At 43.8% G+C, this 288,358-nt stretch overlaps 2 protein-coding genes across 3 annotated transcripts; one reads left to right on the plus strand and one right to left on the minus strand.

Annotated features, from left to right (window-relative positions):
* Positions 1–14,687: 14,687 nt before the first annotated feature.
* On the minus strand, positions 14,688–206,510 carry LOC137424973 (caM kinase-like vesicle-associated protein). 2 transcript variants are annotated; one of them, XM_068112908.2, is made up of 11 exons: positions 206,401–206,510; positions 189,117–189,238; positions 95,776–95,907; positions 91,753–91,827; positions 72,879–73,017; positions 70,639–70,759; positions 63,221–63,296; positions 49,495–49,631; positions 49,141–49,219; positions 21,365–21,452; positions 14,688–16,772 (listed from the first exon to the last, which is right to left on the minus strand). In XM_068112908.2, exons 2-11 carry the CDS (start codon positions 189,206–189,208, stop codon positions 16,419–16,421), a joined length of 1,293 nt encoding a protein of 430 aa, XP_067969009.1. In that variant the 5' UTR covers positions 189,209–189,238; positions 206,401–206,510; the 3' UTR covers positions 14,688–16,418. The 2 variants fall into 2 exon arrangements, with proteins under 2 accessions (XP_067969009.1, XP_067969010.1); XM_068112909.2 differs by lacking the exons at positions 189,117–189,238; positions 206,401–206,510 and having other exon boundaries at positions 15,530–16,772; positions 91,710–91,827.
* Positions 34,653–56,526, plus strand: LOC137424974 (uncharacterized). The gene is made up of 2 exons (XM_078776135.1): positions 34,653–35,003; positions 56,266–56,526. The coding sequence occupies exons 1-2, from the start codon at positions 34,708–34,710 to the stop codon at positions 56,378–56,380; spliced, it is 411 nt and encodes a 136-aa protein (XP_078632261.1). The 5' UTR covers positions 34,653–34,707; the 3' UTR covers positions 56,381–56,526.
* Positions 206,511–288,358: the final 81,848 nt, after the last annotated feature.

The following is a 288,358-nucleotide window of genomic DNA, read 5'->3' on the forward strand; positions in this document are numbered from 1 at the left end:
TGAGGTAAGGGAAGGGATGGAGGGGGAACAAACACCAGAAACGGATTTGACCAGACGCCACCAGGATTTGGAGGAAGGAGACAGGTTTGAGAGTTCATTCTTGAGTGAGGAGAGATAGTGCTTCCTGGCACTCCTGAGGGTAGACACACACTTGTTCCGAGCTTGGTGGAAGGAACTGAGATTGCCTTCAGTTGGATTAGCCTTCCAAGAGGCAAAGGCAAGTTGTTTCAGGGCAACTGCCTCACCACAAGATTCAGTGTACCATGGACGGGAGGAAGGGTAAGACAACTGAAGGCGAGATGGGATAAATCTGTGCATGAGAGAGATCAGTTTGCTTTGGAAGAATTCCCAGGAAGAATTGATGTCAGAGGCAGTGGAGATGGGAGACCAATCCAGACGATTGATGGCTGCTTGAAGACCGTCCCAGTCGGCCTGAGTGAAATGCCAGACTCGTCGACGCTGAGGAGGCTCTCTGAGAATGGCCAGAGAGATGTCCACTTTGACAAGCACATGATCAGAAGAACCGATTGGAGCAGAAGAAGAGCAGCAGACATTAGCAGGGAAGTTTGTCATAACCAAGTCTAGAAGAGAAGATACTCCATTGGCTGAGATCCGGGTCGGGAAATTGACAGATTGTGTCAATCCCAGTGAGTCACAGAAGTCCTTTGCTGAGGTGCCATGACTGGTGAGAGAGGAACCCACACCCAACCAGGTGGCATGATGACAGTTGAAGTCACCACATATGAGGAAGAGAGAGTTGGGATGAGTGGATAGAAGTTGGTCCATGTTGTCAGACAGTGAAATGTAGATGGAGTCATCACTGTTTGGGGGACGGTACAGAACACATATGAACAAAAGGTGGGAGCGGAGAGGAAGCCGTAGCCAGAGGTACTCCTGGGGGTGAGGAGGAAAGAGGGCAGTGCAAGGAGAGTGAGGAAGAGAGTTTTTGATAAAGATAGCCACCCCACCACCAGGCCGAGGCTCAGGTCTATCATACCGGAGGAGGGAGTAACCAGGAAGAGATATAAAGGAATCAGAGACATCTTGAGGGAGGAAAGTCTCTGTTAAGCAGATCAAGTCTGGATTGTCAGAAGCAACCTGTATGGAGAGATCAGTCAGGTTTGAGCGAAGGCCCCGGATGTTTGAGGTCCATACCGTTAATGAAGAGAGAGGGGGAGCATCAGGTACAGGACAGGGGAGGGGAGGAATAGGGTAAGATGAAGGATGAGAGGGGGAGGTAGGGAGAGCAGTTGATAGTGTGTCAGATATTGCAGAAGAGTTCCAAGAAAGGGAAGGATGAGGAGGATGAAAGGTTTGATGGTGAAGGGATGAGGCACAGTGAGGGGTTGTTTGAGGGGGGGAAGAGGAAAGTAGAAGGTTTGGGGGGGTGGAGGTATGAGATAGAAGGGAGACGAAGTGGGGAGGAGGCAGCTTGGAGGAGGAGGGGGGAGGAGGGAGAATTGGAGAGGGATGGTATGGGGGGAGAATTGAATGGGAGGGGTTGGGGTGGAGTTTTGAAGGGGAGGAGTGAGGGGGGAGTTTAGGAGGGGAGGCGCAAGGGGGGAGTTTTGGAGGAAAGGGGCAAGGGGGAAGTTTAGAAGTGGAGGGGCAAGGGGGGAGTTTAGGAGTGTAGGGGCAAGGGGGGGGGGGGATTTGGAGGGGACGGGCAAGGGGGGAGTTTAGGAGGGGAAGGGCAAGGGGGGAGTTCAGGAGTGGAGGGGCAAGGGGGGGGGATTTGGAGGGGAGGGGCAAGGGGGGAGTTTAGGAGGGGAAGGGCAAGGGGGGAGTTCAGGAGTGGAGGGGCAAGGGGGGAGTTTAGGAGTGTAGGTGCAAGGGGGGGGGGGGATTTGGATGGGAGGGGCAAGAGGGGAGTTTAGAAAGTGGATGATTAATGAAAGACGAACATTGATAACAAATTGGGTTTGTTGTGATTTTCAAGTTAGCAATCCGATTCAGAACGATGGAGGAGGGATGGAATGAATGTGAATTTAGACCTTGTAGTGAGGGAGACGTATAAGATATTGAAATTCTTTTTTTTGAAGTGGAATGAGTTGGAGAGGAAATTGAGAAAAGCCTTTTAAATAGGAAGAAAAACAGCGTGTTGTAATATACCACTGAATAAAACACAGAAGGGGAAAGGTTAAACATATTTAAATAATATTTAAACAGAACTGTGAACAATCTTCTATGCACAAAATACCAACGGGGGGAGAGCCGAGAGGGACCACCACGAGTCACGTGAACAGGGCAAACGGTGGATGGCAAGGAGATAATGGGGGCGGGGCGAACAGCACACCTGGACAGAAAATACAGGATGAGACAACAGTACACGTGGAGAAAGGAAAATAAGTTTTTTTTTTTTTTTTTTTTTTTTTTTGTTTGTTTGTTTGTTTTTTTTGGGGGGGGGGGTGGGGATTTAGAACGTTAGACAGAGTATTATGTTCGGGGTAGAAGGGAAAAAACTAAGAGCCAAGCAAAACACGCTTAAGTTAACAAAACACCGACGGGGGTACAACTACAAGGCCACACACGAGGAGCAGAACACGATTAATTAATTACGAGTTACAGGAAATTCAAACCAAAACTAACTTTAATCAAACAATATCGCATGGACGATAAAATAACGAGTTGAAATTTGACAATCTATCTGGGGAAATGGGGGAGAAACACGTGGTCGAAGAACGAACGAACGAATAAAAATGAATAAACGAATGAGCACAGAGAAGGTAATGTCTTTTTTTCTTTTTTTTTTGAGTTGAGATTTACACAAGGAAGTAGGCTATGGGGTGAAAAGACTGGGAAAACAGAGAACGAAAGTTATTGGATCACAAACGACGGACCGCTGAGAGAAAAACAAAGCCTCAAGGTTGTACAGTGTACACTGTACAAGGCCTCAAGACACGACACGAATTAACACGATTTTCAATACAGGTATGAAAGATTTGCACCGAAAATCTTCGTCGGGACAATATACGTACATACACCATAAAATAAATACAGTTATAACGAAAATACAAATGGGAACAATTACTTAACTTCGATTTCGATGGAGAGCGTGTAGAGCTGCGAATAAACGAACCCTCGCCAGCAAGCCCGGAAACGGAAGTCTCATTACATGTGAAACACCTCATTGGTTATAAACACCTCATTACATGTGAAACATGACCGAAACCATATCTTCGGTTATAAACACCTCATTACATGTGAAACAGGACCGAGACCACATCTCCGGTTACAAACACCTCATTACATGTGAAACACGACCGAGACCACATTTCCGGTTATAAACACCTCATGACATGTGAAACACAAACAAGACCACATATTCAGTTATAAACACCTAATTACATGTGAAACACGATAGAGACGTCATCTTCAGTTATAAACACCTCATTACATGTGAAACACGACCGAGACCACATTTGCGGTTATAAACACCTCATTACATGTGAAACACGTCCGAGACCATATCTCCAGTTATAAACACCTCATTACATGTGAAACATGACCGAGACCACATCTCTGGTTATAAACACCTCATGACATGTGAAACACAACCGAGACCACATATTCGGTTATAGACACCTCATGACATGTGAAACACAACCGAGACCACATATTCGGTTATAAACACCTCATTACATGTGAAACACGACCGAGACCACACATTTGGTTAAAAACACCTCATTAAATGTGAAACACGACCGAGACCACATATTCGGTTATAAACACCTCATTACATGTGAAGCACGACCGAGACCACATGTTCGGTTATGAACGCCTCATTACATGTGAAACACGACAGAGAGCACATGTTCGGTTATAAATACCTCATTACATGTGAAACACGACCGAGACCACACTTTCGGTTAAAAACACCTCATTAAATGTGAAACACGACCGAGACCACATATTCGGTTATAAACACCTCATTACATGTGAAACACGATTGAGACCACATGTTCGGTTATGAACGCCTCATTACATGTGAAACACGACAGAGAGCACATGTTCGGTTATAAATACCTCATTACATGTGAAACACGACCGAGACCACACATTCGGTTAAAAACACCTCATTTAATGTGAAACACGACCGAGACCACATGTTCGGTTATAAATACCTCATTACATGTGAAACACATCTCGCGAGATCTTGTCGGGGCGGTCACCATTTTTCGAAGCTGTTCCACGATCTTCACGCACGCTCGAAGTTAAGTAATTGTCACATTTCTATTTTTGTCGAAACTGTATTTATCTTACGTGTGTGTACCTTTTGCGTGTCCCTCGGAATGATTTATCGGTGTTAATCTTTCATACCTGTAAAAAATAGTCGAGTATTTCGTGCCACGCGGCCTAGTTGTTGAAGCTTCCGACCTTGAGGCTTGGTTCTCTCTGGGCATCCACAGCGGTTATTTTTTCATTCGTGTGTTTGTCAAATTTCAACTCGTTACTTTATCGTCCATGCTTTATTGTTTGTTTATAGTTAGTTTTGGTTTGAATTTCCTGTAACTCGTAATTAATTAATGGTGTTCTGCTCCTCGTGTGCGGCCTTGTACCTCCATCGGTGTTTGTTAACTTAAGTCCCCTACATCGTGTTTTGCTTGGCTCTCAGTTTTTTCCCTTCTACCCCGAACATAATACTCTTTGACTGACGTTTTAACCCCCCCCCCCCCCCCAAAAAAAACAAAAACCAAAAACATTTATTTTCCTTTCTCCACGTGTGCTGTTGTCTCATCCTGTACTTTCTGTCCAGGTGTGCTGTTCGCCCCGCCCCCATTATCTCCTTGCCATCCACCTTTTGCCCTGTTCACGGGACTCGTGGTGGTCCCTCTCAGCCCTCCCCCCATTGGTATTTTGTGCATATAAGATTGTTTACGGTTCTGTTTCAATATTATTTAAGTATGTTTAAACTTTTCCCTTCAGTGTTTTATTCAGTGGTATATTACAACACGCTGTTTTTCTTCCTATTTAAAAGGCTTTTCTCAATTTCCTCTCCAACTCATTCCACGTCAAAAAAAAGAAATTCAATCTCTTATACGTCTCCCTCACTACTTGGTATAAATTCACATTCATTCCATCCCTCCTCCATCGTTCTGAATCGGATTGCTAACTTGAAAATCACAACAAACCCAATTTGTTATCAATGTTCGTCTTTCATTAATCATCCAATTTCTAAACTCCCCTCTTGCCACTCCCCTCCAAATCCCCCCCCTTGCACCTACACTCCTAAACTCCCCCCTTGCCCCTCCACTCCTAAACTCCCCCCTTGCCCTTCCCCTCCTAAACTCCCCCCTTGCCCCTCCCCTCCAAATCCCCCCTTGCCCCTCCACTCCTGAACTCCCCCCTTCCCCCTCCACTCCTGAACTCCCCCCTTGCCCCTCCCCTCCTAAACTCCCCCCTTGCCCCTCCCCTCCAAATCCCCCCTTGCCCCTCCACTCCTGAACTCCCCCCTTCCCCCTCCACTCCTGAACTCCCCCCTTGCCCCTCCCCTCCTAAACTCCCCCCTTGCCCCTCCCCTCCAAATCCCCCCTTGCCCTTCCCCTTCTAAACTCCCCCCTTGCCCCTCCCCTCCAAATCCCCCCCTTGCCCCTCCACTCCTGAACTCCCCCCTTGCCCTTCCCCTCATAAACTCCCCCCTTACCCCTCCCCTCCAAATCCCCCCCTTGCCCATACACTCCTAAACTCCCCCCTTGCCCCTCCACTCCTAAACTCCCCCCCCAACCCCTCCCATTCAAATCTCCCCCCATACCATTCCTCTCCAATTCTCCCTCCTCCCCCCTCCTCCTCAAAGCTGCCTCCTCCCCACTTCGTCTCCCTTCTATCTCATACCTCCACCCCCCCCCCCAACCTTCTACTTTCCTCTGCCCCCCCTCAAACAACCCCTCACTGTGCCTCATCCCTTCACCATCATACCTTTCATCCTCCTCATCCTTCCCTTTCTTGGAACTCTTCTGTAATCTCTGACACACTATCAACTGCTCTCCCTACCTCCCCCTCTCATCCTTCATCTTACCCTACTCCTCCCCTCCCCTGTCCTGTACCCGATGCTCCCCCTCTCTCTTCATTAACGGTATGGACCTCAAACATCCGGGGCCTTCGCTCAAACCTGACATCTCTCCATACAGGTTGCTTCTGACAATCCAGACTTGATCTGCTTAACAGAGACTTTCCTCCTTCAAGATGTCTGATTCCTTAATATCTCTTCCTGGTTACTCCCTCCTCCGGTATGATAGACCTGAGTCTCGTCCTGGTGGTGGGGTGGCTATCTTTATCAAAAACTCTCTTCCTCGCTCTCCTTGCACTGCCCTCTCTCCTCCTCACCCCCAGGAGTACCTCTGGCTACGGCTTCCTCTCCGCTCCCACCTTTTGTTCATATGTGTTCTGTACCGTCCCCCAAACAGTGATGACTCCATTTACATTTCACTGTCTGACAACATGGACCAACTTCTATCCACTCATCCCAACTCTCTCTCTCTTCCTCATATGTGGTGACTTCAACTGTCATCATGCCACCTGGTTGGGTGTGGGTTCCTCTCTCACCAGTCATGGCACCTCAGCAAAGGACTTCTGTGACTCACTGGGATTGACACAATCTGTCAATTTCCCGACCCTGATCTCAGCCAATGGAGTATCTTCTCTTCTAGACTTGGTTATGACAAACTTCCCTGCTAAAGTCTGCTGCTCTTCTTCTGCTCCAATCGGTTCTTCTGATCATGTGCTTGTCAAAGTGGACATCTCTCTGGCCATTCTCAGAGAGCTTCCTCAGCGTCGGCGAGTCTGGCATTTCACTCAGGCCGACTGGGACGGTCTTAAGCAGCCATCAATCATCTGGACTGGTCTCCAATCTCCACTGCCTCTGACATCAATTCTTCCTGGGAATTCTTCCAAGGCAAACTGCTCTCTCTCATGCACAGATTTACCCCATCTCGTCTTCAGTTGTCTTACCCTTCCTCCCGTCCACGGTACACTGAATCTTGTGGTGAGGCATTTGCCCTGAAACAACTTGCCTTTGCCTCTTGGAAGGCTAATCCAACTGAGGGCAATCTCAGTTCCTTCCACCAAGCTCGGAACAAGAGTGTGTCTACCCTCAGGAGTGCCAGGAAGCACTCTCTCTCCTCACTCAAGAATGAGCTCTCAAACCTGTCTCCTTCCTCCAAATCCTGGTGGCGTCTGGTCAAATCAGTTTCTGGTGTTTGTTCCCCCTCCATCCCCTCCCTTACCTCAAATGGCCACACAGTTGACATCGCACGTGACAAAGCCGAATGCCTCAACTCTGTGTTTGCCTCAAAATCTTTAGTCGCAAACCCATCTCTCTCTGTTCCCACCTTTCCCAGTCGAACCCAACTGCTCCTGGACTCTGTGTCCTTCTCTCCTGACAAGGTGGAGGAGTTTTTGTCTAACCTCGACTCTGATTCTGCAACTGGACCAGACGGCATCAGCCCACGGGTCCTAAAATCCTGCTCTGCCGCTCTATCTCACCCTCTCTCTGTTCTTTTCACCCTATCTTTTGCTCAAGGTCATCTGCTAGCATCCTGGAAATCAGCAAACATTACCGCTTTACACAAAAAAGGTGCAAAAACAGATCCTTGCAACTACAGACCAATCAGCCTGCTCCCAATTATCAGCAAAGTCATGGAATCCATCATTGCTTCGGATATGAAATCTTTCCTCTTCTCCAATGGCTTGATCTCTGATCATCAATTTGGTTTCAGACCAGGTCACTCTACTCTGGACATGCTGCTTCTGCTGTCTCAACAATGGATGGAGGTCCTCAATGCCAAACAGGAAATCAGAGCTGTCTCCCTTGACATATCACGTGCCTTCGATACGGTCTGGCACCCAGCTCTGCTCACCAAACTCTCCTCCTATGGTATCCATGGAAATCTCCATGCATGGCTTGCGGACTTCCTCTCTGGTCGTAGTCAATGTGTGGCCCTGAATGGATTTCTCTCATCTCCCCTTCCTGTTCAGGCTGGAGTTCCCCAAGGCAGTGTGCTGGGCCCTGTGCTTTTTCTGGTCTTTATCAATGATCTCTCCGACTCTCTGGAAAATCCTCTCTATCTCTTTGCTGATGACTCCACTCTCTGCCGCTCCATTCCTCTTCCCTCAGATCGGCAGTCTGCAGCCTCCTCACTCTCTGAAGACCTGGACAAAATCACAGACTGGTCAAACAAGTGGAACATGTCTTTCAATCCTGACAAATCTCACACTCTTACTATGTCTCTCCAAAAAGATCGACTGGACAACCCTCCCATCTACTTTCTCAACAATCCTCTCCAAGAAGTTCTGTCGCTCAAGCTTTTGGGTCTCACTATCTGCCATGATCTTTCTTGGGAAAACCACATTTCCAAGCTGGCCTCCAAAGCCAGTCGTCGACTGGGCATCCTCCGTCGTGCGAAGTCCTTCCTAGGCACACCTGAGCTCCTCACCACATACAAGGCTTTCATCCGCAGCTCAATGGAATACTGTTCTCCCCTGTGGGCTGGTGCTCCTGCCTCACACCTAGCTCATCTTCACGCTGTTGAAACCAAAGCTTTCAGAATCATTGGAATCTCCCGTGATGAAGCTATCTCCGAGGGCCTTTCACTCACTCACCGCAGACAGGTAGGTGGTCTTTCTGTCCTCTACCGACTCCTCTCCGGCCTTGCTCCCCCAGCTCTCTCTGTGCTCTGTCCCCTAAATATTCCTACAGGTCGCACAAGATCTGCCAGCAACCCTCTGATGGTTAAACTGCCGAAATCTCGGCTCTCTGCTCACCTTCACTCTTTCAATCCTCTTTTCTCCCGCCTCTGGAACAAACTCCCACACTCCCTTCAATCCCACTCCTCCCTCCAGGTCTTTAAAACAGCTGTTCACCACCATCTCTTATCTTCCCCCATCCAAAACCTTGATCTTTTCTACCCCCACTAATTCACCCCAGATCCACCTTGTTTGAAATTCCAACTTCTTTCCTGGAAGTCCTGGCAGTGTCCATGTATCTATACCTCTCCCACCCCCCCCCCCCTTCCCATGCCCACCCCCCAATGCCCTCTCCCTCCCACAGATCTCTCGATGTCTCCATGTCTCTTGGTACCTGCTCTCAAATGTTGTGTTTGTGTCCTTCCCCCTCTCTCCCCATCTTGTCTACCGCTCCCGATGTTATTTGTTTTATGTGTCGGTTTGTCTTTCTGTGTGATTAACGTTCGCTCTTTCACGAGCCTCGATCTTGTATACAAAAAAACAACAACAACAAAAAAAACACGACCGAGACCACATATTCGGTTATAAACACCTCATTACATGTGAAATACGACCGAGATCACATATTCGGTTATAAACACCTCATTACATGTGAAACACGACCGAGATCACATATTCGGTTAAAAACACCTCATTAAATGTGAAACACGACCGAGACCACATATTCGGTTATAAACCTCATTACATGTGAAACACGACCGAGACCACATATTCGGTTATAAACACCTCATTACATGTGTTATGGATTCGTCACTTCCATTGTGGTGGTTTTCATCCACTCTAAACATTTCTGATTCCATGTACTATTATTGTTTTCAAAAGGTTTATTTTTTATGAACTGTTTTCAAAAGGTGAAAAAGTTAGTGTTAAAAGAAATCGGAAACCGGATCTGGAACCGGACGACGAAGAGGAAGAGGAGAAAAAGAAGGCGGAGCAAGTGAGTCGGACAGGAATGAGCCGAGCTATTTGTGGTCTGGAGTGAACATTGGCGAACAACAGTCACTGTTGAACTTTCGGGTTTCCCAGGAAAGGGATTCCTGCAACAGAGTGGTTATCGCTGTGACAGATTATGCGTGTCAGGTTTTGCGATCGATTCAGGAGAGAATCATCGTCGTGCCGATGCGCCACGAGACCGGGCCGTCGGCCATTTTGACTCGCGCAGGACTTGCGCTTCGCTCACGGTTTCGTCTCGTTTCGACCATTTTTACCGCATTCAGACGTCGATCTGGGGTGTGTGTGTATGTGACATGGCTTTTGAGTGGAAAGTCTGCGTGTCGCCGACTGTGAGCTGTGGAACGTCCATACCCGAGGGTGTGATCTCTCAGTCGCCTGGAGGGTGCCTTTGGATTTCCCAGTCGCCTTGAGGGCGCCTTTGCCCTGCTTTGGCAGCGGGACTGTTCTTGCCATCCGAATGGGGTTCTGGTCTCGATTGGACATCGTTCTGGCGATCGCTGGAGCGAAACAACTTTGGCTTGAAGCCGGGAATAAGAGACATTGGGGATGTTCTTGTTTCACTCACTTGGAGCACAATGAGTTATATATTACAAAACTGATGGTACCATCATAGGACATATTGATTGTACTTTTGATTACTATTATTGTTGTACTGTTATTCTTGTGTGATCTTAATACAATCTTTGTTTGTGAGTAACAATTGGGGGTGGCTTCTCCATTGATCTTTGACATACAGAATAACACATTTTTCTGCTGTGACTCCTCTCGCGGCTCGGAGGTACACCGTGACCAGGGGGTCGGGGAGGACCATGTAACACATGTGAAACAAGACTGAGACCACATATTCGGTTATAAACACCTCATTACATGTGAAACAAGACCGAGACCACATCTCCGGTTATAAACACCTCATTACATGTGATGTAAACACGATCACTTTTGATGGGAGGGGAGGGGTTTAGGGGGGGGGCGCGCTGGGGGCGCCATCCACCCCCCCACCCCCCGCCCACGGATCCGCCTGCGGCTATGTCTGTGCAGAATATAATACGGTAATGTGGTTCACAACGTTTATAAGGATCCTCCTCCACACCTGTACAATGGCTGTTCGAAGCTGATCAGCTGTCCTTGGTCTCGGACACAAGTTATTGAAGTATCTCTGAATGGCATCCCAAACATTCTCTATTGGATTCAGATCGGGGTTTAGAGCTCGCCAAGACATTCTGTTTATGTTGTGATGGAGCAAGGAGGCTTGTGTTATCCTTCCAGTGATGTTTAGGAAACACTAGACCCATAGCTGGTGCCTGCATTGCCGCCCTCTTTCACAAAGTTCGCGTCAGACCGTTTCGGGATTGATGGCCTTGCCATGGATCCTGATGTGCTGTTGTCACCCTCAGCCTACCTGAGTGCTGGCGGTCATTGGTACTGTTGGTTGCATTGAATATCTCCCGGAGACGATAAATGGTGGACACGTGCTACGTTGAAAGTGTTAGAAACCCGCTGTGCACTCTCACCAGCTTGCACTTGTCCAATGACACTCTCCCTCTCAAACTGTCACATTCGTGGCATTACCGTTGCTGACGTTGGTTACCTGATGCAAGAACAACACATGCACTGAATACAAGGGACTTGGAACCTTTGATCTCACCAACACCTAACAAGTCTTGTCTGAAAGAAACATGGCTCATTGTCACGCACTCCCCATACGGAATAAGATATATTAATAATGATGTCATCAGTGCATTCGTTATGACGTCATAGTTTGACAAATATAACGATTCATCTGATCAGTATGAATTTTTTTTCTCCACAACTGTTGGTTCAATGGACACGAACTTTTAACCATAGGAGCGCCTCCTCCTGTAGAATTTTGAAATGATAATTATGACGTCGAGTTGTTAGGTCACGTTGTTAGGGTTAGGTCACGTTGTACTATCATGTTGGGAAAAAACGAAAAATGTTGCACCTCGATATCACCGAAACTGCTCCATGAAAAAAAAGAAAAGAAACGTGGCTCATTGTAAAGAACTCCACATGGGGAATATATCTTAATGATGACGTCAATGGTGCCTTAACTATGACGTCATAATTCGACAGGGACAATGCTTACTTAGTCTGATGAGTTTGAAATTTCTTGAGCGTGATCTACGCAACAATTATATTAGAGAACATAAATTTATGATGTCATGGCTCACGTGGTCTGGAAACATATTGGATCAAAGAAAAAAACCCCTTAAAAAACAGAAGACTTGGTCGCACCAAATTGACTGCGTGGGGTAAATATTCTATGAATACCATCTAGTTTATGGAGTTGGAGTTTATGGAGTTGAAAATGAGGTTTTAGAAAAAGAAAAAAGAAAAAGAGGAGGAAAAGAATTTAAAAAAAGAATTAAATTTTTTAAAGAGGAGAAAAATATTGTTGCTCATAGTTTCCCCTCGAGGAGTTTGCACAATATCATTTCACACCGGGTGGCGCCTGTAGGAGTCATTGAAGATTTAGGGTTTTCAACCACCGCTCATATGGGAGAGAGACCTCGCAGGTTCAGGTAGTTAGTCTAGTCAGAGGTCACCCACCTCTGAACCTTCTCAATCCTTTCTCCATCAGCTTTACATCTTGTATGCTAGAGGATGTTTCCTTACTCAAGGTGAAGCCAAACCAGGAGTGAAGCCTAACTAGTCCTTGACATGGCATTTCAGTTGGTCTGACCAGAAAGTTTGGCGTTACCACTGTGTGTTCACTGATGCTTTGCAGATTAATTAGGTTTAACATTTAATGAACATTTAATGTAGAGGAATACCTATTGTTTTTCCCAAAGTTTTTCTTATTCTTCCACCCCTCTGTTTCCAGGTCCAAAAACTTTAAAATTAATGTTCTCTGCAACCGTTGGTCCAATTGGCACGAAATATTCAACAAATTATTGGCTATACCTATAGAATTTCTTTTACTGCTAATTATGACGTCATAGGTCACATGGTATGGGCGCCATCTTGGAAAAACTGAAAAAACTTTGCACCTCTCCATCTCCGAAACGGCTCAATAGAAAAAATGGAGTCATAGCTTATTCTAAAGAGCTCTGCAATGGGACCAAAAAGTATGTTTATTTAGGATATTAAAAGTGCTAATGTTCTGACGTTAGAAGTCGACAAATAGAACCCTTGATGCCATGAATATGATATTGTTTGAGCATAATATAAGTGAAAAATAAATGCAAAAACTTTCAACATCATAAGTCACATGGTTTTTGGAGTTATTATGTTTTTAAGCATAAACTTTAAAACCTATCTCCTCCCTCATTTTTGAAGGTATCCAGTGGAAACATTAAACAAATGTTCCCCATGTGGGAAAGTTAAAACGTTACTTGGGAAGTTGCGATTAAGTCCCATAGTTTGGCCGCAATGAATAATTGAACGTAAATCTTAAAAACCTTCTATCTCTTGAACCGCTGCATTGATCGACTTGGAACTTTAATGTAATGTAGCTCTCATCAAGCGGGATAAGGGTTTAAAATTTCAACATGATTGGTTCTACGGTCTTGAAGCCAGAAGTCGTTATTGTTGGAAGAAGAAGAAATGCAACATTTTTTCTTCTCAGGCCATCTAATCTAACTGATTGTGCCACTGCCATTTTTCGGATATATTTCCTTCAAAAACCATTTTCTCTGCAGTCGTTGAACTGATTGACAGGAAATTTTCACCATAGGAGCACCTCAGCTGGTGTCATCTTCTAATGGTAATTATGATGTCACAGGTCATGTGGTAGGGCCCCATCTTGGGAAAAAACGAAAACCTTTGCACCTCTATATGTCCAAAAGTGCTGTGTTGAAAAGATTGAGGCATGGCTCATTGTAAAGAACTCTCCATGCAGAATAAACCATGTGAATTACGTCATAGGTGCCTCCATTATGACGTCATAATTTGACAATTAAAACACTTCATCCAATCAGGATGAAATTTCCTGAACTTGAAAATTTCTTTGAAAAAAATTTCTGGAAAATTTTCTTGAAAATTTCTTGATCAGGATGAAGAATTTTTTTTATAAGGTCGTCGTACATCACATGGTTCGGCCGCCATATTGGGCAAGAAATTGATGATTCACCTTGCCTGTAAAACACCAGGATGACAATTTGTAGCTGGGCCTGGGTTCAAACTCTAGGTAGACAGCTCTAGGAGATGAGTGCAGTGTGTACCCTCTATGTCTAGGCCATCCTGCCTAGAGGGTACGCACACTAATATGTTTCTTCCTTTACTCTCATCTCCTCCCAACCTTCTTTTCCTTTTCTCTCACAATCAGTGGTGTAGTCTAGTTTTTGTAGTGGGTATACTGTGATTTTTCCCTTCCAGCCTCATAGTCACCCGTCCCAGAGCGACGCACCCCGGAGCGACACCCGTCCTGAAGCGACACCCCATAAGCACCACCACACTCACTAATGCATACAGTAGGTGACGTCAGATCCGGGTCACAGGTCACGGAAGCCCCAATGCCATTAGTCAGTGCTTCTTAACACAGACGGGGTGAATTTTATCAAATCAAATCAAATTTTATTCATATAGTGCATTTTATGAATGAAAGTTATTTATATAGTGCATTTTATGAATGAAAGTGTGAAAGTTCTGTCACGAAACTATGTTGTTACATATCCTCGCGCATTTTAAAGTGGGTATACGGAAATCCTGGACCTTTCCTAGTGGGTATACGGCGTATACCTGCGTATCACGTAGACTACACCACTGCTCACAATCCCCTAACCTGTTTTCTCTCTCTGTCTCATATTGTCCTCCTTTCTCTTCATTTTCTCATTTTCAATCTTAGAAAGTGAGACCAATCTACCCCATGGTGCTTACACAAGAAGCAGAATGCTTCTATCGTTTTGACCATTCCATTGCTACAGGCCAAATTTGACTTTAGACATCCGAGCACGCTGTCCATGAATGAAACTACAACCACAATCATGCACCAAGAATTATCATGGAAGGGAAAAACTCACAAAGCATCTCCTTTCAATAACACTTTATTTGACATTAAATGATGCATTCGGAATTGCTGCTGTTGAGACGTTGATGTTTCTAAAATGCCATTTCATTGCAAAACGAGTGTAAATGCTTTTATCAAGTGTTGCTGGTATTCGGGGTTCGGGGAGTTCAAGATTGATTTAAAAAACAATTATTGGTAACCATAGTAGTCTATCAGCTGGATTCGATATCAATGTACGTTAAAAAAGCACAAGCAAAGCTACGATATCACGTAAATAAACCGTGCCCATCACCTCACCTATTGACGTGTGTTCTTAAATAGTAGTGCTTTACTCGTTTACAGTGGATTCACTAAGTCACAAGAGCACAAGTGTAAAATTAATACATAAAACTAGAGCATTCTATCTATTTATGTACACTTGATTGCCATAAAACATTCCGCTCATCCGACGAAACTAAAGGATGTTTTGCTTTTCACTATATCGATATAACAAATAAAAGGAGTTCTTCTTCAACATGGAATCAAAAGGTAGTATCTTCAGGTGTGTGTAAAATATTAACTACATGGTGGAGGTGCTCTTAGCATGAGGTTGATGGCCAAGCGAATCATGGCGCTATGCTGACCGTGTATCAAGTTGCGCTGCCTCTAGGTTGATGGAATGAACGTTCGGTACAGAATGAAGTGGGTGGCACAGTAGTAACACTAATTACTTTACTCCAATACAGCAGTGAATTGCGTTTTGCCATCAAGTCAAAAAAAATTGCAAGGTAGCCAGATGACAGCAGTAAGGAACGGCTTGGTTTGGCCTAAGCTTGGGGAGATCAATCAAACTTCTTCGTCACTTTTTTGTTTTTTTTTGTTTTTGTATACAAGATCGAGGTTCGTGAAACTTTCAAATCAATCTGATTGTTTTTAATGTCCTGGATGTCTTATCCAATGCTCCACGGGCTCCAATCTGACCGTTTTGATTCCAAAAGGAGGCGATCTATTTTCCGTTACTCTAATATGGCAGCGGCTGCGTCGGAGTGGCGACCCATCCAGGATTGTGCCCAATAGCTAAGAAACTGCTTTGGCAATCCCATGCATCTGAAGATGCAAAAACGAGTGGTGATCATCATCAATATAATGATCCAGAAACACTGTGCTGTTCGGGGATGTGCAAGCTACTGACAAAATAAAACAATTGCACCGATAATACATCTATACTGTAAATCATTTTATATTTTGTTGCGGAATGGCAAAACAGCCAATAATCCCATTTCATCGGTTTCAGTGAGCGCTCAGTATTGTTGACGACAATCGGTGTTATTATTATAAACACGGGTATACAGGAGCGTAGAATCATGCAAAAAGGCTCTAAATGTTTACCGCAAGTTTCCTAATCCAGAGCAAATATCACTGCAGAGATAACCTTAACAAAAGAACACCTTCTAAGGTACAAACAAGCAAGACAAGTTAAATTGAGGACATTTTACCTTAACTTGGTTAAAATGCGGTTCTCGCACGATTTGGTCCCAAGGTGATCAGCAAGCGAAAGTATTGCTCTACGAACCCATCACTAAGGAAGCTGAGCATGTCTGTCTAACAAGAAGCTCATCACACACAAATGCACTCATGATGTCTGAACTCAGGTTGTATTTTTATTTATTTTCTGGAGCTCTAGGTAGGTTGTTCCACCCTCTCCTCCGCTCGAATCTAGCAAAGTTCTGTGCTTTAGTTCTGTCTCACCTTTTGACTTAAAGCCTACCTTTTATTAATCACACCGACTTTCATCATCTCGACCACAGCTTGGAACTGGACTCGCCTGCCGTGGTTGTGACCAAACGCCCAGGCAGGGTCTGGGGATAGGAGAATGTGCGGAGTTTAGATTTGTTGGTTCAGGAGACCGTTGCTCGTCAGAGCAAGATGGGCCGGTCGTGAGGTCAGAAGGAACTGCAGATTCAGTGCCCAATGCAACACCTGAGGATGAGGAGCTTGACGCCGTAGTGGAGTCTTGTACCGGGCTGCTACCTGTACCCTTTTGTAGGACCGGGCCAGCCAGTGTTTCGCTCGGAGCCGCATTCTTGGCCCGTAGCTGGTTCATCATTGAAGTGACACGGACTGCTTTCTGTAGGGACAGGGATTTTATGCGATCAGACTCGAGGTAGACATTTCAGTTTTTCATTTTTAATTGATTTGTAAAAATTTCAAAAAAATAAAATAAATCCACTTTGCCATTATGGAGTATTATGTGGAGATCATTGATTTTAAAAAATCTCAATTAAATCAATTTTAAATTCAGGCTCTAACACAAAAAAAGTGAAAATAATCAAGGGGTGTGAATACTTTGAGGCACTGTACATAACCCGAATTTGTTTGTTTGCCGAGATAAAAGAAAGAAAGCAAATATGTGTCGAGGATATGAATGAAATCTATAAGCGTTAACATGTTCACACATCGGGATGATCCCAAGATTTGCAAACGAATTTCGAATTCAAATTCGAATTTGCAATTTCAAATTTATTTGAAAAATTTGCAAATTTGCAGATATTTTGCGGAAATTTGCAGAAAATTTCAAATTTGCAAATTTCAAATTTTCAAAACAGAATTCAAACGAATTCCCATTTGCAAACGAAGTTCACAGCGAACAAAAGTTCAATCCGAACAATGTTCTTGAATGCTTCAAATGCAAACTTTTTGCGAGCGAAAAGAAATGAACTAAGTTCCCCAAGTTCACATTTGGTTAATTCTGTATAAAAATTACACGTCGATGCCCCATTTGGTTGTAAAACACAAAAATTGGCCTGACTGTCGACTTGAGCAGATTTGTGCAGAATTTGCACTTTGTTCAGGGTGTCAGTGATTCCTCGCCTACTCTTGGTGAAATACACAGTGGAATCTTTAATTTCCTCCAACTAATACCAGGAGATGGGACACCAATCTAACGTCCATCCCAGGTATGGCAAACCCTGTCAAGCAATGCCCTACCTGTTGATGTTATCAAACCCAGACTAGATATCTCAAGGGTAAGAGAGTTACCTCTGCACCATCATGTCGAATTGCATGCATGCATCTCTCAACCTAATTATTTAATTGATAACTAGACTTTAATTACTGTATGGACATGGGATAGTAGGAGTCTGTATGTTGTCAGTTGATTTCGAAATGTTAAAAGTGATCTGAAAACAGTTCTCGATCTGAAAACAGTTCTAGATCGGAAAACAGTTCTAGATCTGAAAACAGTTCTAGATCTGAAAACAGTTCTAGATCTGAAAACTGTTCTAGATCTGAAAACTGTTCTAGATCTGAAAACTGTTCTAAATCTGAAAACTGTTCTAGATCTGAAAACTGTTCTAAATCTGAAAACTGTTCTAGATCTGAAAACTGTTCTAGAATGGTCTCGACGAGTGGAATCTGAATTTGCTTGCTGTCACTTCTGAATTTTTCAGGAACCTTGGTTTAGGTGCCCATTTTAAATACATGGGTACCATCCATATAAATGTCCATTTGATAGGCTGAAAATTAAAAAAAAAAGGTCCATTCAAAATAGCTCAACATTGGTAAGGATGTCTGTTAAAGAAATACAGCAAATGTGATTCAGGTGCTCATTTCATGAATTGGCATCAAATCATATGGAAATCGTAAAAATTCCATTATCACTGGCCTTGGAGTATTTGTAAACATTTACCATGTGTAGCTTGAATTTAGAATGCCTTTAGCATAGCTTGAAGCCGCAATTTTTGAAAGGGCTTGTACTGCAGTGTTTGACAGCTATGTTGTTTGCCCAAATTATTGAAACCCCTGAACGATGTTGTTGTCATTCACAGTATCTCATGCCAGATAAAGATTCCACCGCGTCCAATTTCCCCGTCCGGCAGATTTCCCAGTGGTATCACAGCCAGATGAAGCATGCCAGCCCAACAATCCTGCAGCTTTCTCCTGTCCAATATAACTGCACAGCCAAACAATGTCAAACGTCTTATCCTGCCAAACTGAAAACGTTTGTGCAAAAAGATATGGCCTGTAGTGTTACAACAGGATAAGTGCACCGGTATATGAGCTCCATATATGAATTGTGTCTTGAGACGATGCATGGTCTGCAAATTCGATGGCATGTGTAATCAGAATATTGTATCACCTTCACCATGAGTCCATCATCAGGGTCAACACTGAGCTCTACATACACCGTGTTCAATTGTAGATTGGAATTATAGAATTCAGATCAGACATTGTTTCTATCTTTGCTCTGTCAGGAATTGAGTACAGTATGGCCTACCATCTATTATGATGCATTTTAGTGGAGCTATGGGTCGATGCTCTGTTATTGTCCTTGTACGAGGAACTGGTTGGCTCTGGTCATCGATCAGCATTTGCAAATATTCCCTGCATTCTTTACCCATGTCGGTTTCGAAATAGTCAATTGATGTGGTAGCCAGGTGATGGCTTCACGATTAAGGTGGCTTGAGATATTAGGATCCTGAGTTTGAGCCCCTGTCATGTCGTTGAATTAACACCAGATGAGTTGACTCAGCATGTCATCCTTCCAAGGTCGGCAAAATGAGTACCAAATGACTGGTCATAGAGAGGCACAGCTGCGCCGCCAGAAAATGATGCAACCAGCAGCCATAAGCTGCACACGAATCACCAATTGATGTAGCAAAAGGAGTCAATTGATCTCTCTGCCTTTGTCATCTAAGGCCAACTCCACACATGGCTTACTGACTTCCTCTACTCTCATAGCCAGTGTCTGACACTCAATGGAATACTTTCATCTCCTCTCCCTGTTCAGGCTGGAGTTCCCCAAGGCAATGTTCTGGGCCCAGTCTTATTCCTGATCTTCATCAATGATCTCTCTGACTCTGGAAAATCCCCTTTATCTATTTGCTGATGACTCCACCCTCTGTCGTCACATCCCTCATCCTTCAGACAGGCAGGCTGGATGCAGATTCTTCCATCTTTTCAGATCTTGAAAAAAAAAAATCACAAGCTGGTCAAACACTTGGAATATGTCTTTCAATCGTGACAAATGTCACACTCTCACGATTGCTCTCCAAAAGGACTGTCTGGCAAACACTCCTATCTACTTTCTTATCAATCCTCTTGAGGAAGTTCAGTCATTCAATCTCCTGGGTCTTGCTCTCAGCCATGATCTTTCATGGGCAAACCACATTTCAAAGTTGGCCTCCAATGCCAGCTGACAACTGGGCATCTTCTGTCATGCAAAGTCCTTCCTTAGCACTACTTAGCTTCTCACCACATACAAAGCTTTCATCCGCAGCTTGATGAAGTACTACTCTCCCCTCTGAGCTGGCTCCCCTGCCACACACCTTGATGCCGTGGAAACCAAGGCCTTCAAGATCATTGGAATCTTTCACACTGAAGCTGAGTTTATGGGTCTATCACTTTGCAATTGCAGACAGGTCGGTGGTCTCTCTGTCGTCTAGCACCTCCTTTCTGGTCTTGCACACTCGGCTCTTTCCATGCTTTGTCCCCCACAGGTTTCTGCAGGGCTCACACAGTCCACCATCAACCCCCTTCTGGTGAAACGACCTAAATCCATGATCATTGCTCACCTACACTCATTTGTTCCTCTCTTTTTCCAGCCTGTAGCATCAACTTCCACATCCTCTCCAATGCCGTTCTTCCCACCAGGTCTTCAAGACAGCTGTTCCCCACCATCTCAGATCATCCCCAATCCAAAACCATTATCTCTTCTACCCTTGTCCCTCCTCCTTCGAATTTTCCAGTTTTCTCTCCTTGGAGCTTCCTTCTGTGTCCATATTGTCCACCCCATGCATCCTCTGTGTCCCTCTTGTCCACCCCATGCATGCATTCTTTGCATTTTTTTTGGTCTGTTACATCCTGATCCGTTCAGTGTGCTATCTCTTCCACGAACCCAGCTATGTTTACAAAAAAATATATAAAAAACCCTGACCCTGACCCGTCCGGAAGGTGTTCTATGACACATTTTGAAGCTGTCTAGCGACTTCACACTCATCAGGGCATGGGCGCAGTGAATCTGCTTGAAACAAGCTCCTGGGATAAGACAAACTCAAAGTTTCAAATGGCTTATTTTTCATCTATGGTGTGAGAGGACTGTGAAACGACCAGATATCGGCCAAGTAAATATCTTTCCTGCTTCACGTAGCTTACGGACTGATTTGCTGCTGTATTTTTGTCTCTGGGATTGGGTTTTGGCAAAATATGGCAAATTTTTCCTGCTGACTTTCTCCCAGTCTGGTTGTCTCTTTTTCAAGATGCTTTTCCACTGAGTCTGTACAACTTATTTCCTTCAACAATTTATCTGATTTGGGACCAGTTTGGAAAATGGGTACCAAATCCAAACTTGACTTACCAATGAAAGAGTCATACAAGATACCAATTCCTGTACCTCGATCATTTTTACGAGCTGTTGGCCATTGACAGCTCAACGTTTGTAAGTGTATGTGTCAGGTATAGCCATTTTGAATAAATGGGCACCTAAACCGGGTTTCCCAAAACATTCAGTGTTGGCAACATAAAATACGGATTTTACGTCTCGAGACAGTTTAGAAACCGTTTTCAGATTGTGTTTATCATTTAGAAAACACCAGACACCTTTTTTCAGACATAAGTAATCCTAATAAGAGTTTATTCATGTGCAGTGACCCGAGTCTTAGTGGTAGGTGTTCAAGTTGTAATAATACCAGTACTTGCTGTAAAAACTGTTTATCAACTCACTTTCCACCGGCTCTTGGCAAAATTCTTTTCCATCTGAGTGCAAACACCTTCTTTAATGTTCTTGCTGGAGGCAGCACTCCCAGAAATCCTGAAACATAGACAAGGAAAGGCAGTGCCACAATATTTCAATGAATAATTGCCTTGCTCTATTTCACTTTCCATCCGTAATTTCACGTTCCATGTGAGATCAATCAAATTTCAGAAATTTTTGATTTGACCTCTCTCAATTTTGATGCAATTTGTTTAAGATATTGGTGTTAGTGAGATGTGAAACCTTGCAAAATCTTAGGTCTTTGCACCCATTAGTCTCTGAGTTATCGGTCATTGAGATGTTGACCATTTTTGGGCTTGGGAGTGAGCAGATTTTGCTTTTCAGCCAAAAGCTTCTTTATTTAGTGAGAAACAGAAGGGACTAACACAGCATGGGAAAGGCCTTCAGCAGTTCTGTCTCACAATACCACTTTTAGTAAGATATTCCAGGATACAAAAAATTAATATGTTACATCACTTGATGACCTTTCACCTCACCTTGACAGAGAACTGAAACATTGATTTTCGAATACAAGATGGGAACTTGAAGGACATCTGTGGAGCAACATTTGTACAACTAGAATGGCACTCGGTAGAAGTTGACCTCCGTCAGGCTGAACAGTTTACGTTTTGTATCCCACCGATAGGCCGGATCTTAATTCGGACCTGAGAAAAAATCTAATCGGCTTGTTCTTGTCACCTAACCAGCTCATCCACCAAGTTTTGTCATAACTCCTCCACAACATTTTGAAATATCATGCTATATATACCGTTTTTGGCCCCATCTCTTAATGGTGAAGAATTGCTTTAAAATCCTAGTATCTGGATCCAGATCCTCACCAAAATCTAATCAATTAGTTGTTGCCACATGCCCAATCTGTCCACCAAGTTTTGTCCGAATCCATCCATAACTTTTTGAGTTATCCTCCTCACAGACAAGCAAACAGACAGACAGGGCTGAAAACACAACCCTCATCCACCTTCGGTAGCGGAGGTAAAAATCATGTTTGCTAAACGATTTATTCTGCAAATATTGATGAAAATGTATCCATTACTTAGTGGTGGTGATGACAGAAGTGTCATTTACCATCAAACAAGCTGATAAAGGAATGATTATTTATCATTCACATTTCATTTAGAGTTCAAGGTAGTTGTGGTAACTCTGTAAGGAATTGTATAAGTAGATCATTCCATCCCCATGTCTGCCCACCTCATTCCGAAACGATGCCCTGGGAGTAATTTCCACGCTGCTCAACTTCTACACTCCCCACTAGATGCTAAATAGTCCTCAGAATACACTTGTGTGCAACAACTGACTGGCCTTATCTCAGCGAGTATTAAAGAGAAGGATGTAGAGGGTCCAGTTCGATGGAGAAACTGAACTTCAATTTAGTTGTATTGTGCAATTACACAGAGGACATGGTCCAGCCATCATTATCTGTCGTATTCACATGTGCCATAACATCCTGGAATGCCCTTCATAAACAACAGTTCTCTGATAACTGACGAGTAGTTTCCTTTAAAGTATCCTTGCTACATTGTGCTGTATCGTTCCCCATTCAGATGACAGGTAGGCAGCAGTTGCCTCATTAGCTGCTGACCTAGAATTGATATTTGTCTGACAATATGGAACATGTCCTTCAATCCTGGCAAACCTCACAGTTTCTGGAAAGTCATTAAATTATCTATTTCCATGGTCAGATTCTGGAAGAGATTCAGTGTCTTGAATTTGTGGGCCTGATCATCCTCCACAATCTCTCCGATGCTGACCAAATAACATAGCTGGTCGCAAAGCCAGCCACAGACTTTGCATCCTCAGTCGTTCAGTCTTTCCTTGAAAAATCAGTACTCACAGATAAAGCCTTTGCCTGTAGCTCAATGGAGTACTTTTTTGCCTTAGCCTGCAGCCAAATGGAGTACTTTTTTGCCTTAGCCTGTAGCTCAATGGAGTACTTTTTTGTCTTTGCCTGTAGCTCAATGGAGTACTTTTTTGTCTTTGCCTGTAGCTCAATGGAGTACTTTTTTGTCTTTGCCTGTAGCTCAATGGAGTACTTTTTTGTCTTTGTCTGTAGCTCAATGGAGTACTTTTTTGCCTTAGCCTGTAGCTCAATGGAGTACTTTTTTGTCTTTGCCTGTAGCTCAATGGAGTACTTTTTTGTGTTTGCCTGTAGCTCAATGGAGTACTTTTTTGTCTTTGCCTGTAGCTCAATGGAGTACTTTTTTGTCTTTGTCTGTAGCTCAATGGAGTACTTTTTTGTCTTTGCCTGTAGCTCAATGGAGTACTTTTTTGCCTTAGCCTGCAGCCAAATGGAGTACTTTTTTGCCTTAGCCTGTAGCTCAATGGAGTACTTTTTTGTCTTTGCCTGTAGCTCAATGGAGTACTTTTTTGTCTTTGTCTGTAGCTCAATGGAGTACTTTTTTGCCTTAGCCTGTAGCTCAATGGAGTACTTTTTTGTCTTTGCCTGTAGCTCAATGGAGTACTTTTTTGTGTTTGCCTGTAGCTCAATGGAGTACTTTTTTGTCTTTGCCTGTAGCTCAATGGAGTACTTTTTTGTCTTTGTCTGTAGCTCAATGGAGTACTTTTTTGTCTTTGCCTGCAGCTCAATGGAGTACTTTTTTGTCTTTGTCTTGTAGCTCAATGGAGTACTTTTTTTGCCTTTGCTTGTAGCTCAATGGAGTACTTTTTTGTCTTTGCCTGCAGCTCAATGGAGTACATTTTTTGCCTTTGCCTGTAGCTCAATGGAGTACATTTTTTGCCTTTGCTTGTAGCTCAATGGAGTACATTTTTTGCCTTTCCCTGCAGCTCAATGGAGTACTTTTTTGCCTTTGCCTGTAGCTCAATGGAGTACATTTTTGTCTTTGCCTGCAGCTCAATGGAGTACATTTTTTGCCTTTCCCTGCAGCTCAATGGAGTACTTTTTTGCCTTTGCTTGTAGCTCAATGGAGTACATTTTTTGCCTTTCCCTGCAGCTCAATGGAGTACTTTTTTGCCTTTGCTTGTAGCTCAATGGAGTACATTTTTTGCCTTTCCCTGTAGCTCAATGGAGTATGTACTTTTTTGCCTTTGCTTGTAGCTCAATGGAGTACATTTTTTGCCTTTGCCTGTAGCTCAATGGAGTACTTTTTTTGCCTTTGCTTGTAGCTCAATGGAGTACTTTTTTGTCTTTGCCTGCAGCTCAATGGAGTACATTTTTTGCCTTTGCCTGTAGCTCAATGGAGTACATTTTTTGCCTTTGCCTGTAGCTCAATGGAGTATGTACTTTTTTGCCTTTGCTTGTAGCTCAATGGAGTACATTTTTTGCCTTTGCTTGTAGCTCAATGGAGTACATTTTTTGCCTTTGCTTGTAGCTCAATGGAGTACTTTTTTTGCCTTTGCCTGTAGCTCAATGGAGTACTTTTTTGCCTTTGCCTGCAGCCAAATGGAGTACTTTTTTGCCTTTGCCTGTAGCTCAATGGAGTACTTTTTTGCCTTTGCCTGTAGCTCAATGGAGTATGTACTTTTTTTGCCTTTGCCTGCAGCTCAATGGAGTACTTTTTTGCCTTTGCCTGCAGCCAAATGGAGTACTTTTTTGCCTTTGCCTGTAGCTCAATGGAGTATGTACTTTTTTTGCCTTTGCCTGCAGCTCAATGGAGTACTTTTTTTGCCTTTGCCTGTAGCTCAATGGAGTACTTTTTTGCCTTTGCCTGTAGCTCAATGGAGTATGTACTTTTTTTGCCTTTGCCTGCAGCTCAATGGAGTACTTTTTTGCCTTTGCCTGCAGCCAAATGGAGTACTTTTTTGCCTTTGCCTGCAGCTCAATGGAGTACTTTTTTGCCTTTGCCTGTAGCTCAATGGAGTATGTACTTTTTTTGCCTTTGCCTGTAGCTCAATGGAGTACTTTTTTGCCTTTGCCTGCAGCTCAATGGAGTACGTTTTTTGCCTTTGCCTGCAGCCAAATGGAGTACTTTTTTGCCTTTGCCTGCAGCTCAATGGAGTACTTTTTTGCCTTTGCCTGTAGCTCAATGGAGTATGTACTTTTTTTGCCTTTGCCTGTAGCTCAATGGAGTACTTTTTTGCCTTTGCCTGTAGCTCAATGGAGTATGTACTTTTTTTGCCTTTGCCTGCAGCTCAATGGAGTACGTTTTTTGCCTTTGCCTGCAGCTCAATGGAGTACTTTTTTGCCTTTGCCTGTAGCTCAATGGAGTATGTACTTTTTTGCCTTTGCCTGCAGCCAAATGGAGTACTTTTTTGCCTTTGCCTGTAGCTCAATGGAGTATGTACTTTTTTGCCTTTGCCTGCAGCCAAATGGAGTACTTTTTTGTCTTTGCCTGTAGCTCAATGGAGTACTTTTTTGCCTTTGCCTGTAGCTCAATGGAGTATGTACTTTTTTGCCTTTGCCTGCAGCCAAATGGAGTACTTTTTTGCCTTTGCCTGTAGCTCAATGGAGTATGTACTTTTTTGCCTTTGCCTGCAGCCAAATGGAGTACTTTTTTGTCTTTGCCTGCAGCCAAATGGAGTACTTTTTTGCCTTTGCCTGTAGCTCAATGGAGTATGTACTTTTTTGCCTTTGCCTGCAGCCAAATGGAGTACTTTTTTGCCTTTGCCTGCAGCTCAATGGAGTACTTTTTTGCCTTTGCCTGTAGCTCAATGGAGTATGTACTTTTTTGCCTTTGCCTGCAGCCAAATGGAGTACTTTTTTGCCTTTGCCTGTAGCTCAATGGAGTACTTTTTTTGCCTTTGCCTGTAGCTCAATGGAGTACTTTTTTGTCTTTGCCTGTAGCTCAATGGAGTACTTTTTTGCCTTTGCCTGTAGCTCCCCTATGGGCTGGTACCCCAGTGTCAAATGCGTCTCTCCTGGATTCTGTGGAATATGAAGTTCTCAACATTATGGAGCATTCCAGTGATGAGGCTGAAGCACAAGGTCTGTTCTCACATTGTAGGCAGGTCGCTGGCCTGTTTTTTTAAACTGCCTTTTCTCTGGCCTTGCTCCTTCTGCTTTCTCAGCCTCCCTCCCGATCCTCTCTAACTGTTCCAGCCACATACAGTCACGTGAAAAAGTCATGAAACAAATATCATGAAACATTTACATTTTGTAGTCCATTGTATAATTTAAATAAACATAAATGCAAATTTCGCATGTGGAAAAAGTAAGTACACCCTTGGCTCTAATAGGTGGTATTGCCCCCTTTGGCAGAAACAACCTCAAGTAGGCGTTTCTTATAACTGTCTACCAGTCTCTGACATCGACTGGGAGAAATTTTTTCCCACTCCTCCATGCAGAATTCTTTCAGTTGTGCGATGTTTGAGGGGTTTCTTGCATGCACAGCTCGTTTCAAATCCCCCCACAACATCTCGATGGGATTTAGATCCGGGCTTTGACTTGGCCATTCCAGAACACTCCATTTCTTTCTTTTCAGCCATTCCTTGGTGGATGTACTGGTATGTTTAGGGTCATTGTCATGTTGCAAGGTCCACCTTCGGTTGAGCTTCAACCTTCCGACAGATGGCATCACATTATCCTCAAGCTCCCTCTGGTACAATGACGAATTAATAGCGGATTCTATGATGGTGAGCTGCCCAGGCCCTGATGCAGCAAAGCTGCCCCAAACCATAATAGTTCCACCAACATGCTTTACAGTTGGTATCAGGTTCTTGTGGTCAAATGCTGTCTTTGGTTTTCGCCAAACATGTATTCTGGTACTGTGGCCAAATAGCTCTACCTTTGACTCATCCTTCCAGAGCACATTGTTCCAGAAGTGCTGGTCTTTGCCTAGGTGTTCATTGGCAAACTGTAGTCTTGCCCTGATGTTCTTTCTGGACAGCAAAGGTTTCCTCCTGGCACACCTCCCATGTAGATCAAATTTGTGCAGCCTTTTTCTATTGGTCGACTCGTGCACTTTGACATCAACAGTCGCAAGAGCTATACTACCTGTAGGTCCCGTGATGACATTCTGGGGTTCTTAGAGACTTCTTTCAGCATCCTGCGGTCTGCTCTCGGGCTGAACTTGCTGGGGTGGCCTGGCCTGAACAAGTTAGCAGTTGTTTGGAATCTTCTCCACTTGTAGATGATCTTCTGGACAGTCGAATGATTGATTTCAAATTGTTTGATCTTTTTAAATCCCTTCCCAGACTCGTAGGCATCTATAACCTACTTTCTAAAGGCCTCAGAGAGCTCTTTTGATCTAGGCATGGTGGCGCCGCTCACTTCAACAACAAAGCGCAAACCAAACTAAAAGTCTGAGGTTTAAATAAGACAGGTTCCTCCAAGATCCTCTCTAACGATGTTCTAATCATTTGCACCTGAGCTGGTGCACCTGATTCTAATTTTAGGTATTTGAAGTTGTGATAAATGTAGGGGTGTACTTACTTTTTCCACATGCAAAATTTGCATTTATGTTTATTTAAATTATACAATGGACTACAAAATGTAAATGTTTCATGATATTTGTTATATTATATCACCTTTATCTATCAATATTGTTGAAATGAAGATCAAATAGCTGTATGTTGAAATATGTTGAAAAAGTCAAAACTTTACATGGGGTGTACTTACTTTTTCACGTGACTGTACATTCTTCTAGTAACCGCCTCCTGGTTAGAGTCCCAAAATCCAGTCTCGATTGCCTGAAATGTCCTTCATATACAACAGTAATTGTTTACTGATACTCAGTTTCCTTTGAAGAGGCTATGCCACATTGAACTACTATGGAGTCATGGCTGCAAAGGCATTATGTTCCTCCTTTTTCCTCCCACTTGTACAACTACCTCCATGATGCTGATCCATCCCCTCAAGTTGGCAGTGCACCACCATCTCATGCTATCCACCAACTCATGCCATCCTCCATCTCTGACCATGATTGTTTCTACACCCATTTACCTCACCTAACCCAACCCTTTTACTTCTAGGATTCCTGCCCTCCTCTAGCATTTCCTTTTCCGTTGCATTCACGTGCTACCCCGCTGCCCCAATGTCAGTACGTTGCCTTTATGCTCCCTGTTTCCTCAGTCTTCCATTATCCTAGTCTTTGTAAATAAATAAGTGGCTAGAAAGAATTTCTTCACTTCCACTGACATCATTGCAAATCATTGAAAGTGTGAAGCTTTCGTCTTAGACTTCTTCTTTGACATATGCACTGTTGACAGCTGGAACTATTTCCTTGGCCCACACATGCACCTGTCTTGGGGTCATGATACGTTGATTGTGCAGCCTCTGAAGACTCGTTCTATCAGCTATACTTTTTACATTGCCACGTACACTGTCGAAGGGACCCTTTCCATGGGAGATGGCACAAAATGCCAACAATTGTTCGTGGTAGACCAGGATGCAGAAACGCTTCCTGTTTTTATACTGAGATGCAGCACCGTTTGAGACGTGAAATACTTTTCTCACCGGGAGGTGGCTTTTCAGGAAGTGCACAAGTTTTTCTTGCAAGCTGAATTACTATGGAGTCATGACTGGGGCAGTCGGAAACAATGACAAAACTGACATGTTTCATCATCTGCTGTACAGCGCAATGGTATAGTGTGACATGAGGGATGCGAAGTAGCTTCATGTTGGTCTAGCGAATGCTTGCGCTGCATCTTGGGGCACAAGTGAATAATTCTTAGCAAAGTCTCTGATAATAATTACTTATCCGTTCTTTTGTCTTGTGCATGCTGCCTGCTCTCCAGAAATGAAGTCATGCCACATCAGAGTTTTCAGGATTTTGAGCATGGTGTCAACAGAAATCTTCTGCCTTTTTATGATAATTTCAAGGCTAGTGTGATCCACAGACTTGTGTATGACATCATTAAACAATAGGATCATCAAAGCTGTCCAGTCGGCCTTTTTCAATACTTATAGCTTTGGACAGTTGATGGCTTTTCCAAAACAAACAAAAAACATCCAGTTTGTGGATGTTTAAAACAAAACAAAAAAACTCATACTGTTCACCAACAATCTGCTTGAAATCTGTTGGATTTGTAATAATACTGGCCTGCAGCATCAATATTGTTTACATTCTGGTGGACAGCACTGACGTATACCCTGTGGATTGCACTTGCCGCTGGCAGAACTATTTTTCAGACAGCTCGGCAAGCTTGTAAAATACGATCTTCACGTGCGGATGCTCTTCCATATGTCGGTCCGCTTTGTTAGATTTCATAGAATAACTTGCTTCTACATTTTATCTTTGTTGCTATTGGTGTTAACTGATGCACGCTTCTTTTGTCCTGGAAACTGACAGCTCAGGGATTCACTTGCACCGACGACTGCACAAAACATGGTTGTTTAATTGCACACTTTTTCCAGATTTCGGCTTTGGGGTAGACACAATTCCCTTTTCTCAATCCCTTTTTCTGGAGTTATTTTGCTGCTCTTGGCATGTGATGTGCAGCACCAAATTAACTTTGAATTGTCCGAATGCTTCAACTTTTTGCTAACACTGTTAGCACTAGTGGTTTCTCACAATTCTTTGCACTACTTTGAAGTTTATTTGAGTTTTTATAACATTTCTCTAAAATCACACTCGGTTTGTTTGATGTCATCCAATTTCGGCTTTTCTCCTGTTGGTCTGTCTGATCAATGTTCTAAAGCTTTTCTTTTGGATACTGCTTATCTGATAGTTTTCTATCTGATTGTCCTCCGACCATCCCAGCAACTCCAGCATGCACACACTCTCCAGTTACCCACTCCTGGTTAAACTTCCAAAATCCAGGCTGACCTCATGCCTAAACTCTTTTATTTCTCACTTCTCCGTTTATGGAACCCACCTTCCAGAGGCTGCTGTCTCACTCTTTGCTTTAGGACTCCATGCACCATAAACTCTTGTCATCCCCAATTCTGACCCATGATTTTTATTACCCCATCAACATTGCCTAACCCAACCATCTTATTGCAAGTGTAAATGTTTCCTCCCTTCCTCCATCTCCGCTTTTCCTGTTCGTTCATTCCCTTGATGTTTGTCCTACTGTCAATGAGCCATGAGCTCCATGAGCTTTTCTTTCCATGAGCCTCACTCCTGTAAAGAAAAAAGACATTCAGAGATTCCCCCACCTTTAACAAATATTCATTTAGCACTGACCCACTTGCTTGGTATTCTTCATCGTCAGCACCACTGGTTGCAAACTTTCACTGTAAATACGGTTCGGTGCAATTCTACGTTCCATTCCCTTGGATATTTGGATTTGTAAAGACATTCGGCAATTTGCTCAAAACCTTTTCCCTGGAACCAATTCAATCTGAGAGACATTAGTACATAATCTGAGTGCCCTGCACACAGTACACCAAAAAGGTGAACCATTTCCACACTGATTGACCATAAATCTCTCTAGCTAAGTGTTTGGTTTAGATGCAGCTCAAAGGAGATCACAACATTAATTTTGTTCTCACATAATTAGTGAGAAACAAGCGTTACGCCTAGGTCCCCCGTCGGTGAAGTGATGTGAGTTGACAAAGTGGAAGACGCAAGGCGGCCATCTTGGATTTTGACGTGGCGACCCAATTTTCAATAGCGTTCTTCCTTATGCCTAGATACACCCACACACCAGATTAGAAGTTGGTACTTTGCTTATTTTTCAAGATATTCCGCTCACAAGGTTCAGACATACATGGCGGCAGCCATCTTGGATTTTGACGTGGCGACCCAATTTTCAATAGCTTTCTTCCTTATGCCTAGATACACCCACACACCAGATTAGAAGTTGGTACTTCGCTTATTTTTCAAGATATTCCGCTCACAATGTTCAGACATACCTAGCATCAGACACATGGCGTTGGCCATCTTGGATTTTGACGTGGGTTGCACCCACACACCAAATTAGAATTCGGTCCTTCGCTTATGCACGGACGCACGCACGCACGGACACATGCACGGACGCACGCACGCACGCACGCACACACGGACGGAGGGGAAAACCATAGTCCCCCTTTCGCTCTGCGGTGCAACGGGGGACAAAAAAAATGTATGTCCTGCACACAGTACACCGATATTCTCAGTTTGTTCTCATGAATATAATCTTCTTTTCCACTTGTGTAGATGCATGCAAAGTGTGCCTGAACTGATCAATGGGACACTGCTCCTCCAGAGCTGCTCCTAATAAGCAATTTGCTATTTTCTGAAAGAAAGAAACATTAGAATCGATAAAGAATATTTTGTTTTTAAGACTACTGTATAAATTTACAACACTAAGAACGCACTTGCTAAATGTTTGTAATCTTATGTGGACAACATTTTCTAGGCCTATCTTCAGTGCATTCCATTTATATTGATTAGTTTTGCATTAGACATTAGTTTTGCATTAGTTACAACTCAATAACTTCAAAATAAGTAGATTAGGAAGGACTGTAACCTGTTGGCACTGCTTTCCCATTTTCATCAATACCTCTGGATCCACTGGTTACCAAACTATGTTTTTTATGTAATAATGTTACTCTTGACATGTCCTTCAAGTTCCCACCTCTTTATTGGAAAAGCAATGTTGGGACGTTTGGTCAAAGCGAGGTGAAAGGCAATCCATCTCGTGATGTAACATGTCAATTTTTTATTTATTGGATTATCTTGATGAAAGTGGTATTGTTGAATGCATCTGGAAAGGAGCTTTACAATGATCCTGAAAGGGAACACTGACCACTTCTTATCCCTGAAAAGGTCAAAGCTTTGATGATCAGTATCTCTGACACCGGTCTGCACAGAGACCTAATTAACTCTGCCTCCGCTGGTGGGTGGTGGTTATGTTTTCACCCCTGTCTGTTTGTCTGGGAACAGGATATCTCAAAAAGTTGTGGACAGATTTGGATGAAACTTGGTGGACACTGGGCAGGTTGGGTGTGTGACAAGAACAAAATGATTAGATTTTGGTGAAGATCCGGAGTCGGATCCGATAATGTTTTTCAGTGATTCTGCACCTTCACAAATGTGATAGGGCCAAAACAATATCTCAAAAAGTGATGGACGGATTAGGAAGAAACTGGGTGGACAGGTCGTGTCTGTGACAATAAAAATTCATTAGATTTTGGTGAAGATCCAGACCTGGATCCGGATCCGAGAATAGTTTGTAAAGCTCAAGGGAATTTTCACCTTTGAGAGATATGGCTAAAAACGATAAAAAGCATTATATTTCAAAAAGTTGTTATTTCAATAATTTCAAAAAAATTTCAAAAATGATGACAAAAGAGTTGGATAGGTGACAAGAAGAAGCTGATTCGATTTTGGTTGAGGTCCGGATCCAGATCCGGCCTATGAGGGGTTGCAAAATGTAAACTGTTCAGCCTGTCACTCGGTATGCTCTCTACCGAGTGACATTCTAATATTTTGCATGTTTTCATATTTCACTAACACCAACATCTGTACCATATTGCATCAACATCAAACAGCCAGCTCATTTGATATGGAATGGCATATGCAGAGACAAATTGTTGTCAAAATAACACAAATCAAAAAGGAAAATGCAATACAACTGCTTTCCTCCAAGGGGTTTTTTCTTGCATATGAGGATTCATCACCATTTAACAAGTGATTCATTTAAATGATATTTGACATAGACATTTATAGATTCATTTCTCTTTCTACCTTATTCACCGAACTATTGCCGATACCTATGCCTGGTTTGCAACCTGGAACTGCAATTCACTGGTTTGAGGACCAAGTTCTGAATGTTATTGAATCATTGCAATTTTGTTGAATCAAATACATTTAAACATTTAGAGGCTCAAAGTGCATAACTGTAAAATTAACAATATGACAGAAAGTATAATGTTACGTGTTACCTCTCCAAACCCCGGCCACGGTGCACCTCAGAGTCTCAAGAGGGAACGCGGCAGAAAGCTTTGTTATTTTGAGTGTTCAAATAAACCATGGTAAAACCAGACCAATGCAATTGTGTAGAACAAAACAAGTAATTGTATTAATAACTCTCACATACACAATAATAGCACTATTAAAAGAAAGTACAATGAAAATATCACTTGCATCAAATGAGCAATACATATGATGGTACCATCATTCCCCAATGCTCTCAAAGCAATAAACTCACGATACGCGAAACGTGAATGGAATGTAACATTCCCAAAGTCCGTGCACAAATCCCCACGCAGGGTGAAGGATGAAGTCATGCAGAACGACAAGAACAGGCAGGTATCGGCACGGCGGCAGACAAGGAGTTATGAGGTGAGAGGTCGGTATCGGAATTGAGACGATATGAAAACCAAAGGCGCTCCACACGGTGATGTCGATATGGAAATTAAGACGATATGGAAACCAACGGCAATCAACACGAAGATGTCGATATGGGAATCCCAACGACCAAATACGATGCACCAAGCAGATGGCCTCTTCGAGGACAAAATGGCAGATCGGCCTGTAATGGAGGCTCTTGCTTTCCCGCCAATAACTCATGCTTGGTAATAAAACCTGAGACACAGGTTTAATTGCAATCGCAATATAGGACATGTCCTACAGCTATATTTAAAGCACATTCTGTATGAATATATGAATATGAATGATCGTTTTAAGGCCATTTTCCACGCTAGAGCAGGGGTTAGCCTTGCGGGCCCCATGACAATCATGGTTCCCTGTTTGAAGCAATGTTTTTATGGCCAGATGCCCTTCCTGATGCCAACCCTTGGTCACGCTCTTACGATGCGCAGGGATACAGTGTACCTATTCTAAACCGGGGTACACACCGGGTTCATTCATCCCAGCAAGCTGGTACTCAATTTGCCGACCTCGGAAGGATGACAGGCTGAGTCAACCCCCCTGGCGTTAATTTAGCGATCGACCGGGATTCGAACCCAGGATCCTAGGATCCCAAGCTGGCACCCTAACCGCTAAGCCAACACTTTCTGTGAATGATTTAAATCAAATTGTTGGCAACTTGGAACAATGTGTCGCATCTGCATTCCACAGTGAATAGGCAGTCTGACACTGACAATTACAGGTATGTTTTAAGACCTTACCATTACCGAATGTGTTTTATCCACGATGGCAGCTCACATTGATAATACAGGTATCGATTGGCTCGTGAAAAAGCAGAACCACAAAGGAAAAAGGGTCAATAGACAGGAAGTGGGTTTAGACTGCATGCTGACCCCGAAAATCTTTCACTTTTGTGACCACCGTGCTGCAACTACATAATATCCTAACATGATGTATATAAATATATTTCAGTAAGTTTGTGAAACTCGTCAAGAATATAACTTGCACAAAAGAGAGAAAATGAGAAAAAACGAACAAAAAATTAGCTTTTCCTATCCAAAATATTGACCAATCACAGCGCGTGTCTTACGCGAAACCGCAATCGCCATCTCCTCTTAACCAATTATGCCTCTTGTTACATTTGCGCGATACTAAACAACATGGCGACCTACATGCCGTATGTGTCTTCCATGTCGTCTGAGGCAGATTCCGAAGGAAAATCTTCTGCATTTTGCTACATGCACACAGTAGACACGCATGGCAAGGTTCTTTCTTTCAGTGAGAAAAGTTTTAAAAAATTCAAAGAATGTGCCGAGCTGTGGAAAGAGTTGGATGGGAGCCCGGAAAGTGCGATTGCTGTGAATGCAGAAAGTCTGGAATTCGACCGGGATGGTGCTCGCATTAAATCACGCCATGGGTCAGGATCAAGTGAAGTTGAAAGTGGACATTCCACACGGTAGGCCTTCGTAAACAGTGTTTTAGATTGTGTATTTTGGTAGAGTCAATTTTGTTGTATAATGTCATGGTTTATTAGGTCTAATTTGTATTTTAAAACAAATAAATTAGGGGTCTATAGTCGGTCGCCGACCGTCGGAGCTAGTCTCGACCCTCCTCTTGTCAAGTCAAGCCAGGCTCAACTTCGGTTCGAGTCAGGCCAGGATACTTTCTGTATGATCTGACTCGGCTTTGAGTACAAAGAGTGGCCAGCAGTGGCTGAGTAGAAAGAAGGCAGCAAGATTTGTTACCAACGTAACACTCATCAAGGTCTATCACGTATCACTATCAGTATCAGCGTTGTCAACCTGTGTTATCTTCTCTGCTCATGATCGATGATCATCAGATCAACACGAGAACAGTGTGAACACTAAATCCTGATTGAAAGTAAAAAATTCAATCAAATTCAGTTGACAATTACACCGCCCACGGTCCACAAGTCTATTCTATTCTATTCTTTTCTATTCTATTCTGTTACTCATCAAAGCCTGTTCACCGTCCTGATGAGGAGCGGCAATTGTGGATGAAATGTCCTGCCGGAAGGACATAACATGTGTCAAATACTCATCAAATGTGGAAGCAATATGAGAGCTGGATAAATAAAATGTATCCCAGTTGAACGAAGCTTTATATTTATGACTAATTTGGCACAACATCAGCAATTTGCACACAAGCACATGTCACTGTACACAGGTACAACTCAAGTCGTGATAACCTTGCTGGATTGTACAGAAACCTACACTACCGATACAGATAAGAATTAGATCTAATCATGGACCCCGCATGTTTCAATACGTAAAGAAAACTGTTTCTTCTAAGTTGGCTATGCTCAATAGAATTCGCGACTGTGTTCCCCAAAGCAGTCTGCACACTCTTTTTACAAGCTTAGTTTTGCCATCTAGAATATTGTTGTAGTATTTAGGGAGGACGGTACGAATCGCACAATACGATGCTGAAGCTGAATAAATGTTTAAAAAGAGCTGCAAGAATAATTCTGAAATGTGCCTTCTAAACTTCCTCAGCTGATATGTTTGCAACATTGTAATGGCAGCTTCGTCATCTACCGGTAATGCATATGGGTGTAGGTTACTAATAGTAATAGGCTAATGCATTGCCACTAATAGGAAAAACAATTGGTACCTAAAACTTTGAAAGTTAACACAGCTACAAAGTTGAATCTGTCACATCAAATCTAGTCCAATAAATCTGACGTTGCATAGATCGAGACCTTGGTCTTTTGATATGTTTTACTTTTTATCTGTCGCATCAGTCGTGTGAAAAAATTATTTGACGAGGTGATGATGTTACACTCTGATGCCCCATGATGGTGTTTAACAACACTCATAGTTGTCAATGCATCCTTCAGATAGGATGTAAAACCAAACATGGTAAATTAATTTGCATAAAAAAACACCCACATGTAACATTTCTTTGACGAGTAATAGCACATATATGCCATGGATGGGAGCTCTATTAGCCATTATTCATTCAAAGAATCCACCAGTGATTATAGAAAAGAAAATACAGTAAATCATAGTTATCCAAGCATCCTTTGGGTAGGATGTAAACTCAAATGTGTTCCTGGATCATAGAAAATAAATTGAGTCTTCAAGATTTCATACCAAATTCGTATATCACGTACTCGCGGAGAGGATTCCGTTGGAAGTCAGTCAGTAATAATCCTTATTATACAATCCCCCAACAGGACTCAAGAGGGCGACAAACAGAAGTTCTGAAATTTTAAATTACTATTACTAAATAATGTGCAAGTTTTATCCTTGACGACTTTGTGTGTTTATTCAATGTATTTTTCCTCATCTTTCTACAAAATTTCAAGTAGTTGCCAGATGGTGGTTGCAAAAGTCAAGAAATAGAGCTCTTTCTGCTCATTGCATTGCGGTCTAGTTAAAGGGAAGTCAAGAGGATAAGAGCATACGGATGCACCATTACATAAGGGGAGAAGTTGCAGGTGAAATAAGGACTGGGTCCTAGTGGATGTAGAAACCTTAGAAGTAGAAATGTAAGTTAAAATGAAAGAGAGCAGGAGGTGGACAGAAGTACAATGGGAGGAGGCAAGGAGTTAACCGAGTTATTTATTCAGGTGGGATTAAGGGAAGGAACTAGAGGGATCTAGAATATCATTATTGTAAAAACAAAAAACAAAAACATAACCTTAATAATAATCGTATTGTAATAACATAATAAATAACAGCATCAATGTTTAACAGTAGGGAACTTAGTTGCAGACGGCAGGGCCAAAAAGTAGAAGTGGGTACAGACAAAGAAGGGAGGAAAAACAACAGACAGCAGAAGAAAATAGTCAGACAGTACAGCCAGACCAAATCGACTCCATTGTGTTGACTGAACAAGTAAACAGCAAATATAGAAAGGGGGATTACAGCTAATTAGTGGACTAATTAGTGGATGGGAGGGTTGTATTACGTGCTCCTCCCCAAACCCCCTGGTCACGCTGTACCTCCGAGCCCCGAGAGGGGTCACGGCAGAAAAATGTGTTATTCTGTATGTCAAAGATCAATGGTGAAGGACTATATGAATATGAACGTGTTTTTTTTTCTTCTTTTTTCTGTATACATAATCGAGGCTCGTGAAAGAGGTAACATTTATCACACAAACAAATCAAACAGACAAACAAACAAAGAATATAAAAAGGGGAGCGGTAGACAAGATGGGGAGAGAAGGGGAAGCACATAAACACAACATTTGAGAGCAGGGACATCGGGAATGTGTGGGAGGGAGAGGGCTTGGGGGGAGGTGGCGTGGGAAGGGGGGCAGGTGGGGGGGGGGGGTGTGGGAGAAGTATAAACACAAGGACAACAAGGACTTCCAGGAAAGCAGTTGGTACTTCAAAAAAGGGATTTGGGGTGAAATTAGCGGGGGTAGAAAAGATCAAGGTTTTGGATGGGGGAAGATAAGAGATGGTGGTGAACAGCTGTTTTAAAGACCTGGAGGGAGGAGTGGGATTGAAGAGAGTGAGGGAGTTTGTTCCAGAGGCGGGAGAAAAGAGGAATGAAGGAGTGAAGGTGAGCAGAGAGTCTTGATTTGGCAGTTTAACCATAAGAGGGTTGTAGGCAGATCTTGTGCGACCTGAAGGAATATTTGGGGGACAGAGCCCAGAGAGAGCTGGAGGAGCAAGGCCGGAGAGGAGTCGGTAGAAGACAGAAAGACCACCAACCTGCCTGCAGTGAGTAAGTGAAAGGCCCTCGGAGGTAGCTTCATCACGGGAGATTCCAATGATTCTGAACGCTTTGGTTTCAACAGCGTGAAGACGAGCTAGGTGTGAGCCAGGAGCACCAGCTCAGAGGGGAGAGCAGTATTCCATTGAGCTGCGGATGAAAGCATTATATGTGGTGAGGAGCTCAGGTGTGCCAAGGAAGGACTTTGCACGATGGAGGAAGCCCAGTCGGCGACTGGCTTTGGAGGCCAGATTTGAAATGTGGTTTTCCCAGGAAAAATCATGGCAGATAGTGAGACCCAAAAGCTTGAGTGACAGAACTTCCTGTAGAGGATTATTCAGAAAGTGGATGGGAGGGTTGTATTACGTGCTCCTCCCCAAACCCCCTGGTCACGCTGTACCTCCGAGCCCCGAGAGGGGTCACGGCAGAAAAATGTGTTATTCTGTATGTCAAAGATCAATGGTGAAGCCACACCAATTGTTACCAACAAACAAATATTGTATGAAGATCACACAAGAATAACAGTACAACAATAATAGTAATCAAAAGTACAATCAATATATATCCTATGATGGTACCATCAGTTTCGTAATATATAACTCACTGTGCTCCAAGTGAGTGAAACAAGAACATTCGCAATGTCTCTTTCCCGGCTTCAAACCAAAGTTGATTCCGGTTTCAAGCCAAAGTCGATCCCGGCTTCAAGCCAAAGTCGATCCCGGCTTCAAGCCAAAGTCGATCCCGGCTTCAAGCCAAAGTCGATCCCGGCTTCAAGCCAAAGTCGATCCCGGCTTCAAGCCAAAGTCGATCCCGGCTTCAAACCAAAGTCGATCTGCTCCAGCGATCGTCAGAACGATGCCTAATCGACCAGAATCCCATTCGGATGACAGTCACAGTCACGCGGCCAAAGCTGCGCAAAGGCGCCCTCAACGTGACTGGGAAATCCAAAGGCGCCCTCCAGGCGACTGGGAAATCACACCCTCGGCTATGGACGTTCCACGGCTCACATTCGGCGAACCGCAAATTAACTTTCAAAAGCCGCGTTGCACACATACACACCAGATAAACGTCTGAATGCGGTGAAAACGGCTGAAGCGAAGCAAAGACCTTGCGCGATGCGCAAAGCGCATGAGTCAAAATGGCCGATGGCGCGTTCTCGAGGCGTAATGGCCCGACGATGATTCTCCTCGGAATCCACCGCCAAAAACCTGACACGCAGGTTGATCTGTCACAGCGATAACAACTCTGTCGCAAGAATCCCTTTCCCAGGAAACCCGAAGTTTGCTAATGACCTCCGTTCATCACCGTTTGCTCCAGAACTCGAAGCAGCTCGGCTTTCTTGTCGAACTCCCTCGCTCCGACTTCTTTTCCTCCTCCTCCTCTTCCTCGTCGTCCGGTTCCGGTTTCATTTAAAACATTAACTTTTTTACCTTTTGAAAATAATAATTTCTATTTCCCTCCAACGACAACAATAATAATACATGGAATCAAAAATGTTTACAGTGGATGAAAACGACAACAATGGAAGTGACGGATCCGTAACACTTCCCCCCCTCAAGAAAGAAAGTTTGAACATAGTGAAAACTTTCTTTGCAGGCAAAAACTCTTTTAACAAACAAAAGTAAAACTCACACCCAAATTATCAATTCACGTGAGCAACAATAATTAATATTTCACAAAAATAAAGCAACAAAACTTCCAAACAACCTACAGAAATTTCCAAAGTTAGTTCACTCTGGACAAAGCATCAGCAACGACATTGTCCCTGCCCTTTACATGCTCAATTTCCAAATTGAACTCCTGCAAAGCCAAACTCCATCTCATCAACCTCTGGTTTCTATTTTTCATTTTTCTGAATGAAGGTTAAGGAATTGTGATAAAAAATCCAAAGCAAAGCAAATCTATGGCACTTTTTGAAGGAGGCCGAGCTGAGAGCCAGGTTTCATGGTGGTTGAGTGGTGAGGCCTGGAAGTATTCACTGCATGGACGCATTTAGGAACGTGGAGTTCACGGGTTAATCCGTGTCGGAATCTTGGCTAAGCTGCTCCTGAGCACTCAGTGCTTCCAACTCTTCTCCTGATCATAAAAATCATAATCACAGTTGTAGAGTCGGGTGCTGTAGTCACGTGAGTAGCGGTCCCCATCTCGGCTACCACCGTAATAGTCATTCCGTCGAGAGTTGCCAAAACTGTGCTGCTGCTGCTGGGAGCCTCCGTAGTAATCACAACTGCGGCCGCAACCAAAACTACTACTCCCACCCCGGGAGCCATAGCCACCCCTGAATCTACCTCCACGTTTTTCTCCTCTGCAGCCCCCTCGACGCCCATGGCCTGCCTTCTCCACTGTTATGGTCCGACCATCCAAATCCTTGCCATTCAAATCCTTTTCTGCATCTTTGGCGTCCTTTGTGTTTTCAAACGTGACAAAGCCAAACCCTCTCGACTTTCGCGTCTCCCTGTCTTTTATCAGCAGCACTTCCACGAGTGGTCCATATTTGCCAAAGATAGTGTCCAGAACATCTTCTCTTGTGTCAAAGTTCAGTCCACCTACAAAGAGCTTGCCAACATTGCCTCCATCCATGACTTGTGTGTGCTGACACTTAGTTTCAGGGTACTCGACAATAAGTGACTGTGCAAAGCGTGACGTCAGTACCTTCTCTTTCCCTTCAGAGCGCTTCCAACCCATAGCACGAGTCGCAGCACAGGATGGAAAGATACCCGGAATCTCCTGCTCTAACTGTGCGGTGTTATTTTCCATACTAGGCTTTTCAACAAACATCGGATTACCAGAAACTCGACCACCAGCCAAATCATTCCCGATAACAAAAGAGAATCCCTCTACAGGAAGAGTGGCTTGTAAACCTACGGTGACCGTTCCTGACACCAAATCAGACTTCAAATGGATGACATGAAGTGGAGCTTTAACATAGCCACCAACCCCCTGTAAAAGAACACTAACACCAGTTGCCGTCTTCTCTGACAATGGCAAAATGCCCTCAAGCATCAAAGATTGATGTGCTCCTGTGTCCCTCAATACCCTAACAGGTCTCTGGTTCGTTAAGTCTCCATCCAGTGACACAAACCCCTCTGAAATAAAAGGGTTGTAACCCCCTTGAACAAGGTCGTTCTGAGATGCCAGAACTTTGGCATGGGAACCTCCACAAGACTCTGTCCTCCAAGGACGATTTCTCGCATTGGCCAATGCATTCGGAGTTGCACTAGTCTGACTCCGCTCCCGATTTTTCCTTTTCAGGGCATAACATTGGGACATCAAATGCCCAGGTTTCTTACAAAAAGTGCAAGTAGGCCCGGAGGAAAAACTCGTGGTCTGCCTCGGCCCCCCCGGAAGTTAAGTCTGTCTTGGAACTGTAGTCATCTGATCCCTAAAAGTCGCGGTATCAGATTTGTCCTCATAGTCATCTCTAGGCCGCCTCCATGAATATTTGTTCTCCGCACCGGATTTACCATAACTCCCCTGGTTAACTCTAGGCAGGAAGTTAGGTTTGTGGAACCCCATCCTGTGTGTCAAGGCATAGTCATCTGCCACGGTTGCTGCCTCATACAACTCTGGTACTTTCTTTTCATCCAGATGTACTTTAATGTCCGCGTGGACACACTGTTTGAATTCCTCCACCAAGATCAATTGTCGCAACAGTTTGGAGTCTTTCCCAATCCCCTTCGAGTCACACCACTGATCAAACATGGTTTCCTTCATTCTGGCAAACTCCACATGGGTCTCACTCTCCCTCTTCCTGGCATTCCTGAATTTTTGCCGGTAAGCTTCAGGGACCAATTCATAGGCTTTGAGAATGGTTTTTCTTCACTATCTCATAATCTGCACATTGGTCAATCGGTAAAGCCAAATAGATATCTTGAGCTTTACCCACCAGAACACTTTGCACTAACATAGTCCAGGACCCCACAGGCCATTTTAGCATTTGAGCCACTTTCTCAAAGTGTAAACAAAACTTGGCTACCTCCTTTTCATTGAAGGGTGGAACCAGCCTCACATGCCGACCAACATCCCAAGTGTTCTGACTAGTTGTCGAACTAGCCGGCATGGATACTACTTCTCTCCGTTCTCCCATTAATTCCAGCTCCTTGAGTTTAAGTTCCTTCTGATACTCCATGTCACGTTCCTTTAACTCCCTTTCGGCTCTCCTTTCCTCTGCCCTTTCCCCTGCTCTTCTTTCTTCTTCAGCTCTCCTTTCCTCTGTTCTTCTCTCCTCGAGTTCTCGTTCCTGTTCTACTCTTCTTTCCTCGAGTTCCCTTTCAGCTCTCCTTTCCTCTGCTCTTCTCTCCTCGAGTTCTAGTTCCTGTTCTCCTCCTCTTTCCTCTGCTTTCCATTCCAACTCTTTTAACCTTTCCTGGCTCTGCAGTTGCATCTCCATTTTCCGGGACTCCACATTTTCTTTTTCCTCGGGTAACCAATCCAAGGCTACCTCTTTCCATGTTCCTTGTCCCACCAGAGATTCTACCACCAATGTCTGCATCTCTGCTTTCTTCATATGAGCTCGGACCTCCAAGTTAAAATGTTTGGCCAATATCAAGAGTTCCGATCTTTTTAACGCTTGGAACTGTGCCTCATTAGGGGACGCCACAAACTTCTCTGCGTCAAACACCATGGTGACTATTAGTTAGCACCTGTTAACCTTCACACAAAAATTTTCAAATTGTTTTGGGAAAATTTGGGAATGTTAGAAAAATTCCAAATTTGGGAATTTGGGGAATGTTAGGGAATTCGATCCCGGACGAGCCCCCAATTTCTGTTACGTGCTCTTCCCCAAACCCTGGTCACGGTGTACCTCCGAGCCCCGAGAGGAGTCACGGCAGAAAGATGTGTTATTCTGTATGTCAAAGATCAATGGTGAAGCCACACCAATGGTTACCAACAAACAAATATTGCATTAAGATCACACAAGAATAACAGTACAACAATAATAGTAATCAAAAGTACAATCAATATATATCCTATGATGGTACCATCAGTTACGTAATATACAGACTTGGCATTTAATATGGAATATTTTTTTTGTGGGGGTGAACTTACTTTTCAAGATGACTTAGAACCAAAAGTTCATTGGAATTATGTTGAAATTATTCTAGATTTTGTTAATGTGACCTTTAAAAGAAACAAAAACCACATTTGACATTTCGAAGCAAATAAATTGATCCTTGAAAGTGATGTAAACTGATATCGAACTCAATTCACGGACAGTACTGTGTTAAACTTCTGCGCGTTTTCCAGAAGTATCTCTATTTTGCACACTAGCCCAAATTTTTCTTTAACAAAAACAAAAGTTAAATTACAACTGGGATTACGGACAGTAAAATTACAGTTCAGGACTTCGTGTAACCCCCACGAGCATTCAGGAGAGCACGTACACATTGAGGCATGCTGTTCATGAGATTTGCCAAGGTTTGGACAGGAATCGCTTGCCATGCAGTTACAATAGCCTGCTGCAATTCACGCACAGAGGCAGGCTGCTGGTCCAAGTTGTCGATTTGACACGTTAATTCTGCCCACAAGTTCTCTATCGGATTCATATCCGGGGACGTGGCAGGCCACTCCATATGCTCTACACCACGGTCAGCAAGAAAGTGTTGGATCATGCGAGCACGATGAGGCCGTGCATTGTCATCTTGGAAGACAAAGTTTCCTCGAAAGGCTGCACGAACAAATGGAAGCAATGTTTCTTCCAGAATGGCCCTGTGCTTGAACTGGTTCAGGTTTCCATTCAGAACAACCAGGTCAGTTTTGCCCCCTGCATGAAAAGCAGCCCAAACGGTCACCCACCACCTCCAGCTTGGACTCTTGGCACTATACAATCTTCGCTGTAGGCTCCATGCACTTGTCTGCACACTCGGACGCAGCCATATTGACGATAGACCAGAAATCTAGACTTGTCACTGAAGATCACGTGATTCCAGTGTCCTGGCTGCCATTGACGGTGCTCTCTGGCCCACTGCAATCGGCGCTGGCGGTGTTGTCTGGTCAGACGTGGCTTTCTCAGGGGACACCTGGCACGATAGCCTGCTTGCACCAGTCGTTGGTTGACTAGCCTTCTGGATACAGGCACATTTGTCAGTTGCTGCCACTCAGCCCTAAGCCGATTAGCTGACTTGATACAGCCATTGCGGACTAACCGGTGCAGCTGGCGATCATCCCTCCTTGTGGTTCTGCGGGGACGTCCTGACCTCGGTATTGGAGTAGGGACACCCCTCTGAGCATTTCGTTTCAGGATCTTTCACACCTGACCTTGAGTGATGCCATACTGCCGAGCAATAGCACGCTGTTTCATGCCGGAATTTCGTAAAGCCACCACTAAATGACAAACAGCATTGTCGAGTTGACGGACCATCTCCAGGGGAAGCGGCAATAACTTTTGTAGACGTGCAGCAGTTGTTTTCCACTAATACAGAACGCAACAACCCATAAAATACCCGATTGTGAAGCCAATCGTCAAATGTACCTGCCCGTACATTTTGTCACGCCACCTGTGATATAATCCTGTTATTGACGTCTTGCTGCGACAAACAATCAGTGACATGGTTCTTTTAACAAAGAAATCACCGAAGCGTAAAAGAAACTCACCAGATTGATATACCGAGTTCAGAAAGTAAACCCAAGTCAAGAAAAAAAAAAGTTCTGAAGTGGCCAGCAATGAGTCCAGGTCTAAATACCATTGAACACCTGTGGGGAGATCTGAAAACAGCAGTTGGGAGAAGGCACCCTTCAAATCTGGGAGAACTGGAGCAGTTTGCACAAGAAGAGTGGGCCAAACTGCCAGGCTCATTCATGGCTGTAGGAAGCGCTTGACTTCAGTTATTTTGTCCAAATGTTGTGCTACCAAATATTAAGCCGAGGGTGTCAATAATTGTCAATGCCATTTCTTTTTATTTCCTTATTTAAAAGGATATATTAAGTTCTGAATCAAAAACAAAGGTTCTGTAATATTAACAGTGAAATAAAGAATTGTGGAGACCAAATACTTTTGTCAATTTCAACTTATTTTTAGAGAAAATTGTGAGTTATTTGAGAAAAGTGCAAGCGTGCCAATATTTTTGGCCACGACTGTATAACAACAGATGCACTTGTGTATATATTTATATATGCAATGCCTTCAGAAAACATTCACACCACTTGACTTTTTCACATTTTGTTGTTACAGCCTGAATTTAAAATGGATTAAATTGAGATTTTTTTGTCACTGATCTACACATAATACCCCATTAATGTCAAAGTGGAATTTCTTTTTAGATATTTTTACAAATTAATTAATTAATGATGAAAAGCTGGAATGTCTTGACTCAATAAGTATTCCACCTCTTTTCTATGACACTCCAAATGAAGCTCAGGTGCATTAAAATTCCTTTGGTCATCCTTAAGATGTCTCTACAACTTGATTGGAGTCCACCTGTGGCCAATTCAAATGATTGGACATGAATTTGAAAGAAACACACCTTTCTATATAAGGTCTCACAGTTAACAATGCATGTCAGAGCAGAAACTCTGCCATGAAGTCCAAGGAACTGTCCGTAGAACTCCAAGATATAGTTGTGAGGAGGCATAGATCTGGGGAAGCGTATAAAACAATTTCTGGAGTGTTGAAAGATCCCAAGAGCTCAGTGAGCTCCATCATTAGGAAAAGGAAATAATATGGAACTACCCAGACTCTTCCTAGAGCTGGCCGTGCAACCAAACTGAGCAACCGGGCAAGAAGGACCTTGGTCAGGGAGCTGACCAAGAATCCCATGACCACTCTGACAGAACTAGAGTTCCTTGTCTGAGATGGGAGAACCTACTGGAAGGACAACAGTCTCTGCAGCATTTCACAAATCTAGGCCTTATGGGAGAGTAGCCAGACGGGAGCCACTCCTGAGAAAAAGGCCCATCACATCACGCTTGGAGTTTTCAACAAGGCACGTGAAATACTCAGAGCATGAGGAAAAAGATTATATGGTCTGATGAACAAAAATTGAACTCTTTGACCTGAATGCAAAGCACTACGTCTTGGAAAGGTAATAATTGAGTTACTTGGTTGGAAAGGTAATAATCCATTACATTTGGAACAAAAATTCGTTTGTTTTATGACAAACCTGCCTGTTTTAAAAGCTGGTGTTTCCAGGATTGAGAAAGAAGAAGCGGGGCCTCGAGCTTTTTAATGTAGCAGTTCCAACATTAACATTTATTATTCTATGACAGCAGTAACCCTTTACTAACCAGCAGTAACACTGGAGGAGCACACAAAATGAAATATAGTAGTACTTCTTGAAACAATAGAAAAATATATAAAAGTAGGGGAGAACGGGGTAAATACGGGCATGGGGTAATTGCGGACAAGGCTGTTACAGGAATTTTGCGATAGCTGGCGCTGTTCCGTCATCACTCGTGAGTGGCCTAGCAGGTAACAAGGTAAATACCAGCTAACTTCTATTATTTGCCTCATTTAAAGAGAAGTACTCAGTCAGAGAGTTAAGTACACCCCTAAAATGTGTTCCTAGATTTTGCTGTTTGGGTTTATTGCTGTCAGTCGTTTTGGTTAATCATCGATTTTATTAGAAACGTGTATTCAGTTTGAAGCATGGTTTACGTACATCTATCTATAATTCCAGCAATCTCTGTGTGTCTGTGTGTCTGTGTGTCTGTGTGTCTGTGTGTTTGTCTGTGACCGCTGTTTCTCGACAACCACGGGTCCGATATACTTGAAACTTGCCAGGTATATTGCTGGGGACCCGAGGATGTGCCTTTTCAAGGTTTTAAATTAATCGGAGAAGTACTTACCGAGCTATGGCGATTTAGCCGTTCGCCGTTCGCTTTGGCGTTGCGAATGGACCAAACCATTGCATGTAAATAGAGGGGGGGGTTCTGTGGTCGTTGCGAATGGACCAAACCATTCATGTAAATAGAGGGGGGGGGGTTCTGTGGTCGTTACTGCCACGTGGTTTCAAAGTTTTTTTTTGTTGTTGTTTGCACGCATGTTTTTTTGCACCCACGTACGGGCACGCCCTAGGATGTTTACACACACACACCCCTACACAAATTTTTTTTTTTTTTTTTTTTTGGCAAGGAACGGGCACCCACGTACGGGCACGTCCTAGCTTATATATAGTACGGGCATGCCCTAGTAGTGTCAATTGATGTAATGAGACAGTGTTGTGTGGAGGAAAGTATCGTGTGTCAAAGGTCAATGTGGGGTAATTGCGGATGGGTGGCCGCTATTGCCCCGATGATGTCCGGTCTTACCCCATTCATGTTTTCTGCGGTCTATATTGAATTCTAATGCATTTAATGTTAATTGCTGTGTATATATAATATTACAGAGGGAATAACTGATACTACTAAAGCTATCATATGTATCATTACATCTAGCTTTGTTAATAAAAGTATTATTAACTGTACCGATTATGAGATAATGAGATAATTTCATATCTCATGAAAACTGTACCGATTATGGTAGTCGTGAATCATGTTCCCTCGGATATACTTGTGACTTCTGCCGTTAAGGTTGGACTGTTATCTGATGATAGATTAAGCTATGATAATTCCAAAAGTTAATTAGTCGTTTTGACAATTAAAAGCTGATTTCGTTATATCTGTGTTCTTTTTTATCCAGATTTCGAGTATTTTCTGATAGTTTATTATTCTTCAAGAGTGCCATATTAAAATGAACATATTTTAACAGAAATTCTACATCTCAGAAAGTTGAAAGTAAACATATATCTTACAATGCTTTGACCATTGTCACTTTATGCAGCTTTAACACATTCACCCCTGATAACTTCCTTGTATCTGTGCGTCTTACAGTTAAAATTGTCCTTTTGCAGAAACATGTACCAACTCACCAATTGTCTGACTGGAACATTGATGGGTTCCAGATCAAGAATGAAAGTGTTTCACAAATCTCGTTTGTTTTGTGTTTCGATTGTCATTTGTTTTCTAAAGTTTCATTTTATTTTGGTGTGTGATGAAGGCTTATTAAAATTGTTTATGTGTATTGGTTTAAAAGACCTTGTCCAATAACTTCATCAAGTTAAAGAAAGGAAACACAGTCATTAGTGCAGGACTTGTAACTCGAGTGATCACTTCATTAAAAAAAATAACAATATACGACAAACAAATATTACACATTTCAATGTTAATCTATAGACGAAAATATGTCATTGTAGGCCTATTGGGAACATTTCATTGTATTGAGAAGATAACTACTTAGCATCTCTGGTGTCTTAAAAGGTCGTTTAGCCTGTTTGAAAAGGGGAGGGGGCTTATGCAAGACCCTAAAAGTCGACTTCTTCACTTGTCCGTAGTTGCCCCACCAGGTGTCCGGTTTTCCCCGCTAGCGGGCGGGGAATTGCGGACACTTACGAAAATGGTTTCTTAAAGATAACTTAAATATCGAAAAACGTTTTAGGTATGTATCCATCTCATATTGAGGGGATGCCTCATATGTATCTGTTACCATGTTAATTTGAGAGTTATACTACTCGTTGTGCAGTGCAGAGGTTTAAAAATCTGTGTCCGTATTTACCCCATTCTCCCCTACCGGTACACAGGGGGATCACACAAAACACAACAATCACAGAAACGACAACAACAATTATGTGTTGGTAAATCATTTTTCTCATGTTTTGCCTCAATTAACATCCTCACCGGCACTCACGTGTTGGACATGCAATATATTTGTAAAGTGCAACATGCTGTCTTTTGACTAAACCGGTCGGCGAAGCGACGGGAAGCACGCCTAGTTCCCCATAAACTAAGGATTAAATAATTGCACCGGTTATCCACAACGAATATCATTGACCTATCATCGACTGAGCTCACCCTACATCTAATGCCAATGGAATGCATGACTGAAATACAGTTATGGAGTCAACATCTCCTTACCTGGATATGTCCACTCACCAGTCATGCTGGATCGCCTCTTGTGCTGTGATTCGCTGACACTGATCCACTTCCATTAGCTGACTCACCAGCTCCTTGGCTGTCAATAAAACATGCAATACTCACAAGTATTAACCAAAACATGTGCACGTTTCAAGATAACGTGGTATTAAAAAATGAATAAGTGGTGATTATTTAGCATGTTCGGGCAGACAAGGAATCTGCCTAGATTACTACTCCATAACTCTAATTTCAATGTTTAGTTTTACATTTAGACCATTAATGGTCTAAAAACAAACCACACCAGGTTTGCAATCTGCAACCATAACATCTAGAACTCCATCCAGGAAGTACTTGTTCCAAAACATAAGTTACCGGCATCAGAGATGTCATCCCAGTAAGGTGAGTCAAACTCGTAATCTCCAGCAAGGATCTTGCGGAACAGATTCTTGTCATGGCTGTCATAATCTTCTTCATCTTGCTCTTCATAAAACGGAGGATTTCCTGACAGCCTGTAACCCAGATATATATATATATATATGATGAACTTTGCATCCACATGATGTTATTGAACCCACTTTATTGGTCCAGTTTTCAATATCCATGACAATCAAGGCCGATAATACAATTCCATCCACAAAAAATCTGTGATTATCTCCTTGTATCGTTGTATCTTAGTGCTAGAAAATACTCCATGGCGTGAACAAACCCACAAGGTCTACAGGCAGCAATAATTGCTGTAATCATGAACACGTTTTATAGGATTGGAGTGAATTCCCATCACATCAAATACGTATTTGGAGAAAACTCAAGTCCCATTTCTGTTAGGAAGGTGTATCTGTAGAAGCCGCATCTCTGTGAAATGAGGATGCAAAATGAAGTCATTACAATGAAATCCCCACCTAATCATTTTTGGGAAAGTGACTTCATTAATTACCATGCGCTCGCGAAGCGAAAAGTGGGGTCAAGCATTCAGTTGCATACGTGTCCCATACGTGTCTGCATTTTAAAAATAAATTTTCTCTGCAACCGTTGGACCGATTGACACGAAAGTTTACCATAGAAGCGCCTCCGCCTGTAGAATATTTTAATGATAATCATGACGTCATAGGTCATGTAGTACAGTCGCCATCTTGGAAAAACGTTACACCTCTATATCTCCCAAACCGCGCAATGGAAAAAATTGAAACATGGCTCATTGTAAAGAACTCCATATGGGGAATAGGTGTTGTTAACGATGACGTCATTGGTGCCATAATTATGACATCATAATTCCACAGGGACAACGCTTTGTCTGATCAGTTTGAAATGTATTGAGTGTGATCTATGCAACAATTATGTTAGAGAATACGAGTACACTACTGCAAAGCCGCAATGAGCCGGCGAAGCCAAAGCCTCTTGCCACTATTTTACCCATCACTATCACGGAGTTATCCCGGGGAACGAGGTTGGTCTTAAAGTATTTTAATTACAAATTAGAGGTGCATAAGATTGTGAATCAAAAAAATACGGATGAAACAAACTCCTATTGAACTTTTTCGCAATTTTTTATGCATACTTCCTCATCCGCAAGATGGCGGCCTCCATGGAGCGATTTGGTTTTTGAAATATTTTTTCAAATGCTCGAATCTCATTGGTTCCGGTGTTTGGTGACGATTTTCGTTGAAGATAACCAGGGCCCATGCGGGCCCGGGGAACGAGGTTGGTCTTAAAGTATTTTAATTACAAATTAGAGGTGCATAAGATTGTGAATCAAACAAAGACGGGTGAAACAAACTCCAATTGAACTTTTTCGCAATTGTTTATGCATACTTCCGCATCCGCAAGATGGCGGCCTCCATTGAGCGATTTGGTGCGTCAAAGCTTCGAAATTCTCAAGGGATCCAGCAAAATCTGGCTTTTCAACATAATACGTACGCGTTCATTCACAACACCCGCTTCGCCGGCTATACATTTATGATGTCATCGTTCACGTGGTCTGGCAGCCATATTGTATCAAAGAAAAAAAATGTTCAAAAACAGAAGAGTTGGCTCCCAATAAGTTGACTGCGCAGGGTAAGTATTCTATGAATACCATCTAGTTACTATATTAGATAAGAAGGCACTCTCCCATAAATATGTGTGAAGTTGTTTCAACAGATAATTCAATGTCCTTTCTGTTACTACAACTTTAAAAATCTTCCGCTCTGAGACTGGTTCACACCATGGCCTAATCAGATGAAAGACTTTAAAATTGGTAGGTGCTGTTTCTTTGCTTGATGCTCAGGACTTAAAAAGGATAGAGCATGGAAAAACAACCATAAGTTGTTAACCATTGTGTTTGCTTGATAGGCTTAATGATGTTCATTTCTGTTTGCATTGACGTTCCTTGTCAGGGTACTCACATTTTACTAACGCTACCAAAGGTGGACGGAGGTTATGTTTTCACCCCTGTCTGTCTGTCTGTGAGTCGGATATCTCAAAAATTATGAACGGATTCGGACGAACCTTGGTGGACAGGTCGGGTGTGTGACATGGACTAATTCACTGGATTTTGGTGAAGATCCGGAAACTATAATTTTAAAAGTAATTCTTAACCATTGAGAGTTGGGACCAAAACAATATATAGCACGACGTTTCAAAAAGTTGTGGATGGATTATGACAAAACTGGTGGATGACTTGGATAGGTACCAGACAAGAACAAACCGATTAGATTTTGTTTCAGGTTCGGATCCATATCCGACCTATCAGTGGAATACAAAACATAAACTGTTCAGTCTGGTGGAGGTTTGCGCTCTACCAAGTGCCGTTCTAGTTTGTTTGTGTTCTTGTTACTTGTGAAATCAAAGATTCGCAAGTGTATTGGTTGGCCTGGTCTGTTATTCTCTTTGTCTGTTTGTTTGTACGTCAATCGCTACAGGTCAAATGTTTACTCCGATCTTCACGAAACCTCAACACTTTATGGAGGTAGTGACAACCAAGAAGCCTATTTTTTTTTTAGGTCAAAGGTCAAGGTCACATAAATCGTCAATTTTCAACCGATTCACTTCGTATCTATGTGTATAAAACTAAAAACATGGGTGGACAGTGAACCCTCATCAAGGTGAAGTCTTGGTTGATCCTGTGAGTATTTATATTAATTACATATTGTTTAAACACGAGTTGGGCCATGAGTACCTTTATTAATTATTTATTATTGGACCTTGACTACGTCTATTAATTACCTCTATTAATTGTGGACTATTGAAATATACCTTTTATAGATGAAGACCTTCAGAGCTTTTACACCTTTTAAATCCCTGAGACCATTTTTAACCTTTCATGCCCTTTGGACCTTTTAAGACCACTTATACCATTTTACCTTTACACCCTTTAGACCCTTAAGATGCCTAATAACCGTAAGACCCATAAGACCCTCAAAACCCTAAATACCCCCAAAGACCTGTAAGGTCCCTAAAACCATTTAGACCCCTAAAACCCTTTAGACCCCAAAGACACTTTAGACCACGAAGATCCTTTATAACTCTAAGACCCCAAATACCCCTAAGATCCTCTATGTCCCAAAGACCCTGCAGACCCTGTTATACCTCGTAATTCCCTAAGACTCCATTAGACTTTCTGTCTGAGGGCCATCTGCAATAATACTTGAGGCTCACCAGTGATAATCAAAAGGTCTCCCATTGATAAACCAATTTAGTACCAAGCTAAGAGGACACAAAGTAAAATAAATTAATTTATTTATTCTTTATTTTTTTCAGGTTCCACTCATCTTGGTTAGTGACATAGGGAAAAGTCCCACGTGGAATAGAAAAAGTCCCACGTGGCAAAGGGACAAGTCCCACGTGGTAAAGAGAAAAGTCCCACGTGGCAAAGAGAAAAGTCCCACATGGAAAAGAGAAATAGAAAAAGTCCCACGTGGAAAAAATAAGTAGAAAAAGTTCCACGTGGCAAAGAGACAAGTCCCACATGGAAAAGAGAAATAGAAAAAGTCCCACGTGGAAAAAATAAGTAGAAAAAGTTCCACGTGGCAAAGAGACAAGTCCCACATGGAATATAAAAAGTCTCACGTGGAATAGAAAAAGTCCCACATGGCAAAGAGACGAGTCCCCCGTGGTAAAGAGAAAAGTCCCACGTGGCAAAGAGAAAAGTCCCACATGGCAAAGATAAAAGTCCCACGTGGCAAAGAGAAAAGTCCCACGTGGCAAAGAGTTATTGAAAAAGTCCCACATGGCAAAGAGACAAGTCCCACATGGAATATAAAAAGTCTCATGTGAATGAATGAATGTATGATCGTTTTAAGGCCATTTTCCCCGCCAGAGCAGGGGTTAGCCTTGCGGGCCCCGTGACAATCATGGTTCCCTGTTTGAGGCAATGTTTTTATGGCCGGATGCCCTTCCTGGCACCAACCCTTAGTCGCCTCTTACGATGTGCAGGGATACAGTGTACCTATTCTAAACCGGGGTACACACCGGGATCATTCATCCCAGCAAGCTGGTACTCAATTATGCCGACCTCGGAAGGATGACAGGCTGAGTCAACCCCCCTGGTGTTAATTCAGTGATCGACCGAGATTCAAACTCAGGATCCTAGGATCCCAAGCCTGCACCCTAACCGCTAAGCCAACACCAGGCTCATGTGGCAAACAGAAAAGTCCCACTTGGAATATAAAAGGTCCCATGTGGTAAAGAGAAAGACAGAAAAGTCCCACTTGGAATATAAAAGGTCCCATGTGGTAAAGAGAAAGACAGAGAGTGTCAGACAGAGAGTGAAAAGGAAAGGAAAGCTCGTGGCTAAAAATCTCTGTGGCTTGAGCATTTTGGAGTACAGCTGCATCGGCATCTAAAAAAAAAAAACCCATCAAATAGGCATCAAAGTTGATGGAGGTGATGTGTGTTTATCAGCTCTTCGGTTTTGTTTTGACAATAATCATGTCTACAACTCTGAACATAAAAAATGACTTCACACCTGGAATACAAAACAAATTTCAAACCATTTCACTGAAATACAATCTGTCATGCTAGAATGAAGTCATTTCAGCAGAGACTTCTGATAAACTTCATATTACATTCAAATGTTGAGGTCAAATGAGGAATTCCAAGCATGATGGACATTCATCTGATGGACATCTGTACCCATCATGCATCTGTACTACATTGCTGTTGATTTATTATAAGATGTATTTTCATTGAAAAGTTGATGATACAGTCGTGGCCAAAAATATTGGCACCCTTGCACATTTTCCAAATAATGCACCATTTCTCCCAAGAAATTGCTGAAAAAGAAAAACCATTGGAATCCACTAATGTATTTCTTTGGTTTGCAGTGGAACAAAACAACAAAACCTGAAAAATTATTAAATCTTAGCTTATTCCACACAGAAATCCTAAAATGGACCGGACAATATTATTGGCAGCTTTTAGAAGTTGTATGAAATAATTAGATTTCAAGCAGGTGATTCTCCTTTACTTTGGAATTGAACTCACCTGTAGTGAGTTGTAGGTGCCTGCAATATAAAAATCACTCATTGAACCAGTTTGAATGGAGAAAAGGATTAATTCTGCTGTTTTGTCTCACTGAGTGTGCCGCAATGAGCATGGAGAAAAGAAACAAAACCAACGAATTGTCTGAGGAGGTCAGACACAATATTGCAGCCAAGCATGGACAATCTCAAGGCTACAAGTCCATCTCAGACCTTGATGTTGCTGTGTCCACTGTACGCAATGTTATCAGGAAGTTTAAGGCCCATGACACTGCAGCCAATCTCCCAGGACGTGGCCACAAGATAAAACCAGATCGAAGATTGCAGCGAAGGATTGTTCAAATGGTGGAGAAAGCATCTCGATCAACTGCCAAACAGAATCTAGCTGACCTGCAGACACAAGGTACGACAGTTTCAACTCGCACCATCCGTCACCAACTCAATGAAAGGGGGTTCTATCGTAGGATACCCAGGAGGACCCCACTGGTGAGAGAGAGACATAAGAAAGCCCGACTGGAGTTTTCCAAAATATACCTGAACAAGCCAAAATCCTTCTGAGAGTATGTCCTGTGGACAGATCTTACTATAATTCACCAAATGTCCATCCGTCTGTCTGTCTGTCTGTTCGAAGGTACTGTAAAAACTGCTGAACCGATCGCAACGATATTTTGGGTGGGTAATCCTAGGATCTCCAGGAGTAAAATAGACTATTTAGTTTTCCCTAATTCAGCTTTGGTCTCCAGCATTCTCAGGTTTGGACTCCTGCATAACATTCGCGTTCACATAACGTTCATTGTGACGATGTTTTCATTGTGACGATGTTGTTTTCCCGGGTGCCGCACAAACGTCTGCACCGATCGCTGCACAGCTGCACCGATCGAACTCGGTGACCTCGGACAAAGACCTTTTATAAGGACACGGGTTGAATCCCTGCTTCAGAGAATTCCAACCCCCTCCCCGCCATCACGGCCGTCTCTCCAACTTTCAATCCCACGAGATATGCAGAAAGGACGACCCAAAACAAATATTAACATCATTAAACCATCATTCGTATATAAACATCATTAAAAGTAAATAATGACTTCGGCCAAAGTTCAAACGACATTTAATCTCTACATGAGAGAATTCCACATCGCTATTTGGGCGGTGAATACGCCAACAGATCGCTGTCTCCATCGATCTTGCCAAGGCTGTAACAGCTATCGGCTGAACATCCTTTCAACTGTTGATTTGGTAGTTTTTACAATGAAGGAAACATCAACAAGGTTGCTAAAAGTTTATTTTGTGATTAATTGGAGTTATGTTGTTTGTAATGAAAAAAGAGATATCGAGTTCAAGTGAATGACGACATGCCGTGATGGTTTGTACTTTCTGAACGTGAACTTCGCGGATCGCCATATGCAGATTCACCACGGTCCGACGATCGATGTTTCTATTCGTGAACGTACAAGTTTGTTTGTGAACGGGTACGTTTTTCATGGAAGTCCTTCACGAACTTGCTGTCCATGTCTGACGTGCGACTGAAGGTGCGACAGGAATGTGGAATTTATTGGTTTCATGCTTTAGCATTCTCCGTATCTGCATTGCCTGTTTGCTTCTGGCCTCCCACCCATGCGTAGCATGGGTATCTCCCTAGTAAGACCAAATTAGAGCTTTTTGGTAAAACACATCATCTCTATGTTTACAGAAAACAAAATGAAGCCTTCAAAGAAAAGAACACTATCCCTACAGTCAAACATGGAGGAGGTTCAGTGATGGTTTGGGGTTGCTGTGCTGCCTTTGGCCCAAGGTGCCTTGAATGAGCGCATGGCATCATGAAATCAGGAGATTACCAAGGCATGTTGGAGCACAATGTTCAACCCAGTGTGAGAAAGCTGGGTCTCCGTCGAAGGTCATGGGTCTTGGGTCTTGGGTCTTGCAGCAGGACAATGACCACAAACACACTTCAAAAAGCACCCAGGAATGGTTCAAGACAAAACGCTGGACTGTTCTGAAGTGGCCAGAAATGATTCCAGATCTAAATCCCATTGAACACCTGTGGTGAGATCTGAAAACAGCAGTTGGGAGAAGGCACCCTTCAAATCTGGGAGAACTGGAGCAGTTTGCACAAGAAGAGTGGGCCAAACCACCATTAGAGAAGTGTAGGAAGCTCATTCATGGCTATAGGAAGTGCTTGACTGCAGTTATTTTGTGAAAGGCTGTGCTACCAAATATTAAGTCGAGGGTGTCAATAATTTTGTCAATGCCATTTCTTTTTATTTCCTGATTTAAAAGGATATATTAAGTTCTGAATCAAAAACAAAGGTTCTGTTATATTAACAGTGAAATAAAGAATTGTAAATACCAAATATTTTGTCAATTTGAGCTTCTTTTTAGAGAAAATTGCGAGTTATTTGAAAAAAGTGCAAGGGTGCCAAAATTTTTGGCCAAGACTGCATATTCATTCTGAAATATTTCATTCCAAACTTCCTGATGGCATTACTGTTGCCTCTGCATTGCAATCGATTTATTAATACCATACCATGACATTTTAGTCACCACATTGAAAATGCAATGCTCATGATATGGTAACTGTTTGGGGGCTCACTGTCTTTCACATCATTTATTATTTTGTCTAATTGCACAGTCCCCTTTGAAAAGTCTAATCTCTGTTCACTCTCCTTTATCGTTCATCAATTCTAATGTGCTTCAAGCACATAACCTCCCATATTATCAGTTCAATTCCAAGGTATATTGTTGTACACCGCTCCTTTCCTATGCCATCTCCAGGCGCTGCATAACGTTATTGCCGGGCACCGCAGGGAGCTCGGCAATGACGCACGCTGAAAGGGAGTACTCAGTTTTCACTCTGGTTGTTTGTTTTCTTGTTTTCTTGTTTGTCCGGCGATATCTCAGCCATCCTTTGAGCTAGGAAGCTGAAATTTCGGCACAATAGTGAGCAAGTACTTTGTGAAAATCAGTATTTTTGTTTTTTGATTAATCAATAAATTGAGGAGTTATTTAATTATTAGCGATTAATTAAGTACTTATACATTTCCTTTCTCTTCTGGCCATTATCTCAGGCACCTATGAGAAGTGATTTGGCTGCAAAGGCTATTTGTGATTTATTGATTAATCAATTAATCAATTAATCAATTAATTATTTCATTATTCGATTAATGACTAAAAATTTTTTTTTTAAGTTACAGATTCTGATGAAATGGTGGTGGGTTATGTGTTCTATGAGCGAATTGATTAATTATTTAATTTTTCATGATTATTATTTATTCATCTTCATTATTAATTATTTATTTCTTTTATTTTTCTTCTGGGCAATATCTCAGGCACCTTTTGAGCTATGAAGCTGATATTTGGACATGACAATGACCAAGTGATCTGGCTGTAAAGGGTATTTTTGCTTTATTGATTAATTAATTAATTGATTAATTTATTTAATTATTCGATGAATGCCTTAATTAATTATTTTTTTTAAGTTACAGATTCGGATGAAATGGTGGTGGTTTATGTATTCTATTAGCCAATTGATTAACTATTTAATTTTTTTATGATTATTATTTATTTATTTTCATTATTAATCATTTATTTATTTTCTTTCTCATCTGGGCAATATCTCAGGCACCTTTTGAGCTAGGAAGCTAATATTTGGACATGACAGTGACCAGGTGATGTGGCCATGAAGGATATTTTTGATTTATTGATTAATCATTTATTCGATTAATTATTCATTGATTAATCAATTAATTATTATTTTTTAAAATGACTTATTTAATTAAATTTCTAAAAGATACATCTTCAGATGAAGCACGAGTGGTTTAGTTATGCTATTTGCCAATTGATTAAGAAAATATTTTATGATAATCTTTTATTGATTTTAATTATGCAATTAATCAATCAATTATTGTACACCTCTCCCTCCCAATGAATTCATATTCATTCATTCATTCCTTCTCCCTCCCAATGCACTCTCTATGAGCTGCACTGCGGTATTGCCAGGTGCTGGAGGGCGCTCCGGCAATGCCATGCTGTGGGATATTTAATTATTTGGCATGGGGTCGGTGTACTTTGAATGTATCTGTACTTGTTAGTTTTGTCTTTGTTAGTTTTGTTTGTTTTGTTTGTTTGTTAGTTTTATCTTTTATTTTTATATTTTAGCTTTGTGCAATTTACAGATTATGTTCCAGTGGATGCAATGGGAGACAAGGCATATATCATGAATGAATAAATGAACACATTTACACCAAATTAAGATGTTTTCCCATCAAAAAAAATCATTTCCTCTAAATAGACAAGCTTACACAATTACATTCATACTGTAAGTGATTAAACATTTTTCAAGGGAAAATTTGGTCCAAAGGGTCAGGCAGGCAGATGACTGTATATGTATGTGTTCCTTTGCAGATGTGGGAAGATGTAAATGAAAGCTTGAGGGAATGTTTTCCTCAAGGTTAACACATTGCTCACTCCGTGTCGTGCCCCTCTTTAAACACCAAACTCACCTACCCCATCTAAGATTGTGCATCGTTAATAATTAATTATCAAGTCTGAGGTAGCTCCTGTTTGATTAAGGATCTGCTTATGAGAAGTGTCATGTCAGGTGACATGCAAGAAACTGTTCCTGTAATTTGATCTACTAGGGCATGCCCGTACTATATATACTAGGGCATTGCCCGTACTATATCTATATCTAAAATTATATCCCCCCCCCTCTATTTACATGAAATGGTTTGGTCCAAAGCGAACGGCTTCCGGAGTTTGGTAAAGAAATCGCCATCGCGTGCACAAACGCGCAGGAAAGCGAATGAATCGCAAATTCGTTTTTATTAGTTTTAAAACATCGTTTAACGCCAACATAGCGCCAACATAGTTTGCAAACGTGAAATAAATGAATACGCTCTCAAATGTGCCATCCGAGGCAGAGTGTGTCCGCCACGTTCGGCACACGCGATAGTTCGCTGCTCTCTGATTGGTTGAATCGTTTTTTGGACATAGCTCGGTAAGTAATTGTCCGATTAATATGAAACCTTGAAAAGGCACATCCTCGGGTCCCCAGCAATATACCTGGCAAGTTAAAAGTATATCGGACCCGTGGTTGTCGAGAAACAGCGGTCACAGACAAACAAACGTACAGAGATTACTGGAATTATAGATAGATATCTAAAATTATATCCCCCCCCCTCTATTTACATGAAATGGTTTGGTCCATGAAATGTTTTGGTCCATTCGCAACGCCAAAGCGAACGGCGAACGCTTTACATGAAATGGTTTGGTCCATGAAATGTTTTGGTCCATTCGCAACGCCAAAGCGAACGGCGAACGGCTTGCGAGTACAGAACTGCTACCATCATCAAGTAGAAAGAGAAGAGAAAAAAAATGAAAAGGAAAAACATTCCAAACCGCGAGGGAAAACAACACGGCACGTCGACACAACAACGTGTCCTGTGATTGGCCGTACGTGGCTGCCAGTAGCTGCCCCCCAAAAAAAGCTTTCACCGTCCGGCGACTGAATTTAAGGGGAAAAATAAAACGCTCTTCGCTTAAAACAACGCCCTTCGCTCTGACTGAATTGGGACAATGTTTTTATGTTTTTAATTGAATTACTATCCGTAATGGCGCACGCTCTCACGGGAGCTCCGGAAGGTCGTATATCGCAGTTACGATGAATCGCAAATTCGTTTTTATTAGTTTTAAAACATAGTTTAACGCCAACATAGCGCCAACATAGTTTGCAAACGTGAAATAAATGAATACGCTCTCAAATGTGCCATCCGAGGCAGAGTGTGTTCGCCACGTTCGGCACACGCGATAGCTCGCTGCTCTCTGATTGGTTGAATCGTTTTTTGGACATAGCTCGGTAACTACTTGTCCGATTAATATGAAACCTTGAAAAGGCACATCCTCAGGTCCCCAGCAATATATCTGGCAAGTTTAAAGTATATCGGACCCGTGGTTGTCGAGAAACAGCGGTCACAGACAAACATACACACAGAGATTACTGGAATTATAGATAGATTATCTCATCAGCATTCAACTCTTGTGCATTCATGAGCAGAAACTATCAGAATGATGTATTCTCAAAACAAAAGTCCTCCAATCATTCTGTCCAGATAATTCATCTTCACTTTATCATATGAACAAAAGCATGTGAACACATTCATTCCATATTACTTTGATCATTCATCCTTCTGTGTTATTACCTCCACCACCGAAGGTGAGCGTACGTTATGTTTTCACCTGTCTGTCTGCGAATTTGTTTGTCGTCTGTTTGTTTATCTGTGAGCAGGATTTCTCAAAATTGTGGACAGATTCAGACAAAACTTGGTGGACAGGTAGGGTGTGTGACAAGGACAAATGGATTAGATTTTGGTGAAGATCAAAATCCAGATCTGGATATGAGAATTTTTTAAAATTTATATGTGATTGTTCACCATTGAGAGATTGGGCTAAACACGATATGCAGTCATGGCCAAAAACATTGGCACCCTTGCACTTTTTTCAAATAACTCACAATTTTTTCAAAAATAAGTTGAAATTGACAAAAGTAATTGATCTCCACAAAATTCTTTATTTCACTGTTAATATTACAGAACGTTTGTTTTTGATTCAGAACTTAATATATCCTTTGAAATCAGAAACTATAAATAAATAGCATTGATGAAATTATTTACACCTTCGACTTAATATTTGGTAGCACAGCCTTTGGACAAAATAACTGCAGTCAAGCGCTTCCTATAGCTATGAATGATCTTCCTCCACCACTCTACTGGCAGTTTGGCCCACTCTTCTTGTGCAAACTGCTCCAGTTCTCCCAGATTTGAAGGGTGCCTTCTCCCAACTGCTGTTTTCAGATCTCCCCACAGGTGTTCAATGGGATTTAGATCTGGATTCATTTCTGGCTACTTCAGAACAGTCCAACGTTTTGTCTTGAACCATTCCTGGGTGCTTTTTGAAGTGTGTTTGTGGCCATTGTCCTGCTGCAAGACCCATGACCTTCTACAGGCTTCGTTTTGTTTTCTGTAAACATAGAGATGATGGATTAGATTTAGGTGAAGATCAAAATCCAGATCTGGATATGAGAATTTTTTTAATTTAAATGTGATTGTTCACCATTGAGAGATTGGGCTAAACACGATATGCAGTCATGGCCAAAAATATTGGCACGCTTGCACTTTTTTCAAACAACTCACAATTTTTTCAAAAATAAGTTGAAATTGACAAAAGTAATTGATCTCCACAAAATTCTTTATTTCACTGTTAATATTACAGAACGTTTGTTTTTGATTCAGAACACCAAAAAGCTCTAATTTGGTCTCATCTGTCCACAGGACATTCTCCCAGAAAGATTTTGGCTTGTTCAGGTGTGTTTTGGCAAACTCCAGTCTGGCGTTCTCAGCTGTGGGGTCCTCCTTTCATTTCAGAACCCCCTTTCATCAAGCTTGCGGTGGATGGTGCGAGTTGAAACTGTTGTACCTTGTGTCTGAAGTTCCGCTTAAATCTGTTTGGCAGTTGATCAAGGTGCCTTCTCTAACATTCAAACAATTCTTCACTGCAATATTTGATCAAGTTTTCTCTTGTGGCCACGTCCATGGAGGTTGGCTACAGTGCCATGGGCCTTAAACTTCCTGATAACATTGCGTACTGTGGACACAGGAACATCAAGGTCTGAGATGGACTTGTAGCCTTGAGATTGTCCATGCTTGGCTGCAATATTGTGTGTGACCTCCTCAGACAATTTTCTGGTTTTCTTTCTTTTCTCCATGCTCATTGCGGTACACACAGTGACACAAAACAGCAGAATGACTCCTTTTCCCCATTCAAACTGGTTGAATGAGTGATTTTTATATTGCAAGCACCTGCAACTCACCACAGGTGAGTTCAATTCCAAAGTAAAGGAACCTGCTTGAAATCTAATTATTTCTGCCAACTTCTAAAAGGTGGCAATAATATTGTCTGGGCCATTTTAGGATTTCTGTGTGGAATAAGCTAATATTTGGTAATTGTTTCAGCTTTTTTTGTTTCGTTCCACTGCAAACCAAAAAAATACACATGTGGATGCCAAAATATATTTTTATTTCAACAATTTTCTGGAACAAATGGTGCATTAATTGAAAAAGTGCAAGAGTGCTAATATTTTGTGCAAGGGTGCAAGGGCCATGACTGTATAGCATGATATCTCAAAATGGATAGATTTGGGCAAAACTTCATGGACATGTTGAATGTGTGACAAGGACGAAATGATTCAATTTCGGTGAAGATCGGGATCCAGATCCAGATCCAGATCAGAGAATTTTAAAAGTGATTCTTCAACATGGAGAGATCGGGCGAAAAATGATATACTGTTCAGTATAACACGATATCTCAAAAAGTTATGAACTGATTCGGACAAAACTTGTTGGACAGGTAGGGTGTGTGACAAGGACAAATCGATTTGATTTTGGTGAACATCCAAATTCAGATCTGGATATGAGGATTTTAAAAGTGATTTTTCACCATTGAAAGATCGGGCTAAACACGATATATATATATATATATATATATATATATATATATATATATTCAGGATAAACATTATACACTTTGCTTAAGTCTATGAAATAATTTGTGTAATCCAGTAAATGGTGGTTGTGGTTTAATGATATACTTACAGGATGTAGGTGATCACGCCAATAGCCCAGCAGTCTACTGGTTGCCCGTAATGTTGCCTTCCGACCATCTCTGGGGCTAGAAACAAATTAACAAATCCTCATTATACTGTGATAAAATTATAATAATAATAATAATAATTCATTTATTTTGTATAGCGCTTTTCCAGAAGCCCAAAGGCGCTTTGACAGAGTGGAAAACATAATGCATAACAATACATGAAAACAACAATTGCAAAAAGACAAGAATCAATAGGGAAATATTTAAAGCAAAAGGAGGGAGAAGGAGAAGAGATAGTCAGGGGTTAAATGCTGTGGGTTGAATGTTGAATGCAGCGTTGAACAGGTGGGTCTTTAGTGATGTTTTGAATGTGGTGAGTGAGGAGGAGTCTCTGATGGTGTGAGGTAGTGAGTTCCAGAGGGTGGGAGCAGCGATGGAGAAGGCCCTGTCCCCCCAGGATCTGAATTTGGTCCGGATGGAGGGGGTCAGGAGGTTGGTACCAGCAGAGCGGAGGTTGCGGGTGGGAGTGTGTCTGGAGAGGAGGTCAGCCAGGTAGGATGGGGCCAGGTTATGGAGGGCTTTGTATGTCAAGAAGAGGATTTTGTACTGGATTCTCTGGGGGATGGGGAGCCAGTGAAGCTTGTAAAGGACGGGGGTGATGTGGTCACGGGTCCGGGAATGAGTGAGTAGACGGGCAGCGGAGTTCTGAATGTATTGGAGTTTATTGGTGATTTTTTAGGGTGAACCATAGAGGAGGCTATTGCAGTAGTCCAGACGGGAGGTGATGAAGGCGTGGATGAGGGTTTCTGCAGCCGTGGAGGAGAGGGATGAGCGGAGACGGGCAATGTTTTTCAGGTGAAAGAAGGCTGACTTTGTGATCTGTTTAGTGTATTTGTCGAAGGAAAGGGTTTGGTCAAAGATGACGCCAAGATTCCGGATGTGAGGGGAGGTGGATACTGGGATACCGTCGATGTTGAGGGCAAAGTTATGGGTGGATTTTGTGAGCGTTTTTGGGCCAATGATGATTATTTCAGATTTATCACAGTTAAGCTTGAGGAAGTTGATTTGAAGCCAGGATTTTATTTCAGTGATGCAGTTTGTCAGGATAGAGTGGGTGTCGGTGGAGACGGACTTGGTGGAGATGAAAAGCTGGATGTCATCGGCGAAGCAGTGGAATTGGAGACCATGACGGCGGATTAAGTGACCGAGCGGGGACAGGTAAAGGATGAAGAGGAGGGGGCCAAGAACTGAACCTTGGGGGACACCTTGGGGGAGGGGAGCAGTGGGGGATTTGCAGTTATTGATGGAGATGAACTGGCATCTGTCAGAGAGGTATGATTTAATCCAAGAGAGGGCAGTGCCGGTGACGTTAAAGGTGGATTCAAGTCGGGTGAGGAGGATAGTGTGATCGAAGGTGTCAAAGGCAGCGCTGAGGTCGAGGAGGACGAGAATGTTGAGGTTGCCAGCGTCAGAGGAGAGGAGAAGGTCGTTGGTGATTTTGAGGAGAGCAGTTTCAGTACTGTGGTTGGAGCGGAATCCGGATTGGAATGTTTCATACAGGTTATTGGCAGAGAGATGATGTTTGAGTTGAGTGGCTACAGCGCGTTCCAAAACTTTTGACAGAAAGGGTAGGTTGGAGATGGGTCTGAAGTTGTTTAGGGTGTCAGGGTTTAGACCAGGTTTTTTTAGAATGGGGGTAACAGCAGCAATTTTTAGGGAAGGTGGGACGATGCCTGTAGACAGGGAGGAGTTTATTGTTGCAATGATAAGTGGAGAGAGAGCAGGGAGGGAGGCTTTGACAAAGCTGGAGGGGATGGGGTCAAGAGTGCAGGTGGCAGTTTTCATTCCTATGAGGAGTTCAGAGAGGTCAGTAGGAGAGATTGGGGAGAACCGAGACAGGGGATGGCAGGACAAGGGGGGGCAGGTGGTTGGAGGGGGAGCGGGTGCGGCGGTGGTCAAGCTGTTGTAGATGTTGTCAATTTTGCGTTGGAAGAAAGAGAGGAAGGAGATGCAGTTGTCTACTGTGAATGACTGGGTGGTGGTGTTCAGGGGGCGGAGGAGTTTGTTTATTGTCTAGAAGAGTGCTTTTGGGTTTCCGGAGCCAGAGTGGATAATTTGAGAGTAGTAGGCAGAGCGGGCGCGGGAGAGGGCATCTTTGTAGTGTTGTATGTGGTCCTTGTAGGCTTGGGAGTGAAAAAAAAAAATAATAATAATAATAAATGAATTATTAAGAAGTGTTGTTGAGGAAACCAACCTGCAACTAACGCAAATTTGTTATTGATTTTTAACATCCTGGTCGGTAATTTAGTCAGGCCATGAAATGTACGTGGCACATCTCTTTAAGGCAATGGATGGTGAAGCTACAAAACTCAACAAAACCAAAGATTATAATACACTTCACACTATTGGAAGACAATAACCTATAAATACCACAAGAGAGCCGTGTGTGTGTGTATGTGTGTGTGCTACCATTGTTCGCAGATGTCTGAACCAATATTTGTCAAACTTTCAGTGGTTTGTCAGTGAATGCCAAGGAGTGTTTTAGGCCCCAAAAAATGATAAAAAGACTTATTTTGAAAAACAAGTTAGATTTTTTGGGATGTTTGCTTTTAATTGCTCAATAGTGGGTGTCGGGAAGTGTTTAGGCCCCCACAAAAAATAGACCGGCCAATGCTGGGTACCCCTGCTGGTAACCTATAAATGCAACTTGAAGATTAAGAATTGAAAATTCCTGAAACAGACATCCACCATTTTGCCCATATTTAAATATTCACCCCACACGTTATAGGCCTACAGCAATGTATTTTGATGTATTACATTGCATTTCTAATGAAAATAGCAAATATTGTCAACAATGCAGTTGGTTTCAAACATACGACACATCACAATGTGACCAGCTTGGCATAGCTTTAGCATAGAGTAAACTTGCATTAAAAAAAACAAACATCAGTGGTGTTGTGATAAAGAGTGTCTATTCAGAGTCTGGGTGGTAGGTGGTTCAGTTTTGACCCTGGCCGAGCAATTCCAAAGACTATGTGATGAGATGTCTCCAAATTGCCCTGCTGATTGGGGAGACAGAAGTGAAGTTGCAAAATGGAATTACCACACCTAGAGTGCCCTGGGGAAGTTAGGTCTCTTCCTCACAGGTCACTAACTGTGTTTGTCTGACGTCGTGTCGGGTATTGTCTCATGTTTTTGTCTGCATTTCTGTGCCTGAATTGTGTTACAGCTCTTCTGCAAGATCTCAGCAGTAAAAAACCAGAACGAGGTATTATCGAAACAAAAGTTCTCCAATCATTGTTTCCTGACAATTCATCTTCCCTTTATTATATGATCAAAAGCATGTGAACACATTCTTTCCATATTTCTTCCATGTTCATCATCTGTTTTATTACAAATCTTTGTCATTATCATATTTCTGAGGGTAATAAAATGATGTTTGTAGTCTCATTTAATTCAATCCAAAGCATCCCTTCAAAAGCATCCAAAGCATCCATCCTTCTCATCCAAAGCATCCCTTCATCCAAAGCATCCCTTCAATCCAAAGCAATCCAAAGCAATCCAAAGCATCCCTGTCAACCCTCGACTCTGATTCTGCAACTGGACCCGACGGCATCAGCCCACGGGTCCTAAAATCCTGCTCTGCCGCTCTATCTCACCCTCTCTCTGTTCTCTTCACCCTCTCTTTTGCTCAAGGTCAACTGCCATCTGCTTGGAAATCAGCCAACATCACCGCTTTGCACAAAAAAGGTGCAAAAACAGATCCTAGCAACTACAGACCAATCAGCCTTCTCCCAATTATCAGCAAAGTCATGGAATCCATCATTGCTTCGGATATGAAATCTTTCCTCTTCTCCAATGGCTTGATCTCTGATCATCAATTTGGTTTCAGACCAGGTCACTCTACTCTGGACATGCTGCTTCTGCTGTCTCAACAATGGATGGAGGTCCTCAATGCCAAACAGGAAATTAGAGCTGTCTCCCTCGACATATCACGTGCCTTCGACACGGTCTGGCACCCCGCTCTGCTCACCAAACTCTCCTCCTTTGGTATCCATGGAAATCTCCACGCATGGCTGGCGGACTTCCTCTCTAGTCGTCGTCAACGTGTGGCCCTGAATGGGTTTCTCTCATCTCCTCTTCCTGTTCAGGCTGGAGTTCCCCAAGGCAGTGTTCTGGGCCCCGTGCTTTTTCTGGTCTTCATCAATGATCTCTCTGACTCTCTCGAAAATCCTCTCTATCTCTTTGCTGATGACTCCACTCTCTGCCGCTCCATTCCTCTTCCCTCAGATCGGCAGTCTGCTGCCTCCTCACTCTCTGAAGACCTGGACAAAATCACAGACTGGTCAAACAAGTGGAACATGTCTTTCAATCCTGACAAATCTCACACTCTTACTATGTCTCTCCGAAAAGATCGACTGGACAACCCTCCCATCTACTTTCTCAACAATCCTCTCCAAGAAGTTCTGTCGCTCAAGATTTTGGGTCTCACTATCTGCCATGATCTTTCTTGGGAAAACCACATTTCCAAGCTGGCCTCCAAAGCCAGTCGCCGACTGGGCATCCTCCGTCGTGCGAAGTCCTTCCTCGGCACACCTGAGCTCCTCACCACATACAAGGCTTTAATCCGCAGCTCAATGGAATACTGTTCTCCCCTATGGGCCGGTGCTCCTGCCTCACACCTAGCTCGGCTTCACGCTGTTGAAACCAAAGCTTTCAGAATTATTGGAATCTCCCGCGATGAAGCTATCTCTGAGGGCCTTTCACTCACTCACCGCAGGCAGGTAGGTGGTCTTTCTGTCTTCTACCGACTCCTCTCCGGCCTTGCACCCCCAGCTCTCTCTGTGCTCTGTCCCCCAAATATTCCTACAGGTCGCACAAGATCTGCCAGCAACCCTCTGATGGTTAAACTGCCGAAATCTCGGCTCTCTGCTCACCTTCACTCTTTCATTCCTCTTTTCTCCCGCCTCTGGAACAAACTCCCTCACTCCCTTCAATCCCACTCCTCCCTCCAGGTCTTTAAAACAGCTGTTCACCACCATCTCTTATCTTCCCCCATCCAAAACCTTGATCTTTTCTACCCCCGCTAATTCACCCCAGATCCACCTTGTTTGAAATTCCAACTTCTTTCCTGGAAGTCCTGGCAGTGTCCATATGTTTTATACCTCTCCCACCGCCCCCTTCCCATGCCCCCCCCCCCAAAGCCCTCGCCCTCTCTCAGATCTCTCGATGTCTCCATGTCTCTCGGTCCCTGCTCTCAAATGTTGTGTTTGTGTCCTTCCCCCTCTCTCCCCATCTTGTCTACCGCTCCCGATGTTATATGTTTTATGTGTCGGTTTGTCTTTCTGTGTGATTAATGTTCGCTCTTTCACGAGCCTCGATCTTGTATACAAAAAAAAAAAAAAAATCCCTTAAAAAACCCAACAACTATATGGTGAGGGTTGTACAATATCCACACATCCTAGTATTAATGCAACGCAAGGCATTCTTTTTTTATTTTTTAGATAATTCCAAGTAGAGAATTGGCCAGGGAGCTGGCACACAATGTACTTTTGTTCTTTAACATCGACATCACAAATGCAGACAGGTCAGCGAGATTTGCATCCCCTTCCAGAAAACGGCATGTTCCGAGATGCAAGCTCACAACATTTGCTAATCCAACCACACTGGGGTTCAAATGTAGATCAAACTGTTGAGAGGAAAACATTCAAATAACTCAACCTTTGGAATGACCTTCAAAATTTGTGACAAAACCTTTGGAAAGACCTTCAATTTATTATGCTTATTTTCAGGTCAGACTGGAGTCGTATATAAATCTCTTTGGTTTGAGTCTTGAGGCTTAATGGATGAATCTCAAGTCGAGTCCCAACTTGACAATGATGTCACCTTGCCTCAGGTTCTCTTTCATGGAATCTTTTTTATTGCCCCTTATTTACTTGAACCGTAAAATGGGGTGAATAGGGACAGCAAGGTGAAAAAAAGTTCGGAAACTTTTTTCGCTGAAGATTGATAACCATACTAGAGCCTGGTGTTGGCTTAGCGGTTAGGGTGCCGGCTTGGGATCCTCGGATCCCGGGTTCGAATCCCGGTCAATCGCTGAATTAACGCCAGGGGGGTTGACTCAGCCTGTCATCCTTTGGAGGTCGGCAAATTGAGTACCAGCTTGCTGGGATGAATGATCACGGTGTGTACCCCGACTTAGAATAGGTACACCGTATCCCTGCGCATCATAAGAGCATGACCAAGGGTTGGCGTCAGGAAGGGCATCTGGCCACAAAAACATTGCCTCAAACAGGGAACCATGATTGTCATGGGGCCTGCAAGGCTAACCCCCGCTCTAGCGGGGAAAATGGCCTTTAAAACGAACATTCATTCATTCATTCATTGATAACCATACTGATTTGTTGATATTTGGGTTGAAAGTGTTCTCTTGTTTTTTCAAAAAGCAACTTATAGTCCCTATTAACCCCATATATGGGTTAAATAGGAATAAATAGGATTTTTATGGCTGTCCCTATTCACCCCGTTTTACGGGTGAATAGGGACAGTCACTAATACAAAAAATAATAATCAAGAAACAATCCTGAGTTTCCAACTTATTGCTAAATTGATAGCTCAGATGGATGCACATAATATGCACCCATAATATAAACCACGGTGCCAATGAAAAAAAATATGGGATAAAAAGTTTCTCCAAACTGTCCCTATTTCTTGATTATTATTTTTTTGTATTAGTGACTGTCCCTATTCACCCGTAAAACGGGGTGAATATGGACAGCCATAAAAATCCTATTTATTCCTATTTAACCTATATATGGGGTTAATAGGGACTATAAGTTGCTTTTTGGAAAAACAAGAGAACACTTTCAACCCAAATATCAACAAATCAGTATGGTTATCAATTTTCAGCGAAAAGAGTTTCCGACCTTTTTTCAGTTTGTGTCCCTATTCACCTTGCTGTCCCTATTCACCCCCATTTTACGGAATCTCCTTTTCTCGAGCGATGCAATTTCATGTGGATAATTAAATTTCCAGTGACTCGATTCCCTCAGGTTTAAAGACTCAAGTATAAAGGTTCTCGATTCTCATCCCAGGTCCTGTCGAGCCTTCAGTCTCCATAAAAGTACGAGTTAGGTTGAGTCACAAGCCACATAAAGTACGACTCAAGTCTGAAAAATGCAAGTCACTGATGAGTGAAAGAGGCCTCGTTCAAGCAAATGGGTGGCTCAAAATATTCTGATACAGTGATTGAGATTTCAAGGTTTTTCCAATGACCATATGAGTCATTACAGACTATAAAAGGTTTTCTTTAAGTATGGTACTATGTGTTTTGTGGTAGTGCTGTCATATTAAAAAAAGAGATGAATTAAATACTCATTGTAGTCCAACACAGGAAGAACATGCTGCTTTTGAGACCTACCCAGGTACTCTGGTGTTCCACAGGGTTCACGCATCATCCGGTTCTGTAGCCTCGCGAGATGGAAGTCGCTGATTACCACCTTGGAATGTCTTAAGCGGCTGTAGTATACGATGTTCTCAAGCTGGTGTAAAGACACAAGACCAAAAGTCTAGCGGCGTAGCCAGGCTTGTAAAATATTATAAACCACAAACACACATGATTAGCTTTTCAAACAGTCGGTAATGCTGCTTATAACATTAAACAAAGAAATTTGGAGGAATCCAAACATCCATTAGATAAGTTTAACTTACAGAACTGAGCGAAGATCTACTGTAATCTATGTACCCTACAATGGTTGGAGGTGTTCTCCTTTACCAAGCATCTAGCTAGCGCTTGCCAAGCCAGCCGTTCCTTAACGGTTTTGAATGGAGTGCTTGCTCGAATGCTTCAACTACTTGGCGATCTCTCCACAAGAAACTTGGTAAATCAACACACACCCAATGTTCCCTGAGACCCGATCATAGATCGACTGTAATCTATATACTCCAAAGAGGAATGACCTTTCCTGCTGCTCTCGAAGTGAGCAGGTGTTTACACCGTAATGACATCATATACGTAATTACGTAGCATGACGGCCGGACACAAAACTTCCGCTACTTTAATATATACAAGATATATATTTAACCTCCAGTAACGTTGTAGTCACTACAAAGGGATTAGTGTTATGATAATATTTACTATAATAACGTTACGTTAATTATTACGAAAATTATATTATTTTTGAAAAACCGAGGTGAATTCCTTACTTCTGCAGTTACACCACTTCAATCCATCAACTTTCCATTCACGACATTGGGATTTAATAAAGTGTTGTGTTTATATTTACTATAATATTATTATTATTACGAAAACGATACTACTGAAACGATACCACTGTATTAAGAAACCTGGGTTTAATTTGTCTGAAGCGGCCGGTGAGTCATAACGCATAAGGCCTATACGTACCGTATTGTTGGAAGACCCGTAACACCAATGCTTTCGATATTTGATGGTCATTTTAACAATCCATTTGTTTGTGTTTTACATGAATGAAAAACATAAAGGTAGAGCATGGCGATTGTGATATATGACAGGTTCAACAATATGTTCGGAATGAACGGCATACAAATCAGATGCCGCACAGCTGTAATGACATCAGACGTAATCACATAACCCTGTCATGTGACCAGATTCTCAGCTCTGATTGGTATACGTTTGAGGGGACATACATACATACATACATACATACATACATACATACATACATACATACATACAGACGGACAACCACTGTTCTAGACGGCTTTTCCCTATGGGCTACGCCGTAAATAGTTAGTGAAATTCAATATAATAACATCGAGATTCTCGTTAAGTGATTTAGTTTGTTATGTTATGTGATAGTCATAATTATGTCAGAATAGAAATAAAGCAGAATCATAATAGTAAAATAAAGAAGTGATAACTGATAAGCAATAATAATTATTACCTCTGCCACGAAAGGTGGATGAAGGTTACCGTTTAAACCTTGTTTGTCTGTCTGTTTGTGAGTAGGATGTGTGATGACAAATTGATTAGGATGTAGAGTGTGTGAGGAGGACAAATTGATTCGATTTTGGTAAAGATCCAAACCCGACACTATCATTTTTAAAGTGATTCTTCACGATTGAGAGATAGAACCAAAATGACATGAGACCACCTTTAGAGGCCATTTTCCACTGCAGAGCAGGGGTTGGCCTTTTTCAGGAACCTTTTGAAGCAATGTTTTATGGCTGGATGCCCAACCCTGTTAATCGCCTCTTGCAACACACAGGGAATTACCAGGGAACTGGTACTCAATTTGCCGACCTCGGAAGGATGACAGGCTGAGTCAAACCCCCTGGTGTTAATTCAGCGATCGACCAGGATTCAGAACCCAAGATCCTAGGATCCCAAGCCAGCACCCTGACCGCTAAGCCAACACCAGGCTGATATACAGCTTGATATTTCAAAAAGTTATGGAGGGATTCGGACGAAACTTGGTTAACAAGTTGGGTGTATGACAAGGACCAATTTATACAATTTTGGTGAAAATCTGGATCTGAATTGGGACAAGAGAATTTTTTAAATGTGATTCTTCATCATTGAATAAATGAATTTGCTCTTGGTGATGAAAGCACTAAGGTGATAAACATCTGGTTATATCAGTTACACAAGTGGGCGTATACATCTTGGGATGCAATTACCTTGAGGTTTCGGTGAACGACACCCTGCGAATGTATATATGCAACTGCCTGCAAGACCTGTCGAATGACAAGGCTTGCATCTCGCTCAGAATAGTAACCTTGATCCAGGATCCAGTCGAACACCTCTCGGCCAGTTGCCCTGCAGAAACAAAAATAAACGCAAGAGCGTTTGCTCATCTACAAGTTAGTAACTATGTTCATTGGTCCAGGAAAATGGACATACAGTTATCCTATGGTCCAGTAAAGATGTGTCATCAAAATAGTTCGTACAAGAAGAAAACATTCAAAGCAAATGATGTCCTGGTTTCTAAGTGTGTACGCAGCACCTGTCTGCTGGTTTGCATAATGTCCAGGAGTGTGGCTATGCTGGTGATGCAGTTCCCCAACCCTGTAGATGAAGCTAGGGTACTGGCACACAATGGCATACTATTTTCAAGGGTATAGGATGACGTCAAATATTTTAGGCCTATACTCAATCTGCCTGTTGCATTTTTTCTTCTTCTTCTTGATCCTTAAGAAAGATCAAAAATATAAGGAATTTATCAGAGAATTTTTTTTAATAGCAAAGGAAATTTTGAGAAATGTTGCAGGAAGTATATGTGACCTTAAAATAACTAGAAAATATATATTTATTCCCATCCAGAAATTTTCTTGTTTAGGCACAAACTTACTTGTTCAGCATCATGTCACTTTTGGGTCAGTGGAGCCTTCTTGGATTATTGATCACGCCGGACTTCAGTTACACCTCTTAACTGGTGCTCAGTATAGGGCAGAGACGATGCAGTTCGTGTGGCGGATGATGCTTGTTGCTAACAGGTTGTTTGGAAATGGCCGTTATGGGACTCGATCTGTGCTTTGCTGCTTCACCAAGTTGGGGCATGTAGTTCATGTATATCCTTTACCTGCTGAGTTATGTGTAGGTCAAAGATATTTAGTGTTACAAGGAATTTTGATGCAAGAGGAGGCCATTTGGTACTTCCTGTCTGCACTGTAACAACACCACTATGTTCCTTGCATATCCATGCAAAGGCCATTGAAGCACCATTGAAGCTCCAGGGTTAAACAATAATAACCATTTATGACAATTGTATGGATAAGGATTATGGAGAAGATGACTTCCTCATAGCTAGTGAGAAGTCTGTAGGAATGGAGATGTCTACCAGTGGAGGAAGGAGGTGTCAGAAAAGGGAGAACAGCTACATCCAATGTCGAGGCAGATGACCACAGCGTGCAAGACAGCAAGTCTAAATCTGTAACCTTATTTGATGTCTTTAATATGTCTACAACAGGAAGCATGCGAGATTGCCAATTTGAGAGTAGTTTTGGGGGGAGGGAGAGGAGATGGGGACAGTAGGAGCATTTGCGTCGTGATCCCTGTCAGATCCTGATCTGTGAATCCCACTACCACATCACACAACTACCACGATTTATTGCCAACTAATACCAATCATCTCTTTTGAGCTTTTGAGAGAAAATCCTGAGATGCACTGCAATGTCTCACCCAGTGATATGGACAGGAAGTCCTTGTCAGGACCCACAATGGCGTTCCTGTCCGTTAATGTTGAGGGGACTATCATCAGCCAAAGAAGCACCGACTGCCAATCTATATTTCCTAAACACGTGCCATTTCCATGTTTGCAGGATGATATTGTGGCCCAGCTGATATTTGTTCTTATGTCCCAGGAATGACCCTGGTGGTTGAAAGACCACATTAACAAATATGGAGGTGCGATTCTTGCAAAGCGGGGTCTTCCTATTTACACTATTGAAAAGTCGGAAGAAGGTGACATTGAGATATTGCAGTGAATGTTGATGGTGATTTGACTGTTCCATTTATATATAAACCCCTACACAAGAGCTTTGTCTTGTTGCAGATGATGTGAACTGCAGGAAAAGAATCTTCATCGGAGACTTCAATGGTCATAGCAAATATGGGAGTTGTCATGAAATAAATGGCAATGGACAACTCCTCGGAGCGTGGATTGGACTCACAAGATCTCTAACTCGTTCACGACCCAAACCGACCAAGCTCCTTCAATAGTGTGTGCTGGAGATGTGGGTAAACCCAGATGTTGTTTTCTCCAGCTCCACCCTATCTCCTATGTATATCAAACTTGGCGTGGACCCAATTCCTTGATCACAGCACCGCCCCATTGGTACACAACTTAATGTTGTTTTTTCAGCCAGAAAGCGTTGCTTTACACCGTTATTTCAACTTTAGGAAAGCTTACTGGAGTGGCTTCTCCACGGAACCAGATAAGGCCATCGATGGAATTGAGGCTATCCCAGAAAACGATGAAAATTTTTTATTGACTGTGAAAAGTCTCTACGAAGCATATTCCACAAAGACTCCGTACAGAATATATACATGGCCTGATATCAGGATCTTCGGACATCTATGAAGCCTACACACTGAAGTATGAAGCTGACACTTTTATCAGCGACGCAATTGCAACCGGTGAAGCCCTGATAGTAGCCATATCAGCTAAGAGATGAAAATTCTGGCAATCTTTGGTTCAATCCATAGGTATGCCATATAACAGCAAGAAAGCCTGGGCCACCTTAAGTTAGATTAACAAGGATCCAAAGAAGGTTAATCGACACCAGACTGTCACCCCAAATCAAGTTGTTCACCAACTGCTCCAAAATGGAAAAAGTGGCAAACAGACAAAGCTTCAGGTGAATCCTGAAGTTCTACCTAGTAGTCCAGAGCTCTGCCAGGAACAACTCTCAGGAACAACTGCATGAAGCCTTCAACACGCTGCCAAGGCAGGTAAAGCTGTTGGCTTGGATGACATAATAACTGAGCAAATAAAACACTTTGGCCCAGTTATGAGAGAGCAGCTTCTTGACATGTGTCACATATGCATAGAATACTGGCAAATCTCAAAGATATGGCAATGCTCAAGACTGGAAAAGTTCCATCCAAAGCAAAAGGCTACAGGCCTACTTCACTTGCTCTTGTGCCATACACACGTTTTTTGAACGACTCACTTGATCCGCCTAATCCCAATGATTGAACCCCTCCTTAGGAAGGAACAAGCTGTTTTTTGGCTCGGGAAGTCGTGCACAGGAGATTTGATCAATGACATATAGAGGATGGATTTGAATAAGTTCTCATTACAAGAGCTGTTTTGTTGATCTTTCAGCTGCCTACGACACTGTGAATCACTGCAGACTCCTTCACAAATTACTCCACATAACGAACAACTGACAGTGGGGTGCAAAAGTACGAGTCCTCTTAAATCAATGCCAAGCTTTCTAAAATCACGAATTAGTCATAATATTGAAGACATTAATCCATATTTTATTAATTTATTATAGTTATTATTGTCTGCAATTTTGTTGTAAATCCCCACGCTTTCCACCGAAAGCAAAGTTTAAAGATTGCATAGAGTTCCACCAGGATTGACCCAATATCAAAGTTTGGGTTAATGTTTTTTTCCATTTTGACCCCTGTGACCCAAGTCCCCATGCCCTGGGGGCGTGTACCATGGGTCAAATCCAAAAAATCATTACATATTTCATGTGTCCGAAGGCACAGAAACAGCAGAGGGTGCAGGACCAGAAATGAGGCGGTCGAAGACAGAGAGACCACCGGCCTGTTGCCATGGAGAGGAGATAGGCCCATGGACTCAGCTTCATTGCAACAGTTTCCAATGATCATGAAAGCCTTGGTTTTCACAGAGTGAAGCTGAGCAAGATGTGAGGCAGGGGAGTTAGCTCAGAGGGGAGAGCAGTACTCCATCAAACTGCGGATGAAGGCCTTGTAGGTGGATAGGAGTTCAGGTGTGCCAAGGAAGAACTTTGTACGACAGAGGATGCTCAACTTGGGAGGCTGAATGGGAGGCTCAACTTGGGAGGCTGAATGGGAGGCTCAACTTGGGAGGCTGAATGGGAGGCTCAACTTGGGAGGCTGGCTTGGGAGGCTCAACTTGGGAGGCTGGCTTGGGAGGCCAATTTGGAAATGTGTGGTATGAAGGTAAGGTAGTACCACAGGATAGTATGGTTGAATACCTCAGAGTAGTGATTGATAAGTGCATATCCATGATCTATATGTGAAACGCCTAAGGAACGCTCAGAAAAGTTTATGATTGCTAAGGTACATCCAGTAGCAGCCCAAAATTTCTCTCAAAGGAAACTGTTTATCCTATTCTGCCCAAATTTAACAAAAGGAAGCAAGTACCAGACAAACCTGAGAAAAATGAGTTAAGTAGCCCAAACACATCATGGAAGCAAGTGGCATCCACTGGTACCCAGATCTTTCTAATATGGATCTTATTTTAGCTTTAACTTCCATGTCAAAAGGAAGCAAGTACCAGCACATGAATGATTTACAATAACAAAAGGAAGCAAGTACCAGCACATGAATGATTTACAATAACAAAAGGAAGCAAGTACCAGCACATGAATGATTTACAATAACAAAAGCAAGTACCAGCACATGAATGATTTACAATAACAAAAGGAAGCAAGTACCAGCACATGAATGATTTACAATAACAAAAGGAAGCAAGTACCAGCACATGAATGATTTACAATAACAAAAGGAAGCAAGTACCAGCACATGAATGATTTACAAAAACAAAAGGAAGCAAGTACCAGCACATGAATGATTTACAATAACAAAAGGAAGCAAGTACCAGCACATGAATGATTTACAATAACAAAAGGAAGCAAGTGGCCAAACATGTTTTTGTAACTTGCTTCCTTATGCCAAAGTTGGCCAGTATTATGGACTACCATTGGCACTACTGGTAACATGTAACCCAGTGCTACCTGCAGCATGGCCGGGTTGTCGTCGTTTGCTTGCCAATGGGGAGGGTAACTGCGACACCCTACAGGCCTAAAAACAGCACCTGACAAAGGGTGGATGAACTCCCTATGGGAGCCATTGGCCATCCAGTAAGACGATGGTGTCTCCTAAAAAAAAACCCATCTGGTTGGATCGGTCCGAGAGGGGTAATGCAACTCTTGATGGGAAAAATGCCATAAAGTGGCGGGTGAGAGGTCTTGGAGGGCCAAAATAGAGGAAATCAACAGGGCCGATGCAAGAGTGGTGCAGAGGGAGATACCTACAGGTGGATAAGTTGTTGGTCAACTCATAGTTTCTGTTGGTAGCTCAGTGAGGAATTATATGACAGTGTGGGACAGAATTGAATGGAGAGAGAGTAAAACATGTTTAGAATAGTCTAAAGAAGAGTGTGGCAGATCATACATTCAGAGCAGAGTGCAAAGCATATATGAGGGTGTCTTGGTATTGGCCTCTGCTAATACCAAGCTTGACAAGATGGTCATCGCACAGACTCACAGAGCCTAATGAGCAGACTATCAAGAAGACTTGGATCAAACAAGTGAAAACCATAATGGCAGACAGTACGTAATAGTTTAGTTAAATTAAGTGATATAGTCACTGTGATATGTCCCATATAATAATGAGAAAGTGACAGGTGATGCAACACCTATTGGAAATCTGAAGATTTAACCAAGTGAAACTAGAACGGGCACTCGGTAGAGCGCATACCTTCGCCGCAGCTACTGTTCTGTACTTGGCATGGGAGTGTAGGGAACAGAACAACAAAAATACGATTTTGACCTTTTCGTGACCTTGACCTTGACCTTTGACCCGATTGCTCCCAAAATCTAATCAAATGTGTCCCGTATAATAACCAATCATCCCACCAAATTTCATGCAATTCGGTTGAATACTTTTTGAGTTATGCGAATAACATACACACACACACACAGACATACAAATAAATACACAGCGATCAAAACATAACCTTCCGCTTTTGCGAAGGTAATCACGGTATAAATGAGGCACCTAGCAAGGGAAAGAGATATGTAGCAACAACGGAGAATTTCAAGGCTGGAAGAAAATGGGTGGCATTTTGGAAATGGAGTACGAAAAGGCACCACAGGAATAATTCACTGCAATATCCAACCTAGTGGAACTTGTGCTCCTAATAAGTGGCACTTTAAAGGGTCAGTGTTAATGCAAGGGCCAGTACTTCTCTAACAAGCGAAAAATTACAAATGTATGTACGTATTAAAGAGACCTGGCGCTGTCAGCGAATGGAGTTTTGGAATATTCTTGAAATGGATCACAAGAACTGAACTTCAACTTTTTAGTGAATCACAAATAAATTTCTAAATCGTGTTCATCAAACTTTGCAAATAAACTATGTTACTTCTGCTGATTGAAGTACATCAGTTCCACTAGTCGTATTTTAATTTCAAATCAAAGTTAGCGGAAGAGTAAGCATTGACAGAGGTTGGACGGTAACTCATTGATAGTGAGGCAATGAGGACATGAAGTAGGTGCAAGTGAGGTGGTGGTGAGTGGGAGGGGGTGAGTGTGAAAGGGAGGATTGTGAGCAGGGATTTAATCATGGAAGTGATGGAACGCAACGCAAGATGGCGATGAGCTGTCACTCGGAAGCACTTGAGAGAGAAGTGGGAATAGACATGCAGGAAGACGACTCCAAAGGTGAGGGGAAAAAGCAATAAATAAGTACAAGAACCGAGCTTCCAAAAGTTGATCACACAGTAGACCCCGTATGTTAGCAAACCTTGGAACAATCGGAGCATCTTGGCGAATGATTGCATTGCGCTTCAGCGTTCAAGATAAGTAAAGTGTTTTCAAGACATCTCAAGTCGTCCATTCGATTGTGTCTTGCCTGGGTTCATTTTTACAGCTGTTCCATCCATTTTTCTGTTTCCAGCTGTTCTGTATTCAGCAGAATAGACTGGTGTTAGCGGTTAGGGTGCTGGCTTGGGATCCGAGGATCTTGGGTTCGAATCCCGGTCGATCATTGAATTAACGCCAGGGGGGTTGACTCAGCCTGTCATCCTTCTGAGGTCGGCTAATTGAGTACCAGTTCACTGGTAATTCCCTGTGTGTCACAAGAGGTGACTAACAGGGTTGGCGGCAGGAAGAGCCATAAAACATTGCTTCAAAAAGGGGACCACGGTGCCCGAAAAAGGCCAACCCCCACTCTGCGGGGAAAAATGGCCTCTAAAGGTGGTTCATGCATTCAGCAGAACTCGACCAAGGACACGGTAAAAATGCAAGGAGTGACAACAGATAGCATCGTGTAAATCACCTCTTTCAACCTGAATATGTCAAGAATGACTGACAACTCTAAGGTGAACTAGCGGTTTAAGGTGAACAAGCGGTTGGAAACCTGTTCATCAAAGACATCAGCATGCAGGAGTTTGATGTGGACAAGTTTGTGAAAGCAACACTTCAATGAGGAAGGTTCCTGCCCATAGAGAATGTCATGATAGACGAAGAAGCAAATACAGACAAACCTGTGTAGAACGACCGCTCAAGGGAGATGGAAAATGTGGCATTTATAGACAGGTGTTCTTTCTGTATATGTTTGTGGTGGCCATCTTCGCTGCTATATTTCGGCAGTACAGCGACTATATTCAAGCACAAGTACTGGTAACCAAATGTATACAGTAAGCAAACCTGCCTTGTTGACCTTTATTACCTCCACCACCGAAGGTGAAACAGAGGTTATGTTTCCACCTCTGTCTGTGAGCAGGATATCTCAAAAAGTTGTGGATAGATTCAGACGGGGAAGTGATGCTCGGGGTACCAGCGACGTCACAACAATGGCGAAGCTTTTCTGACCATTTATTGCCGTTATTTTTCTATTTATTTTTATTATCTGACTATTATTTTATCTATATTATTTTATTTTATTATCTATTTTATTATTTTTATTATCTGATTATATTTTATTATTTTTATGATTATTACGTTATTTTACGGTTTTTAAAAATCTCTCTATATTATAAAAGAAAGTTTTTGTTTGTTTGTCTGCGCAAACTAATCTCCTGAACAGTGAAATATAGGAGGAAACAAACCTCTAATACAAAAAATGTCGGGACGGGCCCCGGGAAGGTTATAGACTAGGTGGCGAAACCGGTCGAGGCCGCTTCGGCTGGGCTGGGCCCATTTCGCAATTAAAAGCTGAGCTGAATTACAGTAGTCAATCTTCTACGGCCGCGAGTAAAAGCTGAATTATAGTAGTAAATTCATTCAAAAATAACCCGGGCAACGCCGGGTGCTTTCAGCTAGGTACTTATATTTATCTGACCGTACCATTTATCTTACCATTCACAATTTGGTCGCCGCTTGCGTTAAACAGGTGATTGTTCTGTACAGGTTATTTAATACACTTTTTCTCTGCGGGGGGGAAATTTAAGTGGCCGCTATAAACAGGTGGTCTTTCTGTAAAGGTGGTCGCTAAGGCAGGTTTGACTGTATTAGGAACCTGTAACTAGACAAGGCGATTCCCAAATACCTAGGTAGAGAAGAGGCTGACGAAATACAACACGCTGACATAAAAGAAGATAATAAAAGAGAAATGATGAAGATTTCGACTGGATTTTCGAAATGAGTTGAACCAAGAACGACATCTCAATTGCTACATGGCGGCACCCTCTGTTAAATGCAGTTTGAAGCTTGATACTAAGATGCGGATTGCGTCGAACTTGTCACAATGCGTCACCCATGAGCAGCAGACCATCTTTACTTAGTGAGATGAGATGGTGGCAGAGGGATAATCTGGAAAGATCCGAGAATATTTCCACGGTGTGTAGAACCACATATCTGCAATACTTTCAAGATAAACAAATAATAAAGACATTTTTAAAATTGCAAAAGGATGTAGGGATGTTGCTCCAAAAACTATGTAACAATGTGGGGATGGTCACAAGAAATGGTCATGTGAAACCATCTCTACATCTTTCTTTGAATAATGGTTGTCCTTAGAAAAGACATCAAGTGTGTGTGTGTGCGTGTGTGTGTGTGTGTGTGTGTGTGTGTGTGTGTGTGTGTGTACAATGTCGAGCGCATGATACATCTTTATGTAGTTGATAATTATCCTGGATATGTTGTTTTTTTGTTTTGTTTTTGTTTGTTTTTTGTATACAAGATCGAGGCTCGTGAAAGAGCTAACATTAATCACAAAAAAAAGTCAAACCGACACATAAAACATATAATAAGGGGAGTGGTAGACAAGATGGGGAGAGATGGGGAAGCACACAAACACAACATTTGAGAGCAGGGACATCAGGAGATCTGTGGGAGGGAGAAGGCTTGGGGGGAGGAGGCGTGGGAGAAGTATAAAACACATGGACACTGCAAGGACTTCCAGGAAAGAAATTGGTATTTCAAAAAAGTGGCTCTGGGGTGAATTAGCGTGGGTAGAAAAGATCAAGGTTTTCGATGGGGAAAGATAAGAGATGGTGGTGAACAGCTGCTTTAAAGACCTGGAGGTAGGAGTCGGATTGAAGAGAGTGAGGGAGTTTGTTCCAGAGGCGGGAGAAAAGAGGAATGAAGGAGTGAAGGTGAGCAGAGAGTCTTGATTTTGGCAATTTCACCAGAAGAGGGTTTCTGGCAGATCTTGTGGGACCTGTAGAAGTATTTGGGGGACAGAGCACAGACAGAGCTTGGGGAGCAAGGCCGGAGATGAGTCGGTAGAAGACAGAAAGACCACCAACCTGCCTGCGGCGAGTGAGTGAAAGGCCCTCGGAGTTAGCTTCATTGCGGGAGATACGAATGATCCTGAAAGCCTTTGGTTTCAACAGCGTGAAGATGAGCTCTGTGTGAGGCAGGAGCACTGGCCCAGAGGGGGGAACAGTATTCCATTGAGCTGCAGATGAAAACTTTGTGTGTGGTGAGGAGCTCGGGTGTGCCAAAGAACGACTTCGCACGACGGAGGATGCCCAGTCGGCGACTGGCTTTGGAGGCCAGCTTGGAAATGTGGTTTTCCCAGGAAAGATCATGGCAGGTAGTGAGATCCAAAAGCTTGAGTGACAGAACTTCTTGGAGAGTGTTGTTACTCCATCGCGAGGTGCTGCCGAAGCAAAATGTGTCCTCAGCTAAATGTGTCCGCAAAAGGACGGTGTGCTCATTGATACACCACCACACCTGCAAAGCACCATGGTGGCAGTTTAGTTGGGCAGATAATCAAACCCAAACCTAATAGAAAAGAAGTGCACATGTTACCAAAGATATCCTGAGAATCCCTCACATTATCCATAACTTTAAAATTGGAATTCTGAATGTTCAATGCAATTGGTCATTTGAAGTTGTCAATAAACAATCTTTAACGAGTTAAATTTTGTTTGGTCCTGCCAGGATGGTGCAGAAGGAACACACTTAGCTTTTAGCTGCCTTGTCTGGGTTCAATCCCAGACCCAACTATAAACTGTCGGATTGGTGCTCCGCAATAAGGACATCACATCACAATGTGTACCGTCGCTAAGATGGACGTTACACTGGGTGTCTCATCTGCTTGCATTAATCGGGGACCGTTAAAGATCCCCCGTGTTGTTGACAGCATCCCGAACAAATAACAAAATCCGGCGCAATTCATCTCAAGTCGAACGCCAGGCCTTGCCAGCCAGTTCGTGAAAGATTTGGCCCAAAAACTTTCCCCAGCTAAACTACATTAAGGTCGGGATAATTTCGGCCGTTAAAGTAGTAATAGGTAGTAGTAGTAGTAGTAGTAGTAGTAGTAGTAGTTTTTGGATTTTGATGTACCATACACTTTACAGAGTGTTGGTGCTGCCAAAGCAGTTTCTTGGCAAGGGTTATACTGGGTGGTTTGCCATTGCCTTATTAACGATGTTTGTCCGTGTTCTATCATTTTATATGCTAAGTATCAAGCAAGGAAGCAGCACATACTAATTTTAAAGTCTTGGATATGACTCGGCCAATATTTGAACCCCTGACCTCCCAGACTCAGGGCGGACGCTTTAATTCTAACCACCAAGCCACCGAGTCAGGTCAGCAGGAGCAGTAATAGTGGTAGTAGTAGTAGTAACAGTAGTAGCAGCAGAGCAATAGTGGCAGCAGCAGCAGTAGTAGTAGGAAGAGGAGGAAGAGGAGAAGGAGGAGTAGTAGTCGTCATCGTAGTAGTAGTAGCAGCAGCAGAGTTGTAGTAGCAGTAGTAGCAGTAGTAGTAGTAGTAGCAGCAGCAGTAGTAGTAGTAGCAGCAGTAGTAGTAGTAGCAGTAGAAAGTGTAGTAGTAGTAGTAGCAGTAGTAGCAGTAGTAGTAGTAGTAGTAGTAGCAGCAGTAGTAGTAACAGTAGTAGTAGTAGTAGTAGTAGTAGCAGTAGTAGTAGTAGCAGCAGCAGTAGTAGTAGCAGCAGCAGTAGTAGTAGTAGCAGTAGAAAGTGTAGTAGTAGTAGTAGTAGTAGTAGTAGTAGCAGTAGTAGTAGTAGTAGCAGTAGTAGTAGTAGTAGTAGCAGCAGTAGTAGTAACAGTAGTAGTAGTAGTAGTAGTAGTAGCAGCAGCAGTAATAGTAGCAGTAGTCGCAGTATAAAGCAGAAAGTAGTAGTAGTAGTAGTAGCAGCGGTAGTAGTAGCAGAAGTAGTAGTAGTAGTCGTGGTAGTAGTCGTAGTAGTAGTAGTAGTAGCAGCATCGGTAGTAGTAGTAGTAGCAGTAGTAGTAGTAGTAGTAGCAGCAGCAGTAGTAGTAGCAGTAGTAGCAGCAGCAGTAGTAGTAGCAGTAGTAGCAGTAGAAAGTAGTAGTTATGGTAGTAGTAGTAGCAGCAGTAGTAGTAGCAGCAGTAGTAGTAGTAGTAGTTGTAGTAGCAGCAGTAGTAGTAGTAGCAGTAGTAGCAGTAGTAGTAGTAGTAGTAGTAGTAGTAGTAGTAGTAGTAGTAGTGGTAGTAGTAGTAGTAGTAGTAGTAGTAGTAGTCGTATAAATTTTGTTGATTGACTTTTACGGTCAGGCAGCAGACTCATTGATCACCTCTTGTGTTTATCATTTCTAAGACAATGACTTATGTTCTTTCTGGAGAGAAGGATTAGGAACATGGTCTGCAAGAATTGACGAATCAAAGTGAAAAAGTTTGTTACAAAGTGAATTGTACAAATCATTGAGCATCTTCGAGGATCTGTATATTTGGACAGACGTTGTCCACAAAAGAAGATCCGTGGAGATCGTAGTGCAAAGAAGGAATGCAAAGTGCCTTTCAGAATCCCATAAGTTATCCTATCTGCTCAAAGGACAAGCTGAAGGACAAAGCGTGTGTCAATAGACAAATTTTAAGACAAGATAAGTTTTTCAATTACTATATTCATGACCACAGACAAACCTCAAGCTTCCCGTGGGACTAGACAAAGAATTGATGGTGTTGGGATTTAAACTCGTGGGATTTTGCAATGCGCATGTTGTTATCACCAAGTGTTCCACAACAAACACGTGCAAATAGCTTTTGCTTTCACAAAACCACCAAAAACATGTACTTGATCAGCTCTTGAAGCCTCTGGTGTGACCAACACAGTGGAACCCATAACCTGCAGAGGAAACAACCACCCATGGGAACCATGCTGGTCTTGCAGAAACGCAGCCGATAATTTGCTTTCTTCTGCTTGCAGACATGTTCCAGACATTATCTGTTCCAGGTATGCACACATGGTGTGCACATTGTTTATGCCGTGTATGCATACATAGTGCATACACAGTGCAGACATGGTTTAGCCTGTGTATGCAGGCATGATGTCCACATTGCCTATTCTGGGAATGCAGACATGGTGCAGACATGGTTTAGCCTGTGTACGCAGCCATGGTGCAGAGATGGTTTAGCCTGAGTATGCAGGCATGGTGCGCGCATTGTCTATTCTGGGTATGCAGACATGGTGTATCCATGGTGTATCCATAGCATGCAGGCATGGTGCAGACATTGTCTTCCAGGCATGCAAGCATGGTTTAGCCTGTGTACGCATGCATGGTGCAGACATTGTTTCACCTGTGTACACAGACATGGTGCCCACAATGTCTATTCCAGGTATGCAGACATGTTGCGCACATCGTTTATGCCGTGTATGTAGAAATGGTGCAGACATTGTTTAGCCTGTTTACCGAGGCATGGTGCAGACATGTTGCACATATTGTTTATGCCGTATATGTAGAAATGGTGCAGACATGTTGCGCATATTGTTTTTGCCGTATATGTAGAAATGGTGCAGACATTGTTTAGCCTGTTTACCGAGGCATGGTGCAGACATGTTGCGCACATTGTTTATGCCGTATATGTAGAAATGGTGCACACATTGTTTAGCCTGTTTACCGAGGCATGGTGCAGACATGTTGCACATATTGTTTTTGCCGTATATGTAGAAATGGTGCAGACATGTTGCGCATATTGTTTTTGCCGAATATGTAGAAATGGTGCAGACATGTTGCACATATTGTTTATGCCGTGTATGTAGAAATGGTGCAGACATTGTTTAGCCTGTTTACCGAGGCATGGTGCAGACATGTTGCGCACATTGTTTATGCCGTATATGTAGAAATGGTGCACACATTGTTTAGCCTGTTTACCGAGGCATGGTGCAGACATGTTGCACATATTGTTTTTGCCGTATATGTAGAAATGGTGCAGACATGTTGCGCATATTGTTTTTGCCGTATATGTAGAAATGGTGCAGACATTGTTTAGCCTGTTTACCGAGGCATGGTGCAGACATGGTGTGCACATTGTTTATGCCGTGTATGTAGAAATGGTGCACACATTGTTTAGCCTGTTTACCGAGGCATGGTGCGCATATTGTTTATGCCGTGTATGTAGAAATGGTGCAGACATTGTTGAGCCTGTTCACCGAGGCATGGTGCAGACATGGTGTGCACATTGTTTATGCCGTATATGTAGAAATGGTGCAGACATTGTTTAGCCTGTTTACTGAGGCATGGTGCAGAAATGGTGTGCACATTGTTTATGCCGTGTATGTAGAAATGGTGCACACATTGTTTAGCCTGTTTACCGAGGCATGGTGCGCATATTGTTTATGCCGTGTATGTAGAAATGGTGCAGACATTGTTGAGCCTGTTCACCGAGGCATGGTGCAGACATGGTGTGCACATTGTTTATGCCGTATATGTAGAAATGGTGCAGACATTGTTTAGCCTGTTTACTGAGGCATGGTGCAGAAATGGTGCGCACATCGTTTATGCCGTGTATGTAGAAATGGTGCAGACATTGTTGAGCCTGTTTACCGAGGCATGGTGCAGACATGGTGCGCACATCGTTTATGCCGTATATGTAGAAATGGTGCAGACATTGTTTAGCCTGTTTACCAAGGCATGGTGCAGACATGGTGTGCACATTGTTTATGCCGTATATGTAGAAATGATGCACACATTGTTTAGCCTGTTTACCGAGTCATGGTGCAGACATGGTGCGCATATTGTTTATGCCGTATATGTAGAAATGATGCACACATTGTTTAGCCTGTTTACCGAGGCATGGTGCGCATATTGTTTATGCCGTATATGTAGAAATGGTGCAGACATTGTTTAGCCTGTTTACCGAGGCATGGTGCAGTCATGGTGTGCACATTGTTTATGCCGTATATGTAGAAATGATGCACACATTGTTTAGGCTGTTTACCTAGGCATGGTGCAGTCATGGTGTGCACATTGTTTATGCCGTATATGTAGAAATGATGCACACATTGTTTAGGCTGTTTACCTAGGCATGGTGCAGTCATGGTGTGCACATTGTTTATGCCGTATATGTAGAAATGATGCACACATTGTTTCGCCTGTTTACCGAGGCATGGTGCAGACATGGTGTGCATGTTGTTTATAATAATAATAACAATAATAATTCATTTATTTTGTATAGCGCTTTTCAAGTAGCCCAAAGGCGCTTTGACAGAGTGGAAAACATAATGCATAACAATACATGAAAACAACAATTGCAAAAAGACAAGAATCAATAGGGAAATATTTAAAGCAAAATGAGGGAGAAGGAGAAGAGATAGTCAGGGGTTAAATGCTGTGGGTTGAATGTTGAATGCAGTGTTGAACAGGTGGGTCTTTAGTGATGTTTTGAATGTGGTGAGTGAGGAGGAGTCTCTGATGGTGTGAGGTAGTGAGTTCCAGAGGGTGGGAGCAGCGATGGAGAAGGCCTTGCCCCCCCCAGGATCTGAATTTGGTCCGGATGGAGGGGGTCAGGAGGTTGGTACCAGCAGAGTGGAGGTTGCGGGTGGGAGTGTGTCTGGAGAGGAGGTCAGCCAGGTAGGATGGGGCCAGGTTATGGAGGGCTTTGTATGTCAAGAGGAGGATTTTGTACTGGATTCTCTGGGGGATGGGGAGCCAGTGAAGCTTGTAAAGGACGGGGGTGATGTGGTCACGGGTCCGGGAATGGGTGAGTAGACGGGCAGCGGAGTTCTGAATGTATTGGAGTTTATTGGTGATTTTTTAGGGTGAACCATAGAGGAGGCTATCGCAGTAGTCCAGACGGGAGGTGATGAAGGCGTGGATGAGGGTTTCTGCAGCCGTGGAGGAGAGGGATGAGCGGAGACGGGCAATGTTTTTCAGGTGAAAGAAGGCTGTCTTTGTGATCTGTTTAGTGTATTTGTCGAAGGAGAGGGTTTGGTCAAAGATGACGCCAAGATTCCGGATGTGAGGGGAGGTGGATACTGGGATACCGTCGATGTTGAGGGCAAAGTTATGGGTGGATTTTGTGAGCGTTTTTGGGCCAATGATGATTATTTCAGATTTATCACAGTTAAGCTTGAGGAAGTTGATTTGAAGCCAGGATTTTATTTCAGTGATGCAGTTTGTCATGATAGAGTGGGTGTCGGTGGAGACGGACTTGGTGGAGATGAAAAGCTGGATGTCATCGGCGAAGCAGTGGAATTGCAGACCATGACGGCGGATCAAGTGACCGAGGGGGGACAGGTAAAGGATGAAGAGGAGGGGGCCAATAACTGAACCTTGGGGGACACCTTGGGGGAGGGGAGCAGTGGGGGATTTGCAGTTATTGATGGAGATGAACTGGCGTCTGTCAGAGAGGTATGATTTAATCCAAGAGAGGGCAGTGCCGGTAACGTTAAAGGTGGATTCAAGTCGGGTGAGGAGGATGGTGTGATCGATGGTGTCAAAGGCAGCGCTGAGGTCGAGGAGGATGAGAATGTTGAGGTTGCCAGCGTCAGAGGAGAGGAGAAGGTCGTTGGTGATTTTGAGGAGAGCAGTTTCAGTACTGTGGTTGGAGCGGAATCCGGATTGGAATGTTTCATACAGGTTATTGGCAGAAAGGTGATGTTTGAGTTGAGTGGCTACAGCGCGTTCCAAAACTTTTGACAGAAAGGGTAGGTTGGAGATGGGTCTGAAGTTGTTTAGGGTGTCAGTGTCAGGGTTTAGACCAGGTTTTTTTAGAATGGGGGTAACAGTAGCAATTTTGAGGGAAGGTGGGACGATGCCTGTAGACAGGAGGAGTTTATTGTTGCAATGATAAGTGGAGAGAGAGCAGGGAGGGAGGCCTTGACAAAGCTGGAGGGGATGGGGTCAAGAGTGCAGGTGGCAGTTTTCATTCCTATGAGGAGTTCAGAGAGGTCAGTAAGGGAGATTGGGGAGAACCGAGACAGTGGATGGCAGGACAAGGGGGGGCAGGTGGTTGGAGGGGGAGCGGGTGCGGCGGTGGTCAAGCTGCTGTAGATGTTGTCAATTTTGCGTTGGAAGAAAGAGAGGAAGGAGATGCAGTTGTTTACTGTGAATGACTGGGTGGTGGTGTTCAGGGGGCGGAGGAGTTTGTTTATTGTCGAGAAGAGTGCTTTTGGGTTTCCGGAGCCAGAGTGGATAATTTGAGAGTAGTAGGCGGAGCGGGCGCGGGAGAGGGCACCTTTGTAGTGCTGTAGGTGGTCCTTGTAGGCTTGGGAGTGAACTGTGAGACCTGTTTTATTGCGGAGTCTTTCAAGTTGGCGAGCACGAGTTTTCATCAGGCGGAGTTCGGGGGTAAACCAGGGAGCAGAATGGGTGAAAGAAACTGTTTTGGTTTTTACAGGCGCAAGCTGGTCAAGGCAGGAGGAGAGAGTGTGGTTGTAGTAGTCAGTGAGGTCAGAAGGGGTGTGGAGGTCAACGAAGGGAGAAGTGGACATTTTTTCAGAGAGGGTGGATGAGAATGAGGTAGGTGAAAGAGCGTTTAGCTGACGGAAGGTGATATTGCAATAATGTCTTGGTGTTGGGGTGGGGATGTTGATGGTCATAGTGATAGCTAAGTGGTCAGAGAGGGTGAGGTCGGAGCCAGAGAGATGGTGCAAATTTAATCCAGTGGAGCAGACAAGGTCCAAAATGTGACCACGGATATGGGTAGGAAAGTCGACATGTTGAGTGAGGTTAAAGCAGGTGAGTAAATCAGTGAAGTCAGTGGTTATTGTGGAGTCAGTGGAGTCCATGTGGATATTGAAATCACCAAGGAGGAGGATTGAGGGGGAGAGGGAACATAGCTGGGTCAGAAAGTAAGAGAAGTCAGACAGGAATGATGGGTGTGGTTTGGGAGGGCGGTAGACGACAGCCATGACTGACTGCGTGCGACCAGAGAGTTTAAAAGCCAGGTGTTCAAATGATGAGGATAAGGCGATGGGGATGAGGCTGGTCCTGATGTCTTGACGGTGGATAACGGCAATTCCACCACCTCAGCCCCCCGAGCGTGGTTTATTGACGTAGGAATATCCATTGGGTGTGGTGAGGTTGAGTGTGTAGTAGTCCAGAGGTTGTTGCCAGGTTTCGGCGAGACAGAGAAAGTCCAGTTTGTTATCCAGGATGTATTCGTTCAGGATGAGGCATTTGTTGTTGAGGGACCGGGTGTTGAACAGGGTGAGCTTGATGTTGTTTTGAACAGCAGGGATGAATTCAGGTGATTTATGCCGTGTATGTAGAAATGGTGCACACATTGTTTAGTCTGTTTACCGAGGCATGGTGCAGACATGTTGCGCACATCGTTTATGCCGTGTATGTAGAAATGGTGCACACATTGTTTAGCCTGTTTACCTAGGCATGGTGCAGACATGGTGCAGACATGGTGTGCATATTGTTTATGCCGTGTATGTAGAAATGGTGCACACATTGTTTAGCCTGTTTACAGAGGCATGGTGCAGACATGGTGCCCACATTATTTATTCCAGGCATGCAGACATGGGTGCAGACATATTTCTTATTCTCTATAAGCAGAAATTGTTTAATATATCCATGCAGACAGAGTAAGCATTGTTTACACTCTGTTTCCAGACACTGCACAGAGTTTAATTTTAATAATTTTTCTTTTTTATTTTATAATTTTTATTATATTATATTATTTATTTATAAAGTATTTAATTTTATTATTCATTAATTAATTAATTTTATTAATTATTTATTTATTTTATTTATTTAATTTATTTATGTGTGCAGACACTCGCTTGATGAAATATCTGATGAGATCTGATGGGATTCGCATGGAATTTTGATAAAAACTCTCATCAGCAATTCCGTGTTATTTTGCACATACGGACAATGTGTGCCGATTAGGGTACCACATCTTTTAATTAGTGCGTACAGATATGATTCAGACATCTTTACTTCATCCATAAAGATATGTCCTCTATGTGGGCAGACATTGTTTATATCTACTTATTGCTCATGCCAACCTTAACCACAGACATGGCACAGACAATGCCATGCATCGGAAAACAAAAGCATTCATTATCCTTTCAAGAAGGTTGTCTGATGTTGAAATTAAATTGACTTCAGAATGTGAGAGCTATCCAAAGACCTTACCTGTTGAAAAAAATACCAAGTTTTCAGGTTTTGCTTGGACCTTTAACTCATAGTTGCATCTGTTCGTCATGAGAGACGACATTGCAGAATCGTCGTCGTACTGCCGCAGAAAGCGCATGTCCGAGCTATCTACTATCTTTCTGTGTTACCATATCGCACACTTTCTGATGCAATCAACTACTTCGGCTCGTTTTGTTTGAACAAATTAATATGTGGGTTTAAACTCCACCGAGCACGTGCATCTCTCGCCTACCACTCACCACCCGTGTACACGTTCTGGTTGCAGAGAAGTGTGTGACTCACAGCTCCAAAAAGATGTAAAATTCTTTCCGTGTCTCAAAAACATCCACGACTTGCAAAACGTTGGGATGTTTGATCCTGGAGGTGAAAAACAAAGGGAACTACTGTAAAGATGGCTTCCATCACCATGGGTATCATTTCCCATGCTCGCCGCACATTCTCTCAACCTTATCACATTTACCGTATGCAAGTACAGGGTGGCCTGAAAGTCGCTTTAACCCTCCCTAGGAAAGCACCTTCATCCCCCCCCAACCCCCTCACAAGGTTTCTGAAAGGCTTGTACGGCCCTCAATCAACCCCCTTCTGGTGACAACCTAAATCCAGGATCACTCCTCGGCTGCCCTCAATTATTCCTCTTTCTTCCCACATGTGGAGCCAAGTTCCACATCCTCTTCAATCTCCTTCTTCGCTCCAGGTCTTCAAGACAACTGTTCGCCACCATCTCAGATGGTCCCCAAACAAAAACCATGATATTTTCTATCCTTGTCAACCCCACCCCAATCCCTCCAAATTTCCAGTTTTCCCTCCTGAGAGTTTCCTTCTGTATCCATCTGGTCCATCCCACCCATCCTCTCCTGCCCCCCTTTCCTCCCCACACTCATTGTTTCGAAAGCTTCCCTCTGCCTTGCCCTTCAGCTCTACTGTTGGTATTCACGCAACACTCCCCCCCCCCCCCCCCCCCACTCCTTTCTCTCTACTGTTCCTTTTATTATGTTACATCTTAATCAGTGTACTAGCTCTTCCACGACCCTCGACTACTTTTTTTTTTTTTTTGGTATACAAGATCGAGGCTCGTGTAAGAGCTAACATTAATGACAAAAAAAAAAAACGGACCCATAAGACGAAATAAAGGGAGCAGGAGACAAGATGGGGAGAGAGGGGGAAGCACACAAGTACAACATTTGAGAGCAGGGACATTGGGAGATCTGTGGGAGGTAGAGGGCTTGGGGGGAGGAAGAGTGGGAAGGGGGGTGGGGTGGGGGGGGAATGGGAGAGGTAAAACACATGGACACTGCTAGGACTTCCAGGAAAAAAAGTCGGTATTTCAGAAAAGTGGATCTGGGGTGAATTAGCGGGGGTAGAAAAGGTCAAGGTTTTGGATGGGGGAAGATAAGAGATGGTGGTGAACAGCTGTTTTAAAGACCTGGAGGGATGAGTGGGATTGAAGAGCATGAGGGAGTTTGTTCCAGAGGCGGGAGAAAAGAGGAATTAAAGAGTGAAGGTGAATAGAGAGTTTTGACTTTGGCAGTTTACCATAAAAAGGTTGCAGGCATATGTTGTGCGACCTGTAGGAGTATTTGTGGGACAAGGCACAGACAGGGCTGGGGGGGGGGGGGGGGGGGGGGGGGCTAGGCCAGAGAGGAGTCGGTAGAAGACAGAAAGACCACCAACCTGTCTGCGGTGAGTAAATGAAAGGCCCTCTGAGTTAGCTTCATCGCAGGAGATTCCATTGATTCTGAAAGCTTTGGTTTCGACAGCGTGAAGCCGAGCTAGAATTGAGGCAGGAGCACCAGCCCAGAGGGGAGAGCAGTATTCCATTGAGCTGCGGATGAAAGCCTTGTATGTGGTGAGGAGCTCAGGTGTGCCAAGGAAGGACTTCACACTATGGAGAATGCCCAGTTGGTGACTGGCTTTGGAGGCCAGCTTGGAAATGTGGTTTTCCCAGGAAAGATCATGGCAGATTGTGAGACCCAAGAGATTGAGTGACAGAACTTCTTGGAGAGGATTGTTGAGAAAGCAGATGGGAGGGTTGTCCAGATGGTCTTTTCGAAGAGACATTGTGAGAGTGTGAGATTTGTCAGGATTGAAAGACATGTTCCACTTGTTTGACCAGTCTGTGATTTTGTCCAGGTCTGCAGAGAGTGAGGAGGCTGCATACTGCTGATCTGAGGGATGAGGAATGGAGCGGCAGAGAGTGGAGTCATCAGCAAAGAGATAGAGAGGATTTTCCAGAGAGTCAGAAAGATCATTGATGAAGACAAGAAAAAGCACAGGGCCCAGAACACTGACTTGGGGAACTCCAGCATGAACAGGAAGGGGAGATGAGAGAAATCCATTCAGGGCCACATGTTGACTACGACCAGAGAGGAAGTCCGCAAGCCATGCGTGGAGATTTCCATGGATACCATAGGAGGAGAGTTTGGTGAGCAGAGCGGGGTGCCAGACCGTATCAAAGGCACGTGATATTTCAAGGGAGACAGCTCTGATTTCCTGTTTGACATTGAGGACCTCCACCCATTGTTGAGACAGCAGAAGCAGCAAGTTCAGTGTAGAGTGACCTGGTCTGAATCCAAATTGATGATCAGAAATCAAGCCATTGGAGAAGAGGAAGGATTTTATATCAGAATCAATGATGGATTCCATGACTTTGCTGATCATTGGGAGCAGGCTGATTGGTCTGTAGTTGCAAGGATCTGTTTTTGCACCTTTTTGTGTAAAGCAGTAATGTTGGCTGATTGCCAAGCTGATGGCAGATGACCTTGAGCAAAAGAAAGGGTGACGAGAACAGAGAGAGAGGGTGAGATAGAGCTGCAGAGCAGGATTTTACGACCTGTGGGCTGATGCCGTCTGGTCCAGTTGTAGAATCAGAGTCGAGGATTGACAGAAAATTCTCCACCTTGTCAGGAGAGAAGGACACAAAGTCCAGGAGCAGCTGGGTTCGACTGGGTAAGGTGGGTTCAGAGGGAGACGGGTTTGGGACACAAGATTTTGAGGCAAACACAGAGTTCAGGCTTTCAGCTTTTTCACGTGCAGAGTCAGCTGTGTAGCCATTTGCGGTGAGGAAGGGGATGGAAGAGGAACAAACACCAGAATCAGATTTGACCAGACTCGACCAGGATTTGGAGGAGGGAGACAGGTTTGAGAGTTCAGTCTTGAGAGTAGATAGATATTGTTTCCTGGCTCTCCTGAAGGTCGACACACATTTGATCCGAGCTCTGTGAAAGGAACTGAGATTGCCTTCAGTTGGATTGGCCTTCCAAGAGGCAAAAGCAAGTTGTTTCAGGGCAACTGCCTCACCACAAGATTCCGTGTACCAAGGACGGGAGGAAGGGTATGACAACTGAAGACGAGATGGGATAAATCTGTGCATGAGAGAGAGAGAGCAATTTACTTTGGAAGAATTCCCAGGAGGAGTTGATGTCAGAGGCAGTGGAGATGGGAGACCAGTCCAGATATTTGATGGCTGCTTGAAGGCCATGCCAGTCGGCCTGAATGAAATGCCAAACTCGTCGACGCTGAGGAGGCTCTCTGAGAATGGTCAGAGAGATGTCCACTTTTACAAGCACATGATCAGAAGAACCGATTGGAGCAGGAGAAGAGCAGCAGACATTTTCACGGAAGTTAGTCATAACCAAGACTAGAACAGATGATGTACCGTTGACTGAGATCCGGGTCGGGAAATTGACAGACTGTGTCAGTCCCAGTGAGTTGCAGAAGTCCTTTGCTGAGGTGCCTTGGCTGGTGCGAGAGTTGAAGTCACTACAAATGAGGAAGAGAGAATTTGAATAACATGATTTCAAACTCTACAAGTGCTTTGATGCCATCAGTCAAACTTTCCGAATCCTACCCACCACCCACCTACCTACCTGTGTCACTCCCATGCAGCATTGAACCGTTTGACTACGATCTGTACAGAAACATGACATGTTCAATCGAATAATTTAGTGACAAACGAGGCAGAAAAATAATATGTTCCAGGGCCTTCCAGGAATATCAAAGGACACCATCACACATGCATTTCGCTCGTGAGCGACATCATCACACGTCTCTCGCGTCGCAGCGGAAAGGCAGGAGTACATGGACAATAAAAATGAATGTTCGGCAAGGTCTCAACAACATTCTCATCCTTGGAACATAAAGCACATCCTAATTCAAGCTGATTTATAATCGCCATTTTCTACATCAGCCATGAGCAACGAATGGCAGAACGCACGCATTAACACTGATATTGGGGAAAACGGAGAGAAACAAATGGTTTAACACAACACTGGAAGCATTGGCATCATTTGCCCATCGCACACTTACATTTTCATGATGGCAATTTCATTGGCAGCAATTTTCCTGACTTTCCGACCGTCCTTCTTCACAAACCTCTTGCAGGCGTACACTCGGCCAGTGGTCTTCTCCTTGCAGCGAAATATTTCGCAATATTCTTCCCTGAAAGAGGTTTTCATTATTAGATTGCGTGAGGCTGAAAAATCAAACAATGATATGAAAGCTCATCGGTGATTTCGATGTGTTTTCCAAGAAGTCACCATATGGGTTCTAACAGAATTAGGGGAAGGAGAAATGGAGCCCCTGCAGACGAGACGGATTTCTGAGAAATGTGAATGTTAGGTGTATTTTTGGGTAAAAGTTGGGAACCTCACTTTTTAACATAATTAGGGTATGCTAAATTCGACGAACCCGGTTCCCAAGCAAAATTTTGAGGTTTTGACCTTCTAATTAGCATAAACAAAATGGCCACCAAATTGCCATTTTTGGACAATTTCTTTGAACAAACATTTATATATCATGTATATACATGCAGCTCTTTTACTTTAACTTTACAACTTTTACCCCAAAATGCACCTAGAAGCTTATACATGGCCTTTTTTCATAAATCCGTCTAGTCTACTGGTGAAAGCTGTAAGTCCATGATAAGGAACACTTGACATCGAGCCCAAGAGGGTGAAGCAGCTTTCTGCCTGGAGGTTGTTGAGTGAATACCCCAGATAACATGGTGCACAGGTAACATTCCCGACCCCGACGAGATCTGTCCGAATGGTAAGCAGGGTGTCACATCACAAGGTGCACCGTCCTTCGCATGGACGTTAAGCAGGGTGTCCCATGTGCTAGCACTTTGTGAAAGTTCATGAAAAACGTTGGTGAGAAACGTTCCCCGGCTGACCCAACAAGAAGACAGGAATAATTGGGAGCACTAAATGAAGTAGGAGTTGGAGTCTGAATCTGTCAGAGAGCCAGAGTCAGTTAAACGGGCAAAGTGTGCCTCCAATAAAGCGGGAAATAAATGAACAACAGGTAGTCCCCATCGACAGAAGGTAATTAACCAAAATTAGTTCACACGGTGTAAGAACAAGCCAAGGCACAGTGGGAAGGCAAAGCAATCTCTATTAGAGGATGAGCACCCAATCCACATTCACTCCATTATTATTCTTCCAATAAACGTGAATACATTTGATAGCCTTTCACGACCCCTCCCGGACTCCACTTCACCTCATTCGCTTTTTCTTCCTTCTTATTACCTCCGCCACCCAAGGTGGACGCAGGTTATGTATTCACTCCTGTCTGTGTCGTTCGTTTGTTTGTTTGCGAGTGAGTGAGATAACTCGCGAACCCTTTCAGCTATCTTCGTCAAACTTTATGTCCAAACGTGAATTATTAAGGGTTAATTGATGTAATGACCGTAACTCAGCTCGTGAACATCAGGTGTGAATCCTCTTTCATTGCGATGAATCTCGGGATTGGTTTTGTCTGTTCATGGTGATGCCACGTTGAGTCCTAAAGCTATACAGTAAAGACCAAAAAGACATTTACACAGCTGCTGCCAAGTGCAGATGGTGCAGATATTGAATATAGTTCATCTTTTAGTTCATCTGGGTCTTTGGGGACTTTTGGGTCTCCGGGGTCTTTTGGGTCCTCTGGGACTTTTGGGTCCCTTTGGGTTTTTTTGGGACCCAGGTACTTTTGGGTCATCGGGGACTTTGGGGTCTCATCAGTCTAAAGAGTTAAAATGTACATTTTAATAGTACGTAATTAATTAATAGGCATACGTAATTAATAGACACAAAAAGTATGACACACACACTCACACACACACACACTCTCATGCATTTATAGTAGATGAAAGAACTTTGCGAATAGGAAATAAAACCTCGAACAATGAATAATTCATGTAAAAGTTCAACCAACAGTAAAACATGCAAACACAATGAAGAGTAGAACCTTGGGAAATTAGGCCATTTTCGTTTGCTATCTCCACGCTTTAAAAACAAATGGGGTGATATTGCATTCAGCTCCGTCGGTCTGTCTGTCACGGACGGTATCTCCTCCTAAACGGTTGTGCAGAAATTAATCAAACTTGGTAGTTATGATCACCCCATAGCAAGAAGGTGCGAGAGCTGTATTATTTTTGGCCCCGGGCGGGGTGAAAAGCTCAAACACCAAGAAATGCAATCGGGGGCACATTTGTAAACAATTTTAAATGAAACTTTGTGTATGCAATCAACATTGGAGTGTGCATGAAATATGTCAGGATTTTTTTTAGGACTTAGAGTTAACTCAGATTTTTTAGGACTTAGATTTTTGGACTTAGAGTCACATGGGTCAAAACCAAAGATTTTTTAATTCAAAATTTGATATTGGGTCATTCCTGGTGGAACTTTTTGTCATCTTTGAACTTTGCTTTAGGTGGGAAGCGTGGCGATTTGCAATGGCGCACCATCGACTTCGCTCCAGTTCGCATTGCAATAACAGGCTTATAAGTGTTAACAGTCACTCGAGCCTGGAGATGCTTGCTGATTCTGTGGACCGAGCGATTGATGGAAACCCTAAACCTCAAACAGAATACCGAGGAAGCCTTTATGGGTACATCTTGTGGATTTCATACAGTTTGGCACCTCTTCAAGGTTTCATCCTTTGACATCTGGGGTTGACTTCTTACCTGGCTGACATACTTTCTCCATATGCAGACAATGACTGTATTGTTCTCCATCGTGTCTTCCACTCTCCTCTTATAAGCTGTTTTTTTCCAGTGCAATTCCAAGTTTATTTCTATGCCACCTCCTTATGGATAAGCCCTTGTATCAGTTTGTTGATGACTACCTTTTGCTGCACAGTTTCTCATCCTTGCAACAGAATCTCCATCGGCCGAAGATCACAAAGCAAAACTCTCAATCTTTGACAATTGTACAAAAAATACAGTTTAGAACTAGATATCTGCAATCACCGAGGGTAAGCCTCCTCCAGCACCCATGATTCAATGATGGACATATTATTTTCGGACCGCCATATGAACTTCACCTTCAACATTTAGGGATAGAGTCAAAATGAAGAAAATGTGTCCCCATGTCCAATCTATCCAAAAAACTAAACATCATGAAAATCGGAAGAAAATTTTGCAAGTTATGATCAAAAATGTGTTTTTTTTTCTCAATTGGGTCACAATCCAAGAAAAGTAGGTCACAGACACAAATAAATCAAATATCAGGTGCACAACTTCAGAGCAGGTACACTATTATGATGCAAGAACATGTTGGAAGGCCAAGCGGTCTTTGAGACTCCGCATTGGCAAAATTAATCGATGACAAAAAACGTGTTATTTTTTTCAAACTACCACTTGATCTTGTAGACCTTTAACTCGGAGGGGTATGATGTAAATTAAATGTAAATGTGCCTTGCTCGAGGCTATCTAGAAAGAGAATTTAGTTCCGATTGGACAAACATTAGTCAGAGTTATGGTGAAAATGTTAAATTGTCTATAATTAGCTCAGGACATTAAAATTTTGTCAAAGTCAAAAAAAATTATGTCACCCTGCATAATTTTACCTCCGCCACCAAAGATGGATGGAGGTTATGTTTTCACCTCTGTCTGTCTGTTTGTTTGTCCGTTTCTTTGCGAATAAGACATCTCAAAAAGTTGTGGACGGATTCGGACGAAATTTGGCAGAGAGATAGCGTATGTGACAAGGACGAAATGATTAGATTTTGGTGAAGATCCGGATTCGGCTACTATAATTTTTTAAGTGATTCTTCACCATTGGGAGATAGGGCCAAAAACGATACATAGCAGGATATCTCAAAAAGTTATGGACGGATTTGGACAAAACTTTGTGGACCAGTTGGGTGTCTGACAAGGAAGAATCAATTCGATTTTTGTGAAGATTTGACTATGGATTCGGATATGAGAATTATTTAATTTTTTAAAAGTGATTCTTCACCATTGAGAGATCGAGCCAAAAACGATACATAGTAGGATATCTCAAAAAGTTATGGACGGATTTGGACAAAACTTGGTGGACAGGTTGTGTGTGTGACAAGGAAGAACCGATTCAATTTTGGTGAAGATCCGGTTCCGGATTTGGCTAGTAGAATTTTTAAAGTGATTCTTCACCATTGAGTAGTATGGCCAACCAGGCGGAGGTATGCTCTCTACCGAGTGTCATTCTAGTTTTAAAATCAAACAATAATCATTTGATGAAATAAAAAAACAAACAGCATGAGCTCGATTTGATTTGAATGTTCACAGCCCAAAAAATTAGGTTCAGCATCAGATTCTAATTCAGTTCATGGTGCAATATATAAATAGTGTGAGTCATCACCGACAACTTCCTCCATGAGTGAGAGACATGGTGGGTATTGAGTTTACTGTGCAAGCCACAAAAATCACTATAGTCTCACTCAAGCAGCATTACCCTCCAGAGACTTCCCAACAAAGGTGCTAAGTATATTTTTGTTCATATCCTGCAGCAGAATTTATTTCTATACACAGATTGAGGCTCATTAAAGAGAATCCCATTCTGTACCTCGACGATCACTCAGAGAAAGTTCTCAACATGCTCAGAAAGTATTACCCAGAAATCCCCTCCAACCACCATACTTCAATCAACAAGGTGAAAAAGACATAAAATGTCATAGCCCCCGTGGTTTCAGCAATTTTGCTGTACGGAGTTAAAGGCGGCCAGTCGACCATCTTTGGTCGGATTACAAAACAAAATTTTCTGCATATTTATACTCTCATGTGTTGTCTTTGCGCCAAGTTTGAACAAAATTGGTCCATGTATATCCGAGTAATGGTTGGAGACACGTTTAAGTAACAAAATGGCCGCCAGTCGGTCATCTTGGACCTGATCTCGAAAATAAATGACGTGCATATGTACGCCATCATTCATTTAATCTGTGTGCAAACTTTGAACAAGATCGGTAAATGCATTTCAGAGAAATGATTGAGGACGTGTTCACTGTTCAATATTGGGTTTTTCTTTGCAACAAAAATGGCCGCCAGTCTACCAGTCGGCAATTTTTAATCGGATCGCAAAATAAAGTGAGGTGTATGTATATGCCATCATGTACTGTGCTGGTGACAAATTTGAACAGAATCGGACCATGCTTGTCCGAGAAATGGCTGGGGACACGATTAAGTAAAGAAATGGCCGCCGGTCGGCCATCTTGGATCTGATCTCGAAAAGAAATTATGTGCATATGCAAATTATGTGCACTCCTTCATTCCTCTTTTCTCCCACCTCTGGAACAAACTCCCTCACTCTCTTCAGTCCCACTCCTCCCTCCAGATCTTTAAAACAGCTGTTCACCACCATCTCTTATCTTCCCCCATCCAAAACCTTGATCTTTTCTACCCCAGTTAATTCTCCCCAGATTCACTTTTCTGAAATACCGACTTCTTTCCTGGAAGTCCTTGCAGTGTCCATGTGTTTTTACCTCTCCCACCCTGCCCCCCCCCCTTCCCATGCCTTCTCCCCCCAAGCCCTCTCCCTCCCACAGATCTCCCGATGTCCCTGCTCTTAAATGTTCTACTTGTGTGCTGCCCTCTCTCTCCCCATCTTGTCTCACGCTCCCTTTATCATATGTTTTATGTGTCAGTTTGTCTTTTTGTGATCAATGTTAGCTCTTACACGAGCCTTGATCTTGTATACAAAAAAAAAAAAAAAAAAATGCTCCGGGGAGCTGATGTGATGGCACCTCATCCATCCGTCAGTCTGTCCGTCTGTCCGTCCATAAACATTTGCAACTTCTTCTCCGAAACTGCTGATGGGATTATGATCAAACTTGGCACAAATTATATTTGGTATGTTGCAACTCAAGTTTGTTCATGGCATGAAAAAAACGCCTCCAAGGGGTTTACCGGGGGTCAGAGAGGATCTATGTTTGACCACCGCCCTGCCCCCCACATAAGCATTTGCTTTTTCCTCTGAAACTACATACACTATTTCGATGAAACGTGACCACAACCTTAATCACCCATGATTTACCAAAGTTTGTTCATGACATTAGAAAGATCGGGGTCTAAGGGGGCGTTGCCACCCAAAATAGGTTTGTTTGTTTTTTGTTCGTTTTTAGTCTTACGATTATGTTAGTATGATTCTCCATGTTGTCCTGTCTTCTAGCAACCATTGAATTGGTTTAAAACACAGCGATACTGTTTAAAATTCCTTTAGTCGGTGTAGTATACTGCTTTATTAGCGCTGAGGAAGCGCCTCTAGCGAATGACTTCCAGCCAGTGTAACGCGAATTCCTGTCACAGGAATTCTGAGATCATATAAGTGTGACGTGGCAGTTCCTGATTGGTTCGTGTTGGGGAACCCCTTCTCGCTGCTGTGACGTAAATTCGCGCACGCGCACTGGTGAAGCGCGAGATTCGGCCCAAGGTTCTTATTATTATTATTATTTTTGTATACAAGATCGAGGCTCGAACCATGATCGAGGCTCGAAATTCCATGCCCGAACCTCAGCGCAATCCAAGAGGATTCACTTGTTATACCAGGTGAGCGGCTGGGGTTATTGCCCCGATTAAAAAAACAAAAAACCAACTACATTGGGATAATAATCCATTTACTTGATTATAAAGCGAATAATCGATTTACTTGGAACAAAATATTGTGTCTGTTCAATCACACAAATGCCTGTTTTAAATGCCAGTCTTTCCAGGAATGAAAGAAGAAGAAAGAAGACTTCAAGCTTTAATATAGCAGCCCCAAAATGGTACAACAGCAGGAACTCTTCAGAATAAAGCACGATAGACACAGAAGGTTCAAGCAAAATACTATATTATGCCTAAGTCACACATAGGCGGATTTGTCGGCGACTACTGGTGACTGGAAAAATCGCCACCACCCGCCGACAATCGTAATGAAACCGTAATGGACGGTCGCCTGTAGTCGTGGTTATCCTCCCCAGGTCGGCTGCAGTCGGCAAGAGTCGCAAAGGGGCCAAATATTTTTTTTAATGTTTAAAAACGGCGCGCTCAGTCGCACTCGAAAAAAATCCGCCATGCTGTCGTGATGGAACCGCCATGCTGTCGTCGGTATCCGTAACAAGACCGTAAAGCGGCCGCAACCCAGTCGCTCATAGTCTTCCGCAATCGCCCCAGCATCGCCCCACCAGCCAGCACGGCAGAGATGCGAATGACCATACGGCCTTCCTGCGGCATCTTCCCGACAACGGGCCGACACTGTTGCGGCTGCATATCGACTACAGAAGAACTACCACGTCTCCCCTGCGGCTATGGGAGACTGACGACGACAGCAGTAGGACTAGTGGCGGCCGAGTTACGGCCATTGGCGACAGAGATACGACTGCCTGGCGACTGCATTACGACATACCACGATTCCATGGCAAGACAGGATGGTGTGAGGGTCTCCGTGGAGTGAGGTCCTGTGGTGCCGACAAGGATATGGCTTTATTGTTTGGACTTGGGACTTTTGGGAACTTTATTTTTGGGACTTTGGTCCTTTGGAAACTTTATTTATGGGACTTGGGACCAGTGGAAATAATTTGTTGGACTTTATTTCCATTCTCTCTCCCTGCAGAAAAGTTTGATTACTACATTACAATGATACATCTTTATTAACTTTCTTATTGTACATCAAACATCTTTATGCTTCATGTCATACATCATTGAAATGAATAAAGTGAAATGTAAAATAGCGAAATAAAGATTTAAAAAGTTGTGTGAATCGTCTCCAATCGCCGGCGGTCTTATTGCAGTCTTGCGGACGTCGGAGTAAACCGCCACCCGGCCCCAATGCAGTCGCCGCGATCCGCCATCGGTCGTAATCTAGCCGCCAGACTGTCGCCACGCTGCCGCCGTGCATCCGCAATGCAGTCGTCGTCGATCTTCGACAGTCGCCATCCCACTCGGGGCGTCGTCGCAATGCATTCGCAATGTGGCCGCCTGCAGTCGCCATACTGCCGCCTGACCATATTTGACCGCCCGAAATCGCCAGTAGTCGCCGAAAAATCTTGATCGCCGGCAGTCGCAAGTAGTCGCCAAAATATCCGCCTATGTGTGACTTAGGCATTAAGACGCTCATTCGTCCGTCCGTGTGGAACATTCCGTTCCACCCATTGGTTGGACAGTTCGTCTGACTCCACTCACAATTTCAACCTGATGAGAATTTCCACAACCTCCTCAACGATACTACAATCCATATACAGTCGAGGCCGAAAATATTGACACCCTTGCACCTTTCTCAAATAATGCAACATTTCTACCAGCAAAATGTTGAAATGAAAAAAATCTTTTGGCATCCACATATACATTTCTTTGGTTTTCAGTGAAACAAACAAATATAAAAGCTGAAAAATTACTAAATCTTAGCTTATTCCACGCAGAAATCCTAAAATAGTCCGGACAATTTTATTGGCATCTTTTAGAAGTTGTTAGAAATAATTAGATTTCAAGCAGGTGATTCTCCTTTATTTTGGAATTGAACTCACCCATGGTGATTTGCAGGTGCCTGCAATATAAAAATCACTCCTTCATCCAGTTTCAATGGAGAAAAGGAGTCACTCTGCTGTTTTGTGTCACGGTGTGTACCGCAATGAGCATGGAGAAAAGAAAGAAAACCAGAGAATTGTCTGAGGAGGTCAGATACAAGATTATAGCCAAGCATGGACAATCTCAAGGCTTCAAGTCCATCCTGAGATGGACTGATCCATCATCCTTCATCCTTGATGTTCCTGTGTCCACCATATGAAATGTTATCAGGAAGCTTAAGGCCCATGGCACTGAAGCCAACCTCTCTGGATGTGGCTGCAAGAGAAAACTTGATCAAACAATGCAGCGATGGATTGTTCGAATGGTGGAGAAAGCACCTCGATTAACTGCCAAACAGATTCAAGCTGACCTTCAGACACAAGGTACAACAGTTTCAACTCGCACCATCCGTCGCCAACTCAATGAAAGAGGGTTCTATGGTAGGAGACCCAGGAGGACTCCACTGCTAAGAGAGACATAAGAAAGCCAGACTGGAGTTTTCCAAAATATACCTGAACAAGCCAAAATCCTTCTGGGAGAATGTCATGTGGACAGATGAGGCCAAATTAGTGCTTTTGGGAAAAGCACATCATCTCTATGTTTACAGAAAACAAAATGCAGCCTTCAAAGAAAAGAACACCTTCCCCACAGTCAAACATGGAGGAGGTTCAGTGACGTTTTGGTGTTACTGTGCTGCCTCTGGCACTGGGTGCCTTGAATGAGCGCATGGCATCATAAAATCAGGACATTACCAAGGCATTTTGGAGCACAATGTTCAACCCAGTGTCAGAAAGCTGGGTCTCCTTCGAAGGTCATGGGTCTTGTAGCTGGACAATTACCCCAAACACACTTCAAAAAGCACCCAGGAATGGTTCAAAACAAAACGCTGGACTGTTCTGAAATGGCCAGAAATGATTCCAGATCTAAATCCCTTGAACACCTGTGGGGAGATCTGAAACAGCAGTTGGGAGAAGGCACCCTTCAAATCTGGGAGACCTGGAGCAGTTTGCACAAGAAAAGTGGGTCAAACTGCCAGTAGAGAGGTGTAGGAAGATCATGCATAGCTATAGGAAGCGCTTGACTGCAGTTATTTTGTCCAAAGGCTGTGCTACCAAATATGAAGTCTAGGGTGTCAATAATTTTGCCATTTCTTTGCCATTTTTCCATGCCATTTCTTTTTGTTTTCTGATTTAAAAGGATATATTAAGTTCTGAATCAAAAACAAAAGTTCTGTAATATTAACAGTGAAATAAAGGATTGTGGAGACCAAATACTTTTGTCAATTTCAACTTATTTTTAGAGAAAATTGTGAGTTATTTGAAAAACGTGCAAGGTGCCAATATTTTTGTCCATGACTGTATATATATATATATATATATATGTATATATATATATATATATACATATATATATATATACACACATATATATATATATATATATATATATATATATATATATATATATATATATATATAAATACAGTGCATTCAGAAAGTATTCAGACCCCTTCACTTTTTTCACATTTTGTTATGTTGCAGCCTTATGCTGAAATCGTTTAATTTCATTTTTTCCCTCATCAATCTACACTCAATACCCCATAATGACAAAGAGAAAACAGGATTTTAGAAAGTTTTGCAAATTGATTTAAAAAAAACAACTGAAATATCACATTTAATAAGTATTCAGACCCTTTGCTATGACACTTGAAATTTAGCTCAGGTGCTTCCTATTTCTCTTGATCATCTTTGAGATGTTTCTACACCTTGATTTGAGTCCACCTTTGGTAAATTCAATTGATTGGACATGATTTGGAAAGGCACACACCTGTCTATATAAGGTCTCACAGCTGACAATGCATATCAGAGCAAAAACCAAGCCATGAGGTCGAAGGAACTGCCTGCAGAGCTCAGAGACAGGATTGTGTCGAGGAACAGATCTGTGGAAGCCTACAAAAAAAATTCTGCTGCATTGAAGGTTCCCAAGAGCACAGTGGCCCCAATAATTCTTAAATGGAAGAAGTTAGGAACAACCAGGACTCTTCCTAGAGCTGGCCGCCCGGCCAAACTGAGCAATCGGGGGAGAAGAGCCTTGGTAAGAGAGGTGACCAAGAACCCGATGGTCACTCTGTCTGAGCTCCAGAGATTCTGTGTGGAGATGGGAGAAACTTCCAGAAGGACAACCATCACTGCAACACTCCACCGATCTGGGCTTTATGGCAGAGTGGCCAGACGGAAGCCTCTCCTCAGTGAAAGACACATGAAAGCCGACAGAAACTTGTTTCTCACAGTCTGAGAGTCCTTTAGGTGCTTTTTTGCAAACTCCAAGCGGGCTTTCATGCACGAACTTTCATCATTGTGCACGAAATGCAACTTTCCTAGATTATTGAGTAGGTCCCTCACGGGCCCCCCTATGGCCTACACTGCGAATTTACCAATCTCCACGTGGAAAAATTGACATCTCTGCGCAAGTTAAATGAAAGCACAAATGCAGAGAAAACATTTGTCATAGTTACTATATTTACTGAAATAGAAGTCTCTCCATTCCCCTTGAGAAAGTTTGAGGATCTGGGGAGGGCACAGTTGGATGGTCGAAATTGCAACAAGCCCAAAGTTGTGAACCACTGAACTAGACCATTTAGTCATCATTGGCACCATCATTAGTATATTTCAAGTTTCAGCTACAATGATTCCATCATCTGAGATGTTGCAAAATTTCATCTTCTGCGGTGCTGTGGGAATGCTCAGTTTCCGTGGAACTTTAAATCCTATATCAGAAGAGGATAAAAAGAACTCACAAAACTTTAAACAACAAAAACAACCCACACAAACATTAGCCTTGTACCAAGGCTTATTTGCATTCTGCCTTCCACAAGCTTCGCCCACTGTCGATAATTACTGTATTTAAGACATAATAGTGTGGTTCATACAGGATATTGTCAAAAAGAATGGCTTCCGACTGAAAAGCTCACCCACAAAAGTGATTCCATTGCAGTTCCATGTAGAGGAGGTTATCCCATTGTACAAATTCATTTGATTTGCCTTTTACACTTGGTTGAACAAAGCTTACTGTAAAGAATTACAACTATACTAATCCCATTTAATGTTAAGCCTTGGCAACTCTATGATTTCCCCACACCATTCAGTCATCACCTCCCCCAAGAGATTATCCATGGATGAATGTTTTTCACCATTTTTCGCAAAATTTGCTCATCTGCTGTAATGAGATGTAAAAATCTACTAAAAAGAAAACGAGATCAGCTGTCTGTTTAATCTAGATGTCTGCACGAGCAGACCGCTGGCTCTCGCTGGAGCAGACCGCGGGTATGCAATGTTATCAGGAAGTTTAAGGCCCATGGCACTGTAACCAACCTCCCTGGACGTGGCTGCAAGAGAAAACTTGATCGAAGAATGCATCGAAGGATTGTTCGAATGGTGGAGAAAGCACCTTGGTGGAGAAATGAATGATGGTGAAGTGTTGGTGGAGAATGGTGACGGAGAAAGATCAACTGCGAGACCAGCGGTCTGCTCGTACCAAGCCAGCCGTTCCTTATCAACGGTTTTGAATGGAGTGCTTAATCCACTTGACAGCTCTCCACAATAAACTTTAATTAACTTGATTACCTAATTAAACTAATCAATAATTAATTAAACGAATAATTAACAAATAAACTGAATTAATAAGCTATTAAATTAACTAATAAATTAACAATTAAAGAATGAAACAATAAAAACAACAATAACATTCGCAATAACAAAAATATTAACAATAGCAATAATAATATGATAAAAATAATAATAATAATTAACAATAACAATAAAAATTAACAATACCAATAATAATATAATAATAATAATAATAATAATAATAATAATTAACAATAACAATAAAAATAAGTTTCGATAAACAATTAAATAATTAATTAACTAATAAATATTCATTAAACTAATAATTAACTCATTAAATTAACTTGACTTAATTAACTAATTAAAATATTTAACTGAATAAACTCCTGAAGGATAATCACAACTTCGTTAACTGAACATGATATACTGGTCCTTACATCCAAACTTTGGAACCAGCTGAATCCCTCATAATCCCAATCCCACAGGAACGGAGCTCATGGTAGGTGCAGTGTATGGAGCAGGATCATCACACGAGAGGGGGAATAATAATTAAGAATTATTTTGATTTCAAGTGAAAACGGTCAGGTGAAGTCTTTGGGGTTGCCACACTCACGGTTTCATTTTAAGTCAAAAAGCCACAAATAATGTTAAAGCAACTTGTGTAGCCGTCCTTCCGTACGTCCGCCCGTCTGTCCGTACGGGCTAAACCTCGTTTTTCTCAGCAACCATATGTCCGATTAAGACGAAACTTTCAAGGTAGGAATGACACCCATGCAGAATGTTTTTATGATAATTGTGACATCATAGGTCACGTGGTATGGCAGTCATCTTGGATTAAAAGGAAATAATAAAAAAATTATTTCTTGGAAACCGCTGAATGGAAAAAAATTGAAACTTGGTACATTGTCAAGTACTCCCAATGAGGAACAAAAGCATGACAATGATGACATCATAGGTGAAGTGGTTTACCAGCCAAAAATGTTTTAATCTAATTCCTTATCCTAAAAATCTGAAATTGCATGCACATGGTATATGACCCATTTGTATTGAAATATTAAATTTATGACATCATAGGTCACATGATTTGGCAGCCATTTTGGATTGAAGGAAAATATTAAATAATTAATCTGAAACTGCTCACCCTATCGAGGCGAAATTTTACAAATATCATCCAACAGCACTGTTGCATATAGTTTGAAAATGATGATGTCATAGGTCATGTAGTTTGGCAGCCATATTGGATAGGAAAACGAACCTTATCCAATCAACACGAAACTTCACAAACGTGATCCACCGTGATACATATGCGTGATACATATGCATATGCATATGCATATGCAAACGTGATACATATGCAGAGCGATGGCATCTACCCGTTGTGGGACTATGAACCACTTTTAGAAGCCATTTTCCCCCACAGAGCAGGGGTTGGACCTTTTTTGGGCACCTTGGTCCCATTTTTTTGAAACAATGTTTTATGGCCGGATGCCCTTCCTGTCGCCAACCCTGTTAGTCACCTCTTGCAACACACAGGGAATTACCAGTGAACTGGTACTCAATTTGCCGACCTCGGAAGGATGACAGGCTGAGTCAACCCCCCTGGTGTTAATTCAGCGATCGACCGGGATTCAAACCCAGAATCCTAGGATCCCAAGCCAGCACCCTAACCGCTAAGCCAACACCATGCTTAGGTTCGTCAAGGACTTGGACAAAAAAACGTACCCAGTGTGAATGTTGCTATATCCAGTCAATGGCGAAACTGCAAATGGGGAGTCCGCGAATGTCACGGATGGAAACCCTTACGACATTTCGTCATTCTGCTTTAAACTCAATATCTCTATATTTTCATTCCAAACAGCATCATTCCAATCACAAATCAATACTATAGTATTAATACATCAAAATATAACATTAAATCACCATTGTATTGAGATATCAAACCAGCGAACCGTCATCATCTGTTCACTTCCGGATTCGGGAGAAAAGGCCAGTGTCGATCGAATTTCAAAATCATAATTGTATTGAGGAATTTCTGAAACCTCCTACCTACCTTACGACACCTGCTGGGACCACAAAACGTTCCACAGGAGGTTATTATACAGTATTTCCTTTTAGTTAAATATGCAACTGTAATAGTTACTAAAAGCTGTCTCCATGCCATGTGACCAGATCCTCAGCTCTGATTGGTGGATGTTTGTGAGTGACATACATACATACATACATACATACATACATACATACATACATACATCAAACAGACAGAAAAATGCTGTTTCAGACGGCATTGCCTTATGGGCTATGCCGTAAAAACCTCATCAACAACATTATTTCACGGCCCCTATGGGTCTGAGCACTCACGCAAATAAAATCAATCTCATGTGTAAGTACGTTTGCTCATGCTGCACCGCACGCTCAGTGAATGCGATTTTCGAGACATGTACATGTACCTAGTACAGTACATAACGTGTACAGTCAAGTTATACATAACGTGTACAATCAAGTTAGCTAGCTAGCTCTAGTGATAGTGCACGCGTTATCAATCTCAAGAACTAACTTTCTCGGTAGCTTTAATTGAGCTACTAACAAAGTACAGTAGACCTAGATCTTCAAATGGTCTTCATTTGTGTGTCTATCTGGAAGGCTGGCAGTAAGTCTGAAGCCATCGTAAACCCGTACAGTGCTCGACGGAACCCAGACTCTGGGGGATATTTTCAACGAATTTGCAAATGGCGGATTCGACCAGGGATCACCCATCAATGACAACTACCAAACAGCTCAGGTCAGTAGTGCAAGTCCGCATATACACTACATGACCAAAAGTATGTGAACACCCCTTCTAATTAGTGTATTCGGCTGTTTCAGCCACACCCATTGCTGACAGGTATATACAATCAAGCACACAGCCATGCAATCTCCATCGACAAACATTGGCAGTAGAATGGGCCTGAAGAGCTCAGTGACTTTCAACATGGCATAGGATGCCATCTTTCCAACAAGTCAGTTCATCAAATATCTTCCCTGCTAGAGCTGCCCCGGGCAACTGAAAGTGCTGTTTTTGTGAAGTGGAAACGTCTAGGAGCAACAACAGCAAAGCTGTTGTGGTAGGCCACACAAGCCACAAAGCTGTGGTAGGCCAAAGTGGTAGGCCACACAAGCTCACAGAAAGGGACTGCCGAGTGCTGAAACACGTAGCGCATAAAAATCGTCTGTTCTCGGCTGCAACACTCACTACCAAGTTCAAAACTGCCGCTGTAAGCAACGTCAGCACAACAACTGTTAGTCGGGAGCTTCATGAAATGGGTTTCCATGGCCGAGCAGTCGCACACAAGCCTAAGATCGCCATGCACAATGCGAAGTGTCGGCTGGAGTGGTGTAAAGCTCGCCACCATTGGAGTCTGGAGCAGTGGGAACGAGGTCCCTGGAGTGATGAATCACGCTTCACCACCTGGCAGCCCGACGGACGAATCTGGGTTTGGCAGATGCCAGGAGAACGCTACCTGCCCGAATGCATAGTGCCAACTGTAAAATTTGGTGGAGGACGAATAATGGTCTGGGGCTGTTTTTATGGTTCGGGCTAGGCCCCTTAGTTCCAGTGAAGGGAAATTGTGTGTGTTGGGACATTTTACGCTCCAGCATAAAATGACGTTCTCGACGATTCGGATTGCGTGCTTCGAACTTTGTGGCAACAGTTTGGGGAAGGTTCTTTCCTGTTTCAGCATGACAATGCCCCCGTGCACAAAGCGAGGTCCATACAGAAATGGTTTGTCGAGATCGGTGTGGAAGAACTTGACTGGCCTGCACAGAGCCCTGACCTCAACCCCATCGAACACCTTTGGGATGAATTGTAACGCCGACTGCGAGCCAGGTCTAATTGCCCAACATCAGTGCCCGACCTCACTAATTCTCTTGTGGCTGAATGGAAGCAAATCCCCGCAGCAATGTTCCAACATCTATGGAAATCCTTCCCAGAAGAGTGTAGGCTGATATAGCAGCAAAGGGGGTGGGGGGGCTTCATGACCACAGTCATGGACCAACTCCATATTAATGCCCATGATTTTGGAATGAGATGTGTGATGTTTGGTTGTCCATATACTTTTGGTCATGTAGTACCAGTTCATTATATACAAGCACACAGTACAGCAGACAGTGCTATTGATGCAGTAGATGACGCTGTATCGGGTATATGACCAAAGTAATTTGTAGTGTTATATGGGATGTGTGTTGGTGGTAGTGCTTGTCTTTGGTCTGGTCGACGTCACAATGTAGTGGCCATCTTGGAAAAATATTTAAAATCTGGAAAATATCAAATAGGAAGGCACCCCCTTTCTTGAAAAGCCCAGATGAGAAACTAATAATTTATTTTACTTGGCCTAAAATTAAGTGGAATTCACGAAACAAAGAGGATCTGTTTCAACACGCCATTGCTGTTGTTTGTGCGCTCCTTCCGTGTTAGTACTGTTGTATTTATTGATATTGGTTTCAGAAGTGTGTGTATATACACACACACACACACACACACACACACACACACACGCGAATGTGGATACATCGAGACCAGGGAGGACTCCGTTCAACTTTCTGAAACTGACATATGGAGATAACAACCAACCACACAGCACAGCACTTCTCGTTTTAGTAAAGGATTATTATTGATATAAGGTGGTGCCAAAAGGTTGTGAGAATTTTGTAGCATAACGTTGTGATTAAACTTTCTAGTAACATTGAACAAACCATCCGTTTGAACGTTGGTGCAACGTTGGTTTGGTGCATTGGTTTAGAACGACTTTCTGAAAAAATTCAAAGAACAAAAATAACAAGGAAGAAACCTACAAAGTGATGGGATATTTTGCATTCTGAAATAATACAAGCCCTTCACAAAAGCACAAGCAGCAAGGGAAGTCACCTGGGGATTGGATGGAGTCATGTAAGAAATATTTCATAGTAGGTCTAATAAGCGTATCCTAATGGCGAGCGAGTTGCTTGGAAAATGGGCATCATGGTGTCGTTGTGAAACGAGTTCATCACCACCTGGAGAGCCTGACCTTGCCAGCATGAGATGTCTATATATAGTTCGTGGTAAATACCATGCTTGGCAGTTTCATTATAAGAATCTGATATCAGCAGTTTGAGATTTGCCTTGTAGTTGGACAGAAGCTCAATGTGTTGTTTGATTACATTTTAATAGCTCTCACCAAATGATGCATCGGCTTTAAAGACATGGTCATCATTTATGTAGGCCCACTATTAATGGTAAACTTAGTTATAGCCCCCATCCTATCCGCCATCTTCCTAGCACAATAATATGTTAAGACTGAGTAAAATTCTGCTGTTTTATACAATATCGAGGGTCATGGAAGAGCGAGGAGACAGAGGTTAAAAATACATGAACTCACAGTGGGGCAGACGGGGTATAGTTGGGCATAACAAGGAAAATAATAAGCGAACAGGAAAACCAAAAAACAAAATGGAAGAAACATAGTAACCTGTAAGTAAGAGGAATGCATTCGGTCGGGTTAATGGGGTAGAAAATATCAGGGATAGGAATAGAGGATGACATGAGATGATGCACCGATTGCTTGAAGGCCTGAAGGGAAGGATAATATGATTGAACAGTCTCCAGGATGCAGTTGCAAAAACAAAAAAGTGGAGGAAAGAGCTGTGTGCGTAACGGTGTCACTGACCATCACCTGTTACAGATCTTCAGAAAAGAGCAGAAGAAAAGAGCTGTGTGCGTAACGGTGTCACTGACACTGACCATCACCTGTTACAGATCTTCAGAAAAGAGCAGAAGAAAAGATCTTTGTGCGTAACGTGTGGTGTCGACGCCGGATCTAGCCAGATGAACTCTTATTTCACGACTAAGTGTTGCTTCAGAGGAGTGAATTTTGGGGGGAAGGTGGTTGAGGATATTGTTTGGTAGACGATGTTATATGGAGTGTGATGATAGATCATTTACCTCCGCCACCATACGTGGATGGAGGTTATGTTTTTACCCCTGTCTTGTATGTTTGTCTGTCCGTTTGTTTGCCAACAAAATATCTCAAAAGGTTGTGGACGGATTCGGACGAAATTTGGCAGAGATGTAGCGTATGTGACAAGGACGAAATGATTAGATTTTGTTGAAGATGCGGATTCGGATCCGGTTACTGGAATTTTAAAAGTGATTCTTCACCATTGGGAGATAGGGCCAAAAACGATACATAGCAGGATATCTCAAAAAGTTGTGGACGGATTTGGACGAAACTCGGTGTACCAGTTGGGTGTCTGACAAGGACGAAATGATTAGATTTTGGGGAAGATCCGGATCCGGCTACTAGAATTTTAAAAGTGATTCTTCACCATTGGGAGAGGGCCAAAAACGATACATTGCAGGATATCTCAAAAAGCTATGGATGGATTTGGACGAAACTTGTTGGACAGGTTGTGTGTGTGACAAGGAAGAATCTTCAATTTTGGTGAAGATCCGGATCCGGATCCAACTAGTAGAATTTTTTTAAGTGATTCTTCACCATTGAGTGATATGGCCAACCAGGCGGAGGTTTGCTCACTACTGAGTGCCGTTCTAGTTGTGAATGTGATGGCGCAGAACGTGTTTTGTGGGGGACGAGGTATAGTATTAATGTTGTGAGAGCAATGGCAGCAACAATGGCAGAATATATTCTGCAGCAGATGCTTTTGGCATTCTTTAAGAAGAGGCTATGGTCTCAAAGCGGCATCAAATAGCATTAAATTATCCACAAATGCAAAGTATACAAAGCTGATGTGCAGCCATTTCTCCTCCACTCATCTGAGACCTACACTTGCTACAAAGGGCACGTAAACAAGCTAACCAATGTCCAACGGCACCATATTGGCTCAATCCTCGATGTCAAATGTTATGACCACGTGACAAGTACAAAGGTTCTGTAACATCCCAGCATGCCAAGTGTAAAGATTATCTGACTGACCAAGCAAATTTGGTGTATGGGACACACAGCGAGAATGGATAATAACCGTTCCGCCCTTAAAACTGTTCTCTGGAGAGATCTTTCGGGCGTAATGTCACTGTTGTCACCCAAAGCTGTGCTACAAAGACTGCTTAAAATGGTACCTAACTGCTGTCAATATTCCCCTGGAGAGCTGGGAGCAAACGACCGAGTGTAGATCAGCTCGGCACCATGCAGTTTGGCAAGGTGCAAAGACTTCCGAGTCCAAGCGAAACCTGCTAGCAGAGGCCAGATGGCAGAGGCAGCATGGGACATGGCAACCGGAGCAATAACACCCATCTTTCCAGTGTGCGGTGGACGAATTTCCAGCAGAATCGGACTCTACTCGCAACAACCGATATGCAATCCCATCCCATATGCAATCATCGGCCTTGACACCCCTATCCTTCAGAATTTCTTTTGAGACACCGACATCGTCTTCGACATCAGGGGACAACAACATCTAAGCTCATCCATGGCCATGGGTTTTCTATATAAAATCAATTATTCACAAGGCAATGTCAAAATGATTGCCAAGTTATCTTTGGTACAGAGTATTCTTTATTACCATTTTCTCATTAAATGCCATTCATAACTAATTTTGCCAGTATGGTAGATAGTCCCGACTAATACATCACACCGAAGCATATTCAACTCAATAAACTGTGTACTGCCAGAGCCAAGCAGCAAAAGCTTTGAGTACCAAACCCCATTAGCCATGTTGAAGAACATCATGGAGTTGACAAACATCGTTTTTTTTTATGGAAGGATGATGCACATTACTATTGCCATCTTTCGCACATATATACCATGCGGACCATCTATTTAATAGAAATGCACAGGAGTGTTTGAGGTAATGCAGTTAAATTTAAATAATTGAAACCGAGTAAAGTAGTTCTTCCATGAGCCTCGACTATGTATTTAAAAATAAAATAAATATAAAGGAACAGAATGGGGTCGGATTGTTGCCGTCTCTTGTTTTCCTCTGCGACCTTTCGCGACTGTTTCCCATCGCCATTGCATGATTCCCCTATACCTGGTCTTGATCTCTTCATCTCTCACCGACCTCGGCACCTCTTATCCTCACTGTCACTCCTCTTCCAAGACAGCTTTTATATCCACCTGTCCTCCTTTGTCTCACTGTTTGTCTGTCAACCTGCCATCCTCTTTCATTTCGCACCTTCATGTACCTGGCTTTCGAGGTTGGGAAGAGATAGGAGAAAAGAGGAATGGTATCTATGGGATATACATGGAGGAAAGATCATCATGTTATAAGTATACATAGATACCTCAAAATATTATCATCTCAAGACCACTTGCTTGTGGATATGAGGCATTACCAACTGAGGTCAATGAAGTCCTCCATCTGAACTTGTAGTCAGGTTCACTATGTTAACAAATATAATTTCGTTCAAAATTTTGTGAGATTAGCAAACCTGTACATTTTTGGAATCATCAGAGCATGGAGAATCCGAAAATCAATGTTGGCATTTGCACAGACACCTGCATGGCCGCCATTTTAGATTTTCAAAATGGCCGCCATAAAATACATATTTTGCGCGATCTCGGCTTCTAGTCAACCTAGAGACTTAATTAAATATGCTAATCCTATGTTTTCTGGGTCAAGGAATCCAATAAAGGCCTCAAAATAGTGCTCAGGATTATAGAAAAGCAACAAACAAAGGTAATTGAAAACCATTGTCTTTATATTTGTGATATAACTGTATTACATAATACATGATATTGCAAGTCCTTTGAAGTTATAGGTATGGGTTTATAAAGCAAGAAAGCAGCCTTGTTAGTATCAGTTTGAACTATGCGTCCTATACACAGGATCTACGAGGTCTATACCGTTCAGGAATACGCTTTTACAGATCTTCATCACTGTCCTGAGTGTCATTTTCGCAAAGGTGTCTACGCAAATGCCAACATTAATTTTTGGATTCCTCATGCTCTGAATATCCCCAAAAAAGGAATGTATAGTTTTGCTAATCTCCAAAAAATTTGAACAAAAAAACATAGTGAACCTGACTATTGTATTTATAAGAAAGATTTTCAAAGGGTTAAAGGACATTTTCACAAACAGACTGGTACCCATCAAAATGACGCACACGATGAGTAATATGAATGAATGCTAACCCAGAAACTTAAAATAAATAAAAAACGAAATTATTTCAACCATTTAGAGTCTGACACAGCAAGGTGTCCTAAAATGTACAATCTAGTAAAAGAATAAAATTTCAGCATTTGTTTTCTTTTTGGACAACTGTACACATTGTGTGCAACACATGTATTCATAAATCATAGACCTTCATGATTGTGCCACAAAGAGGAAAACCTATTAGCATACAAAACAAAATTTGATTTACTACTTTCCAGTGACCACAAATATCTATGGTTATTATAGATGGTATCACAATAAATGGTTGCTCGTAGGGGGTATTGAGGGGTTTGAATAAACACAGACCTCACAAGCCTATCTCAGTACACTGCAGGGTGATGGCCACCCTCTATGTGTGGTCCATTCTTTTCTATTCTCTGAAATTAGGGGCCGTTGTACTCCAGTGAAATTTTCAATTTCGTTTCCCCATCATATCTTTGGTCTACCTCTGCTTCTTTCAGGTTCTTCTCTAAATTGCCAGCTTGTAATTATTGTTGTCCATCGTTGTCTTATTTTATCTGTGTGTCCAGCCAAGTTTAATTTCAGTTTTTTTTTTTTATTGTAACCAACCATTGAATGTAGTTTCCAGTCTGATACATTGCCTTCTCTTCCTGGCTCTGTTTCTTTTGCCCAGAAATAATTTGTCCATGGCTCTAAGCGGTTGTTAATTTTTCCTCCACTTTCTTTGTAGGAGACGACGTTTCAATGCCGCACGTCATTGATGGCATTACGCATTGATCGTAAGCTTTCTTTGCCAGTCACAAAGACCGTTTGCTTTTCATGATGTTAATTATTTTTCCAAATGCTTTGCCATCCTGCTCGGGATTAGAATAAATCGTTGGCAGGGTTTTGATGGGATTGAATGGGGGCATCCGGTGGGGTTGTCTTGGATTAATTATAGACCTTCAGTAACAGTAAAACAAGCACTCGACTCTTTTTGCCATCCACACTCCAAAAATGGAGCAACTTGTAAAACGGATTGTAAAACACGAGACAATGAGGCTGAACATTAGGGCAGTCAGAGCTTACCAGTCTTCCATGTGAAAAGTTCCAGGGCAACCTCACTACCTTTCATGAAATGGGTCCCAAATGGGTCAGTGCACATGTCCCTAAACCCTGCTCTTTTGAAATGGCATTTTCTGTCTCAATATTTCAATGCAAATCTCTATGGCTGGGAATCTGTGGGCTGATGTCATACTGAGACAAAAATGAGCCAAGGACTGATCCCCTCAATTGCAGACCAGTTGGTATCCTTCTCACCTTAAACAAAATGATTTAGTCAATAATTACAGCTGATGTACAAGCAAACCTGTTCAGCAACTTGCCAAACACATGGCAATCGGTTTCACTGCCAAATGAATACTCAAGATTGGATTGTACCAGATAGCTGGGGAGCTGCACTGGCAGGGTTTGGACATGGGGTCCGACCACCGGTGTTATGGCACGACTCGGGCCCACTGGGAGTCTGGTGGAGTGTGGTGTCCCTTGTCCATTAGGGTGCCGCCCGAGCGAGTGTCTTGGGCCGGTGGGGTCGCTGGACCCTGGAGGGGGTTGAGACCTTTGGGGGTCCGAGGTCTGTCATGGTGTATCCGGAAGACCACAAGGGTGAGGTGTTGCGGGCCATGCTTTGGTGGTGGCACCATTGTGGGCCAGTGAGGGCCTGATGAGGTGACCGCACAGGCATGTATCTGGGTTATAGAGAGCCTGTGTTGTAGTGACCCTCTCCAGTGGGATGTACAAAGAAGGAACTGTTTGGTTGCTAGAGGCTGATAAGATGAAAAGAGGGGGGGGGGGGGGGGGGGAGGGGGGAGAGGAGGTTAATGAAGAAGTCGTAAAGTCGGCGACTGTGTTTGGACTGTTGGCATCACAGCCTGAAGCACCCCCACAATCTTGCTTGTGCAGGACCTCTCCACTGCCGAGTTGAGGGATACACCTGCATTGTATAAAAGAGGAAGCCAAGGCCTTGCAGGGAATGATATGATTGTTGTTGTTACTGTGGAAGAGTGTGGGAATGTTCCACTTGGTCCCGTGTAACTTGAAGTGTCCTATGAAGGGCAGGTAGCCTGTGAAATTGGCTAAGTAGCTTGAAACTGGGTATTTGGGCTAAGCTGGCAGCTGGAGCAGGTGACATACACTGGGGGACATGGTCAAACAGATGGGATTGTTGATTGGTTAAGTTAAATTGTCTGATAAGGTAGGCCTGCTTGTTTCTTTTCCAGAAGCCTGCTCGCGAGATCACGGCGAGGTCACGTCTTTTCGAAGCTGCTCCATGCGCTCATGCTTTCGAAGCTAAGTGATATTTCTCAATTGTGTTTTTGTCGAGACTGTATCTATCTTTCGGTGTATGTACCTACAGCGTATCTTTTGGAAAATTTTCGGTGCTAATTTTTCGTTCATGTATACACAATCGTCGGTTAATGGTATCGAGTATTCTGCGGCCTAGTACTCGTAGGCTTAGACTACCGTAATGTCTCAGACCTTGTGGTTTGTTTTTCTCTCAGCGATTCGTCGAATGCGCTGAAATTATTTTCGTTCTCTGTTTCGTACCAGTCGTTCACCCCGTACCTCCTTGTTTAATATCTGTACTCACAAAAAAAAAAAAAAAAAACCCAAAAAAATATTTCCTTCCCAGGTCTTATTCGTTTATTTGTTGTTCTTTTTGTTCGTTCGTTCTTCGTTCGCGATCACGCGGTTAGAAATGTATAATCTCTCCCCTGAACAACTATTTTCTCTCATATATTATAACACCCTTTTCTTCTTTTCCTACAAAAGGATGCTTTCGTCTTGCTCACCAAATCTATTCATTCCAAAAAATATATATAATACCATCTCTTACAGTTCCTCCTTTCTACATTCCATAAACTATCCAGAACTCCATCCCTCCTCCAGTGTCCTCAAACGTATTTTTGACTCGAAGGTCTCAAACTCATTTTGCAAAAAATGTTCGTTTCCCATGAATCGTACACTTTTCAAAATCCAATCTCACCCCTCCCCTCCAAATCCTCCCCATCACCTATCCCTTTCAAATCTCCCCCCTTGCCCCTTCCCTCCCCTCCCTCCTAAACTCCCCCCACACCCCTCCCCTCCGAGACTCTCCCTCGCTCCTCCCCTCCTAGACTCCCCTCTCACCCCTCCTCCTCAAAGCATCCTCCCTGCTTCTTCCTCCTTCCAACTTTCACCTTCATCTCCCCAAACCTCCTGCCTTGCTCTTCCCCCTCCTCAAATAACACCTCACTGTGCCTCACCCAATCTCCATCAAACCTTTTGTCTGCCCCATTCTTCCCTTTCTCCAAGCTATTCTGAAATCTCTGACACACCTTCAACAGCTCTCCCTACCTCTTCCTCCTCTTCCACATCTTACCCTACCCCTCCCCCCCCCTGTTCTGGACCCGATGCTCCCCCTTCCTCCTCATTAACGGTATGGACCTCAAACATCCGGGGCCTTCGCTCAAACTTGACTGACCTCTCCATACAGGTTGCTTCTGACAAACCAGATGTGATCTGCTTAACAGAAACTTTCCTCCTTCATGATGTCTCTGATGCCTTGGTATCTCTCCCAGGTTACTCGCTCCTCCGGTATGATAGACCTGAGCCTCGTCCTGGAGGTGGGGTTGCTATCTTTATAAAAAACTCTCTTCCTCACTCGCCCTCCACTGCCCTCTCTCCACCTCACCCCCAGGAATACCTTTGGCTACGGCTTCCCCTTCGCTCCCACCTTTTGTTCATATGTGTGTTGTACCGTCCACCAATCAGCGATGACTCCATCTACATCTCACTGTCTGATAATATGGACCAACTTCTATCTACCCATCCCAACTCTCTCTTCCTCATATGTGGTGATTTCAATTGTCACCATGCCAGTTGGCTGGGTGTGGGTACCTCTCTCACCAGCCATGGCTCTTCAGCAAAGGACTTCTGCGACTCACTGGGACTGACACAATCTGTCAATTTCCCGACCCGGATCTCAGTCAACGGAGCATCTTCTCTTCTGGATTTGGTTATGACAAACTTCCCTGAAAATGTCTGCTGCTCTTCTTCTGCTCCAATCGGCTCATCTGATCATGTGCTTGTCAAAGTGGACATCTCTCTGACCATTCTCAGAGAGCCTCCTCAGCGTCGCGAGTCTAGCATTTCACTCAGGCCAACTGGCACGGTCTTCAAGCAGCCATCAATCATCTGGACTGGTCTCCCATCTCTACCGCCTCTGACATCAACTCATCCTGGGAATTCTTTCAAAGTAAATTGCTCTCTCTCATGCACATATTTATACCATCTCGTCTTCAGTTGTCATACCCTTCCTCCCGTCCATGGTACACGGAATCTTGTGGTGAGGCTGTTGCCCTGAAACAACTTGCTTTCGTCTCCTGGAAAGCAAATCCAACGGAAGGAAATCTCATTTCCTTTCACAAAGCCCGAAACAAGTGTGTGTCCACCCTCAGGAGAGCCAGGAAACAATATCTCTCCGTTCTCAGGACCGAACTCTCTTATCTGTCTCCCTCTTCCAAATCCTGGTGGCGTCTGGTCAAATCTGTTTCTGGTGTTTGTTCCCCCTCCATCCCCTCCCTCACCTCAAACGGCTTAACGGCTGACTCCGCACGTGAAAAAGCTGAATGCCTCAACTCTGTGTTTGCCTCTAAATCTTGTGTCCCAAACCCATTCCTCTCTGTACCCACCGTACCCAGTCGTACCCAGCTGCTCCTGGACTCTGTGTCCTTTCCTACTGACAAGGTGGAAAAGTTTCTGTCAACCCTCGACTCTGATTCTGCAACTGGTCCTGACGGCATCAGCCCACGGGTCCTAAAATCATGTTCTTCTGCTCTTTCACTCCCTCTTTCTGTTCTCTTCACCCTCTCTTTTGCTCAAGGTCATCTACCATCTGCTTGGAAATCAGCCAACATCACCGCTTTGCACAAAAAAGGTGCAAAAACAGATCCCAGCAACTACAGACCAATCAGCCTTCTCCCAATTATCAGCAAAGTCATGGAATCCATCATTGCTTCAGATATTAAATCTTTCCTCTTCTCCAATGGCTTGATCTCTGATCATCAATTTGGTTTCAGACCTGGTCACTCTACTCTGGACATGCTGCTTCTGCTTTCTCAAAAATGGATGGAGGTCCTCAACGCCAAACAGGAAATTAGAGCTGTCTCCCTTGACATTTCACGTGCCTTCGATACGGTCTGGCACCCTGCTCTGCTCTCCAAACTCTCCTCCTTTGGTATCCATGGAAATCTCCACGCATGGTTGGCGGACTTCCTCTCTGGTCGTAGTCAACGTGTGGCCCTGAATGGGTTTCTCTCATCTCCTCTTCCTGTTCAGGCTGGAGTTCCCCAAGGTAGTGTTCTGGGCCCTGTGCTTTTTCTGGTCTTCATCAATGATCTCTCTGACTCTCTTGAAAATCCTCTCTATCTCTTTGCTGACGACTCTACTCTCTGTCGCTCCATTCCTCATCCCTCAGATCGGCAGTCTGCAGCCTCCTCACTCTCTGCAGACCTGGACAAAATCACAGACTGGTCAAACAAGTGGAACATGTCTTTCAATCCTGACAAATCTCACACTCTTACAATGTCTCTCCGAAAGGACGGACTGGACAACCCTCCCATCTACTTTCTCAACAATCCTCTCCAAGAAGTTCTGTCGCTCAAGCTTTTGGGTCTCACTATCTGCCATGATCTTTCTTGGGAAAACCACATTTCCAAGCTGGCCTCCAAAGCCAGTCGCCGACTGGGCATCCTCCGTCGTGCGAAGTCCTTCCTTGGCACACCTGAGCTCCTCACCACATACAAGGCTTTCATCCGCAGCTCAATGGAATACTGTTCCCCCCTCTGGGCTGGTGCTCCTGCCTCACACCTTGCTCGGCTTCACGCTGTTGAGGCCAAAGCTTTCAGAATCATTGGAATCTCCTGCGATGTAGTCAACGCCGAGGGCCTTTCACTCACTCACCGCAGGCAGGTTGGTGGTCTTTCTGTCTTCTACCGACTCCTCTCTGGCCTTGCTCCCCCAGCTCTCTCTGTGCTCTGTCCCCCCAATATTCCTTCAGGTCGCACAAGATCTGCCTGCAACCCTCTTATGGTTAAACTGCCAAAGTCTAGGCTCTCTGCTCACCTTCACTCTTTCATTCCCCTTTTCTCCCGCCTCTGGAACAAACTCCCCCACTCCCTTCAATCCCACTCCTCCCTCCAGGTCTTTAAAACAGCTGTTCACCACCATCTCTTATCTTCCCCCATCGAAAACCTTGATCTTTTCTACCCCCGGTAATTCACCCCAGAGTCCTTGCAGTGTTCATATGTTTTAATCCTCTCCCACCTCCCCCCAAGTCCTCCCGATGTCCCTGCTCTCAAATGTTGTGTTTGTGTCCTTCCCCTTCTTCCCCCTCTCTTTTGTGTCCTCCCCCCTCTCTCCCCATCTTGTCTGCCGCTCCCCTTGTTTTTTGTGTTTTGTGTGTCGGTTTGTCTTTTTGTGTGATTAATGTTTGCTCTTTCACGAGCCTCGATCTTGTATACAAAAAAAAAAAAAAAAAAAAAAGCCATTCTCTCCCCGCCCCAGGACATCGGAGCAAGGAGACAAGGCAGAAGAATTTGTACATAGTAATTACACATTTTTAAATTTCACTTGCAACGAAGGCGGTAGTATGGTAAGGATAATGGGTAAGTTAGCGACGGCTCACTTCCCACAGCCACTCCGAATTGATTTTGTTAAGGTTAATTAGGTGTAAGCCTGTAACCGTAAAGGCTAGAGCTGCTGCCCCTGACATGAACCTTGCAATGTTTGCAGGGGAGGGGAGTGGGATAAAGATTACCATAGTACAGTTAGAAATGTATAGAGCAGCATGGTCCGTGTTTGAATAGTTGGCTAATCTTGATGTAATAAGCAGGGACACATCAGCTTAAGGATTGGCTGTTTGAATGTGCACCATGCAGAGGGTGGTGCATTGTATGAAATAGCTAGGGTTAAAAGTGAAGGAAACTTGTGCAAAGCCTCTTGTATTCCCACGGGTGGTGGGACTGGGTGTGCCCCAGAAGAGAGGGGTGGAGTTACGATCATTTCCTGATGGGGTGGAGCTATGAACTCCTCGCAGGGTGGAGAGTATCCAGAGCGGAAGGGGAGGAGCTTGAGTGTAGCACGGATGTGGACTCTGAGGAGAGGGAGTGAAAAAGGCATTCTGAGGAGAATTGGCATCGTGCCAGAGCAGGTTTTTGCCCAGAGGAGAGCTTCGCCCTGTGCCTGTTTTCGGCTGCCTGCTGGTCGTCCTGCCCGCTTCCTTATTGCCTGCTCGTTCTAGTGTTGGAGACTATCCACCATCTCCAGTTCCACAGCAGCGTTTCCACCGGGTTTTTGTTTACCTTTCAGAATCTGATTGAATCTGGTGTGAAATGCCTTAGATTTCTTTAGATTTATTTTACTTCATTATATGTAGATTTTTATTGAATTTCAACCTTTCCTTCATTATTTGCTTTTTGTTTTGGGAAATAAAGCCTGTTTGTTTTAAAAGAAACAAGGTTCTCTTGTGCTTTCTCAGTTCCCACACATGCGCAAATCCGCCAATATTCATCACAGTCTAAGGGAGCGAAAGCCAGTTCGACTGATCCGTTCAGTGGAACCTTTTCCCGCGCAGCTTGCACATAACTATATATATATATATATTCTATATATTATGTACAGTACTGTGCAAAAGTCTGGGATATTCCAATGATATTCATATTTTATGGTAAATTCATCAAATTATCAGGGATAACCGTCACATGTGTTTGTTATTGTGAATGAACAGCCTTTATGAATGTACATGAAACAAACTGCTTAAGAAACAAGCATTCTGAGTATTGCGCTGCAATACATGTCCCCTACTGGCAGTCTGTCGTCCGGAAAACTGTTGGGGAAATTACCAAGGGTTATTTACCCACAGGTTCTGAATCGTTCCCAATCGCTAATTACCTCAGGACGGGCTCACCTGTGATTCGCACTCGGGACTTCGATTTATACACCTTGCAGACAGGTCAGCAGAAGCACGACAAAATAAGTTGTTGATAAAGAACCTTTCGAGTCGCTAAATATCAGTAATTTATTATATTTTCCAGTTCACGATCAATGATCGATGTGTATATATATGTTGCTCAGCTTGGCTCCGCCCCTCCCGAAAGCGCGCGCTGTGTCGCGCTTTTGACGTTCGCAGACGAGGCTGAGGGCGCGCGGTGCGGCTTGAGGAGAACTCTAGAATAAACAAGCATTCTGCGTATTGCGCTGCAATACATGTCCTCTACCGGCATTGGGTAGCACTGTCATAGAAGACAGTATTATGACTTACCGCACTCCAAATTATAGTCCAGAAAACTGTTGGGGAAATTCCCAAAGTTCAAAGTGCCATAACTTTGTCAAAAATGATAGAAACGTCGTGAAGTTCGAACTTGATCTGTAACTTATCATGACGAAACCATGTACCAAGTTTGAAATCATTAGCATTAAGAGTTTAGGAAAAAAAGTCCGGAAAGCTGTTCTTTGCGTGACGGACTGACGGACCAACAGACTGACAGACGGAGGGACGGAGTGCAAACCTATAGTCCCCTACGGTGTACACCGGTAGGGGACTAACAAGAGATATCCATTTTCTTTTAAATATTTTCGTTTAATTAACGATATCTGCCAAACCACGTGCCCTATCGCAAATTCCAAAAGGACATTTTAGTAGACTGACATGCTGAACAGATCTGTGAAGTTTCCCCTCGATTGGATCAAAAATGACGGAGGAGCTCGGTTTTAAATGTTCATGCTTAAAAACGTCATAACTCTGAAACCATGTGACACATGACGTCATGCTCACTGACTTTTTTGTTCGTCATGGGTATGCGATTCTGCCTGCAAAGTTTGGCCTCGATCTGTTCAGCCGTTGCAGAGAAAAAGGGTTTTTCGTGTTTTCACGAAAAACAATATGGCGGGCGAACCACGTGATCTGTGACGTCATAATTACCATTAAAATATTCTACAGACCGAGTCCCCCCTACGGTGAAAATTTGATCTCAATCGGTCCTATTATTGCAGAGAAAATCTTTTTTAAAGGAAATTAAAACTTAAAATAGCACTGAGTTAAAGATCATCAGAATTATCAGAATTCCCAAAGTTCAAAGTGCCATAACGTTGTCACAAATGATCGAAACGTCGTGAAGTTCAAACTCGATCTGTAACTTATCATGAGGAAACCATGTGCCAAGTTTGAAATCATTAGCATTAAGAGTTTAGAAAAAAAGTCCGGAAAACTATTCTTTGCGTGACGGACTGATGGACGGACAGACTGACAGACTGACGGACTGACAGACGGAGGGACGGCATGCAAACCTATAGTCCCCTCTGGTGTACACCGGTAGGGGATTAATAATAAGAACAGTGTCATTTTGTAGTTTCAGTTAGTATTTTCTGTGTCTGCCCTTTGCCTTCTTGAGTGCCATCACACTTTTACACATACTTCCCGTGTACGACTGAAGCACTCCTCCAGGAATATTGTACCAAATATCCTGTCGTACATTACAAAGTTCTGTAAGTTGTGTTGGGTTCCTCTTGTTCTTCTGTTTCCAGATATTCCAATATGGCCTCGATGGGACTCTTATCCAGACTATGGAGTGGCCATTCTCACAGTTGGAGCACATCTTCTGTAACCTTGGTCTCCAAATACTGTTTTACTGCATTGGAAGTGTTTTTTTTTAAAGTCATTATCTTGTTGGAAAATGAATCCACTTCCGATTAAACGATTTCCACGATAAACTTATAATGCTGCAGTATCTGCTTGTACTTCTCTTTTGTTCGCATCCCATTGATTGTAACAGGTTTTCCTGCACTGAAAGCTGAGATACAACCCCCGACAGTCACAAAGCCTCCCCCATGTTTAACAGTCGGCTGCAAACATTGCGTGTTTTTCATGTGTTTCACATACAAACTGACCAACAAAGCCCTCCATAACCTGGCCCCATCCTACCTGACTGACCTCCTCTCCAGACACACTCCCACCCGCAACCTCCGCTCTGCTGGTACCAACCTCCTGACCCCCCACCCCCACCCCCCATCCAGACCAAATTCAGATCCTGGGGGGACAGGGCCTTCTCCATCGCTGCTCCCACCCTCTGCAACTCACTACCTCACACCATCAGAGACTCCTCCTCACTCACCACATTCAAAACTTCACTCAAGACCCACCTGTTCAATACTGCATTCAACATTTAACCCACAGCATTTAACCCCTGACTATCTCTTCTCCTTCTCCTTCCTTTTGCTTTGATTGTTTACCTGTTGATTTTTGTCTTTTTGCACTTGTTTTTTGTACTCTGTCAAAGCGCCTTTGGGCTTCTTGAAAAGCGCTATATAAAATAAATGTATTATTATTATTATTATTATTATTATTATTATTATATCTTCGATCCAAAAAGTTAAAACTTTGCTTCTTCAGACCAGAGTACCTGATTACATTGTTCAGTTATCCAATTGTGGTGTCCCCTTGCAAACTTCAGTCTTTTCACCTTATTGTGTGGTCTCAGCAGTGTTTTTTCTGCAACTTTGCCATGGAGACTTCACCTGAAAAACATCGCCCGTCTCTGTCCATCCCTCTCCTCCATGGCTGCAGAAACCCTCATCCATGCCTTCATCACCTCCCGTCTGGACTACTGCAATAGCCTCCTCTTTGGTTCACCCTCAATAATCATCAATAAACTCCAATACATTCAGAACTCCGCTGCCCGTCTACTCACCCATTCCCGGACCCGTGACCACATCACCCCCATCCTTTACAAGCTTCACTGGCTCCCCATCTCCCAGAGAATCCAGTACAAAATCCTCCTCTTGACCTACAAAGCCCTCCATAACCTGGCCCCATCCTACCTGGCTGACCTCCTCTCCAGACACACTCCCACCCGCAACCTCCGCTCTGCTGGTACCAACCTCCTGACCCCCCCCCCCCCATCCGGACCAAATTCAGATCCTGGGGGGGGGCAAGGCCTTCTCCATCGCTGCTCCCACCCTCTGGAACTCACTACCTCACACCATCAGAGACTCCTCCTCACTCACCACATTCAAAAAATCACTCAAGACCCACCTGTTCAACACTGCATTCAACATTTAACCCACAGCATTTAACCCCTGACTATCTCCTCTCCTTCTCCCTCCTTTGTGCTTCGAATATTTCCCTATTGATTCTTCTTTTTTGCAATTGTTTTTATGTTTTGCTATGCATTATGTTTTGCACTCTGTCAAAGCGTCTTTGGACTTCCTGAAAAGCACTATATAAAATAAATGCAGTATTATTATTATAATTATTCTGTAAACAGTGCTAGATGAGATGTTAATGTTCAAATCTGCTCTCATTTCATTTGTCAGATGCTGACTTGATTTTCTTCTCTCGCATAAGCTAAGCAACTTTGGTGATTGTCTTGCCTTGAGGAGGTTCCTCTGGGTCTTCCTGGCTTTTTCTTGTCTTGGATCAAGGCAGTTTCTTTCAGGCATTGCAAGGTGTACCTCACACCATGTCGGAGATGTTCAGCTTTTCTGCTATTTTATTCATTGTGTGCACTTTGTCTGGCAGAGTTTGGATCTTCACACGGTGTTTAATTTAAAGCTGCTTATTTGGTGCCATTCTGAACCCTCTCAGACTTTCAAGAAAGGGGACAAGCTGATGAAAACTAATTTCACATATTCACTAATTTGCAACTTTTATTTTGGTTTCTTGTAATTCAAATTAATGGAACTGATGTTGATTACAATATTTAAATAATTTATTATTTACCGTACAAAAATCCACAAACTGTTTTCTGCATATTTATTTCGAAGTAAATGGATATTACTTGCACATAATAATATAATATGTACAGGAAAAATAAAAATTTAAATTTTTCTTAATTTATTACCTCTGCCACTGAAGGTGGGTGTGGGTTGTGTTTTCACCAATGTTTGTCTGTTTGTAAACAGGATATCTCAAAAAGTTCTGGATGGATTTGGATGAAACTTGGTGAACAGGTTTTGTGTGTGGCAAGAATTGATTCGATTTTGGGATATATGTCATGATATTTCAAATAGGTTTGGACGGATTATGCCAAAACTTGGTGGATGAGTTGTGTAGTTGACAAGAACAAGCCGATCCGATTTTGGTTGAGGTCTGGATCCAGATCCGGCCCATCAGTGGGATACAAAACATAAACTGTTCAATGTGGTGGAGGTTTGCGCTCTACCTAGTGCCGTTCTAGTTTTAAATACTTTACTCAAAGGTAATCGTGACATTAAATTGACTTTTACAGAAATTTCAATTATTATCTACCTAAATTGCACACTTATAACTTGCCACAAATGTTGAATGGGGAATAGCATCACAAAAATGAAAATAACACAAACATTTGCACAGTATGTACACATCCGACGCTTTATTTGCAATGAAAGGAATGATTTTATGGCCAAATTAAGTTTGCAATCGGACATCCTTAGCATGGGGAGTAAGTGTTTGGCTGGTATATGAGCCAATCTTGGGGAACTGGCATGCCATGGAATTGATTTTCTAATTTAGATGTTTTACCCCTTTTGGCTTGAGCAGCCATGATGTAATGTGAAAATAAATAATACATCTTCGATAGACTCGATTTGCCTCGAATGAACCAATTAAGATTTGGATGCAAGGATGTAATGTTTTTCCTTTATACAATTCCTTAATATTTGTGCACAGCATATCCCAAACTTGGATACAGTAGAAATACCATAAAATAAACTTCACTTGCATACACTGGTGGAAAGATATTTCAAGTACAATATCTTATTTCATGTTTAAAAGATAGTTCTCATTCACTGTTTTCCTTTGCTTCTTAAAAAATCATGTTCCTATACCAATACCACCATCACTCTTCTACGACTAGTATTATTACTATGTCCACTATGGTACTTCTTTAACAGCCTCAATTTCCCCACCTTATTGAGGGGTCTGCAGGGAACATTGTTTTGTCCCAAGTATCAATCCTGCCCAAATTCTAAATTCCTGCCCTAATCTACGGAGGGAACTGCATCATTGGCACAGCCTCGCTCCCAGCAGAGTTATGTTACCCGTAGCCATGTGCTGCATACAAAAGAAGAGGATGATTAAGAAGAAAATTCCTCCATGATGCTGTTTCAATTAAAAATCCTTACAAACATTGTATTATGTTATTTGTCCAAACCACCATGGGGGTAAAAAAAACATTACAGTCCAACAGCTCTTTCCCTATCTTTATGCCGCATTTAAAAACTTGTTTTTCATTCAATGTTTCTGTGTTTTCATCCCCTAGGAGTTTTTGCAATATTACCAAAACTGTGGTCATACTGTGAGCTTTCTTCAATCTCATATCCTTGGCTGTCACTCAATTAAACAGGGATTTATTTATCAAAATAGGCTTTATTACTACCTGGCATCTTTCTGCAAACCACGACATTTCATCAGTATTTACATATTTAATTAGATTCCTTAAACATAGTAAAAGGGGTCTCTCTTATTGTTTTTTTTTTTTTTTACATTGATGTCATGCTCATTTACATACAACAAACAACAGGCATTTTAAGGCCATTTTCCCTGCAAGAGCGGGGGTTAGCCTTGCGGTCCCCATGAAAAATACCATGTAAGGCCTTGCGGTCCCCAGGAAAAATAATTTTTAAAATTTATTTATTATTTACAAGATCATTTAATGAACCAATTAAATAAAATTTAATGAACCAAAAAATCATTTACATCTTGTACATAAATCACATTCAGGTCAAAGACATTAGTAAGGGTCATTGTCCTTTACATTTATTACAAGGAGATTAGTAGAACAATGGAACAATACAAAGATATCATAAAGGTTATTGCGCTTTACATTAATTACAAGATTAGCAGAACAATGGTACAATACAAAGACATTATTAAGGTTATTGCCCTTTACATTAATTACAAGATTAGCAGAACAATGGAACAATAGAAAGACATTATTAAGGTTATTGCCTTTTACATTAATTACAAGATTAGCAGAACAATGAAACAATACAAAGACATTATTAAGGTTATTGCCCTTTACATTAATTACAAGATTAGCAGAACAATGTAACAATACAAATATATTATTAAGGTTATTGCCTTTTACATTAATTACAAGATTAGCAGAACAATGGAACAATACAATGGATACATAGTATGGGATTTGAACTTGAAATGTGAGCATCATGAGCAATAAACAATAACAGTGTACTGATTCACCTTACCCAACAGGTGTATCTTACTGCGCCTTTCACTACACACGTGGGTGCGCGAGGTGGGTGGTGAAACTGCGTGGTCAACTTGAAAAGTCCATTTGAAGAACTGCATATGGATGAACACGTTTACAGAAAACCAACATCTGCAGCCACTAATATAATCACAAATATTCGTCTGTATTGGTTGCATAATGCGTTTGCAGCTCTGCTCTCCAATATTGACAAGCCAGCTTACAAGGCCCCCGGGTGCAGAGAAGCCAAATTTCAGCTTCAAATGTACTGAGGAAAAGACATCACCAGCACCACGTGTAAAAGGAGATGATAATTCAGAATTCGCATTCGAAATCTTCCAATTACAAGAAGCCAGGAACAAAGGATTTCGAGAATTGGACAGTAAGTGCAAAAAATGACATTTCTGACCTGGCGCTACATCTTAATGATTCATTGGTGGAATAGAAAGGAAACTGAAAAATGTATGAAGACCATTAAAATCGGACACAACAATCATTTTATTTGTAAATATTGTGCTCTGTTCTGTTGCAGCGTCCATTAGTCCCGTCACAGTGTACAATGGCAAACTTGCCACAGTATTTTTTAACATGTAAAGCTCATGGAAGAGGTTGTCTACAGGTGGACGAAATGAATTGACTCTGTGCATGTATTATGATGAAGAAGCTTCAGCAGCACAAGACAAGCGCTCACGACATCGACATGTCACCTGGGCCAGCATTCAGAATGTGATGACAATTCGGCCGGTGCTGAAGACGTGATGATAACTAGGCCAGTGCACAGGACATGATGGCAACTGGGCCAGCGCTGAGGACGTGATGACAACTGGGCCAGCACTCAGGGCATGATGCCAATTGGGCCAGGGCTTAGGACATGATGACAACTGGGCCAGCACTCAGGGCATGTCAACTGGGCCAGCGCTGAGGACATGATGACAACTGGCCCAGTGCTCAGGATATGACAGCAACTGGGCCAGTGCTCAGGGCATGTCAACTGGGCCAGTGCTCAGGATATGATGGCAACTGGCCCAGTGCTCAGGATATGACAGCAGCTGGGCCAGTGCTCAGGATATGACAGCAGCTGGGCCAGTGCTCACGCTCAGGATATGACAGAAACTGTGCCAGTGCTCAGGATATGATGGCAACTGGCCCAGTGCTCAGGATATGACGGCAACTGGGCCAGTGCTCAGGATATGATGGCAACTGGGCCAGTGCTCAGGATATGACGGAAACTGGGCCAATTCTCAGGATGTGATGGCAACTGGGCCATTGCTCAGGATGTGATGGCAACTGGGCCATTGCTCAGGATGTGATGGCAACTGGGCCAATGCTCAGGATATGACAATAACAAAGCCAGCGCTCGGATATAATGCCAACTGTGTCACACAATCATGGATTGGTTGTAAAAGAAAAGGTTGCTTTTATTCTGAAAATTGATTTTTCAATAATTGTTTTTTATGTTGATGATATCAGCTTTGCCAATGATAAATATATATTATATAAGCATAATTTTTAGATTCTTTCCAAATGATCGCAATCCTCTACTGTTAATTAAGTAAATGAGGCATGATGGAATGATAATCAATTTCAATAGTAAAATGCATTTGCTCCCCAAAAGAGATAAAAACACATGTTGAGGCATAAATGCAGAAAATGTGAGGTCGTTAAACTTGTTGCCTGATCCATCAACAGAAAACATATTTCCTTTTCCTGAAACAGTCTAAATCAAAAGCCATTTCTCACGGTAATTCAGTTTTGTTGGCTACAAACTGTATTTCGATTTGGGGCCATGAGAGTTCCATTTGAGATTGAAGGTCATTAAAGCAACAGTTAATGAAGTAAAAGAGCCACTAAGATGATGTGGTTTAATAAAAGTGCAAGAATTACAATGATTCATCATAAGCACTGTCCCAGAACTGCATGGGTTGAGCCCTGGTGCCGTGGATTATACAAACTCTCAGTTGTCTCATCCATAATTGCATGGACATGGTGGACAATTGTCCAAAACACACCAGTAAACAAATATAATGAGGGTGTATATATATATATATATATATATATATATATATATATATATATATATATATATATATATATATATATATATACGTATATATATATATTGTTACAGACACGACTTTGATGTTAAGGTGGGCCGAGCGGAATGGCCGTCGTGTCCGCACAAATTACCCGATTGTACTCGAACGTTGACGGAGCCGCGCTACGCTGGATCAATAAGGAAAAAGAAGACACACGGCTGGATTATAATGACAGACACCAATGTTTCGATTCTCAATTATATTCGTACGGAAAAGGTTAGATTACAGGGGCTAGAGGTAAAGCACAGAAAAGATGGGCACTTAGACACAGGCTTATCTTAACCCCGGACAGACGACAGGTAAACGGGACAACGGCTGACTCACACGGGGATTGATGGCCGGGAAAGGCAGGTATCGGTGGCTCCAGGTGCGCCTGGGCTCGGGGCAGAATCCACACGGTTCGGTCCGGTCCAAAGATGCGGGGAGGTCACAGCGCTCGGAGGTAACGTTCTTTCACAGGCGGGTTCTCTTCCTCTCAGCGATCGCAGGCAACGTTCTTTCTCCAGCTGGGGGCGCATCTGACGTCACATCCGGCGCGGGGCCGCGTATATCCGGCGGGGAGTGACACGCCCTCGGCTCGTTAGCGCCGCCCCAGATGGAATCGGTCCGCCCTTCTGATTGGGTGCGGGGGGTTACCAGGCTCCGCCCTTGAGGAGGAGCTGACAGCCAGCCCCTCCGTGGTAACCCCGTGGAGCGCGTGGTCAATGGCGCTAATCCAGCCGGTGTGAGGACGCATCCTCCCCCGCGCCGCCGCCATCTCCTCTGTTGTTGTTGTAATTGTTGGGGAAGAAGATGGAAGGAGGTATGGGAAAGGTCCTAAACTCACTACTGATGCCATATAATCACATTCTGGTGCAACGAAGAGTCAGAATTAATGGAAACGAGTCCTTAACTGACATAGATTAAGAATAACTAGGAAGATGTCCGAAAGTGGTCTACGTGTGGTGCGGTGGACCTGGGCACGACATTTAATGGGGGAATAAGGGGAAGGTCGGCTCTACTGAGTGTTATTTACATGCAATGGGACTAGGGAATGGGGGATTGGGGAAAGTTGGGGAGTATTGGAGAAATAGGGGAATATTTACAAGCGGATATGGAGGCCAAATTCCATATTCGCAACATTGCACCCTTCTCTACCCTCGGGGCGTCCCGACCCGATAAATTTTTACCTACTTTAGTGTGGCACGCAATGTAGTTCCCTCTACTATTAACTCTACCCTGAGTGCGACAGTTTTACAGATATTCACAAATGAGTAAATATGTCCCCCTGCGACGTTGCACCCTTCTCCTCACAGAAACACACCCACAGGATAACCGAATCCGGAAAGAATTCTCAAACTACACATACAGCCGGTAGGGAGCATTATTTACACGACTACGCTGCTATTTACACTACGATCCAGGACCTGTTTTTGGAGGAACACATGCAGATGTTATGCATAGAGAGAGCGCGCTTGCCAGCATCGATACACCAACCCACGAGTGCTCTGTGGCCGACGGCCTTTAATAACGTGCAGAGCACCCTTTCCCAGCATCAAAAGCACCACCCCACCACCAATCGGTGCAGTCACCATTGTTCATTGGAATAAAAATAAATTCGACAACCCCTAACCCTGCAGGTGTCTCTTGCTCTTCTTGTGGTGCACTTGGTGTTAACTAAAAGTGGTTCACCTGTATGGCATAGGTGCCACGTTGACCCATAGGTCCATCCCCGGGTGGTGCTTGGCCGCAAACGAACTGCGGTCCATTGTGGGTGGCCACAAACATTGCGGTCCATATGGTGTATCGATCCCGGCAGCAAACAGCGAAAGTGCAGGCCCACAACTGCGCAGCCAGCACCTCTCTCTCCTCTCTCTCTACCCCAAAGCCAGATCCTCGGAGGTGGGAGACAAAAGAAGCAGACAAGTGAGTAAGGTGGTAAGGGCGCAAAAGTGCACGCAATGTAAGGTGATGCACACTGGGGGCACATGGGAACCAGGTGAGACAGGTACGTTCCTATCGTACGCCCCCCCCCCCACCAGGTAACCTACATGGCCCCTCCCTTACCCCTTACTGCATCCACAAAACACAACACTACCCATAAACATCTATTTTACAAATCAACAAACATCCCTACTGTCTTCCCCGTTCCTCCCATAAACCAAATTCGTCTTCTCTCCCTCCTAACCAATCAAATTTGCCATTTTCAACTCTCATCAAAATTTGCCATCTCCAACTGCACATCAAAATTTGCCATTACCAATTCATCATCAGTCCCTCCTAGGGAGGGAGAGATGGAATCACCCCAATGTCTCATCCACGTCGTGATGCGTCTCACAAATCCACAGCAATCTCATTTCCTGCAACAAAACAAAGAAAACACAGGTGTGGAGTCATCATCATCACCACAGGTAAGTGGCTGCGTATGGTGCGACAGGTTCATCAATCCTAACTATTTCCTAAATGACTTTAACAACTTTACACTACCCGGGGTCTTTCTCCGGCCAAACCATTGGCCCTCTTACACTATGGGTTCTAAAAACCAATTCCCATTGGCCAAACTGTGGTGCTTTTCAATTTGGGGTCTCACTCCCCCGATTCATCTCCCGGTGCCCTCGTACAATTTCTGGGCTGCGACGTGTACCTCTCCCAGCGGGTCTACCCACCTGCACACCTCCACCACTGCAGTTGCCACCCGAGCTTACCTAGCTCCTCACCCTAACCTAACTAACTGGGGCAGGCCCTCTGGCGCTCTCCCCACTCGGTGCCCTCTCTGGCACTGGGCTACCCGATCCACACCCGGGATCCTCAGGCACCCACTCACAACTACCGGCTCCCAGAGCCCACCTGCGGCCTCACCTGGCCGACATCCTCACAGTGGTGGAGTGCCCAACCAACTACACACACTAACAGGCTACACGCCCAGCCATTTCCACAACACTAATGCACCCATTCACAACACCATTCTGCAACCGCACCACAAATGCCAATATCCAACCACAATTTACCTGTACCCTCTACCTAACACTTACACTACCCGCCCCGGGTATCCGTGAAAGGGGTCCACTCTTCCCCCATCCACACCTTCGCACCATGCACACCACTCCGTACCACTTACTCCAACTCTCTCCACACACCTGTACCTGCACACCTGTGCTCTCACACCTGGTGCCACCTGCACCCTTCTCTCCCCAAGCGCATTCGCGCTGATCCACAACACTCACTACTCATACACTGCTCCACACACCTGTCCAGTTGCACACCTGTGCAATCACACCTGTTCAATTCTCACACCCACACGGCATCATCTCAGCTAACTACTCCCTTCTGAAACTTGCGCTTCCCAGTCGTCCCTTTAAACTATTGCGCTCCCACGTCATTATCATCCACACTAATCTACCTGCGTCCCCACTACAGGTATCAGTCACTAACTAAACTTAACGTTACCTAATGTCATCTTCTCTAGATCTCTACACACAATATCCTAACCCACCCGGGCTAGTTTTCACTGCCATACACCCCATAAGCTATTGCTCCTTTGCCCCCACATGGGAAGGATGGTGGATTTGCCATCCCACCACATCGGGGGTCTCTCACTACCAATTTCGCACATCAAATTTCAACAAATTAAAAATTTGCCAATCACTACCCATCATCTGCCAATCACTACTGCCAATCCCTTGCCAATCATCAAATTTTGTTTTTCTCCAATTTTGGGTCCAAAACACTAACCTCATCACCCAGTCGACTCACTAATACCTCTCGGTGCGCCAATCCCTGTCCAAAGCCCGGCTTCGTAAAGCCAAGCAATGGATGCGGGTTGTTTTGTGCCAGCGGCTGAATGCGTCCGGCACTCGGTGCAGGGACGGGGGCTTACCCGGGCCGAGATCCCACGCATCACCTCGGCGTGGAGCCATCCAATGTCCCGATCTCGACCTGCCGGCACGTCTCAACAAAACGTGGTCGCCATAACGACCCTTTCTATCGGGCTGCCCGCTCCGCCTAGTGGAGCACGGACGCGGCCGTTCAAAGCGAGGCCCAGCACGCACCGAGGGCGAGGGCCCGATTCGGCTATAAGTCGTTCTAAACTCTATCCCGTCTAACGTCGATGCTTCACCTGGACGCTTACACCCCGCAGCCCGTTCCTTGCTCACACATCCAGCCGTGCCCATGCTCCTCGTACCTTTCCTTACACACCCAGGTACACCCATTCCACTCACAGCCTTGGTCACACACCTGACCACCGAACACTTTGGCACACATTCGTTGCTCGCACACCTCACCAATACACCGCTTCGCACCCCCTCCTTGGTCACCTCCTCTGTGACAATCACAGGTGTGCCCTCATTCGCACACCCAACCACGTGCCTCACCACCAACTCCAGCGTGCATTCCCACTCACGCTCTACCATTCCAGGTGTGCATCCTTCCATCCCAGGTGTACATCCTCGCTCACCTGTCACAACCAACTCACTCTCCTTGTCACTCTCACTACTCTCACCTCCATTCTTGACAGCGCACTCACCCTTACTCTTGACAGCGCACTCTTTCCTCGTGCACCTGCCCGTCACACACCTTTCTCGCGCACACTCTCCCGTTACACCCTCTGTAACACTCACCACAGGTGGACACTCTTCCTTACTTCTGACAGCGCACTCTTTCCTCATGCACCTGTCCGTCACACACCTTTCTCGCGCACACTCTCCCGTTACACCCTCTGTAACACTCACCACCCCGCGCTTCCATGTGCCCCCTCGCACACGCGCTACGACCGACTCACTCTCGCCAGCACCCTCACTCCTTGGCACACACTTTTTCCTCACACACCCCAGAGTCGGACTTTCTTGCACACCTCCTTTTTCGCACACCAGACCTGTCGCACACCTCACCAACGGCCTCTCACGAACACCCGGGTCCATCTCGACCCCCAAGCTTATTAAATCCCCTGGCGCATCATACGCACGACCATATTGGTCACCACTTACACCGGGTCCTCTTCCTCTTCGCTTCTCCTCCATCACCTGCGAATCCCTCATCCGGTTAATGAGCACATCATCACGATCCGAACACAGACTTTGGACCAATTCTTTTATCTCCTCTTTTATCTCTTTGTTATCCCCTCTCCGTCGCTTCTTAATTTCGCTCACCCCTTCTTCCACTTCTTCTAATTTGTGCCTCACCTCTTTTATTCCCCGGTACGTCTCCTCAAGCTCGTCCTCCAAGGCTACCTTGACCGTTTCCATGTGCGTCCTCACCTGCCGGTCCTTCGTCTCCATTACCTCTATCACCTCGTCCAACCTCGTTGTCAGTCCCTCACGTACCATCTGACATTCCCTCTTCGTCGCTACCAAGTCATCTTTTAATTCTTTCTGTGTCGCTTTTAAACCTCCTAATACCGCAGTGTTCCTTTGAACCTGCTCCGTTAGTTCTTTTTGTCCCTCCGTCAGCTGTTCCACCTCCTGCGTCAGGACCTCTATGCCCCCCTGTAACTTTACAGTCCCCTTTCTCACCTCCTTCTCCATGTGCTCCTCACAGTGCCTCACCTCCTCGCGCACTCCTCCGACCTCCTCACTCACACCTCTTCTAATCTCCTCTCCCTCTACCCCATTTTTCACTCCCTCTATCTGATTCTCCTGGGCAGCCATTCTATTTTCTACCCCCATTAACCCATTTTTCACCTCCTTTATCCCGTTGTCTAACCCCTCTCCGGTACCCCTCGCTTCGTCCCTCATTACCCCCATCTGGTTTCCCATTACCCCCAATCGCTCACTCCGAGCCCTCGCTTCGTCCCTCATTACCCCCAGTTGGCCCTCCAATCGCTCACTCCGAGCCCTCATTCGGTTCGTTATTTCTTCAATTTGGTTTCCCAATCGCTCACCCTGAGCATCCATCCGGTTCCCCAATTGGTTACTCTGCAGTTTGAGGGACGCCTGCATTTGCGCCATAAATTGCTCCATGAGGACCTGCATCTGGGCCATCCCTCCCACTTGTGCAGCGGGTGCGGCCGCCGTAGCTATGTGCGAGGCGCCATTTCGCGCGTCTGCTACCCCCGCTGTTTCGCTCTCCTCACGTGTCTCAATTTGGTCCTGGACCGACCCTGCTTCACTCTCCCCTACCGGACCCCAGCCGTCTTGATCCGCCATAGCGCGACTTTCAAAATTCGAGTTTCGTAACACAAATCCAAATTTTGCTGTTATAATTTCGTCGAGCGCAGTAACCGCGGGACCGCGCTCCGGATCGATTTTGTCGAGCGCAGTACGCGCTCCGAATCGATTTTCCCTCCCAAAATTTGGGCCTAACTAATTTAGTCCCGGGTCCGAATCTCACTCCTCGACACCAATTGTTACAGACACGACTTTGATGTTAAGGTGGGCCGAGCAGAATGGCCGTCGTGTCCGCACAAATTACCCGATTGTACTCGAACGTTGACGGAGCCGCGCTACGCTGGATCAATAAGGAAAAAGAAGACACACGGCTGGATTATAATGACAGACACCAATGTTTCGATTCTCAATTATATTCGTACGGAAAAGGTTAGATTACAGGGGCTAGAGGTAAAGCACAGAAAAGATGGGCACTTAGACACAGGCTTATCTTAACCCCGGACAGACGACAGGTAAACGGGACAACGGCTGACTCACACGGGGATTGATGGCCGGGAAAGGCAGGTATCGGTGGCTCCAGGTGCGCCTGGGCTCGGGGCAGAATCCACACGGTTCGGTCCGGTCCAAAGATGCGGGGAGGTCACAGCGCTCGGAGGTAACGTTCTTTCACAGGCGGGTTCTCTTCCTCTCAGTGATCGCAGGCAACGTTCTTTCTCCAGCTGGGGGCGCATCTGACGTCACATCCGGCGCGGGGCCGCGTATATCCGGCGGGGAGTGACACGCCCTCGGCTCGTTAGCGCCGCCCCAGATGGAATCGGTCCGCCCTTCTGATTGGGTGCGGGGGGTTACCAGGCTCCGCCCTTGAGGAGGAGCTGACAGCCAGCCCCTCCGTGGTAACCCCGTGGAGCGCGTGGTCAATGGCGCTAATCGAGCCGGTGTGAGGACGCATCCTCCCCCGCGCCGCCGCCATCTCCTCTGTTGTTGTTGTAATTGTTGGGGAAGAAGATGGAAGGAGGTATGGGAAAGGTCCTAAACTCACTACTGATGCCATATAATCACATTCTGGTGCAACGAAGAGTCAGAATTAATGGAAACGAGTCCTTAACTGACATAGATTAAGAATAACTAGGAAGATGTCCGAAAGTGGTCTACGTGTGGTGCGGTGGACCTGGGCACGACATTTAATGGGGGAATAAGGGGAAGGTCGGCTCTACTGAGTGTTATTTACATGCAATGGGACTAGGGAATGGGGGATTGGGGAAAGTTGGGGAGTATTGGAGAAATAGGGGAATATTTACAAGCGGATATGGAGGCCAAATTCCATATTCGCAACAATATATATATATATATATATATATATATATATATATATATATATATATGAATAATAAAAAGCACAGTATACATTCAGTGCCTATAAAAAGCCCACACCCCCTCTCAAAATGTTCAACTTTTGTTGTCTTATAGACTGGAATTAAAATGCATTAAATCAGACTTTTACCAGCTTTATTTACACATCATAACCCACAACTTCAAAGTGAAAAAAAACATATATATATTTATATATATATAAATATAAATATATGTTTTATATATATATATATATATATATATATATATATATATATATATATATATATATATATATATATATATATATATATATATATATATATATATATATATATATATATATATATATATATATATATATATATATATATATATATATATAGACCAGTATCCAGACCAGTAAACCACACCAGTATCCCTGGTGTTGGGCTAGCGGCTAGGGTGCCGGCTTAGGATTCCTAGGATCCTGGGTTCGAATCTCGGTCGATCGCCGAATTAATGCCAGGGGGGTTGACTCAGCCTGTCATCCTTCCGAGGTCGGCTAATTGAGTACCAGTTCACTGGTAATTCCCTGTTTGTCGTTGAAGGCGGCAAAAAAGGGTTGGCGTCAGGAAGGGCATCCGGCCGTAAAACATTGCTTCAAAAAGGGGACCCAAAAAACAACAACTACCACGGTCCCCGAAAAGGCCAACCCCCACTTTGCGGGGAAAAATGGCCTCTAAACGGTGGTTTTTTTATTATATATATATATATATATGTATATTAGTATCTGTAATTTGCATTCTCCAACCTAATGAGCGCACGCCGTGACGTCACCGCCATGTAAGCACGCCTTGCCTGCCAAGCTCCGGAGGAGCCATCCAGCAGTGCGTCATCATTTTAGATCTTCGTTCAGATACTATCACAAGTGCATGCAAAACTCACAGTTACCAACCCGGTTTCACCCTTGTTGGGGCTTCATCAGGGCAACACAATGAGTCCTGCATACACTTGTGAATCTGAAAACCTTTCGGTTATATATTAGTCATTATGCGACTCCATACCATCAGTGGTGAACCGCCATTAAGGTATCCCATCCAGCCATCGCTGTACCTTAATGGGAGCGATACGCACCGCCTGCCACATGGCACATTACCTACTCCATACCATCAGTGGTGAACCACCATTAAGGTATCCCATCCAGCTATCGCTGTACCTTAATGGGAGCGATAAGCACCGCCTTAAATGATGATCTAAAAATCTAAAATCTAAAATGTCACCGAAGATGTAAAATGATGGCGCACTGCTGGATGGCTCCTCCGGAGCTTGGCAGGCAAGGCGTGCTTGATACTAATTAGTAACTCGCAACCGCATCCAGGCGACTCCATATAATGAGTGGATACCAGAGGTAATGTGCCGTGTGGCAGGCGGTGCTTATCGCTCCCATTAAGGTACAGCGATAGCTGGATGGGATAGCTTAATGGCGGTTCACCACTGATGGTATGGAGTCGCATAATGACTGATACATATATCTATATTATAATAGGCTACGGTGATTCTGTCTGTCTGTCTGTCTGTCTGTCCGGGGGTGTGGCTTACTCCGTTTACAGAGTAGCTCCACCCATTCTTGGAGATGCTTCATGTAAACAAATATCCACCATTTTATTACCTCAAATAGCTTTGAGGCCTGTTTAGTTAGGCCCGTGCTGTCTTTCTCTCTCACACAGGTTTATTTCAACTCAAATTCGATATATCATTTCATTTTTAACAGTCGCTAACATAGTTTTAGACTCGGTTGAAAAAAAACGGGAAGAAAATCCCATGAAAGTTTCCGTTTATAGAACGAAATGAATTCTCAAAGGCCTGTAAAATAAAGCCCATTCATTGAGTCACCCTCACGATTTTATCTCGAATTCACCATCTGATTTAATTTTTATCGATGGTTTTCGACTTGGTGTCAGAAATAATTGAAAACATTCACACACACACGGGAAAATGCAGAGATATATTTTTTTAAATCGCGCTACGATGATACACGAAAATACACCGCCTAAAATAACAGTCGGGTAAAATGTCGACCTATATTAAAAATTCGCTTTTTCTTTTCCGTTAACATTTATTACTTTTACTTTTGATGACAGTCGTCACAAAAACGACATATATTTCTTCGTTCTTATTTCATTCAACATTATTATCCGGAAGTAAAATATGTTTCAGGAAATTACCGAGAGATATTTATTCGTTTTTTTATTTATTAATTATGTGCGCATACACTTTAAATAGGTTTATTTGAAATCTTTAATTTTCACAATGTAATTTACTTGCCATTTGTCATTTGATGATTACGAGACACTTCCTCTTGAGGATCGTGACAATTCATGCGTTGCGTTGAAACTTCCATTTCCAAAATGAATGCGACGGTCGATGAAGAACGCAGACTTTAACTGGATGCAACAAGAAAACGAATGAGACGGGTGAACGAGTCCGTCGACGAATCTCAATGCAGACTTGAACAGGATGCAGCAAGAAAAAGAACGAGACGGGAGAACCGCACAGGATGCTGCTGCAACAACGATGAGGAGGGTTGGAGAGGAGCGAGGGGTTGGAGAGGGGCGAGGGATTGGAGAGGAGTTATGGGTTGGAGAGTGAGGAGCTCGGGGTTGGAGAGTGAGGAGCTCGGGGTTGGAGAGTGAGGAGCTAGGGGTTGGGGAGTGAGGAGCTAGGGGTTGTGGAGTGAGGAGCTAGGGGTTGGAGAGTGAGGGGCTAGGGGTTGGAGAGGAGTGAGAAATTGGAGAGGAGTGAGGGGTTGGAGAGTGAGGAGTGAGGAGTGAGGGGTTGGAGAGTGAGGAGTGAGGGGTTGGAGAGTGAGGAGCGAGGGGTTGGAGAGTGAGGAGCGATGGGTTGGAGAGTGAGGAGCTAGGGGTTGGAGAGTGAGGAGCTAAGGGTTGGAGAGTGAGGAGCTAGGGGTTGGAGAGTGAGGAGCTAGGGGTTGGAGAGTGAGGAGCTAGGGGTTGGAGAGTGAGGAGCTAGGGGTTGGAGAGTGAGGAGCTAGGGGTTGGAGAGTGAGGAGCTAGGGGTTGGAGAGTGAGGAGCTACGGGTTGGAGAGTGAGGAGCTACGGGTTGGAGAGTGAGGAGCTAAGGGTTGGAGAGGAGCTAGAGGTTGGAGAGCGAGGAGCGAGGCATTGGAGAGCGAGGAGTGAGGGGTTGGAGAGTGAGTAGCGAGGAGTTGGAGAGTGAGGAGCGAGGGGTTGGAGAGTGAGGAGCGAGGGGTTGGAGAGTGAGGAGCGAGGGGTTGGAGAGTGAGGAGTGAGGGGTTGAGGAGCGAGGGGTTGGAGAGCGAGGAGCGAGGGGTTGGAGAGTGAGGAGTGAGGGGTTGGAGAGGAGCGAGGGGTTGGAGAGGAGTGAGGGGTTGGAGAGGAGTTAGGGGTTGGAGAGTGAGGAGCTAGGGTTTGGAGAGTGAGGAGCTAGGGGTTAGAGAGTGAGGAGCTAGGGGTTAGAGAGTGAGGAGCTAGGGGTTGGAGAGTGAAGAGCTAGAGGTTGGGGAGTGAGGAGCTAGGGTTTGGGGAGTGAGGAGCTAGGGGTTGAGGAGTGAGGAGCTAGGGGTTGGGAGTGAGGAGCTAGGGGTTGGAGCATGAGGGGCTAGGGGTTGGAGAGGAGCGAGAAATTGGAGAGGAGTGAGGGGTTGGAGAGTGAGGAGCGAGGAGTTGGAGAGCAAGGAGCGAGGGCTTGGAGAGTGAGGAGCTAGGGGTTGGAGAGTGAGGAGCTAGGGGTTGGAGAGTGAGGAGCTAGGGGTTGGAGAGTGAGGAGCTAGGGGTTGGAGAGTGAGGAGCTAGGGGTTGGAGAGGCGTGAGAAATTGGAGAGGAGCGAGGGGTTGGAGAGTGAGGAGCGAGGGGTTGGAGCATGAGGAGGGAGGAGTTGGAGAGGGAGGAGCGAGGTGTTGGAGAGTGGGGAGCGAGGAGTTGTAGAGTGAGGAGCGAGGAGTTGGAGAGTGAGGAGTGAGGGGTTGGAGAGTGAAGGGCAAGGGGTTGGAGGCTGAGGAGCGAGGGATTGGAGAGCGAGGAGCGAGGGGTTGGAGAGCGAGGAGCGAGGGGTTGGAGAGCGAGGAGATAGGTGTTGGAGAGTGAGGAGCAAGGAGTTGGAGAGTGAGGGCCAATTGGAGCGGAGAGTGAGGAGCGATTGGAGAGGAGAGTGAGGAGCGATTGGAGAGGAGAGTGAGGAGCGATTGGAGAGGAGAGTGAGGAGCGATTGGAGGGGAGTGTGAGGAGCAATTGGAGGGGAGTGTGAGGAGCGATTGGAGAGGAGTGTGAGGGATTGGAGAGGAGTGTGAGGGATTGGAGAGGCATGTGAGGGATTGGGGAGGAGTGTGAGAGATTGGAGAGGAGTGCGAGGGATTGGAGAGGAGTGTGAGGAAGTATTGGAGGGGGGTGTGAGGAGGTATTGGAGGGGAGTGTGAGGAGGTATTGGAGGAGAGTGTGAGGAGGAGTGGGATTGGAGAGGTGTGAGGGTGGAGAGAGGAGAGTGTCAGGTGGAGAGGAGTGAGGGGTCACATATTATGTGAAATAAAGAAATTGTGTTCATTACACCATTTCTGGATCTGACGAATTGCCAGTAACCATTTTGTAAAATTTAATGTGCAGCATCGAAATCAAGATGTCCAAATGTCACAAACGTCCATGCCCATGGGATTCCCGAGGGTGTCCCCACTCGTCTTACTATAATTCACCAAATGTCCGTCCGTCTGTCTGTCTGTCTGTCTGTTTGAAGGTACCGTAAAAACTGCTGAACCGATCGCAACAATATTTTGGGTGGATAATCCTGGGATCTCCAGGAGTAAAATAGGCTATTTAGTTTTCCCAATTTCAGCTTTAGTCTCCAGCATTCTCAGGTTTGGACTCCCGCATAACATTCGCGTTGTAGCGGTTACCGCTGGGTGTACACAATTGCCTTGCACCTGCCAGGACGCGGCCAGGGCGCAATCGCCATGCCGGGCTCGTCCGGACGGGCCCGGAAGCGCCTCTCCCGGGCATGCCCAAACTCGCTGTTCCCGGGCTCGCCCGAACCTCCCGGGCACGCCCGGTCTCGTCTTTCCCGGGCATGCCTGCTCTCGACTTTCCAGGGCTCGCCCAGAGCATCCGGGCATCCCCGCTCTCGCCTTTCCAGGGTTCGCCCAGAACGCCTGGGCATGCCCGCTCTCGACTTGCCAGGCCTCGTCCAGCACGCCCGGGCAGGTCCAGACTCGCCTTTCCAGGACTCGCCCTTGACACCCGGGCATGCCCGGTCTCGCTTTTCCCGGGCAAACGCTCCAGCATAAATGTGTATATATATTGCTGCCCGATAAACGGGCGTTTGAGAGTACCCGAGTTTGATACGTGCAATAAAGCAACTCGGACGAATTTCCATCTTTGGTCGCGTCAATTCTTTCGACTCGCGTTGGAGCATAGCTCCTTCAGCGTTCGCATAACGTTCATTGTGATGATGTTTTCATTGTGACAATGTTGTTTTCCAGGGTGCCGCACAAACGGCTGCACCGATCGAACTCGGTGACCTCGGACAAAGACCTTTTATAAGGACACTGGTTGAATCCCTGCTTGAGAGAATTCCATCCCCCTCGCCGCCATCACGGCCGTCTCTCCAACTTACAATCCCACGAGATATGCAGAAAGGTCGACCCAAAACCAATATAAACATCATTAAACATCATTCGTATATAAACATCATTAAAAGTAAATAATGACATCGGCCAAAGTTCAAACGACATTTAATATCTACATGACATGAGAGAATTCCACATAGCTATTTGAGCGATGAATACGCTAAAAGATCACTGTCTCCATCGATTTTGCCAAGGCCGTAACACCTATCGGCTCAAAATCCTTTTAACTGTTGATTTTGAAGGAAACATTAACAATGTTGTTAAAAGATTATTTTGTGATTAATTGGAGTTATGTTGTTTGGAATGAAAAAAGAGATATCGAGTTCAAGTGAATGACACCATGCCGTGATGGTTTCTACTTTCTGAACGTGATATTCGCGGATCGCCATATGCAGATTCGTTACGGTCCCACGGATCGATGTTTCTATACGTGAACGTACTCGTTTGTTTGCGAACGGGTACGTTTGTCATGGAAGTCCTTCACGAACTTGCTGTCCATGTCTGACGTGCGACCGAAGGTGCTACAGGAATGTGGAATTTATTGGTTTCATGCTTTAGCATTCGCCGTATCTGCATTGCCTGTTTGCTTCTGTCCTCCCACCCATGCAGAGCACGGGGATCTCCCTAGTATACATAAATACATATATCTATCTATAATTCCAGTAATCTCTGTACGTCTGTACGTCTGTTTGTCTGTGACCGCTGTTTCTCGACAACCACGGGTCCGATATACTTTTAACTTGCCAGGTATATTGCTGGGGACCCGAGGATGTGCCTTTTCAAGGTTTCATATTAATCGGACAATTACTTACCGAGCTATGTCCAAAAAACGATTCAACCAATCAGAGAGCAGCGAACGATCGCGTGTGCCGAACGTGGAGGACACACTCTGCCTCGGATGGCACATTTGAGAGCGTATTCATTTATTTCACGTTTGCAAACTATGTTGGCGTTAAACTATGTTTTAAAACTAATAAAACCGAATTTGCGATTCATTCGCTTTCCTGCGCGTTTGTGCACGCGATGGCGATTTCTTTACCAAACTCCGGAAGCCGTTCGCTTTGGACCAAACCATTGCATGTAAATAGAGGGGGGGGGATTGTCACCGTACTCGCAAGCCGTTCGCTTTGGACCAAACCATTTCATGTAAATAGAGGGGGGGGATATAATTTTAGATATAGATATAGTACGGGCAATGCCCTAGTAACTACAATGCCACTCATTAGAGCGCATACTCCCGCCGTGGGTGGCCGCTGCTGAGCCCTATCTTCCAATGGTAAAAAATCCTTCAAAAAATTCTTGGATCCGGAATAATATCCTGAGCTTCACCAAAAACTAATCAATTCTTCCTTATCCCAAGGGCAATCATCCCACCAACTTTCATCCAAATCCGTTCAGAACTTTTCCAGATATCTTGTTCACAAACACACGAACACACACACGGACGGACACAATCGAATGTATTACTCCCTGGCGGGAGTAAATATACATATATAAATATACATAAATAAATATACATAAATAAATATACATAAATAAATATACATAAATAAATATACATAAATAAATATACATAAATAAATATACATAAATAAATATACATAAATAAATATGCACAAAAAACATACACAAATAAATATACACAAATAAATATACACAAATAAATATACATATAAAAATCAATATGTATATATATATATATATATATACTAGCTTGGCTCGGCTCGCTGCGCTCACCTCACCACGCGTCATTACTGAGGAACGGGCTTATTTTAGCTGAGGATAATAACTGTACCTGAGTTGCTGTATTGTCAAGATTTACAGCAATCATAATACAAACAATTATTTTGCACAAATTTATTTGTAGTGTTTGTGATATTACATTTTTATAAGCAATTTAGGTTGAAAAAATATATAAAATTCAAAAAAGAACCCCTCAGCACATACATATGGGAGGGGTAGGTGCAGACTGGAAGTTTGGGATGATTACACCTCACCACCAAGTAATTCAAAACACCTCACCACCATGTAATTCAAAACACCGCACCCCCTTGTAATTTAAAACACCTCACCCCCTTGTAATTTAAAATACCTCACCCCCACGTAATTTAAAATACCTCACCCCACCTAATTTAAAACACATCACCACCAATTAATTTAAAACAACTCACCACCACGTAATTTAAAACCCCTCACCCCCACCAAATTTAAAACACCTCACCATCACGTAATCCAAAATCCCTCACCCCCATATAATTCAAAACACCTTACCACCATGTAAATCAAAACACCTCACCACCACATGATTCAAAACACCTGACCACCACATAATTTAAAACACCTCACCACCATGTAATTCAAAACACCTCACCACCACGTAATTTAAAAAACCTCACCACCAAGTAATTCAAAACACCTCATCACCGACTAATTCAAAACACCCCACCACCACATAATTAAAAACACCCCACCACCACATAATTAAAAACACCTCACCACCAAATAATTGAAAACACCTCACCACCACATAATTCAAAATACCTCACCACCACGTGATTCAAAACCACCACCACGTAATTAAAAACACTTCACAACCATTGAAACAAAAGTTTAAGTGAGTAGTTCAGTGACAACAGACACTGCCCAGATATGTAGATATATAGATAAATGACTGTACCTGAGTTGCTGTTTTGTCATGGTTTACACCAATCATAATTCAAACAATCATAATGCACAAATGAATTTGTAATATACGTGATGTCACATTTTATAAACAATTGAAGTTGAAAAAAAAAAATTCCCCAAAACATTCCCGAATTTTTTTTTTCTTAAATTGCAAACATTTTCAAATAAAATACCCTGAGAACATACTGACGGGAGAGATAGGTGCATATCAGGAGTTTGGTACGATTTCACAAAAGTTTGAGGGAGTAGTTCAGTGACAACACAAGACAAGACAACACAGAACAACACAGACATTGCACAGATAATATATATATATACAGTATATACAGTGCATTCAGAAAGTATTCAGACCCCTTCACTATTTTCACATTTTGTTATGTTGCAGCCTTATGCTGAAATCGTTTAAATTCATTTTTTCCATCATCAATCTACATTCAATACCCCATAATGACAAAGAGAAAACAGGATTTTAGAAAGTTTTACAGATTTGTTAAAAATAAAAAACTGAAATATCACATTGACATAAGTATTCATACCCTTTGCTATGACACTTGAAATTTTGCTCAGGTGCCTCCCATTTCTCTTGATCATCTTTGAGATGTTTCTACACCTTCATTGGAGTCCACCTGTGGTAAATTCAATTGATTGGACATGATTTGGAAAGGCACACACCTGTCTATATAAGGTCTCACAGCTGACGATGCATATCAGAGCAAAAACCAAGCCATGAGGTCGAAGGAACTGCCTGCAGAGCTCAGAGACAGGATTGTGTTGAGGCACAGATCTGGGGAAGTCTACAAAAAAAATTCTGCTGCATTGAAGGTTCCCAAGAGCACAATGGCCTCCATAATTCTTAAATGGAAGAAGTTTGGAACAACCAGGACTCTTTCTAGAGCTGGCCGCCCGGCCAAACTGAGCAATCGGGGGAGAATGGCCTTGTTAATAGAGGTGACCAAGAACCCGATGGTCACTCTGGCTGAGCTCCAGAGATCCTGTGTGGAGATGGGAGAAACTTCCAGAAGGACAACCATCACTGCAACATTCCACCGATCTGGGCTTTATGGCAGAGTGGCCAGACGGAAGCCTCTCCTCCGTGAAAGACACATGAAAGCCCGCTTGGAGTTTGTAAAAAAGCACCTAAAGGACTCTCAGACTGTGAGAAACAAGATTCTGTGGTCTGATGAAACCAAGATTGAACTGTTGGGCTTCCGTCTGGCCACTCTGCCATAAAGCCCAGATCGGTGGAGTGTTGTAGTGATGGTTGTCCATCTGGAAGTTTCTCACATCTCCATACAGGATCTCTGGAGCTCAGCCAGAGTGACCATCGGGTTCTTGGTCACCTCTATTAACAAGGCCCTTCTCCCCCGATTGCTCAGTTTGGCCGGGCGGCCAGCTCTAGGAAGAGTCCTGGTTGTTCCAAACGTCTTCCATTTAAGAATTCTGGAGGCCACTGTGTTCTTGGGAACCATCAATGCAGCAGAGATTTTTTTGTAGGCCTCCCCAGATCTGTGCCTCGACATAATCCTGTCTCTGAGCTCTGCAGGCAGTTCCTTTGACCTCATGGCTTGGTTTTTGCTCTGATATGCATTGTCAGCTGTGAGACCTTATATAGACAGGTGTGTGCCTTTCCCCAATCATGTCCAATCAATTGAATTTACCACAGGTGGACTCCAATCAAGGTGTAGAAACATCTCCAAGATGATCAAGATAAATGGGAGGTACCTGAGCTAAATTTCAAGTGTCATAGCAAAGGGTATGAATACTTATGTCAATGTGATATTTCAGTTTTTTCTTTTTAATCAATTTGCAAAACTTTCTAAAATCCTGTTTTCTCTTTGTCATTATGGGGTATTGAGTGTAGATTGATGAGGGAAACAATGAATTTAAACGATTTCAGCATAAGGCTGCAACATAACAAAATGTGAAAAAAGTGAAGGGGTCTGAATACTTTCTGAATGCACTGTATATATATATTGTCGTGTGGACGACTCTATTAAGACAGAGTGTCCACGGATGGAATCGTGCTTACTTTGAGGCATTTCCATTTCAATGGCGGATCAATACACGAGCCGGGGGATTGGGGGAGGATGCCACGGCTTACCTGTTGGTCTGACGATGTCTTCTCCCTGTGGAAATTAACTCAACCCGAGACGGAGGTAAAATGTACAAAAAGGAAATATTTATTACGAAACCCGAGAACAATGGAACGCGATGATAAAACCTAAACCCCTCTAATGGAGCGCTCCTATACTTCACTTCAAATACAAGACTAGGGAATGGAGAACAAAAGAAAACGTTGTGTGGTGCGTCTTATCTGTGTCTGGATGTAGCATCCATCAGGAATCGTCCAGGCTTAGGCGTGTCGTCCGACGCAGCTCTGGTCGGCGGGAATAAAGGCCTCGATGTGTCCCCGTTCGCACACTGCTAAGCCACCGAGCCACTCGGTCGCCCTGGTATTGCCCGCTCCAGTGGCAGGCCTCGCTCGCACGTGAACGCCAGGGAGGAGAATCGATGGCGCTCCAACGTTGCTCCAACGTCTGTCGTCAAGCAGGCAAATTCGCCGGTGGCCAAGGAAAAAGGTCCAAACGGAGCGAAAGGCAAGGGCAGAAGGGAGGTCCAGAAAGGAGAAAAGCCAAAGCGAGTAGGACCAAGGGAAGAGCTAAGCGGATGCGAAGACAGGCAGAGGCAAAGAGAGAAAATGTCAGTCTCCCTGTCGTTTTACTGATCGTCTCTCTGACGTTACTGGCGCTTCCTCCTCCAACCAGCGCGTCGCCCCTAACCTTCCCGAATCTTCCGATCTCATCCGTCCCCTCCCATTGGCCGAGTGCTTGGCGCCCTGCTCCCATGCCATTGGTGGGTGGCCAATCACAAGTCCTTCTGGGCGTGGCTATTGACTGCCTTGCACGATGTCTGCTTGCCATGGCGCCGTTGTACGCGGCCGCTTCCTGCTCGTCTTTCCAGTCAGTCCGTATGGCAGCGGGGGATTAATTAATGTGTGCACTAATGGGGCTAACTAATGTGTGCGATGTGCTGCCACATGGGACAAAGGGATGATCACCAGGTCTGACACACAGGGGCATTAGCTTAGTCCCTATTCTACCTATCACCGAATCATCCTTGTATGATCACAGGTACACACTTAATCCGACATTCGGGCTAACAGAACTTATTACACCGAGATTCCCTATCCCGACAGACGAAGCACCTACCTATGCAGATCTACCTAAATCTATATATGCCTACCCCGCCTGACATAACAATACATATATATACAGTGAACCCTCGTTTATCGCGGGGGTACGTTCCAGAACCCCCCGCGATAAACGAAAATCCGCGAAGTAGCGACCATTTTTTTTTTATATATATATATATATTTTAAAGCATTATGAACTCCCCACACTCTTATTAACCTTTCCCATACTCTTATAAACACTTCCTATACTCTTAAACACTTTTTACACTCTTAAACATACGTAATTTTAACAACATATAAAATTCTAATGGGTACTCACCATTGAAGATACTGTAGCTACCCATGGGTTCCCCAAGCAAGACCAGCATCAGAATCTCCTTGCTCCAGCCGGTGACGTCACCGGCGGGGATTCCCGGCGCGAGAGTGGCTGGTCACGTGACCGCTAAAGCGTGCCGCGCTTTGCGGGTATAATCAGCTACACCTGTTGATCACGTGACCACCGATTCACCGAAGCACGCCACGCTTGAGAGGCGTGGCTTTCGGTTTCTGGTTGTGCTTTATAATGCAGCCCGATAAATGGGCTTTTCAGTGTTCCCGAGTTGGTTTTGAGAATAAATATCTTCTCGGACGAGTTTGTGTCTTGCCCGTCATTTCGTCCGTATCAAGCAAGAGCCCCGGCTCTTCAATACTACAACTTGCGTGATGAAGATGATGATGAATTAGCTGTGCAGTACTGATGACGATGAAGGTGATGACGATGATGAATGTACTGGCGTTTTCCATATGCACGACTCTTTGTCTACCCTTCTACTGTACACTATGTACAGTATTTTATTTCTTGTGATATGTTTTAAATACTGTATTTTTCTTATTTCTTTACGTTTTTTAATTTTTTAGGCTAGAAAATGCTTATTTTACCACAAAAATATTTAAAATAATAGTATATAAAAATACATTTATACCGCAAAATCCCGCGATATAGCGAAAAATCCGCGATATAATTTTACATATACTAGCGAGAAAAAACCGCGATGTACCGAATCCGCGAAAAGTGAACCGCGATATAGCGAGGGATGACTGTATATATATATATATATATATATATATATATATATATATATATGTATATATATATATATATATATATATATATATATATATATATATATATATATATATACACACATATATATATATATATATATGTATGTATATATATATATATATATATATATATATATATATATATATGTATGTATATATATATATATATATATATATATATATATATATATATATATATATATATGTATGTATATATATATATATATATATATATATATATATATATATATATATATATATATATATATATATATATATATATATATTTGGCAAAAAATGTGCCATGTGGCAAAGTAGAGAAAAGAAGGAACATTCCATAGCTTATAGAAAATGTCGAACAATAGCAGAGAAGGGACATTCAAAAAAAATCTCATATGCATGCTGTACTACCCTTGTGTTCTTAGGAGGAACCAAGTAATGCTCTAGAAAAGTTCATATGGAGGTGCTCCACATCTAGCTAATAAAATACATTCACTTCTTCATGCAGGTGTATGAATGAAATTGGTGCCCCTTTATATGGCGTCTTTTCTATGCCCCTGGCATTTTACCCAAGAATACACATACGTATATATATGTATATATATATATATATATATATATATATATATATATATATATATATATATATATAGAAGGACCATATATACAGAGTCGTGGCCAAAAATGTTGGCACCCTTGCACTTTTTTCAAATAACTCACAAATTTCTCTAAAAATAAGTTGAAATTGACAAAAGTATTTGGTCTCCACAATTCTATATTTCACTGTTAATATTACTGAACCTTTGCTTTTTATTCAGAACATAATATATCCTTTTAAATCAGAAAAGAAAAAGAAATGGCATTGACAAAATTATTGACACCCTGGAGCCTAGACTTATTATTTGGTAGCACAGCCTTTGGACAAAATAACTGCAGTGAAGCGCTTCCTATAGCCATGAATGAGCCTTGCAGTTTGGCCCACTCTTCTTGTCCAAACTTCTCCAGTTCTCACAGATTTGAAGGGTGCTTTCTCCCAACTGCTGTTTTCCGATCTCCCCACAGGTGTTCAATGGGATTTCGATTTGGACACATTGCTGGCCACTTCAGTACAGTCAAGCGTTTTGTCTTGAACCATTCCTGGGTGCTTTTTGAAGTGTGTTTGGGGTCATTGTCCTGTTGCAAGACCCATGACCTTCGATGGAGACCCAGCTTTCTGACACTGCGTTGAACATTGCGCTCCAAAATGCCTTGGTAATCTCCTGATTTCATGATGCCATACCTCCAGGTATGGCAAGAGGCAGCACAGCAACCCCAAAATATCACTAAACATCCTCCATGTATGACTGTAGGGAAGGTGTTCTTCTCTTTGAAGGCTTCATTTTCTTTTCTGTAAACATAGAGATGATGTGCTTTACCAGGAAGCTCTAATTTGGTCTGATCTGTCCACAGGACATTCACCCAGAAGGATTTTGGCTTGTTCAGGTGTGTTTCGGAAAACTCCAGTCGGGCTTTCTTATGTCTCTCTCACAGTTGTGGGGCGCTCCTGGGTCTCCAACCATAGAACACCCTTTCATAGAGTTGGCAATGGATGGTGAGAGTTGAAACTGTCGTACCTTGTGTCTGAAGGTCAGCTTGAATCCGTTTGGCAGTTGATCGAGGTGCTTTCTCCACCATTCGAACAATCCTTTGCTGCAATCTTCGATCAAGTTTTATCTTGCGGCCATGTCCAGAGAGGTTGGCTACAGTGCCATGGGCCTTAAACTTCCTGATAGCATTGCATACGGTGGACACAGGAACATCAAGGTTCTGGAGATGGACTTGTAGCCTTGAGATTATCCAGGCTTGGCTACAATCTTGTGTCTGACCTCCTCAGACAATTCGCTGATTTTGTTTCTTTTCTCTATGCTCATTGTACACAATTTGTACACAATTTGTACACACAGTGACACAAAACAGCAGAATGACTCCTTTTCTCTATTCAAACTGGTTGAATGAGTGATTTTTATATTGCAGGCACCTGCAACTCACCATACCTGAGTTCAATTTTAAAGTAAAGGAGAGTTACCTGCTTGAAATCTAATTATTTCTAACGACTTCTAAAAGGTGCCAATAATATTGTCCGGGCCATTTTAGGATTTCTGTGTTGAATAAGCTAAGATTTAGTAATTTTTTCAACTTTTTGTTATGTTCCATTGCAAACCAAAGAAATACATATGTGGATAACAAAAGATTTTTTAATTTCAACAATTTTATGGAAGAAATTTCCTCCTCTCCCCCAAAAGCCGAGGGGCCTGTCAAAGCCCCCCCCCCCCTGAAAGATGCATATGTAGTATATATTTCCTCTCCCTCTCCCCATCCCCTCACTCCCTCCCTCCCTCTCCTGAACCCCGCCCCCCCAGCCATCCCCCCCCCCCCCCCACAAAGACGGGTACTTCAGCTCGTATATACAGTGCATTCAGAAAGTATTCAGACCCCTTCATATTTTCACATTTTGTTATGTTGCAGCCTGAATTTAAAATGGGTTAAATTGAGATTTTTTATCTTCATTATTGAGATTAAATTGAGAAATTGAGATTGAGATTTTCTTCCTTAAGTTTCATTTAGATTTTTCTTTATAATTATCACTACACCCTTATTAATCTCCAAAACGTTTTTCACATTTTCTAAACAGTTATGTCCTGTTGTCTGTTATTATCAATTTTCCTTAAATTTCAAATAATTTTGAGCAGATGCATGTGGAACATTCTGTCCTGCTTAAATAACATCCATTTACTTTAATTCCTTCCTCTTTTAGATCTGCCTTTCCACGAAAGACTTCCTTGTGTGAAATTAAAAATAACTACATTTTTAGCACGACATGGAGTAAATTAATTTAATTGGACTTTAAACACAGAAAATCCAAAATCTGCCACCACCTTCAAGGGCAACCAAAGGCAAGGTGCATGCGAAAGACAAGCACGCGGAGTATATGATGGCATATTTCAATTTGCACTTTGTTTTGAACATGAGCATACTATATATACCTTCCTTAATGTCCAACCTCTTTCCACACCACCTTCTCCTTCACAGAAATTCAACAACGACCTTTTGACACCCGAGGCACCACCTCATGTGCTCTCAATTTTCCTGCAGATGGCCATGATATAAAGATAGTGCGAGATGCAGTGCACTTCAGAGGCTTTCAATATAATTTTGAATCCTTGGAATCAAATCGCATTTTCATTGTGCAAGACATTCCACATGGGAGTGGGAGATTTAGGGTGGGGTGGTTGGGTGTTACAATTTTTATTTGATCTTCACTCATGCTTAATTCTGTTAGCGGCGGTGCCTTCAGAACTCCAATGATAGACCAAAACCTGGTGAACAGTTTTCTATTGCTGCAGGAGAGGCATACTTGTACTTGCAGATAGATGTTTTCTGTAGCATGATGGTGTCTTCACCAATGTGAGTATGAATCCAGAGAATAACAAGTAATCAATTTTTTTTTAAACTTGATCAAAGTCCAAATTAATTTACAGAAGTATTTTGGATTTGAGGGTCCAGAGAGAACTCAAAAACATTTTTGTTTCTTTCTATACTCCTTTCTTTCTATATAGGGTGGAAATGCGAATGGTTCGGTGGATGTGCGGAGTATCGTTGAGAGAGAGGAAGCCAAATGATGAATTGCGAAAGATGATGGGAATAGAGCCTGTGATTGATGCTGTGAAGAGGAACAGGTTGAGATGGTTTGGTCATGTGTTGAGGAAGGATGAAAGTGACTGGTTGAGAAGAGTGATGGAAATGAATGTAGAAGGAAGTAGAGGACGGGGAAGACCGAGAAAGACTTGGCTAAAGGTGGTGGAAGAAGAAATGCGGGCAAGGGGGTTAACAAGGGGATATGCAGAAAATAGGGCAAAATGGAGAAGATTGTCATGGCGACCGCAAGGCTAATCCCCACTCTAGCAGGGAAAATGGCCTTAAGATGCCTGTTGGTGTTGTGTTTATTTTCTCCTTGCTTTTTCCATCAGTTTCTCGAAGAAACTTTTTTTTTTCGACGCTCACAACTACTCTGCATCTTGCCTGCATTGAAAAAAATGTGGTGACAAATCGATTGCTGTTGCCCTTCAAGAATCACATCAGCAAGAGCAGTTTCAGGTGATCATAGGTTAGCTGTGATATTATCCAAAGACAAAACAATGCTCTTTTTCCTCATTTACAGTAGTAGTAGTAGTAGTAGTAGTAGTAGTAGTAGTAGTAGTAGTAATAGTAGTAGTAGTAATAGTAGTAGTAGTAGTAGTAGTAGTAGTAGTAGCAGCTTGGACATAAGAAATCCAACCCAGTTACACCAGTGGCCAACTCCTAATGTTCTGGTTTATAACAAACCGATTTCTCATTATATTCCACCACAAAATAACGATGTTAGTTCTAATGCAATAAAAGACATTCTTGAGCATTTATTAGTGACTTTGACAAATAATCTGAGTCCATTGGCCTTAAATACTGGTCGATGGGCTGACATGTTGGCCAATAGGTGCACACACTCGCCTCTAAACTGTTTGCCTGGGTTTGAATCCCGACCCAGCTAAAACGGTAATTGCGGTGATTCATCGATGTGTGTGCCGTCCCTCAGATGGATGTTAAATGGTCGTCCTGTCTGCTGGCATTCGTTATCATTCGCTTTCAATTCTGTCTGATTCAGAGAGTTATTTGCAGAGATTAGTCAACACACCTCACACTTCCTATATTCATACATTCAAATATATGTTTAACCTCCTTATCTCTAAAGCTTTTCATTTGGTTCAGCTTGAACTATTAATTCCATAATGCCTTCGCATTGCAGATGACAAATATTGGCTTAAAAATAGCAGCCAAACAAGATACCAAGCAAACAAATGAATAGCATGAATGCAGCAAAGGGGAGAAAAGAATGAGGAGATAATGGACAAATAAACACAACATATGGGATTTGAAACCTGCGATCCCAACATCACTAGCTAAATGCTCGGATATGAACACAAAACAGGCCAGCTTGGTATCAAAACAAGCAAGGCCATATGGGATGGGGAAAGGCTATTGTGTGTGTAGGATAGATAGAGACAGAGAGAGACAGAGACAGAGACAGAGACAGAGAGAGAGAGAGAGAGAGAGAGAGAGAGAGAGAGAGAAAAAAAGGATGAGAGGGTGAGAGAGTGAGAGGGAGAGAGAGTGAGCTCCCAGATCTACTTTAATGCGGATCATTCATTCTTAGATCTGCTGTAATCTGAAATACCCCAGTGAACTCTGCAAGTCTGCATTGTTAAATGTTCAGTCCTGTGCTATGATTTTGTTTTCCACCTGGCACTCTGTTACAACGAAATAAATTTTCTGCCTTTTCCTAATTGTTTTTAGACGCGTTGAGTAATAAAATATGCAGAGTGAAAATAAAATAGCTGGAGCACAGAAGTGTATGTTTTGAAAGGAGGGACACAATTTATCTCTGTTGTTGGTAAACGTTGTAATGAAACAGCTGTGACTGTATATCAGAAACTCCATGCAGGGCACATTGCGTTTAACTAGGTATCAAAACATAGGAATGTAAGCTTGAAGATCATTCCACGTTTTGTTATCCCGTCTCCTGTGCAGCAGCAGGAGACGGGGTTTTGCAACCGATTCTGTGTGTCTGTGTGCGTGCGTGTGTGTGTGTGTGTGTGTGTGTGTGTGTGTGTGTGCGTGTGTGTGTGTGTGTGTGTGTCTTGGTGTGTTTCTGTGTGCGTGTGCGTGTGCGTGTCTGTCTGGGCCGTAGCTTTTTCTGGGCAGTAGCAAAACGTTTGAGTTTTGTCATCAAATTTTCACCAAAGCTTTATCTATCTATAATTCCACTAATCTCTGTGTGTATGTTTGTATGTTTGTATGTCTGTGACCGCTGTTTCTCGACAACCACGGGTCCGATATACTTTAAACTTGCCAGGTATATTGCTGGGGACCCGAGGATGTGCCTTTTCAAGGTTTCATATTAATCGGACAAGTAGTTACCGAGCTATGTCCAAAAAACGATTCAACCAATCAGAGAGCAGCGAGCTATCACGTGTGCCGAACGTGCCGAACAGACTCTGCCTCGGACGGCACATTTGAGAGCGTATTCATTTATTTCACGTTGGCAAACTATGTTGGCGTTCAACTATGTTGTAAAACTAATTAAAACTAATTTGCGATTCTTTCGCTTTCCTGCGCGTTTGTGCACGCTATGGCGATTTCTTTACCAAACTCCGCAAGCCGTTCGCTTTGGACCAAACCATTTCATGTAAATAGAGGGGGGGGGGATTGTCACCGTACTCGCAAGCCGTTCGCTTTGGACCAAACCATTTCATGTAAATAGAGGGGGGGGGATATAATTTTAGATATATATATAGTACGGGCATGCCCTAGTTATAATAATATGGAGAAGGCAAATTTATAATTTTGTCAAAAGGTCAAAAGGTCATAGGTTAGCGTTACATAAAATCATAAATTTTCATCCGATTGACCTGAAATTATAAGAATTTGCATATTGGGTCACTGAATTGGTTCCCCAATCAAAAGCTGGAAGCTTACTGGTTTTTCTTTCGATCAAACGGTCAAAGGTCAACGTTGCATAAGATGACCAATTTTCACCCGTTTGACCTGAAATTTTAAGAATTTACATATCGGGTCACTGAATTGGTTTACTAATCAAAAGGTAGGAGTCCATTGTATGTTTGTTTTTAGATCAAAAGGTCAAAGGTTGCATAAAATCGTCAATTTTCATCCAGTTGACCGGAAATTTTAAGAATTTGCATATTGGTCACACAATTGGTTCAGCAATCAAAAGCTAGATGCTGATTTTTTTTTTTTTTAGATCTAAAGCTCAATGGTCAAGGCTGCATAAAAGAATCAATTTGCATTTTGTATTTTTTTTTAAACCGCTTTTGTTATTTTGAGTTTATGGTAGAAGAAGAAGACATCTTAATACAAACGGACGTGGATGAGCTTTGCATTTTCAGATGCTTTCTAGTTTTATGTGGTTTTTGTCGTGAAAAACAATGAAAATGCTGCAATACTGTACACTATATAATGTGTGATGCACTGCACATGACAATACAAGACAATACACTATAAAGAGGACCCTCCTCAGCTCAACCCTGATGTACCTGTTCTTTATTTTCACAACTCTCAAAATCCAGACTTTCCACTCACACCTTTTTCTCTCTTTTCCCCCGTTTATGGAACTGTATCCCCGGAGACTGTTCAATCCCACTCTTGCCTCCAGAGCTACAAGCGAGCAGTGTAGCACCACCACATGTGCAGGACCAGCACCCCATCGTGACCCACAATCCTTTCTACTCTCACTAACCCTCCCTAACCCTACCTTCCAACCACAACACTCTTACTTGCAAGTTGCTGTATTTCCTCACCGCCTCTCTTATCTTTTGTTGTTAGCCAATTCTCTTGCTTATTGTATCCAACTGTCACGACATTGCCTTTTTATCCTTTGTCAACTCGTTTCTCCGTGAGCCTGCTTTTGTATTAAAAAATAAACAGGATATTGGACCAAGAGTCAGGAATGACTAATTATCGCAACCAAGGAAAGGCTAACGAAGTCTGGTGTGAAATATTTCTCACAAACCTGCAGTTCCATTTCAAGAAACGATCTTGCTGCGTCACCCACCAAGTCCCAATGGCACCATATCAAAATATGAATAACATTTGTTGTCAGTGGAATACTAATCAGAAGATTAAATGAGAACACGTACAGAAATTCAAAGGCATACTATGGTCAAAACTCACGGAAAGTGGAACCTTGATAGAGATGGAGTAGTGGAACCCTTGATGAGAGGCAGGTGAGCAACCATCAAAAGGCGGGTGACCTAGTATTTAGCTTTAGCCAATGGCAACCACAAAACTAAACTCATGCAAATAATTAAATAAATAATCGATGAATTGATGAATCAATAAATCAATAAACCCAAAATACCTTTTACAGGCAAATCACTTAGTTACTGTCATGTATGTCCAATATCAGCATCCTAGCTCAAAAGGTGCCTGAGATATTGCACAGAAGAGAAAGAAAATAAATAAGTACTTAATAAATCGATAATAATTAAGTAATCAATCAATTAATTGATTATTTTTAAAAACCATTTTTGCTAAAGCACGTGCTCACTATTGTGCCCAAATTTCAGTTTCCCAGCTCAAAGGATGGCTGGGATATCGCCTGGAAAAACAAACAAACAAACAAATCAAAAATCGGTCAGAGACCGAGGACTTGCCGGAATATACATTTTTTATCGGCCATTTTGGACAAATATGGCGGCTGAACCACGTGACCGATGACGTCATCATTATTTGTTTTCTAAACTAATTTATTCCTCGATTATGCTCAGGAAATTTCATCTTGATTGGATGAAGTTTTGTACTTGTCGAATTATCAAATTATGACATCATAATGGAGGCGTTGGGCCGAGAGAGTTAAAAATTGGGCACAGTCTATTCCAGGGCAAGACAAATATGTGTGTAAAGTTTGGCGATTCTATGTGCAACGGTGTCGACGTAGTACTGCAAACAAACAGACAGACAGACAAACAGTTGAAAAATCGGTCAGAGACCGAGGACTTGTCAGAATGCACTTTTTTATCAGCCATTTTGGACAAATATGGCGGCCGAACCACGGGACCGATGACATCATTATTATTTGTTTTCTAAACTAATTTATTCCTTGATGATGCTCAAGAAATTTCATCTTGATCGGATGAAGTTTTGTACTTGTCAAATTATGACGTCATAATGGAGGTACCTATGACATCATCATTAACAAATTTTATTCCCCATGGAGAGTTCTTTACAATGAGCCATGTTTAAATTTTTTCTGTTCAGCACTTTTGGAGATATAGAGGTGCAAAGTTTTTCGGTTTTTCCAAGATGGCGGCCGAACCACGTGACCGATGACGTCATCAATTGGGCACAGTCTCTTCCAGGGCAAGATAAAAATGTGTTTAAAGTTTGGCGATTCTACGTGCAACGGTGTAGACGTAGTGCTGCGCACAGACAAGCAGACAGACAGACAGACAGACAAACCAACCAATCAACATACTTGCCGGAATATTTTCCGGCAAGTAACAAACAGACAAACAGACAGACAAACAGATGAAAAATCGGTCAGAGACCGAGGACTTGCCGGAATGTACTTTTTTATCGGCCATTTTGGACAACTATGGCGGCCGAACCACGCGACCGATGACGTCATCAATATTTGTTTTCTAAACTAATTTATTCCTTGATGATGCTCAAGAAATTTCATCTTCATCGGGTGAAGTTTTGTACTTGTCGAATTATGATGTCATAATGGAGGCACCTATGACATCATCATTAACATATTTTATTCCCCATGGATAGTTCTTTACAATGAGCTATGTCTAAATTTTTTCTATCCAGCACTTTCGGAGCTATAGAGGTGCAAAGTTTTTCCATTTTTCCAAGATGGCGGCCGAACCACGTGACCGATGACATCATCATTAACATATTTTATTCCCCATGGAGAGTTCTTTACAATGACCCACGTCAAAAATTTTCTATTCAGCACTTTCGGAGATATAGAGGTGCAAAGGTTTTCGGTTTTTCCAAGATGGCGGCCGAACCACGTGACCGATGACATCAATATAAACATATTTTATTCCCCATGGAGGGTTATTTACAATGAGCTATGTCTCAATTTTTTCTATTCAGCACTTTCGGAGATATAGAGGTGCAAATTTTTTCGGTTTTTCCAATATGGCGGCCGAACCACGTGACCAATGACGTCATCAATTGTGCACAGTCTATTCCAGGGAAAGACAAATATGTGTGTAAAGTTTGGCTATTCTACGTGCAACAGTGTAGACGTAGTACTGCGAACAAACAGACAAACAGACAGACAAACAGAAGAAAAATCGGTCAGAGACCGAGGACTTGCCGGAATGTACTTTTTTATCGGCCATTTTGGACAAATATGGCGGCCGAACCAAGTGACCGATGACGTCATCATTATTTGTTTTCTAAACGAATTTATTCCTTGATGATACTCAAGAAATTTCATCTTGATCGGATGACGTTTTGTACTCGTCGAATTATGATGTCATAATGGAGGCACCTATGACATCATCATTAACATATTTTATTCCCCATGGAGAGTTCTTTACAATGAGCCATGTCTGAATTTTTTCTATTCAGCACTTTCGGAGCTATAGAGGTGCAATTTTTTTCGGTTTTTCCAAGATGGCGGCCGAACCACGTGCCCGATGACGTCATCATTATTTTTTTTCTAAACTAATTTATTCCTAGATTATGCTCAAGAAATTTCATCTTGTTCGGATGAAGTTTTGTACTTGTCGAATTATGACGTCATAATGGAGGCAACTATGACATCATCATTAACATTTTATTCCCCATGGAGAGTTCTTTACAATGAGCTATGTCTCAATTCTTTCTATTCAGCACTTTCAGAGATATAGAGGTGCAAAATTTTTCGGTTTTTCCAAGTTGGCGGCCGAACCACGTGACCGATGACATCATCATTATTTTTTTTCTCCACCAGTTTATGCCGACATCGCGCTCAAGAAATTGCATCTTGATTGGATGAAGTTTTGTAATTGTCGAATTATCAAATTATGATGTCATAATGGAGGCGTTGGGCCGAGAAAGTTAAAAATTGGGCACAGTCTATTCCAGGGCAAGACAAATATGTGTGTAAAGTTTGGCGATTCTATGTACAACGGTGTCGACGTAGTACTGCAAAAAAACAGACAGACAAACAGACAAACCAACCGATCAACATACTTGTCGGAATCTTTTTCGGCAAGTAACAAACAGACAAACCAACCGATCAACATAATTGCCGGAATCTTTTCCGGCAAGTGACAAATCAACCCATCAACATACTTGCCAGAATCGTTTCCGGCAAGTAACAAGAAGACGTCATGCGGAGCACGATACTTGCAAAATCCACCCCCCCCCCCACCCCCAAGAAAAAAAATTCCATTGATACACAAATTGTCCATTTCATCAAGATTAAAATTGACAATCTTTATCAAAGCTCGGGTCAATAGGAAGAAAAGCGACGATTTTTCAGATGAAAAATGATGATTTTGGAAGGTTGACCTTGAGTTGACCTTTGATATTTTGACCTCAAAAATAGTTAGTTTCCCTATTTAGTGACTCAATGTGCAAATGCTGTTCAATTTTCAAGTCAATCGGATGAAAATTGAGGATTTTTGAAACTTGGCCTATGTTGAAATTTTGGCCTATGTTGACCTCAAAAATACTTGGTGGTTGAATTCAGTGACCAGATATGCAAGTCCTCTTCAAATTTCAAGTCAATTGGATGAAAATTGAGGATTTTAGAAATTTAGCAAAGTTGGTGACCTTTGGCCTATGTTGACCTTTTGACCCCAAAACAATAGGCTTCTTGCTTTTGACCAACTCTACCATTTGGTGAAATTTCGTGAAGATAGGTTTAAAATTGTGACCTGTAGGCCGGTGAAAAACAAACAAACAAGAAGACTTCATGCGGAGCACGATACTTGCAAAATCCACCCACCCCCAAGAAAAAAATTTCCATTGATACAGCAAATTGTCCATTTCATCAATATTAAAATTGACAATCTTGATCAAAGCTCGGGTCAATCGGAAGAAAAGTGACGATTTTTCAGTTGAAAATGATGATTTTGGAAGGTTGACCTTGAGTTGACCTTTGACCTCAAAAATAGCTGGTTTCCCTATTTAGTGACTTAATGTGCAAATGCTGTTCAATTTTCAAGTCAATCGGTTTAGAATTGACAGCTTTTTAGATGAAAATTGATGATTTTTAAAATTTGACCTTGAGTTGACCTTTGACCTTTTGACCTCAAAAATAGTATGTTTCCCAATTTATTGACTCGATATGCAAATGCTGTTCAATTGTCAAGTCAATCGGTTGAGAATTGATGGCTTTTTAGATGAAAATGTATTTTACAAATATGACCTTGAGTTGACCTTTGACCTTTTGACCTCAAAAATAGTATGTTTCCCAATTTAGTGACTCGATATGCAAATGCTGTTCAATTGTCAAGTCAATCGGTTGAGAATTGATGGCTTTTTAGATGAAAATGTATGATTTAAAAAATTTGACCTTGAGTTGACCTTTGACCTTTTGACCTCAAAAAAAGTTCATTTCCCAATTTATTGACTCAATGTACAAATGCTATTCAATTTTCAAGTCAATCGGATTTAAAATGTCGATTTTAGAAATTTGACCTCCAGATGACCTTTTACCTTTGACCTCAAAATCAATAGGCTTCTCAATTGGGACGACCTATACGACTTGGTAAAGTTTCGTGACGATAGGTTTAGAATTGTGACCTGTAGGCCGTTGACAAACAAACAAACAGACAGACAGACAGAACCACAAACACAACCGACCAATATACTTGAAAAATCTTCGATTTTGCAAGTAACAAACAAGAAAACAAAACCAAACAAGAAAGAAAACACAGTGAAAACTGAGTACTCCCTTCCGGCGCTCGTCATCGCATGGCCTTCAGTGCCCGGCGATGACGTCATACAGCGCCTGGAGATGGAATAGGAAAGGAGCGGTGTACAAAAATTGAACCCAATCATCACAACCAAAAATCGACAAATGGAGCATGGAACACAGGGCGCCATTGTGGAGCATTGTTTTTCCAATCACTACTCCATTACAATTGCTCAAAGACAGTTTCTGGCAAAGTTTGGTTTGCCAACATGTCCTGCATGGAATTCAATATTGCGCTCTGTTAAAGCACACAGAACAACTGGCCGCGTATCAGATGCAACAAGGTCAGGGCGAATGAATTCAGTAAGAACTGAAGAAACAATTGAAAGAGCGAGAGAAGCAGTCCTACAGATCCCAAATAAGTCGGCAAGAAGGAAGTCTCAAGAGCTAGGCATTAACAGGGAACTATGTATATAATTGTGAAGAAGGATCTTAGTCTATATCCCTACAAAATCCAAGTGTCACAGCAGTTGAAACTAACAGCAATCCACGATGAAATAAGTCGCACTTCATCTGATACACTTCAGCATGTAATGGAAAACTATGTATATATATATATATATTTTCGCTGCTGTAAATGCATACATTTCAACGGAAGTTATCTGACATCAGTCATTTTCAAGACACGGAGAATGAATGTCACCAATATTTCCATATTATGTCCTTTTAAATATATGGTATCCCTAAGTTATACTGGTTAAGTAAAACAATTTATCAACAAAATTAATGTGTTCATTAATTAATTGGCCAAAAGCCTCCGCTTAAAATGAGTGAAATGAAACTGTCAATTTTTAATTATTCACAATCATCACCATAATGCATATTGTTAAGTTGTTTAAACTTTCTTTGTTTAAGATACTATAAGATATTAGAAGGGGTACCCAGTACTGTTCTAATCCTTTTGGTATTTTGAAGAAATCAATTTTTTTTTCTATTTTTTGTGGGGTCATAAAACACTTCCCTACACCCACCAAGGAATGGGGTAGGGAATCATTTAATATTACCGTTCACAAAGCTACTAAGGCTTAGGCATTATAGAGTGAATTAAAAAAATTCCTTGATAAATCCAATTTTTTTTTTGTCTAAAACACTCCTCGGTACTCACTGATGAACCTATGAGAGTTAGACGAAGATCTGTTCGACCATTACTGAGATAAATGGCGACACACAAGCACACAGACAGACAGACAGACAAGCATCTCTCTTGTAGTATAGACGCACAGCAGCTACCAGGAGCTGCCCCGATAGGGGGGAAGTATACCTGACACTGTCCGGTTGGGTGAACCTTTCCCAGCTCTGTTTTCCAGACATGTTGGATATTGACAATCTATGGGGTTATTGGCTTCATGGTAGTTACATTTTGTGAGTGTCAAGTCCATAGGTCGTAGCTGAAACCCTTGCCCAGATTCTGAAGTACCTACATCCAAAATTTGGGGTGCTACAGTTCAGCCGTGAAAGGGAAATGTACAAACGCACAAACAAACACCCAAACACTTGAAAATATTTATATAGATAAGAAGATAAGTTGTACTACCGGCTACCACCTGGTGGCGCTATACGATACACATTTCCATTGAGTAAATTGGGTCTTTCCCCCACCCTGAACCCCCTCCCACAATCTCCAGATATGCTATCCAGACAGACCCCATAAATTGGTGTAGCTGTGAGTAACACAAAATTTGATTGGATTTTGTCAAAAAAATTTTTTTTTCGTTTTGGAGGAATATATAAACAAGAAAGAGCAATCAGAGATCGCAGACCCTCGTCAGGACGTGTTTGTGTGGTGTATTTTGTGTGGTGTTTATTAGCTGCTATGTTTGTGTGGTTTATTGATGACGTAGATTTATGTTCAACTAAACGTGGCTGCAGAACCACGTGACCAATTATGTCATCAATTTAATTATCCCATGCAATTTTTATGTAGATAATGCTCAATAAATTTGAAACTGATTTGGATCAAGCGTTATACTTGTCTAATTATGACGTCATAATGAAGGAAATGATGACATCATCATGAATACTTATGGTGCCCCATGGGGAGTACTTGACAATAAGCCATGTTTCAATTTTTCCAAGGAGCGGTTTCAGAGATATAAAGGTAAAAAGTTTCTCGGTTTTTCCAAGATGGCACCCATACCACCACGTGACCTATAACGTCACAATTATCATTAACAATTCTACAGGAGGAGGCGTTCCTATGGTGAAAATTGTGTCAATCGGACCAATGGTTGCAGAGAAAAGCATACTCACGTTCTGTGCGGACAAACAGGCAGACAAACAGAGAGACAAACAGACAAACAGAGCCAAATGCAATAACCTCAACTCTGGTGAGGGTAATAAATAAACAAACAGGAATTTAGCTTTAGATATTCGATGGCACTTGCATTCTTCACATCGTGAGATCTGATGGCCAATATGACAACCGGCAACTAACAGGCCAATGGAAAATAGTTACGTTTGTGGGGGTAGGGGATGGAATACGATAGGGGAGATAGAACTGTGTAGGGTAGCATGGACCACGTGCAAGTAGGAAGCCAATCTCGATGTACTTAAGTAGAAAAACTGTGAGCTTAAGATTGTTTCTGTGTCTTCACATGGGGGGTAGAGCTTGTGTTATATAGATAAGGGTTAAGATTAGTTTCCCCGGTATGTGAATGCCTCCTGTGATTTGTCCTTTATGTTTTAAAATTATAAAAAGCTGGCCATAAAAACCAACATCTTTAACCAACAACAACAACACCAACACCAACCAAGATAACTGCCAACAGAAACCCGAACATTCCCAAGCAGAGCCGAACGAACGTTCTCGATAGACAATTAACCCCGCCCACCAATCGAGCAAGGTAAAAGGCCATGCTCGAAGTTCGGCATGGGGCGATTCAGTGGAACTCGGCAATTGATCGGGGTGATGTCAGAGAGAGAAGTTCGAACAGGGGAAGAAGAAGAATCGGCAGACTCTCTCTCTCGTGCTGGCTTTGTGGCGGGCGGTTGCTTGTGTCATGTGCGCTTGTGCAGAGAACTGTTCGGAGCTCAGAGAACCTTTGCAATGTTGGAGCCAGGAATATTGCTTGACGGTGGTGTTTTTTGGGGGAGCTGGAGCCACGTCACGTTTCGGAGGGAGACAAGAGCGAAAGAGGACCAGCCGCACGAACCCCCCCATCCCCTCACGTCCGTGGCGATGCGGAGAGGAACTTTGCGCCTTCTTGTGCGTTTCCTGCGCAAGCGACTTCGGGCCGCCTGGTGCTGCCGACTCCATTCGGCAATCTCGTTGGAGAAAAGCTGAGCGCCAGCTGACTTTAAACATTATATTTTCATTATCTCTCCCCTTGTCTGTTTTCGTGTCTGAGTGGAGACGTCTCGAATTAGAATTATAGATTTACCTCACCGTTCATTTTCATTCCGTGCTTTACTTTCATTAAATCATTATTGTAGCATTTTATTTGTCATATTTCTGTGTTTTGTGGGTTTTGGATAAAACCCCGTGAGCTCCGTGCAGGTAAGCACTTTGGTTCCTTCAGTTCCGAGCGTGCCATAAAAAGTACTGCCAATTTTCGGCTTGATCACCTCGGAGTAAAGACCGACCGGCTATCCGTCCAAGGCTGGTTTTCATCGGCCACGGACTTGACAATATCATGAAACAAACATGTTATATGGGACTTGGGTTCCTTATATCATGAGTTCAGATAGGCATACGAACAGGCCCACCTGTAATATTATGAGACAAACATAAGCCAACATTTACAAAATATTGTATAGTAATTTTACACCATTGCTATTTGTTATGTTCAGTTGTTATAATGCTCATTGCATATTATTAAGAGAAGCACTGCACATGTGTGTCCAGAGTCTCCTCTTAATTGGACAATTTTATTGCAAATACAAAGTAAAAATCAAGACCTTGATATAGCTCTGTAATATTAAGCTTTCTGACTGCATCGTTATGAAGTTCTGGTAATCTCATTGTAGCTTTGTTACATTTACAGATAACATCAAAAATGCAGTCACTCCTGCATTGGTAAAGGATGCAATCCTGGACAAAATTTCAGGTTCGCACAAATAAACGTTCTCAAATTACAGAACTGACAGACACGTTTGTGAAGACCATCATACGTTCAGACAGGTGACCAATATACGAAACTTCCGTTGAGAATGGAAGGGATCAAGGGCAGGTTGTTGAGTCTTCTCGACCGGGAGACTGAATTCATCAGGGCATGTTGCTTTTCATGAATTAACTTAGATTCGCACAGATACCGAAATAGCACTCTCCGATTAGGCAAACGGTGCAGTAGCCAAGACTGTCTCCAAGGTAGTAGAGTTCAGCCAAGTTTTAATTGGGTTGTGCCATATCTGTTATGCTTTGAACTAATGACAATGTGCTCCTTTTTAACGGTCCCAATTATTCCCACATTTTGACGGATTGGCCTTGGAAAGTTTTTGGCCCAAGTCTTTTCCGAAAAGGCTAGGCAAACCTTACGTTTGACTGAAGGCGATTTTGGCAGGAATTTGTCATTTGTGCAGTGTTGGCAATACCTCGACTACTATTCATGAAAGACACCATGGTATATTCAACGTCTACCAACTAATGTTAGCAGACGGGACATCCGATTTAACATCCATCTTACCTGAGCGATAGAGCACTTTGTAAGATGCAAAGGCCGGTCTGTGAAGCACCAATTGGACAATTTACTCGTATAGTCACAATATCTGATGGCAAGTACATTCCTTATATAATTTTTTTATTTAAATATTTTTATTTAAAAACTTTAAATTAAATATAATTATAATTTTAAAATTACATTTAATTAAACTAAAATTTAATTAAGTGTAATTAAATTAAATTACATTTTTTATTTAAATTCTAATTTTAAGGCTTTTAGAAAATTTATAATTTTTAAAAAACATGTTATTTTGAAATGTTTTTTAAAATGTCATTTTTTATTTTATGGGATTTCATTATTATTTTTTAATTATATTTTTCGTGTCGGGAATGACACCCAGACTAGACAGATGAAAGGTAAACCCACTACTTCTGGACCATCCTGTCGGAATTTGAATGAATGATGTAATCTTAAAAATTGATCATTAGGCACTATACTTCACTTGGCGTTTTTTCTTGCAAGATTGCTTACATATTTCAGATTGATAATTCTATATATTGGTAGATAGCTAGGGAGATGGATAGGTAGATAAACTGACAGTTTTATACAAACAAGGTAAATAGTTAATAAATAGAAACATGGATCATCCAAAGCAATTGTGATTTGCATTTTTAAAGACGAAGGTAGGAATGGATTCCCAAGAATATCCATAGCTGCATGAATTCATTGTGTTGGCGAGATGTACAATAGGCACACACATTATGGAAACAAATAACCACTTAATCTACATCAATATTCTACTTGCATAACAGAGGAACCGTAGCCAACGTTTTAGCATTCCAAATGTCTTACAAGCACTGCAAGAGGTAATCAAGGTATTTTGGAGATTTCCCTTCATTTATATTGGACAGACAAGCTGAAGCTATGCAATAAATCTCAAATGTGTTTAATGATTTTCATTTAATTGCGTGAAAACTATGTATTTTTCTGACTATTTCAATAAATGTTAATGTTACTGATATCTAATTTAAAAAATAGATTATTGGAGCCATTTTGAGATACCGATACCGACCGACTGAGATACCGACACAAAAACTCCGATTTCCACCTCCATGATTTCTGCATGATTCCATCCATGATTTCTCCATCATCCTTCATCCATCAGCTTTCAGCATCATAATCATCCATCATATCATCAGATCATCATCCATCAGATTTCATCCATCAGCTTCATGATTTCTGTCAATATTGTGTGGCCATGGTATGGTTGTCAGGATTGAAATGTGTAGTCTGGCTTTGAAACTTGAGCCGACCGTAAAATGCCACCGGGCGGTTCACATGCAGGGCATAAATGTGCATGATTAGGCATCAATATGTGCGTCATTCATCAGAAGGACGATACATTGGAGGAGCTGGCTGTCAGAACATCCCATGGTATCTTTTGCTAAGACTAAGCAAGGTAGTGCCACCTTTTGTTTCCTCTGGGTCTTTAAGAGTCTTTGAGGTATTTTGGTTCTTCGGGGTATTTTGGGTCTAAAGGGTCTTTAATGGTCTTTGGGGTCTTCACGGTTTTCTTTTGGTCTTCAGGGTGTTTTGGGTCTTCTGGGTCTTCGGTGTCTTCAGGAGATTTTGGGTCTTAAGGGTCTTTTAGTTCATCTGGGTCTTTTGAGTATTCAGGGTCTTTTGGGTCTTCGGGGACATTTGGGTATTCAGGGTATTTTTGAGCCTCAGTGCCTTCAAGGGTATTTTGAGTCTTTGGGGTGTTTTGGGTCTTCAGGGTCTTTTGGGGTATTCTGGGTCTTTGGGGGGTCTTCAGGGTATTTTGGATCTTCAGGGTGTTTTGGGTCTTCGGGGTATTTTGGGTCTTCAGGGTGTTTTGGGGCTTCAGGGTCTTTTGGGTCTTTTGGGTCTTTGGGGTGTTTTGGGTCTTTGGGGTGTTTTGGGTCTTTGGGGTCTTCAGGGTCTTTAAGGGTATTTTGGGTCTTTAAGGGGTCTTGGTGGTCTTAAGGGTCTTGGGGTAATTAAAGGGTCATCAAAGGTCTGAGGGGTCTCAGCAGTCTAAACGTAATTAATAGGGTCAATTAAGAGAGTGTGAAAGGTATTTGAAGAAGAAGAAGACGTTTATGTTGCATATAAACAAACATACATAACGACATAACTACATAACCATATACAGTCACGTGAAAAAGTAAGTACACCCCATGTAAAGTTTTGACTTTTTCAACATATTTCAACATACAGCGATTTTTTTTTTTTTTTTTTTTTTTTTTTTGTATACAAGATCGAGGCTCGTGAAACAGCGAACATTTATCACACAGAAAGACAAACCGACAAACCGACACATAACCGACAAACCGACACATAAAACAAATAACAACTTCATTTCAACAATTTGATCTTCATTTCAACAATATTGATAGATAAAGGTGATATAATATAACAAATATCATGACACAATTATATTTTGTAGTCCATTGTATAATTTAAATAAACATAAATGCAAATTTCTCATGTGGAAAAAGTAAGTACACCCCAACATTTATCACTACTTCAAATACCTAAAATTAGAATCAGGTGCACGAGCTCAGGTGCAAATGATTCGAACATCATCAGAGAGGATCTTGGAGGAACCTGTCTTATTTAAACCTCAGACATTTCGTTTGGTTTGCTCTTTGTTGTTGAAGTGTGGCGGCATCACCATGCCTAGATCAAAAGAGCTCCCTGAGGCCTTCAGAAAGAAGGTTATAGATGCCTACGAGTCTGGGAAGGGATTTTAAAAGATCTCCAAAGCATTTGAAATCAATCATTCGACTGTCCGGAAGATCATCTACAAGTGGAGAAGATTCCAAACAACTGCCAACTTCTTCAGGCCAGGCCGCCCCAGCAAGTTCAGCCAGAGAGCAGCCCGCAAGATGCTGAAATAAGTCTCTAAGAACCCCAGAATGTCATCACGGGACCTACAGGTAGCTCTTGCCACTGTTGATGTCAAAGTGCACGAGTCTACCATTAGAAAGAGGCTGCACAAATTTGATCTAGATGGGAGGTGTGCCAGGAGGAAACCTTTGCTGTCCAGAAAGAACATCAGGGCAAGACTAAAGTTTGCCAATGAACACCGAGGCAAAGACCAGCACTTCTGGAACAATGTGCTCTGGACAGATGAGTCAAAGGTAGAGCTATTTGGCCACAGTACCAGAAGACATGTTTGGCGAAAACGAAAGACAGCATTTGACCACAAGAACCTGATACCAACTGTAAAGCATGATGGTGGAAATATTATGGTTTGGAGCAGCTTTGCTGCATCAGGGCCTGGGCAGCTCACCATCCTAGAATCCACTCTGTATTCTTAACCTTGTTGAAGTTTAACCGAAGGTGGACCTTGCAACATGACAATGACCCTAAACATACCAATAAATCCACCAAGGAATGGCTGAAAATAAAGAAATGGAGGGATCTGGAATGGCCAAGTCAAAGCCCGGATCTAAATCCCATCGAGATGTTGTGGGGGGATTTGAAACGAGCTGTGCATGCAAGAAACCCCTCAAACATCGCACAGCTGAAAGAATTCTGCATGGAGGAGTGGGCAAAAATTTCTCCCAGTCGATGTCAGAGACTGATAGACAGTTATAAGAAATGCCTACTTGAGGTTGTTTCTGCCAAAGGGGGCAATACCACCTATTACAGCCAAGGGTGTACTTACTTTTTCCACATGCGAAATTTGCATTTATGTTTATTTAAATTATACAATGGACTACAAAATGTAAATGTTTCATGATATTTTTTGTATTATATCACCTTTATCTATCAATATTGTTGAAATGAAGATCAAATAGCTGTATGTTGAAATATGTTGAAAAAGTCAAAACTTTACATGGGGTGTACTTAATTTTTCACGTGACTGTACGTTTACCCTATTATAATGAATATGATATGATATGAATAAGGCTTACGATATAGTGTCATCCCTTGAACACGATCAATGGACTCCCCAATTTTCGCTGTGTTCACGGTTTGAATTACGCTGAAGTAATGTGGAGGCGTTTCGTGGATATGAATAATGCTTACGATATAGTGTCAGTGTACCCAGAGGTAAAATGTCAAGTGCACCCAGAGGTAAAATGTCAAGTGTACCCAGAGGTAAAATGTCAAGTGTACCCAGAGGTAAAATGTCAAGTGTACCCAGAGGTAAAATGTCAAGTGTACCCAGAGGTAAAATGTCAAGTGTACCCAGAGGTAAAATGTCAAGTGTACACAGAGGTAAAATGTCAAGTGTACCCAGAGGTAAAATGTCAAGTGTACCCAGAGGTAAAATGTCAAGTGTACCCAGAGGTAAAATGTCAAGTGTACCCAGGGGTAAAATGTCAAGTGTACCCAGGGGTAAAATGTCAAGTGTACCCAGAGCTAAAATGTCAAGTGTACCCAGAGGTAAAATGTCAAGTGTACCCAGAGGTAAAATGTCAAGTGTACCCAGAGGTAAAATGTCAAGTGTACCCAGAGGTAAAATGTCAAGTGTACCCAGAGGTAAAATGTCAAGTGTACCCAGAGGTAAAATGTCAAGTGTACCCAGAGGTAAAATGTCAAGTGTACCCAGAGGTAAAATGTCAAGTGTACCCAGAGGTAAAATGTCAAGTGTACCCAGAGGTAAAATGTCAAGTGTACCCAGAGGTAAAATGTCAAGTGTACCCAGAGCTAAAATGTCAAGTGTACCCAGAGCTAAAATGTCAAGTGTACCCAGAGGTAAAATGTCAAGTGTACCCAGAGGTAAAATGTCAAGTGTACCCAGAGGTAAAATGTCAAGTGTACCCAGAGGTAAAATGTCAAGTGTACCCAGAGGTAAAATGTCAAGGGTACCCAGAGGTAAAATGTCAAGGGTACCCAGAGGTAAAATGTCAAGTGTACCCAGAGCTAAAATGTCAAGTGTACCCAGAGCTAAAATGTCAAGTGTACCCAGAGCTAAAATGTCAAGTGTACCCAGAGCTAAAATGTCAAGTGTACCCCGAAGTGATGTGAACGGAGTCGGCAAGCACGATATGTTCCTGCTCCTGGGTGTCATGAGTTATCCACCGATTGCGTTTCACATCACAACCAGTAAGGTCGAAAGAAAACGAAGCGTATCCAGAGGTGTGGGAAAATAACGTTATGCTCGAGTCCAAACCTGAAAATGCTGGAGACCAAAGCTGAAATTGGAAAAACAATATAGTTTAGGAGTTGCGGAAGGCGAGAAGACGAGGCCATTTCATAGGGTTCGAAGCTCGTTTATTCGTACAGAAATCTCCAGCACTCTAAACGCGAACGGAAGTGGTACAGCTTTTATAAAGCCAAAACCCTCTTCGGAGGGCGTGGCTCCACAACCGCGCGTGCGTCACTTCCACACAACCAAAAGCCCCACAGGCCCGTGCACGTGGATTATGACCAAACATAAGGTAACAGTCACATGCGAATAAGTTAACCGTGACATGCGAATAAGTTAACCACGACATGCGAATAAGGTAACCGCTACATGCGCCCCCCCAGAATGCACTCCCACGGGCATGTACGTAGTTCGCAGGCGCGCCCGGCAGTGCCGAGAAGGCTCGAGCAGTGCTCGGCCTCGGTACGCGCGAAAAAACGCCGCCGTGGGGTTGAACCGACCGAGGGGCTGGTCAAGGCCTCGGGGGAGGGTGCCGAGGTTCCTCGCGGGCCTCCTGAGGTTGCAGTTCGTGGGCGCGCTCGGCAGTGCCGAGAAGGCTCGAGCAGCGCTCGGCCTCGGTGCGCGCAAAAAGGGGTTGAGCCAACCGAGGGGCTGGTCAAGGCCTCGGGGGAGGCTGCCGAGGTTCCTCGCGGGCCTGCCGAGGATGCAGAGTAGGAGTAGTAGTTGCGCGAGTTGCAGCTTTCGACACGCGAGCTGGAGCTGTAGAGTTTTCGCGAGTTGCGAGCAGCAGTGCGCGCGAAGGTAACGAAGCAGCCGTGCCGCCAACGTCAGTGCGCGCGCAAGAGATGAGCAGCAGTGCCACCCACATCTCGTAACTGCGTTCCTTCGGAGGGTCCTGGAGCAGGCTCACCCCTCTGGTCGTAGAGGAGGAGCCGAGCGCGGTGCGCAAACCACATGGCCGCTCGTCGTTTTCGAAACTCCGGCAGTTCGATCGAAACTGCGTTCGAAACCGCGCCCGCATCCGTTCGGGAGAAGCCGGGGTCACCAGTTTAGGTGGCTTCCCTGGCCAGGGCGCGCTTGCCATGTTCGTTTGCAGCCCCCGAATCCATTCGGGGGCAGCCGGGGTCACCAGTTTAGGAGTTGCGGAAGGTGAGAAGACAAGGCCATTTTGTAGGGTTCGAAGCTCGTTTATTCGTACAGAAATCTCCAGCACTCTAAACGTGAACGGAAGTGGTACAGCTTTTATAAAGCCAAAACCCTCTTCGGAGGGCGTGGCTCCACAACCGCGCGTGCGTCACTTCCACACAACCAAAAGCCCCACAGGCCCGTGCACGTGGATTATGACCAAACATAAGGTAACCGTCACATGCGAATAAGTTAACCGCGACATGCGAATAAGTTAACCGCGACATGCGAATAAGGTAACCGCTACAATAGCCTATTTTACTCCAGGGGGTCCCAGGATTACCCACCCAAAATATCGTTGCGGTCGTTTCAGCCATTTTTGCGGTAACTGGGAATGGACGGACAGACAGACAGACGGACATTTGGTGAATTATAGTAAGATACATTCAACGACGTGGTAAGTGAAAGTCAAAAGATGAACTAGATGGTTCAAACTTTGACTTTCACTTGCCACGTCGTTCACTTGCCACGTCGTTCACTTGCGACGTCGTTCATGGAAGAGTAGAACACTGAACGGATCAGGATGCTACAGGACAAAAGGAACAGTAGAGAGAAGGAGGAAACACCGGAGTTGAAGGACAAAATATAGGGAGACTTGGACATGCAATGGTTGTGGGGAGGAATAAAGAGCATAAAAGGAAGCATGGGTTGGGTACGTGGAAAAAGAAGGAAACTCTTATGAAGGAAAACTGGAAATTTAGAAGGAGGGATTGGGGTGGGATAAGTTAACGAGGGTGGAAAATATCATGGTTTGGGATTGGGTAAGATCTGAGATGGTGGTGAAAAGTTTTCTTGAAGACCTTGTGGGAAGAATGCGATTGAAGAGAGTGTGAAAGTTGGTTCCACAGGTGGGAAAAAGAGGAACAAATGAGTGGAGATGAGCAGTGATCCTGGATGTTGGAAGTTTCACTAGAAAGGGTTGATGGTAGACCATGAGTGTTCTGCAGAAACCTGGTAAGCCAAGTAATGGGACTGGGAGAGTTTATTGGAATTAAACCATGAAGAGATAGAGCCTATTTTAGATATTTGAGTCAGAGGTAATAAATATGCTGTGAATTAGCAATCCGTCAAAAATTACGAAATGTTTTGTCTTTTTACGGCATAGCCCATCGGGCAGAGCCGTCTAGAACAGTGTTTGTCCGTATGTATGTATGTATGTATTGTTACGGTCCGCGGATAAGGATGTTGTTTGCCGAGCGAAGGCACCGCGGCCGAACAGTTGTTCCCCGACTAAACCCGATTCACCCAGACGTTGGCCGTATCGTGCCACAGCTACTCAATCGGGAAAAGACTAAGACGACGAATGCAAAGAGGAAGAAGACGAAGGCAAAGAAAGGTTTGGAAATACGATTACTATTTATTACTATTTACAGGCTCAAAATAACCAAGGAGAAGGAAAGATAAGAAAATAATATACAGAAGCTTTTAGAGACACAGTGAATTCCTTATACAAGCTTAATTAAATACCCATGGACAGAACAAACAAAACAAACTCACGTACGCAAATGGATGGAAGGGTAGGAATGGCTGGAAAGGATGAGCAGGTGGGATCACAGGGCACAGCGAGCAGGTCCACTCCAGGCGGGAAGCGGGGAGCCGGCAGCTCCTTGTATTCCGCTTTACAGCACACGCCGGCAGCTCCTGGTATTCGGCTTTACAGCGCACGCCGGCAGGGTCACTCGCTGCCCCGTCAGGGCTTCACGCGGCTGGTTGAAACGGGGCTGGACTCATCTGCCGTATCTCTTTGCAACTCGTTCGTAAAAGTTCCTCTGCTTTCTCTTGGACCCTTTCTTTGTCGTGTACCTCTCCACGCAGCTCAGCTCGTATTCCCTTCCTCTCACTTCTCTCCAGCGCGGGACTGACACGCCCTCTCCCCCGTGCTCTGTTTCGTGACCTTGTATGGTAATCCCACGGGCTTGTCTCCTTATTTGGGCATCGCGCCGACGGCACGCCCCTCGTGGCGAGCCACGGGCTTGTTTCCTTATTTGGGCATGGGGCTGCACAGCCCCGCCCTTCGTGGCACGCCCTGGGCTTGCCTCTCCCTGGCGACCCCGCCCCTCCTGTTCAACCAGAGCACGGAGCACATATTCACTATAGCAGCGAATTGAGAGGGCGTGCACCCCACGCTTGTGAACTGCTTTACCCACAGATGGAGAGTTTGGCTGGGAAATGGAATTATTGAAGGGGAGCTATTCTTAATTGATTCGGTGCAATGGAGTGTCATTCTAATGGAAGACAAGGCCTTACTCTAAAACACATAATAAGATATAAGCTACTGAACAAGGGTTTTATCGTGTCCTGCAATGTGGTGTTTATGGAATTAACTACCGAGACGCCCTTTTTATCTTTACACAACTCCGGAGGCAGGAGGGGCCATATCCAAACAATGTTCATCACCATTTCCAATACAATACAACACAATCAAAAAAATGCAATCCTCATATCCGCAACAGTATGTATGTATGTATGTATGTATGTATGTATGTATGTATGTATGTATGTATGTATGTCCCCTCAAACTTATACCAATCAGAGCTGATAATCTGGTCACATGACAGGGTGATGTGATTACATATGATGTCATTACGGCTTACCACGGCTTACTCTCCATGCACCGCCATTTTGATGTATATGCCGTTCATTCCGAACATATCGTCGAACCTGTCATATATCACAATCGCCATGCTCTACCTTTACATTTTTCATTCAGTGTGAAACAAACAAACCGAATGTTAAAATGACCATCAAATGTCGAAAGCATAGGTGTTACGGGTCTTCCAACAATACGGTACGTATAGGCCTTAGGCGTTATGACTCACCGTCCGCTTCGGACAAATTAAGCCCAGGTTTCTTAATACAGTGGTACCGGTATCGTTTCAGTTGCATCATTTTCATAATAATAATAATAATATTGTTGCGGTTCTGAGAATGTACATATACGATCATTAAAGGTTAAAGGTTTGCCCCCATAGTTAGTCCACATGCAACACGTAGGCCACCTTAGAACATTAGTTATTTCATAGTATATGTGAGAATAAGGTCATTTCCAATAGCGATACCTGCGTTGTGTAAAAAAAATACGCTTAGGTCCCATTCATTTTGTGGCCCACCCTCCAAATCGACCTCGTTGGGCAGCATCCATCCCGCGCCCATATTCGGCTAATCCACCTCCTTTGCCAGCAGCGTTCGCTGCTCTTGGGTTTTCGCTCGAAACCAGCCCAATGCCACGAGGTAGGCCTGGAAAGGGGGAGGAGCGCGAGGTCGGGGTGTGGCCACGTCAAGCAGACGTCAAGGGCGGAGCCGGTAAGAGCCAACAACCAACCAGGGCTCGGGTGAAATGGCGTGAGGGGCGTGGTAAGAGCGCGGCTGGCAAATTCCAGAGGGTTTGCTGGGCGGCGCTATATAACCGCGCGCACAAAGCCTTTCGAGAGGACTTGAGGACTGCCCTTGTGAGAGAACTGTATAAGAGGACTGGCCAGAAGGAATATATGAGGACTGGACAGAAGGAATATATGAGGACTGGTTGGAAAGAGAACTGATGAACGATGGGTTTTGTAAAGAGGACTTACACCAAAGAGACGAGAAGGGAGAGGCACTCGTAGCCGTTGAGCTGGAGAGAAGCGCGAACCAAGCAAGAAGCCACTGGGAGGACTGACATGGAGCACTCGCGTGGTAACGGCACTAGAGGACCGGCGTACGCATGAGAGTCTCGAGGCATTGAGGAAAAGCGCATTAAGAAGCGCGTTTGAGCTGTCCGATTATAACGTACGCGGCTGAGCCGGGAGTGTAACCGCCAGCCAGCTTACCTTTCGCCGCATTCCGCCCTATAATGGTCTGCTCCGCGTAACCGACACAAGGAAAGTTCCTGGCCGCTGCCACCTGACCATCTGCTTTGCGGTACGAGTCGGGGACCGGAGTGAGCTGCCTGGACGCCATCATTCCTGGACCATCAATCCAACCATCTACATCCCCGTGTGAGTGTGTGTGAGTGTGACGGGCCCGTTTGTCCAGGGATAAGTTAAGACTGTATAAGCTTCACTGTGTGTACTTCTCCTCCTTCCTGTACAAATTATTAATAAACCAATCTGTTCTTCCTGTTCCTTCCTAATTCGACCGTATCAGTCTTTTCCTCCATTGGGTAAGCGTGGCACGATTCGGAATCGCTCAAATCAGGTTAGTTCTTGTTAACGGCTCGGATCACGGCTCACGATCGCTCGGCATTTCCACTAAAACCGTGGTTCGGGCTGGGTTATTTCCTTGCTTCCTGGGAGGCGTTGGTAATTAGGTAATAGGAATAATTCAGCCTACCACCCTATTCAACGCTGACCAGAAGGAACGTCATAGCCCCGGATCGCGTCGGCTAGTAAAAAGACAAGGGGACTAATCCCCCCTTGGTAAGGGGAAAGGCCGACGTTGAGATCCGCAACAATATTATAGTAAATATGACCATAACACTTTATTAAATCCCAATGTCGTGTATGGAAAAGTTGATGGATTGTAGCGGTGTAACCGCGGAAGTAAGGAATTCACCTCGGTTTTTCAAAAATAATATAATTTTCGTAATAATAAAGTAAAGTTATTATTATAGTAAATCTAATAGTAACACTAATCCCTTTGTAGTGACTGCAAACGTACTGGAGGTTAAATATATATCATATATATTAAAGTAGCGGAAGTTTTGTGTCCGACTGTCATGCTACGTCATTACGTATATGTCGTCATTACGGCTTAAACACCCGCTCACTTCGAGAGCGGCAGGAATGGTCATTCCTCTTTGGGGTATATAGATTACAGTCGATCTATTGTCGGATCTCAAGAACATTGGGTGTGTGTTCATTTACCAAGTTTCTTGTGGAGAGATCGCCAAGTGGTTTAAGAATTCGAGCAAGCACTCCATTCCATACCGTTAAGGAACGGCTGGCTTGGCAAGCGTAACACTAATCCCTTTGTAGTGACTGCAACATTACTGCAAGTTAAATATATCTTCTATATAAGAGAGCGAGCTGTGGTCTGTCTGTGTGTGTGTGTGTGTGTGTCTGTCTGTGTTGCCATTTTTCTCAGAGATGGCTGAACGGATCTTCGTCAAACCTCCAGAGGTTCATCAGTCAGTGCCTGGGAATGTTTTAGGCATTAAAAAAAATTATGAAAAAAAGTCGTTTTTGTTAGTTAGTTAGTTAGTTAGCTAGTTAATAAATAAATAAATAAATAAATAAATAAATAAATAGATAAATAAATAAATAAATAAACAAACAAACAAACAAACAAACAAACAAACTCCCTCGATAGTGCCTAATCCTTTTTAAATTAATGACAGTTATATACAAGTACACATTCGCATAAATAAATTCAAAACAATCACCAGACATTTGAATACAAATAAATCAAACAATTCCAGAAGTGTACGAAGTTGGGAGTATGGCTTTTTCTTCTTCCTGATTGGCATCACACTTAACTCAAACGTGATTTCCACCCCTTACCCCCTCCCCTTACCCCCTCCCCTCCCCCTCGCATTCCCCCTCCCCTCCCCTTTCCCCCTCGCCTCCCCTTCCCCCCTCCCACTCCCGTTCCCTCCATCCCCTCTCCTCCCCCCTTCCCTCCCCTTCCCCCCTCCCTCCCCTCCCCTTCCCCCCTCCCTCCCCTCCCCTTCCCCCCTCCTTCCCCCATACTCCCCCTGCCCCTCACCTTCTCCCTCCCTCCCCCTTACTTTCAAACATGAGTAAAAGAACCTACCATGCACAGGATTTGTTTTCCATTAATCACTAAACCAAGACTATTTTGCACATCCAGCACGTACAGCATGGTAGGGGTATCAAATTGAAAAATATACTTTCACCTGGTCAAGGTTTGGAGAAGGGAACAATATTGTTGCATACTTCAAGATATTCAATACCAACCTGCCTTGAAAATGGTACTGTTGGAAAGCTGATAATCGATTTATTGGAAGAGGAATTCACAGTTGTAAAACGTGGTGTCTGTTTAATCATAAGCATGCCTTTTAGCAGGATTTGGAGCTTTGACGTAACCATTCGAAATGGTACCATTTTTATGATTCGATGACAGCAGGACTATTATGCAGGACTATTATGGATTAGGGGTAGAGGAATATCTAGAGCCAGGTAGATCTGCATAGGTAGGTCCTCGACTGTCGTGATAGGGAATCTACATGTAATAAGTTCTATGTTTAGCCGGATGTCGGAATAAGTTGTATCTGTGTCCCCGCCACGAGGGGGCGGGGCATTCTAATTAGTGCAGGGATTATGGGTAAAATTCCCTCGTGTGTCATTCCCTCTGTGAGCAACCAGTGTCCCTTATGGCAATACATCCTATAGACACTTAGATAGGTCCAGTAGTGTACACATTAAATAATTCCCCGCCACCACAATGACTTTGGAAGAGCAACAGGCAGCAGCCACATAGTACGCCACCATGGGCGCCAAACATTGTGCAAGGCAGGCTATAACCACGCCCAGGGGAACGTGTGATTGGCTTGGGTGAGAAGCTGGCCACTGATTGGTGAAAGGAAGGTGGAAGGAAGCGGCACACTGATTGGGCACCAACCGTGGACACCTCGGCCAATCAGTGCGGAAGGCGCGAACACTCGGCCAATCAGTGGAGAATGTGCAAAACCACTACTTAGAAGCAGGTCGTTGATTTGAGGGGAAGGGCTGGTGATGTCAGAAGGCGGGAAAAGACTACAAAGAAGCGAGGGACTGATTAGTAATGCGAGAGAGCTGACAACACATTCTAATTAGTGCAGTGCAACACATTTCGCTCTTTCACGAGCCTCGATCTTGTATACAAAAAAAAAAAAAAAACCACCGCGGGGGACAAAACGACTGGCTCGCGGGCATTCTGGGTGGTCGTCATCGTTCTTCCCTGCGTTCTTCCCTGTTTTCTTCCCTGGTGAGTTCGTCATCTTCCCTGGGTTCTTGTCTTGGTGCTCTTGGTGCTTGGTGCTCTTGGTGCTTGGAGCGAGGCTTGGTGCTTGGAGCGAGGCTTGGTACCTTGGAGCGAGGCTTGGTACTTGGAGCGAGGCTTGGTGCTTGGAGCGAAGCTTGGTGCTTGGAGCGAGACTTGGTGCTCCAAGCAAACGGGACCTCACGTGCGACCGACGAGGGGCGAGTGAGGCGTGCCGCTGAGCGGGTGGCTCGGGGCCAAGCGGAGCGTGAACGAGGTGGACCGAGGCCTGCTTCACGCCAACATCAGAGCCGGACGGAACCTGACCGACACTACACTGCCAGACAGATAAGCTCGCATTCACAAATACATGACGGGACATTAATTTTATTCATTCTCCCTTTGTCTCGTATTTGAAATCTGTGTGGGGACGTCCCAATTTAGAATTAGTTCTTCCGTCACATTCTTTGTATCGGGTTCCGTAATAAAACTTTATTTTTGTACATTTTAACCCGGATTCCTGTGCAAGTTCATTTCCTGTAGGATTGAAGACCGCCGGTGAGATCGTTACAGGTAAGAGCTTGCCGCTTCTTCCTCTTTCTTCTTCCTCCCATGCAAACATCGTCAAATCCGTCATTGATTGTTGCCTCCATTAAGTTTGTTTGGCCGTCCGCGAGCTCACGGTATTTATTAACCGAGGGCATTCGCGCGACAACGAAGTTGGTAGTACGGCTTCTTCTTCTTCCTGATCGGCATCACACTTAACTCAGAAACGTGATTCCCCCCTTCCCCCCTCCCCTTACCCCCTCCCCTTCCCCCCAACCCCTCCCATTCCCACCCTCCCCTTACCCCCTCCTCTCCCCTTCTCCCCCTCCCATTCCCTCCCCTCCCCTTCCCCCTCCCTCCCCTTCCCCCTCCCTTCCCTTCCCTTACCCCCTCCCTCCCTCCCCCATGCCCCCCTCACACCTCACCTTCCCCCCTCCCTCCCCCTTACTTTCAAACATGAGTAAAAGAAGCCTCCATGCACAGGATTTGTTTTCCATAAATCACTAAACCAAGACTATTTTGCACATCCAGCACGTACAGCATGGTAGGGGTATCAAATTGAAAAATATACTTTCACCTGGTCAAGGCTTGGAGAAGGGAAGAATATTGTTGCATACTTCAAGATATTCAATACCAACCTGCCTTGAAAATGGTACTGTTGGAAAGTTGATAATCGATTTATTGGAAGAGGATTTCACAGTTGTAAAACGTGGTGTCCGTTTAATCATAAGCATGCCTTTTAGCAGGACTTGGAGCTTTAACGTAACCATTCCAAATGATACCATTTTTATGATTCTATGACAGCAGGAACCCTTGAGAATAAAATGTGATGGACATGGAAGGAGCACACAAAATTATATATAGTAATACTTCTCTAAATCAATATAAAAATATACTGTACTGTATAAAAGCATAAAAGTACATGCAAATATAGGTATTCCCGTCAGTGAATAAACGGGACTTATATGTTACTCGCAGGAGTACCCGGCATTGCCGGGTGAGGGGGGGAGGATGGAGAGGGAGGGTTGAGGAAGGGAGTGTGGTAAGTGGAAGGGGGTGGGGTGGGGAAGGGAGTGGGAGGGAAAAGATAGACTACATATTCATCTTTTTGGGGGGGTGGGGGGCTTTGACAAGCTCCTCCGTTTTGGGGGAGGAGGGAAGGGAAGGAGGAAAAATTTACCCGTGCAAAGAGTGCTTTAACCTCAGTGTTGCCCAGGTAAAAGGGGAAGGATCCATCATAACTGTCAAATCATCATTTCACCTTTTTGTTGAATATCTGCTGGTGAATGTGCCGCTCATCATGCTTCGGAGTTAAGTATGATGATTTTCAGGAAGAAGAAGAAGCTTTTCTACCAACTTTGTACACTTCTGGAATTGTTTGATTTTTTGTGTTCAAATGTTTGTGGTTTGTATTTATTTATGTGAATGTGTACTTGTATATAATTATAAGTGTCATTAATCAAAAAGGCTTCGGCACTATAGAGAGTTTTTTTTTAATCACAAAAAAACGAAAAATAAAAATAAAAACAAACTTTTTTTTGACGAAAACACTCCCAAGCACTCACTGATGAACCTCTGAAAGTTTGACGAAGATCCGTTCAGCCATCTCTGAGAAATATGGGGACAGACACACACACACACACACACACACACACACACACACACACACACACACACACACACACACAGACAGACAGACAGACCAACGGCACTCTCATATAGTAGACAAGCTGAATGCAACCGGCGTTGCCCGGGTTCTTTTTGAATGAATTTAATCTTCTGTACATAGGTCTGACGCGAGCCCAGTATGAGTTAATGCTCAATGATTCCTTGTTCTTTCTTCTGTCGGGCCCCGCGAGAGAGAATTTTGAAAGCATGTGTTGCAATCGGTCAGATATTCCTATTAAGTGCATAAGTTGTACTTCAAGAGAATTTTGAAAGAAGAAGAAGATTTATTGCAAAATGGGCCCAGCCCGGCCGAGGCGGGCTCGACCAGCCTAGCCACCTAGCCTATAACCTTCCCGGGGCCCGTCCCGACATTTTTTGTTTCAGAGGTTTCCTCCTATCTTTCACCGTTCAGGAGATTAGCGCGTGCAGACAAACAAACAAACAAACAAAATTATATATAAAATCGAAAGAGTATGGCATGGGCAACATCTGGGCCAAATTTGGTGCTTTTGGAAGAATTTGAACCAAACGGCCCCAAAATATCCCTAAGGGCCCTGACTACTGCGCTTGGATGGGTTTTAGCGGCTGAAACCCAAATCCTATCCAGGTTCCTCCTTATGACTCCATTTTTGCTCTTTCCTTTTTTTTGGTTCCTTCTGATGACTCCAATGCAGTATTTGGTTTTCTGTTTCATTACCAATTTATTTTTTTTCATAAATACTACGGTTTCTGAATAATTTTCTCAGCTAATTATGATCCAGAAAAGCACAGCCCATGCATTGCAGGTTTATGAAATATATTGTGATGGGCTCAGTCTCCCAAACAGGCGACACGAGACCACCACATTAAAAAAAAAACTCCCAGGACAACAAGAAGAGGCAAAACTGTGCATATATATATATATATATATATATATATATACACTTCTATTTATAATGACACATACACATGTATATATCTATTTATAATGCTATATGTTTTTTAATAAATGGAAAAATATAAATCTTGGAGTGTATTGGACTATTGTGTCTCGTTCGTACAAATTATTCAATGCCCCTCAGAAATGCCATGCCAACCTTCCTTGAAATGTTGCAGGAGTGAATACATATGAAGTTAAAGAAAAATGTTCTAAGGGATTGTTGGATGTTCAGATTAATAATCCGCTTATTCGCATACACCATACAGAGTAGCACATGCCATCATGAGATACAGACTTTGATAATACAGGGATTAAGGTCAAGGGAGAGTAGGACAATGTTTAGAGAATCTGCACACAATTAAAGCAGAATAACATGAGGGTGCTTTAATTTGGACTTGGAGTTTCATAACTAAGTTCATATGTGCAAGCGACTCAAATGGTTTATTTGTCCCTGACCATGACTGCCAGAGCCAAAAGAATGACTTGTATTCCAATGGCATCAGAGCAACCGCACACCATTGGGATTTGGGAATAATGTGCAGCACTGGCTGGAAGCTCCTTAGAAAAAGGACAAACATTTGTGCAAAGTTTCCCTAGTGTAAGGGCATTCCTTCATTGTTGGGGGAACTTTTGATTTCACCTCGTAAAGTACAAGAAACACACCTTCATTACTTTCAAAAGTTTCAGGTTTGCACATAAACTTGTGCCGTTGCAGTGGGAGCTTTAATAGGGCTTCAGTGGAGAGTTATTTTGACATGTGCAGTACATCATTCTTAAGGCTATGTGCGTCAATAAAACTCTTGCCCCTAAGGTGCTCCATTTAAAACAAATTTTCTTGACAGGAATTCATCACCAGCCTGTGAACCCAAATGTCTGTAAATTTAGACAGGGTTGATATATTTCTTAACCACACATTTCATCATAACTATTAGCGCCTCCGACCACCCCATGCAGTAAAGTGTGAAACACTTGGTTTTGGGTATTGGTGGGCTGACAGAATGGCTTAGAGGTATGCACACTCACCTACCAAGCTGTCTAGCCTGGGCTTGAATCCTGACCAGGCTATAAACTGTCATCCCGTTTCATAGGAAGAGTGATTCAACCATGGTATTCCCATCCCTCGGATGGACGTTAAATGCACGTCCTGTTTGCCAGCGTTGATTGGTGGACGTTGAAGATCCCACGGTACCTTCGCGAAGAGTAGGCAAGCGATCACCGGCACCACGACCAAATTACAAATTCCTGCCCTAACCAGCAGAGGGCATTGCATCAGTGGCATGGCCACACCCTCAACCAATGATGCTACTCTGCAGGCTTGTGCTGCATACGAAAGGAGAAGGGTTTTGGTTACCTACAAGGTAAGCCCAAATCTTTATCTTCCTGCTGTTAAACGCCAAAATGCCCAAACCATAGCTTTTCACCTATTTCTATTTTGGGCTAGATGTGCTTCTTAAATAGTAATTCCAGCTTCCATTAGATCCTTCTCCCTGTTTGCTTCCTTCTGGGTCTTTGTCTTCCCACTGGCCTTATATTGTTATATCCACCACCGAAGGTGGACCTAGGTTATGTTTTCACCCCTGTCTGTCTGTGAACAGGATATCTCAAAAAGTTCTAGATGGATTTGGACAAAATTTGGTGGAGAGGTTGGGTATGTGACAAGGACTAAATTATTAGATTTTGGTGAATATTCGGATCCAGATGTGGATACCAATTTTTTTTTAAAGTTATTCTTCACCACTGAGTAATTTGACTAATACCGATATATATATATATATATATATATATATCTATATATATATATATATATATATATATATATATATATATATATATATATATACATATATATATATATATATATATATATATATATATATATATATATATATATATATATATATATATATATATACTGTATATATATATATATATATATATATATATATATATATATATATATATATATATATAATATGTACATACACAATTTATTCAAGTCTTTCTCTGTTGTCTTCATTTCTTATAAATGAACCATGTTTAGCATGTTTCACAACAAGTGCATTTCAAAGGATTATTTTTTCCCCATCTGTTTCTACAATGGTTCATGTGGATGACATCATCCCTCCAAAATTATTAATCTACTTACGTCATTCAGCTATTCAATAAAGAATAGTCCAGGTCAATCTTGAACAACCTTCATATGACAATGCAGTACGAAATTGAAGGGTGATCTTTGTTCATGCAATTAATTTCTCAATTTTTAAAAAGGAAAATAAAAATGTACTTACGTCTTCATCATTTGGCCTATTGCATACTTCGCCATGACGTCACTCTCCTGGTTGTACTCCTTCTGCCTCGCCAGAAGGCAGTTGAGAGGCATCTTGATAAGATAACACGATCAGCACCAGAACTGCAAGAAAATAAAACAGAATCTCTTTATGCTGAAGGCATCATACATGTTGTGGAGTCTGTGATATGTAGCATTTAATCACTTTTTTATATTCTTTTTTTTCTTCTCTCTCTTCCGTCAACTAATTACCCTGCGCTCACGAAGTGAAAAGCGGGGTTAAGCATTCAGTTATGTACGTACGTGTCTGCTTTTTAAAAATTCATTTTCTCGGCAATCTCGGCAAATTCAAATCTCGGCTCCTTTAGAATATTTTAATGACCTGTAAGATACCCGCACGGGTGGTAGGCCAGAAGCAAACAGGCAATGCAGATACGGCGAATGCTAAAGCATGAAACCAATAAATTCCACATTCCTGTAGCACCTTCAGTCGCACGTCAGACATGGACAGCAAGTTCGTGAAGGACTTCCATGAAAAACGTACCTGTTCGCAAACAAACGGGTATGTTCACGTATAGAAACATCGATTGTGGGTCCGTGGCGAATCTGCATATGGCGATCCGCGAAGTTCACGTTTAGAAAGTAGAAACCATCACGGCATGTTGTCATTTACTTGAACTCGATATCTCGTATTTCATTCCAAACAACATAACTCCAATCACAAATTAATCACAAAATAAACTTTTAACAACAGTGTTAATGTTTCCTTCATTGTAAAAACTAACAAGTCAACAGTAAAAAGGATTTTGAGCCGATAGGTGTTACGGTCTTGGCAAGATCGATGGAGACAGTGATCTGTTAGCTTATACACTGCCCAAATAGCTATGTGGAATTCTCTCATGTAGAGATTAAACCCATGTCATTTGAACTTTGGCCGAGGTAATTATTTACTTTTAATGATGTTTATATACGAATGAAAAAGAAGATAATTGTTTTTGGGTCGTCCTTTCTGCATATCCCATGGGATTGTGAGTTGGAGAGACGGCCGTGATGGTGGGGAGGGGGTTGGCGTTCTCTCAAGCAGGGATTCAACCAATTTCCTTATAAAAGGTCTTTGTCCGAAGTCACCGAGTCCGATCGGTGCAGCTGTGCAGCGATCGGTGCAGCCGTTTGTGAGGTTCCCAGGAAAATAACGTTATGCGGAAGTCCAAACCTGAAAATGCTGGAGGCCAAAGCTGAAATTGGAAAAACAATATACTGTAGCGGTTACCTTATTGGGACATAATCCACGTGCACGGGCCTGCGGGGCTTTTGATTGTGTGGGCGTGACGTGCACGCGGTTGTTGGAGCCACGCCCTCCGACGAGGGTTTTGGCTTTATAAAAGCTGTACGAGTTCCATTCGCGAGAACAGTGCTGAGGATTTCTGTTCGAATAAAGGAGCTTTGCCAACCTAAGAAATGGCCTCGTCTTCTCGTCATCCGCAACTCCTAAAATACCCTATTTTACTCAAGGGGGTCCCAGGATTACCCACCCAGAATATCGTTGCGATCAGTTCAGCCATTTTTGCGGTACCTTCGAACGGACGGACAGATGGACGGACATTTGGTGAATTATAGTAGGATAATCATGACTTCATAGGTCATGTGTTACAGGCGCCATCTTGGAATAAACGAAAAACGTTGCACCTCTATATCTCCAAAACCGCTCTATTGAAAAAATCGAAACGTGGCTCATTGTAAATAACTCCATATGAAGAATAGGTGTTGTTAACGATGACTCCATTGGTGCCATAATTATGACGTCATAATTCGACAGGGACAACGCTTAGTCTGATCAATTTGAAATTTATTGAGCATGATCTCTGCAACAATTATATTAGAGAATATACATTTATGATGTCATCGCGTGTTGTTGTTACTCAGGTGTCTTCTAAAATCCCGATCGTGAAAGTCTTTTGTAAATGGCATTTGAGTGTTAATGTAGAAATGGACCTTTTCAACCGGCAATTCCACCAACATGTCACTGAGGAACTTCCAGCTTTTGTTTTACTGTCACCGAAATGCACTGTGCAGATTACACAAATAGTGTCGTCTATTACAGAGATTACACAGATTACGTCTGCCACACGACATCCTGTCCGTGGTCCAAACAGACACATCTGGAGTGGCAGTGGGGACAATGCGCGACTTTCAAAATGACGTAATAATTCTAACGAGGCCTTTTGCGCATTGGCTGTTTGCATTATTTTCAGTGAGGTTCTGTTCGCCGGGAACCTGCCTTTGTTAGCACAAAATCTGTTCAAATCGTATTTTAAACATTGTTTTCAGTATTTATATGAGAGTGGCAATTTCTAAAATGTTGAACCATAACAACTCACACTCCCACCCCCTTGCAACACCCTCCCACACCTCCCCCCCTTCCTCTCAAACATGATTAAAAGTAAATATCCTCATTTTAAACTTACCATGTGCATTGACAAGAAGCCTTGTGTTGGCTTAGCGGTTAGGGTGCAGGCTTGGGATCCTACGATCCTGAGTTTGAATCCCGGTCAATCACTAAATTAACACCAAGGAAGTTGACTCAGCCTGTCATCCTTCCGAGGTCGACCAAACTGAGTACCAGCTTGCTGGGATGAATGATCCCGGTGTGTACCCCAACTTAGAATAAGCACACTGTATCCCTGCACATCGTAAGAGGCGACTAAGGGTTGGCGTCAGGAAGGGTATCCGGCCATAAAAACATTACCTCAAAAAGGGAACCATGAGATCATGGGGCCCGCAAAGCTAAACCCTGCTCTAGTGGGGAAAATGGCCTTAAAACGATCATTCATTCATGTGCATTGACAAGGCTCATATATGACTTTCCCATCGGCGTTAAGAACCAAACAAACCCCTCTGGGAAGTCTGGGAAGTCTGCCTGAATGTTGGTAATGACAAACGTCCTACCAATAGTAGACGTCCATTAAATAAATCAACAATCCTACCATATTCACACGTAATCCCGCCAGGTTCAAATTCCACTCACTGCAGCAATGATGAAAAGTTTTGTTAGAACGCGTCGTCTATGAACCTTCAGGTCTTGCACCGGTCCACATCCTCGGGTGTTTGCCATACGGAGAACTGCAAGCTATCAGCTTTTTCGCCGAATTTAAAACGTTCTTTCGTTGTGCAGAGACAACCTTTTTTTGAAGGTGTTTCCGAGTATTTTTGGGTTATTGTAGAAGCTTTTTGAGTCATTTTAGGTAATAATCCTTATCTGAAATGCAAGGTATATATTTGGCTGCCCTGATGAACCTTAGTTTCTGTGCATGCGTGCTGAGTATTCTGGAGTGGATTTTGTCATTTCAAAAATCGCGTATTGCACATTAAAAAGCATATTCTCTTTTGGTCCTGTACATGCTAACAAATCAGATCCATGATGTCACTTCAGCCCCCTTAGTGACAAGTCTTCCTGCAGTGTTATAGGTCTCCTTAATTTTGTGGTTCTCCTTGCAACATTTTTGGCTATTTCTATATCCAGCCTTTCTTCTGTCTTGTAATATTAAATGAATATCAAAGGCAATAAATGTAAAATATTGCCTAAAAAGGCAATAAATATCAAAAGATGATCATTTTCCTGACGTGTCACTCACTGTGGGATCATTTCGTTCCAGCGCTGATCATCGTAATATGGAGAAATTCCTCAAACTAAGGTGACAATGTCAGAATCTAAGAGCTAAAACGGATGACATCGTATGTGAGTTTGAGTGTGTGTGTGTGCGTGTGTTTTACTGAAAATTTGACAATTGAAAGGCATAACTGCATTAACTTAAACGAGTTACATGCATTTATGTTTTTAAGCTAAACAAGAGTTATCTTACTATAATTCACCAAATGTCCGTCTGTCTGTCTGTCTGTCTGTTCGAAGGTACCGTAAAAACTGCTGAACCGATCGCAAAGATATTTTGGGTGGATAATCCTGGGATCCCAGGAGTAAAATAGGCTATTTAGTTTTCCCAATTTCATCTTTAGTCTCCAGCATTCTCAGGTTTGGGCTCCCGCATAACATTCACGTTCGCATAACGTCCATTGTTCTCATTGTGACGACGCACAAACGGCTGCACCCGGGAAAGCAACATGTCTCCATCGATCGCTAACAGATCACTGTCTCCATCGACCTTGCCAAGGCCGTAACAGCTATCGGCTCAAAATCCTTTTAACTGTTGATTTGGTACAGTTACACGTATCGGGAATTTGGCACACGTATCGGGAGTACATACGACATAGCGATTGTGAACACGATTATCGATCATGATTCACGATCACGATCATCACGATCATAGTGTATCGATCACGATTTGAAACACGATGGAATAATATTTGCCGATATGAACAGTGATGTGGCTTTTATTGAAATTCTCAAGATACTGTTTAGATTTTGATGATTTGCGTGTGATATGATTCAACGGATGTTTATATGAATCGTTTAAAATAAAATAAAAACCTTCAATTTCTGATATTTTCCCATCGCCATATGCAGATTCGCCACGGACCCACGATCGATGTTTCTATACGTGAACGTACCCGTTTGTTTGTGAACGGGTACGTTTTTCATGGAGGTCCTTCACGAACCTGCTGTCCATGTCTGACGTGCGACTGAAGGTGCTACAGGAATGTGGAATTTATTGGTTTCATGCTTTAGCATTCGCCGTATCTGCATTGCCTGTTTGCTTCTGGCCTCCCACCCGTGCGTAGCATGGGTATCTCTCTAGTCTATACAATAACGCGAATCGCGATTGCTTGTCACGTTTGTCACATAAATTATCGCGAGATGATGGAATCTCTCTCTCGAGATTGTGCATTAAACGTTGTTTCATCGTTATGAAATTTTAAGGTTGTGCTGTATTTATGCATGACGAAGAAGATAATTAATTTAGGGCCATTTGTTAACACAATTACTGCTGCTCACAATCACTTGAGAGTGCTACTTTCACGGAATGCACATTCCCATGGGCCATATCTTGCGAGAATGGGAATTAGATGTTGTTTCGACTCTGACTTCATGCCCTGCATACGTTGGCATAATTTTGCTCAGACTACTAATGTCCTCCTATAGATGGCTAAGCTTCACTGCCAGCGACTGAGACAACGTGACAAGCTGACAGTTAACGTCAACAAAGATGGCGCGGCCTGGCTGCCACCAATATTTAATCTTCTTCTTCTTCTTCTTCTTCTTATTTCCAAGACAACTGCAACAATTATTCCCATGCTCTTGTGTGGTTCGCCGGGGGAAGCTTGGCTCAAGTCCTTCACGTAACTGCCTGGTCAAGACTGAAGTTCAACTGAGGTTAGGGAAGGAATTTTTAATTTGGCAAGGGTGCCCGCGATGGCTCGCCTCCTCTTTGTGAAGGACCACGTGTGATCATTAACGTCCACCGACTATTGCCGTCGACGGACAACAGTCACACAAAATATTTTTATTGGAGAAGTTTTGATCTAATCTCACACGTGATCTCACACGGAAGCTCGTGCGAAAACAAACACAAAATTATTAAAGATTTCACTATTTTATTTCCTGTAGCTATGAAACGCATCTTCTTTGGGCGGTGTATAATCGCTCTGAACGAAACAGGCATTACATGGTTTCCTTTGCTTGAGTTGTATAAATCAAAATGTATCTTTGTTTCTTCAAAAAGTAATTTATGATCGAAGACGTGTTGATTCAGTGTTTTAAAAAATTCCATGGTATATTAAAGGTTCTTTGCATAATATTGTTGAAGTCACGTTTTACATTACGCAGATTTTCCTTCTACGGGTACCTGGCATACCTGCTCGTCTTTGTCATATTCGGATTGAGGGACTGTTGCGCGCCGCCATCTTGATTTGGGGGAAATTGCGCGAAAGTTGGCGCAAACCGATCATCACCGCTCTGGATTCTTCAGCTTGCTGTCTGTGCATCCGACAATGCAGCAGCTTTTCGGCATTTTGCGGTTTCAAACTGTGACAAACACGCGAAGGCGCCCAATGTTTCCCCAATTCCAAGATCGCGGTGCCACGGTGCGTAGCTGTGACGTCACGCCGACTTCCCGCGTGTACTCATGATGTGGACCCACTGTTTGGAGAGGTGTTGTGCAGAAACGTTTGAATCCTCAATGAAGAACAGAGCGCAGCTGCTGAGTTGGACAGTTGGAAAATCAGTCACAAATGAAGTTCTTGGTTGAAGCATAAAACTATTTTGAAGTTTCCTATTGAAATAAAGGTGGGTTTAGGGTGTTGTCTCATTAGTATAATTTACAGCATCCTTTAACTGTTTATGAATAGCCGTTACTGTTCATTATGTGATTGTCATCGTTTAGAGGAACAGGTTTATGTGCGGCAATAAAATGGTGTGCACGAATTTCAACTCGATCTCTGAAGCAATAACCAGGAAGACGTCACACTCTGTCATGGCTGTGAGATGACTCAAAACGTGATCAGAGCCGGTGGGTCAGTTTGTAATCCGGTTTGTGCTGCAGACTGATGCCAGGTCATACCGAAGGGGGTGGGAGGTAGGAGGTGGAGAGGAGTTTGTACAAATGGAGAGGGGAGGAGATGCTTGGCAGAGACAGCAACAGCAAGCCAGAACAAAATCGTGATGGAAGAAATCACGGAATGAATGACATATGAGAACTCTTTTTAATCCATCATGTCCTTTTATGAAATATCAAGGGATTGGAACATTCTGTGCTCAAACGAGCTTGCTCTCTCTGAACACAGTCAGAATATCCTGTGTATTTCTCATGAAGCTTGATGAGAATCTCATCGGACCGCAAGGGAAATGCATACGAGATTTTTAATACTGGACAACGGACTTGAGGTCAATGAAGCATTGCCAAGATAATTTCGATCACATTCGGATTTCATGCTTCATACCCTGGCATATAAATGGAATAGTTGCATTCAAACTTACTTTATGAAATCATGCATGGGGTGCTCCTTTTAAAATGCTCGATATTCAACTTGCTCATAAAGCAGCTAGATTGCTCGGTACAATTATTCTCCAAAATGATACATCCAAGCCCAATCCTACAACGGTTTAAGGGGTCATTATAAACCGAGACCGCCGTGTGTGACCTGCTCGGTCAAACAAAGGTGCTTTGCAGAGAGAATGTTAGGTTGGACATTCTTAACGATTCTGAACTTGCAAACAACAGACACCCACCAAGTTGGTGCCCAGTAGTTATGCATCCTGAGATCCTGGTGGTCACAGTGGTTTGCAACAGAGGTAAGCACCACTTTGTCAACCTCCGGCTGATAAAACCTGTTATTTAATTTGTCCGCCAACGCGCAGACACTGGCCTTGACAAAGTCTGGCATTCCTCTGTTAGAGTTCAGCTTTGTGGATTCAACCTAATTAAGAGGAAGGGCCTCACATGTTGGAATCGACCACACATCGCAGGAATATTCGGATATGTCTATTGTGGAAGGAAATACTCCTTCACAAGGCATAAATTAAATGCACCTGCAAGTACACTGGTTATCGACTAAAGTAAAGTTCGACTACTCTAATAGTACGTTAGTTCACGTACAAAGAGCTTCAATGCAGGAAGCCATTTGATAGGCCCATCAAAGCCTGCACTATGATTATTTACCCGTGCTCTATGTTTTTTGCACGCACCATTTTAAAGTCTTTGGTATGACTTGGCCAGAATTCGAACCAATAACACCCAGACTTAGAGAGGACGCTCTAACCATTACACCACCGAGCGGTTGTTAAATTTCAGCAGACCTACTGTACAGTACTCACAAATCTTTCATCTATCTCTGCCACCGAAGTAATAAAAACGTTGTTTTGGGAATTACGGCATGGACAGATATTTGTCGCATCCAGATCTGATGGTGTAGCTGGTGTGAGTGTCTAGAGTGTTGACAGTTCAACATGGAATTTTTGTGTGGTTGTGTGGATGACTTGTTGCAATTCCCTCTATCCAATACAAGTCTCCCAGTCCCTGCCACTGAAAATCATCCCCATAGCATGATGCTGTCAGAGTGGTCATTGGGGTTTTAGTCATTTCTCTGACCAAGGTCCTTCTTTCCCGGTTGCTCAGTTTGATGGGATGGCCAGTTCAAGGAAGAGTCTGGGTAGTTCCATATTCTTTCCTTTTCCTAATGATTGAGCTCACTGTGCTCTTGGGAACTAACAACACTCTCGACACTAGACAAAAAAAAAAAAGGTTTGTGAGGCACGAGTTTTAAAAAAAAGTTTATTATTACCCCGCACGTGCAGTGCAAAGCGGAGTTAAGCAATTGGCTCAATCGAGATGTTAACCTGTCTGTCCACAAACGTCAGTTTATGATCTAGAAACAACTTAATTTCAATTAGATGTTGTATTTTGAACACTAGGGCATGCCCGTACTATATATATAGGACGTGCCCGTAAGTGCGTGATGTTACCGTACAATGAATGTATCGTCCCGACGCCGCAGCTCGGATGGCGCTGCAGTTAATCGGGCCCCCAAATTCCTCATCGACGATAACTAAACAATATATTATATGAATCGCACCGTACATACCTCCTTCTAGATCTTGTTCTTGTCTTGATATACTCACTCAGGCTCACTCTATCACGACTGAGTCCTCCCAGCTCCTCCAAATGGCGCCCGCTAGCCGCTACGTAAGTCCGGAAGTGACGTCCTCATTTGACTGTCCGGAAGGTCGCAAATCGCAGTTACGATGAATCGCAAATTAGTTTTAATTAGTTTTAAAACATAGTTTAACGGCAACATAGTTTGCCGACGGGAAATAAATGAATACGCTCTCAAATGTGCCATCCGAGGCAGAGTCTGTTCGCCACGTTCGGCACACGTGATAGCTCGCTGCTCTCTGATTGGTTGAATCGTTTTTTGGACATAGCTCGGTAACTACTTCTGCGATTAATTTAAAACCTTGAAAAGGCACATCCTCGGGTCCCCAGCAATATACCTGGCAAGTTTCAAGTATATCGGACCGGTAGTTGTCGAGAAACAGCGGTCACAGACATACAAACATACAAACAAACATACACACAGAGATTAGTGGAATTATAGATAGATGAATCAGAACACGAACCTGCAGTTTAGCATTACAAAAGGCCCTGACCTTTGGCAAATTCAACTGAGTCTGTCCCGAGCACACATGCACAGAGAGGAGTAAGGTAATCGTTTTAGTCTGTCTGCCTGTCTGGCAGTTATACAAAATTTAAAATTATTCCAAACAGGAAACTTACTGTTTTTAGGAACGTCATAAAGGACACAAACAACAGGCATTAATAACGAATTTAACGTGTTAAGCAACGTGATTTAAAGTCAACAAAGTCATCAACGATGCTAAACTCCCGAAAAAATGGTTTGTTTTGTATTTTCTACAGCCTTTAAAACATTTATTCGATTTAAATTGCATTATATACTTGAACACTGGAACACAAATCACCTTGTTGGCACTTCAAAAACCTCAAGTTTAGCTCAAACCATTACATAATTTTTCACCATGTCGACCAATCGCATTTGTCACTCACGCTCTCAGATTTGGGGAATATCGAGATTCAGACAAAATGGTGGCTCCTAGGAAATATAGGTCTTGCTTGGAAATGCAAAGCAAGAGTTTAAAAGACCCAATTCCCCTGTCCTTTTTCTCAAGACTGAGCAGGGTTAGGTGTTATTTGAACTCTTGAGCTGTACATATGTTTTATACATATATTATCCCCAAACATGTACACACTGGTTTAAAGAGTTGAGCTCATAAGATTATGAATAAATATGAAGTACCACAAAATCACAATACAGAATCCCATTTAATCAAAAATCATCCGTCCACAACTTTTTGAGATATCCTGCTATGTATCGTTTTTGGCCCCATCTCCCAATGGTGAAGAATCACTTTTTAAAACTCTACTAGCCGGATCCGGATCTTCACCAAAATTGAATCGATTCTTCCTTGTCCCACACACAACCTGTCCACCAAGTTCTGTCCCAATCCATTTTAACTTTTTGAGATATCCTGCTATATGTTGGTTTTAGCCATATCACTCAATGGTGAAGAATCACTTTAAAATTAAATAATTCTCATATCCGAATCCATATTCAGATCTTCACCAAAATCGAAAAGATTAGTCCTTGTCACGCACACAACCTCTCCACCAAGTTTCGTCCAAATCCATCGAAAACTTTTTGGGATATCCTGCTATGTGTCGTTTTTGGCCCTATCTCCCAATGGTGAAGAATCACTTTAAAAATTCTACTAGCCGGATCCGAATCTGGATCTTCATCAAAATCTAATAATTTCATCCTTGTCACATACGCTACCTTTGGGTTCAAACCCAGCTGAAGGCACTTGGGCTGGCACAGGATAGCACTAAGCTTTGAGCTGTCTCACCTAGGTTCAAATATTGACCCAGCCGTAAACTATCATGCTGGTGCTTTGTAGGTAAGGCGATGCACAATTGTGTGCGCTGTCCAACCGATGGATGTTAAGCCAGAGTTCCTGTCTAAAAAGCACTCGTCCGTTGGTAGACATTAAATATCCCACTGTGTCTTTCTCGAAGAGTCGGCAAGCTGGCACCCTGAACAAATTACAAATTTACAAGCCATTCCATTTTACAATATTGATAATTATGCTAAATATAACACTATGGCAGCATTGCTGAAGCAGACGAGAGTTAAACAATCTGCTCTGTTGTCATGGTTACATTGCCGTCAGAAAGAATTCACACCCCTGGACCTTTTCACATTTTGTTGTGTTACAACAAGAATTTAAAATGGATTAAATGGACATTTTTTTTGTCACCGATCTACACAAATACCATAATGACAAAGTGAAAACATGTTTTTAGAAATATCTACAAAAAAGAATTGAAAATGAAATACAGAAATATCGAATTTACTAAAGTATGCAATCCCCTGAGTAAATACTTCGTCGAAGCACCTTTGACAGTGATTACAGCTTTGAGTCTTCTTGCGTATGTCTGAATCATTGCACATTTCAATTTGGGGAGTCTTTCCCATTCTTCCTTGCAGATTCGCTCATGTTCTGTCAAGTTGGATGGGAGGTGTCGGTGAACAGCAATCTTCAAAGGCTTTCCACAGATTATCTATGGGATTCATGTCTGGGCTTTGGCTGGGCCACTCAAGGACTTTCAAGTTCTTGTTCTGAAGCCATTCCAGTGTTGCTTTGGCTGTATGCTTGGGGTCATTGCCATGTTGGAACATAAATCTTCACTGCAGTCCAAGGTCTTTTGCACTGAAAAGCAGATTTGCCTGTATTTGGCTCCATTCATTGTTCACTCTATCCTTACAAGTCTCCAAATCACTGCCACTGAAAAGCATCCCCATAGCATGATGCTGCCACCACCATGTTTCACGGTAGGGATGGTGTTAGATGGATGATGAGCTGTGCCCGGCTTCTGCCAGATGTAATGCTTTGCATTCAAGCTAAATAGTTCAATTCTCCTCTCAGAATCTTTTGCCTCATCCTCTGAATCTCAAATGCCTTTTTACAAACTCCAGGTGTGCTGTCATGTGCCTGTCAAGGCTTCCGTCTGGCCACCCCTATAAAACCTAGATTTGTGAAGTGCTGCGGCGATTGTTGCCTTCCAGCAGGTTCCCCCATCTCAAATAACTCTGTAGTTCTGTCAGAGTGGTCATGCGGTTCTTGGTCACCTCCCTGACCAAAGTCTTTCTTGCCCAGTTGCTCAGTTTGGTTGCACGGCCAGCTCTAGGAAGAGTCTGAGAAGTTCCATATTATTTCCATTTCCCAATGATAGAGCTCACTTTGCCCTTGGGAACTTTCAACACTCCAGAAATTGTTTTATACCCTTCCCCAGATCTATGCCTCCTCACATTTCTATCTCGGAGTTCTACGGACAGTTCCTTGGACTCGATTGTAGTTTCTGCTCTAAACATGCACTGTCAACTGTGAGACTTTACATAGAAAGGTGTGTTTCTTTCAAAATCATGTCAAATCAATTGAATTGGTCACAGGTGGACTCCAATCAAGTTGTAGAGACATCTCAAGGATGTTCATAGGAAATTGGATGCACCTGAGCTCAATTTGGAGTGTCATTTAAAAAGGGGTTGAATACTTATTGACTCGAGACATTTCAGATTTTTTTTTTTTTTTTGTAAACATTTCTAAAAAAAACAAAACAAAACAAAAAACCACGTTGACATTATGGGACATTATCCCAATGTGTAGATCAGGGCCAAAATAAAAATCTGTATTTAAACCATTTTAAATTCAGCTGGACAAACATTTATTCAGGTAAAACATTTACCCAATCGATTTATACCATTTTCAATTCAGGTTGTAACAGCAAAATGTAAAAAAGTCAATGGGTGTGAATACTTTATGAAGGCACTATAAATCACCATCCTGTTCATCAAATTCAAATCAGATCATGAAAATACTCGTCCTAAATATTAACTTCACGAACACACCAAGCAATACAAACATGTGTAATTTGATGAACGTGAAAGAGTGCGAGTAGTTTAACCACTGATCCCTGCCTAAGGTAGGGGGTACTGACACCATATTCCGCTCCCAGAGGGAATGGGTATTACCAGTGCGATTAGAACTGGGGATCATACGTCACATCGCTTTTACTTATTAAATTACTGTATGTGCTAAACGAATTTAAAAAGAACCATGAGATTGTTTTATTGCATAATCACTTAACATGGATGTTAACATGGTCCAATGTGTGTATGATTATATTATCACCTTTGGTGATGTTGGTTTGGCATTGGGGAGGGGTATTACATCATTGTTCCCCTTATAAAAACATTTACCCAATCGGATCATATCGATTACCCCACAATGACCACAGTAAAGCGGAATTTACGAAATACAGTTCTGTCTTATCAGCTCTTTCATTTGAGAAAAAAAATAAAAAATACATGTGAGTAACCACTGCACAATCTTTAAATATGTGCTGATCATTTATTATCCCAAATGAATGGCTGCATTCGATTGGCGTATAAATTAGGACCAAGGTTTAACGTCGGATTTAAAACATGCGATTTAAGACGTGATATTTAAAGTGAAGTCATGACGTGGATTTAGAGGCCTGGGATTTAAGGATGAGATTCAAGACACGGAATATAAAATGAGGGATTTAACACATTGGATTTAAGATGTGGGATTTCAGTGGTGAGATCGAAGACATGGGGTTTAGGATGTGGAATTTTAGTGATGGGTTTGAAGACAGGGGATTTAGGATGTGCAGTTATAGAGATGGCTTTAAGACTGGTGGGTTAAAACATGGGGTTCAGTTATAAAGATGGCTTTGAGACTGGTGGTTCAAGATGTGGGATTTATAAGATGTGCAGTTATAGAGATGGCTTTAAGACTGGTGGGTTAAAACATGGGGTTTAATATGTGCAGTTATAGAGATGGCTTTAAGACTGGTGGGTTAAAACATGGGGTTTAAGATGTGCAGTTATAGAGATGGCTTTAAGACTGGTGGGTTAAAACATGGGGTTTAAGATGTGCAGTTATAGAGATGGCTTTAAGACTGGTGGGTTAAAACATGGGGTTTAAGATGTGCAGTTATAGAGATGGCTTTGAGACTGGTGGTTTAAGATGTGGGATTTATAAGATGTGCAGTTATAGAGATGGCTTTAAGACTGGTGGGTTAAAACATGGGGTTCAGTTATAAAGATGGCTTTGAGACTGGTGGTTCAAGATGTGGGATTTATAAGATGTGCAGTTATAGAGATGGCTTTAAGACTGGTGGGTTAAAACATGGGGTTTAAGATGTGCAGTTATAGAGATGGCTTTGAGACTGGTGGTTTAAGATGTGGGATTTATAAGATGTGCAGTTATAGAGATGGCTTTAAGACTGGTGGGTTAAAACATGGGGTTTAAGATGTGCAGTTATAAAGATGGCTTTGAGACTGGTGGTTTAAGATGTGGGATTTATAAGATGTGCAGTTATAGAGATGGCTTTAAGACTGGTAGGTTAAAACATGGGGTTTAATATGTGCAGTTATAAAGATGGCTTTAAGATTGGTGGGTTAAAACATGGGGTTTAAGATGTGCAGTCATCGAGATGGCTTTGAGACTGGTGGTTTAAGATGTAGGATTTATAAGATGTGCAGTTAGAGATGGCTTTTAAGCTGGTGGTTTAAGACATGGGGTTTAAGATATGTAGTACAAGATGTGCGATTTTAGTGATGTGATTTAGGACTGGTGGTTTAAGATGTGGGATTTAAGATGTGCAGTTTATATAGATGGCTTTAAGACTGGTGTTTTAAGACATGGGGTTTAAGACATGTGGTTTAAGACATGTGGTTTAAGACATGGGGTTTAATACATGGGGTTTAGGACATGGGGTTTAAGACATGGGGTTTAAGACATGGGGTTTAAGACATGGGGTTTGAGACATGGGGTTTGAGACATGGGGTTTAAGACATGTGGTTTAATACATGGGGTTTAGGACATGGGGTTTAAGACATGGGGTTTAAGACATGGGGTTTAAGACATGGGGTTTAAGACATGGGGTTTAAGACATGGGGTTTAAGATGTGGGATTTTAGTGATGTGATTCTAGACAGGGGGTATAAGATGTGGGATTTTAGTGAAGTGATTGAAGACAGGGATTTAAGATGTGGGATGTTAGTTATGTGATTCAAGGCAGGGGGTTTAATATGTGGGATTTGAATGATGTGATTCAAGACAGGGGGTATAAGATGTGGGATTTTAGTGAAGTGATTCAATACAGGGGGTTTAATATGTGCAATGTTAGTGATGTGATTCAAGACAGGGGGTATAAGATGCGGGATTTTAGTGATGTGATTCAATACATGGGGTATAAGATGTGGGATTTTAGTGATGTGATTCAAGACAGGGGGTATAAGATGTGGGATTTTAGTGATGTGATTCAATACATGGAGTATAAGATGTGGGATTTTAGTGATGTGATTCAATACATGGGGTATAGGATGTGGGATTTTAGTGATGTGATTCAATACATGGGGTTTAAGATGTGGGATTTTAGTGATGTGATTCAAGACAGGGGGTATAACATGTGGGATTTTAGTGATGTGATTTTTGACCGTGAGTTTAAGATGTGGGATTTTAGTGATGTGATTCAATACATGGGGTATAAGATGTGGGATTTTAGTGATGTGATTTTTGACCGTGAGTTTAAGATGTGGGATTTTAGTGATGTGATTCAATACATGGGGTATAAGATGTGGGATTTTAGTGATGTGATTTTTGACCGTGAGTTTAAGATGTGGGATTTCAGTGATGTGATTCAATACCTGGGGTTTAAGATGTGGGATTTTAGTGATGCCATTCAAGACAGGCAGTTTAAGATGTGGAATTTTAGTGATGTGATTCAATACATGGGGTATAAGGTGTGGGATTTTAGTGATGTGATTTTTGACCATGAGTTTAAGATGTGGGATTTTAGTGATGTGATTCAAGACAGGGGGTATAAGATGTGGGATTTTAGTGATGTGATTCAATACATGGGGTATAAGATGTGGGATTTTAGTGATGTGATTCAATACATGGGGTATAAGATGTGGGATTTTAGTGATGTGATTCAATACATGGGGTATAAGATGTGGGATTTTAGTGATGTGATTCAATACATGGGGTATAAGATGTGGGATTTTAGTGATGTGATTCAAGACAGGGGGTATAAGATGTGGGATTTTAGTGATGTGATTCAATACATGGGGTATAAGATGTGGGATTTTAGTGATGTGATTCAATACATGGGGTATAAGATGTGGGATTTTAGTGATGTGATTTTTGACCGTGAGTTTAAGATGTGGGATTTTAGTGATGTGATTCAATACATGGGGTATAAGATGTGGGATTTTAGTGATGTGATTTTTGACCGTGAGTTTAAGATGTGGGATTTTAGTGATGTGATTCAATACATGGGGTATAAGATGTGGGATTTTAGTGATGTGATTCAATACATGGGGTATAAGATGTGGGATTTTAGTGATGTGATTTTTGACCTTGAGTTTAAGATGTGGGATTTTAGTGATGTGATTTTTGACCGTGAGTTTAAGATGTGTGATTTCAGTGATGTGATTCAATACCTGGGGTTTAAGATGTGGGATTTTAGTGATGCCATTCAAGACAGGCAGTTTAAGATGTGGAATTTTAGTGATGTGATTCAATACATGGGGTATAAGATGTGGGATTTTAGTGATGTGATTTTTGACCGTGAGTTTAAGATGTGGGATTTTAGTGATGTGATTCAAGACAGGGGGTATAAGATGTGGGATTTTAGTGATGTGATTTTTGACCGTGAGTTTAAGATGTGGGATTTTAGTGATGTCATTCAAGACAGGCAGTTTAAGATGTGGAATTTTAGTGATGTGATTCAATACATGGGGTATAAGATGTGGGATTTTAGTGATGTGATTTTTGACCGTGAGTTTAAGATGTGGGATTTTAGTGATGTGATTCAAGACAGGGGGTATAAGATGTGGGATTTTAGTGATGTGATTTTTGACCGTGAGTTTAAGATGTGGGATTTTAGTGATGTCATTCAAGACAGGCAGTTTAAGATGTGGAATTTTAGTGATGTGATTCAATACATGGGGTATAAGATGTGGGATTTTAGTGATGTGATTTTTGACCGTTAGTTTAAGATGTGGGATTTCAGTGATGTCATTCAAGACATACGGTTTAAGATGTGGGATTTCAGTGATGTCATTCAAGACAGGGGGTTTAAGGCGTGGGGTTTAAGAAATGGGGTTTAATATGTGTGGTTATAGAGATGGCTTTAAGACTGGTCATTCAACACATGGCATTTAAGACATGGGATTCACCGATGGCATTTAAGACATGACGTTTAAGATATACAGTTTCAGAGACGTTTTTAAGACAGGTGGATAATGGATTAAGACATGGGATGTAATCTAATGAGTTTAAAACAAGCGACCGTTGTGATGGGATTTAAGACATGTGGTTTAAGACACTGTATTTTCATGATGACATTCAAAACGCGGGATTTAAGAGACGCGGTAGTAGAGATGGCTTCAAGATGAGATTGCAACGATAGGATTTAAGACATCGGATTTTGTGCTAAGGATGATGTGGGATCGAAGGCGCCAAACAAATGCACAAACGGCGCGAGGAGCCTTGAGCCCGCGTGCTCAGCGTGCGCGCACACATATCACATGCAGGGCAATCCAGAGCCCGGGGCTCCAACAACAAGCGATCAGCTACCTTCGCTCCACGTTCGCTCACTTGCGCACCTCGCTCGTTCACTTGCGCACCTCGCTCGTTCACTTTTGCTCACCGTGCGGAATGCAACTCACCTGTGTTTTGGAGGAGAGTCGGTGGCGAAGAAGAGATGAGCGGAGCACGCGATGCGGAGCGCTTGCTGGGATTAGCAAAACGAGCTCAGTTTGGGCGGCGCATCACCCCCACCCCCTCCACCTCAACCCCCCCGCCCCCCCCCCCCCACAACCTTTTCTATTTCCCCCTTACTCTCTTATAATGTATGGACGAGCAGAAAACCAAGAGAGCTTTTTCAGATGGATTTATCTTGTCGTTTGAGATAACTATAGGCACGTGTAGAAAAGAGAGGGACCAAGTTTTGTCGGATTGTGTCATCATTATGCGGAGTGCGCAATTGTGAGTGTCGCGACTACAATTACAGCTACAGACGTATCAATATTTTTGGGTGCGTTTTCTTTTTGTTGCTGCCGAGTTATATAGTGATAGGCACGTATTTATCACCATCTTGTAAAAATAGGGCATGTGTCGTGTGCCACCACAACCACCACAACCACCACCACCACCACCACCACTCATCACTTAAATATTTAATACATTGGTATGATACACTTCAATTGGAAAACAAACTATTTTATAAATTCCTCTAAATCAGCGCCTGATCACAATTTTACAATGATTTTGATTCATCAATATTGTTGTCATATTTGTACACATCAGCCATTATTTTGTGGACGTTCAATATCCCACGGTGTCCTTCGTGAAGAGTATGCGAGCTATCGCCTGCATCCTGAACAAATTACAAAATCCCTGCCCTAACCTACAGACGGTATTGTATCAGCAGCACAGCCAATGATCATACCCTGCAACCTTCGCTGCATACCAAAGAAGAAGAAGAATGCAAGCAAATCTTCGTCAAGTCAGGAATTCTGAGAAATCTTTCAGATGTACATATTTTCAGAGGAAATAGCCAACTCCATAATGCTGTTGAATATTTTTTGTACCGAGATACCAAGGAAGGTGAACAATTGGGAAGAGGGGAAACAATTGCCATTCATCGAATGAAACATTAGACTCGGAGTCTGCGACGACTCGGATGGCATCGGCACCCTTGCACATCGTCTTTTTATAAACGAAGTTATAGATTCCATTATTGCAGTTGGCATCGAAAAGCAATGCCCAAAGAAACAGCATGAGCACGAATAGAGAAAGCTGCAGGCAGGCAAAGGGAGAAGGGTTGGCGGGAATAACAATAAAAAACAAAACAAAGCTCATTGGTAGGTATAGTGAGATGACGTCACATGGTGAGTCAAACTCATGGAATCGCGCACTGCAGGCTGTACATCTCAATACATCTCTTCCCAAACTCTTTCAAGATCCCTGATGAGAAGTTTGCACTCGGGTCGTTCACCCTGCGCAATCTGCTTCCACGATCTCAGCAGGAAACTAGAACGGCACTCGGTAGAGAGCAAACCTCGGCCTGGTGAACAGTTTATGTTTTGTATCCCACGGATAGGCCGGATCTGGATTCGGACCTGAAACAAAATCGAATCGGCTTGTTCTTGTCACCTAACCAACTCGTCCACCTAGTTAAGTCATAACTAGTCCATAACTTTTTTAAATATCATGTTGTATATCGCTTTTCACCTGATCTCTTAATGGTGAAGGATTATTTAAAAATCAAATAATTCTTGCAGCCGAATCCATATTCAGATCTTCACCAAAATCGAATCGAATCGTCCTTGTCAGACACCCAACGGGTCCACCAAGTTTCGTCCAAATCCATCCACAACTTTTTGAGATATCCTGCTATATATCATTTTTGGCCATATCACTCAATGGTGAAGAGTCATTTAAAAAATTCTACTGGCTGGATCCGGATCAGAATTTTCACCAAAATTGAATCGTTTCTTCCATGTCACACACACAACATGTCCAACAAGTTTCGTCCAAATCCATCCATAGCTTTTTGTGATATCCTGCTATGTATCGTTTTTAGCCCCGTCTCCCAATGGTGAAGAATCACTTAAATAATTAAATAACTCTCAAATCCGAATCCATATTCAGATCTTCACCAAAATCGAACCTGTTTGTCCTTGTGAGACACACAACCTCTCCACCAAGTTTCGTCCAAATCCATCCACAACTTTTTGAGATATCCTGCTATATATCATTTTTGGCCATATCACTCAATGGTGAAGAGTCATTTAAAAAATTCTACTGGCTGGATCCGGATCAGAATTTTCACCAAAATTGAATCGTTTCTTCCATGTCACACACACAACCTGTCCAACAAGTTTCGTCCAAATCCATCCATAGCTTTTTGTGATATCCTGCTATGTATCGTTTTTAGCCCGATCTCCCAAAGGTGAAGAATCACTTAAATAATTAAATAACTCTCAAATCCGAATCCATATTCAGATCTCTTCACCAAAATCGAACCTGTTTGTCCTTGTGAGACACACAACCTCTCCACCAAGTTTCGTCCAAATCCGTCCACACCTTTTTGAGATATCCTGCTATGTATTGTTTTTGGCCCAATCTCCAAATGGTGAAGAATCACTTTAAAAATTCTCGTATCCGGATCCGAATCCGGATCTTCACCAAAATCTAATCATTTCGTCCTTGTCACATACACTACCTCTCTGCCAAATTTCGTCTGAATCCGTCCACAACTATTTGAGATATCTTGTTCACAAACGGACAGACAGGGGTGAAAGCATAACCTCCATCCACCTTTGGTGGCGGAGGTAATAAATGATGACACCATGTGCTGCTTTACAAACCGTCAGCAAATCGTATGCGAACGTCCTCACCTCCAGATCGCATGAATTAAACGATGAAAACCATACCTCGTGAGTCCTTATCCTTAATGCTCACCTCCAAGCCCACTGGTACCTCAAAATCCTTATCATTACAGTGCCCCTGCACATAATGGTTGGGAATTTGGCCAGAATGGCGACAATGGCCTACTCTTTGCGAAACACACCGTGGTATCTCCAACACGAGACTCAAAAACCGGAGGTGATGTAAAGACCACCAGCTAATCGGACCCCGGACGGACCCCAGATATACATATTGAAACATTCTGCCTGTGAAACAACAGTTTCTAATCGATTTGGGAATCAAATGCAAACCAGATAGATCAGAGGTGTGCTACCTCCACACCATCCTGTTTGAGGTAGTAACGGATGCACTTAAGGGACAGTGAACCATTTTGTATGAATCTGGACAAATGAAGTTGATTTTTTTTTACGGCGTAGCCCATAGAGCAAAGTCGTATAGAACAGTCTTTGTCTGTCCGTATCTGCATATGTCCATATGTGTGGATGTATGTATTGTTACGGGCGTCGAGGATGAGGACCTGAGTACCAAAGTCACTCCCGACTAAGTGTGTTATAGGGTGACTAATGTCAGCGACCCTAAGTCCTATCCCCAACCCGCCAGGCCGAGGCCCACAAGCTGGCCGTGTGGTTTTTGGAAGCTTGAACTTTTGGTTTAGTGCAAGGAGTTTAAACTGCCACACTGGCAGCTCAGGGGAGCTTGCAACCCGATCCGAAAAAGGTCAATCAAACAAAATGAAATACAATCAATTTACTTCAAATAATGCAAAACGATACAATAATCAAATCGTATAAGTACAAGTATGACAGACTTAATTAATTAATAATGACAGACGGAAACAATTAACACAGGCCACATACAACCGATACGAAAGGCTGACACAACATCCACACACAACACTCTATCTAACCCAGGGAAAGGAAGGTAAGCAAATTAATAAAAGAATATTTGCAGGGAATTGAAATAAAACGGGATATGATGGTTATGGAAATGGAGTGGGGTTCAGGCCTGTTTGAAGAGCAGCTTCATCAACGTTTGTCAGAGCGGGCTTGGCGGGAACAAAGGTTCATCAACGGTCTGCAATCCCTTTCTCCTTTGATCTCTTTCCTTTCATTAACCTCCTTCATTCAACACAGAAAATCCCCCAGGAAGTCATCGAGGTCGACTCCTTGATATAGCACACGCTGAGCCCGTTCACAGCATGAAGCATGGATCGCTTTTTCACCACCCCAAAGAAGAGCCTTTTTCCACACAATATGCGCTCCTCCTTTTTGTCCACCTCCACCTTCATGCACAATTAATGTCCACCTTCTGCACAATTAATCCTTCAGAAAGTTCATAGAGGTCGAGTCTCTCACACCAACAAGCTCACCGAAGCCGTTCACACCACGAGCAAGGACCACTTTTTTTTTTTACCACGCCGTCAAGAGCCGCTCTTCTTCTTCTCTTTATCCTTTTCCCACACTTTCTTGCTGGAAAGAAAAAGGGTTGAATCCTTCCCAAAGCTGTTTTGGTGCAACACCACCAACAGTCAAAATCACGTGGCGTAAAGGGAGTGGATATGGGGTAAACTTTAAGTAAAAGGAAAAATAAATACGAAAAGGTCCTATTTGGGGATCCACAGCTGAACTGGCACTTCTTTGCAATACACCCTAAACAACACGACTCCTAAATGATTGACATTCCCACAAACGTAACATTATGTATGTATGTCCCTTACCAACGTACACCAATCAGAGCTGGGGATGATGTCACAATTGTCACATGACAGGGGTGACGTGATGTGATTAAGTATGCGATGTTTAGGGGCGGATCCAGGGGTAGGAGGTGCAGGGGGTGCGCACCCCCCCCCCCCCTACGACCCAGGATGAGGGTTCAGGGGGTGTGCACCCCCTGTCATGAAATTCTGTCCAACGTCTGAACCCAGGTGTCATGCGGCTTTTGCCCGCTACGCGGCCGTTTTAAGAACTCGGTCATTCAGCGCTATGATCATACCTGAGACATTAACTGTATGCTATGCTGGTGCATAACTAGATGGGACGTACCACCACTTCGTTACAGCTTGCTTGTGCTCATCTGTAAACTCATTACTAGTTCAGATGTATGCTGATTATTGATATGATGTTCGCTGGTTCTCTTTACAGGTATTGTTAGGGATCGAATGATATTAAACTCATGATCTGAGCCAATGTTGTAACTCTGATTCTTACATTCTTACAACAATTAATGTCATTCGTCTCTTGTCCTGATCGACCACGATGACTCATAAGCTGATACTCGTCCCGATTTTCGGAGCGGATCCACAAGCCCTGGACTCGGCGGCCCAGCTGCAGCACTGGCTTCGACTGTTGACAAGTTACCTCGGAGCCCAAGCTGAACTCAAGGATGAGACGAAGCTCGCGGTGCTTAACTCACGCGTCTCACATTCTGTTTATCAGTACATCTCTCAGTGCGTCACGTATGATACGGCTGAAGCGGCACTACGCCGGATCTACATCAAGACACGAAGCGCGGTCTACACCCGGTATTTGCTCTCCTCACGACGGCAGGACCCTTCGGAATCCATCAATCACTTCGTTCAGGATCTTCGCCGATTAGCGAAGGACTGTACAGGTGAACCTAGATCCCACGAACAGGTCTGTGATGATTTAATGAGAGATGCTGTGGATGCTGCGCACACACAACTCGATTGCCAGAGAGGTAGGCCACAACGCGTTTGTATAAACAAAGAGTCTTTATTCCAAAGCTCGTACTGCAGCACTGAGCGGGCTCGAGCCTCGAGCTTAGAGCCCGCATATATATCCCGAGGCCACGCCTAGTCCCCGGGCGTGGCCGATCAGTCGATAGGCGGGGCATGCATCCAGTTCCCCGCCTGGACGTTCGCGCCACCTGCTGGTGCGCTGAATTCGTGTCCCTTGTGTCCGCCACACGCGCCCCCCCAGAATTTCCGCGCACCTGAAGGGTGAGTTTGCGGGGAAGCCGGATAACCCGGCCGAAACGCCCCCTGGCGATGGGTGCCGGTCTGGGGGGTGGCGGGGCTGGGGGTGCCGGGGGGCTGACCGCCGGGGGGCGGCCTCGACGCGGAGGCAGAGCTGCTTGCGGGGGGTGGTCCAGATCGAGGTGGGCCGGCTTGAGGCGGTCCACGGAGATGCGATCCGGGGCACCGTCGATGTCGATGGTGAAAAATTTGTCCCCGGTCTCCAGCACGCGGAAGGGCCCGTCGTACGGGGGCCGTAGCGGTGCCCGGTGGGCGTCGTGCTGGACGAAGACGTACTTCGCCGTGCGAAGCTCCAGGGCGACGTGGGAAGGCGGGCAACCGTGGTGTGCCATCGGCACCGGGGCGAACCTCTGGGTGGTCTCCTGAAGGGCGGAGCGCTGTTGCGCCGCGGACCAAGGAGCCGTGGAGTCGGGAATAAATTCACCCGGTACCCACAGTGGTTTCCCGAAGACCAGCTCCGCCGAGGACGCGCGCAGGTCGTCCTTGGGCGCCGTCCTGATGCCCAGCAGGACCCAGGGGAGTCTGTCGACCCAACCGCCATCGCGGAGGCTGGCCCGGAGCGCGGCCTTCATTGAGCGATGAAAGCGCTCGCACAGGCCATTGGCCTGGGGGTGGTAGGCCGTGGTGCGGTGTAGTGTCACCCCGAGCCCTTGCGCCACCGCGGCCCAGAGCTCCGAGGTGAACTGGGGGCCGCGGTCGGACGAGATGTCCGAGGGGGCACCGAACCGGGCAACCCAAGTGGCGATGAAGGCCTGCGCCACATCAGCTGCAGACGTCGCCGCCAATGGGACGGCCTCCGGCCACCGTGTGGTGCGGTCCACCATGGTGATGAGGTGGGTGAACCCCCGCGAGGGGGGCAGAGGTCCCACCAAGTCGACGTGCACATGGTCGAACCGACGCTCGGGCACCGCAAACGGGGCAAACGGGGCCTGGGTGTGGCGGTGGACCTTTGCGCGCTGGCATGCGAGGCACGTCCTAGCCCAGTCGCGGACGTCCTTCCAGAGGCCGTGCCAGACGAACTTCGCCCCGATGAGCTTCTGGGATGCCTTCATGCCCGGGTGGGACAGGCCGTGGATGGCGTCGAAAACTGGGCGCCGCCAGCCAGCGGGCACGATGGGGCGAGGCCGGCCGAGGGAGACGTCGCATAGGAGGGCCGCACCCGCGGCGTCGAACGGCACCTCGGTGACGCGGGGGCCCGTGACAGTGGTCCGCAAGGCCTGGACGCCGGGGTCGGCGGTCTGGGCCTCCGCCATCCGGGCATAGTCGACCCCGAGGTGGACCGCGAGCACGATGGACCGGGAAAGGCAATCCGCCTTTGTGGTTGTGGTTGTCCTTACCCGCCACGTGACGGATGTCCATCGTGTACTCGGACATGGCAGAGAGGTGACGCTGCTGCCGTGCCGACCATGGCTCGGCGACCTTGGCCATCGCGAACACAAGGGGCTTGTGGTCGACGAAAGCCGTGAACGGGCGGCCCTCCAGCAGATGGCGGAAGTGTCGGACCGCCAGGTGGAGCCCGAGCAGCTCGTGGTCGAAGGTGCTATAGCGGCGTTCGTGCGGGCGAAGCTGCCGGCTAGAAAACGCCAGCGGTTGCCAAGCACCACGCACCCACTGCTCGTGCACCGCGCCCACCGCGTAGTCCGACGCGTCGGTGGTGAGGGCGATCGGTGCATCGGGCACCGGGTGCGGCAGCATGGTGGCGTCGGCCAGGGCCAGCTTTGTGCCCGCAAATGCCGCGGTCATCGGCGCCGACCAGCGATGTCACCTTTGCCCGGCTTGCCCCGGAGGGCCTTGTACAAGGGGCGGAGGAGCTGGGCGACGTGGGGCACGAAGCGGTGGTACAGATTTACCATGCCCAGGAACTCCTGGAGCCCCTTGATCATGCGGGGCCGTGGGAAATCCCTGACCGCCTCCACCTTGGCCGGTAAAGGGACGGCCCCGTGCCTGGTGATGCGGTGCCCCAAGAAGTCGATGGTGGGGACGCCGAAACGGCACTTGGCGGGGTTGATGATTAGGCCATGCTGGCCCAGGCGTTCAAAGAGCGTGCGGAGGTGGAGCAGGTGCTCCTCCCGGGACGCGCTCACGACCAGGATGTCGTCCAGGTAGACAAACAGGAAAGGTAAGTCGCGCAAGACGCTGTCCATAAGCCGTTGGAACACCTGGGCCGCATTCTTCAACCCGAAAGGCATCCTCAGGAACTCGAAGAGGCCGAAAGGGGTAATGACGGCCGTCTTCGGGACGTCGTCCGGTTGGACGGGGACCTGGTGGTAGCCCCGGATGAGGTCCACCTTGGAAAACACGGTCGTGTTTGCCAACCGGGCGGAAAAGTCCTGGATGTGCGGGACCGGGTTGCGGTCGGGGGTGGTGGCATCATTGAGCCGGCGATAGTCCCCGCATGGCCGCCATCCTCCGCCAGGCTTCGGCACAATGTGCAGAGGAGAAGCCCAAGCGCTGTTGGAGCGCCGTACGATCCCCAGCCGCTCCAGCATGGCGAACTCCGCTTTCGCCACCGCGAGCTTCGTGGGCTCGAGTCGGCGTGCCCGGGCATAGAACGGCGGCCCGACCGTGGGGTTATGGTGCTCCACCCCGTGTTTAACGGCCACCACTGAGAAGGTGGGCCGTGTGAGGGCTGGGAAACTGGCGAGGAGGCGGGTAAAGTCGTCCGCTGCCGGAAGCGTGCAAACTAAACTCGCCGGGACGGAACCCTCCAGCAAGCCGCTTGGCAAGCCACTCGGTGAGCCGCTCAGTGAGCCGCTCAACAAGCCGCTCAGCGAACAAGCGAGCGAGCTGAAGGTTTCGGCCTGGATGAGCCGTCTGCGCTTCACGTCGACCAACAGCCCATTCGCACATAGGAAGTCCGCACCGAACAGTGCCATTGGCACACTGGCAGTCACGAACGACCATTGAAAGCACTGCCCTCCGAACCGCAGGGAGAGGCAACGCTTCCCGAATGTGTGGATGGGTGTACCGTTGGCGGCAAGCAAAGCGGGGCCCCGGCCCGCGGTTTGCTTGTCGGACGTGGAGGCGGGGAGGACGCTTACCTGTGCTCCTGAATCGCAAAGGAAACGGTGCCCGGACAAGGTGTCCGTGATGAAAAGGAGGCTGCCGGAATGGCCGACGCTCATGGCCGCAAGTGAGTGCCGGTCGTTTCCCGACCCATCAAAAGAGCACGGCGGGCGACACGTTTTAGCCTGGCGGCCGAACCTGGCATGGTAGTAGCACCAGGTTTGCGGCGGTAACGGCCGCGGCGGCCGTGCCGGCGGCGGTGGTGGTGGCGGCGGCGGTAGTGGACGGGGCGTAGCAGTGGCCACGAGGGAAGTCGGGAGCGCTGGAGCCTCCGCGCCGGGATCCACTACGGCAGCACCGTACACCGACCGTATGTCGCAGGCTGCGAAATACTTGTCGGCCTCTACCGCCAGGGCGCGGGGTTCCTTTATTTTGGAACCGGCCAGCGCGAGGCGTACCTGTGCAGGTAGCTGGCATAGGAAAAGCGCCCGGAATAAGAAATCCGGGGGCTGGTCTCCGAGCAGGGATCGCATGGAATCCATCCGGACGGATGGTCGTGTGTCGCCAAGGGCGGGAAGGTCCAGGAGGCGGTCGGCCCATTCGATCTCCGTGAGGCCGAACGTGGCGATGAGGAGACGTTTGAGCGCCTCGTACTTGTTGTCGCCCGGTGGGCGCCGAAGGATGGACACGACTCGGGCGGCAGTGCCGGGCCCTGGGGCGGCGACCATGTGGTATTGTGGTAGTACCGGGTCTCGTCCGCCGTTATGCCTCGGAGGTGGAATTGAGCTTCGGCTTGCAAAAACCAAATGTCGGCGTGCGCTTCCCAAAACTCGGGGAGTTGGACTGCGACGGCGTTGGTAGCCATGGCGCGTTCGGTGGTCAGCAACGGCTGAACCAATCGGGGTCACCAGTGTGGATGCTGCGCACACACAACTCGATTGCCAGAGAGGTAGGCCACAACGCGTTTGTATAACAAAGAGTCTTTATTCCAAAGCTTGTACTGCAGTACTGAGCGGGCTCGAGCTTAGAGCCCGCATATATATCCCGAGGCCACGCCTAATCCCTGGGCGTGGCCGATCGGTCGATAGGCGGGGCATGCATTCCAGTTCCCCGCCTGGACGTTCGCGCCACCTGCCGGTGCGCTGAATTCGTGTCCCTTGTGTCCGCCACAATGCTTTTGTTTCCGGGGTATACTCACCTATGATATGTCAAAGATTGCTAGAGACGGCCGATTTAACTCTTGAGACTGCTCATAAGAATGCGCTCATTTACGACGAGGCCCGAAGACAATCTGAGGCATACGATCGTCACGATCGTCCGTACGTCACTGCGGGGCTAACCGGTGAGCGACCGGAGAGGGCTGCTGCAGCAGAGCGAGCGGATGCTGAACCTCCGCTGGAATCGGGGACAATGGACACTCTCGAGGCTTCGGGCCCGAGCGTGACCGCCGCAGCTGCCACGACCCCATCTGCCGGGGGTACCGGAAAGTGCTATTTTTGTGGATCCTGTATGGCAAGAGGATATAATGCTATGGGCCTGAAGGGTTGTCTCTGAGGTTTGTGAATCATGTACTTTGAAGGTTTGTAGAGGGGGGGGGGGGCTGCATGTTGTTGAGAGAGAGGGACAGAGAGAGAGAGAGAGAAAGAGAGAGAGAGAGAGAGAGAGAGAGAGACAGAGAGAAGAGACAGGGACAAGAGGGAAAGGATCGGTCCATGGCGACCGATCGGCACTTGGCACATGTGCTGCCCTGAGGAATCCGGATGGCAAAATCCTGCGTCCTGGATGATCCTGCATCCTCGCAGGATTGTCGTACGTTGGTCTACTATTGTAGGATCGTGGACCATCGTAGACCATCTTTTGAACATTTCAAAAGATGATTTTCCAACCTCCGATGGCCACAAAATCGTACGTTGATACAGGATGGGCTCCACAATGCTCCACGATCCTACCATCGTAGACCATCGTATACCGACGCAGGCTCTATGGGACACACAGGGAATTACCAGCAAGCTGGTACTCAATGACAGGCTGAGTCAACCCCACTGGCATTAATTCAGCAACCAACCAGGATTTCGAACACAGGATCCTAGGTATCCACAAGCCAGCACCCTATCCGCTAAGCCAAAACCAGGCTTATGAATGGACAACAGATGGATAACAATAATTTATAACTGACAACATAGTGGAGGCCATGAAAGCCGAGGTCGGCCAAAGATCAGATGGAAAGCCAGATTGAACAGAAATTTTTTGCTGGTGTGCAATGGCCTCAAATGTCATCCTTACGATAATTCACAGACCGGTGTGTGCTCGTTTGTTTGTTGCGCTTTTCCTCCTACAGCTCTGGACCGATTGCATCCAAACTTGCTACATAGGATCAGCATGACCCCAATTGTGGTATATAGGGGTGTTTTTATCTTTGCCGGCCGGTCTTGGGGGGTGAGGTGGAAGACGCAAATTCTCTATGTAAATGTGTATCATGTAGCACCACTCCAGGTGGGAGAGGGTATTACAAGTCCCAATCCTTTACGGTGCAGTATTCCTGCCTCCACGTTTTCCAACCCAGTAAGGTGTTTTGAATTAAGCAGCGAGAGGTATTTTGAATTACACGTTTGAATTCCAATAACAACATAATCAACCCCCCTGGCCACTCCCTTAGGTCCTTCTAGTAGAACATAATGGACCATGTTGAGGGAGACCCCATCCAAGAGTGCAGTATATACGCTGGTCTAAATCAAGGCAAGGCTATTCAGTGGAAGTGGGAAGTTCAATTTATAAAAAACAATATGAAGGGTTACTCAAATTGGTGAGAGTGGTTAACTACCTTGTTTGAATTGTCAAATTTAAATTGGCAGGTATCCAAATGATTGATAGCTGACTGTATGATATGGTAATATATTTCTCTCATCATCGCCATCATGTTTTTGCCCCAGAGCAAGTCCCACTACCCTGAGTAGGATGAAGTAGACAAGATGGCTTTCCATTGCCTTCATAATTAGGTCTGGATATAAACCAACAATAACCAGATTACAATACAGAAGCACATGTGTCTCCATTCACCATGGAACACAGAACGCCGTCTGTTTTCTTTTTCTGTTCAGTTTTACGGGGACTTTGAGCATCATTGAACTTTCATAGGTTGCACTTTGGTGCCCAACCAAAGTCACGTGTCATGTAATGTCAACGGTATCCATGCACCACACAAAAGACAAGGTCATGAGGATGCGCATGGATCACAAGAGGCTCTGTGAGATTCCGACCGTGCTCTGGGCATGAGTTTCTGGGACGGCCAAGAGTGTAATTTATGAGGATTCATAAGATTTCAGCCAATTGAACACTTGGACCTAAATTACTGCCACATGTTTTATCCAAGGGGAAATTAAAGGGTAACACTTAATGGTCTCACGGAAAATGGAAATCTCGACTTGCTAAAAAGCCTGATAATGTAATCTTGGGGAATGTGCGTGTAAATTTCCACCGTTTTTAAAACCCATCCTATCGATTTCACTCGATTTACATCTTTTGGCCTATTGCAAATGTCTCTGTGTTGGGGGCATGGAATTATTGGGGTCAATCTATTTTAGGGTGATCTTTCTTGATGATGAGGTCTTAAGGCGGAAGTACATGTGAACACCTAAGGCTTCTGAAACAGGCATGTTCACTTTCCTTTACTGATTGTTGTCCTCGTGAATTTATGGTGCGGTCTAGCTCTCTCCTCTTTACTCTTTCATTCTGCATATTCAATATTCCATTTTTAGCCGCGTCGCAGACGCTGCTCATAGAGTGCACTCTGCTGTTGTTGTTGTTACCACCTCTTCTTCTTCTTCTTCTTCTTCTTGTTGTTGTTGTTTTTACAGAGAAGACAAAACCTCAAAGCTCCACCCATTCTGGGAACCAAAGCTCCACCCATTCTGGGAACCATAGCTCCACCCATTCTGGGAGAGCCTTCATATAAACAAATATCCACCATTTTATTAACTCGCATAGCTTTGAAGCCTGTTTTGTAGGCCCGTGGTGTCTTCCTCTCACACAGTTTTCTTTCAAATCAAATTCGATATATCATTTCATTTTTCACAGTCGCCAACATAGTTTTAGACTCGGTTGAAAAAAAACGGGAAGAAAATGCGATGAAAGTTGCCCTTTATAGAACGAAATGAATTCTCAAAGGCCTGTAACTTCAAGTCCATTGAGATATATATTTTTTTTAAATCGCGGCATGGTCAGTCATACACCGCCCGAAATAAGAGACGGGAAAATGCCGAGATATATATATTTTGTTTAAATCGCGGCATGGTCAGTCATACACCGCCCGAAATAACAGACGGGAAAATGCCGAGATATATTAAAAATTCGTCCATTTGATGACAATCGTCACGATGAAATATTTAATTTATACGTCGTCACAATAATGTGGAGAGAGGAGCATAGCTTCGTTCACGTGTCGCCACATACGGGAAATTGCCGAGATTTTTTTTTTTTAAATCGCGGCATGATCAGTCATACACCGCCTGAAATAACAGACGGGAAAATGCCGAGATATATTAAAAATTCGTCGCCACACACGGGAAATTGCCGAGATATATTTTCACTTTGCACAAAAATAACATCAAGTAATCGAATCAATAGGAATGTCCTGTGCCTATAACATCGACGTTATAGGCACAGCTGCATCTAGGCATTGCGTAACATCGACACGGCTTTTGTTTTAATTAAAACTTTTTGTACTTGTTTAAATATCCCATTATTTTTGGTCTCTTCTCTTTGGTGCTAGAATGTCATTGAGTTATTCATTACTTTTAGTCGTAGTAGTCGACTGTTTTGATCATGTTTTGATCATTGAGTTATTCATTACTTTTAGTCGTATAGCTGGACTGTTTTGATCTTCAATAAAATCGTTTTTTTACCCCAAAATATGGCGGGCAGCGCAGTTACATGGAAATTCATTAAACTCATTAAGGCTGCTTCATCTATCTCATTTGGCTTATTCCTGTCATCACGGCCCGTTCCACGGGGATTTCGTGAGTGCTGTGACTGTCGGAGTAAGTGTTTAGCTGTAAATGCATTTCACAGTCTATTCAAGAAGCTTTGGTGCCCCTTCTTTAGAGTATGTGGTAAAGCCACCTCTTTCTTTTTTTTGTATACAAGATCGAGGCTCGTGTAAGAGCTAACATTAATGACAAAAAAAAACGGACAGATAAGACGAAATAAAGGGAGCGAGAGACAAGATGGGGAGAGATGGGAAAGCATGCAAGTACAACAGTGGAGAACAAGGACATCGGGAGATCTGAGGGAGGGAGAGGGCTTGGGGGGAGGAGGCGTAGGAAGGGGGGGGGGGGGGGGGGGGTGGGGGTGGGAGAGGTAAAAACCACATGGACACAGCTAGGACTTCCAGGAAAGAAGTCGGAATTTCAGAAAAGTGGATCTGGGGTGAATTAACGGGGGTAGAAAAGATCAAGGTTTTCGATGGGGAAGATAAGAGATGGTGGTGAACAGCTGTTTCAAAGACCTGGAGGGAGGAGTGGGATTGAAGAGAGTGAGGGAGTTTGTTCCAGAGGCGGGAGAAAAGAGGAATGAAAGAATGAAGGTGAATTGAGAGTCTTGATTTTAGCAGTTTCACCAGAAGAGGGTTGCTGGCAGTTCTTGTGCGACCTGTAGGAATATTTGGGGGACAGAGCGCAGACAGGGCTGGGGGGGGGGGGGGCTAGGCCAGATAGGAGTCTGTAGTTATTTGGGGTTAAGGTTAGGGTTAGGATTAGGGTTAGGGTTAGGTTTTAGGATTAGGGTTAGGCACATTGTGAGTTGTGCACCAATTCTGCATCCGATTAAGCCTGTAATTTATTTCTGCATACAGTCTGTTGGTTGGATTTGTTGCTAATAAACCCATCAAAGTATCTCTTGCAGAAATCTTCAGAATACACAAGAGTACGATATGAATATTGTCGCATCTCTGAGTTGCTAATGTGTCCTGCCACACCGGGAATTAATTCGCTCCCAGGGATGGGCCGAATCACACGAGGAACTCGAGCCGAATGGTCCCGAATGGATTTATTAACGGTCTAAATGGCTTCTCTCGTTTGAGAATTGAAGTAGTGAGGCACTTCATGACTCCTGTTCATATGAAATATCAGATTTATTGAAAGAGACCACAACGCTTGGAACTTTTCTGAAACTATTGGAAAATAACCTATGGTGCCATGAACATACAATGTTCATGTGGAAAAAGGGAGAGTCGGCAAAAGAGTGAACAGCACATGTATGTGTGGTGGCTCGTTGCCCCGACTCCACCAGGCGCCGTCCTCCCCAACAGACCAGCCCAACTCTCTGGCATCTCTCTCCAATTGACTCCCATCCCCATGCTCAGCCCCTTTTTATCACCTACCCCACAACCACACCCACAGCGCAACAACGTCCCTCCTCCCAAACCAGCTCCGCCGCTCATGCGGTAAGTACCTGCCGCCGTGGTGCCATCACCTCATGTCTATATCAGTACTTCTCCCCTCACAACAGACATAATAACAGAACAACTTTTCTCTAATGGGTCCCTAATTACAGAAAAATGTTCTAACTACACGAACACACAGACCATGATATTTTATCATCCCCTGAATACGTACCCACTCCAACATGACAATGTCTTCTGGAAATACAGGCCAGATATTCTTTTGCTCTGAGCATTGTGGAAAGCATCGTTTGTGAGAACAGTACTGCAGGTGAAAATGTTTGGCTTTGAACTTTTCTGAGACTTTTGTAACAGATTGCCCAAGCATTAGCCTACAGGCAAACTAGCCAAAGTTCAAATGGCTTCCTAGCAGGATGTGTTGCACCAGTCTGTTAGTAAATGACTAGTCTATGAAACATTAACATTTACTATTCCACAAAGTCCATGTCTGCACTGGCTTAGATTTTGGATCAACTACATTATATCTCCATCAAAGCACTACTTTATGGCGATGGAATGACAAAGTCAACAGCTGCATCAACTAACAATGATTTCAGCATTCATCATTTCAAAAAGGGTTCCCTAAAAGATTAAGCTTCGTGACAGGAGTATCAGTCGTGCCCTCCCTAAAGTTCCCGTCAGTTGATAGAAGTCAATCTTTGGGAGCAATCGTGCCAATACTTGTGTGAATGTAAAATAATATTAAGATATTGATAAAAGTCAACAATTGCTGCTTTCTCCATGTTGCTGCTTGTTGCTCTCCAACCTTAAGATGGCGTGATTCACCGATTGATTTTACCTCGTTTAGTCGTCTGCTGTCGGTTTTAACTCAACTAGGATAGGCACTCTATTCCCACAAAGTCAAAAAAGTTCATATAAACGTGTCTGTTTTACTCCTGCATGAACATATGCGATCGTGGATGAATCACAAGGATGCAAGCAAGAGCAACCGAGCACAGAAGAGACCAATGAAACAGATCTCAAGATTAAACGAGAACGACACTCAGTAGAGAGCATCCACCCACCAGGCTGAACAGTTTATGTTTTGTATCCCACTGATAGGCCGGATCTGGATTCAGACCTGAACAAAAATCTTACTGGCTTGTTCTTGTCACCTAACCAACTCACCCCCCAAGATTCGTCCAAATCCGTCGACAACTTTATAAAATATCATGTTATATCGCTTTTCGCCCGATCTCTCAATGGTGAAGAATCACTTATAAAATAAATAATTATCGTTTGCGAATCCATATTCAGATCTTCATCAAAATCGAATCGATTCGGTCTTGTCACACACCTAACCTCTCCACTAAGTTTCGTCCATATCCGTCCTCAACCTTTTGAGATATCCTGCTATATAGAGTTTTTGGCCCTATCTCCCAATGGTAAAGAATCACTTTAAAATTCTAGTAGCCGGATCCGAATCTTCACCAAAATCTAATAATTTCGTCCTTGTCACATACACCACCTCTTTGCCAAATTTTGTCCGAATCCGTCCACAACTTTTTGAGATATCTTGTTCAAAAAGAGACAAACAAACAGACAGACAGGAGTGAAAACACAACCTCCATCCACCTTCGCTGGCGGAGGTAATTATGTGAACAATCATCTTACCTGAAATGTAATGCCTTTCTTGAAACAAGTAGTGTAGCAGCATAGCAAACCTGTTGTGCATTTTGTGATACAAGCACCAAATTTGGCACAAATGTACATTAATATGTTGCGAACATTTTCAGATATTGGGCCACTTGAAATTCTCTCTTTATGTCCGCCATATTGGATTTCAAAATGGCCGCCACTTGAAATCTACATTTGCTATTATCTCTGGACGTAATGCAGCTATTGACTTGATTCTGGTATCTAAATGTATGTTTTTGGGGGCAAGGAATCCAATGGTACCAATTTCAACTTAATATTATCTATCACAGTCTGTTATATAATTTTATTTGGAAATTATCTAGGCAAATATTGGATTCAACACAATACTTTGAAAAGAATGTCTTAGTTCTGTAAATGTCTTAGGTATAATACTGACATGCTACATGGTCTAGTATTTGAGGCTAGGTGTACTGGTATCTGAGGCTAGGTATATACCGGTACTGAAGATACGTGTACATAAACAGTGTCATGTTAACAAGTTCAGCATTGCCACAAGTACATGTATGTTGTTGACTCATCGTCATGTGCAGTCCCGTTCACACACACAGAGGGCTGTGCACTGAAGGGCAGCCTTTTTGCACTTGCAGCGCCTCACACACCCTTTCTTGCACTTGCAAGAAACCAGCTCAATGCAGCTGTGAGCTGCCTCAGTTAGCCTGGTCCAGTAAAGTGTGTACTGTCCTTCTCCAGTCCTTGACCAACCCCAGTTGGTTGGTGGAGGGAGCTCTGGTGCTGGCAGCAGTATCTGACCCCACACATGTCCACCTTGATACACTGCCCTCTTGACATGTTCCTCCAGAGCTGCCTTCGTTGGAGGGATGAGCTGCACATTGTTCTTCCTTGCGAAGAGTTTCCTCCTGGCCTTGTCAATGTCTGTGCATTTGCTGGTTCGATCATACAACAGGATCACGAACCTCTCGATGATGCGCATTGCATCGTCTGGTATGTCACGAGGTGCAGAGGACAGCAGCAGCAGCGCCTCAGTGAGTTCTGGCAGTACCGTCCAGACTGCCCACGCAGTGTTCTTGCCATGTCTATGAAAACTAGACACAGTGTCGCATCCAGTTAGAGCGTGGAACATTGGCAGTGCACGAGCCTTCTCTCGTCCCAATCCAGCTGCTATTTCGTGTGCTGCTAGGTATCGGAAACTCTGGCCTGTTCCGAATGCCAGCCACAGTTTGTCTTCTGGTTGCAACTCCTGTGCCAGGGACACTGCCAGCACCACAGCATCGGTGTCTACAGTCCGGATGAGTATTGCATGGTGTCCATGCTGGACTGCGTGAGATGCATTCAGCAACATCCGACTGTCAGCCTCTTCATGGTTACATGGGGCGAGTGAAGTCAGATCTGGCAGTAGTGGCTTGCTGAGCACTGCCTCTCCATCAGTAATGACGAGTTGCTTGTCCTCCTGGTCAAACCATTCCATGAGAGCTGCTGAGAGGAACCTGAACAGCTCGGTCTTGTTGCTGTCCACTCGTAGGAAGTTCTGCCAGTTTCCTGGTATGGCTGCGGCAGCCACCACACGTCTCCGCACACCTTGTCCCTGCTTTGCACGTGTACTACCTTTCAGTGAATCAGCAAGGTAAGTATCCCAGACCAGATCCAGGCGTGACACTGTTTGCAGCTTCGTGGACATATATGGGATGAAGATCTGTTGTGCATACTCTTCAAAGGTCTTTGATGCAGCCGGCTTCAGCATCTGGACGATGGCTGCTCCATCAAGCACAATACAGGTCGTGACAGGAGTCTCTGTCTTTGCGTCGGAGACTTCTTCCAAGCATGTGAGGAGATCACTCTTGGTACCAGTGCAGAGGCTTCCACCATCAGACAATGCAGGAGGACATGCCTGATTCTCGTGACAAAATAACTCCTCAAGGTTTCCATCCCTCGTCTGGCAGCCAATGTACAGGCGTGCGAAGAGTTCACGGTCATTCTTGATGGAGGCGAGCTGTTGCTGACCTTTGCTCTGGCTTCTTGGAGTGGAAGTGCTGAACACCTTCAGCTTGTTACGAGGAATGGGTGCGTCCACTGCCTTTGTTCTGTCCAACAGACACTCTCTGGTGAAAGCCTCGAACTGCTCTTGGCCAATCCTCTTGGCATTCATCACGGTCTCCACAGCAGCAGGATCTGCGATCTCCTTTGTGTCCAGTTTGACTACATCCTGACTCTCCTCCTCGAATGGGTTGCCCATCTCCTCTATGACACCGACGAGAGAGCGAACATCTTTCACAAATGAGGCCTGTACACTTGGCGTCTGATCATGATGACGTGTGTCTGCTGTTTGCCGTCTCCAGTGTTGGTTCCCATCCTGGAATTCTTCGATCACCCTGGCAACTTCTGGTCCCGCAACCATCCAGCGACGTAGGGCACTAGGGTTGTCAGTGAGCCCAACTGCTCCACCGTCTCCTTTGATGCAGGCATTATTCTGCTCATGTGCCTGGTCAATCGGGATTGAAGAGAACACCCTCTGTGTTTTCTGAACGGTGAAGTGGCTTTCCCTGAATTTCCTGGCTACATCTGGGTGTTTGATGGTGAGTTCGGCCATGTCCTTCAGGTGCACTGGTATCCACCTAGCATAGTGGGTGTGATCCAGTGCATGGAACCAGGGGACCAGCTCTGTCAGAGCATCGAGGTACATCATTAACGATCCCTGCCTGAGAGAATGCACATACACTAGAACCAACAGTTCTAGTTCCAGCACGGTTGCCCAGTAGTGAAACTGGGGGATGTCTTCTCCTCTCTGGCAACACCAGTCTTCAAACTCCGGAAGGTCCTCTGCATCCCTGGTTTCTCCCAGACAGTAGTGGTTGTAGGCACGGTGTTGCAGGATGTACAGTGCTGCTGCAGTCACTTGATGTGCTCTTCTTGTGCGCAAGACATGGGATGCTCGCAGGAATGAGTCTGCTGTCCCTGCTGTCGCAATCTCGGCTTGCACAAGTGCTTGCACCCAACCACTCCCTTTCAGCCAGTCCCCCAGTGTCCTCAGTGCCGCCATCTCTATGTGGAGGCCACCAAACATCACCACTATCTGGTCTTCACCATAGCTCTCTGGCCACTTCCACTGTATCTGCTTGGCCAAAGCAAACAGTGGCTGATCAACGGTGACCACTGGTGTCTGTCCAGGATTCAGGTGTTCCACAGCATTCTTCACGACGTCCATTGAGTGCCGGATCATGGCCACTGTGTGGGCACTCTCCAGGAAGAGTGGAAGCAGCGACGTGGGGCAGATGACTCGAGCATCTGGTGGCTGTCGGCTGGCATGAAATGCAGCCCAAGATGTGTTGTCATTGTCCACTGTACCAGTGTTGTCTTCCAGGACTCGCTTTGCATTGCCTAGCCATTGGTATTCTTCATCAGTCTGCTGTTTGAAGTCTCCTCTGGTCAATGACGCCACTTTAGCAGCTGGGACAGGCGACTTCTTGATGCTGCTAGTGACAGGGGGTACATCAGTGTAGTAGTGCGGCAAGGGGGCGATCATGTTTGTAAACATTGTTAAAGACATGCTACAGTGCATTGTTAAGGAAACAAGACAGATGGAAGCCTAAACAAGAAATTTCTGTACTCTAGAAACACAAAAGATGGCTTAAAGGGTCTAGGAAAAGGGGATTATGCATGTTTGGTATTTATTGACAATATGAATGTAATGTTACATAAAATATGCACATGAAAAACACAAATGAATGGGTCACTTTGTTTCCTAATGGGATATGAATTTATATTTTAGACTGCCAGTATATATGAGCTTGTCTGAGTTGCTACTAGTGATTTAGTATAGTTTATTTATTTATTTATATTTACAGAACTAAGACATTCTTTTCAAAGTATTGTGTTGAATCCAATATTTGCCTAGATAATTTCCAAATAAAATTATATAACAGACTGTGATAGATAATATTAAGTTGAAATTGGCACCATTGGATTCCTTGCCCCCAAAAACATACATTTAGATACCAGAATCAAGTCAATAGCTGCATTACGTCCAGAGATAATAGCAAATGTAGATTTCAAGTGGCGGCCATTTTGAAATCCAATATGGCGGACATAAAGAGAGAATTTCAAGTGGCCCAATATCTGAAAATGTTCGCAACATATTAATGTACATTTGTGCCAAATTTGGTGCTTGTATCACAAAATTCACAATTCTTTTGAATATTTGGGCTAAGCCGCCCCACTAAAGAGAGTCACTGTACCCTCTTAAACCACAAATGATCATATTTTCTCAGTAACAACCCCAATCTCAAGAAAAGATACATTTTCATCACCTAAAAGCAGAGCTTTGCATAGTACATGCTCAGATTAACAGTTTCAGCCGTTGGGCTCATCAGGTTCAAGCTGGTTCCAAGTTAATTTTATTAAATCAAGATTTTTAAAAACTTGATCAGCAGCTTCACCTTGAGAACTGGCTGGATAGCCGAGCAGTATGTGCATTAACCTCTGAGATGTCTAACCTGGCTCTTCACCCAGATATACATTGACATTCTTGTGTTTCGCTGGCAGGACGATACATCAATGTGTTTCGCAAACGATACATCAATCCCTCAAATGGACGTTGAACTAGGCATCTCATCAGCTAGCCTTTGTTGGTGGATGTTAAATATCCAAGGGTGTCCTTTACAAAGAGTAGGTGAGCAGAGTAAACTCGAATGGGACTCGGTAGAGCGCATACCTCCGCCAGGCTGAACAGTTTACGGTTCGTATTCCACTGATAGGTCGGATATGGATTCAGGCCTGAACCAAAATCGAATTGGGTTGTTCTTGTCACCCTAACTAACTCATGCACCTAGTTTTGTCATCGGTCGTCCGCAACTTTTTGAAATATGTTATTTATCGGTTTTTGCCTTATCTCTCCTCAATGGTGAAGAATCACTTTTTAAAAATTGATACAGATCCGGATTAGAATCTTCACCAAAATTGAATCAATTCTTCCTTGGCCCAAACCCAACCTGTCCACCCAATTTCGTCCGAAACATTCCACCACTTCTTGAGATATCGTACTATAGTATACATCGTTCTTTGCCCTATGTGTCAATGGTGAAGAATCATTTCAAATAATTATCGGATCCAGATCCTGATCTTCACCAAAATCTAATCATTTCGTCCCTGTCACATACCCAGGATCTCCACCAAATTTCGTCCGAAACATTCCACAACTTCTTGAGATATCGTACTATAGTATACATCGTTCTTTGCCCTATGTGTCAATGGTGAAGAATCATTTCAAATAATTATCGGATCCAGATCCGGATCTTCACCAAAATCTAATCATTTCGTCCCTGTCACATACCCAGGATCTCCACCAAATTTCGTCCGAATGCGTCCACAACTTTTTGAGATATGTTGTTCACAAACAAACAGCAAGGGTGAAAACAAAACCTCCATCCACCTTCGATGGCAGAGGTAATAAACAACCTATTATTTAAACATAGGGGCAATACCCCTGGCACTCACCGGGTAGAATAAACAGTATACTGCTACTGCACTGACTAAAGGTATTTTAAACAAATTTCAATGGTTGCTAGAAGACAGGGCAGCATGTAGAATCATACTAACATAATCATAAGAATTTAAACAAACAAAAAAATACCTATTTTGGGGGGCAACCCCCCCTCCCCAAACCCCATATACCTCCTAAGACCCCAATTTTTCTAATGCCTTGAACAAACATTGGTACATCATGGGCGATTAAGGTTGTGGTGAAGTTTCATCGTAATTGCGTGTGTAGTTTAAGAGAAAAAAGCAAATACCTATTTTGCCCCCCCCCCCCCAGACGCCCCCCCCCCCCGCCCCGTAAACCGCTAAAGGGGCAGATTTTCTTTTAATGCCGTGAATATACTTTGGTACATCACGGGTGGTGAAGGTTGCGGGCAAGTTTCATCGAAATCGTGTGTGTAGTTCCAGAGAAGAAAACAAATACCTATTTTGGGGGCAACCCCTCTCCCCCCCCCCCCCCCCCCGTAGACCCGCAAAGGGGCAATTTTTTTTAATGGCATGAACAAACTTTGGATCATGGGCGGTGAAGGTTGTGGTCAAGTTTCATCGAAATTGTTCGTGTAGTTTCCAAGAAGAAAACAAATACCTATTTTGGGGGGTCAAAGCGGGACCCACTTAGACCCCCCCCCCCCCCATATACCCCTTAGACTTCGATTTTCTTAGTGCCGTGAACAAACTTCGGTACATCACGGGTGATGAAGGTTGTGGTAAAGTTTCATCGAAATAGTGTGTGTAGTTTCAGAGGAGGAAGCAAATTCCTATTTTTTTGGGCGGTGGGGGTGGGGGGGTCACCTGGATCCACTTTGACCCCCGGTAGACCCTCAGACGCCGATTTTTTTTTATGCCATGAACAAACTTTAGTCACAACACAATATATATAATTTGTGCCAAGTTTGGTCACAATCCCTTCAGCGGTTTCGGAGAAAAAGTTGCAAATGTTTACGGACACGACTGAGGGACGGACGACGCGCCATCGCATAAGCTCACCTGAACTTCGTTCAAGGTGAGCTAAAAAATAAAAAATATACCCAACTAGAAAGCATCTGAAAATGCAAAGCCTGTCCGCGTCCATTTTGTATCCAGATGCATTCTTCTGTATGATCAAAATAACGAAAACAGTTTAAATATATGTATACAAAATAAAAATTGATGATTTTATGCAGCCTTGACCTTTGAGCTTTAGATCTAAAAAAATATTCAAGTTATAGCTTTTGATTCGTGCTCCAATTCAGTGACTCAATATACAAATTATTAAAATTTCATGTCAAACGGGTGAAAATTGACGATTTTATGTGACGCTGACTTTTGACCTTTTGACAAAATTATTAATTTACCTTTAGTCCGGTTCACTAGGTCAATCAATAAAAACACTTTCGTTCAAAATGTATGGAGATTAGCAAACCAGTACATTTTTGAGAAGCTTATGGCATCGGGAATCTGAAAATCAATGTTTACATTTGCACAGATGCCTGCATAGACGCCATTTTGGATTTTCAAAATGGCCGCCATAAAATAAGAATTTCCGAATACTTCAACTTGTAATTAACATAGAAACTCAATTCTAAATGTTAATCCTATGTTTCCAGGCCCAAGGAATCCAAAGCTTATGTCAAATTAGTGATTATGAACACCAAAAACCAAGAAAAGAAGAAGTTTGTGAAATTATGTTTGTATTTTCATGAAAAAATGCACACTCAAATTGTTGGTAGTGACAACAGCATACGTATAGACGTATTTCCTATCTCAGTTTGACGATAGTGACCAATTTCGGGTTAATTTCGTCGATTAGCCAAACTTGTAAAAATGCGATTTGAACTTGTCATTTTCAATGAACATGTACTCGGTCATGTGTGACAGCAATGATGCATGGAAGGTATCAATGGAAAGCTGAGGATCTCCTCTTAATTAGTAATCCACATGTAAATTGTCAAAATAAATAACCTTTGCATATTAACCCCTTGAATTCGGATTACCTTTTTTTTGATACGCACTGTAGTTATCATAATAGAGCTTTGATGAAAATTTGATGACAATAGCTCAAATGGTAAAAATTACGACCCGGACTCACAGACACAGACACAGACACAGACACAGACACACACACAGACACACACACACACACACACACACACACACACACACACACACACAAAAGTGATTACAAAACCCCATCTCTTGTTGTGCAGGGGACCGGCTACCTAGTAAAATTTATTTTGGGTACAATGTCGAGGCTCGTGGATTATTTTTATTCTGTTCCTATACAATGCTCTATGTCCATTTAATTAAATCTCCTTGTCTCCTCCATGTAGCCATATTCACCTCCCTCGCCTCTCCCATCCTCAACACAGCCCTCCTTACATGAGCTCCCCCCCCCCCCCCCCCATTCTCATTCTCCATGAATCTCTATGATCATTTCGCACAACAAACGTCATCCTCACGCTTTCTCAAAGCGACGACTGGCTCGAGGCTCTGGAACACGAAAATAGGTCAATTCTTTGAGCGAGAGAGAAAAAGAAATATATAAAATAAATCTCCGAGCACAATATCCTCATGAGTGCAACACGAGCTCCGGATGCCTGGAGATGAAGCATTCCTTCCTTCCAGATCAAAATGGATGCACGGAGACGATGATCAAAGGCAGATGTGCTGCCAACTATTGCCATTACTGCTCCGCACTGCCATTCATTCCCACTTCCTGTCATTCGCACCTCCATTGTCTTAAATCTCCACTAATTGCCATCCCAAGAGCACGAAGCGAGTCTGGCGTGGAGAGCGTGACGCGACGACCATCAACTCATTACCTCCATTTTAATTGTCTCAACATTGAATTACGAATGAAACTTATCGGAATAAAGGAAACGATTTACAGCGACGATGGTCGCGCACGGTTATGTACGAATGATCCGTCATAATAATTGCGACGATTGCATTATGAGCAAGGAGAAGCAAAACGGATTGTCTCGCAATGACGTCATAATGCACGAACTTCATACGTCCACTGCCGAGACCATCCCGAGAACACGTGCGCAGCTGCCGCCAAACCAAAAAAGGGTTGAACGTCACAATCGAAGATGCACTATTTATCCCACAATGCATCACGCTCTTGAGAACCGAACTACGATGCTCTTTTAGCAATAAGCAAAGCTTCCTATGGTTTCTCTGGCAGTTTGAGAGTCCACGTTGGCACAAAGATGAGCAGCAGTTGTGACCAGTTTCCCTGGCAACAAATAACACCCACCACCCCTTCCCCACCCTCCCCTTAACCCACGCCTATCACACCAGCATCCTATGCAACTGTTATTGCGCAGCTTTCAAGTCCCATTCAATCCACACTCTTCTCTCCCCATTTACTGCCAATCGTGGTAGTGGTTGTGGTGGAAATGCACGTTGGTAGAGTGCATGGAACCTGGTGACTCTTGTAAAAGATGACAGTGATCATCAAAAAATGGTCTCCGGATGATGACATATAAGTCTCAATCATCACTGGTTCCTCCTCAAGCGACATCATCTCAAAACCTAAACACATTTATAATGGAGGAGTGCCTGCTCTTAATTGCAAAATTCTAAATCAGCCATTAGCCTGCGCGTCTTCCCATCTTAGTTACCTGCTAATGTCCTTTTAATTCATGTAACAACCCAAAATGATGCTATCAATATCTGCTCTACATGTGAGACTTGCACAAACTCCTCCATAAGCCATATACAGTACATACAGTGCAGACAGAAAGTCTACAGCCCCTTTTAAAATTTTCACCTTATGTTGCCTTATAACCTCGAATTAAATTGCATTAAATCAGACTTTTCCACTTTTATTTATACATCATAACCCACAACTTACAAGTGAAAAGGAAATTCTACAAATTTCAGAAAATTAATTAAAAATACAAAACTAGAATATCTTGGTTGGATAAGTGTCCACCCCCCGAGTTAATACTTCGTGGAATCACCTTTGACAACAATTACAGCTGTGAGTCTGTTGGTATAGGTCTTTACCAACTTTGCACACCTTGATTGGGCAATATTTGCCCATTCTTCTGTTCAAAACTGTTCAAGCTCAGTCAAGTTGTGTGGGGAGTGTTGATGGACAACAATCTTTAAGTCTTGCCACAGATTTTCGATTGGATTTAGGTCGGGGCTCTGACTGGGCCACTCAAGGACATTTATCCTTTTGTTCCTTAGCCACTCCAGTGTTAGTTTGTTCCAGTTTTGCCTGTGTGCTTTGGGTTGTTGTCATGCTGAAAGGTGAACTTCCGTCCCAATTTCAGCTTTGTTGTGGAGGGCAGCAGGTTTTCCTATAGGATTTTTCTGTATGTTACTCCATCCATTTTCCCTTCTATCCTGACAAGTGCCCCATTGCCTGCTGATGAGAAACATCCCCATAACATGATGCTGCCACCACCATGCTTCACAGTAGGGATGGTGTTCTTTGGGTGATGTCCTGTGTTGAGTTTGTGCCAAACGTAACGTTCTGCATTTAGGCCAAAAAGTTCCATCTTGGTTTTGTCAGACCACAAAACTTTTTGCCACATGGTTTCAGAATCTCTGGATTGGTTTTTTTTTTCATACCTCAAACGGGACTCAAGGTGGGCTTTTTTGAGTACCAGTAATGGCTTCCTTCTTGTCACTACCGTACAGGCTAGACTTGTGGAGTGCTCAGGATACTGCTGTCACCTGCAGTCTTTGCCATGGAGGCCTGTAGCTCTTTCAAAGTTGCCATTGGCCTATTGGTGGCCTCTCTGTTCAGTCTTCTACTTGCTTGGTCATCCGGTTTGGAGGGACGGCCTGATATAGCCTATAGGCAGGGTCTTGGTGGTACTTCTTAATGATTGTCTTGATTGTGCTCCAAGGGATATTCAAGGCCTTTGAAGTATTTTTTATACCCATCCCCTGATGTGTGCCTTTCCACAACTTTAGCCCAGAGGTCTTTTGAAAGCTCCTTGGTGCTCATGGTTGAGTCTTTGCTGTGAAATGCACTACCCAGGAGAGGAAACTGACAGCAACAGCTGCTTTTATTCTGAAATAATCAGAATCACTACAATTTAACACAGGTGGAGGCCATTTAACTTGGTGTGTGATTTTGAAGGTCTTGTGACAAGGTGATTGGTTCCACCTGAGCTAATTTACAATTGCTATTATAAGGGGTGGTGGACACTTCGCCAACCAAGATATTCTAGTTTTGTATTTTTAATTAATTTTCTGAAATTTGTACAAGTTGTTTTTCACTTGGAAGTTATGGGTTACGATGTGTAAATAAAGGTGTAAAAAGTCTGATTTAATGCATTTAAATTCAAGGCTATAAAGCAACAAAAGGTGAAAAATTTGAAAGGGGGTGTAGACTTTCTATATGCACTGTACCTATTTCAAATAGCACCCTCTTCACTAGAATGACGACCGTGAACCCATGTACCACACCATTTGCTGCATTGGTCCTGACCAATGAGGAGCACTTGCTCTGCATTCACCCAATTTAGGCATCCACTGCATCGTTTATATAAGGATATTTGATTTGTAGTCAGAAAATAAGTCATAGTAATAGTATGGACCGTGTGATCACACAGCGTAGATTTCACCTGACATAGCTATTTATCCACAGGTAAGTCATATTGTAAAACGTGCATGCGGAGGCAGTAAATGTTAACTTTAATTCAGATAGAGTAAGTTTTCTTATGTAATCCCTCTTGTTTTCGAGCGAGACTGGGTGAGAACTTGGGCACAAAGGTACAACTGGGAAGCGCATTGGAAAGGCAGCATTCCTCTGCTCTCCTCTCTCCTTGTTTGGCCGCCTCCCCTCATCATTATACATCTTTGCTTTGTCGTTGTGCAGAGCAGGAGGACTGCGTTGGAAATGGGGACGCTGCCTCCTAATCTCTCGCACGCACCTTGATGATCCCAACCCCATCCACAAGCGCTTTGCCAAACTGACCAGCCCTGTGCAAACAACAGCCTGCACGGGCCAAGCATGACTCAAAACCAGCTCGTGCCTTGCTCAATCCCTCACTCACTCCCCATTGTTGAGCAAGTCCCAGTATTGGTATTTGGCCCCATAGTTGGTAATTTCTTTTCATTGTACATAAATGTGTGCCTCCCTACTCGTTTGTCCTTTGAGTGCCTCGTCTGTCTTGTTTATTACATACTCAACCGAAGACGGATGGAGATTATGTTTTCACCCCTGTATGTCTGACTGTGAGCATGATATCTCAAAAAGTTATGGACAAATTTGGCCAAAACATGACATACAGTTTAGATGAGTAACATGGACAAATTGATTCAATTTTGGTGAAGATCCAGATTCGAGATTTTTTTTAAATTTGAAAATAATTCTTCACAATTGAGAAATCGGGCCAAAAACGATATATATATATATATATATATATATATATATATATATATATATATATATATATATATATATATATATATATATATATAACTGTAAGAAATAGTAGAAACTCCAAAGTACGAGCAGGGCGTCTCATTTGTATTGAATAAATAATCGTTAGATTAAATAAGACGCGGACGTAGCTTCAGGACGTCGATCTTTAATTGTCGACAAGCTTTCGACCAACAAAGGTCTTCTTCTGAGTCTACAAAAACAGCAGGCATGTATATCAGTCAAGTATGTATGGTGATATGTGTGTGAGATGTGTGATGTGTGTAGAAAATGCATACAGAAGGAAGAGCCACGCCAAAGTTCACTCACCAGCCCCAAGTTCAACGGAAGTGACCGTTTGCGTTACAGTTAGGGTGCACGTGCATATACAAATATAGAGATATACATACATAAACACACAAGCATATATTCATATTCCATTTATATTCATACTAGCTGAGGTACCCGGCTTCGCCCGGGTTGAATAAGAATAATACAAATATATGATGAAAAGAACATGTATATTTTAGAGCAATATCACAGTACATTTCCTACATGACGTTTTGTCAATTTTCAATTTCTCAAAACCTCTTGGTATACAACATTTCTGGTTTTCTTACTTGGTGCCAAGACATAAAGATTGCTTGGTTTTCCAACCCTCGAGCAGCCCACGTACAGCTGGCCATGGGAAGCACCCGGCATTGCCGGGCGGGGGAAGGGAGGGGAGGAGGATGGGGAGGGGAGGGGAGGGGAACGGGGGAGGAGGGGAGGAGAGGGTGGGGAGGGGAGGAGAGGGTGGGGAGGGGAGGAGAGGGTGGGGAGGGGAGAAGAGGGGGGCAGGGGAGAAGAGGGGGGGAGGGGAGAAGAGGGGGGAGGGGGAGAAGAGGGGGGGGAGGGGAGAAGAGGAGGGAGGGGGGAGGAGAGGGGAGAAGAGGAGGGAGGGGGAGGAGGAGGGGGGGAGGGGGGAGGGGGGAGGAGGAGAGGGGAGGGGGAGGGTGAGGGGAGGGGGAGGGGGGAGGGTGAGGGGAGGGGGAGGGTGAGGGGAGGGGGAGGGGGAGGGTGAGGGGAGGGGGAGGGGAGGGGAGGGGGGAGGGGGAGGGGAGGGGAGGCGGGAGGGGAGGGGGGAAGGGGGAGGGGAGGGGGGAGGGGGGGCTTCGCCCAGGTTGAATAAGAATAATACAAATACAGTGGAACCTTGACTTACGAGTTTAATTCGTTCCGTGACCGAACTCGTAACTCAAATTGCTCGTATCTCAAATCAAATTTCCCCATTGAAATGCATTGAAATGCTATTAATCCGTTCCAGCCGCCAAAAACCACACCAATTTTTTTTTAAATATACAGTATATATAAAAATATCTCGCGCTTTATATTTCACCTGTATGCAGCATACAAGTTGGCAGGATGGCCTGGACTGGAGGTACGCACACTTGACTCTAAAGTCTAAACTGTCCAGCCTGGGTTTGAATCCCGACCCAGCTATAACCTGTCATGGGTGAATCACAGGCAGGGTGATTCATCAATGTGTGTACCGCTAAACTGGGCGCCCCGTTTGCGTCCCATTAGTTGTTGGATGTTAAGGATCTCACCGTGTTTTCCACAAAGAGAAGGCGAGCTATCGCCGGCACTCTGAACAAGTTGTGGCCTGGCATGGCATGAACATGAAAACATGAACATGAACATGAAATGTTCGACATGAACATGAAATTTTCCGAAATAACCAAAATGCGAAAACAAAAATGCAGCGCTATACGACAGAGATACGTACTGTACTTGAACGGCAAGATAACCACGTGACCAGAACCTACCTGGCGGCGTAAACTCGAAATAACCAAAATGCGAAAACAAAAATGCAGCGCTATATGACAGAGATACGTACTGTACTTGAACGGCAAGATAACCACGTGACCAGAACCTACCTGGCGGCGTAAACTCGAAATAACCAAAATGCGAAAACTAAAATGCAGCGCTATACGACAGAGATACGTACTGTACTTGAACGGCAAGATAACCACGTGACCAGAACAACCCACCTGGCGGCGTGAACTCGAAATAACCAAAATGCGAAAAAAAAAATGCAGCGCTATACGACAGAGATACGTACTTGAACGGCAAGATAACCACGTGACCGGGTGGCGAAAGCTCGTAACTCGGATCTCGGCTCGCATCTCAAAGCAATAAACTGCCGGAGCGACGGCTCGTATCTCGAAAAACTCGTAAGTTGGGGCACTCGTAAGTCAAGGTTCCACTGTATATGATGAAAAGAACATGTATATTTTAGAGCAATATCACAGTACATTTCCTCCATGACGTTTTGTCAATTTTCAATTCTCAAAACCTCTTGGTATACATTTCTGGTTTTCTTACTTGGTGCCAAGACATAAAGATTGCTTGGTTTTCCAACCCTCGAGCAGCCCACGTACAGCTGGCCATGGGAAGTACCCGGCATTGCCGGGCGGGGGAAGGGAGGGGAGGAGGATGGGGAGGGGAGGGGAACGGGGGAGGAGGGGAGGAGAGGGTGGGGAGGGGAGAAGAGGGGGGGAGGGGAGAAGAGGGGGGAGGGGAGAAGAGGGGGGGAGGGGAGAAGAGGGGGGAGGGGAGAAGAGGGGGGAGGGGAGAAGAGGGGGGAGGGGAGAAGAGGAGGAAGGGGGAGGAGAGGGGAGAAGAGGAGGGAGGGGGGAAGGAGGGGAGGAGGAAGGGGTGAAGGGGGGAACGGGAGGGGAGGGGAGGGGAATGGGGGGGGAGGGGAGGGGAATGGGGGGGGGGAGGGGAGGGGAAATGGGGGGGGAGGGGAGGGGAATGGGAGGGGAGGGGAATGGGTATGGGAGGGGAGGAGAGGGTGGTGGGGGGGAGGGGGAGGAGAGGGTGGTGGGGGGGAGGGGAGGAGAGGGTGGGGGGAGGGGAGGAGAGGGTGGGGGGAGGGGAGGAGAGGGTGGGGGGAGGGAGGAGAGGGTGGGGGGAGGGGAGGAGAGGGTGGGGGGGAGGGGAAAAGAGGGTGGGGGGGAGGGGAAAAGAGGGTGGGGGGGAGGGGAAAAGAGGGTGGGGGGGAGGGGAAAGAGGGTGGGGGGGAGGGGAAAAGAGGGTGGGGGGGAGGGGAAAAGAGGGTGGGGGGGAGGGGAGGAGAGGATGGGGGGGGAGGAGAGGGTGGGGGGGGGAGGAGAGGGTGGGGGGGGGAGGGGAGAAGAGGGTGGGGGGGAGGGGAGGAGAGGGTGGGGGGGAGGGGAGGAGAGGGTGGGGGGGGAGGGGAGGAGAGGGTGGGGGGGGAGGGGAGGAGTGGGGGGGGCGGGGAGGAGTGGGGGGGAGGGGAGAAGAGGGGGGGGAGGGGAGAAGAGGGGGAGGGAGAAGAGGAGGGAGGGGGAGGAGGCGAGGGGAGGGGGAGAGGGGAACGGCTAGCTTGGCAAGCGATAGCAGGATTTTTGCTTTTATTTTTACCTCAATGAGGGCTATATATATAGTCCGTGCTTGGAGCCTTAAAGTTCAACATAAAGTTTTTTATGAAAAATAATGCAGATGTATAACAATCCACCAATGCAAGTTCAGAAATGAATGCAGATCCTTTACTTTGCGATACAAATGCAATTCCCGCCATTTCCACTCACGATCAAGGCCTCCAGAGTGATCGCGCGTCTTCTTCCTCCTTCAACTTCGTCTCACTTCTTTCACTCAAAATGCACGAAATTCTGCCGCATGAAATTATGTAGAGGCCTCGTCGGGGGGATATAAGGTAGATAAGGAAGGCGTTGTAACAGAAGATTCAAACTAAACGTAGAAGACCAAAAGGAAATTGGAGCTATTCTGGACCCACAGCCAAACCCGACAAACCATTGCAATACACCCCGAACGTCTAGCGCCGCCACAAACTACACCATGGAATTGCAGCTGACTCGGTTTTTTTAAACCATTGATATTAAAATAAAACGTAGCCTAAAACCACCGGGATTTTATGCTGATTCCGAATCTATGTCCAAAACTTTTCTCCGATGTGTAGTTCTTGAGTTTTAAGCGGACATCCAGACAGACACACACATACACACACAGACAGACACTCCTCCTTTATATATAGAGATAATATATTTATATATTTATATAAATGACATATAAAGGTAGAATGAATGAATGAATGAATGAATGAATGATGAATGAATGAATGAATGAATGAATGGATGAATGGGTTACGGTTAACAATTTGATTGGGTTGATGTTGGAACATGCTTTAGTCATCAAAATTTATGCCATGAGGGACTTTTGTCCGAAGTTTGTGTATCCAAAAGGACTCACGTTTCAGAATCGTGGTGTGTGATCGATTTGTGATTGATTCAATGGCAGAGATCTGAATGTCATTTATAGAGTGATCCGGTTGATCTTGGTATTTGATCTTGGTATATATATATATATATATATATATATATATATATATATATATATATATATATATATATACAGACTTGGCATTTAATATGGAATTTTTTTTTTTTCTTGACTTGGGTTTAATTTCTTCACTCAGTATGTCAATCTGGTGAATTTCTTTTACACTTTGGTTATTTATTTGTTAAAAGAACCATGTCACTGATTGTCTGTCGCAGCAAGAAGTCAACAACAGGATTATATCACAGGTGGCATGGCAAAATGTACGGACAGGTGCATTTGATGATTGGCTTCACAGTCGGGTATACAAGGGTTGTTGCGTTCTGTATTAGTGGAAAACAACTGCTGCACAACTACAAAAGTTATTGCCGCTTCCTCTGGAGATGGTCCGTCAACTCGACAATGCTGTTTGTCATGGAGTGGTGGCTTTACGAAATTACGGCATGAAACAGCGTGCTATTGCTGGGCAGTATGGCTTCACTCAAGGTCAGGTGTCAAAGATCCTGAAAGGAAATGCTCAGAGGGGTGTCCCTACTCCAATACCGAGGCCATGACGTCCCCGCAGAACCACAAGGAGGGATGATCGCCAGCTGCACCGGTTAGTCCGCAATGGCTGTACCAAGTCAGCTAATCGGCTTAGGGCTGAGTGGCAGCAACTGACAAATGTGCCTGTATCCAGAAGGCTAGTCAACCAACGACTGGTTCAAGCAGGCTATCGTGCCAGGCGTCCCCTGAGAAAGCCACGCCTGACCAGACAATACCACCAGCGCCGATTGCAGTGGGCCAGAGAGCACCGTCAATGGCAGCCAGGACACTGGAATCACGTGATCTTCAGTGGCGAGTCTAGATTTCTGGTCTATCTTCAAGATGGCCGCGTCCGAGTGCGCAGACAAGTGCATGAAGCCTACAACAAAGATTGTATAGTGATAAGAGTCCAAGCTGGAGGTGGTGGGGTGACCGTTTGGGCTGCTTTTCATGCAGGGGGCAAAACTGACCTGGTTGATCTGAATGGAAACCTGAACCAGTTCAAGTACAGGGCCATTCTGGAAGAAACATTGCTTCCATTTGCTCGTGCAGCCTTTCGAGGAAACTTTGTCTTCCAAGATGACAATGCACGGCCTCATCGTGCTCGCATGATCCAACACTTTCTTGCTGACCGTGGTGTGGAGCATATGGAGTGGCCTGCCATGTCCCCGGATATGAATCCGATAGAGAACTTGTGGGCAGAATTAACGCGTCAAATCGACCACTTGGACCAGCAGCCGACCTCTGTGCGTGAATTGCAGCAGGCTATTGTCACTGCATGGCAAGCGATTCCTGTCCAAACCTTGACAAATCTCGTGAACAGCATGCCTCAACGTGTACGTGCTCTCCTGAATGCTCGTGGGGGTTACACGAAGTACTGAACTGTAATTTTACTGTCTGTAATCCCAGTCGTAATTTAACTTTTGTTTTTGTTGAAAAAAAATTGGGCTAATGTGCAAAATAAAGAGATACTTCTGGAAAACGTACAGAAGTTTATCACAGTACTGTCCACGAATTGAGTTCGATATCAGTTTACATCACTTTCAAGGATCAATTTATTTGTTTAGAAATGTAAAATGTGGTTTTTGTTTCTTTTAAAGGTCACATTAACAAAATCTAGAATAATTTAAACAAAATTCCAATGAACTTTTGGTTCTAAGACATCTTGAAAAGTAAGTTCACCCCCACAAAAAAAATATTCCATATTAAATGCCAAGTCTGTATATATATATATATATATATATATATATATATATATATATATATATATATATATATATATACATATCACGATATTTCAAAACGTTGTGTCGGGATTATGACAAAACTTGGTGGGTGAGTTGGGTAAGTGATAAGAACAAGCCAATTATATTTTGGTTCATGTCCGAATCCAGATCCAGCCTATCAGTGGGATACAAACCGTAAACTGTTCAGCCTGGCGGAGGTATGCACTCTACCGAGTTCTGTTCGAGTTGCTCTCTGTGTTTTTGCATCACACTGGTGGTGGAATATACAGTCCAAGGACACAGCTGAGAAAGAGGAACAGAGCCACTCATCTGGGGAAAGTATGCTTGGACGTGTCCCCTTGGAATAGTTATAGGAGGACGCTGAGAGGGATCACAAACAGAATTTAATTTCTGAAACGGAAATTAGGTTTTCTGAAAATGGAAAATTACTGGCTTTGAAATTCACAGTGTTTTCACTGTCTGCTGCATAGTGTGGTCAATTTATGCTTTACATAAGTTACACATCCCTTAAAGTTTGTCATTCGATGAAGAATCATAATGTCCATCTCTTAACATCACCTCAAAACCAATTTGTGTAAACAATAGTTTAATGATAGAACTTTTTATCTATTTAGATTGAAAATTACTATCTTGTAAACTGTTAAATAAAGAGTTCATCCTGTTCACTCACTGTTGATTTACTTGATTTCTTTCACTGTTTGCAGAATGCAAGCATAATCCACTTAATCAAATATTTAACACATATTCACTATGTCTACATATAGGATGTACCCCAGTATCTGTCTGCTTCCAGTCTTAAAGCATGCTCCACTACTATAGATTATAGTGGAAATGAATCCTTGGGGTTAACATTGCCGATTAAAGTTTAGTTAGCTCCTTAATTAATGTCTTAAAGTAAGCATAAGGGATGCATTATTTATAGACAGGCGATGTCCACCCTCCCTAATGAATGTGTATTCAATCTTCTTCCCTCTGTAATCTGTCTTTTATCTACTTTCTGGAGTCTATGTAGGCCATCAGCCCACAGTTGAGACTGGAAAGCCGTGCTCCAGCAGGAGAGCGTGCCCCGTGTGCCGTCATTTGCAATTACTGTAAATACATTTGGTCTCGGGTGAATATGGGTCAGCATGATCATTCATTTGGTCATTAAGGGAAGCCTGTTAGGGTCAAATGGCTGCAGCAATTAACACCAGAAATCCAGACCATGCCTCACATTTCTGGTTTTGCTTGGCCGTAATTAAGGTGTGGTATGAATCAGTGCAATGCCTGGCTGATTCAAGGGTCCCACCCGTATGGTATTGGGGTGAAAAGATGCATAATCTGACAAGTGATGGCCGTTATAGTCACATTGAAATGACCCGCCAGATTGGTATCGGGGAAGAACATTTGGAGCTGACTCACCAGGTGGATTTAAGTCCAAAATTCAGTTCTGGAACATGGATGTCACATCATTCGGTGGTCATAATATTGGAGTGGTCCCACCCAGGTAATTGCATGAGACATGAGGGATGATGTCTGGATACCAGCAACGCTGCCGATGCTTATAGGAGATGATCAAAGCTCAATGATCATTGTGCTTCTCTTCCATGTGATGAGGATATCGCTGCACAGGTGTGTGGGGAATGAAACCCACTCCACAAGTAGAAGATGAATGGTTGGGTATCACACACAGGGTAAAAACAAACAAAAAGGAGAGAAATGTTCCAAGAGCTATCTGCTAAAAAAGTCTCTGGAACCCCAAAAGAAAGATGACGATGCTCAGGACTAAACAAACATGGCTTCCTGTAAGGTGCACGTGCAAAAGCAGAAAATTTAGCAATTTCGTTCTGATTGGACAAACCTTAGTCGCGTTGATGAAAAATGTTAAAATGTCTATAATTGGGTCATGACCTAAAAACTGATGTCAAGGTCCAAAAAATTATATAACAGAAACCTACTTTTTATTCCCATTATTGGTGCAAAATTAGATTCTGAAAGTTCGGACATTGGCAGAAAAAAGGAGAAAAAATAAATCTGAAAAACCTAAAGACCTAAATCAAAAAAAACCCAAAAACTAAAAACCTAAATCTTACACCCAAAAAAAATTACACTCTTACACCCAAATCTAAATGGTGGTCTTACACCCAGGGGTGTAAGATCAAAGCTCACCCACGTGTATAAGACATTGAGCTTTAGCTCAAAGGGAAATTATGTAAACAAAGCATAAATGCACATTGATATAGGCTATCTAGAGAGGGCAATTTTGTTCCAATCGGACAAACCTTAGGTGAGTTACGGCAAAAAATGTTAAAATGTCTATAATTAGGTCATGACCTTACAATTAGTCTAGATGTCAAAAACTACGGCGACCCCATACACTTTCTATTTATATTATTGATGCAAAATTTATTTCCAAAAGTCTCAACCGGCTCAGAGATAAAGCACGGACATTCATACAGCTTGTAAATTGGCAATGAATGAAGAAAACAAAAAAATGACTAAATTGTACTCGTTGGGGTCTAAAAATCTCTGATGGACCATGAAAAATTGGGGGCTATAATTGCAGAAATAAACCCAACAGCAGGTATAAGATGAGCCTCCTTCTATCTTATAGGCTGAGGCTTAAGGAGACTTAAGAAGCATATTATTATGCTCGTGGGGTATGCTTACACAATCTATAAGCAATAACAAACCGTACTTCGTACATACAGTCACATGAAAAAGTAATTACACCCCATGTAAAGTTTTGACTTTTTCAACATATTTCAACATACAGCTATTTGATCTTCATTTCAACAATATTGATAGATAAAGGTGATATAATATAACAAATATCATGAAACATTTACATTTTGTAGTCCATTGTATAATTTAAATAAACATAAATGCAAATTTCTCATGTGGAAAAAGTAAGTACACCCCTGCAATTTTCACTAATTCAAATACCTAAAATTAGAATCAGGTGCACCAGCTCAGGTGCAAATGATTAGAACATCGTTCGAGAGGATCTTGGAGGAACCTGTCTTATTTAAACCAGACATTTAGTTTGGTTTTCCCTTTGTTGTTGAAGTGTGTGGCATCACCATGCCTAGATCAAAAGAGCTCTCTGGGGCCTTCAGAAAGAAGGCTATAGATGCCTACGAGTCTGGGAAGAGATTTAAAAAGATCTCCATACAATTAGAAATCAATCATTCGACTGTCCGGAAGATCATCTACAAGTGGAGAAGATTCAAAAACAACTGCCAACTTGTTCAGGCCAGGCCGCCCCAGCAAGTTCAGCCCAAGAGCAGACCGCAAGATGCTGAAAGAAGTCTCTAAGAACCCCAGAATGTCATCACGGGACCTACAGGTAGCTCTTGCGACTGTTGATGTCAAGGTGCACGAGTCTACCATTAGAAAGAGGCTGCGCAAATTTGATCTACATGGGAGGTGTGCCAGGAGGAAACCTCTACTGTCCAGAAAGAACATCAGGGCAAGACTAAAGTTTGCCAATGAACACCGAGGCAAAGACCAGCACTTCTGGAACAATGTGCTCTGGACAGATGAGTCAAAGGTAGAGCTATTTGGCCACAGTACCAGAAGACATGTTTGGCGAAAACCAAACACAGCATTTGACCACAAGAACCTGATACCTACTGTAAAGCATGATGGTGGAAATATTATGGTTTGGGGCAGCTTTGCTGCATCAGGGCCTGGGCAGCTCACCATCATAGAATCCACTATGAATTCTTCATTGTACCAGAGGGTGCTTGAGGATAATGTGAGGCCATCTGTCGGAAAGTTGAAGCTCAACCGAAGGTGGACCTTGCAACATGACAATGACCCTAAACATACCAGTAAATCCACCAAGGAATGCCTGAAAAGAAAATAATGGAAGTTTCTGGAATGGCCAAGTCAAAGCCCGGATCCAAATCCCATCGAGATGTTGTGGGGGGATTTGAAACGAGCTGTGCATGCAAGAAACCCGTCAAACATCGCACAGCTGAAAGTATTCTGCATGGAGGAGTGGGCAAAAATTTCTCCTTGTCGATGTCAGAGACTGGTAGACAGTTATAAGAAATGCCTACTTGAGGTTGTTTCTGCCAAAGGGGGCAATACCACCTATTCGAGCCAAGGGTGTACTTACTTTTTCCACATGCGAAATTTGCATTTATGTTTATTTAAATTATACAATGCACTACAAAATGTAAATGTTTCATGATATTTGTTATATTATATCACTTTTATCTATCAATATTGTTGAAATGAAGATCAAATAGCTGTATGTCGAAATATGTTGAAAAAGTTAAAACTTTACATGGGGTGTACTTACTTTTTCACGTGACTGTAGGTACATAATAAATAATAGCTTTATGATTATAGGCAAACATCACCGACATGCTGCTAGATACCAATGAAGGTTTTTAATTTATCAATTTATTTTATGGACGTGTTACGGTTTTTACGTAAATTTTAATTGAGATTTTTATCTCACAGGTCACAATTATAGAAATTACAATTTTCAAATGCGAGATATCGATTAAGGTTTTATCTTTGATGTCTTTACGGTTTTTAACGTAATTTTTCATTTTCGGACACTTTGTGATGGTTCTGTGATTTTTTCCCAGTGTACTGGCTTCGATGTCCGTCGGCATGCCAGATTTCAGCTTTCTACGTCACTTGGAAGGTACCGAAAATTAATATCAGTCAATTAGTCAGTGGTTAGAAAGGGCTTTATAATTTGGATAGGATTGTCATTTGAGATTGAGAGATTTGTTTTTTTTCATCATATATTTTTTCATCATCATATTCTTTATAAATTCATCAATTCCGTCATCAGTTGCGAGATTGAGGTGCAGGTATTTCAGTAGTTTGTGTGATACTCTGCAATCCAATCATGACAGCCATATCATCATGGTAATATCCATAACCGTAAAAGGTTGAGGAGCAAAAGGAATATCCAATCCATTTTACATATTTTCATTAAGTCATGGTCCAACCCTGATAGTCCTTCCACATTGGGATATACCTACACCTTTGTGCTTGAAAAATGAAAGAAGCAAAGAAAAAATTTTCAAACGGGATTTTTGGACCATATCTCAAACGAAGCATTTCCTTGCAATTGGATCTTTAAGAGGATATCACTGCTTCTTTGGTCATCATTTCCATTAATCTGCAATTGCTGCAATACCAAACTTCTACAAAAAAAACATCACGTGCTAGAACGGCACTCGGTAGAGCACATACATCCCCCAGGCTGAAGAGTTTATGCTTTGTATCCACTGATAGGCCGGATCTGGGTTCGGATCTGCACCAAAATCTAATCAACTTTTTCTTGTCACCTAACCAACTTATCCCCCAAGTTTAATCATAACTCATCGATAACTTTTTAAAATATCATGTTATTTATCGTTTTTCGCCCGATCTCCCAATGGTGAAGAATCACTTTATAAATTAAATAATTGCCGTATCCGAATCCATATTCAAATCTTCACCAAAATCTAATCGATTCGTTGTTCTCACACATCCAAACTGTCCAACAAGTTTCATTCAAATTCGTCCATAACTTTTTCAAATATAATGTGATATATCGCTTTTCGCCCGATTTCCCAATGGTGAAGAATCACTTAAAAGTTAAAAAAAATTCTCGTATCCGAATCCATATTCAGATCTTCACCAAAATGAAATCGATTCGGTCTTGTCACACACCCAACCTGTCCACCAAGTTTCGTCCAAATCCGTCCACAACTTTTTGAGATATCTTGTTCATAGACAAACAAACAGGCAGGTGTGAAAACATAACCTTAACCTCCATCCATCTTAGGTGGTGGAGGTAAAAGTCACACCATGCTGCATCATCCTGTAGCAGTCTCTTCTTGCACATGGCAAACGAGTTTCTCATCAATGTCGACCATTGTGCTTTTCTGCCACTTGCAGGTTCTCCATAACGAAACCCTAACAATACCACCCACCCTCTGATATTCGGACATTGTTTTATCTCACCGAATGCAGCAGCAAACGAAAACTCCTAAATTTCGAACAGTTTTTATACCTATCCAGTGCTCACTTGTGTTTAACAGCATCTAGCTTGCCATTGTCGGTTGTTAAAGAAGTTAAAGCAGCACTGTGCTATCCATTTCCTGTTATATCATATCCTGAACTCCCTCGACAGCTTTATTCCCTTCCCCACGGTGCTCTTTGTTGACCTTTTGTAACGGTGTGCTGTGATTGTGCGAGCAGCAGACGAGGAGGAAGGAAATGTTTAGTCTGTTTTATAAAATACTGGATGCGTATGATAAACGCAAGGTATAATATAAAGAGCACCACTACGAAGAGGGGCAGGTGTTGCACAGTTGTGATGACGGCTTGCTGATACATTCCAGGTCAAGGTCAAGGTTGGAAACACTTTACCTGCCATGCCAAAGATTACGGCAGGTGAAAAACGGAAATACTTTGATCGAATTAGTCATATGCAAATATGTAAGATGTTCCAAAGGTTAACAAAATGACATACTGGCACCAAGTCCAAGGAACTGTATATATGTACGCGGAGGGAAAAGTGGGGTTAAGCAATTGCTTCACTCTGCCCGTCTGTCTACAGAGATCAGTGTATAAGTCCCTACAGACATCAGTGTATGATCGCATAATTACTCAATTTAAATTTCATTATATACATTTTAACACTGTAGAACATGAATCGGGACACGGAACTGCAGGTTAGCAGTGCTTTGACTCTAAATTTGGCAAAGTGTACAGAGACTCATCCCAAGTGTGCATGCGCATATGAGTAAAGTAATTTTCTTAGATTGTCTGGCAGTGAAAAAACTTCAAAATTACTCCAAACAGGAAACTTACTGGTTTTAAGGACGTCATAAAGGACACAAACAACAGGCATGAATAACTAATTTTACATGTTAAATAAGGTGTTGTAAAAGTTTTCATTTTCTCAATATTTTTTCTTCGTTCAGGTCACGTCTTCCTTCTTATTATCAATGACCTTCTTTCTTCAAATAACCAAATGCACTCGTATGCTGATGACTCGACATTACATTTCTCTATGTTTTTCCCATCTGCCCCATCTTCCGTCACTCGATCTACACCTTGTTTCATCACAGCCACCTCTTTAAATTCAGATTTGGACAAGATTTCCCAGTGGGGCAAATGTAATGAGGTTAAGTTTAATGCTTCTAAAACTCAATTTTTTCCGGTCTCTCTCTCTCTCTGTCTAAAACTCCTCTCAACTCTCCAATCTCCTTTGAAAGCTCCACAATTACACCATGTGATACAATAAATCTACTAGGTATTACCCTAACATCAAATTTATCCTGGAATCCACACATTACACAAATAGCTAAGTCTGCCTCGAAGAAACTCGGAGTTATGTTCAGATGTCGAAGATTCTTCTCCTCTCAATAGTTGCTTCAACTATATAAAGGATTGATTTGTCCTTGTATAGAGTACTGCTCTCACATCTGTGGAGGTTCTAGCTCCACATAATCACTGGACAGAATTGAATCCAAAGTAATCCGACTCATCAACTCTCCCAATCTGACTTCAAAACTCGACCCGCTCAAATTACGCCGCAAAGTTGGAAGTTGGCTCTCTTACTCTTTTCTACAGATATTATTTCGGTTTCTGCTCCCAAGAACTTGCTGCTTGCGTACCGTACCTCCGCCATTAGCGAGACCACGGAATACTCGACAAGACACTACATCGCATTATTATTGTGTGGCCATTGGCAACTCAACGGTGTGCCGTTGTGATGTTTGTTTCTTCCCCTCCACTGCCAAACTCTGGAACTCTTTACCTTCTCATGTATTTCCAAATACTTACGTACTTCCCCTTTTGAAAAAGCAGATTTTTTTACTTTCTCAAAAACTCTTATAGACTATTCTCTCTTTCTTCACTTTTCTATCAATGCAGTTCTTTTATTTAAGGACAGGCCTCAATGAGGACTATATTGTTTGTGACTGGAGCCTTTCACATTAAAAAAAAGTTTGCATCAAGAGGTGGTAAACATCCGAAAGTTCTTTTTCTACAGCCTTTAAAACCTCAATTTTATTTCAATTGAATTGTATACCTAACCACTGTAGAACACAAATCTCCTTGTTGGCAATTCCAAAAACTCGAGTTTAGCAGATTCAGACAAATTTGCGGCTTGTAGGAACTATAGATTGTGCTCGGAAATGCAAGACATGTGTTGAAAAGACCCTCTCCATGTTATATTACTCAAGACAGCGTGGGGTAAGGTATTCTATGAACTCTAGTTCCTGGTACGTGGAACACCATGCAACCCATGTCTGCAGAAAACCAATCCATCCAATCATCATGCAACTTTGTTAAAAATGTATCCATGGGCAGTCACTCGTACGTTGAAAGTTTTGTGTCAATTAATGAAGCAGTTCTGGAGAAATCAATTAAAGCAAATAAAGGTTAAAAAGTGAGGGTCGAAGAAAAAAAAGAAATAAAGGCCTCGGCCGACGTTCCACAATATGGTCAAAGATGGTTGTGGACACCTATTACTCGTAAATAAATTTTCAATCCTAGTATATTAAATAAGGTAACTTTCTGTATGTGTTCCAAAATCGTCTGGTATGTACGTCTGAAAATCACAGAAAAAAACAGGCAGATTTTGCAAATGTGCAGGTAGTACCTTGGCCTGCCTGGTGTTGGCTTAGCAGTTAGGGTGCTGGCTTGGGATCCTAGGATCCTGGGTTCCAATCCCGGTCAATCGCTGAATTAACGCCAGGGGGGTTGACTCAGCTTGTCATCCTTCCGAGGTCGGCAAATTGAGCACCAATTCACTGGTAATTCCCTGTGTGTCGCAAGAGGCGACTAACAGGGTTGGCGGCAGGAAGGGCATCCAGCTGTAAAACATTGCTTCAAAAAGGGGACCACGGTGCCCAAAAAAGGCCAACCCCCGCACTGTGGAGAAAAATGGCCTCGAAAGGTGGTTGGTTGGTTTGTTTTTGGCAGGTCGTACCTTGGGTCTGGTCAGTGGCCAAACCACTCCCCTTGCAATCTTCACCTGCACAAGTGGTTTCCTGACCGCTGCTGCAGAGAGGGGGATTATTAGCCACGGCACAAAATATATTCGCCCCACCTCCTCCACTATCCCCTTAACCCCCTCACTCCCCTCCCAAGGCTACTCCCCAAATGGAGCAGGTGTTTCCAATGTATTCAACTAAGCATCATTGGAAAGGAAATATTTCTCCTAACTAATTATATCTACTTATATTTTGACAAGGAAAAGTTGGTATCTCTTGGATTTAATCATTCGCATCTCTTTCCGCCAACATTTCGAACACGCAGAGCAGATAACTCAAGCAATTCCTACATTAAAATTGGAACTAATAAAACCACTCAAATATGAATCAGTACTCAATGGGCATGGCACTTCGGGTACAGTGGTGGCTTATTGGTTTTGTCCCCCACGGGCTGATATCCAACGACTGTGGGATAAAATCACACTGACAGTAGCAGTATTAAGGATTTTGATTCAGGAAGTCGTGAGTTTCAGGAGAAGTGAAAAATCATGTTTGTATTGTTGGTTAGAAAACCTAGCTGACTTGTTAACGACCTTCAGGATATAACACAATGTGCCTGCCCCGATAGTCTGAGTTATATCTGCTGCAAGTCTACTCATTGTGGTTGACTGTTATTCCCTTCCCCTTTAACAGAAGGTTAGTCAGAATGATTATGTATTGTTATGAATTAGGGGTAGAGGAATATCTAGAGCCAGGTAGATCTGCATAAGTAGGTGCTCGACTGTCGTGATAGGAAATCTACCTGTAATAAGTTATATGTTTAGCCGGATGTCGGAATAAGTTGTATCTTTGTCCCCGCCACGAGGGGGCGGGGCATGCTAATTAGTACAGGGATTATGGGTAAAATTCCCTCGTGTGTCGTTCCCTCTGTGAGCAACCAAGTGTCCCTTATGGCAATACATCCTATAGGCACCTAGATAGGCCCATTAGCACACCACACATTAATTAATTCCCCTCTGCCACAATAAGACTTACAGGAAGAACAGGCAGGAAGCCAGATCAGGGCACCGCCGATGGGGCCGCAGCCAGCCACATCACCAGCTGGCATAGCAACAAACATTGTGCATTGTGCAAGGCAAGCAATAGCCACGCCCAGGGAACGTGTGATTGGTTGGGGGTAAGAAGCGGCACATTGATTGGCCACCGACCATTGACACCTCGGCCAATCAGTGCGGAAGGCGCAAACACTCGGCCAATCAGTGCGGAAGGCGCAAAACCACTACTTCGAAGCAGGTCGCTGATTAGAGTGGAAGGGCCGGTGACGTCAGAAGGCGGGAAAAGACCACAAAGAAGAGAGGGACTGATTGGTAATGCGAGAGAGCTGACGTCACACTGCGGGGGACAAAACGACTCGCTCGCGGGCATTCTGGGTCATCGTCGTCGTCTTCCCTTGGTTTTCCCTCACTACGGGAGCTGCAGGAAGGGTCATTCCTCTTTGGGGTATATAAATTACCGTCGATCTATGGTCGGGTCTCAAGAACATTGGGTGTGTGTTCATTTACCAAGTTTCTTGTGGAGAGATCGCCAAGTGGTTTAAGCATGCGAGCAAGCACTGCATTCAAAACCCTTAAGGAACGGCTAGCTTGGCAAGCGCTAGCTAGCTGCTTGGTAAATGAGCACACCCCCAACCCTTCGGGGTATGTAGATTACAGTAGATCTTCCCTCAGTTCTGAAAGTAAAACTTACGTCACGGATGTCAGGAATCCTCCAAATTTATTTGTTTAATGTTATAAGCAGCATTAGCGACTGTTTGAAAAGATAATCATGTGTGTTTGTGGTTTATAATATTTTACAAGCCCAGCTATGCCGCTGTTAGACTTTTGGTCTTGTCATAAAAGTATCAAAAAACACAAAAATATTTTTCCTCACAAACCATCACACATAAAAACACACAAACAATTTTGCACCAAGTAATTTTACAACAAGAAAGAATTTTTTTGCAAATCATTGCCAAAAAGAGAAAAGGATATAATATAATACAATATATACACACATACACACATACACTCAATAAACAAAAGTATTCAGACACCCCTTCTAATTAGTGGATTCTGCTGTTTCAGCCACACCCATTGCTGACAGGTATATATAATCAAGCACACAGCCATGCAATCTCCATAGACAAACATTGGCAGTAGAATGGGCCATACTGAAGAGATCAGTGACTTTCAATGTGGCACCATCATAGGATGCCACATTTCCAACAAGTCAGTTCGTCAAATTTCTGCCCTGCTAGAGCTGCCCCGGTCAACTGTAAGTGCTGTTATTGCGAAGTGGAAACGTCTAGGAGCAACAACAGCTCAGCCATGAAGTCGTAGGCCACACAAGCTCACGGAATGGGACCGCCGTGTGCTGAAGAATGTAGCACGTAAAAATCATCCGTCCTCGGTTGCAACACTCACTACCGAGTTCCAAACTGCCTCTGAAAGCAACGTCAGCACAACAACTGTTCGTCGGGAGCTTCATGAAATGGGTTTCCATGGCCGAGCAGCCGCACACAAGTCTAATATCACCATACGCAATGCCAAGCGTCGGCTGGAGTCATGTAAAGCTCACCGACATTGGAGTCTGGAGCAGTGGAAATGCGTTCTCTGGAGTGATGAATCACGCTTCACCATCTAGCAGTCCAACGGATGAATCTGGGTTTGGCGGATGCCAGGAGAACGCTACCTGCCCGAATGCATAGTGCCAACTGTAAAGCTTGGTGTTGGATGAATAATAGTCTGGGGCTGTTTTTCATGGTTCGGGCTCTGCCCCTTAGTTCCAGTGAAGGAAAATCTTAATGCTACAGCATACAATGACATTCTTGATTGTGTGATTGTGTGATTCCAACTTTGTGGCTACAGTTTGGGGAAGGCCCTTTCCTGTTTCATGACATGACATGACCTTTCCTGAAGCATGACAATGTCCCCGTGCACAAAGCGAGGTCCATACAGAAAAGGTTTGTCCACATCGGTGTGGAAGAACTTGACTGGCCTGCACAGAGACCTGACCTGAACCCCATGAAACACCTTTGGGATGAATTGGAATGCCGACTGCGAGCCAGGCCTAATTGCCCAACATCAGTGCCCGACCTCAGTAATGCTCTTGTGGCTGAATGGAAGCAAATCCCCGTAGCAATGTTCCAACATCTAGGAAAGCCTTTCTAGAAGAGTGGAGACTGTTATAGCAGCAAAGAGGGGGCCGACTCCATATTAATGCCCATGATTTTGGAATGAGATGTGTGATGTTCAGGTGTCCACATACTTTTGGTCATGTAGTACATATATATATATATATATATATATATATATATATATATATATATATATATATATATATATACATATATATATATATATATATATATATATATATATATATATATGCATATATATATACATATGCATGCAGCAATTATAAATTATCACGAAAAACCTCAAAACCTCATCTGTACACCAATGGTCGTTTTCAAATGGTAAGCTTGTTCTACTCTCACACGGGCCGACACCATTCCTTCAAAACAAAAGAGTACATTTTCATCGCTACCCCCCAATTTTAACTTGCTAGTTTTATAAATTGCAAATTTAGCAATCCCTAACAGGCAATTCAAGAAGGGGACCACTGACTTACTCTTAGTGCTCCTTCCAATCCCATACACAAAAACTGGCAAAGATAAAACAAAGGCAAATTTATAGAATAACCGCTGCAGGAAACGAAAAAGGGGCAACCATCTCCTACATTCGACAAAAGCATGGGTCACGTTTTCAACTGTTCCACAAAAAAGACAAACATTTGGCACAGAGGGATCAAACTTGTGCAGTAGTGTCTGTGTGACCAGGGCCTGATGCACTAGTCTCCAGTTTGTCTCCAGTCCGTCCAAGAGTTGCAGACCTATACATTTCCCTCCATACATGAAATAAGAAAGATCCAGCTGGTAAGAGCTCCTCCCACCGGTTTTTCAGAAGTTTTGTGAAACCAGGTATAACCACCTCTTGACATATCTTATAAATTGATTCTTTCCCCATCACATGAAATACGCCAATTTCATCTGAACTTGAGAACACACCCTGTTGTTTTTCTGAGGTATTTTGAAGTTCTGGGAAATAAAGGTGATCATCCACCACTTCATCCACACCAGTCCACTTGATATTTAGCTTCCAAAAAATTTGTATTACTCATATCAACACTTTATCCACTTTTCTAGATGATCTCACCCCAACTTTTGAGGTCAGAGAGCTAGTGGATAACCATCTGCTTAAGGAAGGCTTAATCAGGTCTCGCACTCTGCTTATTCCATTACTGGTGAAGCAATGCATAAAAGACCTGGAGGGTGAAAATTCAAGGAATAGAGGATTCTCAAACAGTGGCTCATGTACATTTTTTTTTGCATCATATGATATCTCTAACCGTTACACTCCGAGGGCTTGCCAAGCCTTCAAAAGGGAGAAATCTGGGAGGTTTATGGTCCATCCATAAACTTCCCAGGCCCATCAGGAAGAGTTTTCGGTCATATTTCAGACCATCTGCTTCCCGCAGCCAGGTGTTTGTGAGAGGCCGCCAAGGAACACACTCACCGTACAATAAACGCTTTATCGTCATAAAACGAAATGTCATTATCTGACTCAGGACATGCATCAAGCTTTGGCCACCTGAATTTCGGGGCTTACATACCACATCAGGCCCAAGCCAATGGTGGCCTCCCCAGAAAAACTGAGTCAGCACCCTCTGAATGCCTGTGACTTGGTATCTAGGAAACTGGAGTGGAATAACCTTATGCCAAATAAATGGAACCACTAGGTTATTTAATATTGGCACTCTTGTCTTAAGTGATAGAAGGTGGTGCAACCTTTTCCACTTTGCCAGTTTCTGTTTAATTTTTTCCACGAAACCCTCCCAATTTTTTTGTTCATATGCTTCAACTCCTAAGAATAATCCTAAATATTTAAATCACTCTTTATTCCACTGCACCCCTCCTGGTATAACAGGCAGCGCTGAGGAAGGCGGACTGGGGCCCACCCACAAAGCTACACTTTTGTTCCAATTCACTTTTGCAGTGGAAGTGAGCTCAAACTGGGACAGACAACGAGAGACTTCACAAACATCATTATGATTGGAAACCGCAACACAAGTGTCGTCCGCATAAGCTGAAATCACAATTTTGGAGTTTTCTGACAAGGAGACTGCTGCCACTGAATTTCGGAGCAGAGCAAGTAAAGGTTCAACTGAAAGATTGTTCAGCATCCCTGATAACGGGCAGCCCTGTTGGATGCCTCGCTGAAAGGGGAAAGTGTGACCACCGAGACTATTATTTATCTTCAACGAGCAGGAGGATGCATTTTTATATAATAACTGAACATAAGAAATACATTTTTCCCCGAAACCAGCTCTCCTTAGTACAGCAAACAAAAAAGAATGGTCAACGCTGTCAAAAGCTTTTTCTTGACCTAAAAGAACCAAACCAAAACCGTGAGATGTAGTGCGACCAAGACCGATTAAGTCTCTTACCAAAAAAAATGTTGTCGTAAATAGAACGTTCTGGAATACAATATGACTGATCAATACCAATCAAAAATGGGATGACTTCTTTTACCGCAAGCGCGTTTTACAGAATTTTATAATCCGTGTTCAGGAGTGACATGGGCCTCCAGTTTGTGACCTCTTGCACAAGAGGTCTTGTGTCCCCTCAACCCTCTTGTGTCCTTGTGTCCCCTCTTGTGTCCCCTCAACCACCAAATCTACATGACAACGGCTCCTTCTTAGGAAGGAGACACAAAACCACCCTCCCGCAACTCAGTGGCAGTTCACCTTGTTTAAGGCTATCATGAAAGATCTCAAGTACAGGATGGCCAAACCTTATTTCCTTACCCGCTCGAGTAATACATTTATTTTGCCTTTGGAATTGGGTTTCTGACATGCTAACTTGATAAGGTTCCCGAATCACGCTTTTTTGCAGATATAATAAAGTCATGTAGATTTGGGAAGCAGTCTTTGATTTTTATGCCTCCACCCACAAAGTCGCCGGAGGCATTATGTTTTTGGGTTGTCCGGCCGTCCGTACGTACGTGCTCTTTTTTCTCAGCAACCATATGTCCGATTGAGACAAAACTTTCAGGGTAGGAGGGACACACATGCAGAATGTTTTTATGATAATTGTGATGTCATAGGTCACGTGGTATGGCAGCCAACTTGGATTAAAAGCAAATAATTAAAAAATGATGTCTCGGAAACCGCTGAATGGAAAAATTTGAAACTTGGCACATTGTCAAGTACTCACAATGGGGAACAAAATCATGATAATGATGACATCATAGGTGAAGTGCTCTGTCTCCCAAATATTCCTACAGGTCGCACAAGATCTGCCTGCAACCCTCTTATGGTTAAACTGCCAAAATCAAGACTCTCTTAGTAGGAGACCAGCCTGTAGGTCCCGTGACCAAATTCTGGGAACAAAGGTTTGAAAGTGTTTTTGTGTTCCCTGATGAATACCGAACAATTTTGACTTGGGCTGCCCCCTTGAAAATGTCAGGCATTTCCGGGAAGGGTCAACAAAGGTCAAACAGGGGTCAAAATTCAAATATATTCCAATCGTGTCGATATGCATATCAAATTACTCGTCTAGTCATGAGGATTCCTCCAAAAATGTATAGTTTGTTATACCTCCGACCTTAAATGAGGGCGCTATGGTCAAAAACGTCGAAAGGTCAACGCACTTTTGACTGGCGGTCAAATTCACCAACACAGTTAACATTGTCCGATTCTAATGATTTTAGTGTCTAATAATATGTTTTCTGACATGGCAAATTCAAATAAGCAACTTTTAAAAGTAAAGGTGGTTGCCATAACCTTGAAATTTCAAAATGGCTGGCAAAAGGGCTACTGACAGACTTGAATCAGGATCCTTGGCCAACAATAACACAGTTATTTCTAAACACATTGTCCAATGATGCTTACCTTGCTTTATTGCCCAGTTCATCAACCTACTCAGTGTCATATCCATCAGAATCAGAGTCAGAATCACTGTTACAATCACTAGTATCTGAATCTGTGTCAGAGTCTACAGTGCGGTTTGTTCCTGCATCACGTAGACGTTGAGGTAGTGCCGGCTGTGAATACCGTATTGGCAAACATTTGCCCTCTCTCAAGCTCCAACCATGCTGAAGGGGAGATGATGGAGCATCTGGATTCATAAAGTTTAACATGATGAATGCCTGATAGTTGGCCCGTGTTACCTTCAAATTATGTGAATCTGTATCAGGAGGAATCCTGAGAGTCGATTTCCTCTTCATCCCCTCCCACCTTTTGGCCCGAGCTTCTGCGAGTGTCTTGCTTGATTTATCCTTGTATATGTATTTGATGGTATACTGCTCTAGCTGTTTAAGAGTTTGTGATGTCACTGGGAGACATTTCCCAAGCCCTCTAAGTAGCTCTCGTGCCTCTTCTGACTTCATTGTGCTGTCAAAGACTGATGGTTTTCCACGGCCATAGAAACTGGAAATAGCATCTGCACCAGTGTGGATGTGAAATGGGATAATGATATCACTAATATCCTTATCAAGGAGTGTTGCGCAATCAATTATGCTTTTCTTCCTTTTCAGTCCTAGCATACCTTCAATTTGATGTGCCACATACGATACTAAAACCAACACATCTGTGTCTTCTGCATCAATGACAACGGCATCTTTTACTCCCGACTTTCTTAGTTGGGAATATATGTACAACAGAATGGTGTCTGCTTCCATATGCTGACATGTCAACTCAACTACCTCCTCATCAGTGGACAAATCACTACAGCGTTCCCTCACAGAGTAAATAAATCTGGTATCTGGATGTTGGAGTAACAGGGTTTTGAACTCAGTCTTCAGAAATTGCTGCAGACGAATTTTGTTTCCTGGGTTCTTGAACATGTTGTTGAAGTGCCTAGGGGATGGCAGTTCATCATTTCTCTTGATGAAAATATTCCTGGTCCCACCAACAAAAGGCAATTCACCTGTTCGCCTTTCATGTTCACTATCTTTGATGCTGTGTTGTAGATCATATGGGTCATTTACAAATATTATCTGGGAAGCCATAGGATGGCGTTGGACAACAAGGTTAAACATTTTAGCAGCATAATCGCCCCATGTATAAGCACTTTCGTCTTGCTTCTCTCTATCCTCAGCAGACGGGGTTGATAGCCTCCAAATGAACCCCATATCTACTAGTGCAATGTATCTATCCCGGAACTCCAGTTCAATAAAGTTGAACTTTTGTGCCAGTTTACATTTTTGCCCTTTGCGCATTGTTCCATTTACATTGAAGATGGGGAGACACTCTTCTGTCACGCGGTATTCCATGACTTCAGATAGCACTAGACCATCATCTAACTCTTGTGCCAAAGTGATGATCTCGGCCATGACTTTGTTTTCTATAGCATCTGTTTTTGTGACCTTCTGTTTTGATGCGTCTTTGATAACTGGTGGATTGCTGAAACTGTGTCTGCTGTTTCTGTGTATGGTTGCATCAAACTGTTTATCACCAGAGAACTTGCGCTCTTTGAAGAATGATTGCACTAGAGTCTCCCCATCCTCATGTGCTGAGTCAAAGTCTTTGACAAGTGCATCTGATGCGACCATTCCTGACTGGAGCGACCTCAAGATAGTCTGTGTAAGGTCGAATGGGTCACAATCAAATTCCGTGATGCAATTGTCTAGATCTTGTACACCGCGCTCATCCAGCAACAACCTCGTTGTGGAGTTCTCTCTGTGACCTTCAGATGATTTGGTGAGGTTTGCCAATGCATGTAGTGAACTTATAACTCTATTCACAGAGTTGACGGTTCTTGTGTGAGTCAACAACATCTTTTCATTTTTTAAGATGCGCTTCCAACCTGCTTTCATCTTCGACCCTTTATTCATGGTCATTTCTATCCAGAGATCCAGGGGTAAGCACGAGTACGGTTTCCCGGTCATTGATTGCGTGAATAGGCCATCTCGCATGTACCTCTCTTTTTCTTCGGGGAGACTGCTAATCTCAAGCCAGAATTCTACAAGCCATCTGCTGTATTTATCATTGTCGTATATCCGCAGCCATGGCATCATCATTCGGAGGGATGCTTTGAATGAATCCCAATCCTGTGTCCTCAGGGCGTATATGTTCATGATCAGTATTTCAACCATTTCCATAAAGCTCAACCAGAACCTTGCCATAGGGCTGTCTGATTTCCCAACACTCTCAAATGCTCTTTCTACAAAGGACTTGAACTCTGCATCCATCAGGAAATCATCTGCGATGGCCTGTAATTGTTCTTTTGAGCTATTGGGTGGACTTCTAAGAACTTCCAACTTTGATTTGAGCTCCGATGATAGCTTCAGTCCCTCGCTGACCCCGCGAAAAATAATCCTGCGAATGAGCACCTCATACATAAGTGAAAGGCACCTTATGCCTCTGTTGTAGTGTATACCACGAAGTGCTTGGTCAACTGATCCTTCTGAAATTATATCGGCTGCCACAAGAATTTCAGATAAACCTGAGCCATGGAACCGCTTGTTTATCGCCGATATGAAGGAAATGCGAGCGTAGAATGGACCCAAGAATGGAAGGATAAGTTGAAATTTCTCAGGATTCTCATTTTTCAGCTGGACAATAAGGGCATAGACTGGTTGGTCGCCTACCAGCTGAATAAATGGCATTGACTTGCACTCGGCTGCGGTGACCATGCGACACATAACCTCGTGAACCACTGACTTCTGAGGTGGCTTTGGAAATGTCAGAAAATAGTATGCTGTACTTTTCACCACATACTCATGGATATTAGCCTGGAACCCAGTGAAACTTCCAACTTTCTGTTCATCAGCTGGTATGTTCTTCCCTGCAATATCCAGACGGGCCAACACATGCATAACACCTCGCTTTCTTTGCTCATCACTTGTTTGAAGTGAGATATCAATTTCCTGACGAACTGCTGGCTGGCCACGTTTGACTGTTTTGTAAGGATGAATCTTGTGTTGTAAAGTACTTAAATCTTTCAAATCTTCAGACTTGGTCAATTGAAGTATAGGACGACCCTCCTCTGAGTCCATTGATGTAACATCATCAGGTTGTACAAACATAACATTGGTCCGGTGAGATGTATCGGCCCCTGTCAATGTATCATCTTTGAAGTCATCGTTATCTAGGATACCTGTTCCTGGAAAACCATCTGCTAACTCGTCAGGACAAGCAACATTTGCTTTGATATCATCCATGGCCCAAGCTTCATACAGAGCAAGAACATCTTTGTAACTTATTCCAAGAGCAAATTTTTTCAAGATGTCAATGATTTCACGACTCCGAGTTAATCCATGAAGAGTCACTGATAACTTTGTTTGGAAGGATGTGCGTTTGCCAGTGATGAACGAAAACAAGAGGGATGCCAAAGCAGCAATTTGTGGATCATGACATGCTTCAGTAAAGTCATTGGAATCAGGATCCTTGAGCCATGTCAAAAGTTGGCGCAAAAGTTCATGGGGTTCTTCAATATTTTCAAGCTCATCAACACGGAGAGGCCAAGATAAACCCACTTCTTCTGTAAACTTCTTTCTCAGACGCCTTGCAACATTGTTTAGTAACTGTTCATCACTTATTCCCCAAGAAAAAATGGCTGCTTCAATGTAACTTCCACCAGCAGATGCATCATAGACAATTGTGCTCTGGTTCTTGTGGAAACGATCATGGAATCCAATGTTGTCTTTGAATTCATTTTGAAGCATTTGTTTTATAGTGCTGGTTTTCATCACAGTTTCAAAACCAAAGTTTGCACTCATTTGGTTATAATCAACCAGAAGACCCTGTAATGTTCTTGGCTCATTCATCTCCAGCACAACTGTACGGACATGCCTAAAAAACATCTGTCTAACCTCTGTAAGTCGCACGTTCTGTAAGTGCATTCGGTCACCAGATGAATCAGAATGTTTGTAGTGAGGCTTCACATACTTCATCCAGCAGGAACGATGATAGCGTATTTCTGACGCAAAGGGATCAGGGGTAGAATCTATGACAGTTAAAATTCTTTCTCTCATCTGGTCATCTTCCAAGTGTATTGTATGTGACTTGAAGGTGTTCCACGCATTCAACTGTTGGATAATACATAATGTTTTGGAATTTTTCAAGTCTTCTGGTTTCATACACCAAATGCACAGATTCTTTTCATGAAGGAGACCTGTGCTACGTGAAGATCGTCCAGCTTGCTGCTGGTCTTTTGCATGCGTTTCTTGTGTGTCCACTGTTTGTTGTTTCTGTTCTTGATCTCTTTTTCTTAATGCTTGTTGAAGTCCACGTTGAGCTGCCAATGCAGTCCTGCATGCCTTATGAAAATAGACACCATTCGGTCCTGCATCCCAATTGACTGAATCATAAACAGTTCCAAATTTATGCAACCCTTTCCAATCTTGTGCTTTGCCCTTCATGCGTTCCCATGCTTCAGGAGAAATGTTGCTTTTATCTTCATCGCATTGTTCATTACACAAAATACATAGTCCAGATATTTCCTCTCGTTTTCTTTTTCTGTTTGGTTGAGGCTTCAGTACTGGTGTTGACTTTGGTGCTGACATTGTTCCCAGAAGATCTAAAAGATAAAAATACAGAGCAGATGTTAGTCTTGATCCTATGGGGATCCTAATCATATTTACTTTACATCAATACACAGAAGAAATGTTTGTAAAAATTACTAGTATGTGGACGTCATGAAACAGAACAAATGACTACCAGATATTCACAGCCCATCATCATCATTTACCAATACACTTTATATGGTACACAATATTATATCGAACATGTGCTCTAAAGAAAAATGATACACATCATTAAAAATCATTATTTTGTTTTAAAAATGGAGTGTTTCAATTGTTCGTGACGTTTCGGTGACAAACATTTAATAATTTCTTATCCATGGGTTTGGGAAAAAAATTGTTGTTTTTGGCTAATTTATGTTAACCTTTTAGCAGCCATTTTGAAATTTCAAGGTTATGGCAACCACCTTTACTTTTAAAAGTTGCTTATTTGAATTTGCCATGTCAGAAAACATATTATTAGACACTAAAATCATTAGAATCGGACAATGTTAACTGTGTTGGTGAATTTGACCGCCAGTCAAAAGTGTGTTGACCTTTCGACGTTTTTGACCATAGCGCCCTCATTTAAGGTCGGAGGTATAACAAACTATACATTTTTGGAATCCTCATGACTAGACGAGTAATTTGATATGCATATCGACACAATTGGAATATATTTGAATTTTGACCCCTGTTTGACCTTTGTTGACCCTTCCCGGAAATGCCTGACATTTTCAAGGGGCAGCCCAAGTCAAACTTGTTCGGTATTCATCAGGGAACACAAAAACACTTTCAAACCTTTGTTCCCAGAATTTGGTCACGGGACCTACAGGCTGGTCTCCTACTCTCTGCTCACCTTCACTCTTGCAATCCTCTTTTCTCCCGCCTGTGGAACAAACTCCCTCACTCTCTTCAATCCCACACCTCCCTCCAGGTCTTTAAAACAGCTGTTCACCACCATCTCTTATCTTCCCCCATCCAAAACCTTGATCTTTTCTACCCCCGCTAATTCACCCCAGATACACTTTTTCGAAATTCCAACTTCTTTCCCGGAAGTCCTTGCAGTGTCCATATGTTTTATACCTCTCCCACCTCCCCCCAAGCCCTCTCCATCCCACAGTTCTCTCGATGTCCCTGCTCTCAAATGTTGTGTTTGTTCCTTCCCTCTCTCCCCCCATCTTGTCTACCGCTCCCCTTATTATATGTTTTATGTGTCTGTTTGATTTTTTTTGTGTGATTAATGTTTGCTCTTTCACGAGCCTCGATCTTGAATACAAAAAAAATAAAATAATAAGTGGTATACCAGCCAAAAATATTTTAATCAAATTCCTTATCCTAAAAATCTGAAATTGCATGCACATGATGTATGACCCATTTGTATTAAAATATTAAATTTATGACATCATAGGTCACATGGTTTGGCAGCCATATTGGATTGAAGGAAAATATTAAATAATTATATCTGAAACTGCTCACCCTAACGATGCGAAATTTTACAAATATCATTTAACAGCACTGTTGCATATTGTTTGAAAATGATGATGTCATAGGTCACGTGGTTTGGCAGCCATCTTGGATAGAAAAACGAACCTTATCCGATCAACATGAAACTTCACAAACGTGATCCCCTACCCATACATATTGCAGAGTGATGGCATCTACCTGTTGTGGGACTATGCGGAGGCATATTGGCAACAGTCGCATTGTTCTAGTTACATTTCTTTTCCTAAACGTTTAATCAATGAAATTAATAACGTTTTCTTGAGAAACCATTGTGGTGTCATTTCCCCCACCCTCATTCACTTGAGCACTTAAAGCACTAAAGGATGGAGCGGACGAGGTTTCATCCAAATCAATTGCTTCATCTGTGCCCTTCACAACTACTTGTTGAAAACATACTTTTGGATCAAGGAATTCCACACACTTTGCAGACCCTTTCAAATTGACCAAATCACCTATATCCTTCACCTCAACATCCCCTTCATTTTCATCTTTCAGGGATGGATTAACATTTTCCACAAGGGGATTCTCCCCTTTATCTATTTCCCCATCATTAACAGACACAGCTGCTAAACTCTCAGAGAAAGTTTGACTCTCAGGACAAACACATACAACATCCTGATCTCGACTGTTTTCTGCATCACACTCAAACTCGGTAAGTGGTGTAAGCAAATCTTCCTCACCTACACATACTTCTGGTACAGTTTCCGGTACCACCAAGAGGTCCCTGCTGTAGGACTCACCTTGGAGGACCTGCGAGCCTGACACGATCTGAATCTTGTTTCGATTCTCCTTAGATTCAAAGGAATCATCACTTGAACGTTTGTGGCCTTTTTTCTGGTATCCACTGCGACGACTTCCATGTTATCGTCTGCACTGTCTTGTACAGTGGAAGGAATGAGTGAGGATTCAACCACTTTCATTCCATCCTCAGGTTGGGGGGTGGGATTAGTTACCTCACGTTCTATCATTTATTTGCAGACCTTGGAAGGATGACAGGCATTCAGCGATCGACCAGGATTCTAACCCAGGATCCTAGGATCCCAAGCCAGCACCCTAACCGCTAAGCCAACGCCAGGCTTTGGACACGACAATGACCAAGTGATTTGGCTGTAAAGGATGTTTTTGATTTTTTGATTAATCAATTAATCGATTAATTATTTGATTATTCAAATAATGACTTAATTTTTTTAAGTTACAGATTCGGATGAAACGGTGGTGGTTTAGGTATTCTATTAGCCAATTAATAATTTAATTATTTTACCATTATTATTTATTTATTTTCATTATTAATCACTTATTTATTTTCTTTCTCATCTGGGCAATATCTCAGGCACCTTTTGGGTTAGGAAGCTGATATTCAGACACGACAATGACCAAGTGATGTGGCTATAAAGGATATTATTGATTTATTGATTAATTAATCGATTTATTATTTATTGATTTGTCAATTAATCAAGTAATAATTTAATTTTTTCGATTAATGACTTATTTAATTCATTTTCGAAAAGTTACAGCTTCAGATGAAATACTGCTGGTTATAAATAAAAAATGATCGTTTTAAGGCCATTTTCCCCGCTAGAGTTTTTTTTTTTTTTTTTTTTTTTTTGTTGTTGTATACAAGATCGAGGCTCGTGAAAGAGCGAACATTAATCACACAGAAAGACAAACCGACACATAAAACATATAACATCGGGAGCGGTAGACAAGATGGGGAGAGAGGGGGAAGGACACAAACACAACATTTGAGAGCAGGGACCGAGAGACATGGAGACATCGAGAGATCTGAGAGAGGGCGAGGGCTTTGGGGGGGGGGGGCATGGGAAGGGGGCGGTGGGAGAGGTATAAAACATATGGACACTGCCAGGACTTCCAGGAAAGAAGTTGGAATTTCAAACAAGGTGGATCTGGGGTGAATTAGCGGGGGTAGAAAAGATCAAGGTTTTGGATGGGGGAAGATAAGAGATGGTGGTGAATAGCTGTTTTAAAGACCTGGAGGGAGGAGTGGGATTGAAGGGAGTGAGGGAGTTTGTTCCAGAGGCGGGAGAAAAGAGGAATGAAAGAGTGAAGGTGAGCAGAGAGCCGAGATTTCGGCAGTTTAACCATCAGAGGGTTGCTGGCAGATCTTGTGCGACCTGTAGGAATATTTGGGGGACAGAGCACAGAGAGAGCTGGGGGTGCAAGGCTGGAGAGGAGTCGGTAGAAGACAGAAAGACCACCTACCTGCCTGCGGTGAGTGAGTGAAAGGCCCTCAGAGATAGCTTCATCGCGGGAGATTCCAATAATTCTGAAAGCTTTGGTTTCAACAGCGTGAAGCCGAGCTAGGTGTGAGGCAGGAGCACCGGCCCATAGGGGAGAACAGTATTTCATTGAGCTGCGGATGAAAGCCTTGTATGTGGTGAGGAGCTCAGGTATGCCGAGGAAGGACTTCGCACGACGGAGGATGCCCAGTCGGCGACTGGCTTTGGAGGCCAGCTTGGAAATGTGGTTTTCCCAAGAAAGATCATGGCAGATAGTGAGACCCAAAAGCTTGAGCGACAGAACTTCTTGGAGAGGATTGTTGAGAAAGTAGATGGGAGGGTTGTCCAGTCGATCTTTTCGGAGAGACATAGTAAGAGTGTGAGATTTGTCAGGATTGAAAGACATGTTCCACTTGTTTGACCAGTCTGTGATTTTGTCCAAGTCTTCAGAGAGTGAGGAGGCTGCAGACTGCCGATCTGAGGGAAGAGGAATGGAGCGGCAGAGAGTGGAGTCATCAGCAAAGAGATAGAGAGGATTTTCAAGAGAGTCAGAGAGATCATTGATGAAGACCAGAAAAAGCACGGGGCCCAGAACACTGCCTTGGGGAACTCCAGCCTGAACAGGAAGAGGAGATGAGAGAAACCCATTCAGGGCCACACGTTGACGACGACTAGAGAGGAAGTCCGCCAGCCATGCGTGGAGATTTCCATGGATACCAAAGGAGGAGAGTTTGGTGAGCAGAGCGGGGTGCCAGACCGTGTCGAAGGCACGTGATATGTCGAGGGAGACAGCTCTAATTTCCTGTTTGGCATTGAGGACCTCCATCCATTGTTGAGATAGCAGAAGCAGCATGTCCAGAGTAGAGTGACCTGGTCTGAAACCAAATTGATGATCAGAGATCAAGCCATTGGAGAAGAGGAAAGATTTCATATCCGAAGCAATGATGGATTCCATGACTTTGCTGATAATTGGGAGAAGGCTGATTGGTCTGTAGTTGCTAGGATCTGTTTTTGCACCTTTGTTGTGCAAAGCGGTGATGTTGGCTGATTTCCAAGCAGATGGCAGTTGACCTTGAGCAAAAGAGAGGGTGAAGAGAACAGAGAAAGGGTGAGATAGAGCGGCAGAGCAGGATTTTAGGACCCGTGGGCTGATGCCGTCGGGTCCAGTTGCAGAATCAGAGTCGAGGGTTGACAGAAACTTTTCCACCTTGTCAGGAGGAAAGGACACGGAGTCCAGGAGCAGCAGGGTACGACTGGGTATGGTGGGTACAGAGAGGGATGGGTTTGGGACACAAGATTTAGAGGCAAACACAGAGTTGAGGCATTCAGCTTTTTCACGTGCGGAGTCAGCTGTGTAGCCGTTTGAGGTAAGGGAGGGGATGGAGGGGGAACAAACACCAGAAACGGATTTGACCAGACGCCACCAGGATTTGGAAGAGGGAGACAGATAAGAGAGTTCGGTCTTGAGAACGGAGAGATATTGTTTCCTGGCTCTCCTGAGGGTGGACACACACTTGTTTCGGGCTTTGTGAAAGGAAATGAGATTTCCTTCCGTTGGATTTGCTTTCCAGGAGACGAAGGCAAGTTGTTTCTGGGCAACAGCCTCACCACAAGATTCCGTGTACCATGGACGGGAGGAAGGGTATGACAACTGAAGACGAGATGGGTTAAATCTGTGCATGAGAGAGCAATTTACTTTGGAAGAATTCCCAGGATGAGTTGATGTCAGAGGTGGTAGAGATGGGAGACCAGTCCAGATGATTGATGGCTGCTTGAAGACCGTGCCAGTTGGCCTGAGTGAAATGCCAGACTCGTCGACGCTGAGCAGGCTCCCTGAGGATGGTCAGAGAGATGTCCACTTTAACAAGGACATGATCAGATGATCCGATTGGAGCAGAAGAAGAGCAGCAGACATTTTCAGGGAAGTTAGTCATAACCAATCAATCATGGTTCCCTGTTTGAGGCAATGTTTATATGGCCGGATGCCCTTCCTGACGCCAACCCTTGGTCGCCTCTTACGATGCGCAGGGATACGGTGTACCTATTCTAAATCGGGGTACACACCGTGATCATTCATCCCAGCAAGCTGGTACTCAATTTGACGACCTCGGAGGGATGACAGGCTGAGTCAACCCCCCTGGCGTTAATTCAGCGATCGATCGGGAATAATCGGGATCGGGAATAATCGGGAATAATCGGGATCGGGAATAATCGGGATCGGGTGGTTGAGGTATATTATTAGCCAATTGACTCGGAAATTATTTTACGATTACTATTTATTGATTTTAATTATGCAATTAATCAATCAATTATTGTACACCTCTCCCTCCCAATGCCGTCTCTATGTGCTGCATGGCGGTATCGCCGGGCACGGAAGGGGGCCCAGCGATGACGCTTGCCAAAATGGAGTACTCAGTTTTCACTCTAGTTGTTTGTTTGTTTCTTTTATTGTTTGTCTGGGCGATATCTCAGCTATCCTTTGAGCTTGGAAGCTGAAATTTGGGCACAATAGTGAGCACGTGCTTTGGCAAAAATGGTATTTTTGTTTTTTGATTAATCAATTAATTGATTAATTACTTAATTATTATCGATTTATTAAGCACTTTTATATATTCTTTCTCATCTGGGCAATATCTCAGGCACCCTTTGAGCTAGGAAGCTGATATTTGGACACAAAAATGACCAGGTGATTTGTCTGTAAAGGGTATTTTTGATTTATTAATCAATTACTTATTTGTTTTCAATTAATAGATTATTTAAGCAATTTTCAAAAAGTTACAGATTTGGATGAAACACTGGTGGTTTAGGTATGCTTTTAGCCAATTGATAAATAAATTAATTATTTTATAATTATTTATTTATTTTAATTACGCAATGAATCAATCAATTATTGTACACCGCTCCCTCCCAATTCCTTCTCCTTGTGCTGCACGATGGCATCGCCGGGTGCTGGAGGATAGATATGTTACTTATTTGGCATGGGGGCGGTGTACTTTGAATATGTCTAGACTTGGTATAGTTAGGCAGTTAAGAGGAAGCATCGTTCATTTTTTCAGGAAAGCACCAAATTTGGCACAGATGTAGTATGGACCTATACAATTGTTTTCCTGAGGGGCGCCCAAAAATTCAGAAAATTCAAAAAATCCAAAAAAATGTCCTGGATGCCGTGAAAAAGGGGAGAAAACGGGTATTGATTCGAACTGTATATTCTGATATTGTGGTCTTGGCAATAGCACACTACTTTGCCTACCAGTCACACGGGGTGGAGGAACTCTGGATTGCCATTAGCACTGGTAAAAGCTACCGCTACCTTGCCATCCATAAAATTGCCACCGGCCTTGGCCGCAGGAAGTCCGAATCTTTGCCATTATTTCATGCCTTCACTGGCTGCGACACAGTGTCATTTTTTGCCCAAATTGGGAAAAAGACAGCCTGGAAGGCTTGGGAGGCATACCCCAGCATCACGCAAACCTTTCATGCTCTCGCGTATAGGCCATCTGTGGACGCTATTACTATGGAACTACAGAGCATAGAAAGATATGTTGCCATCCTCTATGACCGGACTACCGAGATAAAGACAGTGAATGACATGCGCCGACACTTGTTCACGAAGAAGGCAAGAACAATTGATCACATTCCCTCAACAGCAGACGCCTTCGAACAACACCTAAAACGTGCATGTTTTCAGGCTGGACACGTATGGAGTCAGGCACTTGTGCCCTACCCAGAACTTCCATCACCAGCTGATTGGGGCTGGATGAAAACAGGGACTTCTTGGACACCAATTTGGACCACAATACCACTGATACAGGAGGCATGTTCAGAGCTTACAAGCTGCCATTGTAAGTCAGCCTGCAAAGGCAACTGTAAATGCTCCAGGGCAAATCTGCCCTGCACATCACTGTGTGACTGCGATGGACAGTGCTTGTAGTACTTCGCGTCTGTGCGAGAGCCTCCACCTTTCAAGTGCCCACAATATTTTAAGTTAAAACTGCAACTGTGTGTAACTTTGATTAGTTATTACCATTCCATTGTTATCAGAGACCAATAAAACAATGTGTATCACTTGGAATTGAAATTTTACCTAAAATACTATGAGAGATTCAAGGAAAATGGAAACACCATGGCGGCCATCTTGAAATTAAAGATGATGGATGCCAATCTTTATGCAATTGATCCCATTGGATTCAGAGACCATGAAAACATGGGGTAAGACACTGGAACTGTGGTGTTATCGCTCATAGTATAGAAGTTATTGAGGGAAATAGGTCACAGAGGGCGATCATGTTGAAATTCAATATGGCGGCCACCAGTGGTTCTGAATTTTTGGGCGCCCCTCAGGAAAACAATTGTATAGGTCCATACTACATCTGTGCCAAATTTGGTGCTTTCCTGAAAAAATGAACGATATGCCCTATTTTTCGGTCTTAACTGCCTAAGTAATACTTATTTTTTCAATATCCTTTCTGGGAACCTCTCTTCTTTCTTTGAGTGGTTTTACATTGATGATGATGAACCACTCCTTTTTGCATCACGATGATGCTTCGGCCTTCCGAAGCAGTTTCTTGGCTATTGGGTACAATACTGGACGGGTCACCACTCCGACGCAGGATACTCAAAGTATTCATTTTGCCGACTTCGGAAGGATGACAGGCTGAATCAACCCACCTGGTGTTAATTCAACGGCTGACAGGGGCTCAAACTCAGGACCCTGAGATCCCATGTTAGCCACCTTAACCATTAAGCAGCACCAGGCTGGTTTTACATTAATAAACTAGTTGTTTAATATAAAAATATAATGAGTTACCAAATAAATTAATAAAATCAATTCAAAAATTCCCTCATATTTATCACTTGGGAGGAGAAATCTGTGAATCATCCTTTCTGTATTTCCAGCTTATATCATGAAAGGTTCATGCAGTTGCGATAATACCGAATACAACCTCCGAGCTTGGGGAAGTGTCGTCACTTCCTGGGATACTCTGGGTACCAGAAGACATCACAACAATGGCGACACACCTTTCTCACCGCACCCAATGGGGCATTTCCTTCTCCCAACAAAGGCAAAAGATGTTCCTACCAGTTGTCTATCAGAGTGTAAGAAACGGGACTTGGTCCAGAGCCTCACACTGATTGGTGGAACTATCGAGACAGAAAATTGAGGAACTGTGATTGGTTCGCTTTGGCACAGGAGGTGGTCATTTCCTCGGCGCAATGGCATGGTGGACTGTGATTGGTTTGTCCTGCAGATGCGGAGGCGGCCATTGGTTGTGGGCACGTGGAGTACTTGCGGCTGAACATGTGAGAATCGTGAAGTATCTTGTCTGGTTTGTATGCATGACTTGCATGTGAGTGTGGGCCTATCAAGGCCAGGTAGTTTTTCATGTTTAATAACCGTGTTTATCATCTACGTGTTCAAGACTTTGTTCCATGCATTGCGTGTAATCAATTATTTCTTCATAGACCATATGTGCCTTGCCGTCGCATTTTGCTGCATCACGATTTGGGTGATTGATTACCCTTGGAGGATAAAATTGATGATAATCTCGAGTTTATTATCTGGTATGTGAGAACATGCACATCATACGATTTAAGTTCAACTGCTCAGGTGTCGATTCGTGCAAATTAAAGATCGTTCAGATCATCCATGGAGCGTGAGACCTCAATGTGTGTTGACAATTGCTTCCCTCGTGGTGGCGGTTATTGAGCGATTGCTGTGCATGCGACAATATGTCGCTTTGCACGATGGGAAGAAAGATACAGGTGGAGGTTAGGTCGGTCAAGCATGGATGTGCCTCACTGTCGTCCAACTGCTTTTTGTTGTTCCAATGTATAGCAAGTGCACATGATGTGTCCTTGTGTTATGACTCATTGTATAAGAACAGACAGGATCACCTTGGTTACGCCATCGATGCTTTAATGGAGTGAGCTCATAAATATTTATTCTTTCAACATTGAATGGAAATGTGCACAGAAACTGAGATTTTCCAGGGCATACAAAAAGTTTTTCCATCATCTTTTGCTGTGTTTCTAGTAAAAATACACGGTGGCCTACTAATGGCCTAGTCTTTACTTTTCTCTAGTAAAAATACACGGTGGCCTACTAATGGCCTAGTCTTTACTTTTCTCCTTTGTTACCCTCACCAAAGAAGAGGGTATTGCATTTGGATCCATTTGTTTGTCTGTCTGTTTGTTTGTCCTTTAGACCCCTAAGAACCTCTAAGACCCTAAAGACCCTTCAGATGCCGAAGGCCCTTACAATCCCTAAGACCGTTTATGACCCTTCAGATGCCTAATACCCTTAAAGACCCTTCAGAAACCTAAGGCCCTTACGATCCCTAAGACCTTTTAAGACCATTCAGATGCCTAATACCCTTTAAGACCCTTTAGACACTTGAGAACCCGAACACCCTGTAGATACCATAGATGCTATCACACCCTTTAGAACCCTTAGGCTTAGACCGTTTAGATCCTTTAAAAACCCGAAGACTCTTTTCTCCCCTTCAGACCTTTTAATACCTTGTCGACCCCTTTCACCTCTAGACCCATTGTATACGTTTTAGGACCCTATTAGACACCTTCAGGCAATTCCGACCCTTTAGACCTTAAATTACACCCTTCTAGACCCCTTCGACCTTTTAAGAGCCTTCAGACACTTTAGACCATTCCGGAACTTTCAATCTTTAGATCTTCAGACCATTTGACCTTTACACATTTACAACTAGACCATTTAGAACTTTCATTTGCAATCAACGACCTTTCATTTAGTACATCCTTCCATTTATTTGCCACACAAAACAAGTCTGTTGAGGGTCTGCAATCTCTGATTGCTCTTTCTTGTCCTACATGCTATGAGCTTTAGGTCATCATTGTAATAATGAAGGAAGATATGCATACATTTCCAAGCATAAGAACAACCATGGTCCAAGATAGACCAAGATCATACTCATAGGACAGACAGCAATGTCACAGTTTTCTTCAATAGAAGAAAAACGTAATGCTGAACAGGCGTTTTATTCTAATTATGGTTTTGGTAGTGAGGCACTTTACACGTCATAACCCCCAAATGGGAGGCAGGGGAGGGTCCTCCAGAGATGGTATGTTGAGTGACATCATGAAACATCGACCAGTGTCCGTATCGAGCAAGCGCATTGTGCAGTTATTTGATTCACAACAGATGGAAGAGTTGAGGTGTCCAACAGGCACAGATTGTATAAGATGGCATCATAATCATCTATTCACAATAGTGTTGCCTGTGACATCATCATGACGCAAATAGTGTGACTGCCACGCACAAATCCGGATTGGGCGTGAGAGATGCTGCAAGATGACATGAATCCAGCTGACACCATCCGCAGAGGATCTTTTCTAGAAATAACAAAAAGTGGAATGATATATGGCTTTATAGAATTGCGAGGAATTGTTTCGGGTCTGTCCACAACGAATCTTCTCTATACTTGCGAGATATTGATCATCGATGAACGATTTGCCTTTTTCAAAGTGATCTAAGGATCTCAAAGTGCTCAGATGCGAAGAAAAAGATTATTCGACTCTCATGAACACATCATTAATAGATGAAGCTGCTGCATTGCAAGGAGCCAACAACATGACACGGGGACCAGTAGTTAGGGACAAGTGGGTCACATAAACATGTCGTTTGTAAAAGTGTTATATATTTGATTTTTCTCCATGACAACCCAACACGTTGATAGCGGGAGTTGCCAGAAGACCACAAAGATAGTGCCCTCCATTGAGCTGTCTAGTTTTTTTGTATACAAGGTCGAGGCTCGTGAAAGAGCTAACATTAAACACACACAAAAAAACCGGACACATAAAACATACAATAAAGGGATCGGGAGACAAGATGGGGAGAGAGGGGGAAGCACACAAGTACAACAGCAGAGAACAGGGACATCGGAAGATCTGTGGGAGGGAGAGGGCTTGGGGGGAGGAGGCGTGGGAAGGGTGGGAGAGGTTAAAAAAACATATGGACACTGCTAGGACTTCCAGGAAAGAAGTTGGTATTTCACAAAAGTGGATCTAGGGTGAATTAACGGAAGTAGAAAAGATCAAGGTTTTGGATGGGGGAAGATAAGAGATGGTGGTGAACAGCTATTTTAAAGACCTGGAGGGAGGAGTGGGATTGAAGAGAGTGGGGGAATTTGTTCCAGAGGCGGGAGAAAAGGGGAATGAAGGAGTGAAGGTGAATAGAGAGTCTTGATTTTGACAGTTTCACCAGAAGAAGGTTGCAGGCAGATCTTGTGCGACCTGTAGGAATATTGGGGGGACAGAGCACAGAGAGAGCTGGGGGAGCAAGGCCAGAGAGGAGTCGGTAGAAGACAGAAAGACCACCAACCTGCCTGCGGTAAGTGAAAGGCCCTCGGAGTTAGCTTCATCGTGGGAGATTCCAATGATTCTGAAAGCTTTGGTTTCTACAGCGTGAAGCCGAGCTAGGTTGTTAGGGTTCGGTCCGTCCTGGTGTTTCGCAGGCATGGTATTGCATCAATGAATGCGCCATCCTTCAAAGGGGCATTACTCTGGGGTCTGCTAGCATTGTAGGGGATGTTGGAGATGCAATGGTGTCGTTAGTAAGAGAAGGCTGTTGTGTCCCAGGACCTTGATAAAATTATTGCCTCACACCTAGCTCGTCTTCACTCTGTAGAAACCAAAGCTTTCAGAATCATTGGAATCTCTCGCGATGAAGCTAACTCCGAGGGCCTTTCACTCACTCACCGCAGGCAGGTAGGTGGTCTTTCTGTCTTCTACCGACTCCGGTGTTTCACAGGCAAGGTGATTCATCAATGTGTGTGCCGTCCCTCGGACGGACGTTAGACTGGATGTCCCATCTGCAGACAATAGTTGGTGGACGGACGTTTTAGATTCCATGGTGCCATTCGCAAAGAGTAGGCAAGCTATCTTCGCCACCTTGAATAAATTCAAAATTCCTGCACGACTACTTAATTGTGTGTCAGGTTTGGCCAGCCAGTTCGCAAAATAATTTGAGCCAAACGCCTTCCCCAACCAACCCCACAATAACGTTGGGGCCATCAAAGAAGATTGATGTAAATGCCAAATTCCCTCTGATAATGACATAGTAAGATTGCAGATTGTGCAAGACATCCTTCAAGCAGCGAATGGAATATATTTTAAGGTACAAAAACCTTTAAAAATGGCACAGGTGAGAGAAAACGACTTCAGAATGACAAAGAACACACTCCCCTTTACTCCAACCCCATTCATATATATTTGTCAGTTTAAAATCCTGCATTCATAATAATAAGTAAAAACCATGCAGACAAAAAATTGCTTTGATAAGATTTAATTTTTGATAAGCTTTTCTCAAGGTACATTCGGCTGCCAATAATAAAGAAGCTCTTGAATTGATGAGCTACCAAGGGTGAAAATGCCATCATTGGATGCTTTCTATGCCATTATGACCGATATGCACCTACAATTTGTATACATGCATGTGTACGCACCATGATTTTGTGTATACGCATAGCGCAGGTTTTTGTTTCCATATTTGTGTGTGCATATGCATGTGTTCGTATACGCGCATGTGTGTGTATATACATATATATATATTGTATTTTATTTATATTGTTGCGAATATGGAATTTGGCCTCCATATCCGCTTGTAAATATTCCCCTATTTCCCCCAATACTCCCCAACTATCCCCAATCCCCCATTCCCTAGTCCCATTGCCTGTAAATAACACTCTGTAGAACCGACCTTCCCCTTTTTCCCCCATTAAATGTCGTGCCCAGGTCCACCGCATCACACGTAGACAACTTTCGGACATCTTGCTAGTTATTCTTAGTCTATGTCAGTTAAGGACTCGTTTCCATTAATTCTGACTCTTCGTTGCACCAGAATGTGATTATATGGCACCAGTAGTGAGTTTAGGACCTTTCCCATACCTCCTCCCGTCTTCTTCCCCAAACAACAACAACAACAACAACAACTACAACTACAATTACAACAACAACGACGCTGCGCGGGGGAGTGTGCGTCATCACACCGGCTCGGTTAGCCGCCATTGACAATGCGCTCCGGACCATGCGCTCCACGGGGTTACCACGAAGGGGCTCCTTGTCAGTCCCTCGTCAAGGGCGGAGCCGGTAACCCCCCCCCGCACGCACCCAATGAGAAGCGACGTGCCGATTCCATCTGGGGCGGAGCTAACGAGCCGAGGGCGTGTCACTCCCCGCCGGATATACGAAGCGACTCACCGGATGTGAGGTGAGATGCGCCCCCAGCTTGAAGAAGAGCAAGTCACTACCTCCGAGCGCTGCGACCTCCCTGCATGCTGCATCTCTGGACCGGACCGAGCCGATTCTGTCCCTGAGCCCAGGTGCACCTGGAGCCATCGATCCTGCCTTTCCTAGCCATCAATCCCCGTGTGAGTCAGCCTTTTGTCCCGTTTATCTGTCGTCTGTTGGGGTTAATATAAGATTGTGTCTAAGTGCCTATCTTCCTTTGCTGTCCCTCTTGTAGTTGTAATCTAACCTTCCGAACGAATATAATCTCCTCCGGAGGTCTTGAGAACCGTATCCCTGGTGTCGCGTCATTTTAATCCCAGCCGTGTGTCTTTTCCTTCATTGACCTAGCGTAGCGCGATTAGTCAACGTTCGGGTATAATCGGGTAACTTGTGCAGACGTGGTCATACCAAACCGCTCGGTAAATAACATCTAAGCCACGTCTGTAACAATTGGTGTCGAGGAGTGGAATTCGGACCCGGGACTAAATTTATTAGGCCCAAATTTGTAACAATTAGAATCGATTCGGAGCGCGTTTCCCGCGCGAAATTATAATGGCGAAATTTGATTTTGTTATACGAAAATAAAAACCCGAATTTTGAAAGTCGCGCTATGGCGGATCAAGACAGCTGGGGTCCGGTAGGGGAGAGTGAGGCAGGGTCGGTCCAGGACCAAATTGAGGGACATGAGGGACAGGAGGAGAGCGAAGCAGCGAGGGTAGCAAACGCACAAAATGGCGTCTCGCTGGTCACCGCGCCCGCGACCGTGGCAGCGCCACCGGTGGATTTGAACTTGTTTTTAATACAAATGAAGGCCCTTATGGCCCAGAATAGTGAGCAAATGAGGGCTCAGAGTGAGCAATTGGGGGTAATGGGAAACGAAATGGGGGTAATGAGGGACGAAGCGAGGGGTACTGGTGGGAAATTAGACAATAGATTAGGGGAAATACAGGAGGGGTTAATGGGGGTAGAAAACAGAATGGCCGCTCAAGAGAATCAAATGGAAGGGATGCAAAAGGGTTTAGAGGGGGTAGAAAATAGAATGGCTGCCCAGGAGAATCAGATAGAGGGAGTGAAAAATGGGTTAGAGGGGTTAGAAAACAGTATGGAAGGCAAATTGAGGGACATGAGGGACCAAGCGGAAAGGGAAGTTAACCAAATGGGGCAGCAGATAGAGGGGGTCAGAATGGGGGTAGAAACCAAACTGGATGCTCACAGGGAGGAAATGGAGCAGATGAGGGTGGCATCTGGGCAGGAGATGCAAGTGATGGGAGAGGAGATCAGAAGAGGAGTGAGTGAGGAGGTCGGAGGAGTGCGCGAGGAGGTGAGGCACTGTAAGGAGCGCATGGAGAAAGAGGTGAGAAAGGGGACTGTAAAATTGCAAGGTGGTATAGAGGAGTTGACGCTGGGAGTAGAACAACTGACAGTGGGACAAACGGAGTTAGTGGAGCAGGTTCAAAGGAACACTGCGGTATTAGGAGGTTTAAAAGCGACACAAAACGACATAAAAAACGACTTGATAGCGACAAAGAGGGAATGTCAGATGGTACGTGAGGGACTGACAACGAGGTTGGACGAGGTGATAGAGGTAATGGAGACGAAGGACCGGCAGGTGAGGACGCACCTGGAAACGGTCAAGGTAGCCTTAGAGGATGAGCTTGAGGAGACGTACCGGGGAATAAAGGAGGTGAAGCAGAAATTAGAGGAAGTGGAAGAAGGGGTGAGCGAAATTAAGAAGCGACGGAGAGGGGATAAGAAGGAGCTAAAGGAGGAAGTAAAAGAATTGGTCCAAAGTCTGTGTTTGGATCGTGATGATGTGCTCATTAACCGGATGAGGGATTCGCAGGTGATGGAGGAGAAGCGAAGAGGAAGAGGACCTGGTGTAAGTGGTGACCAATATGGTCGTGCGTATGATGCGCCAGGGGATTTAAGAAGCTTGGGGGTCGAGATGGACCCGGGTGTTCGTGAGAGGCCACTGGTGAAGTGTGCGACAGGTCTGGTGTGCGAAAAAGGAGGTGTGCGAGGAAGTCCGACTCTGGGGTGTGTGAGGAAAAAGTGCGTGCCAAGGAGTAGTGAGGGTGCTGGCGAGAGTGAGTCGGTCGTAGCGCGTGTGCGAGGGAGCACATGGAAGCGCGGTGTGGTAAGTGTTACAGAGGGTGTGACGGGAGAGTGTGCGCAGGAGTGTGCGCGAGAAAGGTGTGTGACGGACAGGTGCATGAGGAAAGAGTGCGCTGTCAGAAGTAAGGAAGAGTGTCCACCTGTGGTGAGTGTTACAGAGGGTGTAACGGGAGAGTGTGCGTGAGAAAGGTGTGTAACGGACAGGTGCATGAGGAAAGAGTGCGCTGTCAAGAGTAAGGGTGAGTGCGCTGTCAAGAATGGAGGTGAGAGTAGTGAGAGTGACAAGGAGAGTGAGTTGGTTGTGACAGGTGAGCGAGGATGTACACCTGGGATGGAAGGATGCACACCTGGAATGGTAGAGCGTGAGTGGGAATGCACGCTGGAGTTGGTAGTGAGGCACGTGGTTGGGTGTGCGAATGAGAGCACACCTGTGATTGTCACAGAGGAGGGGGTGCGAAGAGGTGTATTGGTGAGGTGTGCGACCAACGAATGTGTGCCAAAGTGTTCGGTGGTCAGGTGTGTGACCAAGGCTGTGAGTGGAATGAGAGTACCGAGGTGTGTAAGGAAAGGTACGAGGAGCATGGAGACGGCTGGATGTGTGAACAAGGAACGGGCTGCGGGGTGTAAGAATCCAGGTGAAGCATCGACGGTAACCAGGTTAGAGGTTAGGTCGACTTTTAGCCGAAGCGGGCCCTCGGTGCGTGCCGGGCCTCGCTTTGAACGGCCGCGTCCGTGCTCCACTAGGTGGAGCGGGCGGCTGGATAGGAAGGGTCGTCATGGCGACCACGTTTTGTTGAGACGTGCCGGCAGGTCGAGATCGGGACATTGGATGGCTCCACGCCGAGGTGGTGCGTGGGATCTCGGCCCGGGTAAGCCCCGTCCCTGCCCCGAATGCCGGACGCATCCAGCCGCCGGCACAAAACAACCAGCATCCATTGCTTGGCTTTACGAAGCCGGGCTTTGGACAGGAATTGGCGCACCGAGAGGCATTAGTGAGTAGACTGGGTGATGAGGTTAGTGTTTTGGCCCCAAAATTAGAGAAAAACAAAATTTGATGATTGGCAAAGGATTGGCAGAGTGATGATTGGTAATGGTACAGTGATTGGCAGATGATTGGCAAATTTTTAATTTGTTGAGGTTTGATGTGCAAAATTGGTAGTGAGAGACCCCCGATGGGGTGGGATGGCAAATCTGCCACCCTTCCCATGCTGGGGGCAAAGGAGCACTAGATTATGGGGTGTATGGCAGTGAAAACTAGCCCGGGTGGGTTAGGTTATATTGTAGGGATCTAGAAGAGATTGACATTAGGTAACGTTAAGTTTAGTAGTGACTGATACCCGTAGTGGGGACGCAGGTAGATTAGTATGGATGATAATGACGTGGGAGCGCAATAGTTTAAAGGGACGACTGGGAAGCGCAAGTTTCAGAAGGGAGTAGTTAGCTGAGATGATGCCGTGTGTGTGAGGATGGAACAGGTGTGATTGCACAGGTGTGCAACTGGACAGGTGTGATTGCACAGGTGTGCAACTGGACAGGTGAGTGGAGCAGTGTGTGAGTAGTGAGTGTTGTGGATCAGCGCGAATGCGCTTGGGGAGAGAAGGGTGCAGGTGGCACCAGGTGTGAGAGCACAGGTGTGCAAGTACAGGTGTGTGGAGAGAGTGGGAGTAAGTGGTACGGAGTGGTGTGCATGGTGCGAAGGTGTGGATGGGGGAAGAGTGGACCCTTTTCACGAGTACCCGGGGCGGGTAGTGTAAGTGTTAGGTAGAGGGTACAGGTAAATTGTGGTTGGATATTGGCATCTGTGGTGCGGGTGACAGAATGGTATTGTGAATAGGTGCATTAGTGTTGTGGAAATGGCTGGGCGTGTAGCCTGTTAGTGTGTGTAGTTGGTTGGGCACTCCACCACTGTGAGGATGTCGGCCAGGTGAGGCCGCAGGTGGGCTCTGGGAGCCGGTAGTTGTGAGTGGGTGCCTGAGGATCCCGGGTGTGGATCGGGCAGCCCAGTGCCAGAGAGGGCACCGAGTGGGGAGAGCGCCAGAGGGCCTTCCCCAGGTAGTTAGGTTAGGGTAAGGAGCAGGTAAGCTCGGAGGCAACTGCAGTGGTGGAGGTGTGCAGGTGGGTAGGCCCACTGGGAGAGGTACACGCCACAGCCCAGAAATTGTGCGAGGGCACCGGGAGATGAATCGGGGGAGTGAGACCCCAAATTGAAAAGCACCACAGTTTGGCCAATGGGAATTGGTTTTTAGAACCCATAGTGTAAGAGGGCCAATGGTTTGGCCGGAGAAAGACCCCGGGTAGTGTAAAGTTGTTAAAGTCAATTAGGAAATAGTTAGGATTGATGAACCTGTCGCACCATACGCAGCCACTTACCTGTGGTGATGATGATGACTCCACACCTGTGTTTTCTTTGTTCTGTGTGCAGGAAATGAGAATTGCTGTGGATTTGTGAGACGCATCACGACGTGGATGAGACATTGGGGTGATTCCATCTCTCCCTCCCTAGGAGGGACTGATGATGAATTGGTGATAGCAAATTATGATGTTGAGTTGGAGATGGCAAATTTTGATGAAAGTTGAAAATGGCAAATTTGATTGGTTAGGAGGGAGAGAAGACGAATTTGGTTTATGGGAGGAACGGGGAAGACAGTAGGGACGTTTGTTGATTGGTAAAGTAGATGTTTATGGGTAGTGTTGTGTTTTGTGGATGCAGTAAGGGGTAAGGGAGGGGCCATGTAGGTTACCTGGTGGGGGGGGGGGCGTACGATAGGAACGTACCTGTCTCACCTGGTTCCCATGTGCCCCCAGTGTGCATCACCTTGTATTGCGTGCACTTTTGCGCCCTTACCACCTTACTCACTTGTCTGCTTCTTTTGTCTCCCACCTCCGAGGATCTGGCTTTGGGGTAGAGAGAGAGGAGAGAGAGGTGCTGGCTTCGCAGTTGTGGGCCTGCACTTTCGCTGTTTGCTGCCTGGATCGATACACCATATGGACCGCAATGGTTGTGGCCACCCACAATGGACCGCAGTTCTTTTGCGGCCAAGCACCACCCGTGGATGGACCTATGGGTCAACGTGGCACCTATGCCATACAGGTGAACCACTAACAGTTGGCCCCCTGACGGCCACAATAGAGAAATGGACGCGGTTGGCGCCTTTCTTTATTTTTGAAAGAAGTAAGAAGGCCAAGTGCACCACACGAAGGCAAGACCAGCGGCAGAACATCGGCCGGCTGCGACACCACACAATGATTTATAGACACTTTATTGGTGCACCGGATGGTGCTCACTGTGTGATGGGGTGGTGTTTGATGCTTGGAAGGGGTGCTCTGCACATTATTAAAGGCCGTAGGCCACAGAGCACTCGTGGGTTGGTGTATCGATGCTAGCATGCGTGCTCTCTCTATGCATAACATCTGCATGTGTTCCTCCAAAAACAGGTCCTGGATCGTAGTGTAAATATCAGCGTAGTCTTGTGTAAATAATGCTCCCTACCGGCTGTATGTTTAGTTTGAGGATTCTTTCCGGATTCGGTTATCCTGTGGGTGTGTTTCTGTGAGGAGAAGGGTGCAACGTCGCAGGGGGACATATTTACTCATTTGTGAATATCTGTAAAACTGTCGCACTTAGGGTAGAGTTAATAGTAGAGGGAACTACATTGCGTGCCACACTAAAGTAGGTAAAAATTTATCGGGTCGGGACGCCCCGAGGGTAGAGAAGGGTGCAATGTTGCGAATATGGAATTTGGCCTCCATATCCGCTTGTAAATATTCCCCTATTTCCCCCAATACTCCCCAACTATCCCCAATCCCCCATTCCCTAGTCCCATTGCCTGTAAATAACACTCTGTAGAACCGACCTTCCCCTTTTTCCCCCATTAAATGTCGTGCCCAGGTCCACCGCATCACACGTAGACAACTTTCGGACATCTTGCTAGTTATTCTTAGTCTATGTCAGTTAAGGACTCGTTTCCATTAATTCTGACTCTTCGTTGCACCAGAATGTGATTATATGGCACCAGTAGTGAGTTTAGGACCTTTCCCATACCTCCTCCCGTCTTCTTCCCCAAACAACAACAACAACAACAACAACTACAACTACAATTACAACAACAACGACGCTGCGCGGGGGAGTGTGCGTCATCACACCGGCTCGGTTAGCCGCCATTGACAATGCGCTCCGGACCATGCGCTCCACGGGGTTACCACGAAGGGGCTCCTTGTCAGTCCCTCGTCAAGGGCGGAGCCGGTAACCCCCCCCGCACGCACCCAATGAGAAGCGACGTGCCGATTCCATCTGGGGCGGAGCTAACGAGCCGAGGGCGTGTCACTCCCCGCCGGATATACGAAGCGACTCACCGGATGTGAGGTGAGATGCGCCCCCAGCTTGAAGAAGAGCAAGTCACTACCTCCGAGCGCTGCGACCTCCCTGCATGCTGCATCTCTGGACCGGACCGAGCCGATTCTGTCCCTGAGCCCAGGTGCACCTGGAGCCATCGATCCTGCCTTTCCTAGCCATCAATCCCCGTGTGAGTCAGCCTTTTGTCCCGTTTATCTGTCGTCTGTTGGGGTTAATATAAGATTGTGTCTAAGTGCCTATCTTCCTTTGCTGTCCCTCTTGTAGTTGTAATCTAACCTTCCGAACGAATATAATCTCCTCCGGAGGTCTTGAGAACCGTATCCCTGGTGTCGCGTCATTTTAATCCCAGCCGTGTGTCTTTTCCTTCATTGACCTAGCGTAGCGCGATTAGTCAACGTTCGGGTATAATCGGGTAACTTGTGCAGACGTGGTCATACCAAACCGCTCGGTAAATAACATCTAAGCCACGTCTGTAACAATTGGTGTCGAGGAGTGGAATTCGGACCCGGGACTAAATTTATTAGGCCCAAATTTGTAACAATTAGAATCGATTCGGAGCGCGTTTCCCGCGCGAAATTATAATGGCGAAATTTGATTTTGTTATACGAAAATAAAAACCCGAATTTTGAAAGTCGCGCTATGGCGGATCAAGACAGCTGGGGTCCGGTAGGGGAGAGTGAGGCAGGGTCGGTCCAGGACCAAATTGAGGGACATGAGGGACAGGAGGAGAGCGAAGCAGCGAGGGTAGCAAACGCACAAAATGGCGTCTCGCTGGTCACCGCGCCCGCGACCGTGGCAGCGCCACCGGTGGATTTGAACTTGTTTTTAATACAAATGAAGGCCCTTATGGCCCAGAATAGTGAGCAAATGAGGGCTCAGAGTGAGCAATTGGGGGTAATGGGAAACGAAATGGGGGTAATGAGGGACGAAGCGAGGGGTACTGGTGGGAAATTAGACAATAGATTAGGGGAAATACAGGAGGGGTTAATGGGGGTAGAAAACAGAATGGCCGCTCAAGAGAATCAAATGGAAGGGATGCAAAAGGGTTTAGAGGGGGTAGAAAATAGAATGGCTGCCCAGGAGAATCAGATAGAGGGAGTGAAAAATGGGTTAGAGGGGTTAGAAAACAGTATGGAAGGCAAATTGAGGGACATGAGGGACCAAGCGGAAAGGGAAGTTAACCAAATGGGGCAGCAGATAGAGGGGGTCAGAATGGGGGTAGAAACCAAACTGGATGCTCACAGGGAGGAAATGGAGCAGATGAGGGTGGCATCTGGGCAGGAGATGCAAGTGATGGGAGAGGAGATCAGAAGAGGAGTGAGTGAGGAGGTCGGAGGAGTGCGCGAGGAGGTGAGGCACTGTAAGGAGCGCATGGAGAAAGAGGTGAGAAAGGGGACTGTAAAATTGCAAGGTGGTATAGAGGAGTTGACGCTGGGAGTAGAACAACTGACAGTGGGACAAACGGAGTTAGTGGAGCAGGTTCAAAGGAACACTGCGGTATTAGGAGGTTTAAAAGCGACACAAAACGACATAAAAAACGACTTGATAGCGACAAAGAGGGAATGTCAGATGGTACGTGAGGGACTGACAACGAGGTTGGACGAGGTGATAGAGGTAATGGAGACGAAGGACCGGCAGGTGAGGACGCACCTGGAAACGGTCAAGGTAGCCTTAGAGGATGAGCTTGAGGAGACGTACCGGGGAATAAAGGAGGTGAAGCAGAAATTAGAGGAAGTGGAAGAAGGGGTGAGCGAAATTAAGAAGCGACGGAGAGGGGATAAGAAGGAGCTAAAGGAGGAAGTAAAAGAATTGGTCCAAAGTCTGTGTTTGGATCGTGATGATGTGCTCATTAACCGGATGAGGGATTCGCAGGTGATGGAGGAGAAGCGAAGAGGAAGAGGACCTGGTGTAAGTGGTGACCAATATGGTCGTGCGTATGATGCGCCAGGGGATTTAAGAAGCTTGGGGGTCGAGATGGACCCGGGTGTTCGTGAGAGGCCACTGGTGAAGTGTGCGACAGGTCTGGTGTGCGAAAAAGGAGGTGTGCGAGGAAGTCCGACTCTGGGGTGTGTGAGGAAAAAGTGCGTGCCAAGGAGTAGTGAGGGTGCTGGCGAGAGTGAGTCGGTCGTAGCGCGTGTGCGAGGGAGCACATGGAAGCGCGGTGTGGTAAGTGTTACAGAGGGTGTGACGGGAGAGTGTGCGCAGGAGTGTGCGCGAGAAAGGTGTGTGACGGACAGGTGCATGAGGAAAGAGTGCGCTGTCAGAAGTAAGGAAGAGTGTCCACCTGTGGTGAGTGTTACAGAGGGTGTAACGGGAGAGTGTGCGTGAGAAAGGTGTGTAACGGACAGGTGCATGAGGAAAGAGTGCGCTGTCAAGAGTAAGGGTGAGTGCGCTGTCAAGAATGGAGGTGAGAGTAGTGAGAGTGACAAGGAGAGTGAGTTGGTTGTGACAGGTGAGCGAGGATGTACACCTGGGATGGAAGGATGCACACCTGGAATGGTAGAGCGTGAGTGGGAATGCACGCTGGAGTTGGTAGTGAGGCACGTGGTTGGGTGTGCGAATGAGAGCACACCTGTGATTGTCACAGAGGAGGGGGTGCGAAGAGGTGTATTGGTGAGGTGTGCGACCAACGAATGTGTGCCAAAGTGTTCGGTGGTCAGGTGTGTGACCAAGGCTGTGAGTGGAATGAGAGTACCGAGGTGTGTAAGGAAAGGTACGAGGAGCATGGAGACGGCTGGATGTGTGAGCAAGGAACGGGCTGCGGGGTGTAAGAATCCAGGTGAAGCATCGACGGTAACCAGGTTAGAGGTTAGGTCGACTTTTAGCCGAAGCGGGCCCTCGGTGCGTGCCGGGCCTCGCTTTGAACGGCCGCGTCCGTGCTCCACTAGGTGGAGCGGGCGGCTGGATAGGAAGGGTCGTCATGGCGACCACGTTTTGTTGAGACGTGCCGGCAGGTCGAGATCGGGACATTGGATGGCTCCACGCCGAGGTGGTGCGTGGGATCTCGGCCCGGGTAAGCCCCGTCCCTGCCCCGAATGCCGGACGCATCCAGCCGCCGGCACAAAACAACCAGCATCCATTGCTTGGCTTTACGAAGCCGGGCTTTGGACAGGAATTGGCGCACCGAGAGGCATTAGTGAGTAGACTGGGTGATGAGGTTAGTGTTTTGGCCCCAAAATTAGAGAAAAACAAAATTTGATGATTGGCAAAGGATTGGCAGAGTGATGATTGGTAATGGTACAGTGATTGGCAGATGATTGGCAAATTTTTAATTTGTTGAGGTTTGATGTGCAAAATTGGTAGTGAGAGACCCCCGATGGGGTGGGATGGCAAATCTGCCACCCTTCCCATGCTGGGGGCAAAGGAGCACTAGATTATGGGGTGTATGGCAGTGAAAACTAGCCCGGGTGGGTTAGGTTATATTGTAGGGATCTAGAAGAGATTGACATTAGGTAACGTTAAGTTTAGTAGTGACTGATACCCGTAGTGGGGACGCAGGTAGATTAGTATGGATGATAATGACGTGGGAGCGCAATAGTTTAAAGGGACGACTGGGAAGCGCAAGTTTCAGAAGGGAGTAGTTAGCTGAGATGATGCCGTGTGTGTGAGGATGGAACAGGTGTGATTGCACAGGTGTGCAACTGGACAGGTGTGATTGCACAGGTGTGCAACTGGACAGGTGAGTGGAGCAGTGTGTGAGTAGTGAGTGTTGTGGATCAGCGCGAATGCGCTTGGGGAGAGAAGGGTGCAGGTGGCACCAGGTGTGAGAGCACAGGTGTGCAAGTACAGGTGTGTGGAGAGAGTGGGAGTAAGTGGTACGGAGTGGTGTGCATGGTGCGAAGGTGTGGATGGGGGAAGAGTGGACCCTTTTCACGAGTACCCGGGGCGGGTAGTGTAAGTGTTAGGTAGAGGGTACAGGTAAATTGTGGTTGGATATTGGCATCTGTGGTGCGGGTGACAGAATGGTATTGTGAATAGGTGCATTAGTGTTGTGGAAATGGCTGGGCGTGTAGCCTGTTAGTGTGTGTAGTTGGTTGGGCACTCCACCACTGTGAGGATGTCGGCCAGGTGAGGCCGCAGGTGGGCTCTGGGAGCCGGTAGTTGTGAGTGGGTGCCTGAGGATCCCGGGTGTGGATCGGGCAGCCCAGTGCCAGAGAGGGCACCGAGTGGGGAGAGCGCCAGAGGGCCTTCCCCAGGTAGTTAGGTTAGGGTAAGGAGCAGGTAAGCTCGGAGGCAACTGCAGTGGTGGAGGTGTGCAGGTGGGTAGGCCCACTGGGAGAGGTACACGCCACAGCCCAGAAATTGTGCGAGGGCACCGGGAGATGAATCGGGGGAGTGAGACCCCAAATTGAAAAGCACCACAGTTTGGCCAATGGGAATTGGTTTTTAGAACCCATAGTGTAAGAGGGCCAATGGTTTGGCCGGAGAAAGACCCCGGGTAGTGTAAAGTTGTTAAAGTCAATTAGGAAATAGTTAGGATTGATGAACCTGTCGCACCATACGCAGCCACTTACCTGTGGTGATGATGATGACTCCACACCTGTGTTTTCTTTGTTCTGTGTGCAGGAAATGAGAATTGCTGTGGATTTGTGAGACGCATCACGACGTGGATGAGACATTGGGGTGATTCCATCTCTCCCTCCCTAGGAGGGACTGATGATGAATTGGTGATAGCAAATTATGATGTTGAGTTGGAGATGGCAAATTTTGATGAAAGTTGAAAATGGCAAATTTGATTGGTTAGGAGGGAGAGAAGACGAATTTGGTTTATGGGAGGAACGGGGAAGACAGTAGGGACGTTTGTTGATTGGTAAAGTAGATGTTTATGGGTAGTGTTGTGTTTTGTGGATGCAGTAAGGGGTAAGGGAGGGGCCATGTAGGTTACCTGGTGGGGGGGGGGGGGGGCGTACGATAGGAACGTACCTGTCTCACCTGGTTCCCATGTGCCCCCAGTGTGCATCACCTTGTATTGCGTGCACTTTTGCGCCCTTACCACCTTACTCACTTGTCTGCTTCTTTTGTCTCCCACCTCCGAGGATCTGGCTTTGGGGTAGAGAGAGAGGAGAGAGAGGTGCTGGCTTCGCAGTTGTGGGCCTGCACTTTCGCTGTTTGCTGCCTGGATCGATACACCATATGGACCGCAATGGTTGTGGCCACCCACAATGGACCGCAGTTCTTTTGCGGCCAAGCACCACCCGTGGATGGACCTATGGGTCAACGTGGCACCTATGCCATACAGGTGAACCACTAACAGTTGGCCCCCTGACGGCCACAATAGAGAAATGGACGCGGTTGGCGCCTTTCTTTATTTTTGAAAGAAGTAAGAAGGCCAAGTGCACCACACGAAGGCAAGACCAGCAGCAGAACATCGGCCGGCTGCGACACCACACAATGATTTATAGACACTTTATTGGTGCACCGGATGGTGCTCACTGTGTGATGGGGTGGTGTTTGATGCTTGGAAGGGGTGCTCTGCACATTATTAAAGGCCGTAGGCCACAGAGCACTCGTGGGTTGGTGTATCGATGCTAGCATGCGTGCTCTCTCTATGCATAACATCTGCATGTGTTCCTCCAAAAACAGGTCCTGGATCGTAGTGTAAATATCAGCGTAGTCTTGTGTAAATAATGCTCCCTACCGGCTGTATGTTTAGTTTGAGGATTCTTTCCGGATTCGGTTATCCTGTGGGTGTGTTTCTGTGAGGAGAAGGGTGCAACGTCGCAGGGGGACATATTTACTCATTTGTGAATATCTGTAAAACTGTCGCACTTAGGGTAGAGTTAATAGTAGAGGGAACTACATTGCGTGCCACACTAAAGTAGGTAAAAATTTATCGGGTCGGGACGCCCCGAGGGTAGAGAAGGGTGCAATGTTGCGAATATGGAATTTGGCCTCCATATCCGCTTGTAAATATTCCCCTATTTCCCCCAATACTCCCCAACTATCCCCAATCCCCCATTCCCTAGTCCCATTGCCTGTAAATAACACTCTGTAGAACCGACCTTCCCCTTTTTCCCCCATTAAATGTCGTGCCCAGGTCCACCGCATCACACGTAGACAACTTTCGGACAT

This window comes from Myxine glutinosa, chromosome 4 (assembly GCF_964187855.1).
Source record: "Myxine glutinosa chromosome 4, kmMyxGlut1.1, whole genome shotgun sequence".
Lineage (NCBI taxonomy): Eukaryota > Metazoa > Chordata > Myxini > Myxiniformes > Myxinidae > Myxine > Myxine glutinosa.

What these genes read in the sequence shown, in the direction of transcription:
- LOC137424974 (XM_078776135.1), top strand. Translation starts at nt 34,708, where the DNA reads ATGGCGACCTACATGCCGTATGTGTCTTCCATGTCGTCTGAGGCAGAT. An exon ending in GAAAGTGGACATTCCACACG is followed by an intron (nt 35,004 to 56,265) that starts GTAGGCCTTCGT and finishes CTATGTTTACAG; the next exon opens with AAAACAAAATGAAGCCTTCA.
- LOC137424973 (XM_068112908.2), bottom strand. Translation starts at nt 189,208, where the DNA reads ATGCCTCTCAACTGCCTTCTGGCGAGGCAGAAGGAGTACAACCAGGAG. An exon ending in GAAATTGCCATCATGAAAAT is followed by an intron (nt 91,828 to 95,775) that starts GTAAGTGTGCGA and finishes TTTCACCTCCAG; the next exon opens with GATCAAACATCCCAACGTTT. An exon ending in GAGGCGATCCAGCATGACTG is followed by an intron (nt 21,453 to 49,140) that starts GTGAGTGGACAT and finishes TCTATGTTTCAG; the next exon opens with GATTTCTGGGAGTGCTGCCT.